This window comes from Zeus faber (assembly GCF_960531495.2).
Source record: "Zeus faber genome assembly, chromosome: 3".
In the NCBI taxonomy this organism is placed as follows: domain Eukaryota; kingdom Metazoa; phylum Chordata; class Actinopteri; order Zeiformes; family Zeidae; genus Zeus; species Zeus faber.
The window spans coordinates 37,030,600-37,274,855 of NC_137190.1; the positions used below are offsets into that span (position 1 = coordinate 37,030,600).

General features: G+C 44.1%; 2 protein-coding genes across 4 annotated transcripts; one reads left to right on the plus strand and one right to left on the minus strand.

Moving 5' to 3' along the window:
• Window positions 1-33,603: 33,603 nt before the first annotated feature.
• On the minus strand, window positions 33,604-76,240 carry LOC307227661 (apoptosis regulator BAX). 3 transcript variants are annotated; one of them, XM_079997051.1, is made up of 7 exons: window positions 75,905-76,240; window positions 66,287-66,335; window positions 65,701-65,862; window positions 64,843-64,975; window positions 64,491-64,595; window positions 63,172-63,287; window positions 40,981-41,114 (listed from the first exon to the last, which is right to left on the minus strand). In XM_079997051.1, the coding sequence occupies exons 1-6, from the start codon at window positions 75,990-75,992 to the stop codon at window positions 63,189-63,191; spliced, it is 636 nt and encodes a 211-aa protein (XP_079853177.1). In that variant the 5' UTR covers window positions 75,993-76,240; the 3' UTR covers window positions 40,981-41,114; window positions 63,172-63,188. The 3 variants fall into 3 exon arrangements, with proteins under 3 accessions (XP_079853178.1, XP_079853177.1, XP_079853176.1); XM_079997052.1 differs by lacking the exons at window positions 40,981-41,114; window positions 63,172-63,287 and adding an exon at window positions 33,604-33,798; XM_079997050.1 differs by lacking the exon at window positions 40,981-41,114 and having other exon boundaries at window positions 62,076-63,287.
• A 3,696-nt stretch (window positions 76,241-79,936) lies between these two features.
• On the plus strand, window positions 79,937-184,746 carry ano1a (anoctamin 1, calcium activated chloride channel a; the record flags this gene model as incomplete). The annotated part of the gene is made up of 25 exons (XM_079997361.1): window positions 79,937-79,997; window positions 104,590-104,753; window positions 119,694-120,041; window positions 124,869-124,967; window positions 125,395-125,546; window positions 128,729-128,783; window positions 129,337-129,388; window positions 129,987-130,042; window positions 131,400-131,441; window positions 132,926-132,990; window positions 134,531-134,665; window positions 136,643-136,803; window positions 137,822-137,904; window positions 152,407-152,478; window positions 154,905-154,979; window positions 158,610-158,811; window positions 160,837-160,948; window positions 161,900-161,957; window positions 167,146-167,246; window positions 169,112-169,248; window positions 178,929-179,081; window positions 179,507-179,559; window positions 181,279-181,463; window positions 181,639-181,744; window positions 181,963-184,746. 25 exons carry the CDS (start codon window positions 79,937-79,939, stop codon window positions 182,233-182,235), a joined length of 3,000 nt encoding a protein of 999 aa, XP_079853487.1. The 3' UTR covers window positions 182,236-184,746.
• Window positions 184,747-244,256: the final 59,510 nt, after the last annotated feature.

The window sequence follows — 244,256 nt, forward strand, 5'->3', positions numbered from 1 at the left end:
TGAACCCGCGCGGTGACAGAGGCGTGGATGCTTCGTGCGCTCTGGTGAGGTCCCGTTCCTCCCCAAAACCGAAGAGCGCTCTATAGTAAATCCCGCTCCGACTCCGACTAAAGAGCCTTTCGTGGGATTTCCACCGATCCCCAGTGTGTGCAGATATAAAAGAGGCTTGCGGTGACAATGGCTCCTGAACTCCGACCAATTGATACAAAGGAAAAGGGGGCTGGCGAAGGTATCAGCCCCGTGTGAAGTGAGAGACTGCCGGCGGTGGATAAAATTACACGGCGTTACACACTGCGGCTTTTACTGCGGAACACCGCATCACAAAGGGCCAACCATCCGAGCAGGCAGGTCCCTCCTCTGAACTCCCCTTTTGAAATATCACAGGGACCCAATTACGCGTCGCAAATTATACACCAAAGAGCGCAAAGACACACGTGCGCAAGTCCACAGTGTAACAGGTGAGGAGGATTTGGAGACGTCGGCCTACAAATAATAGTAAAAAAATAATAATAATAAAAAAAAATAATAATAAAAAAAAAAAAAATAATAATAATAATAATAATTACAACAAAAGTAGTGGATGTCTCGTAGTTTGATGTTCCTCAATAATCCGAAATGGTTTGACTATGGTGTATAGATGTGCTTCATTGAGGGTAAAAGACAACTTAAATGGCTGTATAGAATTCCTCTTTTTCTCGCGTACCCCAGTGATTGAATGACATCTGTAAGGCTCTAAATTCAACAAATAGGCCTTGAAATAGGCTGCCACCTAACCTTCCTTAATCGCTACCCCTTTCCTTGTGGGTTAAAAGCAAAAAATATAATAATAATAATAATAGGACGGCCCTCGACTGTTAATTTATCCGACAGACACACAGAAAACCCAAATCCACGGAGAGCCACTTTGCGTGGCGGGCTCCATGCGTAAATCTTCTCTCGTAAAATAAATTTTTCGCCCATCAGCAGGGTTGTGGATAGACTCCCTCTCACTCCCAGACTATTCCCATCCTAACATCCTAGGCTCCGGCTGAGCAGCAGCCGGTGGGCGGAAGAGCAGCGGGGCCAAACGACTACTGCGTAAATTACTTCCATCTTGGTCGCATTATGGTCAGCCTTCTTGGTAATTAGCGCCATCATCTACAAATCTCCCTGCGTGCCCTTTAGCGCTGCTCCGCAGCGCATGCTTTTCAAAGCCTCTGTTTTAGAATCCCCAAGAGAAGCTAATTTGTCTTCCCCTCCCATACATCACCCCAACAAGCTCACCCTGTCACATTATTTACCTCGAGGAAAAGGAGGTGTGTGTGTGTGTGTGTGTGTGGGGGGGGGGGGGGGGGGTGCGGTCTGTCTTAGAATTATAAATGCATGAACAATACCTCCAATACAATATTGTGCCGATGTAGGATGTGATAAAGTCGCGCGAGTGGCCTTTTGGTACATTGCAAGGAAGGAGCTCTTGGTGAGGTTGGATTGTGGGAGAGGGTGGAACCTCAGATGTGGTGTGCAGCGGCTCTCGCAAAACTATTTTAATTGCAGCTGCCTACACGCCGCCCACAGAGAGAGCATCCCCGGCTGTGTTGCACTCTGCACGGCGTGCAACACACCCGTGGGTCTCGCCCCAACGTCTATACACGTCTCTCTCTCTCTCGCTCTCTCTCTACATGGAGCCATAGTCTTTTAAAGGAAAGTTTTAAGCTCTTTAAGGAGGAGTGGTCCAGAAACTGTTTTATTTTTCGGGTTGGATTCTACAGGGCCAACGCAGAGAAATGGCGACTGCTTAATTTTCTAGTCGGGGAAGCGAAGATGGCCATCTACCTCACGAGGAGGAACAAACTGAGGGGAAAGGAGAGTGTTTTAGGAAGAGTGTTTGTAGCGTTGGTCAGGGCCAGAGTCTTGATTGATTTTAACTTTCACAGACTGATGAAGAGTCTGGACGTCTTCATCAAGCTGTGGTGTAACGACGCCGTCTGTTCCCTGGTGGAGGACGACCTGTGCTTCCAGTCTGTTTTTAACGTGTAGGACTCTGTTAGTGAACCAAGTGTGTTTGTTGTATTGTCCGTAACTGTGAACTAGAGAAATTGTTAAAATAAAGATGCTTTAAAAATCAAAAAAAAATCTCTCTCTCTCTCTCTCTCTCTCTCTCTCTCTCTCTCTCTCTATCTCTCTCTCCCAAATGTATTTTGAGGTCTTCATTTAGCAGCAGCAGCAGCCGCAGCAGCAGCAGCAACAACAAAAATAAGGCATTTGGAGCATCTTTCGCTAAAAATGTCTCACTGTTTCTTTGTTTCTCAAAAGGATTCACATATTTTAACCGAAACATATTTTAAGTCAACAATAAAAGCGTTTGTTTTTGATTCGAAGATCGATACATATATAAGCTGTTATTAAATGAAAATTATGCATTTGGGTCAAAAACTGAAAGTCTTTCATTTGCTATGATCCACTTGACTAATGAATACAAAGCCAAAGTATCTTATGTGTGTCAATATAAAACTACATTTAGCCCCCACCACCACCCACCCCCACCCTCCACCATTTGCATGAAGTAAGAAAGCAAGAATTTCAGGGCTCATATTTTTAATTGACCTCCTGAACCCCCCCCCCACATGAAAAAAAATCTCTTTCTGGCACAAAGGGGGTTTCATTCTGCTATATCACAAAGGTTATTAGCCAGGTCCCTTTTCTTTCCCCCCTCCAGGTTTTTTCTTTATCCACAGAGGGAAAAAGGAAGCAGTGGTAATCCAGAGCAAATCAAATGACCTTTGAACCCTTTTTGCTGTACTTTTTCTCATGGTCGTGGTTCCCTTTGGTGAGCCAGTGATCAGAGGGTCGCTGCCCCAGCCCACTGCCTTCTTTTCCCAGATGGGGGAATGCCTCTCGTCCCCTGACAAATCGCTGCTGAGCCTCTTTTGTCAGCCGCCGCTTTGATCTCACCTGCTTGTCAGGCGCTTGAGAAAGAGCCCTCGTACAGTTCCAGCACACAGCAAACAAATTGGAAATTATTTTATTCTACCTCCCTCCCTCTGACCCCCCGCCCCCTTCTCTTTCTCACTCCAAAATCCAGTGTGTTGGGGGGGTTAATCCTTTGACTTGCTTGGGCCAAGCTTACCTGTTCTTGACATTTTCAGGAAACTGAGATCCTTTAAATAAATTATATGTGCTAGGAACCCCCCACCCCAAAAAAAAGTCTTGTAGATCTTTCATGAAAAAATGCACTTGAATCTTTCCAAGGTGCAGGTTTTTCCTTTACTCGTTGGAAAAACCTTTGATGGGAAAGTGCATCTGAACTGAAGAAATTTTTCTAATCTTTATTTGAATCAAAAGTTACTTTCTGCAACTCACATTGGTGTGTCATTGGCATTTGTTATTCATGAGCTCGAAAAATGAAAAAAAAAAAAAATTATACGATTCCCAGCCACTTCTTTCATATACATCTGTTTCCCAACATGTGCTATTTTTACTTAAACAGGTAGCAGCATGCACATCTCGTGCATGGTGTGTTGTTTCCACACACTGGCATCAAAGAAAAAAGCAATCCCATTATAATTCGGTATGCAAAAACTAACAACACGGTCAGATGTCCTTTTTCAAACTGGTTCTCAGGCAGAATAGAGGATATGTGAGTGATGAGACAGGGACAGCTTCATGAGTTTGCCAGAGGGCAGAGAGGAGACCTCTCCAACCCTGAGAAAAGAAAGAGAACAATGCGACCAGTACGTTTCAGCGGAGGATGAATTAAAATCATCTTTGCTATATCTTTTTCCATCTCCTTGTCTTTCCCTCTCGGTCACTCTTATTTCGAATCATTTGCCCCCCCTTCCTTGTACCTTTCTTCCTCTCTGACTAAGAGATAGTTTCTCTCTTTTCTCCCCTTTCCTCTCTGTAACCAGATAGGCCTGTCCTATACTTCGACAGCCCTTTGATTGTTACCTTGCAGGTTTCAAATGCCTGTCGCTGGGGCCACAGAGCAGCCTGCGCCTTCCAACAGTCCGATGATTGTGGCGGGATGAAACCCTAGAGGTCATCAATGGCTGTCGCAGACAAACATGCACGCATGCGGGGTGGGCACATGTACACGAACACAAACGTAACCCACTGTTCGATATCCTTGAATAATCCCACAATGTTTATAATAATTCAAATAATTGAAGTCAGTGAAATACCTTCAATGCCATCTCTTTCAGAGTGCTTATTTTGATTCCACAGTTGTCTACATAAGGTTTGACAAATTGCTTATTTTTGCACCAAAAGGTGGATGAGATGTGTTTTATTTAAGATAAAATACCTAGACCCTGCTCTTGAATTACCTCACCTGTGGGCCAATATCTGAAGCTCCCACTGAATACCTATTTAAGTACAGTAAAATTCCTACCTTACAGTGGATAACTGAAGGTATCTAGCTTTCCTATTGATAATATGATTTATGATCTCTGTCAAGTTTTTTGCTATTGTATCTTAGGCTTGATGGGATGGGACATGGGATATGTTATGATGGAGGGACATAGGGACATTCACACAAAATACACACACAAATACAAGTCAGTGTTTCTTAAGTATACACCAAATTAAGTGGTGGATTCCCTGCTGAACACCATGGCCTTAAATGTCTCTCACTGTCCTTTTGTTTAATGCTCCACACAAAAAATAAAGGGTTCTAAACTGGTTCTGCGAAGCTCCACATCGTCACCGACTAAAGATATATACAGTAGATGTCTTCTGCGGCTACGGTGCATTGGGCTATGAGTGTTCTAGCAGTCATGAGGTGTCTCTGCAGCTGCGGGGCTTGTGGGTGGATGCAAGGCCTTTTCTGCTGCTTGGAGGCACTACGATAAAATTCTGACCTCAAACACCAGAAATAATTGGGACCAAACCCATGCACTCACCGGTGGACACATCACACACACACACAAACTGCCAGCATCTGCTTCGACACTACCCTGAACACCTTCCTGATTACATCGTTCTCCTTTCTTCTCCTTTATTGCTCTAACCCTAACCCTAACCCCCATGTACGTCAAACACAAGAACATTCACTATCACCAAAAGAGGCCACGTGCCATATTTGGTGTTCCAAATTTTGTTTACTTAATTTTGTTTTGTCAAAATCATGTTGTCGTTTCTATGTTTATGTTTTGAGATAACCCGTGCTCCGGGCAGGTTATCTCCCAATTAGGAGCCTTTCTGTGTGGAGTTTGCATGTTCTCCCCGTGCTCACATGGGGTTTCCTCCACCTAACGTCAGTAAGGACCCCCACCAAAAACATGCACACATCATCGTCTGACCAGCGATGGACACTCGTCACCAGGTCCCCGGGCGAATGCTGCCCACTGCTCCTGGCTGCCCCACCGTTGGAAGGACAAGCCAGGATGGGTTAAATGCAGAGGCCTGATTTCACCGGCCACCATCCAAAGCATGTGCATGTGTGTGTGTGTGTGCATGTGTTGTAGTGTGGTGTGTTGCGTGATAATTAAAGATTCTTCTTCTTCTTCTTTTTTCAAGTTAATGTTGTTGTTTGTTATTTTTGGCTAATCAAAACATGGTAAGATCGTTCTCCAAAGAGGGGGAGTGGTGGCGGTCATGTATAACAGAAATGCTGTGCTCTTGTCATCCCACAGGACATCCAAAGGATGGAGTTATTGTAACCCATTTTTGATGTTTAATAAAGATTGGCTGTTTTATGGTGGTGTTTTATGCCCAGCCTGAGTACAGCACAGGTAGAAAAAATTAGGAAATAAAAATAAAGATATATAGGTGTCAAAAGAATGCAAAGAAATTGTTCTTTAAAGAATATTGGACGGTTCATTGTGGAACCAAACAGAGTTCTGAAGAGGATTTTTTCAGTTCCAACTGGCACCTTTATTATTCTGTGTATATTTTCACTTTATCACTACTACATACTAATGAATAGTTAGTCGTTTTTGCTGTTATGATATTGATGCATTGATTGTCATGTATGGCACATGGCACAATTACTCTAGGATGGGCAATCAACCTTTTGTGTTCCTTCTGAGGGTTCCTTCCTTTTCCCTCTGGATTAAGGGGAGGTTTTTTCCTTGACCATCTGAGGGCTTAGGGTTAGTGGGGGAAGGCCTCAAACTGTCCTTTGAATGTCGGGCTGTAAAGCCCTTTGTGACTGAAACTGAAACAGGGCTTTACAAAAAAAACTGACTTCCCTTGACTTGAAGTAAGCTGGATGTGAGCTGAGTGGTCTCTCTGTGATGGACAGATAGCCAGATGACCCCACCCCACCCCTTCCTCAGTGGTTGACAGTGATGAAGCAGCTACTGTCATCACTCATTCAGAGCTCAATGTTGCCTCATTTCCCCATGATGCAAGTTTATTGAAGCTGGACCGTGGGTGCTCCACATGGGGTGTTACATTAACCTAAGTAAAGGTTGCTCCACAATCAACCAAAGACACATCGAGTTAGGAGGTTCTGTATCCTGAATAACTAGTCTGAGTTGTTGACAAAAGTTGACAGTTGTTCAGCTAAGACCCTCAGACTGCCCACATATTTCCTCTTTCACGAGAAAAAATATTCTGTTCAATGCAGTTGCACATCCACAGCAATTCCTTATAGATACAAAGAAACATGAACCAACTGTAACCACAATAACAGAACTATCATGTTAAAATAGACAAAGTCTAGTAGAAACCTCAAGAGATCAAAGGTTTTACTCATGGGCCATTATTCGCTATTTTTTTCTGAAGGAGGAAAATTGAAGTCTTTGAATTTCAGTCTGGTTCTACAAAACAGTGAAAAGCCAGGCATGGATTAACAGCTAAAGCCCCTCTTGTCGCTTTAGCGACAAGAGGGGCTTTAGTCTGAACAAGCAAGTGACTCGGACCGTTTACGAAGTCTGGTTCACATTGGAAGTAGCACCCAGATCATTTCCTCCACATTGACAAACCATTTGTGATGGGTTGGGGAGCTACATTAGCCATGTGTTGCTCTAGAAATTGAGCAGTTGTTGTGGTTAATAGATACATACCAACAGCAATTGTTCCCATAAATAAATGCATCCTAATTCAAAAAAAGTTTGCGTATTCCTCCTGGGGGTGTCTTGCAATTAATCGAATGGAAGAGCTCCTAAGATCCCTATCATCATTGTTTTTATACTTGTGGAAGCCCACGGAAGATGTATGGGAAATTTACAGGTTAGGTATATTGTTTCAACATGGCAACCGTGCACTGGGAATGACCAAGTCTGTCCTGTGCTAATAAGCCCCTATAAACATCTCACGGACCACTGTTGTTTAGATTTTACATCCATGCTGAAGCTCTGTTTTAAAAAAAAAATGGCAGTCACAAAGTTTTAGTTGGTCTTGGTTGGTCAGGATTATCCCGCCCCCAGCCCCTGAAGTTAGCGTTTCATGGTTCTAGACCAGCCAAGTGTTGGTGCTGCTCTGCAACCAGTTTTCCTGGCCGAGAGGCTGTTCTTTTTCTGTCGAAACGCACCGGGCACTGGCTCTGTACCGGCCCTCGAAATGCCTTGTCAGTCATTATTTGACCGAACACAAAGTGTATAACGATCCCAATATGTACCTAAAGTAGTGAGATACTTGACTTGACAAACATCAATCTAAGCTTTAGTCGTTTCTTGAATTATCTTTTACTGTTGCGCAGTAAAAATCATTACTCCATCACTGCGTGGTCAGCATCTTCAAAAATCAAAAAATCTTCGAAAATGGCCACAGGGTCACAGTTGTCATTTTTGTATGTATTTCCTACACAAGGACATTTTCAATTCCAGTCCATCAAAAAGTAGCTTCCAAATAATTTACATTGAGATGCCTTCCCTCCATAAAATATCAATCCATTTATTTCATAAGAACAGGGTAATAGGTTCAGCGAAAACAATTCAAAAGCTGTCTTTCTTCCACTGCGACTCAAACAGTTTTTTTCTCCCTCTGAGCCCCCCCCACTTCAATACTTTGTCAAGTGACATTATGTCAGGTGTGATTATGGACCAACAGCAACTTGGAACAGGTTCAAATGAATGAATGAATTAATAAATAAAGGAATTCATGAATTAATTAGCCAACTAATTCGGTCGGCGCGCTGCTGCCCTGTGGGCGGGGTGGCGGGGCTTGCGTGTCCCTCTGCGTTCCGGTGGGGGGGGGGGTGGTTGGGCTGGTTAGGAGTTCTGTCTGGTCCTGTGACCCGGGTGCCTGAGCCTGGCCAGGTGTGCTCGGCTCGGCGCGAGGCTCACCATGTGGCCTCCTTCAGTGGGGGATGGACTTGTCGTCGCACTGGGCTGGCAGGGCAGCCTGTCCTCCGACGCTCTCGGTGTGCGAGGCGCTCGTTGCTGGGGATATCGGCTGTGGGTGGGGTGGCCGTCTGCCGCCCTCTGTTCTGTGGTCCGCATGTCATGGCATGGTGGAGACGTTGGTGGGCTGCTCTGCGCCAGTGGCTGGTCGCTGTAGATTGGGTGCCTCCAGATACGGGGTGGGCAGGCTATGGCGTGGTCAGGCCCAAGGGGGCCCACGTGGCCGCTCCCCGGCCTGCTGTGCCCCTGCCTGCACTTGGGGTGGGTTGTATGTGTGCGCCCCAGGGGTGCGCGGTCTCCTTGTACTTCCTGGGACTGGTTTATGCTCCTTGGGGCCGGGCGTGGGGGTTGCTCCACGGGCTTCCGGCTTCACTGGGGGCCCGGGGGTCTTCTGTGGCTGCGGGGCCGGGTGCCTGGGACTTTCCTGCAGCTGTAGGGTGTCTATGCAGCTGCCGAGCTCAGGGGGAGGGCTTCAGGGCTCTTTCTGCTCTTTCTCTGACCTTATACACGCTGGCACAGATGTAGCCAAAATAGATGATTTGCAGAATTGCAAAAATCAATAAAACAATGAGAACCTGATCAATTGTGCAGTTTGCGTTAACTTTTTTTTTCCATACACAACTTTACAAGACTTTCTGACATCATTGTGAGCTGTTTGAATGAGATTTTGCTCAACATTGTTTTAAAAGCTTAAACTTTTGCCCCATTTTAATGCATTCAAGCACACAGAGAAGCTGCAGCACAGTGGTTTTTCAAAGTTTTTCAATAGTAAAGCACTCAGTGAGGTGCTATGAAAAATGGGAACCAACATTTTAATAGTGCTGTGGTAGAAAAATAACAAACGTATCCTTAACTTTAACACACACACACACACACACAGACACACGCACAACACATATGCACTCTTAAAGAAACGCTTGTTGGGACCTGTTTTACTGAAGCAGAATAGAATTATGCCATTGTGGTCCATAATCACACTTGACATGAGGTGTCTTGGCAAAGTAGTTTGGGGTGTGTGTGTGTGTGTGGGGGGGGGGGTCCATGTGGCACGACTTCTTTGCAGGGGGTGCAGTTTAAGTAGATGTTTTAATTCACATAAATTAATTAGTTAATTTAATTAGTAATTCAACTAATGATTACCCTGATCTTATCAAATAAATGGATAGATATTTTTTTTATCATGGTTTCCAAGTATTGTAGAGCTTAATATGGAAGTAATTCCACCCCATGGTTGGTTTTAATCGGATACATGTTACATTACATTTCATTTAGCAGACGCTTTTATCCAAAGCGACTTACAATTGTTCAAACACCGACGGACGCAGCCATCAGGAGCAATTAGGGGTTAAGTGTCTTGCTCAAGGACACTACAGCATGCTAGCAGGAGGAGCCTGGGATCCAACCAGCAACCTTTAGATTACTAGACCACCAGCTCTACCGCCTGCTCTAGCGCCTGAGCTACCATCCCCAACACCAAGGCATCCGCCAAATTCAAATTCAACTCATCTGTGGTATATATTCTATTCCACTGTATTAATTAAATAAAATTGGAAGGCAGGGGAAACTGGATTTAATTTTGTGTGTTTGTGTTTACATTGTGTTTTCAAACACATTAACATTTGTAACTACACTTATGTTAACTTCAATTCACTCTGCTTACTATCAACCAAATTTTGTACATTTTTCCAAGCTTACTTTTCTCTATTTTCGTAAATCTGTCATATTTTTTATAAATATTTCTTAAATACTTATTTTTATTTGAGTCATTTTAGTTTGCTCGTCACTTTCAATTGATTGCTACAATTTTTTGTAGTTTACCTTAGGTTTGTGTGTTTTTAAAGTGTGTTGTATGTATAAAGATGTCACTCCTGTATTACGGTAAGGAATACATTCTTATTTTAATGACCGACAATAATTGTTTCTCATGTTGTTTTCAGGTAACCTCGTGCTGAGATACAAAAGGAAGTCGCACACACACAATAACAAGGTCTAGCTGCTCTGTGCAGCATGGTGGGCTGTCTAATGGAAAGCAGACGAGTGTGTGTTTGTGTGTGTGTGTGTGTGTGTGTGTGTGTGTGTGTGTGTGTGTGTGTGTGCGTGTGTGTGTGTGTGTGTGTGTGTGTGTGTGTGTGTGTGGGGTGGAGGGGGGGGTTTAGGAAGTGTGACACTGTAATCCTTCTTATTCCTCAATAAACATGAAGGCACTTCCTGTCTGGTTTCTTTTGGTGCTGCTTTCGATACCCACCGAGTGTTTTGTTGATTACATATGAAAGGACAGCCAAAAGAAGTGGTTGTAGTGAATAGAGTAACAAAGAGAACAATTATCATAATAAGAAAATAATTTACACTACAATATTACACTGCAAAAACACAGCATCTATAAGTGATAGATCTAAATGAAAGGATAATCATTTGCACATCTATTATAATATAACAGATATATGTTCAAAAACAATCAATAGTGAGAAAGGAAATAGATCAGTTTGGAGGTGGATTTAAGGTTAAAATATTTAAATCCATAAGATAGTCTGTGTTTTGGCGCATGATTATGATTGTGACATTACATTGTTTTTCCACGTTTAGCCCCCTGTAGTCAATCTAAGACGGTCACTTTCTTTTCTCGTAAGTATTGCCTTCTTCCGATTTCCTCTTTTTTTGTGAATGTTCATCCATGTCGAGAGTTCACTGACCACAACTATGCTCGTACCCGATCTTTGCATTCTTTCTGGGAAAGGCGGACCCTGCCACCAATAATAGCATCAGCATAAAGAGGAGCTTGTTACATAACACGAACATACACAAACATACATACTGTTGGTGCCAGCTAAATATGATATAAAATATGTTCTTTTTGTAAAAATAATCAAACCACTTTAAACCACCTAGCTCCACCGTCAGTGAATTTGGTAATTATTTAGTAATTTGGTAAGATGATTTCCCCCTGGTAATCAGGTAATAAAAAAAAAAAACAAGAGACAACCAGACATGGTGACTCAAAACAATACTTGGAGCTGTGTGTGTGTGTGTGTGTGTGTGTATGTGTGTGGTGGGGGGGCAGGAAATCAAAAGGTTCTAAATACAGGGAATCAGGTCGAAGGCATAAACTCGCTATGACGCACGCGCTGCTGGTGTGTTTGTGTGTGTGCGCGTGTGTGTGTGTGTGTATAGGCCTACATAGAAGGCCAACTAAAGAATTTAGCAGATGGTTCGCCATGTTCCTCATGTGCTTCTTTTGGATGTGGTTCTTCAAAAGGTTATTATGAAGAGTATATTAAGAGTTAACTGGCCTTTAATCTCAGTATTTTGACAGTAATAATGTAAAAATGTAGGAAGAATGGCTTTCCTGTATACTAATATGTAATACATGAAATATTGTGTAGTAATTGCATTTTAATCACCAAGTAACAAACTAGGTTATCATAACATAATATTTATTACAATTAAGTCGCTTTGGACAAAAGCTAAATCGTCGAGAATAGAATCATTGTTACACATACTGAATGCAATGATTATACTTTCCTTGTTACTTTGTAAAACAAAGCCCTCCCTAGCCTTTCACACATAATGCCAAATTGTCACGGAACGCTATGAAAATTATTACAGCTTTCCTGTTATTACAGCGTTCCTAAGTTGGTAATGTGGTTCTGTAAATTCCTACAAGTACCTGAATATGATATGACTTAATGAATATGGATGCTGTTGGTAAATTACCTCCTGATTTAATATGGGTGATTACCTGATAATATCTGGGCGAGTACTGAAGACCTGTGCTAACCAGCTAGCCCCGGTGTTCACCACAATACCACAATATATATCTCCCTGGCTGAATCAGTGGTCCCGTCCTGTTTCAAGAGGTCCACCGTCGTTCCTGTGCCGAAGATCGCCTCTCCTTCCTGCCTGAATGACTACCGTCCGGTGGCCCTCACCTCGGTGGTCATGAAGTGTTTCGAGAGGCTGATTAAGGACTACATCAGGCCTCCCTTCCCCGCACCATGGACCCGTTGCAGTTCGCGTACCGGCAAAACAGATCCACGGATGACGCGGTCTCCCAGGTACTGCACACAACCCTCACGCACCTGGATGGCCAGAAGGGGGCCTATGTGAGAATGCTGTTCATCGATTATAGTTCAGCTTTCAACACCATAGTTCCCACCAGACTGGCTGTCAAGCTGATGGAGCTCGGATTGAATGGTCCGCTGTGCGCCTGGATCCTGGACTTCCTCACAGGCCGCCCCCAGGTGGTCAAGGTGGGGAATTACATTTTAAGCTCCCTCACCCTGAATACAGGATCCCCCCAGGGCTGCGTCCTCAGCCCCCTACTGTACTCCCTGTACACACATGACTGTGTGGCCAGGTACAGCTCCAACACCATCATCAAGTTTGCTGACGACACCGTGGTCGTGGGCCTGATCACCGACTGCGATGAGAAGGCCTACCGCGAGGAGGTGGCTGACCTGTCACTCTGGTGCCAGGACAACAGCCTCCACCTGAACGTCAGCAAAACCAAGGAGCTGATTGTGGACTTTAGGCGTGGATCACAATCGAGGACGCACGCGCGCTTGTGGATTAATGGGACTTCTGTCGATAGGGTGAGCAACTTCAGATATCTGGGAGTCCACATCACAGAGGACTTAACATGGACTGTACACACAGACACTCTGGTGAGAAAGGCGAGGCAGCGTCTCTACCACCTCAGGCAGCTGAGGAGATTCCGGGTCTCGTGAGGATCCTCAAGTCCTTCTACTCTGGAGCAGTGGAGAGCATCCTGACAGGCAACATCACTGCCTGGTTTGGGAACTGTACTGCCCAGGACAGGCGGGCCCTGCAGAGGGTGGTGCGTTCAGCTGAACGTATCACTGGAACTACCCTCCCCCCCTTGCAGGAGCTATACACCAGGAGGTGTAGTAGCAGAGCCCGCAGGATCATGAAGGATCCTCATCACCCCAACAACGGACTGTTTCAACTGCTGCGGGCAGGCAAGCGCCTCCGCAGTCACACAGCGATAACAGAGAGACTGAGACTGAGTTTTTTCCCGCAAGCCATTAGGACTGTCAATGCTGACCTCACCAGGGGTCCTAACCGAGTCATGCACTAGGCTCCACTACCTACTGTACTGTATGTAGCATACTGTACCGCATACTGTGTCACTGTTCAGGGTTGTTCGTGATGCCGTATTGCTGTGCCGTACTGTTGTATACTGTGCTGTATTATCCCAAACACTACCTCACTCTATTCACATTCACATGCCACTTTAATTCACATGCCACTTTAATTGCACATATCTGTACATACATAGGCATATTCCCTCTATCTATTCCATTTTATTTCATTTTATTTTTATTGTATTTTATTCTATATATTTTTTATCTTATTCTATAAGTATTCAACTTACTGTATTACGTTTTAGGAGTCAGTCGGTCTATTAGAAAGGAATTCTTTACTTTTATTTCTTTTTTTCCTAGGACATATTGTGTGCTATCACCGGGTGCGTTGCATTACATTTCACTGCATATATGTATGAAAGTATGTATATGTATGTGACAAATAAAAAATCTTGAATCTTGAATCTTGAATCTAATAACAGCACAATAGTAATTTCACACATTGTCCTTTTGTTAAAAATACATTATAGGTCTACCTGTAATCGAAAGGGTACCGTTAACGTCAACTCAATATTATACTTAGTTGTATTTAGGTTTTTGCATCATTTGATGATAGCCAAAAGCCTCCTTGGTGTGGGGGCAGTGGTTAATAGCTAATTTATATTGGGCAATATTGCTATTTAGCTGATACAACAACAACAACAACACAATGCAGCCTACTTTACACTGAATCCGGACAACTCACCAGGATTCTCATTCAAATGACTGAGAATCCCAGTGAGTCTTGGAGAGGGTTAGAACCCTAACCCTAACCCGGTGGTCTATGGGGAGTCCGAAACTGCACTATCCCCATTTAATCAAGGCTTTTTTTTCAACTCCTGCGGCATGATCTGACACTACGACAGGAAACCATTGTTGCCGAGTATGACAAGCCAGCGTTATTGGAACTGGGTTTAAAATGAAGTAATTATTGTCATTAATGTTGGGTTCACCATATTCATTTTCAATAAATTTCTTTTAATATTCATGACTTGTGTGTATTTTTCAATTTGAAAGTTGAAAGTTAAAAATGGTATGCAAACTACTCGCTGTTGTACTGGAGAAGACCGAGCTCCAGGTCTATCTGTTTTCGGATTCAGCTATTTGTCAAAAAGTGTGGCATTAACTGCGGAATCAATGTGTTGCGTGTCATAGAAATATACACTGATCAGTCACAACATTAAAAGCACAGACAGGTGAAGTGAATTACACTGCTCATCTCGTTCCAATGGCACCTGTCAAGGGGTGGGATGTATTAGGCGGCAAGTCAACAGTCAGTGCTTGAAAATGTGTTGGAAGCAGGAAAAATAGCCAACCGTAAGGATCTGAGTGACTTTGACAAGGGCCAAATTGTGATGGCTATGCGAGTGGGTCAGAGTATCTCCAAAATGGTAGGTCTCATGGGGTTTTCCTGGTATGCAGTGGTTAGTGCCTACCAAAAGTGGTCCAAGGAAGGACAACCAGTGAACCGGCGACATATGTTGCTCAAGGGCACCCAAGGCTCAATGATGCGCATGGGGAGTGAAGGCTAGTCTATCTGGTCCGATCCCACAGAAGAGCTACTGTAGCACAATTTGCTGAAAAAGTAAATGCTGGCTATGATAGAAAGGTGTCAGAACACACAGTGGGCCGCAGCTTGCCGCGTGTGGGGCTGCATAGCTGCAGACCAGTCAGAATGTATGATGTCAGTGCTGACAGCTGTCCACCACCGAAAGTGCCTACAATGGGCATGTGAGCGTCAGAACTGGACCATGGAGCAATGGAAGAAGGTGGCCTGGTCTGATGAATCACGTTTTCTTTTACATCATGTGAATGGCCGGGTGTGTGTGCGTTGTTTACCTTACCTGGGGAAGAGATGGCACCAGGATACACTACAGGAAGAAGGCAAGCCTGTGGAGGCAGTGTGATGCCCTTTCATAGCAACGGTATTCCCTGGTGGCAGTGACCTCTTTCAGCAGGATAATGCGCCCTGCCACACTGCAAAAATTGTTCAGGAATGGTTTTAGCAACATGACAATCAGTTCAAGGTGTTTACTTGGCCTCCAAATTCCCCAGATTTCAATCCAATCGAGCATCTGTGGGATGCTTGCTGATGGTTGCTGATCTGCTGATCTGCCAACAAGCTTGTGTTCCAGACACACCCCCTATTCAGGTAAGTCCTCTCTTATGTGGGCGTGCTCTTAGCCAGGTGCAACCCTAATCACATGAGCAGCTGTATTCTATCACCTATTTATGGTCCTGCCCTTGAAGCGTTAGCTTCAAGCGTTGGCCCATTTGTAGTCGCTGTCGTGTGAAGACGCTCTGTGTAAAGACGCACGTCTACCTCTGCACGTCAACCGAAGCAAGGACACCGAACAAGGCAAACCTGCCTTCTTTCTCTCACTCCATACAAAATGTGCTACTACCGCATCCCTACAACTTCAAGGTCACCCAGAAAGCCTCGTTATACCATACGCCGATGCAATCCGGGTAACCTCAGGTCCCTGCAGCAAACATCTTCTGCAAAGACCTCCTTCTCTGTTGGCTTGTGGAACTGTCGATCTGCAGTTAACAAGGCAGACTTCATTTCTGGTCATGCCAACTACCTCTCCTTGGAGCTCCTTGCTCTCACTGAGACATGGATTAAACCGGAAGATAGCGCAACCCCGGCTGCACTCTCCACTAACTACACATTCTCCCACACATCCAGACCATCTGGCCGTGGCGGTGGGACTGGCCTGCTAATTTCCAACACATTTTTTAATTTAATCCACTGCTGCCTTAAACAACTTTGCCTCCTTTGAATATCACGCCGTCTTGGTGACTGCTCCGGTGAAAGCCTATGTGGTCGTCATCTACCGTCCACCAGGACAACTAGGTGACTTCCTACATGAGCTTGACACCCTGCTGTCATCAAATCCTGAGCATGAGTGTCCCATGCTCGTCCTCGGAGACATGAACATCCACTTGGACAGTGTGAGCTCGGCTGACTTCCTGTCTTTGGTTCGCTCATTCGACCTAAGACAGGTCCCGACTCCACCGACTCACAAGGCTGGCAAAGAGCTTGATCTCATTCTTGCTCGGAGCTGCACCACGGACAACCTAAGGGTCACTCCTCTTCATCTCTCTGACCACTTCTTCATCCACTTCAATGTCCAGCTACCAAAACAACCCCCCACCTCCCCACCCATGGTTACTATCCGCCGCAATCTCCGCAACCTGTCTCCCACCCACTTCTCCTCTGTGCTCTCCTCTTCTCTTCCACCCCACGGCACTTTCTCCTCTCTGCAGGTAAATGATGCCACTGACTCTCTCTGCTCCACCTTGAGCTCATGTCTGGATAGCCTGTGTCCACTATCCACCAGACCTGCTCGATCTACCCAGTTGCACCCTTGGCTGACTGACACCCTCGGGACAACGCGCACTGATCTCAGAGCAGCCGAGAGGAAATGGCACAAATCCAAAACAATTGAGGATCTTGCAAGCTACCAGACACTGCTGTCCTCCTTCTCTTCCAGCATCACTGCTGCCAAGAAGGCCTTCTTCAACGATAGGATCAACGGTGCCACAGACACACGTAAGTTATTCGCCACCTTCAAGTCTCTGCTTTACCCTCCACCACCTCCCCCAGCTACTAACCTCACTGCTGACTGCCTTGCCTCCTTTTATACTAACAAAGTGGCAGCCATCAGCAGCCAATTCACTAATCAACTTACTCAAAACCTGTCTTCTCCAGCCCTAGGCGCGTCGTTCCCTGGTTTCACCCCCCTCGCTGAAAGTCAGGTATCTAAACTACTAACATGTAGCTGTCCTACTACCTGTCCGCTAGATCCGATCAAGCCATATCACCGACTATCACCCGGGCAATCACACATATGATTAATTCTTCCCTAACTTCCGGCACTTTCCCTTCCGCTTTCAAAGCGGCTCGGGTCGCACCACTGCTCAAAAAACCCTCACTCGATCCCAATCAAGTAGAAAACTATCGGCCGGTCTCTCTCCTCCCATTCCTTTCCAAAACCTTAGAGAGGGCGGTCTCTAGGCAGGTTACAGAGTACCTGTCAAGAAACAACCTTCTTGATACACTTCAATCTGGCTTCAAAAGTGGTCACTCCACCGAAACAGCCCTGTTGTCTGTGACAGAGGCCTTAAAAACTGCTAGAGCTGCTGCCAAATCCTCGGTTCTCATTCTGCTAGACTTATCAGCTGCTTTTGACACTGTCAATCACAGCATACTCCTGTCCATACTCTCAAGTATGGGCATCTCTGGCAGTGCACTTTCCTGGTTCGAATCTTACCTCACCGGGCGCTCGTTCAGTGTGACATGGCGAGGCCAGCTGTCTGTGCCTCACCACCTCACCACAGGGGTGCCCCAAGGCCCGGTGCTAGGACCCCTCCTCTTTGCCATATACACCACCTCACTGGGCCCGATCACTGCTATGCGGATGATACTCAACTCTATCTGTCCTTCCCGCCCGACGACCCCACTGTCTCGACGCGGATCTCGGATTGTCTCGCTGACATATCCACATGGATGAAGGATTATCATCTTCAAATAAATCTGGCAAAAACGGAACTGCTGGTCTTCCCGGCCAAACAAGGTATTTATCACAACATTGATATTAAAATCGACTGTCTATCTCTTGTTCCTACCAAGGCTACAAGGAATGTAGGGTGTCATTATTGATGACCAACTGACATTCTCGGACCATGTTGCCGCCGTCTCCCGGTCCTGCCGCTTCGCACTACTCAACATCCGAAAGGTCAGGCCGTACCTGACCCAATATGCCACTCAACTGCTGGTACAAACCTTGGTGATGTCCCGTCTCGACTACTGCAATGCCCTCTTAACAGGCTTGCCGGCCTGTGCGGTGAAGCCACTACAGATGATACAGAATGCGGCGGCGCGACTGGTGTTCAACCAGCCAAAGAGGGCACATGTCACTCTGCTGCTCATCGAGCTCCACTGGTTACCCTTAGCCGCCCGCATCAAGTTCAAGTCTCTTATGCTGGCCTACAGAGTGATTGCTGGGAATGCTCCCGCCTACTTAAATGCTCTTGTAAGAGCACATGTTGCCCCCTGGATGCTGCGCTCATCAAATGAGCGTCGCCTGGCTCTGCCGGCCATACAGCCACGGCAATCCAGGCTATTCTCATTTGTAGTTCCACGTTGGCGGAACGAGCTGCCAAAAATGACCAGAGCAGGCACCTCCCTCTCTGTCTTTAAGAAGCACTTGAAGACCCAGCTCTTCAGCGAGTACCTCCTGTATTTATTGTTACACTAATGTTGTTGTTACACTAATCTCTGTCGCAATGTAGCTTGAATGTTATTCTCCCTTGTAAGTCGCTTTGGATAAAAGCGTCTGCTAAATGACTAAATGTAAATGTAAATGTAAATGTGCTGGAACAACAAGGTTGGGCATTTTGTATTTTTTTGCTTTTTCCACGCCGGATTCTACTGCGCACAATCACAATTTATTTATTTGTATATGTGTATATGTATTTAGACAGGTGGTTTTAAGTTTATAAAGATTATTCATGGTCTCATTCATTCATTATTTTATTCATACGTTTGTTGGTTACTCCCAGTTGATGCCCATTCATGATACTTTTGCTCGAGAGTGATTTAGGTGAGGCTGGTTTTATTTCATGATTGTTAAAACTTGATGACTTGTGGTGATGAAGAACATTAGTCAATTTAAACTTAGGTTATGCTTTTCGGTCGCAAAAGCTTTCATACTCCGTGCGTTTTCTCCAACTGATATCCCAAACTCAAGCTCACGGACACGTCACGCATAAATAAGCCTTAATATAGTACGTATAGTATAGTTCACTCATAATCTTTTTGTTTCATCCCTGCTCTTTGGAAGTTTCTGTGTGTGTGTGTGTGTGTGTGTGTGTGTGTGTGTGCTTAAGAGGTCTTTTTCTTTACCGTCTGTGATGTGGTTTCTCATACACAACACTGTGTTTTCTAATGTGGGTGACATACCTTCCTCCTATGCTCATTCTGATCGCTCAATGCCTGTTTGTAAGGGGCCGGTCGGTGTGTATAACTGTGCGTTTGTGTGCCCGCCAGTGAGAATTCTCCCACATACGCTAACTTCCTGGTGCAAATCTGTTGAAATACCTGTGCCTGTATTTATCAAGTGTCTCAGAGAAGCAAAATGGTCATTACTGTCCAAAACTGTGCGAGGCCAGTTTGGTCCTACTTTTAGGCACAGGGGTCCTATCTCAAGTAAGATAGGAACCGAACCTGGAGTTAGGAGTTCCTGGCAGATGACATTCAGACAACAAAGGAGATTTTTTGGGACCGCTTGACAACAATTCTGACCTTTTCTTTTCACATCTTTTGGCTAGAGATGATGGCTCTTTGTGTTTGAACCATCCTAACTTGGAACAGTGGGCAGCCTGCTTCCAGACTGTAGTTCTGGTGCCTTGGTCAGGGGCATCAGGAGTGTCTAGCCCTAACATTCATGTCTGTAGGGTGGGAGGAAACCTACATGAACAAGGGCAAATGTGCAGACTCCACACAGAAAGGCCCCAGTCATGTTTGAACAATTTCTGGAATTGTCAATCAAACTTGGTTACTTGCTCTTACATGCCCATGAGAAATAATGCCAAAGCAAACACATTTATGTAAATCACTGGTTTTCCTGGAGTTGTTGGTGCCATAGATGGCACACAAATTAAGATAATTAACTTTCAATTAGGAGTAGTGCTTCTCTTTTTAGAGTGAATGATGTGACGGTTTTTACGAGAGTCCCTGTCGTACCCTTACCCATTTTTAAGGATGCATGTGTCCTCGTCTCTGATAGGGCAAGGCTCTTAATATGCATGCTATCTATGACACCAACCCCAGGGAAACCAACGATTTGCATAAGTGCATTTTGTTTTTATGCATTACCTTACATTAAGTGTTTGATAAATTAAAGGACCTGCATATTATGGTTGGCACTGTAAGACCATACATATGTGATGCACTCTGACGGACCTAAATCTTTGCCGTTGCCCCAAAATGTAATGTAACAAGAACTTTTGTTTAAACAGAATATCTTGGATGGTTTAATTGCTTTCTGTGCGAGAAAAAAACATTCCATCTCTATCCAATCAACATATTTTAATAGATTCAGGACATACATTCCTGGGGAGCAGAGACGTGTCAGGAACACTTGACAACAATCAAGTCATTAAGAGGTACCATTTGGATAGAGACGGAATCTTTTCTTTTCCGAGTTGCATATGCCCTATGAATTTCAAACCATACAACCATTGGACATGGAAACGTTATGGGTCGGCAAAGCACATAAAACCATTTATGGCAAATTTATGGAGTGGAATAAAGTATTCCCTTTATCGTATAACCACAAAGTCCAGGGACTTCGTTCAAGATCTACCCAGATCTAGGATTGCTTAATACAGTTGAAATACAGTTGTGATTTGGCTATATTGTTAGGGTTCTGTGTTGGTGTTCTGGAGAGAACAGTGACAGAATCATCCTCAGGGATACTAACAGAAAACAGTAGATACAATGACATTTTAGTTATGACACAATACTAAAAACACCTAGCAACAGAACAAAACAACTTGTCGATCTGACAAGTTATCAGACTGACTAATTTCGCCACAAGCTGCCAGTGGCTGCCAGTGATTGGCTGCCAGTGTTTAGATGGGCATAGTTAACTTATTGCTCTGCTCGCTGACAAACTAATAGTATATGGTATAAAATACTAATTTTGAAAAATACAGTTGCTTCAATTGAAGGTAAGATATCAATGTCATACCTATATTTCATAGTTTTTCAAAACTGCCTGGTTAGCTCACTGAAATTTTACACCCACTGCTGAGAAAGTGACTCGAAATAAGAATTAATCACAATTGTTTGAGCCAGTCAACTTGCATAAAAATATTAGCCATTGGGGGAAAAAGATGTAACCCCATAGACAATGCACACATTTGCTGGAATGTATGATGAAGGTTTGATGTGTCGGGTATTCAATACATCTCTGTTTGGTCGTTCGCTCATCCAAAAAAAAACCCCAAAAAAAAAAAAACCCTCACCAACCCTACCACGCCGGTCGGCCTTGGGTATGTCTGTGCGTTTTAGTGGGTGTGGCAGGTCGAAGCATATTGGCTTGTTTGATGTGCCAGCTTGTTGCATCTGCATTGCGGTGAAACCGATGGACAAACAGACAGACGGCCAGGGACAGACAGACAGAGAAGTAGGGCTGAGGACAGAAACAGGCCAAACAACAGGTGCAGCTTTTGAACGCTACATAGCCGCCCTCTCTTTACCTTTAGCCCTGTTGATTCTTGTTTTCATCAGGAAAAGAAAAGGCTTCTCCTCCTCCTCCTCCTCTCAGCAGTCTTTTATCTGTGAGAGGGATGGGCTCTCTCTCTCTCTCTCTCTCTCTCTCTCTCTCTCTCTCTCTCTCTCTCTCTCTCTCTCTCTCTCTCTCTCTCTCTCTCTCTCTCTCTCTCTCTCTCTCTCTCTCTCTCTCTCTCTCTCTCTCTCTCTCTCTCTCTCTCTCTCTCTCTCTCTCTCTCTCTCTCTCTCTCTCTCTCTCTCTCTCTCATCTGCCCTTGTTCTTATGCTGTCCACATTCTCTCTCTCTAGAGAAGTTCATGGTTAGTAAGTAAGTACATAAGTAAGCAACATTATAAAATAAAAATAATAACACATATAAACAATAACAATAAAAATAAACACAATAAAAATAGAAATAAAATAGAAATAGACAAGTTACACAAAGGCAAGATTAAACAAATGTGTCTTGAGCTGCTTTTTAAAAGTGTTCGCAGTGTCCACAGATCTTCAGAAAGTTTAGGATCCACAATCTCAAAAGCACGGTCTCCTCTACTTTTGAGACTTGATCGTGGAACAACCAACAAACCCTGATCAGAGGACCTTAGAGACCTGCTGGTGACATAGGGCCGCAATAGATATTTAATGTAGGCAGGTGCCTGATGATGCAGAGCTCTATTGGTGATGACAAGAACTTTAAACTGGGTTCTCAATTTGATGGGGAGCCAGTGAAGAGAAATGAGAATTGGTGTCACATGAGACCTTTGGGAGGACTTCGCCAAAAGGCTAGCAGCAGCACTTTGGACTACTTGTAAATGATCAGGGCATGTTTTGCTGAGGCAGGTGAAAAGGGAGTTGCAGTAGTCAAGATGGGATGATATAAAAGCATGAATTAACATTTCCAGCTCTGCTTGAGACACAATGGACCTAAGCTTTGCAATGTTTCTCAGTTGGAAAAAACTAGAGCGAATCAAAAACTTCACATGTTGGTTCAGAGTCAGAGCCTGGTCTATAGTGAACCTAGATTTCTTACGGAGGATTTAACTGATGAGGTAAGAGATCCAAGACCATCCCTAATCTTAGGGACAAGAGTAGGAGAGGCAGAGATAGGGATAGCTGTTTTGTCTACATTTAGCTGTAAGATATTATCTGCTATCCAGTATTTATAGTGTTTCGGCAGTTATATAACACTAGGATGATGCTGGAGTGGCTCGGAGCCAGATAGGGAGCGTGGGGGTTTCCCCCGCTAAGTGCACATGGAATAGTCGGAGCAGTCCCCACGGAGTAGTCCCCACTCTCAAAACATTTCATGGTCCCGCATGTAAGAAAAAAAAGTCAATAACTTCTGATTTTGGATTCTAAATTGGATATGAAATGATCGAATGATACACGAATATTCTGTTAATGGGGCGAAAGTTAAGGTGTCTAACCAGGTGTTATGTTTCCATTACTGCTTATCGGAGCTGGAGCCGTTAAATACCCATGATTACTGCAGAGTCATTTGTTCCTTTCCGACTAAAGACAAAAGCCAGGGGTTAGTGGGGTTTTTTGTGCAGTGGAAAATAGGTATTTAAGTATAAAACTTGAGCTTGTTGTGATTAACTCAGAGCTAGTATTCTAGCTGGAACAGCTGAATTAGATGGATTAGTACAGCCTTGCCATTTTTATCTTGCAACTCAATAGCTAGTTTCCATTATTATTTATTTTAAGTGAAATTTGAAAAATGGTCACCGAACAGCACACTGTCTCTGAGTTCTTATGTTGGTATTAACTTTTTTGGGTACGCTATTTAAATGTATGTAAAGAACCACTCTTTACAGAATAAAGAATCACTCTATGGATGGATTTAGTGGTTGAAATGTTATTGTCTTAAATTATGTTAACCAGAATTAGAGTTCTAGTTAGGGAAGTACTCTTGAGTTAGAGACTTGGAGGGAATTAAGAGATAAGAAAATGATCTTGGTTTTCTTAAAGATGCACACAGGGCCTTTGGTGGTTATGTATATATGGCTTAACAAATCTTTTTATATAGTGAAGCATTTGTATATGTGTTTGTGGTCCTTGAATGTCTAGTTACTCTGAAGTCTTGAAATCTACAACTAGATTCTGGATTCAGATTTTTGTCCTATTCAATTCCTCGTGCTCTAAATTTTGTCTTTCGTAATCGCAAAAAGGCATAATCTTTAATCATTGGTACTTCTGTTTTATTTGGAAGGGTGAACATAGGTTGTTGATAAAATTCTTACTTAGGTATTTGGGTTCAAACTTATATGCTACCTATATGCTTCAGACGGGAAGACAACATCTCATCACTTGTCACTAATAAAAAGAAGAAATTTAGTTTAGATTCAAATTTAGTCTAGAACATTGGAAAAATATTACCTGCAGTTACTTCACTCAACCAATCAGAGTCTGCGACACCCTCAGAGATCCAATCCTGTTGCTGGTCATTCATGCTTATACCCTGTTCAGACTACATGACTTTTGTCCTGATCTGACACTTTTTTCAGATCGGCAACAAAAATCCCTCAATGGAGCCACATTGCTGCTGTCAGCGCTGCTCATTAGGTCTGAACGGGTCAGTGACATGCCCTGAGCTGCCGCAGAAGACTTTCTGAGCCGTCTCCAATGTCCCATGTTTTAAAGCATGCTTGAAAAGAATGAATCCATGTAGTCCGCATCTCCCATCCACGTCCTTTTTTTTTGCCTCAAAATAAAGCACACACGCAACTACAACAGCCAACCTTCCTTCATTATGAAGCGCTATTATTATTTTGCCAAATTACATGCCAAAATACCCAGAAATATGTGCGAGGACAGTGGCTTTCTCTTGCCACTCACCAGGTGCAGGATCTTGTAGTGGTGAACACTCTCGTCTGGGATACATTGTGTAGTGTAAACACCGCCAAGTCCGCCTGACAAAGACATATAATAAATTGGATTGTGTAGTGTGAACCCCACGGCAAAATTCGAATTTTGAAAGTAGTCTGTAGTCTGTAGGCAACTTTCGTGAGGAACGCGGACACTCATTTTTTGGATTCACTTCTTGATGAGACTCTTGACAAGCAAGAGAGGACTGAGAGGACCTGAACAATGAACGAGAGTCAGAAGAGTCGATTGGTTCTGAGTTATGAATGGAATTCTCACAAGAATCATTTCATTCTGTCAAAATGATTTATTTTGGTGCAATGCAAACATTAAATCAGTCACATTCAATACGAATTGTGCTAAATGCCTTGGACTTTTTGCCTTGGACAAATTATTTTCAGTTTGTGAGTCGAAGAGTCTCGGAGTCAGTTGATTTGTTCGCTCCAAAGAATCAATTAATTCTGCCAAAATTATTAATTTAGGCTGAAGATTGCAAATTGCGGATCCCAGAAAATCTTTTAGCCTAATTCCCTCAAAAATATATATTTTGGCAAAGAAAGTGTGAATCACAAAAATAATCTACTTCTGTTAAAATGATTTGAGCAACCTGTACATTAGTCACCTTCAATATGAATTATGCTAAATGCCTTGGTCATTTTATTTTATTTTCAATTCAGTAATTGTTTTCAGTTTGGAGTGTCAAATATTCACTAGCTCGACCACTCTTTTTCCTGAGTAACTCCCACCAGAGTCATTTAAAAGATTTGTTTGCAGAGAAAAAATTGTTCACGAGTCTTCAATTTTCTTTCTGGCTTCCCTGTCTCAAGCCAATTCATACACCTCGTTCTTGCACTCCAACCTCCACCCCATCTCTTCCAGTCTCAGTTCCCCTCTCCACCAATATCAGGTGCCACGCAGTTCTTCAGAAAGAGCTCCAGTTCGCCATTACCACCAGTGTCAGCACTCCACAAGGGCCTAACTCCAAGAGCCCTATCCTCAGCTTCTAGTAGAGATCTATGTTCCATACAATTTGATGGAGTCCTTACACCAAACTTTGACTATTGTTCATTAAACGTTATTTCCAAGTCTCTCCTGATTGAAATACACTATTCCTGAGGCAACTCAGTTTACATGGTTGACTCTTTCACATTTTGATGAAAGAAATGTATGGGAATCTGTTAACTGAGTATGTGAAGCATTTGCTTGTATGATGTGTTTTAATACTGAAAAGAGCTGACTAAGCGCATGACCTTGTTCACATGTCTTCTTGCCTTTCACATCTCAACCAACGAAGAGGCATTCAAATGTGAAAGTGTTGACGATGTGAACAAAAAAACAAGCCATGCATTGGGTATTGATTATATACAAGAACAAAATGTAATCTTCATATCAACAGAAAATCACTCTATTCACCAAAATGTAGATTCGTGTCAACTTTTGACGACATCATTGGACTGGGCTGGGGCATAGATTAAATAAAAAAAGATTATATAAAGGCAAATTCAAGACGCTGGTTGTCATGTTGCAAGGCTGCCTTTCAGTTTTATTTCTCCAAAGAGGTGAGTCCATAAAGGTGCCATATTGCCATTTTTTGATAGGTGAGGTGTGAGTGCAAATATTGGAGCTCTGCAGTGCATACAGACAACCCTATCAACCATGGGCATGCACTTTAGTTCTCAATAGCTCACAGAAGTAAACGGTATGACAGTGTCCTTAATCCTCTGTCTAGGTTGAACACTGAATGGAAGATCCACTTGCGCATTATTTTCATTTATCCCGTGGGGGAAATTAGTTAAAGTAAAAGCACTGCATTTGACTCATCCTATACCTGGGAGCAGTGGACAGCCACAGTACGGCGCCCGGGGACCAACTCAAGCTCTTTGGTCAGGGGCACTGACAGGAGTATTAACCCCCTAACATACATATCTTTGATGGTGGGAAGAAACTGGAGCAGCCGGAGAAAAGCCACACAAACACGGGGAGAATATACAGACTCCGCACAGAAAGGATCTGGGATGGCTGGGATTTGAACCCTGGACTTTCTTGCTGTAAGGCAACAGTGCTAACCACTGAGCCACCATGTGTATTAAGTATCTTATACAATCAGATGGTTCAAAGGCATTACACCTGCAGCAAAGTTCAAAGCCTTAACACCTGCAATTAGATCCCCCCCACACACACAACCCTGTAAGAGAATAAGGGTGGGGTGGGGGGGCGGGGGTACACTGAATGCCAAACCACAAGCGGGTGTGGAGGGCTGTTCCAGGTGGATCTGTTTGCATTTGACAAGGAGTATATCTTCAAATGGCTCCTCCTGACAACATGCAGGTTAAAGGGGACCTATTATGCTTTTTCTTATTTCCTGTCATACAGTATATACACTGATCAGCCATAACATTAAAACCACAACTATAACCACTAATATGGTCTAGGTCCCCTCGTGCTGCCAAAACAGCTCTGACCCACCGAGGCATGGACTCCACAAGACCTCTGAATGTATCCTGTGGTATCTGGCACCAAGATGTTGGCAGCAGATCCTTTAAGTCCTGTAAGTTGCAAGGTGGGGGCCCCATGGATCAGGCTAGTTGTTCCACCACATCCCACAGATGCTCAATCGGATCAGACCCTCACCCCGGCCATCTACATTGTGTAGAAGAAAACGTTGTTGATCAGACCAGGCCAATTAACTTCACCTGTCTGTGGTTTTAATGTTTTGGCTGATCAGTGTGTAATGTTACAATCTCAGAGGTTCATATTAGACGTGGCCAAAGTGTGAAATAATGAGATAAACTTATGACAAAGTAATCGCTGTGAACAAATTGCTGAGGCTTCCAACCACTCTGAATGCCAAGTTTTAAGATTTTTCTTCTACTTTTGGCATAAGCCGAAGTCAGCTCATGCTGGATGTCTTTATATGGTCATCTGCTCCATCAAATCCGCTGTGCGTTTCTCCAAACAAAACAAATACGATTAGTGTGTTTTTATTGTAGATTGATTTATTTTATTTCTGACGTTTACATGATACAAAAGAAATCCCTGCATCCGAGAGTCCCGGTGCATCACGGTGCTGTGTCCGTGTCTCCCACAAGCCTGGAGCATGGCCACGAAAGTTGGAACTTACTTTTAAATTAGGCTTCTATACTGCACCCATTCGACATTGGCCTATCCAGTCTGCGCATTCATTATGACTGGACCATTAACAACAAACCAAAATTAAAAAAAAAATTACCACTGAATGTCCTCTAAATCACTGTTTCTCAACTATATTTACAATGAAATAAGCCCACGGCAGTCCACTATCCTTTTAGGCACTAAAATTGTCAATGTATAACTCTTATTATTATCGCCCACTAGTAGAGATGAAAAATTTGCAAATGATTTGTTCAGAGTGAACAAATCTTTTAAATGATTCAGGAGTCACTCAGAAACTGCACAAAGCACGAGGCAGGGGGATAAAGGGCAGATCGCAGATCTCGGACGTCTCATCGCTGGTGTGCTGATTGAATGGGCCTCTAGCGGCCAATGGGTCATGGTGCAGCTGCACCGGTTGCACCGTTGGTACTTGCGCCACTGACTATAGGACTCAAAGTAGTATGTATTTCAAATTGATTGATTTGCCACTCCTCATGCTGTGAATGCGAGCACATTTGGGCACCTTTTTATGTGTATTTATGTATGTGTGTGTGCGTGTGTGCACAAGATATAAGTATATGAGCAATCCTGCCCCCCCCCCATCTTGGGCTGTCTAGTCAGTGGATCTCCTATTTCCCCCCAATCTATCAGGAAATGGCATTGACAAATCACTCACACACGCACACGCACACTCTTGTCCTACAAGGCTCCTCACACGATGCTGGCATGGGAGACTGAGCACACCAAATTCCACCTCTCTCCCTTCCTCTATCTGTTTGTCTCTCACTCCACTCCACTGAGATAGAGGCTTCACTCAAAGAGAAACAAAGAAAGAACGAAAGGAAGAAAGAGGCAGATACATCACAGGAGTGGGAGATTCCTCACAAAGCTGTTCCCATCTTCATGCGCGGCTGCCATGCGAGAAACAGAGTACCCCCCCACAACACACACACACACACACACACACACACACACACACAAACACCCCAAAAGGAACTGAGATGCAACCATCTGTAACTAGATGCCAAGGCTTTTGTGCTCCACACACACACACACACACACACACACACACACACACACACACACACACACACACACACACACACACACACACACACACACACACACACACACACACACACACACACACACACTTTCTGTGTGGAGTTTGCATGTTCTCCCCGTGCTCACATGGGGTTTCCTCCACCTAACGTCAGTAAGGACCCCCACCAAAAACATGCACACATCATCGTCTGACCAGCGATGGACACTTGTTACCAGGTCCCTGGGCATGTCGATGAATGGAGGAAGGACAAGCCAGGATGCAGAGGCCTCATTTCACTGGCCACCATCCAAAGCATGTGCATGTGTTGTAGTGTGGTGTCTGTGTGATAATTAAAGATTCTTCTTCTATATGGACTTCTGTAAAGTATCTTACAGTCATCAGTGTGTTATTATTTTACAACATTAAATCATGAAAAATTGCCTCTGCTATTGGAATGCTTTAAGGAAGGTGGGCTATTTTTATTTTACACTTATATGTACCACACTTGCTAGTGTGGTACATATAAGTGCACACGCACACACACACACACACACACACACACACACACACACACACACACACACACACACACACACACACACACACACACACACACACACACACACACACACACACACACACACACTTTATTGATGAGATAGGAGAGATTTTCACTCACTTGCCATTTTTCTTGGATGTTTTATCACAGGACAGCGGAGTGACGTTTTTCTGTTCCCAGTCCTCCGACCCTCCATTTGTACCCCTGAAAGAATTTACCCGATAGAAGTTGGAGCATGCTTGGGAACTCGTGTAGAAGAATACGATTTTCAAAATGACACTATTAATCCCTCTGTGGAAATTAGTCCTCTGCCTCTAACCCATCCCATCATCCAAACAGAAAGGCCCCAGACTGATTCGAAACACAGAACCTTCTTCTCAACTTTGCTATCCACTGGCCCACCATACCACTATTTATTGATGTATTTATTTATGTATTGACGCTGGAAGAGGCAGAAGTCTTAAATCAGATGTGGGAAATTCTGCAGGTGTGCTCTTCTATGATTGAACCAGCAAGCTTGCCAAAGAACCCTGTATCACCCTCTTTAGCATATCCATTGGGCAGGGAGGGAGTCCATCAATTTCAACAGCACTATTAATTAATTTTACAATTAAAGTACTCCAAAAACATAAATCACAACAACCCAAAAATAAAGTACACACTTCAAATCAAAATATAAAGTCAATTATTAACACAATAACGCATACCTACTTTTAGAAACACATGGGAACTCTTGGTGTCCTGTACTCCCACTGGGCTTGGAGTGCGCAACCAGGTGGATCAGCCGCAGGAAGTGCAGACGGTATCCTGGGGTGCCTGATTGGGAGCCTGACTGTGCCTGGGTGCCACAAGGTGGGTGGGGTGATACCACTGTCTGGTAGGTCTCCTCGGGTCTGCAATTGGAGTCGGTCTGGCGAGAATTTCACAGATCCAGTGGGCAGGGTCACAGGTTGTTGCAGTGTACAGTTCGTGGAAGGAAGGCAACTTACTATTACATTTTGTATGGTCACACTCACATAAATTGTTAAGCAGTGAGAGCAGGGTTTGGTAAAACCTTTTACAAGCACCTTTCTGACAGACACAAAAGGCACACTTGCACGGGTTCTCTGCTTTTGCGTCACTCCTGGTGGAAGACAAACACACATATTAAGAAACTTCTCCCAGGTGAGTCGGACGAATCAGCGGCCATGGGTCTGATCGGGGCAACTCGAAACAGCTGCACCGCTGCGAGAAGAAGCCAGCACTGTGTTTGACCCCCCCAATCCTGAAGCGGGAGAGGAAGTTGGCTATCACCATCTGTGTCTCCGGCATATGGATCGCCTTGAATTGAAAGGGCTGGAGAGCCAGGTTCCAATGAGTGATCCGTGCATTGGTATCCTTCATGCGTTGTAGCCCCTGCAGCGGGACATGGTCTGAACAGAGGGTGAATGGGCGCCCCAGGAGGTTGTAACAGAGGGTGCCGACTGCGCACTTGATTGCCAGACACTCCTTTTCGACGGTGTTGTACCTCATCTCCCTCTGTTACGGCTGATGTAAGGCACTGGATGATCGACCCACCACTTGCTGGAAGAGAGGGAGACAAAAATTTATAAATAGCACTGGCTTCCCAAAGAGAGCTGATTTTACCTTCAAAATTGCCTGCTGGCACTTCTCCGTCCACTGGACCGGATGTGGATCACCTTTTCGAGTTAAATCAGACAGGGTTGGTCAGGTCTGAAAAGTTGGTAAACAAACAAACCTCCTGTAGTACCCTGCCAGCCCCAAAAACTGCTTTACCTCTTTTGTTGTCTTGGGCCTCGGACTGTACGAGACCGTGGCAGTTTTATCTATCTGGGGTTGGACCAGTCCTCCACCCTAGGTGTACCCCAGATAATTTACCTCCCTCCGTCCAAATTCACACTTCTTCTGATTGGCCTCGGAGACTCTAACACCGCCCCCACATGCTGCATGTGCTGCCCCCAACGGTCACTGTGGTTGATAACATTGCCCAGATAGGCAGCAGCGTACGCCACATGCAGATGTAGTACCTGGTCCATGAGACACTGAAAGGTGGCCGCACAACCAGAACAGAAGTGTGACAAATTGGAACAACCCGTACGGAGTGGTGAATGCAGAATTTTCCTTGGACTCTGGCGACAAGGGAATCTGCCAGTAGCCCTTGGTTAAATCTAGTTTTGTGAAAAATTGAGCTGTGCCTAACCGGTCAAGTAACAAGTCGACCCGGGCATCGGGTTATGTTGAATTTTGACACCTTATTCACCTTTCGATATTCCACACAGAACCGGACCGACACATCAGGCTTACCTACCAGCACAATGGGGCTACACCAGTCACTTGTAGACTCCCATATCACCTCCACGTCCATTATGGACTCTGCCTGCACGATTTTGTGCTTGGGCAGGAGATACAGCCGGGAGCATACTTTTAGCCCCAGGGTTGTCTCCATGTGGTGGTGTATGAGCGGCATGCAGCCTGGCAGAAGACATCAGAGAAGCGTTGCTGTAACGCGGCCACGTCCGCGCTCTGGCCCGGTGAGAGATGCTTACTGGACCAGGCCGGAGTGGGATCAGTCCCTTTTGAAACCTCCGGCCCAAACTCATCCGCCTCGTTCACGCCGGTGGCCAGCGACGTGGACACTCCCTCCCTCCAATCCTTTAGGAGGTTAAGGTGGTAAATCTGAGTCGCCCCACGGCTGTCTGACCACCCAACCTCATAATCGACGTCCCCAATGCAACAATTGACCATGATGGGTCCTTGCCACTTTGGTGATCCATATGATGGGTTGGACAATTTTCCCAAATTGTGCCTCGAGCTTCTGCCATCACCTCACCAGTTTGTAGCATCTGTAGCTATATTACAGATAGACCAAATCTAATCTCTCATCTAATCTCTGCGAAACCGACTGACTAACCAAACCTTTTGGGCTTCTTTTTATCTAAAAAGAACCATTGTGCCAGTACATGTTCTGCCCCTTTCAGCGCTACGAACCACTAATAATCCTGTTGCCAGGATTTCACTCTTTTTTGGGGGTAGCTAAATAACCAATTACATTCTTTGTGGGGGTGAGCCAATCGCAGCTCGGAGTCCTGTTCCAGGCGTTTAGTATTTTTTTGGAGAAGGTTACTTTCATGATTTTTAGAATTCTTTATGCCTTATATGGGTGTATGACCTTCTCTCTGTTTAAGGAGAATTTTGGTCTTCCTATTTTTGTAGAAGACTTAAGTTCCCTCTTTTGGTTTTATAGCATACATTTTCAAAAGGTTTTACACACACACAAACACACACACACACACACACACACACACACACACACACACACACACATATATATATTGAGTATTGGTGGTTTAGTGTAAAATGTTGTAGGTTCTTTTTATCTGGGGTTACTTATTAACCACAACATCCCCCCTTTGTGACTTCTAACGTCACATTCTAACAGAATAACGAACATAAAAAAAAATACTTCAAATGGTAACACTGGTTATGCTGGAAAACATATGACTTTAAATGATAACAGTATGAGTATAATGAGTAATATAATGAGTAATATGAGTATGCTGGATGTGTTGTATGCAAATAAGCAGAAAACATAGATGTACTGTACCTGTAAGCAAATGTTTAATAAAACAACTTTAGTGAGTGCACAAACACTACAAGGGTACACATGTTCTAATTATATGCAGTGAATTATGTGAGAAAATACGAATATGGAGTTTTCCATGCATGAAAATGAGAGCGGTCATTTTGTTATCAGAAACAAATTGTTTGTCCTCGATAATACTTGTGATGGATAAAAATATGCAAAATCATCTTTTCAGTGGTATAAGCAGAAAAATATTACCAAATATCAACCATAATACAACAACAACCTTAGTATAAACAGGTACATATATCTGCAGTAGCCTTTGCGCAGATTGTGATTGGTGATATTGAGTATCACCTTGATCAACTTGATCTTTGTATAATGCCAGCTGATCGAGGTGAGCCTTAGCTTTGAGGCAGGCCCTTAGCGACTGGAGCCACCGTTGTTTCCTGATGTGTATTTCATGTAGGCAGAAGATCTGCTGTGATGGTCCCAGAAATCTGGCAGAGTTCCAGTTTTTCCTCTGGAAGTCGCAGACTACCACCCAGTCACCTGGTCGTGTAGTGGTCCTTCAAGTGGGACAGGAAGGGTTGCTTTGACATGAGCACATAGACTTAAACACTTGGGTGAGAGACACACATTATGGCAACATTGTTTGGTCTAGGTCCACAACTGTGGAGGTACATGTAAGTGTACAAGTGGGGTAGAATAGAAGAACAATCTTTATTTGTCACACAGCACACCACACTACAACACATGCTTGCACACACACAAATGCACAAATGGTACTTACCACATGTCAAACAAGCAAAGCAATGAAAAACTAGTGGGAGAGATACAGCTTCCCTTGTGGATCACAGTACCAAGTGGCTCTGCCACTACAAACTTTTGTTTGGCACAGCAATAGTTCAGTGCGGAATGCCTGTGAGTAGAGGAAAAACAAGATTAGTGAGGAACCCTGTGTCCTCATCTGAGGAGGAAACAACCATTATTAGACAAGAGCAATATCAGGTATAGTGGCTTTGTTGGCTGCGTTGGCTCCAACATTTGATATTGAGACGGGGTCAAGTACATTAATGTAAATAACACGAATAGGAAGACCAGAATGGGAGGGTTATGCCTTCAAAACATTAAATGGATGTATATCTCATAACATCAAACATCACACATCACATCACATCACATCACATCAGCTACACCGCAACGTATCACATTGGCCCATACACATTGATGGAATCAAATTAAAACAAAAGACAGTTTACAATGGATAGAAACACAAACACAATTGGTTGTACAAAATAGACAAACACTGTTTTACACAAAAAACAGTTGACGGACAAACAGACAAAATGAAAACCCTCCTAATAGTTGCACTAATGAGTCTAAATCATCATAGTTTAACTTTTCAAGAGCTTCAGTTGCAAAATCTGGGCGGGGCAAAACCACAACTGCTATTGCTGCCAAGTAGTCATGTGAATGAATAAGAGGGAGGAAAAGTAGCTGCGTTAGGAGCAGTGCACCACTTCGAAGTGACTCCTCATCCACAGTTTTGCAATCCAGCAAACCCAACATGGAGCAGGTACAAAAATTTGTTTGAAAGCAACAAAAATGTTCTCTTGTCTATTGGCTGTGCGAACATTGCCTTATTCCACGAAAACAACAATAACCACAACAGCCCAGAAAGGCCATGCCAGGGTGCGACCCTGAGGAGAAAAAAAAAAAAAAATAAATGTCATGACTTAAATAATGAATGTTCTTTTGTGTCGGCTGGAGTTATAAGGAAAAATAAACTGTGTGACCATCCAGTTCTAAGTATTTTAGGAAGTCCTGTGTATCCATGACACAAGCAGATCAATAAACTATCAACATTCAAATTAATATGCTTCCATTAATAAACTCAAAATGAGCCAAAATAAATTTCCGTAATGTTGCAGAAAAGATTGCTGAAGGCTCCACACAACTTCAACAATAAGTAAAGCAATGAGAGAGGGTAAGAAAAATAATGTGATTCACACACTAAAACATTTTAGAATTTAGCATTCAATACTATAGTCCTAATTTATTTATATAATTTTTACTTATACCCTTAAAGGTACAATTAATAACTCCAAATAATAAGCCTGAGATCCCAGCAGTCATCAATCTAATAGAAGCCTGACTGGTGTTGATTAATAACATTCGATCAACTATTCATTATCTCATGGTCGATTTGTGTCACATAACTTCTAAATAAATCACATGAATTATGCATTAAGCTTTGAACTGCTAGTCTTACCTCTTGGCCAGGTAGTATTCAACTATAAGTCACATCATCCTGCAGTCTGATCAGAGAAAAATTGATTGGAAATTTGGCATTTCCAATCAAGTTAACCATAACTTAAAAAAAAAATATATATACAATATATATGACAATAACATAGCCAGTATTCAAATCGAGACCATGTAAAACCATAGAAGGGCTATTATAAACATAGTAAACACAATCAATATATCAATATGTGCCTCATCCAGTTTCTTAATAATACTTACTGCTTAATAATTCAATTTACTAACTATTCAAACCATTTCTTTAAATTTTGAAAATTATTTAATTTAAAGTTGCCAATACTCAAATTACATTGTAGTTTTATGTAGATGTAGAGAACATTTAATAATCTGTGTACTATCAGGACGGACAGATTGATAAGACAACGGCTGCGAACACACACACAAAAGCACCTCCGAAGCAAATATAATCACAAAGATATAATTTCCTGCAGGACTTGAGGTGATAAATCAATCCTGTTGTCAATCCTTCAGGTCTTCCAAATCAGATGCAGTCACATCTACACTGGTCAAGAGCCAAACTGCCACCCAGTGGATTCCTGTTCATATGCTTAAAACTGCTGAAATAAAACACTGAGTAGACGGGTTGGTTAATATTCATCAAAACACAATTACAACATTAATTGATTCACAAGATATTTTCAAATTTAAACTTTAAATTTTGGAATGCCCAAATTAAAAACCATTGAAACGGCCAACGTATTTCACATTTATTTGTGTTTCAATTTATAGTACACACTTTCCACCACCTCTCCAGTGTACAAAAAAACAAATGCCTCTTTGTTAACCTACTTGCTAAGTTTTAAACTGTATACCTTATTCAATGTCAAGGAGATTACTTCTAGAGTAAAAAATTACCAGACTTACTGAAAACGGTAACCACTAAGGATTTGAACACACAAACACCACTGTATATCATACCAGAACTGACAATTCACTCATGCAGTATTACTATTTAATTTATAGTGTTGAATCTATACTGTTTACTTAATTATCATATCCTTTAGTTAAGAATGACCAATTTACTAATGCTTCATGCCATTGTGCCAATCCGTTACTGCTGTAACACTGCAGACTACCCCTCTGTGGGATAGATAAAGAATTATCTTATGTCAACCAGCAGATCACTTTGATACAAGATACAAAAAACTCAAAAAGAGAAAATAAATAACTCAAACTTTATAAACCAAAACTAATGCATTTCTGCTGCTGTTAAATGCATCATATCTGCTCTCGTGACATCACAAAGATATATTTTGCAAGCAATTTTTTCTCAATTTATATTGATCAATTTATTTATATCAATATGGAATGCTCTGTGATAAAATCTATTAAAAAAGCACAAACTACAGTTCTGAAAACAAACACTCATCATACTCCTCACCATTACCAAAGTTGCATTAATGAACCAACAGATACTTTATCCAGCAACTTAAAACCTGCTACAACACACCACTATGATCAATATCACAATCATCTCTCTAAACACAATTCAACAGTTCAAACTGTTCAATATCTATTCATACTACCTCAGCACAGTCTACTGCACTTAAATTCAATTTGATTTTCATTTAATCTTCTAAACACCACTAGTTAACCATAATCACACAGAGCACCATTTGACTATTGGTTAAATCATTCAGTCGTGCAGCTTCTTCTGCTGAACCAATATCTTACTAAAATGATAATTACAACTCTCTTTGCTCCAAGTTCTATCCTAAACAAAGGATCCCAAATGCATCATGTGCTCACTTTTCCACTTTCATTGTCGTTCTCCTCAACTTCCATAATCCTTTGAGTCTATCGACCAACTTTACAGCTCTCTCTTGCCTTGCTATACTTCTCTCAACTATCTTGGTTGGGGCGGCGCCCAGAATCCCCTTTTTTTCCTCAGTAAAAGGTGCAGTGCTGCGGTCCACAGTGTGAACAGTGTTAACCTGAATAACACCAGGAATCCCTTCACTCCTGCGTTGGTTGTTTTAATTATCTCTGTGATTTTTTTCCTGATTCTCCACTCTCTCCAGGTGGTTCATGTATAATAGTCTAGCTAAATTACAAACATACAAATTATTTTACAGTTATAATAGCAATATTTACAAGCACTTATATATAATTTCTTGACCAAGTGTCGCCGCCCTAAAGGCTCTCTAGAGATGCGCGCGATTGTCTGTCCCTAAGACAATTTTAAACTACCTGCTCGTACCGTCCTCTCCTTCACTTGGGAAGTCACAACATATGGCTGCGATGACACAGGATGAAGAGTGGTATCCACAGTAATTATGCCGGCTTTAAGTTCCTTTTGAACTTTATAAATTCTTATTTAATCATGAACTTTATAAATTCATCTGACATTCGTTTAGATACACTTACTTAACACTAGAAAGACGTATATAATTACTTTGTGATGACCCCCCCGGACGAGCTGTATGTATGCCGAGATCCGGGCTCTGCTCAGTCTCAGAGTAATTATAGCATACACACTGTTGTCTCTTAATAGACCTGGGAATCTGGGAACCTGGGAACCTCTATACTACTCTATTTTCGATAACACACACAACAAACCATTTCCTCTCAGTGCTGTAACTACGACTAAATGTACTACGGACGTGCTATTTTTACACATTTTCCCTATGGTCCTTCTGCGCGTTCGGTGGCAGTTAGTGTTAGCCAAACCAATCCTCCATCATACACAAGACCACACACCACCTGATTATAGCAACATTGAACAGAGGAACACACCATGGTCCTTCATAAACACACATGCACATAGATTATTCACATAAGCCTCTGTTGAAGTTATTTTTCTGATTAAATTTATAATTACAGTAATTTTTAACTAGGTAATTTTTTTCAAGTTTATTGGAGAACAGACTTTTACAATACCAGCAACCTGGTGGAGTCCTACACTCAGACACACAAACCGAATTTGCAGAAAAAAGTTCTGCTTACCTTCATATTTTGTGGCCAGTAGTGTCTCTGAAGTACAGGCTGCTCCTTCCCAGGTCTTGGGTCACAAACTTAGTCATCCTTCTGTCCTGGCTGGCTGGCCAATTGTTGTGACCAAAGAGGTCCAGGCCCAGGCCAAAAAAAAGTCTGGGTCTCTGGATGACATTTCTATCTATTCTTGGCCTCAAAAAACTTGGAAGAAAAAGACTGGAACCGTACAAAGTCTGATGCGAAAAAATGTATTGTATATGAGAGAGTCAAATACAGCAATAAACTCTGAGTAGGCTCCGCGAAACCAACTGACTCACCGAACCTTTTGGGCTTCTTTATATCCGAAAAGTACCGTTCTCCCATTACATGTTCTGTCCCTTTCAGCGCCGCAAACCACTAATAATCCTGTTGCGAGGATTTCACACTTCACTTTGGGGTAGCTAAATATCATATTCTTTGTGGGGGTGAGCCAATCGCAGCGCTCAGTCCTGTTACCAGGCGTTTAGTATTCTTTTGGAGAAGGTTACTTCTGTGGTTCTTAGAATTCTTTATGCCTTATATGGGTGAATGACCTTGGGCCCGTTCTCTTTGTTTCAGCTGCATTTTGGTCCTCCTGTTTTTGTGGAAGTCCCTCTTTTGGTTTTATAGCAAACATTTTTTAAATATTTTTTTTTATCCATATATCTTGAGTGTTGGTGTTTAGTATAATATGTAATAGGTTATTTTCATGTGGGGTTACTAATTAACCACAACAACGACACACACCATGGTGAGTCAGCCTTCCGAATTGATAGAAGGTCCAGAGATATATATTTCTACAGATACCTATGTCCATATTTACCTGCATAAAGAAGTTCTAAGACAGTAAGAAACAGTGGGCAGAACATGCTGCCTCTGAGGTCAGATATGCTCCTCTTAAAAAACAACACTAAAATACTCTCAACAACAAAAAACAACTAAAGAAGAAGATGCAACAACATCTCTGATAAAAGTTAATGCAGATAAAGTGTTTTTAATTATACCTGTTGATTCCCCACACATATCGTTGTTAAGAAGCTCATTTCATCAGGGTGATGCACAGTTTAGAGGGTCCATGAACAAGCACTGTGTAGCTATCGGTTTGACAGCAGTACTTAAGAGCAAGACTAGCACATGGACCAGTGCCTTAAATTATGTTTTGGTAAAAGGAACTAGCCTTTATCAGGATATGAAAACATTAATGAATTGTAGTTAGTTATAACATTAACCTTAAAACCTACAGCATTGCAAATAGGACTTGAACATCATAACGTCACACTGTCACACACGTCACACCGACTAACCTGGAGCTCGTGTATTGCTAGCTGTACCTATATATTACATTTAAATTTGGCAATTTGGCAGACGCTTTTGTCCAAAGCGACTTACATGAGAGACAAGAAACAATCAAAGCATACACAACAATCAAACTTAAGTGCATGAGCACATGTTTCTAAATTCAACCAGGTACAAGTGCAAGATAACTGTAAGGAATTAGAATAAAATAGTGTCGTGAGTATTTTTTTGGGGGGTATGTAAGTGTAATATGATAAGTACTTATGCTGATGTCAAAATAACAACTTAAAACGAGTCAACATCATCGACTCATATGTTATAAGTGCATTATATCAATACAACAACTTAAAACAAGTCAACATCAACAAAAACAACAATAATCAACAAAGGTCATAGCTAGGATAGGATGAGGTATTCAAGTGTTCTTGAAAAAGTAGGGTCTTTCAGGTGTTTCATGAAGGTTATGATGTCTCTGCAGAGCCTGACGGGCTGGGGAGCTCATTCCACCATTGGGGCACCACAGATGAGAAGAGTCTGGATTGAGAACTCATTCTACGCAGTGGAGGCACCACCAGCTGTCACTAATTTGCAGAGCTCGGAGGGCGAGTTGGGACATAAGGCTTTATATGTGATGCAATGTGTGTGGGTACAGATCCAGTGACTGCCTTGTAGGCCAGCATCAAGGATTTTAACTTGATGTGGGCAGCTCCAGGAGTCAGTGGAGAGAGATAAAGAGAGGTGTGACACGTACACACTTTTGCTGGTTAAAAACCAGGAACGCTGCTGCATTTTGAATTATCTGCAGGGGTTTAACAGTGTGCGCTGGTCGACCAGCCAGTAGAGCATTGCAGTAGTCGAGTCATGAGATGACAAGTGCCTGGACAAGGATCTGTGCCGATTGCTCCGACAGGTACTCTCTGATCTACCTGATGTTGTACAGAGTAAATCTGCAGGACAGGGAGACAAAGTAAATCGACGTCAATCACTACCCCAAGAAATTTAGCAGACTCGGGTGGTATGCATGATGACGAGGCAAACTGAACATTCATGTGGTGTTGAATGGTTGTACTTGATGAGGAGCTCTGTCTTGGAGACATTTAGTTGGAGGTGGCATTCCTTAATCCAGACAGAGGTTTATGTAAGGCATGCCAAGATTCTCACAGAGACAGTGGTATCCCCTGGAGAAAAGGAGAGGTTGAGCTGGGTATCATCAGCGTAGCAGTGGTAGGAGAAACAACGCAACTGGATGGCCAATCCCAATGAAGGGGTTCAAGTTCAAGTTCAAGTTCAAGAGAGATTATTTGTCACATACATATACAGACGGTCATACATATATGCAGTGAAATGTCATGACACCCGGTGTACAATGAAAAGAGAAAAGGGCTAAGCACAGATCCCTGGGGGACGCTGGTCCTTACCTGATTTGGGTTGGACACCTCTACCTTCCACGACACTCTGTAGGACTCAAACCATCTGCGCACAGTCCCTGTAATACCAAGATCAGAAGGACTGGACAAGGGAGTATGATGGCTAACAGTGTCAAAGGCTGTGAATAAATCAAGCAGCCCTTGCTGCCCACAGAGTGTCCACAATCGTCAGCAGGGCAGTCTTGGTGGAGTGGAAGCATTTGAAGCCAGATTGGTGAGGATCCAACAGGTTATTCTGTGTGAGAAAACAATTACTTTGTTTAATTACAGCACGTTCCAGTGTTTTGGATAGAATTGGAAAAAGAGACAGGTCTGTAATTCTGCACTTGTGATGGGTCTAGTGATTGTTTCTTGAGCAGTGTAGTTACGCAAGCCAGCTCAAATGTGTCTGGGAATGTGACTGTCACCAGTGATGTGTTGATGATGTGTGTGAGGATATGAGGGTGGGAGAAATGGCCCATAGAAGTTCAGAGAGGATAGGGTCAACGGGACAGGTAGAAGGGTGACTGGAGAGAAGTGGATAGATATGGGATAGATATGTTAGCGTCAGATAGGGGTGAGAAACAGTGAAGAGAGTCAGGTGCTGGAGGGTTAGGTGTGAGAGAGGGGGTGGAGAGTATTGGCTACTGATAGCCTCCACCTCTTCAAAGAAGGTGGCATAGTCATCAGCGGTCAGGGTGGAGGGAGGTGGAGGGAGCAGCGGTTTGAGGAGAGTTTTTAAAGTGGAGAACTGTTTGTGTGAATCAGTAGTGCTGTTAATCTTGTCCTGATAGTAAGTGGTTTTAGCTTTAGTAATACTAGATGAGAAAGAGGATAAAGAATATTGGTAATGTGAAGGAATACTAAAAATAATGGCCCCAATCTACTGCTCTACATGTGCTTTTCCACTCACTGTGTTATTTTCTAATCTAATATAACCCAAAGAGATTTCACATCAGGTGCCATTTCCTTGAATTTCGCTTAATGCAGCTTTAACACCAATACTCAAATGAGATCAGATCAAAGCCATTCTTCAGGAACAAGGAACTGGAAATGACCGCGATTGCAAACCGTTGTTTGTAGTGAGTGTAGTTGACTGTCTGTTTGGTGAGTGTGTGTGCGTTGGTTGGCATGTTTCACTCGCCCATTGTGCATTCTCATGGGAAAACTAACACCTCTCCTCTTCTGCCCCCCGACTCCTTCCTTTCTTCTGCTTTGCTTCCCTCCTGCCGTAACAGTGGCTGGACAGGTTTGTTTGATCCCCCCTAACTTCCCCCTGCCCCATTCAGCCCTAGACATAGATAGGGACCAGTGTAGTGGGTCACTCTGACTCCCCCTCCCAAAAGAGAGGCGGGGGAGCAAAAGCCATGCACCCCCTTTCCCTCTGCTAATTTTTGCAACATCAAATGAAGAGGAACCGTCCCACACAAGAGCTTCAGCTTGATAGAACGGCCGGGGTGTGTGTGTGTGTGTGTGTGTGTGTGTGTGTGTGTGTGTGTGTGTGTGTGTGTGTGTGTGTGTGTGTGTGTGTGCACGTGTGTGTGTTGCCAACCCCCAGTCACCCCAGAGTTGAATTGAATGATATAGAAAATGCAAAATGAAAGCCCTCCCCTCAACCCCTTTCAGAGGTTGACATGACTAAAAAAAGTTTTTAGTGTTGGCCGAATCAAAACCTCAAGGTCAACAGGAATGAAATATCAGTAGAAATGTGGCCATTGTCGGGCCTGAGAATCTGTGTGTTGGTGGACTGGTGCTGGGCAGGGTGGTGGGGTTGGCAATCGCACAGGAAAGACCTCTTCTTTCCAGATTATTTCCATCATTGCGGCTACTCGCTATGTGATCGTGGGGCAGACAGTTGCTGAATGTGTGTCTCTCTGTCACGATTGCTGACAGACCGCCTGACAACCCCCCCCCCCCCCCCCTTCCCCAACTTATTGTCCCTCAGCAACGAGGAGAAATCAGTGGAGCAAGAGACCTGTAACAAAAGAACTGGAGCCAGTGTGCCTGTATGTGTGTTAGTGTTCGTTTATGGGTGTGAGAGAGAGAGAGAGAGAGAGAGAGAGAGAGTATGTGTGTGTGTGTGTCTGTGTGTATGTGTGTGTCTGTGTGTGTCTGTGTGTGTGTGTGTGTGTGTGTGTTTGTGTGTGTGTGTGTGCCGAGCCGTCACGGCCCAGTGATGTAAGCATGCCCAGTCTCCGACCAGCTCTGCTCCACAGAAAGAGAAGGACAGAGAGAGAAGCAGGTGGATGGAAAGAAAGACAGAAAGAAAGAAAGAAAGAAAGAAAACGGAAAAGCCGTCACTTAAGAGGGGGCTTTTTTTTAAGAAAAATCTGCATCACTTCAGAGCAAACAGCCCCCGAAAGTCACAGTCCATGTCCTCCTCTGAGAAGTCAAGTGGCCGACCACTCCAGTCTTTGCATCTAACGACCTGCTCCTAAAGCTGCCCAAACAATACCACCCCGAGTCCCACACATCCCTTTCTAAACTCCCACATTCCTGGATTTCAATTGTGTCATAGTTTACCCCCCCCCCAAAAAAAAGTCAGTTGGTCCATTTTTTGTTTTTGTGTGTGTATGTGTGTGTGTGTGTGTGTGTGTGTGTGTGGCGGGGGGGGGGTCAATGTGGCACGACTTTCTTTTTTGATTGTGTGTCTGTTGGATCAAGATGGTGCGGGAGGGGGTCGCAATCTGTTGCTGTTCCGGTGTGGCCTGGGTTAAGTCTCTAATCCAGAACCATGTCGACAGGTCAACACTTTGGCCTTTGAAAACTACAAGACGAGCAGATGCAAGGGGATCCACTGAGGACGCCGTGGGTGCCGGTCCATCAAGTGTGGCTTAGCACCGGGCAAGCATGGAGCCCCTGTCACTGGCAGGTAAGTAAGCTGTTGGCAAGGAAAAGAACAGGAAAAGGACACAGAGAGTGACTGTGGTTAACATGGGGCGTTGTTGTTGGGGAAACATTGTATTTTTTACTCTGTGCATCTTTGTATCCACTAGTTTGACATTTAACGTCCATCAACAGTTGACCCTTGGTCGCCCCACCCCAGAGCAGCCCTTTCCTACAGCCCAAGTTGAATTAAGCAGGGGAACTGTGAAAACTGTGCTCGTCTGTTGGCAATTGACTGCACACAAACATCACAGAGATCTAAGTTTGCATGCGAAGGCCAAAGTAGCGAGCAATTTCTGTTCAGTGTGTAATTGCCGATGAAATAACAAGACACGGCAAAACAATTTCAGTTTGTCACAAAAGCATGAGAAAATGAGCCACCCGACCAGCGAGCTGAGAGCTGTCTCTCTAGCTCCTGCGTGATCTTCAGTTCAACACGTTACATAACACAAATATCTGGGGGGCATTTTACTGTGCTTGACAGAGATAATTTGGTGGTAAGTATCTCGCGGAGGGGTACTTGCTTCGAAGAAGACCTTCCGTGCACAAAAAATCGGTCCTGTCACAGTGTTCCTCACTGGTCCAGGTAACAGGGGTTTGGCCTTTTTGTCAGCGTTTTGGCACAGATTAGTATTGGCCACTGAAATATATCAAATTGATTTTACTTGCATTGTAATTTATAGAATGTGGCTCTAAAACTGAAGCAGCACACAGAACAAAGTAGCATATCGTTCTTAAGTATTTTGTTCTTACGTCTTTTTAAGTACACAGCCCACTTCACTCTATACGCTATACACGTAGTGAACACTATTGTTCACCATATTCACTTTCAAAAAATCTGTTTTAATATTCATGACGTGTGTATTTTTCAATTTGAGCGCACTTTGTTGAAAATGGTAAGCAAACTACTCGCTGTTGTCCGGTTTTCGGATTCAGCTATTTGTCAAATAGTATGGCATTAACTGTGGAATCACTGTGTTGCAACAGGGGGTGTCATAGAAATATACACCGATCAGCCACAACATTAAAACCACTCACAGGTGAAGTGAATAACATTGATTATCTTGTCACAATGGCACAGAAGCAGGAAAAATGGGTATGCGTAAGAATCTGAGAGACTTTGCCAAGGGCCAAATTGTGATGGCTAGATTATTAGGTCAGAGCATCTCCAAAACGGCAGGTCTTGTGAGGCGTACCTGGTATGCAGTGGTTAGTACCTACCAAAAGTGATCCAAGGAAGGACAACTGATAAACGAGGATAAATGAGGAGCCAAGGCTAGCCTGTCTGGTCTGATCCCACAGAAGAGCTACTGTAGTGCAAATTATGATAGAGTGGTGTCAGAACACACAATGCATCAAAGCTTGCTGTGTCTGGGGCTGCATAGCCGCAGACCGGTCAGAGTCCCCAATGCTGACCTGTCCACCGCTGAAAGCATCTACAATGGGCAATGTGTGCTTGCTTGCTTGTGGTTCTCAACGCATCATTTTGATTGAAGGTTTGTTGTTTTCGAGAAAAGGACACTCTTGCCCAGCCTTGCCTGCTCAAGGCATGAGCAAGGGTCAAGTTGGGTCAAGTTAATTGGGCCCAGTGTGCACCTGTTGATCATCAGAGCAACCAATGAGCACGGGTTAAAATCACCCACATACACAGGGAGAGCCTTTGTCATGACTTTTCATCTGCTCCAAGCTTATAAAATCTTGCCCCTCTCCAATAACTTGGTGCGTTCTACCATCACTGCTTGTGTCTTTGTGTCAGCGAGCCCCTAGGAAAGCCACTCACGTGGCGTGTGGCAGGCAGAACTGCCACAATAAGTAAAACATATGACTTGGTCGTTATCAAGGATTGCCAGAATAGAGGATGTGTTTAAGAACAAGGAAGGAGTGCAAGGAACCGTCAGAAGGGCTAGCTAGCTTGGTGCTAGCTGGCAGTGCTTCATCACATCCACCACCAGGTTCTTCTGCATAGTACACATAAATGCTGAAATTCATTAATTGCAAACTGTTGCTTTCAGGTAACAGAGAATAAACCAATGGCAAGCTGCTACTGTAGGTTGACTTTTTTATTTTATTTTTTATTTACTTCCTTTCTCTATGTGAGCCTGTAACTTTTCTGAGTGACTGCAAGAAAACGCACAGACAAACATTTAGTTTTTTATGCATTTATACTGGAAAAAAAGGTTCATAGTTATAGGTAAGTAATTAATTCTTTCCTGCAATAAAGTTCACCTTACTTTGTAAAATGAACAAATGTAGATTGTGCAATGCCCCTGTGCGAATACCTCCCTATGACATTATAGACATTACTAACTCTATTACCTAGTCTATTATTATATTTCAATTATAAAAATCATAATGTTGCTTTAGCTATCAGTCTATGTATCTAGCCCTCTTTTATCTATTATAACACTGTTATAAAACTTTTAGCAATTTTCCAATATTTATATTCATTGTTCAATTGCATAATGTTACTTAAAGGTACTGTAAAACACCTGCAACATTTTTAATCAAATAGGTATGAAAATTTTCTTTCTCTGCTGTTGTCCTATAAATATAAATATATATATATATATATATATATATATATATTTATATATATATATATATATATATATATATATATTTTTTTTTTTTTTTTTAACTTTATGTAATAGTTCATGTAACAGATGGTAAATAAAAACACTTTATTTTGCCCATACCCTGAACCATATATCCTGTCCCAAAAACATCACTGTCAGCTTTTGAAAACTACTCGATTACTTTCCGTGCTAATATAACATGAAATAACAATTCCTGCTCAAATTGGCCTCATCAAACCGAACTAGTCATCGACATGGAGCAAGATGACACCGTGAGAGTTCTGTCCGTTCTGAGTTTATACTGTATGTTACACTATGGGAGAAGATGGTGCCGTCTTGCATGTGGAGACTGTCTTGGTAACTATTCCAAACCATTCCGAGATCTAAGGACCCACACTTCTGCTGCAAGCATCAGTATTGACATCTAATTTCCAGCATGCTATGGAATTGCACACATCAACATCAAATGTTGTTCCAAGAGACACTTGCAGAAAAACATTGCTTTTTTTTTTCGACCCAAAAACATCAAAAAGCCACTATGGCATGCCTGGGGAGGCTCTGGTGGATCGTCTGATAATCAGAGGCTTGCTCATTGGATCCGGCCCCCACCATGTCCTCTCCTCATCAGCTTCCATCATTTCCATTTCATCTGGAGCTGTGGGTAATGAGGGGTCGCAGTTTCTCAGTGTCTGGCACACACATACACACCCACCCATGTACACACAGACACACACACACACACAGACACACACACACACACACACACCTCCACCCTCTGTGCGCTCCAGAGACACCCCAAGTCCAGCACCCCCCCCCCCCACACACCTCCACCAGTCATACACATCTCACATCTAGATGCCATGTGGGTACAATAAAGTGAAGGAAAAATAGACGTTGCATCAGTGATCTAACCCTCACCAGCAGATTTACTGAGCGACCGCCCTTGGGCGTAGAGTAGACAGCCAGTGGAAGAAGGAAATGCACCCCTTTTCTTGGAACCTGAAGGAGAGACCTGTGAATCAAAGTCAACCGCCTCCCCCCAAATATACCCCTCTTGAATTCTTAACATCTTCAATGGAGCGATCATTTTCTGAAGTCAAGTTTGCTGTTGAGACTTCTTGTCTTGATGGTTAAAAAAGTGTGGAAAAAGATTGATTTACTTTTTTCCAATGACTTCTCACTCAGTCAGAGGTTTTCCCCACTCAAAGGGACCCCAACCACCGCAAGGTCAGATCCGATGCTACAACATCGATGGGTGACCAAACGCTGTTCCCTGTTCTGATGGACCCCCTTTTCTGGCTGAGGTAATGGACTGGCAGGGTGGTGAGGGGGATTAACCAGGCTCACAGGAAGAGGTGAGGATTAGCAGGCGGGCACGCAAGCAACACACTGACTTAAAGTTTTCCCCTTGAGACAACTTGGAGGCCAAAAGCTCCCCGCAGTGTCAATAATTTGTCTGGAATAATTGAGTGTGTGGACGTTCTTGTGTGTGTATTAGGGCGGTGTACGTATGTAGTCCGCGTGCAATGCACTGTGTGTGTGTGTGGGGGGGGGTGTCTCAGGGTCTCAGGCCTGGCCATCGGTATGAAGCCTCCGGTGAAGGGGTTTCTCTGAGAAAGTGGAGGACCCTCGCTGTCAGTCAGGAATCTCGAGAGACCCCTAATCGCATGGCAGCATCGCCGCGCTCTAAGCTGCAAAAAGTGTGTTTTTCATCTCCAACCTCTTTGCAGTGACATTTAGGAGCGATGCAGTGCTTGGTGTTTTTAGGACGCCTGAAACGCTCCATGCGATTGTTATGAATGCTGTGCGTTAACTTGGCGCGTATACAAATTTCATCCATTTTGCCCCATCTACATCATTTGCTTGCCTTAAATCCTTAATCCAATTGAATTGCCTATCATATCGACCACAAGCACAAATTTGGTATCTGTAGCAAAACCAACCCTTTCATTTTATTTGTTTGATGCTTCTCTTTAGAACATTTTTACAGCATGTTTGTATCATTTGTACTGACAAAAAACGTTCACTTTAAACATTGGGGAATTGACTGACAGCATTGAGCCTGCTGGTTGTTGGGAGAGCTGAGTCACAAATGACTACATTGCCATCTGGTGGCCTACAATAAAACAACTCTTTGTCGTTTCATGTAGGAAACATATCACATTTTTTTTATTGTTGTTTTTTATTGTTCAAAGTGTTTTTTCCCCCCCTTAAATGCAGTTTCATAGTCTTAAAACTGATGCATGATGAAAAAAGGGAACCAGGATGGCAGATTAGATTGTGAAAGAGTACCCTATAGTTACGTGAGGTGACATGATACCAACAAAAGATGAACGGAGCAATAAACATGACTCGGAGGGATTCCGCATAGGCTGCGTGCCAACACACCGCTGGCTTTTATCTATATGGTTGACTTGAATATCGAGGACAAATGTGACCAGACCGGTTGAGAACCGCTGGCCTACACCCTACAAAGCCAATGTACAACATGAGATTATATGTTTCAATCTTAAACCTTTTCTCCATTTGTTGTTTTTGTGACATAACATAACACCGCCATTCACCTAAACTGCAGGTGGGGCCCTATCTTGCGTTTACATAAAAAGGCATATATGACGCACACGCCTGGTATAGGCTTCACTTCTTTTGAAGTTAGTTGTTTGCCATGTGTATCCCGATAACAGCCCCCACGGCCTCCGTGACATAGCCGGGGGTTACTTTGGTTTGTCGGTAAGGGAGGAAATGTATTTCCCATTTCAAAAGGTAATTTTGTACAAGGATGGACATATATTTTGTGGCAAATGCAAGTTTTAGGATATTCAGGCTTGTCTTGATAGTTGATTAACTGTATAGAGCACATAATTCACTTGTGTTTTAATATCTATTCAAACATGTTCCATTTTTGAAAATAGTTGATCGCTCTTGTCTTTATTCTTAATTTTCTTCATAAAAAAAAAAAAAAATGTCCAATGCCTCATGTCAATGCAAGGTAAAATTCCACAAACTTTTTGGGGAAGTTTTCATTTTCTCTATATTCAAGTTTTCAGAACAGATCAATACCAATTTCATCACACACACACACACACACACACACACACACACACACACACACACACACACACACACACACACACACACACACACACACACACACACACACACACACACACACACACACACGTGTAATGGATGATAAAAAATAATGCCCTTGTGCCTGAAGTGGGAAAACGTTTCCTGGGTAGCTTAACAGATACGTATATTAAACTATGAATTGTCAACAAGATTCGTTCTTTGTTATTGAACATTCTGAAAATAGAAAGGCTAGTTGGCACCCATCTCATTGAATGACTCATAAGGAGATAAAAGCATCAGCAGCATGTTTATGAGATTTGTAGCTCCCCCCCTACTGTCCAATTTCTGGTGTGATTTAGGTTTGGCGCTGATTGACCTTTTTGTAAAGCATCGATGGCTGGATATACAGACCAAGTCCTGTGAAAATCTGAATTATGGTGTAAGAGTTGTCTGTCCTTTTTAAACATAAAAATTTGATGTCTCTATCATTTACCATCTTACAGGAAATCTCGCAAACATTTCTGAAGAATGACCAAAATAATGATAATAGCGAACCAGCACAACAACAATATTGTTTCAATGAGTCAGAACATACATACACAGACATACACGCAGAAACGTTTGCAACTTGTCCAGACTCACACACGCACAAAAAACAGCTGTCATTTACACAGCTGTGTTGCGTCCGAGTCAACACTAGCTGTAAGTATGAGTACTCAGCTGTGCCTTTGACCATGATTCTGCACGTGCTCAGCGAGGGGGAAAAACTTGACAGGAAACAACTGGCATAGGTATTCCAATATAAAATACATGTCCCGCCGCTGAAGGCCATATTATTGAGAAACTTACCACTGCTGCAGCTCCTCACTGTGCTTAAATGCATTCGAATAATAATTTGAATAATAAAGCTTCAAGAAACATGTTGAATTTACTTTTTGAATATGGGAAGCTCGAATTATAGTAAAGCAGTCAATCAGACAGATTTACAGGTTATACTGAAAAGAAGCATTGCAAACCATACATGTCATTCATCATAATTTTTAAATTAATTTCCTTTCCCCGGCCAACGTAACAGACTAGCAAGAGGAAGTTGTGAGAAGCACAGCAAGAGGCTGCTGGTAAGTTTCTCAATCGGAAAAAGTTTAGTGAAGTATTGCTATGGAGACCGACATATCATTTATTCCAATGCCTCTGTGATTGAGAAGTTTCTGGTCTGGTTGTTATACTCAGGGGGACCTACAAAGACAGATCAACATTTTGGGGTCTTCATAAACTGTAACTTTGAATTAGAGCCCTCAGACAATAATGCAACATACCTCTAAAGTGATATAGATCAGTGGTTCCAAAACTTTTTATAGTCCGGTACCCCTTCATTCATTCAACCTGCAGCTGCTGCAAGACGTTAGCAGCAGATCCTTTACATCCTGCAAGTTGCGAGGTGGGGCCCCCATGGATCAGTCTTTTTGTTCCAGCACATCCCACAGATGCTCCATCGGATCGGACCCTAACCCCACCCATCCACATGATGTAGAAGAAAACGGGTCTCATCACCCTCACAGCAAGGAGGTCCTGGGTTCGATTCCCGCCTGGGGCGCTGTTGGCCCCGTGCTCCGGCAGGTTATCTCCCAAATAGGAGCCTTTCTGTGTGGAGTTTGCATGTTCTCCCCGTGCTCACATGGGGTTTCCTCCACCTAGCATCAGTAAGGACCCCCACCAAAAACATGCACACATCATCGTCTGACCAGCGATGGACACTTGGTACTAGGTCCCCGGGCGCGTCGACGAAGGCTGCCCACTGTTCCTGCTCTGAATGTTTATTATTAGCGGCTATAGACCTAAATCTGCCCTGAATGCATTGGTAGTCAATATACCTCTGCACAATTGGGCATGCAGGGTCTATATAGGACGCGTGTCCCATCTAGTGTAGTTGTGGTGACTGCATGGACTACACACTTCACTTCCATATAGGGTTATTGGTACAATTAGACTATCAAACATTTTGGTCCAGATTCTGAGAGTCTATTTGGTGAAATTGTTTTCTAATTGCATAAAAGGCTCTATAGGCCTTCGCTTTTAGTGCATTCACTTCCAGAGGCACTGATTTTGAGCCCCAGGTAATCATAGGACAGGGTGTGTTCTAGTGTGGTGTTTCCGAGGGTGAATATGTGTCTGTTTTCCTGAGATCTGGGCTATTTCTGGAATATCATTATTTTGGATTTTTCAAGTTTACTGTCAGGGCCCAGTTCTGACAGTATTGCTCCAGCAGACCCAGGTGCTGCTGTAGAACCTGCTCTGTGGGTGACAGCAGCACCAGGTCTGCAGATTGTTCCAACAACACTGCTAGCTCATTAATGTAGACATTAGAGAGGGTTGGAGATAAGTTGCATCCCTGGCGAACCCCTTGCCCTTGAGTGAAGAAGTCTGTTAATTTTTTGCCAATTATTATTCTGAATATTGAAGGCCAGCATTCGGGCATTGATAATGCTGCAGAAAAATCTTCTCCAGATTACTGCTTACACAGATGCCTAGTTAGTTGTTAGGGTCCAGTTTATCTCCACTCTTGTGTATTGGGGAATAGGTCCCTGACTCCAGATCTCAGGAAAGCAGCCAGCTTGAAGGATCAGGTTGAACAGTTGAAGCAGGGCCTGCTGCAGCTCAGGACTGCTGTTCTTCAGCAGCTCCATCCCGATACTGTCGGGACCGAATGATTTTCCTGATTTTAGCTTTAATGTTGTCTTCTAATTCTTATATTGTAATTTGGTAATCAAATGGGTTCGGATTGTTCTTGATAGTTGTTTCGAGTATTCTTAATTTCTCTTGTATTTGTTTCTGATTGGAGGACAGACTGTTCAGTGATGTTTCTTCAAATCGCTTTTCAAAATGATTTTTCCAAATATGACCATTTTGTATTGCCAAATGTTTATTTTCTCTGTTGTTTAGGTTGTTCCATCTTTCCCAGAATTGGTTTTGGTCGATGGACTCTTCAATTTATTTTAATATTTGATTGTAATGTTTTCCTTTTTTTGCTTCAGGGTCTGTATTCTCTCAGGGTTTCAGCATAGTTCTTACGCAGGTCCGTGTTTTGTGGTTGATGGTGTTTTTGGTTAGATAGGTTTCTTAATTTTTTTCTGACATGTTTACACTCTTCATCAAACCACTCTTCCTTTTTGGGCTTCGGTTTGATAGTGGAATTATTTTTTAGTAATATCTGCTTCATTGGCTGATTTGTGAAAAATAATCAATTTGTGTTATGGCCTTATTTATTCCAGATTGCTTTGTTTGAAATTTGGCTGAGAGGAAGTTATTAATCATGTTAGTCATTTCAGGCGAAGTGATGATGCTTTTAAATGTGACGTCACTGTCAGGATCCCATCTGTATGATGGGTGTAGTTTGAAAACTTTGCAGGCCTCAGATTCTTTTTTTGTTTGTTGTCCAATGGTTTTCAGATGGACATTTATCAGACAGTGGTCTGTAAGTGGTGTCTGTGGTCTGACAGTGAACGCACTGATGGAGGAGGTGGACCATGTCAGTGATCGCATCGTCCCAAGAGCTGAACAGTACATGAACCTCCCTAGAGAGTCCCCTTTGATCCTACCATTAAGCATGTACAGGCCTAAGGAGCGACAGAGATGCACTAACTCTTTGCCTCTTTTGTTGACCACACGGTCAGGGTTGTTTCTCTGGGGGGGTGGTGCGGTTGAGGTACAGTGAAGGCTGTCTGAATATCTGACTGTTGCCAGTAGCATCCACCATATCAGGCAGCATCAGCATATCAGCATCCAGTTCTGGCATTCAGGTCTCCCATCAGCAGAATGCTATCCTGGGCCTGGTAGTGGTTGATCTCTAGGAGATTGTCAAAAAAGTTTTCATTAAAATAGGGAGATTCCTTACCCTAACCCTAGGGGGGGGTATGTATACATATATCATTATCACATTAGATGTTGATTTTATTTTATTTAAGCCAGAGTATGGTTGGTGCTTTTTTGATTTGTTTTAATTGGCTTGACAGATCCTCTTTGTACCATACAATAACCCCACCTGAATCTCTACCGTGTTTGGTGTTTTTCTGCTTGAGGGATGGTAACAAGATTTCTGCCTATCCTGGGGGCCAGTGGGTGTCTGTGTCCTGCCAACATCATGTTTCTAGTAATATGACAATGTCATGTCCTTCCATACATGCCATAAACTCTGGGTTTGTACTCTTTGTTCCAAAAACCGAAGAGCGTAACCCTTGAATGTTCCACGAGTTAATCAAGAGAGGTTTCATTTCCTTCATATATTTTTTACATAGATATATGTACAATGACAAATAAACAATTGAGTTGCAATTAGGATCGGGCAGTAAGTTATTCTTAAAAAAAAAAAAAATAATAATAATAGTAATAATACAAATAACAATAATTTATAAATAATTTATAAATAATTTGTATTATTCATCTTCTTTTTAATAATGGTGTGTGTGTTTTTTTATTTATTTGGTTATTATTATTATTATTAACCAATCATCTTGCAGATGAGGTGCAGTAGCTGTCTTACCCCTTCAATGTCCGGGTGCCCTGAAACTGCCTGTGCATAGGTGTGCTTCCTTTCAGGGGGCAGCAGGGCTTGGGCGGTGCTGTGGTCTTGTGTGGGGTGAGGTGCCAGGTGTTATATCTCGGGGCCTGGCACCAGAGCCTGACTGCTCTATATTGGCTGAAGGACTCCTATTCTGGGTTCTGTTTAATGGGTGTCTAGGAGGCAGGGATCCTCTGGCTGGGGGTCTAGAATGCTGGGGTCCTCTGGGTGTAGGTCTAGTAGGCTGGGATCTGGTAGGTTGTTGTCTGTTGGGTAGAGCTTTCCTCAGTCTTGCTTTGTGGGATGTGAAATGTTGAAGAAGAGCTGGAGTGTCTCCCCTGAAGGGTGTGGCTCTTCTCAGGTCCTCTGCCAACATCCAGACGTAGTTCTGGGCTAGGTGTACCTTGTCGTGTAGGTGCTCGGCCGTTAGTGTGGGGTGATGGGCGATGGTGACGTGGGTCAGGCTGCCACAGTCTGTGGTGATCTTGTTGTTGATCTTGTTGATGGTGTCACAGTGGATGTCTGTCCTTGGCAGTAGGGTGGAGATGATGTTGGCTCTGGGAAATTCTCTGTGGGCTTTCGTAGGCACCTCCGTCAGGGCCTCTGCCCTGCCCTCTGCCGCACTGACAGACAAAATGAGTAAAAAAATGTATTGCAATTACCAACAGCAGACATTGAGCACTGGGGTTCCCACCCCCCCCCGGGGTGGCCGGTTGCTGGCGGGTCGGTGTTGGGGCGTGGTTGGCCGGAGGGCGGTCGGGTGGGCCCCCTGGTGCGCCTGGTGGCTTGGGATGGGCTGCAACCTGGCGGGGCTGCGCAGAGCGCCGCCAGGTGCCTTCCGGGGCCACTGGGGGGACTGCTTGCCGTTGTGGGTGTGGGTTGGAGTGTGCGGGGAGGCTGTTGGCCTTTTGCTTCGGCGGCGCGGCTTCTCTGCGGCGGGTGGCCCGGGTGCTGGGGGTGGTGGAGGGCCTGTATACCTGGGGGCCTGCCGGCATCGCCGGGGAGGGGGGGGGGGGCGGTGTGACATTGAGGTGCCCGCGTGGGCACTCGCTGCTACATGTATGGGCACTTGGCACTCACGCCGGGCGGCTGCGGTGGGGCGGGCCTCCCCCTTGTGCAGGGCGTGGAGGTCCTGCCGGGGGTCGTGATCTGGGCCCGCGCCTTGCGCCCGTGGCCCATGTTCTGTGCCGGTGGTTGCGTCTTGTGCCTGCACCCGGGGATTGGTTGTATGTGTGCGCCCCTGGGGTGCGGGGTCTCCTCGTGCTCCCTGGGACTGGATCATGCTCCACGGCCCTCTGGGGTCCCGGGGGTCTTCTGTGACTGCAGGGCAGGGTACCCGGGGATTTCCTGTAGCCGAGGGGTGCCGCGGGGCTGTTGTAGTTCGGGGGGGGGGGCTTCGGGGACCTTTCCGCTGCTTGGAGGCGCCGCGACACAAAACCGACCCTCTACACCGTATCAATGGGGATAAGTGGTGGACATCATGGACGCACGCACGCACGCACGCACGCACGCACGCACGCACACACACACGCACACCCCCCCCCCCCCCCCTCTCTTGGTTGCATTCCTCTCCTTTCCTCCCTCATTTGCTGCCATAATTATGACAGGAAAAGGCCTCATGACCAGGGTTAGGTCATCCAGTGTTCATGTTTTTGTGTAAATGTTGATTTGTCTCACCGTGGTGATTCTCCCCCTCTTGGAGTAGTGATCAGTTGTTTATAGACTCAAAAATGATAAATAGTTCTCCAAAGAGGGGGGTTGGTGGTGGTTCTCCATAACCAAAAACTGTGCTCTTGTCATTCTACAGGTCATCCACAGGACAGAGTTATTGCAGCAGTTCTTGATGATTTAAGAATAAATAAAGAGTTGCATTGCAGGTTGAGAACTTGAACTCCACTTGCAGACTAACTCTGTGTTGTATGCCCAGCATGCTGACGGCACAAGTTAAAAAAAAAAAAAAAAAAACAATCGCAAGTTGACAGAGAACATAGATGACGTGATAGCACTGCAGTCTACCAGGCCATTACGAGTGAACCGCTGTACTCATAAAATATATCACAGGAGATAACCAGGAGATCGGGCTCTACATGGATTGGCTATGGCAGGCAGTGTTGTGCTGTGTTGTCTGCTCCAATTGGCCTGCTCGCCAATTGGACATTGAGCTGAGTGCAATTTGCCCTTGTTTTTTGTGACCGCAATTATCCATTGTGGTGTTGGGGTGGTTGGTTTAAGCAGCCACACCTGTCTTGGGTCTAAGTAATTGGGCCCAGGATCAGGGTGGCTGTGTGTGTACCTGTTGCTTGTTAGAGTAATAAACGAGAAACCGATAAAACCCACACAAGAGGGTGTGTGGGGATGAGTTGGAGTCTCCATTCACGCATTCACGCCACTGCCCTAACAAATTACCTTAAAATTAATTATTTTATCTTGTCTTAAATAAACATAAAACTTAAATATTGTCGCACAGTAGATATCTTTGTTTAAGGTGTTTAATTAAAATGTCCAATTGGGTGTGCTGTGCTAGCGCCCGAGGTGTGGGGGTGATAGGCTGTTTTATTTCTTGCAAAAAACCTGCAGGTGTAACGTATCTGACCTTGTTTGGATGTAATTTATAATAGCCATAAGAAGACTGCATTCATGTGAAGAAAGTCCTATTTCAGTTTTCAGTTAATTTATTTGTTTATTTATTTATTTATAGGTTTAGAGAATACATTATTATTGTGAAGGCACTTTTCTGTTGATTTACAATGTGCAATAAAATAATTATGATCCCAAAAATAGATGAATAATCATGATAAATAATCGTGATCACAATATTGACTAAAATAATCGTGATTATCATTTTAGCAATAATCATGCTGCCAGACTTCAGAATGATAACGGCCATTAGATGCGGCATAGGAAACGCACTCACAGCCGCAAACACCACCTGATCATAGAATTACACTGTAACCCTGCCTGAACTAATGAACTTCTGCAGTCACAAAACACAACAGAGAGCCAAAGCACACTCGTCCATTGAACTTTAATAAACAGCCGTCCACCCTGGACCATGCATATTGCTGCCTGCCACTTTATTTATAAATTCGAAATTGTAATCACTGTAAACTGTATTGTGTTTACTCGATTTAACAAAATGCATAAAAAGAAAAAACAACAAACATGAGAAGTCCGGGAAGGTGCACTAAATGCTGAACCTGTCAGTGTGGCCGCAGATAACAGCACAGAATTCAGATAGGGCATTTCGAGGGACAAAATAAAATAATGGCAGATTCATAGCTAACAGATAATGATTTAAGGGCTATGATCTCAGATGGATAGAATTGGGATTTAATGGTTGAGATGATAGAAACAGTAAACTGTATTGTGTTAACTGATTTGGGGGCAAAGAGTGAACAAATAGTGTATATAATGTAATTACATGTAATGTGAGGTTCTATGCCTGTAACATGGTCGGCCGTTTTATGATTTCAGAGAGGGAGAGGTCTAAAATGGAGCATTGTCTGAGTCATTTCCTATGCCCATAAATGGCCCTGAGAAAGTACATCTTGATAGGTGGAGAGGTATGAGTCACTGACGGCAGGTCCAAGAGAGGAGAAATGGATAGAACCATATAAAAGCAGTTGACCAGCTGCAGTGGGGCATTCGGCTACGAAGACCAAGCAATTACATCCAGGAAGTGAGGCATGCCAAAGTCGTCTTTGGAGAACTGGATCGAATCCCCCAGCTTTCAGCCTGCACACACCCGCAGGGCTGGAACCCCATTATCCAGCCTGCAGGGTAGGAACCCTATTGTTTTGGGTCGGATTTTTATTATTTTTCGCCTTGCCATTTTTCAGGCTAAAAGTGTCTGAAACACGACAACCGCTGGACCTATGGACACGGTTGAGGTCTCGTTAGAACCGGGATGTCACAGACATCTCATGGATAAAGTTCATCCATATTGATCAACCGTAAGAGCAGGAATTAGTGAAAAACCAATTAAATTTGACCGGATATGTAGCCAAATGTTCGTGTGTCGCCCACATGCCAAGGTTATAAAACTTGAGTGGAATGAGCAGGTTTTTTTGTATAAATATAATGAAGTCATAATTTGACAAATATATTGCCTTACTTTGAAACAGAAACAGAAACAGTCTTTATTCATCACGCAACACACCACACTATAACACATGCTTGCACACACACACACACACACACACATGCACATGCTTTGATGGTGGCCAGTGAAATGGATTCTCTGCTTTTAACCCATCCTGGGTTGTCCTTCCTCCGGGGGCACAGCCAGGAGCAGTGGGCAGCATACGTGGACGCGCCCGGGGACCAGGTGATAAATGTCCATTGCTGGTCAGACAATGATGGGTGAATGTTTTTGGTGGGGGTCCTTACTGACGTGAGGTGGAGGAAACCCCATGTGAGCACGGGGAGAACATGCAAACTCCACACAGAAAGGCTCCTATTTGGGAGATAACCTGCCGGAGCACGGGGCCAACAGCGCCCCAGGCGGGAATCGAACCCAGGACCTTCTTGCTGTGAGGCAGCAGTGCAATTTGTCATGTGTATGCAAACAGTATTTGACTTTTGTATGATTAAAATCAACATTGGCTCTGTGATAGTATTCCATGTGATTATTGTTAGCAGTGAGGCCCTTCGAAGAGTTCCCTCACAAATTAGGCAAATGTAGTTGAACCTTTTGCCTAAAATCAAGCAAATTCACCCAGAATGACCGATACCATCATTATATATTGTACTGTGGGAAGGTATTTGCCCCCTTTTTTGAAACAGTTTTTGTGTATTTGTCTCACTAAATGGAAAAGAGAAGGCGAGTAAACAAAAAAAAAAAAAAAAAAAACCTTTTTAAAGATTTTTAACAATGGAAAATGTTATCAAATACCCTGTATTGCCATTGTGAAAAGGCAATTGCCCCCTAACACTTGATAAGTAGCTGCACCACCCTAAGCTGCAAGATCTTCAGCCAAAGCTGTTGGGGTGGTGGAGCAAGATGAGTTTGTGTAGTATGACACTTTGTGACATCATCATCCACTTTGACACACACACACACACACACACACACACACACACACACACACAGTGGCAGGTTGTCTAGTAAGCTGTCTACTATGGTTGCCGGTTCGATCCCGAGCTCCTCTTTGTAGCGTGCTAATGTCTCCTTGAACAACCCCCCTAACTGCTCCCCGGGTGCCTCTATATGGCAGCCCACTGCTCCTTAATACGTCAGTTACTAGGATGGGTAAATGCAGCTTGATGTTCCTGTGACTACAGCTGCAAATATTATTAAGACATTTAAGGTCCATTGGATTGTAGCCAACCTCCCTGGCCACAAGAGGAAAATCGACCCCAGATTGAACAGAAGGATAGTGCAAATGGTAGAAAAAGAGCCAAGGACAACTTCCAAAGAAGAATAAGTTGAACTCCAAGGTCAAGGTAAATCAGTGTGTGATCACAAGACACTAGGCTCCATGGAAGAAGACCCAGGAGGACCCCACTTTTGAAAGAAAAACATAAAAAAGCCAGACTGGAATTTGATCAAATGCATATTGACAAGCCACAATGCTTCTGGGAGACAAGAGTCAAGACTGGAGCTTTTTGGCAGGTCACAGTGCTATGTTCACAGACGAAAGAAAAGAACACCATAGCTACTGTGAAACATGGAGGAGGCTTGGTTATGTTTTGGGGCTGCTTTGCTGCGTCTGGCACTGGGTGCCTTGAATCTGTGCTGGGCACAATGAAACCTCAAGACTATCAAGGTATTCTGAAGCGAAACATACTGCCCAGTGTCAGAAAGCTCCGTCTCAGTCGCAGGTAATGGGTCCTCCAATAGGATAATGACCCAAAACACACAGCTAAAAGCACCCAAGAATGGAAAAGAACAAAAGATTGGACTATTCTGAAGTGACCCTCTATGAGCCCTGATCTGAATACTATTGAACATCTATGGAAAGAGCTGAGACATGCAGTCTGCGGAAGGCACCCTTCAAACCTAAGACAGCTGGAGCAGTTTGCTCGGAAAAGTTGGCCAAACTACCTGTTGACAGGTGGCGAAGTCTCATTGAGAGCTACAGAAATCCCTTGATTGCAGTGATTGCCTCTCAAGGTTGTGCAACGAAATATTAGGTTAAGGGTCCCATTATTTTTGTCCATGCCATTTTCATTTTTTTTAATATGTAAAATATTCTGATAAATCAAAAATCAAGTCTGATTTCTATTAAATATGGAATAAACAATGATGGATGCCAATTACTTTTGTGAGTTTCAAGTTATTTCAGAGAAAATTGTCGTCCTTTTGTCGTCCAAGGGTACCAACAAATGTGTATATGCATCTGTATATAAGCTACATAGTGCTGTCTCAATCGCACTGTAGTGGTTGCAAACTGTGTGCGTGTATCGCCTTCCTGTTTGACGTCGACGTGGCATTTTGGTTGATATTTTATATCTTTTGCCTTTTTGTAAATAAACACATTCTGTTCACATCTACCGTGATGCTGTCCCTCCTTATTTAGCGGCATTCAAGCCAGTCGAAACACACAAACTGTAGGAGTTGAATACAGTCCACAACATATTCCTGTTTGTGTCCTCACACATGGAGTTTGCTTGCAGCTCCAGAGCAACAGATCTGAATCGTGTCCATTTTATTTTAGTCCCAAAGGTTCAAAAAGTTGATGAAATGTCTCAGAGGGACACACATTGTTTAGTCCGTTCGAATGGAACCATGTTGTTGCGAATTTCCACTTGTGACATCATGAACCAATGTTATACAAGTCCAGTTTATGTCTCTGGGTGATCATTCAGAGAGTTGGGTTGTGTAGACCGCACAGCAGAGGAGCTGATGCGGCGTTCAATGCGGACTGGGAAAATTGTAACTTGTTCTGCGTTTCACAAAACCCGGAAAACTGTAATATGTACCTAACACGACTAAACTGGACCCCGTGTATTGCCGCCTGCAGCAATATTTCTTATTAGTTTACTATTCTTGTTTTTATTTATATTTTACTATTCCTGTTCTTATTTTTAATTCTTATTCTAACCAGACTGTATGGTATTGATTGATTGCCCCGCTGTAATGCTTATACTAAATAAACATTATTCCTGCATTTAAAGTGAAAGCTTTATAGTAATTTATTATGGAAAGAACATCATCACTGGAGTATTGATAATCCTTGTTTACTGTAAAAAGTTAGGAAACTGCGCATTATAGGATCTAAACGGTAAGTCCAGCCTCCCATATTAAAAATAACTCCTTGTGGCATACTTGCCTCTAAATTAATTCCCAGCAACCACACCAACTTGCACTCGATCAGAGAACAGCTGTCGTTTACTGAAGTGGCTTCGAGTTTTATTCTATCGTAGTTCACTTATAGGGTATAGCCGGAGCTGAAACAAGGGAGGCTTTGGGATGTAAACAGCAGCTGGATGAATGTTCTCAAAAACTGGCCTGAGTTATTTTAGAATCCGGTATAGTTGCAATGCTTTGCAGGCTAAAAATCTAACCCATTAGAAGGAGGGCTAGTCCAGAGTGCTGTTAGGCGCTATTGTGCCGGGAGGCATTTCATATTAATAACAGTTGATAGTTTGCAAACGTGTTCCTTTGCAGGGAGAAGTTTTTTGTTGGGCGAATAGTACACTATAATGTTGCAATGTTAGGTACGTTGTGGTATAAACTGCCTCTGTTATTGGAGCCAAAGCCAAATTTGTCCTTTTTTATTGCACTAAACAAGTTGTCTCCTCTACTTCTGTATCTCTGAGCCTGAACAAGAAAATTCCCTCGACCCTCCGCAACGCGCAGAGAGAAAATGGCCACCCGAATTGGTGGGTGAAAAGAACGATTCTCTGATATCATACCTCTAGACCATATAGTCATATTTTGTTGGGGGTTTATGCACGGCATAAACTTCCGCCGCCGTCTTGCCCTCCCCGTGCATTGTGGGATACGCTTGCCAGCATACAGTAGCGTAATATTTTGTTGGTTGGTTGGTTGGTGTCATCTACTATGGTTTGGGACATACTTAAAATGCCCACATGCTCATAGAAAATAATATGCTAGTAGGCCATTTGAGACGCACCAATAGGAATAGTAAAACAGTAATTAGAAACAGAACAGTAAAGGCGGTTAATTTGTAGGTTTTTTTTATACACCTTTTCCTCATCAAAAATAATCAACTATAAAAACATCTGGCATCATTTAGGCATTCATACAGTACATGAATTGAAAGTGATTAGTAGACTTAAAAAAAAAATATATATATATATTCACAATAGTCGTCCAAATCGCAATCAATCAATCAATCTCTTACAAATAACTATCTTGAGCTAACAAGGCCGCGTCAGATAAAAAACATTTAATTCCTTCTGAAGAAAATATATAAAAGATCCGATTTAATACAAAACTTTATTTTGTTTTAGGGAAGAAAAAAAACAGGCAGGATAGGTCAGTCTAAGGCAGCGTTGGTCTCAACAGTGCATACTGTAATTCATCCAAATCAATTAGCAAGTAACGGAGCTAAGACTTATTTGTGTACCAAGTTTAATAAAAAATGGTTGTGTTTTTTATAGTGGTTTGAATCTATCCACCCAGGGGGAAAAAAAACCTAAATGAATGGAAGCTGAACTTGCATTTATTTTCACAGTGACCATTTTGCAAAGCTTTGCGAATGTTCGAGGATTTTTACGTATTACATTTTGTTGCATCGCAGTTGTTTGTTGATGTGCTCAAATTACGTTAAAATCTACTCATCTTAAAAAGATTGTTGTGAAATTGTTTTGTCTTAATACCCACTTGATACAGTTTTCTTTCTTGAGCCATTTAAGGCATCTGCAAAACAAAATAAATCCTCAATTTTGATTCTTGAAACGTCAACAGACAGGCTGCTTGCTTCATTCCCAAAGATGTCCCCCAGAAAGAAAAAAGAAAAAAGTAAACAAATAATGCGTTCCCTGTATTCCCAGTGTCTTATATGTCAAATTTGCAGTTCAACATTGAACAGGCTCTACAACTTCCTGAGAAAAGATTGTTACCGTTTTGTTTTATTTAAGCTGATTAAATGGCTCTTTGGTTCCCTGGGACCTGAGACACTCGAGGAGTCCAGAGGTTTTTAGTGAGTGGAAATGAGAAGCCGAGCTCTATCAAAGTTTAAAAGAAAGGTGTTCTTATCTCTGTATGAGGTGGATCCTCAGAAAAGTTCAGGAGAAGATGAGATAAAAAACACCTAGAGATCTGCAAGTGTCAGCGTGTCTTCCGGTAGTAAACGAAGGCTGTCACAAGCACCATCGACGCAAAGATGGCCACTGTTCTCCACCGAGAAATGCCACTTATCACCCCTTCCTGTGGTATGAGAGGTTAAAAAAAAGAAAAAGGTCTTTATTTAGAAAACAGACAGTCCAAGGCCCAGGTCACACCAGAAATTAGCTATGTGCAATTCCTTTGTGTCCGCAGGAACTGGATTCAAAGCTTAAATAAGTAAGCTAGCTAGCTGGTTAATCAAATAGTTAGCTTGCCAAACCATGACAAACGTCAACTCGGAAAGCATTTACTGAAATTTAGAATTATCATGATTACTAGCGCCGTCAAAGTTAACATGTTACACATTTTTTAATGTAGTTTATGCAGTTTCCTAGTTTGACCCAAACACGTGCACTCTCAATTTACTTTCACTTTCTATGTTTGAATGACGGAGAAGGCAGCTGCAACATGCTGCCAACTACTGTCGTGCTCCCGTTCAGTCTGTCTCTCCTGGAAAACCCCAGATTTCTACAGATACTCAGCATTGAGAGCAGCTGTTACATAGTTTTCAAAGTGGAATTGACTCACTCTTTGACTACAATTTTTTTTGACAAAATTCTAAGTATGAAAGGCTTCACGTTACAGATTTTATATATCGAACGCCTTGTGAATCCATCTGGGGTCCAGCAAAATTTTTATTATTTATTTCTGTTTTTTTATTTTATTGTTCTCCATGTTCTAATGCAGCATTTTATGTAAACATGCATGTTTGCCTTAGCAATTGGCTCAGTGCAAAGGAATAGGAGAACAATAGTGGCCTGTCTATGGTGATGCCAATGGCAATAAATAGATATTTGAATAAGTGTTTCCGTTCTCAATAATCAAATCATGCTATGGCTATCACTTGGTGCACTTCTTTTAAAAAAGAAAACTCTTTTGTCATTTCAAAGTCAGGTAAATTAAAAAAATTGCGATTCATCACAATTAATTACTTTAATCGCTACACAGCACTTTCGAGGTCGCAAAAGGCCAACACAACTTTGGTATAGATTACCGCCTCATATTTTTGTGCCAACATTCAAAGATTAATACATCTACTTTGCTCCTGGTAGCCAAATCACTGATCACATGGTTTCCATTGAACTCAATTGAATATTGCTGAAAAAAATGCCGGGTGTGACCAGGCCTTTATACACATCGCCTTCAAAATTCTTATTTTAAAGTGGGGCAGCAATCTAATATTTATGTATTAGAGGAATAAATTGAAAAATGCAGGATAAGGATAGATGGGGACTCTGAACTCACCCAGCCACCCTGCTGTAGGATCCACGAGTAAAGTTTCTCTCTGATGAACTGGAGAACCCAGCTGATGATGGTCCGAATATTCTCCAGATGGTCCGTGGTCAATGCCTAAGAAGAAAATCAAAAACATCCATCCATTTTCTTGCAGCTGAGTTTGTCCTTCGAAACCTTCACGTCAGTGCCCCCCCCCCCCCACCACCCCCAATCCATCCATCACTCTCTGCAGTTCAATGGCAATCCAGAATGTTCTCAAAACAGGATACAGAGATGGCACCGGTCAGATACAAGCAAAAATAATAATAAATAAATGTAGAAAATTGAACCCATGGAGGCAGATAACTATCATCCACTTCACCTTGTATATGAGTCGGTAGGCAAGATGGAAGAGGGCCACGACTCTGCCCCAGTTTATGCCGTCGGTGAAGATGCTTCTAGCCACCTTCATGAAAACATCCTGGGCACAGTTTGCCTGTACCTGACTAATCAAGCTGTTGACAAAAGAAAAGGATAAAGGATGAATCAAAAGTATTGATACAATTGCTATTTTGTATGCCATTTGGACAAAATAACCATATTCAGTCATTTCAAGATCATTTGCATCACTGTTTCCAAAATAGAAATTCTAATACAAAATGTATCACAGTGTTGTTTCTAATTTAAATCACAAAATGAGGACAGACTTTTGTCTGACACAATAAATTAAAGAAACAAGTAACAAACAAGTGCACTCTATTACACTTGACAATTTAATCAACCAGCTGTTCACCTTCTTTTGCATCTTCTCCATTTGTGTTGACGGTCATATCAGACACATTTTAAAAGGATAATTTTGTACGTTTTCAACCAAGGCCTTATTAAAATGCCGGTTCCGGTCATTCATGTAATATGAACCGCTTAAACGTTTGCCCCATTGGACTGCACAGTGAGAGACTGCAGCAGAGTGGAACGTTTCTCAATAGTACAGCAATCAGTGAGGTTGTGCTATGAAAGATTTAAATGATGGGGAAGCAACATTTAAAAGATGAAATGTTCTAAAGTTTGCTCAGAGTTAAGAATTGTTATGGAAGCGGCATTGGGGCCTCGCTAGTTAAAATAGCTACAAAATGGGATACTCATCACATCGAGTCAGCTGGATTCATCCAATTCAGTTTAAACCACAAAATAAATATGCGTGTTGACTGGGATATGGGGCTGGTGTGCAGCAAAAGCTTACTGCTGGAGTTCAGCATTCTCATTCATCTCATTGGCGATCTTCAGCAGCTGCTCCACCACCTCCTTGATATGTGGATCGTGCTGTTCATTGAGCCGCCCGCCCAAATCGACGGAGGAGACGTGTCTGCCTGGATCCTCTGCACTGATTCGTCCGATTACGTATCTGCGAGAAAAGAAGGCAGGGTTATTTTGTTTGCAAGTGAGTAGTTATAGAGAGGAGTGTGGTAAAGGGATTTACAAAAGAGCAGAACTTCCAATGAAACAAACTATGTGAAATGTTTGGTCGACCGAAACTTGAAAGAATACACGAGAACTAAATGATGACTAAATGGTTTGATTAAACTCTAACCAGAAGCAAACAAATATTCAGGAATTTTTGACGGAAATGTTTTCACAATTTATTTGGATAATGATTTCACTTTGGCCTTCATTGCTTAGTGACCAACCATCATGGCTGGTGGAAAAAGGGTTTTAAAAGGTGGTTTGGTGGCTGACCAGTAAGATGGGAGATCTAACAAATTAGTGAGGTTGGGTTTCTACTGTATGTGGGTGTCAGCAGCCGTGATGATAATTAGCCACTCACTTACCCTCTTAAAAGTACAGCTCCTTGTTCCATGATGGGGTCATCAACGACATCTAAAAAGGGAAATGTTCATTATTAGATCCAGAATCATTGAATCATTGTCAACTTTTACAGTTTTATGTTGTGTTGTTTGTTTAAGTTGCCATCTCCTGCAGCCGGCAAATGTTTCCCCCTCCATGTAAACAGATAGACTGATAGGAGATCGGGGTGCATGGAGAGCCAAGTTCACATTTCATGTTTATCCCTGAGCATTTTGTAAGCTTCTATCTGTTTTATCCTGTTATTGTAATGCACTCACCGAAAAAAAATAAATAAACAAATTAAACAAAATTATTTTATAATTATATATAAGAATCTGTACAAGTAACCTGGAGACGCAACAATCGCAGACCAATCGCGCCACGCGAGACCAACATCAAATCCTACATCTGCCAACATCAAATCCTCCATGCAATTAATAAAGAGAATTTTTTTTTTATATCCACAGTTTTCATTTAAGCCATTTAAGTGCGATATTCCAGAGAAAACGGCTTCTACTGGCTCCGTGATAGGGTTGTGAAGTTTGCAAATAATTAGAATCTTTTGGGTGAACAAACCGAACCACTTCCTGAAATGATCCGTTCCTTAATCAGTTCAGTTGAGCCCTCAGTCAGCTGCGAGCAAACGTGATTCGGAATCATGTTCACTCGCACTGAGTGAGTTTGTTCATCCCTGCGAACAAATCACTGATTCAGTGAATCACTGAACGGCCCCTTTTCACCCAAAAGACTTGACTTGTTCGTGAACGACACAACACTATCACAGAGCTGGTAAAGCCGTTTTCTCAGGGATATTGCACTTAAATGGCTTAAATAAAAAAACATGGATTCCTATAAAATAAAGTTTTTCTATTTATCAATTGCATGGACGAACCAGATCAAGTATTTGGACATGACAGTCTCGTGTGGCACGATTGGTCTTGCCTTGGCCTCCAGATTCCCCAATCTGATCGCGCATCTGCGGGATGTGCTGGAACAACAAGCCTGATCCATGGGGGCCCCATCTCACAACAATTAAAGGATCTGCTGCTAACGTCTTGGTGCTAAATACGACAGGACACCTTCAGAGGTCTCGTGGAATCCATGCCTCGACGGGTCAGAGCTGTTTTGGCATCACTACGGAGACCTACACAATTTAAGGCAGGTGGTTTTAATATTGTGGCTGATCAGTGTATATGGCTGGACCGATGTATGAAACACTAGAGGGCTTTTAATTTAAAACAAATTTTAACAAGAATAAATGTTCAGTCTCTCAGAAGAATATTTACAGCCTTTGATGAGCAGCTTTTGCCGGAGCCCTGAAAACGCCACCCGGGTGGCCCGTGGCAGGCGGCACTGTTACAAAGATGTTGTGTTATGTTATGTTGGTGTCGTCGATATATCTTCAAAATGTTCAGTCTCCTTGCTGGATGTTCTTAAACATTCGGAATAGGGATGTTCCTAACAACTTATTTCCGAGTCGACTAGTCTAAAAGCCCGAAACATTGTCTTATTATAAAAAATTGGTATATATTGTAAGAACCATTTATGACATTCTTCAATCACCAAATTGTTTTTTAAATGCCGCTGCCCAGGCATTCGCTCAAGCTCCACCTCCCCGACGGGACGCGTGGAGGAAGGCCAGTGGTCTGCCCGAGCTTCAGCATCTCGGACAGGGACAGGGACAGGGAAAGCGCAGCAAAATAAGCGAGTCCGCAGCCCCTGAAAGCAACGAGGTCGGGGCGCTGTAAAGCCGGCGGCTGTCCGGGCTACTTCACTGGGATTACGGCCAGGTCCCGAGAAGGGAGTTACTGAGTCCCCCAAGAAATACGCCTGACGAGGGGTGCCTTATGAGGGGATGCCGACACCTGGAAAACAATCATCCATACACCACATTTCAGTGCAAATTCTGTAGGTTGCCCCCCGAAAGCCGACGAGTCGAATCACAAGTCGAAAAGACTTTCCCCTCCTTCCCTTCCCCTCCAGTCAGTGTTCAATACAATAAGATAAAACAGGGATAAAATTACAAGGAGGAATTATAAATCAGGGAATAATTTTTTTATGTATTCACGTCAGGACACAAACACATAAAGATAGGAGATGTCTCTTTTGATAATAGCGAAAATGCTTCTTAGACGAATATGCAATGAATCTTATTGCAAGTCAGAGAACAGGTTATACAGCCTAAATAATAGGAAATCAGTGTCCTTAAATTTTCCAATACCGTTAACAGCCGAGGTTATGTCTGAGCGTATCGATACTACGGTCTTTAATAATTTAGCCCCGGGGCCCGTTTAATACTAGGGTCGTGCTCCATTCCTCCGTGTGGGGGTCACGGAGGAACGGAGCGCGAGCCTAGTGTGAGACACAGTGGAATATTCGCATTGAACAGCCGAATTCCATTCAACTGACAAAATTCTGAGTAGGGTACAGCCCTAAAATGATGTCAATATGAGGGATACAGTGGGCCCACAGTTTGGTATGTATTATGGTTTTGGGGCCACGGTAATCGGACAGTTTCGGTATCTTAAAATGTAAGACATTTTGTTAATAAAATAAAGACATTTAAAAAGGTGTAAAAAAAAGTTTCAAAAAATGTTTATAGTCTGCCATAAATAACAAGTTAAATATGTTTGTATGACTGTGGGGGGAGGGGGGAGACGGGGTTCAAGTTCATTGGTAAGTTCTAATTTGCATAAGTTCATCTGATTTGAGGGGAGGTGTCCAGGATAGTGGGTATTTGGCCCAGGTGTCTAGGGGGTAGGTTCCAGGCGTAGAGTCAGAGTATGGAAAAAGAGGACAAAGGGGAGTGAGATGAGCGCCAGGTGGGAGTGTCTGAAGAGGAGTCTGTAATAAAGAGGGACACGGCCATCGCAGGGGGTTATTTTCCGACTGGACACCTTGATTGAATGCACTCTTTAAAAAAAACACTATGTAGTTTTATCTTGTGTTTCTATTGAAAAGACTTGCGTAGTTGAAAAGAAAAAAAATAAAATACCTCTCGCACAAAAATAGAGAAATGTTGTACATTTACAGCACATAGAGCCTTTACCAGCGTTTCTGTTAACCGCTAATTGCCGATTTTGACTGAGAGGTCCAAGTCCAACATATTTAAATCTCTCCATACACACACACACACACACACACACACACACAGTGGGGCAAAAAAGTATTTTGTCAGCCACCAATTGTGCAAGTTCTCCCACTTACAAAGATGAGAGAGGCCTGTAATTTTCATCATAGGTGCACTTCGACTATGAGAGACAGAATGGGGGGAAAGAATCCAGGAAATCACATTGTAGGATTTTTAATGAATTAATTGGTAAATTCCTCTGTAAAATAAGTATTTGGTCACCTACAAACAAGCGAAATTTCTGGCTTTCACAGACCTGTAACTTTTTGTTTAAGAGGCTCCTCTGTCCTCCACTCGTTACCTGTATTAATGGCACCTGTTTGAACTCGTTATCAGTATAAAAGACACCTGTCCACAACCTCAAACAGTCACACTCCAAACTCCACTATGGCCAAGACCAAAGAGGTGTCAAAGGACACCAGAAACAAAATTGTAGACCTGCACCAGGCTGGGAAGACTGAATCTGCAATAGGTAAGCAGCTTGTGAAGAAATCAACTGTGGGAGCAACTCCTAGAAAATGGAAGACATAAAGACCACTGATAATCTCCCTCGATCTGGGGCTCCACGCAAGATCTCACCGCGTGGGGTCAAAATTATCACAAGAACGGTGAGCAAACATCCCAGAACCACACGGGGGGACCTAGTGAATGACCTGCAGAGAGCTGGGACCAAAGTAACAAAGGCTACCATCAGTAACACACTACGCCACCAGGGACTCAAATCCTGCAGTGCCAGACGTGTCCCCCTGCTTAAGCCAGTACATGTCCAGGCCCGTCTGAAGTTTGCTAGAGAGCATTTGGATGATCCAGAAGAGGATTGGGAGAATGTCATATGGTCAGATGAAACCAAAATAGAACTTTTTGGTAAAAACTCAACTTGTCGTGTTTGGAGGAGAAAGAAAGCTGAGTTGCATCCAAAGAACACCATACCTACTGTGAAGCATGGGGGTGGGAACATCATGCTTTGGGGCTGTTTTTCTGCAAAGGGACCAGGACGACTGATCCGTGTAGAGGAAAGAATGAATGGGGCCATGTATCATGAGATTGAGTGAAAACCTCCTTCCATCAGCAAGGGCATTGAAGATGAAACGTGGCTGGGTCTTTCAGCATGACAATGATCCCAAACACAACGCCCGGGCAACGAAGGAGTGGCTTCGTAAGAAGCATTTCAAGGTCCTGGAGTGGCCTAGCCAGTCTCCAGATCTCAACCCCATAGAAAATCTTTGGAGGGAGTTGAAAGTCCGTGTTGCCCAGCGGCAGCCCCAAAACATCACTGCTCTACAGGAGATCTGCATGGAGGAATGGGCCAAAATACCAGCAACAGTGTGTGAAAACCTTGTGAGGACTTACAGAAAACGTTTAAACTCTGTCATTGCAAACAAAGGGTATATGACAAAGTATTGAGATTAACTTTTGTTATTGACCAAATACATATTTTCCACCATAATTTGCAAATAAATTCTTTAAAAATCAGACTGTGATTTTCTGGATTTTTTTTTTCTCATTTGTCTCTCATAGTTGAGATATACCTATGATGAAAATAACAGGCCTCTCATCTTTTTAAGTGGGAGAACTTGCAGAATTGGTGGCTGACTAAATACTTGTTTGCCCCACTGTATGTATGTAATATATATATATATATATATATATATATATATATATATATATAGTTTATATTCATATTATACATGTAAAAAGTAAATGCTGAAAACATGTGAAAAGACTGAACGACGTAGTACTGAGTTGTGGAGTTAGACCGTTAAGCTGTTTCTCACCATTTTTCATCATCATGAGCTGATGATGTAGATGGGTCACACTCAGCATGGCACCTCCCCCTAACACTATATAAACACCAGGTCGGACCGTCGGAGCATCTGTAGTGAAATAAGCTGAGCTAACAGCTGTTGGTAATAATCACCTGGAGTAAAAGGCATCTTCAGGGAGACTGTGAACTCATGCCAAGCCTTTGCGCCAATCCCCCCCCCCCCCCGGGCGTTGTGCCCACAATGTCGCACAGCGAGGATTCTCCGTTGTGCCCCCCTCGGCCGGAGTGTAAATTGCCGCCTATATATAGGCGCGCGCACACACACACACACACACACACACACACACCTTCTTGAAGGGCGGCCCTCAGGTCATTGAGGTTCTGGGGTACAGAGTTGCAAGCCTCTCCACGGCGACTCAGCTGATCCCATAGGTTTTCTATGGGATTCAGGTCTGGAGAAAGTGCAGGCCACTCCATTTGAGGTACCCCAGTCTCCAGCAGCCATTCCCTAATGATGCGACCTCGATGAGCTGGAGCATTGTCGTCCATGAAGATGAACATAGGCCTGTGTTGTTCAAGCAGTGGCACAAGTATGGGCTTGTCACTGTACCATTCACAAAGCGTAGGACAGATCTGTATTGACTAGACACACCTGCCCACACTTTAACACCACCACCACAGGCTCGTCTGGTGACAACAGTGGCTGATGCGTAGCGCTCTCCTTGACATCTCCAACATCGCTGGCGGCCATCATTTCTGCTCATTGTGAATCGACTTTCATCAGAGAACAGCACTGAGGCCACTGGTCCCTCGTCCAGCGTAAATGCTCCCTGGTCCATGCAAGACGATGATGCCTGTGCCTGGTGGTGTGGTCAGGTACCCTTGCAGGTCGTCTAGCATGCAGACCACGCTGATGGAAACGGTTTTGAATGGTCTTACGTGACACTTGGGTGCCTCGCACCTCCCTTAAATGTGCCTGGAGTTGAGTGGCATTCATCATCCGGTTCCGTAGGGCACTGTTCACAATGAAGTGCTCATCAATGTGGGATGTGGCCAAAGGACGTCCACTTCTATGGCTTTCTGTGACTCTTCCAGTCTCTCTGTTGCAAGCTGCTGATGACACTCTGTGACACTCTAAGCAGTGGTCGATTCATGGATCAAACACCTGTTGTGAATTTTGCCGTTCAGCTCCTTGTTAGAGAACAGCAAGTTGTGCAAAAAGCACTGAAACATTGAACAGTTGGACATGTGCATTCAAAAGTTTAGAGAAGGTCAAATTAAGTTCACCTGTAAAGGTTATAGTGCATTTTAGGTTCATCCTGAAATTTCACCCGAAAGCCGAATATTCCTAAATTTTTGTGAGTAGTGTATATAAACAGCCCTGTTGGTCAAGTGGAGCGGTGTTTGGTTATGTTAGCATTAGCTGCATCTATCAGGCTGCAGAGCACCAACCTGGCCTGCGGAGTAGCGAGCACTGGAGAGCGGGGAGTCCCGCAGCCAGACAGCGGCACTTTGAGGCGAGCAACTAGAGACAAAGGACCGGGTTCAGCAGAACATTTAAACTTGAAAGTTACTCCAATGTAAACGTTTAAATGTAATTAGACTGGTAGCGCGATTGGGCATCTTCAGCAGACAAGCCCCCAGCATCTCAAAGAAATAGTACTGCCTTTTTCTTTTCCCCCTCCCACGATTTTGAAACCTGATATTATATACTTGGGCCATTTTTTTAATCATTCAAATTTGGCTGGGTGGTTAATAACATTTGTCTGTGGTGTAACACACTCAGAACACAATTTTATTTTCACTTTATAAAGGTACTTCAAATTTATATTTTATAGGCTGATTATTAATGTTTTGTATTCATCTGCAATGTAGCACAGTGTTAATAAGCTTGACAAGTTAAAAATACTTTATTAATCCCCAAAGGAAAATTCCAGTTTTGCAACAGCAATGACATACATGAAAAAACACACATAACTTAAAAAGAACACAAACAATGAGGTAGATTGTTTTTTGAATGAATTACCACCCACACCGACACACTATATAAAAATAAATAAAAATATAATTTAACTTAGTGCAAGGTACAGCTTAAAAGTGAAAATTAAATGTAAGGTATATGAAAAATGTGACCTGTACATTGCCATTCAGAGGACGGGTTTCCTCTCCTGGCACAGAGGGGAGTCATTGTAGGTGGCTATTGCGGTGGGCAGGAATGACCTCCTGTAACAGTGCTTATGGCAGCGGAGCTGAAGGAGCCTCTGGCTGAAGACACTCTGTTGTCAGACCAGTAGGCTGTGTCGGGGGTGTGCAGTGTTGTCCATTATGCCTGGCAGCTTGTGCAACACCCTCTCTCTCCACAACCAGCTCTAGGGGCTCCAGAGAAGTCCCCAGCACAGGGCCAGCCTTCTATATCAGTTTGTTCAGTTTCTTGGGAGTTGATGGCTCTAATGCTGCTGCCCCAACAGATAACTGCAAAGAAAATTGCACTTGCCACAACAAGACTGGTAGAAGTTATGCTTCATCTTGCTGCAAACATTGAAGGACCTGAGCTTCCTCAAGAAGTACAGTCTGCTATGACCCTTCCTGTAGACAGCCACAGTGTTGCATTTCCAGTCAAGTCTGTTGTCCAGGTGAACACTCAGGTACCTGTAACCCTCCATCACCTCCACCTCTTCTCCCAGGATAGAATTAGTGTTCTGCTTAGTGAAATCCACCAAAATCTCCTTTGTCTTGGTCGCATTTAAGGAGGTTGTTGTTCCCAGACCATGCCACAAAGCAGTCCATCAGTTCCCTGTACTCGGTCTCCTGTCCACCAGTGAAACACCCCACAGCTGCAGAATCATCCAAAATTTTCTGCAAATTACAGGACTCTGAGTTGTATTGGAAGTCTGAGGTATACAGGATGAAGAGGAAAAGTACAGCCCCCTGTGGTGCTCCTGTGTTGCTAATCACCTGCTCAGACACGCACGCATTCCCTCAGCCGCAAAAACTGTGGTCTGTCTGTCAGATAGTCAATAATCCAGGAGGTTGTGGAGGTGTCCGCCTGCATCTCTTGGAGGTTCTCTCACAGCAGTGCAGGCTGGATTGCGTTGAAAGCACTGGAAAAGTCAAAAAACATGATCCTCACAGTGCTGCCTTTGTTCAGGTAAGAGTGGGCTCGCTGAAGCAGGTAGATGATGGCGTCTTCGACTCTAACTTTGGGGCAGTAGGCAAAGTCATTGAGGGCAGATGGAGAAAACTTCTTAGGTACCGGAACAAGGCAGGATGTCTTCCACTGCACTGGAACCTTCCCCTGGTTCAGGCTGAGGTTAAAGAGGTGTTGTAGAATCCCACATAGCTGGTCAAGCAGGCTTTCAGGACCCTGGGGCTGATACCATCTGGACCTGCAGCCTTGTTCTGGTGCAGTCTCTCCAGCTACCTCTTCAGGAAACAGACGGGCAGGTGGGGGAGGTAGAGGGCTGCTCTTTGTTTGTTGACGGGGGGGGGGATGTATTGGGGGGCTGTATTGAAGTCTGTGGTGGGGAGTGGGGGTGGGGGGAGGCACAGTGTGTGTCTGTGATCTTGAACACTGGGGAGGTGTGGGAGGGAAGCAGCTGTGGGGGCTGGGAGGGTGCGGGGTCTGTCTGGTTGGGGGTAGAGGAGAAGGCAGCTAAAGACAATGTTGAAGAACATGTTCAACTCATTGGCTGTGTCCAGGCTTACCTCAGCCTGTTCCCATTCACCTTGAAGCCCATGATCTTTTCCCATTCCTGACCACACAGCCTGCACGCTGTTTTGCTGGAGCTTGCTCTACAGCTTTTGCCTGTATGGCTCCTTGCTCTCCTTCAGCCTCACTTTCAGCTTCCTCTGTACGCTCGTCAGTTATTCCCTCTCCCCGTCACTGAAGGCTGTCGTCTTCTTATTCAGCAGCTTCTTCAGGTCGCTGGTGATCCAGGGCTTGTTATTGCGGAAATATCGCACTGTCCTGGTGTGGATGGTGTTATCCACACAGAAGTTGATGTACTATTTTAAACAGTCAGTCATGGAGTTGATGTCATCTCCATGGGACTCACAGAGTACGTACGTCCCAGTCTGTGGCCTCAAAACACCCCTGAACAAAGTTAGTTATAACATTCTTTCTCAGCCCTGGAACTCAAACGATTTTCTGATGCCCCAAAAATATATTTTTAAATAATCAAATTAATATCATGAACATGCAATAATTAGTTGACAAATGACTTGAACTGACGACTAATAGTACTAATAATACGAGTGGCCAGGAAAATTTTAGGCAGGCAGTCCTAGTGACTAGAAACATTGCATAAAAGATAATAAATAAGTACTAGTACCTAATACATTTTGACTAGTAAAACTAAATCTGTTTCTAGTAACATTTAAAAAGTGACTAGTTCGACCTATGGATAAATGTTAAAACGACTTGCCATATCCGTCAGCGTGACGTCAGTAGGCATTCCAATACTTAAGTGACGTTGTCATTTTACGCCCCCCCCCCCCAACAAGAAAATACACATCCGTTCTGACTTAACAGCGAAAATGATGTATTTAATTTTACAAAAAAAAAATCCCTTTATTTGTTTTAAATGCAAACAAGGGCCTGGAACTTTTCAAACCGGTGACATTTCACATTTTTTACTGTACACGGCGTACATACTTTTCTTCCGTTTAGAGTCACACCCAGGAAATTGGAGTTTATCCAAGGCCTACCTTCTCCACCCACGGCGCCCTGGACTTCTTCTCCTTCCTCCCCCTCTCCTCCAGTCTTCTTTTCCCTACCCCGTCCCGCGTCCGCCATGGCACCGACTTCCTCCCCTAAAATTCCCGGACGAGTCGCGGTCGAAACTCCACCGCCACTTATTCACAGGAAATAACTTCCTCGACCAGAAAGTTTTAAGGAGTGAAACTTTAAACGCCGTCTAAACGTGTTCTTGAGGATTGTCGCGGACACCCAGTTGTTCGATCAGAACATAGAACGCCCTGAAAAAACCCCAACCAGAACGGAGGAAGTCCCTGCGCGGAGGAAAAAGCTAACTTCGGCGGCGGTGCACTTTGTTTGAGGGTGTGACATTCTTCTTCTGCGGCCGGCATCCTAATATACGTAGTATTACCGCCATCTACCGCCAGGAAGAACAAATGATTAAAAAAATAGTATATCATAATTATAAGTATATTATAATTATGATAGAGATATGTATATCTCCATCACATGTATCGCATACACATTTTTAACACTTTATTAATACTGTGACAAATGTACTTATTGTAAGTCGCTTTGGACAAAAACATCTCGTCAATTACATGTAATCCTCAGATGGATATTTAGGAGTGACAGCAGCTCGACAGAAGTTGACAGAACAGTGCATGACAGGAAGAAAAAAGAGATTAAAAAAATGTAATATATTTAAACAGGTGATGATGATAAAAAAATAAATAAATATGAGTAATAATAAATATAGCTACGGGCAGCAATAAGCGGGGTCCAGAGTAGTCGGCCCTTTGTTAAAGTTCAATTGCCGAGTGTGAACATAGATAATAGGCTAATTTGCGATCGTTCTGAAAAGGCACAATACCTGGACCTATTCATGACATTTCTCTTTTTGTTGTCCCCCCCCCACCTCTTAAATTAAGTTGTTGTTTTTTTAGAAATTAAAATGCGTGATTTGGCCACAAGATAGCTCTGTCGTCCACTTTAGTTCAGCTGTTTAGAGTAAACTACGTATATCTGATGGTTTTCTGTCCCATCAAGTCCACTTTCACTTTCAACTAGTCACACAAGTTTTTAGGTTTTACATTTGTCTTCAAACCAACCCACTTATAACAAGGGAAAAGCATTGTGATAACAGAGAATTTTACTGTCAGATACAGTTCTCTCTGTTTTCAATAAGAAAGGAAGCTCACACATTGGTCAAATCCATACTACTGACTTGTTTCCTCACATTTGGTAAGCCCTGTGATTTTCAGCCTGGTATCTCGAAATGTGTCCATTATAACAGGGGGAACACATCGTGGCAGCTGAGAATGTTACTGTCAGATACTGTTCCCCCTATTTTCAATAAGAAAGAAAGCTCACACGTGTCAAATTCATACAACTGTACTGACTTGTTTCCCCAAACCAGGTTAGTCCTGTGATATTCAGCCTGTTATTCCTAAATGTGTCCATTATAATAGGGGGAAAGCATTGTGTTCAATAAGAAAGGACGATCACACATGTCAAATTCATACTGCTGACTTGTTTCCCGACGATATGTAATTCTTGTGATTTTCAGCCTGATATCCCTAAATTTGTCCTTTATAACAGGGGGAATGCATCCTGACAGCTGAAAGTGTTACTGTCAGTTACTGTTCCCCTTGTTTTTGATAATAAAAAAGCTAAAATGTTACTGTCAAATACTGTTCCCCCTGTTGTCAATAAGAAGGAAAGCTAATTCTAAATAATTCCAAACATAAACCATTCAAAATCAAGAAAAAAAAGCCTCCCTCTCAGGCATGTCACCTTTTTTTTTTGGCCAAAGGAGGCCAGGCCTCCTTCACACCGACCCGCTCTGCCTCAGGTAGCTCTCAGATTGACCCCTCCGGGCAGATTTCTACAAAACCCTCACCTCCGCTGCGGGGCGCCTGGGTGTTCCAAAGCCTCCATCACCATTTACCACGGAGGTAGATTTGATGGCGGGGGGGGGCTAAAGCCCCTAAGGAGCAGGCAATTGAGTCTATGATTCCTGCCATGCCCTCTCTCGACCACTACTACTGGGGTCCATGATACCCCGAGCCTACAATAGAGCAAGCGACTCCAGACCCCCCCACACACATTGTTGTTCATGGGAGTTCTGGGTCCTTCTCGGATCTGCAGTTTTATAATAAGCGTACATTGCAAGCAACGGGCTCCCTCCCATATAGTTGGAGTGTCGAGCCCTTCTTTAATGAAAGGGATAAAGGTTTATCACCTCCTACCTCTCTGCCATGACAGACTTATTCTGAGCATGCGTGGCGTTAGGTTTATACAGTAGCTCTAGTGCTGCCCCACTGCAAAGCGGGACCTTCAGCCCCCTCCCACATGAGGAGGTAAGAAAACCGGAGGCTATTTGTGCACGGTGCCACACCCAAGCGGGACTCCAAGGGCTGTGTGAGGGCAGCGCCCCACCTGGAACATGTTTCCTCCAAGCCTACGGTGCATGAGCGCTTGAATCCCCTGACCACTGACAAGACCAGGGCCCGGGCATGTTCACACGCAGTACCTCTCCGCTGGGCGCATTCCGCACCCAGGCGGGACTCCCACGGTTGCACGAAGACAGCACACCTCGTGGAACATGCTGCCTCCGAGCCTACAGCACATGAACGCCTGAACCCCGGGCTACCAGCAAGACTGGGGCCCAGGTGTGTTCACACAAGGTACCCCGCCGCTGGGTGCATGCTGCGCCCAAGCGGGACCTTATGGCTGCACAAGGGCAGCGCGCCGCGTGGGACACGCTGCCCCAGAGCCTGCGGTGCCCAAGAAGCACCCAAACATCGGTGGTCCGAGGCTGGGGCCCGGGCGTGTTCACCAACCATGACTTTGGCCACATTGCACTCCACTGAGGCGCACATACCCCTGGCAGCCCGCGATCATCCCTTTTATGACGGTCCCCCCTTGGGCTGTGTCCCCACCTGTCAGCCTGGAGAATTGTTTGGTAAACACCCCCCAGCTTGCCGCTCATCCCCTGTGCAAGAGCTATGCCAGGTGGCGTCTCCTCTGTGTGTTGTGTCCACTCTCAGGTGTGTTCGGGTGGGCCACTTAGTGACTGCAGTGATTATCATGAAGCTGCTCGGGCCGCTGGTAGCAGCCCAGGAAGTAGTGCTGTTGGGCCTCCTGTACATGCGTAGTATCCACTGATGGTTTGAAGGGCTCTGGTTGAACCAGGTGGGCCATCGACCATGCTTGCTGGTTGTGCCCCAATCTCTCAACAGGGATGTAGCCTACTGGAGAAATCCCCAGACCCGCGAAGCATAGTGGCGCCTCCATCCGGATATAGTGCTCCAGCTTTACAATACAACAGGAAACAATTCGGGACAGTGTGGGTGTACTTGTTTGCCTCGAGAGAGAGCGATAGATATATATATATAGAGAGAGAGAGAGAGAGACTGCTCAGTGTCCTCTGTGGTCCTTCCAGATGACCCCCCTCTGGGGGTGGATGTGTTCACGACTGAGGGGTCTCCTAAATGCACTGCCACCATAGGGGCTGTTGCCCAGACTGATGGAACGAGTGCATTTGGAGAGGCTGTCAGTAAAACTGGTAGACCCCGATCATCCAACTATTAGTGGTGGCTGGCCTGTGGCGGATCCCCATGCACCGCGATGCGCTGTTGCAAGCTGGAGAATCAGTGACCTCATTACCTGTCCTGGAACGTCCTCTGTTGGCCTGGTGCCAGAATGGAGCAGGCTTGAACAGCGTGGACTGTCACAGGCTGTGATCTCCACCATCATGGGCTCTCGTGCTCAGTCCACTTCTTGGCTTTATGCCTCAAAGTGGAACGTGTTTGAGCTGTGGTGCGTCAACAGGCGGGTCGACCCCCTGTTCTGCAGCATTGTTCCCTCCCGTTACCTGTAGGGCCTTTTTTCTCCTCTTCACCAGAGTGTGCGGCAGGAACGGCTTCACTGTCTGTGTACCATGTACACGTGGACCGCACAGCTCCAACTGTTTGTGTGCTATGGAGTGGCCGCTTTCTGCACAGCGCCTATCTCATTGGCTATGTCAATGTATCGCGATGGCTAATGAGTCGACGGGTCGAGCTACACTGACCACTCTCAATGCCCACTCTACTCAAGGTGTGGCAGCTTCAACTGCCCTTTTTAGGGGTGTCGGGGTCCAGGACATTTGTACAGTGGCATCCTGGTCGTCGCTGCCCCCATTTGTCTGTTTCAACCTGCACAAAGTTTCTGCAGGCTCCCTTTCAAGATTCAAGATTCAAGATTTAAGAGGTTTATTTGTCACATACATAGACATACTTTCATACATATATGCAGTAAAATGTCTTTGCAACTCACCCGGAGATTATGCACAATAGTTACAAAACAGAACATAATAGCTAACCTAATTCCTACCCAGCTAACTAACGGAAACTAACTGGTTCCTGAAACGTAATGCAGATAGTGAATAGAATAATATAAATTAAACTAAATTAAAATAAAATAAGACTCAAAAAGGTAATACAGAGTGGGGGTACAAAATAGAAGTGAAGGGAATAGAGTTATGTATATAGGTTAAGCTATCTGTATATACAGACATGCAGTTAAGTGCATGTGAATAAAGTGTGTATGGAGATACAGTACAGTATACAACAGCACGACAGTGCAGTATGCAGTAACCCAGAACAGTGATACAGTAACTTGCAGTACAGTATGCTACATACAGTACAGTAAGGCAGTGGTGCCTTTGTGAGTGACTCAGTGCATTTTGTTGGGTTCCCTGGTGAGTTCAGCATTGACAGTCCTTATGGCTTGAGGGAAGAAACTCTATCTCATTCCCTCTGTTCTTGCTGTGTGACTGAGAAGGCGCATGCCTGACCACAGAAGCTGGAAAAGATCGTTGTTGGGGTGGTGAGGGTCCTTCATGACGTCCGTGGATCTGTTCAGCTGGTACGCAAACTGGTCCAAGGTGCGGGGGATGTAGGTGCAGATGTAATCCTTAATCAGCCTCTGAAAACGCTTCATGAGTGCTCATACCCAGCGGTGTAATTCCAATTAGCCGGTGAGCTAGCGGTGTTGTTGCCAGACTCAAACTGCGCAAAAAAGGAGTTCAGTTTGTTAGCTAGGAAGGTGTCCACAGTCGTGGCTGGGGAGGAGCTGCTGTTGTAGTTTGTTATAGTCCTCAGCTCCTGCCACAAGCATCTGGTGTCCCGTTTCTCCATCTGTCGCTCCACTCTGACCCTGTACGTCCGTTGAGCGTCCCTCCGCAGATTGGACAACGCTGCTTTGTAATTGTCCATATTTCCGGACACAAGACCGTCGTTGTAAGCGGCCGTGCGAGCATTCAGAGCATCGCAGATGGATGTATCGACCCACTGTTTCTGTTTCCGAAATATCTGAACTTTCCCCGTGGGAACGATGTTGTCCGCTAACGTAGCTATGAAGCTCGTAGCTACTTCCGTAAACTCCCAGACGTCACTGGAACTTGATTGGAACATGTCTCAGTCTACATCAGTAAGAGCGTGTAGTTTCTTGATGAATTTGATGTGTTGATGAAGAAGGAGTGACCGCTGACGCTGCTTGAGTAAAATAATAGATTTATTACAAAAGAACAGCATCAGACTGGACTTGCCTAGGATGCCCAGGAGAGAACCGAGCCGGATGGATTCTCTGTCGAATGACACTCAGACAGGTGCTTTTATGCTAAGCCAGATACAATGTTGACCATCTGATTACCCTACATAGGTCAACGTTCACGTTTTCACTTTCCTTATCACCAGGACCCCTGACAATGGGCTCTGTCTTTCTCTTGAGACACCTGCCACTGTCTGTTAATAATTATTATTTTATACAATGGGCACTGTCTTGGGACGCTACTCATTCCCAGACACCTCATATTTCCCCCCTTTGAGACTACACAAAGTCTCGACAGAGAGAAGAGTCATTGAACTTACGACGTTAATTGGCTTAATAGAAATCACCTACTAACAAACAGACTGGTTATAATATACCCAGCTGAACACGCTTAGTCGTAGCAATACAATAAATTTGTGGAGTGTGAGAGCGAAAAACCCATCTGGCAGCTTCCTTTCTTAGTTCTTTCAACAAGACAGGAAAATTCTCTCACGGTTCCTCTGCCCCAGGCAACCACCTATTGCACTCCAAATCAATTAACCAAAAAGAAGGGTTTAGAACTGTACAAAATGTTACATAGTAATGCATACATTCAGAACCTCAGAAATAAATCAAAAATTTTGTCCAAAGTCAGGCTGGTCGACCCATCGGACTCTCCAATGAACCTGTCCCTGCCTATTATCAATGTCCATAACACCTATGTATGTATTGAACTGTTGCTTTTTAACACCATCAATCTTCAATGCTATTTCATTCGACACTCCTGATCATGATGTCCTCATTCAGGGTCCGTCGTCCATTTTCATCCTCCATTTTTGAATGTCCATGTTTGAGTGTTCAAGTCCATTAGGCTGTTAGGATCTCTGGACACAGCCAACCTCATACTGGTCCTGAAAGAAAAATTCACCAGCCAGTATCTTGCACACACATCAAATACAGTATAATAATTTCACTTTTGCATTATATTTTAACATTATTCCAATATATGATTAACCATTTCAGATCTGTGTGTTGACAGATTTTAACAATGTAATTTTTCAGCACACCATTCATTTTTTCACCTTGGCTTTGCGGATGATAAACAGCTCCTAAACATTGTTTGATTCCCAATTTTTGCAGAATTAATTTTACTGTTCTATCCACAAACTCTTTCCCATTATCTGAGGATATGCGATCTGGAAGTCCCCACCTGCTTATGACCTCACGACACAAGAACTTGGCAACTGACTGAGCATCTTTACACTTGGTTGGACATGCCTCAGGCCACCGTGAAAATCTATCCACGACGACTAACATTTATCTTTTACCTCCTATTGGTCTTATCATGTCAACAAAATCCACAACCAACTCAGGCATAGGACCTGTCGGAGTTGGAATGTGACTGGGTGGACTCATCACACCCCTTCAAACATTGTTTTTAAGACAGATTGTACATCTGCCTATGACATAATCAATTTGCTCAAGCAAGTACGGTGCCCAAAAACCATACTCTTGCGTGATTTTTCTCCTTACCTTCCCCCTTGCAACATGGGCTAACCCATGTGCTTCCTGAATCATCAGACCTAGTAGGTTGGGGGGTGCTACCATCAGTCCTTCATTATTTCTCCACAGACCAGTAGAATCTTGTGTGGCCCCTCGGTCCAACCATAATTGTTAATCTATGGCTGACGCCGCTTCTTGCATCGAGATCACATCTCTGAGCGTGATTTTATCTACCAAGTCCAGTTCATGGGTGACCAGAATAACCTTGCCTGCTTTGTTTGCTCCTGTAACTGCTTTTGCAGCCTCATCAGCCGGTTTGTTACGTTGTGTGACCCATGACATGTCCATTTTGTGTGCTGCACACTTAGCTACAGCTATTTCCTTTGGTTTCATCATTGCATGCAACAATTTCATTATCTGGGCATGATGCTGTATCGGAGAACCCTTGGTTTTCTTAAATCCTTGATTTTTCCACACTGATCCAAATAAATGACACACATTATGTGCATATGCAGAATCTGTATATATTGTCACTCGCTTGCCTTCAACCAATAGACAAGCTTCAGTGAGGCCAACAAGCTCATCAAGCTGCGCAGAAGCAGGTTGTGGTATTACTTCTGCTTTCTCAACAACAAATTCAGTTCCCTGGGCTTTGACTACTGCGTAACCAGCACTCAGTGTGTCTCCTATTCGATAGCAGGACCCATCAGTCCAATACTCCACATCTGACACATGCAGTGGGAAAGCTTGCAAGTCTGATCTGAGCTTTGCATATCTCTCTACTTCCTGAACACAATCATGTGGCACTCCATCCTCTGGTGTTGGCTAATTCTCAGTAGGATTTACCGTGACTCACCTTACTAAGGTGACATCTTCTTGCTCTAAGAGCCTATGATAGTCCCTTAGCCTAGACATAGTCAATGTACATATACCAAAATTCAAAAGATTCCTGAGACTATGATGGGTAAGAATTGTCACTGGGTAACCAATAGTTACTGATGATGCTTTCTCATACATTAGATGAACTCTCACCATTGCTCTGTAGCACCGTGGTAGCCCCAATTCTACTCCTTAATAGGCAGTAGAATAATACCAAACAGGTTGAAGATTTGTCCCTGTACCTGTGGGCTGACAGAGAACTGCACATGCATATTTGCCTCCAGTGGACGGAGCCACATACAGCAAAAAGTTCTTAGAGGAGTCTGGCAGCGCTAGCGCTGGAGCTTCTTGTAATCTCTGTTTGATCATCTCAAATGCCATAAGATCTTCCTGTGTCCAGGTGAGGTTACCATGGAGTTGAGCATTTCCAGTCTCTTTTATCATACCACAAACATTCTGGAATTTGTTGCAGCATCTCCTCTCTCACACTGTCTGAGTCCAATTTAGCACTGAACATTGACTCATGTGTCATCTGTACCACTTGTGGTTGTGCTTGTCCTTGAGCTGCGATCATGATTTTTATGAACTTCTGTTCTTCACTCATCCAGATAGCAAGATTCTCCTTATTGGTGCAAAAATGGCTTCCTCAGCTTCTGCCATCATTTCTCCTATTTGCTTCTGCTCAAATCCTTCAGCCACCATTAAAGTCACATGTGGCACACTTTTCTCAATGTCGTACTCTTTCTCAAATTACTCATTTGTGTTTATCTTCATAGCTGCTCCTTGTGGTCCCACGATTATGCAGCACAAGGTCTGCACAAGCTGAACATGCTTGGGTTGACTACTCAACCATTCATCCGGATCCAATTGGCCAGCTTTCTTGAAATATTTCAACGTGCAGTGATGTGGATACTCAGGGGGCTTAGCATCAGGCATATTCGCCACAATGAACTTCTCCCACATCTTGGCTGGCTCTATTAGCTCTGGACTAAGATTTCCAATCCAATATACTGAAGAAGTCTCAGTCTCTGATGCCATAAAAAATTGGTGGTAGACATCAGGTGGCACATCCACCAGACAGCCATCCGGTGTACACGGTATTGTACAATTTAGTTTGAACATAGCATCTCTTCCCAAGAGTGCAATGGGCGTATGTTCTGACACCAAAATAGATTGTGTGATTATCTGATTTCTACAGCAGAGCTCAATTGGTTTTGTGGGAGGAATCACACCCTGTTTCACACCCTCGAACCCAATTGTCCGTACCAATTGGTCAGACATGGGGAGATGTATAGCATCTTCAGGCCGAACACAGGTGAAAGCTGCTCCGCAATCTGCCGTTACTTCCAATGGCTTATCATTTATTTTCACCTCTATTTTTGGATCTTGCTCCGACCCTGATACTACCAGCTGACACCTCCCTTTCGAGTCTTCCGGGCACCCCTAGAAACCAGGTTCCGGACCCCTGTTAGGGTTTGCCGGTCCCCTGGGTGGCTGTGGTTGTCCTCTGAAGCCTCCTCTGATGCCTCCTCTGAAGCCTCCTCTGAACCTGTAGCAGTCACGTGCAAAATGGCCTAGTTGTCCACAATTATAGCACGTTCCTTGAGACTGTTGTAAATTTCCTCCTCTACCTCCTTCTAAATTTCCTTGGCCTCTTCCTCTCCATGTTTGTGGTTGGTCAAAAACTGGCTGTGGAAAGGAAACAGAGGGGACCACAGATGGTAGAACCTGAACCTGTCCTTGCTGTGGTTGTGGTGGTAGAAGAAAGAAGAAGAAACAGTCTTTAATTGTCACACGACACTCCACAACACATGCTTGCACACACACACACGCACATGCTTGATGGTGGCCGGTGAAATGGATCCTCTGCTTTTGACCCATCCTGGCTTGTCCTTCCTCCGGGGGCACAGCCAGGAGCAGTGGGCAGCATACGTGGACGCGCCCGGGGACCAGGTGATAAGTGTCCATCGCTGGTCAGACGGTGATGGGTGCATGTTTTTGGTGGGGGTCCTTACTGACGTGAGGTGGAGGAAACCCCATGTGAGCACGGGGAGAACATGCAAACTCCACACAGAAAGGCTCCTGTTTTTGGAAGATAACCCGCCGGAGCACGGTGCCAACAGCGCCCCAGGCGGGAATCGAACCCAGGACCTTCTTGCTGTGAGGCAGCAGTGCAATGCACTGCGCCACCTCAATTGGTAATTGATTTGGTTGTGACTGGCTCTGCATAACCACAGCTTGTTTCTTTTCCTTCTTCTTGTCATCCACCAACTGTATTTGGTTGAGTTTTCTGATAGTCTCCCGGTCCTGTTCCTTCTGGTCGTGCTCCTTTTTCCAATATAGCTCGACTTGATGTGCTATGTGATCCGTTTAAAAACCTTTGGGCATGCCTCCAATACCAACCACTTCTGCCAATTTGCTCCTCAGTTGTAGAGCCAGCCCCTTCTGTATTTTAGCTCAGAGAATTGATTTCTCCATTTGATTCAGATCTGTATCATTTCCTGTGACATTTCTCCACACTTGATGAGTTCTTGACACATAAGCTCTTGGATTTTCCTGTGGGCCCAATGCCTCAAAAAAGATGTTGTCCGGGTGTACGTTTGTTGGAAATGCTTCCTTCAATGCTCTCCACATCCGACCTCTACTTGCAGCAAACAATTCTGGATCATACACAGCAGCTGCCATGTATCTGTTAAGGCCTGCCTCCTGCAGGATCACTTCCATAGCTGGGACTCCAATGAGGCTAGCCAAAAGTCTTTTAATATCTCCCATGGCAGGCTGTGTTCCCACCAAAACCTCTTCCAGCTTTGAGATCCACGGAGGTGCTCCATCTTGAAGAGTGGGTAACTTTTCGAGTATGTTAGACATGTCTGTATTCTGCCAAGGCTTGTATTCTAAATTTCGTCCTCAAATTATCACTGGACACATTTTGTCGGGTCTCTTTCCTTTTCTTGGATGTAGCCCATACCTCAATGTGTCTGGCTTTTGAGGCTTTTTCTTCTGTCGTTTCTTCGCCGTTATTTGTAGTTCTTGTAACTGTTTTTCCAATTCTTGTTAAACGTCTGGACAGGTGGAGACACTTAGGTCCTCAAGGCATTTGTCTATACTCCTCTCAATCTCTCTTAAAACCATGCGTCTGTCATCTCCTACCCCAGTGCTGGCTGCTAACGGTTGAAAACAGGAAGGACCTTCTTTCTCCGATTCTTCATCGCTTTCACCTTGTTCACTCTTATCCGTGTCGTCCGTTCCTGGAGCCATTTTCCTCACTGGTCGATCTCCTTTTTTCTCCACTTTAGTCAACATCTGTCTGACTGCTGGCTCGTATCCTCCAATAGCTTCGCCAGAGTCACTCCCAATCTCTATTCCTTTTTCCAGACTTCTGACTCTTTGTCTGCTTCTCAAACGGTTCCTTCTCTTGGTACTGTTGGAGCTCGGATACATCTTGATGGTTGTTTTAGCCTTGCCCATCTCTGTTATTTGCTCATCCTCATCTTTGAAGAGATAGTTGCCTTCCTGTGTAATCACTGGGAGCTGGTGATAAACATCAGTGAACTTCACCTCCTTTTCATAAGGCGGGGGCTTCTTTACAGATGCAGTATGTGAGAAGGGTGCGGTAATCTTCGCCATCAATTTTTCTGTTTCCTTTTCATTTTTCTTTATTTCTTGTCTACTTTTTTCTCTTTTTTCCTTTGCAGCTTCGAACCATGTCTGTCCCTCCTTTACGAATAGCTGCAGAATGCCAAGTTCTGTTTGCCTTTTCTCTGTGTCTCTTTCCTTTCTTGCCTTTCTTTTGATTTACTTTATATGTGGACACAAGCACCTGCATTGTTTTAATCACATCCAGGTTAAGAGTTCCTTCAACTGCCCACAGTTGTTCAATGTCAGGCTTGCTCCATTTCAGAATCAGAATCAGAATCAGAAATACTTTAATAATCCCAGGGGGAAATTACTTCCCTGATATTTTTGCAATATCTTTCATAAGGCGATTATTCTTGCGCACTACATCAATAGGAGTGATTACTTTTGAAATTTTAGTATCCATTTTTGACAACCTAATTACCCTCTTATTTTCTTTTATTGTAAATCAAATCAAATTATTTTAAAATGTATTTATAAAGCACCGTGTAATCACACTCAACAAAAAACAGCTAAATTTGCTAACTCCAAAGGAGACCAATCGCTTCCCACTTGTGAAAGCAATTTCACTTGTTCATCATCTGATGCATCGGATCACACTCATTTATGTTAAATTATCAAAATTATATCAATGTTCACTCTCAAAACAGCCTAGATAAACCATACTCAGATAATGAAACCAATATTCACAGCACTCAACAGTAATTAAATCAAATCAGCTTTTCCACATGTGATCAATCAAATCAATAATACTCCATTAATTAGGCAAATGCCTTAATTAGTCAGTTTGTTGCCAAGTCTCTCACTAAATAATTGCAAATGTAATGTATTAAAAAGAGCTACTACAAGCCTATATGTGAAAACAATCTAAACATGTACATTATAACCAAATGTATAGACATGTAGGTAAATGCAGGTGTCTATTGAGAGAGTTCGTGGATAAAACTGGATGGATGGTGGTTCAACTGGATTCAGGATTCCAAAATGCTGTCTTCCACAAGCCTCAGTGTCTGTGAAGATCTGCCAGATGTCTTGTGATCTGCCCTTTAGATGATCCAATTCAGACTCATTCCATCTTCTCTGTCTTTCTCCCAGCTTTCACTCCGCATAGTAAAAGACAGGAAGAAAGAAAAAAGAAAAAACCGACAGAAGAGTTCTGTCTTAGGCTCACTCTAAATTCTTATACACACTGTAATACAATTCAGTGTGACATACATTATCAACATTTTTATTTCGCGCACACTTGAAATAAAGTAATGGTTACTTCATGCAATGCATTTAAAGTTTAAAGAGTACATTAGTCAATCTGACATCACCTTTAATTAATTATTTTTATTCTATATATCTATTTATTTTTATTTTATTTTATTATTTTTATTCTATTCATCTATTTAACTTTATTTTATTATTTTTTCTTCTATCATACTCAGAGAAAAGAGTAGAGGGGAGGAGGCGTCTTCTCAGCCCCTCTTGTCAGGGGGAGTCGACTAAGCTCCACTCTATATGAAGCACCACCACTTGCTCCACCTCTTAAATTTAGCAAAGACTTCCAGTATGGACTGGTCGTCAGCGAGTGAACATCCTGTTTTTGCTGCCGTAGGAACAGCCCAGCCCAATGCAGTTACGCACAGAGTCATAAATCAAAGCTGTTTTCTTTCACTCAGCAGCCGAAACACAAAACCTCTTTTCTTGCATCCAAATCCAGCGTTTCCTTCTATTTCATCAAGACTGTCTGCTCTTTTAACCAGACAGGACTCACAGCAAGCACTGTCACACACACACCAAGCATAAATTGACAAAGAAAAAATCCACACACTAATCAAACAATCCACAAATCCTACTTCCAATTCAGAGCAGGAGATTTTCTTTTCTTTTCTGGATGTGTACATGCATGTGCAGGCAGACTGTGGCTTTAGACCTTCAGAAGGCACATTTTGCTATCAAATATATAAAGTCCTGTAAAGGTTCATATCCTTTATCAAATGTATAGATGTCCTTGGAAAAAACGCTCATATTTATTTATCAAACGTCCTTAAGGAAAGGCTCATAATCTTTATTATCAACTTAGGGGGATGGTAGCTCAGGAGGTAGAGCTGGTCGTCTAGTAATCTAAAGGCTGCTGGTTCGATCCCAGGCTCCTCCTGCTAGCATGCTGTAGTGTCCTTGAGCAAGACAATTAACCCCTAATTGCTCCTGATGGCTGCGTCCGTCGGTGTTTGAATAATTGTAAGTCACTTTGGATAAAAGCGTCTGCTAAATGTAATGTAATAACTTTACAAGGTCCATAAACAGGCTCATATTTATTTATCACTAAAGGGGCAAGAAATGTTTCTCTTTATGTATTATTCAACTGCTCACCACATATGTATACCTATTTAATAACACATATATTCTATATATCACTTACACATACACAAAACATTACACAAAGCTCTTCACACATCTGTAGCCGTGGCACTTACACACTCACACACACAAAAAGAAAAAAGAAAGAGAGAGAGATGTCTGATCAGGAGCATATCTGACCCTCCAAAAACTTCGACAGCGCTTAACTTGCTATTTTAACGTTGACTCATTTATACTTTTCTAATTCCTTCAAAATTTTCACTTTGGCCAAACTTTTAACAAATTATCTTTTAAATCAGGTTCTCTCGTCTCTCGTCATGCATGTTCACAAGTTCTCCTGGGCAGGTTCAGCCCTTTTTTCCCCACTTTTCTCAAACTCTATTTTCATCTCATTTCCTCTTTCAAGCCTTTAACTTTTAACTCTTTTTTACTTTACTTTCATCTTATTTCCTCTTTTAAGCTTATTTCCTCTTTTAAGCTTATTTCCTCTTTTAAGCTTTTAACTTTTAACTCTTTTTCACTTTACTTTCATCTGTTTCCTCTTTTAAGCTTTTAACCTCTCACTCTTTTTCTCTTTACTTTCATCTTTTTCATCTAATTTCATTTTATTTAATATTTAGCCAATTCCCCTGGCCAGGGTTATTTCCTCTTTGTTTTTTCTACACAGATTTGACTGTTACTATATTATCATACGGCCAACTTTCACTCAGCAGCTAATGTACACGTCTTACCGTTAAAGGATACGGGCCCCGTCTTAATTTAATCTTGCATGGTTATTTAACTGCGTTTGAGTTACTAATTCTGCCATTCTAATATTACTTTTTACCTTATTTCTTATTTCTCTCGTCACTATTCTCTATTTCTCTTTTTCTTCGTATATTTTTCTCTTATTCCCCTTATTTACGTCTTTTACAACTTAATAAACCCCAATTTAGACGGAAACTCACTTCACACATCAACACATCATCTCTCAACTCCACACAATCTGCTCTTGTTAGTGCAGACTATCTGCACAAAATGCAACCGCTTCAGACCACATAACAGCTCGTATTGTAAGTGAAGACTCACCCTTGAGGTATTAAAGTGGTAACTTCTGAAGCAGGGCGGCAGTGGTAGATGAGGCCCAACACATCCTGTTCATGACGCCACTTTGTAGTTTCTGGTTGATTTTGATGTGTTGATGAAGAAGGAGTCTCCGCTGACGCTGCCTTGATTAAAATAATCGTTTTATTACACAAATCAGCATCAAACCGGACTTGCCATCGATTGTCCAGGAGAGAACAAAGTATTCTCTCTCGAATGAAGTAAAAGACTCGTCCTTTATATTAGTACGGAGAACATGTAGCCCATCTGGTCACAATACATAGGTCACAATTCAGCACTTGTCCGACATAAATCTACACATTTCCTCTTCTGGCCAAGCTGGAGGCCTCAACACATTTCCCCTGCTGACCAAGCTGGAGGCCTCCCTCCACATTTCCTCTGCTGATCAAGCTGGAGGCCTCTACACATTTCCTCTCCCATAGGGCCTCTAAATAGACACGTTGTTATTGTTGTTCTCCGTTTGACATGGAAGCAATAAATTAAAAGTAACATATGTTAGTAATTATACCATACAATCACTATACAATGGCCTCTGATTCTTCAGAACCCAGGGCCCTCATTCAGACACCTCACGTCCCTTGTCACTACAGTTCCACGCACGATTCACGGCTTGTAAACAGGAATCAGAGCAATAGCCGCATGGTCCGATTTCCCGAAAGCAGGAACCGAAACAGTCTTAAATCCGTTCTTGGACAGTGTGTAACAGTGGTCCAAAGTTCTATCTCCCCTGGTAGCACACGTGATGTGGTGGTGGAAATTTAGCAGAACTTTTTTAAGGTTTGCCCTGATAAAGTCCCCAGCCACCACCACAGCCGCATCGGGATGTTTGTTCTGAAGTCCGCACAACGCATCATATAGGTCCGATAGTGCTGTGTCGGTGTCCGCTTGCGGTTGAATATTAACCGCTGTGATGATGACCATGCCGAATTCCTGGGGGAGGTAGAATGGACAGCATAAGATGGTCAGCTGTTCCAGGTTCAGTGAGCAGGAGCGGGAGAGAGTCTTGAACCAGTTGGTGCTCGGCGTTGCAGCCGAGCGGAATTACTGAATATTTTCTTCCACGGGCCACTCAGATTTCTGATGTGTTGCCTGTGTTTAGTGACTTACACAGTGTGCGGTGTTAGTTACTTACCATTGGCCCTCAGTGAGGCAAGATGGATTGCAAGGGTCGCGGTGTGCATAGATGACATTCACTACCTGCTTTGGCTGCTTCAGCCTGCACCCTGGACCACGCACTTGGTGTGTTCGGGTCCAGTGTGAGAGAGGGGTCTCCACCCCTAGTATACCAATAGGAGCATTGCCCCCAAGGGGTGGGGCTTCCTGACATAAAACAAGATTTACTGTAGCTTTGTAACTACAGTTCTATGAAGGAGGCATTGCCCCTTAGGGTTTACTACCCCACTGGACCCCCATCAGTCTTGCTTTTTGTTTTCAGAGGACGAAGGGTGTCAGCATGTAATTTATTTGTTGAGTTTTTTCCTTGAATTATTTGGTTAATTGGTGACCAGTTTTTGTGAACTACTTTTTATTGTATTTTTCATTAATTTGGCAAAGTAATGGAGACCACAGATTTAAAATATCAAACTAACAGATCTACCCGATAATTTGGGTTGGACATATTTTGACGTGATATGCATTGGCCCGTGTCTGTAATATAGATCAAAGTTGATCGTTTTTTTGCCAATATCTGCTCCGTATGTGGATCGATTTGGATGTAATTTTAACCACGAGATCCTCGTGACATACCGGTTTAAACAACACCTCCACCGTATTCATAGCTTCTGTCAAAATATGTCTTCCAGATAGTTTTAGCTGGGTTGGACACATTTCTGCCTGAAATGCAATGGCTCGTGTCTGTAATATTGGTCAAATTTGGTCAGTTTTTTGCTAATATCTGCTCTGTATGTGGATCGATATGAATGAAATCGAAATCACGAGATGTTTGTGAGAACACGGTTCAAACAAGACTTCAACCGTGTTCGTGTGTTATGCCGAAGTTGGTGTTCCTGATAGTAATAGACTTCAAAATTCTGAGAATTTCCCCCTGAACAGTAACAGTAGGGCTCCAGCCCTACAGGCTAGAATCCTAAAAGTCCAGACAAAAACAATAGGGTTAAAGCCTTGCGGGCTGGACACCTAAATATGGCTGCAGGCAGCAAATAGGCAGGGTCGAGGCCCTTCCAGGCCCTTCGTTAAAGTCCACTGGACGAGTGTGCTTTGGCTCTCTGTTCCAGTGTGTTTTGTGACTGCAGAAGTTCATTCCTTCCAGCCTGGTCACAGTGTAATTCTATGATCGGGCGGCGTTTGTGGATGTGGGTGGGTTTCCTATGCCGAAACTAACAGCAGTTATCATTCTCAAATAGGGCTGCATGATTATGGCTAAAATGAAAATCAATTCTATAAACTTATAAATAAATAAACTCAGGTAAGTGGTTTAACTGACTTGAATCGTAGAGGATATACTGTATAATGAAATCAATTGTGTGTAATGGGCTACACAATTTTCTTGTAATTGTAACAAATCTTTGAAGCATCTGGAAGGGAACCCTAAAACACAAAAATAATGAAAATATTTAAAAACACATACACAATAAATACATGTTCCTTGTATTATGAAATTGTTTATGCTTATTGTTACCAGTCAATACAGTTTAGAGACATTAATATCTCTAGGATGTCTATGAATTCTGACAGTGATGTTATTAGATTGGTATTTTGTAGAACTTAATTTGGTCCTTGTCAGTTATCCCCAAATGCCCAAATATTTATATAGTTTAATGCGCTGCGCTTTGTTTAATCCAATTATCTTCTTGTAATACTTTAACTTAATATATTTCAAACATGATAAAGTTTAATAGTCTTAAAATACTACCTGTCACTTTGTAACTTTGTATGGCTCAGAGTTTGTATCTTATATTCCTTAAAGTAATACCTAAAGAGAAGATTATCAATATTCAATAGTCAATTGAATCTCTGGTACAAGGTGGCGATGTTGGACTAAATTAAATCTGTCTCGTGCCCAGTAGGCTGGGCATCCCTAGCGTCAGAAAAGAGGAGAATGGCGTCGTCTTGTTTCAACAAACTGAATAGTTGCTGGGTGAGTAATGGCAAGGTGCTTTTGTTGGTGATCTGAGGCGATCACCAACCCCCTCTCCCCTCCGCCACTTCATTCCTGCCTCCACGTACCCTGCCTGTCCGGTTTTTCCTTTCGCTCTGCAAGAGCACAATGAATGGACAGATACTGTGTTTACCCCCCACCAGCCTTTGGCCTGGAGCAGTCATGTTCTCTCTCTCTCTCTCTCTCTCCCTCTCTTACACACACAAACAAATAACTAGCCTAGCAACAATTGCTTAACATTTGCTTCAGGCTTTCAATAAACAGGCTTACTCTACCAGTCAAAGACAAACACTTAAGTCACTGCAGCATGGTCCAGCCGCTTTCAAGCCATCGCCTCAGGGACACAGACGATGCTATTTTTTAAAGACAAGCAATTCTGTGCCAAATGGTCTCTTCCATGTCAAGCGACAGACACTTTCCTGATGCATCGGTCTGCAAGGCAACGACTTTGAGAAATTTTCCCGCACACTCTTTTCGGTGGCTGTGCTCCCAACCAAAAACCTGTTTTAATTTTAGCCTTGTCATGACAGGAAGTGTGTCCGTGTGGACGTGTCCTTTGAATACGCACATATATGCATGCACGTTGCATCTGTGTACATGATATTAAGTGTCTTCGGGTTGAAGTGGTAAGGGGGGAGGGGGTAAAACAACAGGAAGAGGAGTCATCATCCCCAGACCGATGGCCTGGTGGAGCACTTTAATGAAACTCTGAAAAACATGACTCGGAAGTTTGTTCCGGATAACAGCCCTAATTGGGACAACTGGTTGGAGCCCCTGTTGTTTGCGGTGTGAGAGGTTCCGAGGCCTCCACGGGATTTTAAGAAAGAGAAGACCTAATTAAAGAAAACTGGGAGGAAGGGCCTAGCACCAGTTAGAACAAGGTTCAGTATGTTATGGACCTGAGAGCAAAGTTACACAGGCTGAGGCAGCTGTCACAGGAGAATTTGCTCCTGACTCCTTTGCTCAGGAACGTCAGAGCCACTTATATGACAGTTGGGCTTGGCTCAGACAATTTGCACCAGCTCTAAATTGCTCACAACGTGGCAAGGCCCTATTGTGGTCACACGGTTGCAGAGGTCGATTATGAGATCGAACGGTCTGACAGGCAGGGGGGTGACACAGAACGGTCACTCCTCAGGTGCCTTTCTGCTCTGTATCTGGAATAAAAACTCACACCATGTCGGCACCCCAGTGCCAGAAAGAATTCGTCTCCCTCTCTAAACCCAAACCGGTGGATGGAGACTCCCACAGCCTTATGTTTACATTTTAGTATTTTTAAATGAAAATCAAATAACCACTCGTTTTTTGTTTTTTAATACCTGTTTCTGGAAAATCGGATGACAAAACATACACGGACCATTATGGTACATATTTGTGGCAGATCTGCTGCAGTACAAATCAGACAAAAATCTACAAACAAATAGGAGGTGAGTCACAAATGGTAAATGGACTGCATCTTATGAAACGCTTTTCCAGTCTTGCGACCACTCAAAGCGCTTTACAATACATACCCCACATTCACCCATTGACACATACATCGATGGCAGCGACAACCATGCAAGGTGCACACCAGCTCATCGAGAGCACTTAAGGGTTCAGTGTCTTGCTCAAGGACACTTCAACATGCTGCCAGGAGGAACAGGGGATCAAAACCAGGAGCCCTCTGATTACTGGATGACCTGCTCTACCTCCTGCGCCATTGCGCCCCAAATGTCACGTGCCCCACAAACTGACAGGAAGCAATCCACAAATGTGCAAAACCTCTTTCACATGTACAAATAGACCCACAAATGCATACATATGACTTAACATGTGCGGCAGTTTCACCTACCACACGGCACCCAAGTTGCGTTTTCAGGGACCTCCGGCACAAAGACACAGATGATGGGGTTGTAGACATGAGTTTATTGTAGAGAGTGGGCTAGTTGGAATTAGCCCAGGAGCAGATAGAGATGTGTCCTGACAAGGGTTCTTCTCCTGAGTGAGTGTGGGGATGGGGGTTTTAGCTGTTGCTTGTTAGACGAACCAATGAGCAACAGGTAGGCAGCCACTCTGATCCTGGGTCCCCAATTAGGTCTAGATCCAGGTCAGATGTGGCTGCTCAAACCACACCCTCCCCACACCAACACCAAACTGAGGCCAGAGAGAATACCTGACCGAAGCCTACCAGCCTTTACCCGTGCTGGAGAGTCCCTGTTCAGGTGCCAGTGTGGCAGTTGCACCTACCACGCGGCACCCAAGTGGCTTTTTCAGGGACCTCTGGCACAGAGACACAGACGATAAGGTTGTAGACACCAGTTTATTGTAGAGTGTGGGCTAGTTGCAATTAGCCCAGGAGCAGGTAGAGATGTGTCATGACAAGGGCTCCTCTCCTCAGTGAGTGTGGGGATGGGGGTTTTACCTGTTGCTTGTTAGACCAACTAATGAGCAATTGGTATGCAGCCATATAATAACAATAATAAATTGCCTTTGCTGAGAATTTGAATGTGAATCAATAGGACATTGTAACTGTACAAGGGGTTCGGACTGCTACTATTCTAATTTAGTGTTAACCTGCATGACTACATGATGCACCCACTGCCACAGGGTGCAGGTATAGGGTTACAGTGTTAGCGTTCGCCATGTTAGTGTTAGCTTTTTAGGAATGCAGACAGCAGACAAAATTAGAACCCCAAATTAATAATATCACACACATTTCACCAGAACATCACTTTAAACTCTGATTTAATAGAAACATTGACAGTTTACTTTTTTAGCATGGTTACACAGTGCCCCCCACGCACAACTATTACAGAATTTTTTATTTTTAATGCAAATGCACATGATACCGGCCTGTATTATATTGCTCATAATTAGTTTTCCCAGTCGTGTCGTGGTTTGAGGTTACAAGATCAGCATTCACTGTTTTAGGAGATAGATGACAATTGGGGCTGACAGGAAATTAGAACAGCCTCTATTTAGCTTGTAGGATTGCTTTCCCTTTCGATCATGTTGTGCTGAGATTCACCTGGCTACATCTTGGGAATGTGGCAAATATAGATACTGTAGATAGATAGATAGATACAGACACATATACATGTTGAAGTGGATATATTACACAATTATAGAATCAAAGAAAAAATATTGAATCTGAAATAATATAACCTGCAATAACCTTTCTCATTGATTAGTGTCCCAGCACATAAAAATCCCATTCCAAGCCCTGTGATTCATCATAGGGTGAGACTGACCTGCCCTGTTATATTTGTGTGGCAGTTCTTGCCACCACACAAGTGCCATTTTCAGGGCCCTCCGACACAGAGACACAGACGACGGGGGGTTGTTAACAACATTTAATTGTAGCAAGAAGGCTTGGTGGAATTAGCCAGGAGCAGATTGAACATGTCATGACATGGGCTCCTCTCCTGAGTGTGTGTGTGGATAGGGTTTTTAAACCTGCCGCTCGGTAGCCCATCCAACCAGTATCAGGTGTGGCTGCTCAAGCCATCCCAGCCACCACATACCCCCAACACCAAACAGAGGCCAGGAAGAATTCCTCGCCGAAGCCTACTCCTCCTCACTCCCGAGAACCAAATGAAAAGAAATGCTTAAAACAGACTCTGACCCAGGGTTACTATACCTTAAAATACAGACTGAACACACCCGGTGATAACACATTCTGTGCACCTTATGCCATCAGCGTAGGCTGTGACTGCTTGAACATTTTTTGAAATCTCCAAGGAGACCACCGCATTTCTGACCTACACACTCAAGGGTTTCCACAAAGCTCCACCTACAGTGTTACAAAAGACTGTAAATTTGAAGCACACTACTCCTATTTCAGCAGCACCCGTACTGGTTGAAGATCAACATGACGATTTCTCTGGAAGACATGGGTGTGGTGCGTAAACCAACACCCACACCTGAGTTGGCGGGGAGGGAGGAGTGCTGGTAAACAAACATAATGATAAGAGATGAGCGCATGCAAATTGTGGGATCATTCAGGCCAGGGCGGATCGCTTTCTATTCACCTTTTCCCCCCAACAACAGTGACAGGCATTTGAACATATTTTGGCAACAGCTGCCCTCAGATTTTGATCTGCAGTGGCACCTGAAAAGAAAAGCATCCAAACAAATTCTAACACTGGCTCGCAATGTAGTTTGAAACACACCTTTCTGAGACTGCTGGTTAAAACTCCACACATAACGGCATATCATGATACATTTACCAGTTCCTATAGTGTGTGGAGAGCAATGATTTGGCCAAAACACCACACCACACGCTCTATTAATCAGTCTCGAAACATGACTTTAGATTAAACAAACTTGGCGGAAGACAGCAGGAAGAAGCTTTCCCAGTTTTTGCACTATTTTGTTTTGACAAAAAAATGGAAAAAAATAAAAGTTGGTCCTCCATTTCTGAGGCCCATCTTACTTTATGCTTCGCAACGTTTGCATTTGCCACCATAGATGCGGTTCTGTTTAGAACTCCTTCCGTTTCAGTCAGCTTAGTTCCCAATCCCTTTGCAGTATTAAGGCGATTTGGGGGAGGGATTTAAAAAAGGTAGATTTATAATGTAAATTTACAAGGTGGGGCTTTGTTGTTCTTGGATACAGTTTGAAAAGTACAGATATAAATTAGTGCTCCTATGTCCTCCCAAATGTCATGGTACTTTCCCAGCATCAAACTCTATCCGGATTCCTTGAATTTTACCAGATAAAAGGCTTTCTCTTTCTTTCTTTCTTTCTTTCTTTCTTTCTTTCTTTCTTTCTTTCTTTCTTTCTTTTTTAACACCTGTTGTAAAGATTCACTTGAATTCACTTTTTAATCTTACGTGTATATGGTAAGTGTACTTACACTTAAGGATCTGAGACTGAATGTTTAAGTTACAGTGTGTAAAATAAATGTGGCAATTTCAGCCACACTGAAATAACAGAACTGTTCATCTGTCCAACATTCACTACCAAGTTCCAAACTGCCTCTGGAAACAATGTCGGCAAAAGAACTATTCATTGTGAGCTCCATGAACTGGGTTTCTGTGGCCGAGCAGCTCTACAGAAGCCTAAGATCACAATACCAAGCGTCGTCTAGAGTTATGTAAATCACATCGCCACTGGAGTGATGAATCATGCTACACCATCTGTCAGTCTGATGGACCAATCTGGGATTGGCGGAGACCAGGAGAATGCTACCTGCCTGAATGCATAGTGCTAACTGTAAAGTTTGGTGGTAGAGGACTAACAGTCTGCGTTTGTTTTTCATGGTTTGGGCTTGGCCCCTTAATTGCAGTGAAGGGACATTGTAATTGTACAGCATACAATGACATTCTAGAGACTTATGCACTTCCAACATTGTGTTAACAGTTTGGTGAAGTGTCTTTTCTGTTTCAGCAAGACAATGCCCTTGTTCATAAAGCGAGGTCCAAAAAATAATGGTTTTAGTGACTCTAGTGGTGTGGAAGAACCTGACTGGTCTGCACAGATCCCAGTCCTGAACCTCATTGAACACGTTTGGAATGAATCGTAACCCCGACTGCGAGCCAGGCCCCATCGTCCAACAATGTGGTGCCTGACCTTACTAATGCTCTTCTTTCTGAATGGGACCAAGTCCCTGCAGCCATATTCCAAAATCTAGTGGAAAGTCTTCCCAGAAGAGCTGAGGTTGTTATAGCAGCGGGGGGGCACCAACAACATATAAATGTCCCATGGTTTTGAGATTAAATGTTCAACAAGCACATATGGGTGTAGTATTTGGGTGTCCACATACTTTTGGCTTACTTGAGCGTTAATTAAATACACTACGTATTTAATTAACACCCCAGTCGCCCAACGTGTCCTTCCCTCTTTCACTTTCAACGAACAATTCTCAGTGACTGGGACTGTTTATTTTGAATACCTGAATCAATGCACCATGTACAACTATTGGTATTTGGAACAGGTTAATCCACTCTTTGTTCTGCAGAAAATTACATCACATTCACAGAGTAACTAACCTAATTCAGTCCTGGTATCTATTGCAATGTCAGTTTGGAATTGTCGTGCCCCTCCCAGTCAGATACTAAATACATACATTATATATTTTAAATGACTAAATAGTGCAAGTGGTAATACAATTGCTTGACCCTTGCCAAATGAATGCTGTCTAAATAGGGCTTCCACACAGTCACAGAGCATTTGTCATAGTTTTTTTTTGGTTTATTTTTTCAATCTTTTAACTTTTAGTATTGATATTCATGAATTTTCCCCTGGTGACAAATTGTTCTATCCTAAATCATCTTATCAATGGAAGTCTGTGTATTACATCTAAACAGGATAACATATGGCACTTTGATACATAACTGTTCAGTTGGTTTAATCAAGTACCATACCAAACTGATATCAGTTTGCCACCAATCGCCACATATATAAGGTTAGGTTTCAAAATAGGGGGATGGGTAGTACTCTCTATTCTGAGACGCTGGGGGCGTGTCTGCTGAGGGTGCTGAAACCACGGCCAATCACGTTAATCGTGTTATGTTTACATTAGAGAAGTGCTGCTGTCTGGCTGCGGGACTCTCCAGTGCCCCCTGCTTGGTCTTCTGCAGGCCAGGTCGGGGCTCCGCGGCCTGCTAGCAGGCAGCCAATGCTAACGTAAACAAACCCTGTGCTATCAAACCAACGTGGCATGAGTTCACAGTTCCCCTGAAGATGCCTTTAACTCCACGTGTTTATTCCCAAAACAGCGTTTTATCCCAAACTCTGCTTTTAGCTTAGCTTATTTCACCACTGATGCGCCGACGGTCCGTGTCGCAACCCCATGTGCAGTATAGCGTAAAGTAAAAAAAAATAAAAGAAAGCGCACATCCCACGATCGCATAGGATTTCTATGATACTGTGGTACACGGAATCCTATGGGACTTAAAATCTGTAAGAGTTCTGGTGAAAATGACTGAAGCACTGAATCCGATCGATATCTGACTGTGGCCCCCTTTCTGACGGCCGTCGTAGTACATGTGTCTAACATCACAAAATCACAAAATATAAGGGGATGGTAGCTCACGAGGTAGAGCTGGTTATCTAGTAATCTAATGGTTGCTGGTTCGAACCCAGGCTCTTCCTGCTAGCGTGCTGTAGTGTCCTTGAGCAAGACACTTAACCCCTCATTGCTCCTGATGGCTGCGTCCGTCGGTGTTTGAATAATTGTAAGTCGCTTTGGATAAAACCGTCTGCTAAATGTAATGTAAGCTACAAATATGTCAGAGAAAATTAAAAGAGCTCGTTCTCGTCCAGCACAACAGCAAGTAGTTTCCTGAGCTGGACCATTTTCAATGAATGAGATTCCAAATATTCTGTTGAGACGACACTCTGTCTTTATATTTCCTTTTTGATATGAGACTCAAGCCAGTATTTTTCTGCCATGTACAGCTCATTTTCACTCATCTTCATCTCCTAAGACTTGAAACTAGTCTATTCTGTTGGAAACACCCACTTCTTTATTCAACCTCCACCTCTGAAATGTATAATAACCCTATGTAATTGAAGAATATTCAGAACATTGCTTGAACTACTGCCTGGTCTCAGCTCTGTTCTCCAGATGGCTGTCTGCTTCCAGATCCACACCTAATAGAAAAAGATCATAACAACTTCCTCTATAGAGTGTTTGCAAAGTTTGCACAAAAAGGTACAAACAATTCATTAATATAAAAAGAGATGTATTGATAGTGAATATGCAGGTGACACCCAATATTAATTTTAATGTGCCGTTATATTAACTACATATTTTAGTGACTTACACTTAAACCCAGTGCCAAATTTGCCGAAATTTGTTGCAAGAGTTGAACATTTTCAATGTCAGATGTGGAAATCTCGCGCCACAGAGGGTTTTGGAAGATTTCTATAGAATCTCGTTGTAGAAACTTCTCCTCTCTTCTCTGTAGAGACTTCAGAGCGAAGATTTAGGGTTAGATTCAGTTTTGCTTCCGTGACTTATAGTATAATACGCCAAACAAGGATGACCGTATGGATTACCACTTTAAATCTATTGCACTCTATAGGACCTGGCTTCAGAGCTAACAGCGTCTTTGGAAACGGCAATGGTGCAAGTCCACACACGCACAAACTGGAATGTTTGTCCCAACATGTGGCATATACGCTTCCTTCGAGGCAACAGAACACCCACCTAGTTGTGTATTGGCCGTAGCCAGCGATCTCCAGAACTGATTAATAAACCGCGCCTGGCTCGCCTACCTGGAGGTGACGCCGGTATTGTCTTATTTCCTTAGCGAGAAGGGAGTCGCAAACTGTCCGAGGTACTGGCAGACAGGTAAGTCGGGAGGGTAGGAGGAAGCAGGGAAGAAGTCTCCAGAATGAATTTACAACTTTTGGATGCAAGGTGTATTGGAGTCGGGTTAGTTTAGAATCTGGTTAGTAAGAGGCTGTACAAGTTTCCGATTGATGCGTTTCTAATTTAAGAAGAACATCGGCGACTCGAGTCAATATCGAGTAAGGTATTTTGCATTGTGTTGGCTAATGGCCAAGGGTCCCAATATGAACTGGAAAAAAATGTAGTTAGTGTGCGCTGTTAATGTTTGTTTAACACGTGTTTTATCCGTGAGATAACAATATTTGCTATAGGTGATATATTCTTTTGGTTGTAAAGGTTGTACTGTCACGCTGGAGTAGAATAGCGCCCTGTCTAAATTCTCACAGTAGGACTTACCAGTCCCCACATTCAAATAATAATTTTCCATTAAGGGTTTTATATGAAGTTATTATTTTGTTTTCCATGAATTTAGCCTACACGCTACCTCCAACTCCGGGAACCACACAAATGCAACTGGGGCAGGCGTAGACCTGTGGTCAAATGGTGGTTTCCGGATCCAAAATTGGGTCGCGCGTCCATTTCGAGTGGACCGGCAGGCGTGTACGTCCACAAATTACGGCTCCGCTGTGCTTTACCTGTTTTCCTGATATATTGAGACGGATGCATTTTATTGTACTCTAGATATAGGCTAAGTGTGTGTGTGTGTGTGTGTGTTACTTATTATTTTTCTTATAGGTGTATTAAATATGTTTTCTTTACAAACACAGCCACATGTTACAGCCTGTCCTGCTTTGCCTCCTATGTAACGAGCGAACTGTGGCGCGTGGGCAGCGCCTAGTTTGGGGTTTTCCTGGCGCGCGGGCTCCGCTTTTCATGCGCACATTCTAGCGCGGCGACGCTCGAGCGCTCGAACGCCACCACTAGTACGGCAAGATGCGTGTTGCCGCTGCCGTCTCTGCAAATTGTTTTATTTTATTTATTTTTTTAAATTGGCATTATTTTATAACATCATTTTATTCCACGGGTGGGGGGGGGGGGGCGCCGCCGCGCGCCCCGCCCCGCGCCCAACCGGTTTCCATGCGACGGCAATGCCAGGTTTGAGCCTCCCTGGGCGCCGAGGTAACGAAATGGACGCAGATGAATAGTTTTTGGGCCGAGATCTCTCGAAAGAAATACCCCGTCCCCTCAGATGTCATAGAGATCAAGACGCGAATCATCGTATTTTCTTTGGTACCACGTTCCAATGGAGAGGGTGGAGGATGGAGACCACTTAATTGCGAGCACAAACAACCATGGCAGCACACAGCTCGGTAAGGAGCCTTGAACATCACGAATATTTGATATTGAAAGCTAGGCGAAAGATGGGAAAACGTGTCAGTAATTCACAGTGGACTTTAATAATGCGTATACACCTGCATTGTGAGTATTGATTATGAGTATTAATCCCCCCCTGGCTAGCTGAATCTCAGATGGCTGTGTATTTTCAGTTGTAAGCAGGAACCTAAGGGCTTTGACTCAATGCCATTTACCATTTAATTGTAATTCTCTGTGGTCCATCACAACTCTTTATTATTTTATATTATTAAGCCACTTCTTTGTATCTTCAAGAGCACCCCAGGTTAACATCCTCTGCTCCGCTCCTTTTATTTTTTTATTTTTTTATTTTTTTTAGATTAAGGTTAAAGTTCAGTTTAAAAGTCACTTTAACGATCCTGGGAAGTAAATTTGTAGCTCACAAGAAGAGACTCTTTGAGTTCTGCGCTATATATCGTCATTCACATGTTATATTTAAGATACACTGGAACGTAACCCGGTGTTCCAGAGGACACCGTTGCAGCAGAGAAATGTTTTAGAACTAAATAATTCTTCAAGGAATGCTGGCATTGAGCGTTCTTGAATCTTGAAGATCCCATGTATGAGAGGAGACCGAATCTGAAAGTGTTAGTCTGTTGATTTGTATTCACAGGCGTTGAAGAGGCTTGTTGTTTCCGCTGTATTTAAGCGCTGCAGAATTTCCTGTTTTCAAAAAAGTAGATAAGAGCGTTTGCTCTATAAAAGATAGTGTTCCTTGTGCAAGCGAACCAGGGCTGGTGGAATTTTTTATTTTTTTTTTAGACGGGGAAAATCTCTCATGCAAAGAGAATTTGAGCAGGTTCACAAAGTTTAAACACAAAAGTATAAACACCCCCTGCTTCCTCAGTTGTATAGTCTTGGAACAAGGATATTTTCATTTCCTCCCCTCTATCACACAGGTTCCCCTCAGCTGAGCAGGACTTCGGCAGATTGCGTTCTTTCAATTGGCCAGCTCCGGGAGCTGGACAAGCCTGACAGTATGAGGAAGAATGACAACTACCTGCCCGTCCCTGGTGAGGAGAAGAACCAGGGTACAGAGCGCAACAACCAGTACGAAACTATTGTAAGTCTTCCTCGTCTTTATCTTTTGTGAATCATCGATTGCATGACTTTCTGTATTTTGAACACTTTCACAGAAAGGAAGTGCTCACCGAATATATCCGACTGGCAATAGCTTTTCTGATAAAACACAACACAATCCTAAAATTACATCGCTCTATATACAGAGGCTGCAAATGCGGCACCGCATTATCAAATTGAAACACACGTATACTGCTAGACCTATTTGGTAATATTCATGATAAATATTACCATGCACATAAAATAATTGTGCCACTGGAAATATCAAAAAATGTTATGGAAAATTTGAGTTAAAAGATGAATAAAATGGATAAACTGCAGAAATGTAGAATACAATGCATTTGAATACTATTTATACATTTTTGTAAAAAAAATGTTACATTTTTAAAAACAAAATTACTCGCATCAATATGCAACTATAACTCTCATGAATCGCTTAATGCTGGGGATGGGTGCGTCAGATTACACAAATTCAGCCCGATTTTGATCCGATTTTGTCGTGGCCGACAAATTCCCAGTGTCGGGGCTGAATATGAATGTCAGGAACGACGAACGGCCATCTTTACCCTGTGTAGTGTGACATAATCGAGACTCTAGCATATCAGAATTTTGTGTATTTCCTGCCCAGCCTGACAACTCCTGCGATGGGTTTCCTGATGTTGACCAATAGGATGACAGAGTGCTCCCTATGGCACATACCTGTATGTAAACATGGTGAAGAGAAGAGGGATGCTGCTGTCAGGTGGAACAATGACATTGAGGAAAGGTTTGTCGGAACATGGCGGGGAGCATGGGGTACTCCCGCCGCTCTGGCCGCGTCTTGGGATGTGGGCTCTGTCCCAGCTCCGTCAGCGAAGGGAACAGAGTCCGTCCAGGAGGCGACACAGATTGTCCAATCTATCGCATCTAAACTGGAACGAGTCCACAGTCGCTTTTTCTTTCTTTTGTTTTTATTTTCGTAACGCAAGCCAGCATCACACATAGCACTTCTCTAGCCATGTTTGTTGACAGTTTCTTGCTACATTCGCCACTGCTGCTCCTACCATGACCTTCACGGTGGATATCGATTTTGGCCTTGCATTGGAAGTAGAAGCAGCAATTGATGCAAGACTAATGTAGCGTCGATAACAAAGGATGTTGAGCATACAAACAGAGCGATAGAGTATTGCTTGCTCGTAAAATACCCAAATCTTTCGATCTCCAAGTTGACAATTTCAAATCAGATTTCTATTTCTATTTTTTATCGCCCCGGATTATCACGCTGTATTGTCTTCGATTGTATTTTCAGCCCTCTATCTTCATTTGAAACATAGTCGGTTTGACACAACAGACAAAGCTAAAATTACTTGTGCGTTTCAGCTTTTATTACCTGTAAAATTTGTGGCTGGCTTTGCGCCAAGACTAACAGATTTAGTCTTTTTTGACGTTTTTGTTTTGAAATGGTTCCATACTGCTGATACGTTTTGTGTTCAAACTAGCAATCCTTCACATTACTGTATAAGGGTCATGGCTTCTGCTCACTGGTGGAGGAGAGTGACAAAATACTGCGGCACATATTTGGAAAAAATATTTTAACACTTTCCTATGGATGAACACATGGATTGTCCCGAAAGAAAAATATACCTAATATAGTCCTGCCCGACCTGTGTGACCAAGGTGGGAAATGTTATCAATAATATGTATTATTGCCATGGTAATTATTGACACAACCTGGCCATTATCATGGCCAGGTTGTGTCAAACCGGATCTCGGAGAGGCTCAAAGGAGTCTTGTCTGTTGTACCACAGATGGGCATGAGCGCGTGCATGTATGTGTGGGTGGATGGTCCTGTGTTCAGTACATAGGGTTTCATGAGCCCAAACTTAAGGCGAATCTCATTTCCTGGTTGTTGGTGAGAATAGCGTTCCTATTGGTGGACGGTGTACGCTTAACTACATCCTCATGAGCCCTCTTCAGGAAAAAAATAAATAAAAGTTGTGAACTTTAAGGTGTGTGTGTGTGTGTGTGTGTGTGTGTGTGTGTGTGTGTGTGTGTGTGTGTGTGTTGTGGAAGAAATTCTTCTGCAATAATCGGTGAGGGTAATCTGCCCGCTACAATAAAACAAAACTGAGAATATTCAAGATTATTTATTCTGCAGAATAAAGAGAAATATTCAGGACTGCTCCAAAGCAGCGCTCGGATCAATCTAATCTTACTTATGATCAAGAGGCTTTATACAACAACAGAGGGTGTGGCTTGGGTCAGAGGTCGCTTACAAGTCTGCGCCCCCCAACTGTTTCCTTGGGTGCTGCCCTCAGACAGTGAAATTCACAGGTACTTGCAAACTTGACCTGGCAGACGCGGATTGCACGACAATGCACGTCTAGGCTCCTCTGTTGAGTTTCTTCATCTCCATAGAAGGTAAACAGGGCCAAATGTGATCCGATTCTTTCATGTTGGAATTGACATTGTAGGGAGCAAAAAAGTTTATCTTTACATAAACTCTGGGGGGTTCCTGGTTAAACAGAGACAAATGTTTTAAAACCCCCCTCAAGGAGGTAGAGGCCTTTGTCCTCATTCAAAATAGCTGATCGTATGCATTTTTCTCTCACATTTCCTCCTCTTGTTCCTACTGGAACAACACGATAAGGAAAAATGCAATAATGCTAAAAATTCCATATAATGTAAGTTGGATACAATAAAATCATACTTCAGAGATATCGTTCAATTCTATCTTATTGGAATCTACTAGAAAAATCTACATCTAATACTAAATTTAACTGTATGAACTCATAACCACATTCCAGATATAATTCAAGGATCTCTCCACCTCAAATTGGCCAAACCTCTCTTCTCACATTTGGCTGGAGAAAAGTAAAAGACCAGGGTTATACTATACTATGACAACGCACAGGACAAAAATCCCTGGTCATACAGAGGAAAAATCCTGTGTGGCCATTTTACAATTCTAACTAGAAAACACACACTACATTTTTTTTATCATGAATCACATAATGAAATAAACAAAACAGACATAGAGATTCCACTCATACATGATGTTATGCAGATTAATCAATGGTTATCACTTAATAATGACAACAGCAAAATGCATTGTGCACGTAATGACTAACACATGCTATAAGTCAGGGGTGTCGAACTGGTTTTCACCAGGGGCCACATCATCGTAATGGCTGCCCTCAAAGGGCCAGATGTAACTTATAAATGTAACTAAGTGTAAGCTAATGTAAAATAAATGTAACTACTCCTTAATGTTAAATGACTTTGAATTTATTACTTGAGAGGGGGCATAACTACTGTAAAACCAACAATTGTGAGCTGCTACCATGTGTATGTAGCATTTTACAAAAAAAAAATAAAAATGGCTGCACACAGCCTTGCATGTGGTGCACTAAATACATTGCTACACATAAAAATAAGTCAAAACTTACAGCTCAAGACTTACAAGTTGCAACTGAAATAAGTCTGACAAGCAACTTTTCCTGTTGATGCACATGTGTCATCACACTTGTCATCTCAAGCAAAGAAAAAATAAATCAATTGCAGGAAAATTAGATTGGTGAGTCTTGTCATCATATGTCCCAACAAGAAAGAAAGTCTCAGTTCACAACCAGTTATTGGTCACGTTTTTAGGTTCCCCAGCTTATATATTGGCTGTGTAAATTCTCGTTGATGAGTAGATGCCTGTCCCTGAACACACCAAGTGGATCCCCTCTCCACCATCCATTGGTCATGTTCTGAAAATAACAAACAGAAAACAAAATGCAAGCACAATCATTAAATTGCACACAGTTTAACTATTCTTCTTCTTGGTTACATTAAATTTTATTATATTTTAATTAGGTTTTTAAAAATGCTTACCTATGTCTTCTGACCAGATGTCTGACACCGTTTTCCCATTACCAGTGTGTCAATGTCTGGTTTTAGGTCCTGTGCTCAGGCAATCCGTAGAACAGCATGGAGGTTGTCATCAGTGATGCGAGATCTGTGCTTGTTTTTGTTTACATTCATTATTGAAAACAACTGTTCGCAAAGGTAGGTGCTCCCAAACATGGAAAGAACACGGGCAGCATGAAGTCGAAGCTGTGGCATCAAAGCAGGGGGCAGCAGACGGTAAAAGTCCTGGATTGCAGCATCCTGGAACTTTGCTTTCAGGCCACTGTCGCTTTGCAGATCAATTAACTCCATCTGAAGGTGCCGGGGTGCAGTGCCGATGTCAGTGGTGAAAGGACTGGCAAAGAGGGCAAAGCCAGTGTGCTGTGCTCTGAAGTCAGAGAAGCGCCGATCAAACTCATTCCTTATCAGGCTCAGTTTGGTAGCCAACTCAGCACATGAAAAAGTACGGGGAAATGAGGCTGAGATGCTCTGACAAACAGGAAAGTTACCAAGATCGTCGTGTTTTACTTGGCACATCCATAGGTCCAGTTTACGCTGGAAAGCCGTGATCGTGTCGGACATCTGTGTGATGACTTGTTTGCGTCCCTGCAGCTTCTGATTCAGTTCGGCGAGATGCTGGGTTATGTCAAACAACATAGCAAAGTCACACAGCCACTGATCATCTGACAGTTCAGGCAAGGGTTTTCCTTTACGCTGCATGAAAACAGCAATGTCTTCCCTGAGCTCAAAAAATCTTTTGAGGACTTTGCTCCTACTCAGCCACCGAACTTCTGTATGGTACGGCACATCTCCGTACTCCGAGTCCATCTCCTGCAAAAACAGCTGAAACTGACGATGATTCAGGCCACGAGCGCGAATGAAGTTCACTGTTTTCATGACTGTGGTCACTATGCCATCCATCCCTAGCACCTTCCCACACAAAGCTTCTTGATGGATAATGCAATGATACGTTATCAGAGGCGTGTGACAGTTAATTTCTTTCATTTTCCCCTTCATTATTCCAACTAAGCCCCTGTTTCCTCCACACATTGCGGGTGCACCGTCTGTAGTTAATCCCACCAAGTTTTCCCAGGGCAATCCATTTTTACTCACGGACTTCTCCACCGCATCAAAATTGTCCTGTCCCGTTGTGGTCCCATGCAAAGCAGCCACATCCAACAGCTTCTCAGTGACAGTGAGGTCCGACTTCACGCCTCTGATAAAAATTGATAACTGCGCTGTATCCGTGATATCTGTGCTTTCATCAACAGCTAATGAAAAAGCTATGTAGCTGCGTGTCTCTTCGGCCAGCTGTGTTGAAAGATTTCCCGCTATTTCCTTAACTCGGTCCGCGATGATGTTTCTTGATAAACTGACATTTTTAAAAGCCTGTACCTGGTCGGGACACACTTGCTCACACACTTTCACCATGCACCGCTTCAAAAACTCTCCCTCTGAAAAAGGCTTTGAACAGTGGGCGATGTCTTCAGCCACAATAAAGCTAGCTTTCACTGCCGCATTATTTTTGGCTGTGGCTTTCGTGAACACATCAACACACATTTCGTGTCAAAATGCCGGCGTCGATTATACTCTTTGACAACCGACACTGCCTCGTAACACAAAAGACATACAGGCCTTTCTCCTTGAAGCACAAACATGTATTCGCCTTACCACCTTTCTTGAAATAGCCTTCCATCTGCATCAACTTTTCTCTTCTTGGACATTTTGGGAGGATGTATTTGTATTTCTCAATTCCACCTGTTCGCATTGATGTGGAGACACTGCAGCCTAGTGGCGGATGCCGTCAATCGCGGGAAACATAATACTGGTAGGCATGCATTGTGGGGAAATGTAGTTTTTTTTACAAGCCAACAGCCAGCAACTTGTGCGACACTTTTTCCTGCTGAAATCGGTCATGTGACTCTGTGTGTGCGTGTGTGTGCGTGCCGCGATGAGAGCACGTACTGCTCACATCAAAGGCTCGCGGCCGGCCGGTTTTCCCAAAGCAGCGGCGCTAATGCAAGCGCGTAGCGTGGATGAAAATCTCGGGTGGGCAAGACCCCGCGAGTTGCTGTGATACTGAAACGACCGCGAGGGGTCGGGGAAATTTAGCTATCTGATGTTGTTGATTCGAGCCAGACAGACAGACAGACTGGATGGCCCATCGCCCCCCGCTTTGCATTACAATAGGCTGGGCAATGAGAACAAAGCTGGGCCGTTGCCGACCCGTGGCCAAACCACGCTGCGCGCCTGCAGTGCACCGCCACAGCGCTGCTGCGCCATGGATTGTGAAAACCGGCCGTTGTCTTTCCGCGTCGTGTGTGTGTGTAAGTGCGCTTGTGAAAACCTTACCGAGGCAGAGTCAGAGAAGGGAACGCAAGCAGCGCGAATAAGAGAAGGAAAACCATTTTGTCTGTTGTGGGATTGGTTTGTCGAACAAGTTTTTTTTTTTTTGCTTGTTGGTCAAGGTAAGGCAGGCGGGCCACATAAAATGACATGGCGGGCCACATTTGGCCCGCGAGCCTTGACTTTGACACCTATGCTATAAGTAATGATAAACATGATTAGACAAACATCTCCATATTTCAGCATCTCAGCGTCTCAACCTGTTTGTTATTAAAAGGTGGTTTCCACTCATCTAGTGGTATGAAGACAGACTGTCCTGTCACCATATTAGTAATCATCTTACGAAAGATAGGTACTATACACGCTAGACAGCAACATAGCATTAAACACATTATCACTACAGGTATCAATATCTTTATGAGCGTAGAAATTTATGGCCCCAGTGCATTTCCCAGCCAAGCAAATGGTCGCAAGTGTTAGCTTGATCTTTCATTAAATCATCACGTAACTCTTTCATAGCTTGTATGGCTAAAAACAAATTTCCTGATTTTACATCATTGGCAGGAATGTATGTACAGCACGACTTACCTATCACATCACCTGCAAATATAAGCTTTTGGATTTTCATTGAATGTTGACTCATTACTGAGCAGGTAGCAAGTTAACCCTTTCATGCTAAATTCACGGCATGTCCCTGTTATTAGTGGCGGCTCAATCAAATGTTTATCTAATTGTGTGTGTCTGTGTCTGTGTGTGCATCTGCTCAATCAAAATAGTAGTTGATATATTTACATGAATAGTTAAATTAGGGAACATTGTTGATCCAAACCTTCCGCTCAACTAAACCAGCTTTTCATCACCAGATGAAAAAAATAAAAAGGTTGGGGGTACGAAGGGATATGTCTATTGTATTAAAGCTCCACATTAAAGGATACATTCATTTTCAATCGAGGCCTTATTAAAACGTAGGTTCCCATAATTTATATGTATTATTAATTATTTACAGCACAAACTTGCTGTTGATATATTTACCATTTGCTATGATGAATCACATTTTTGGGGGCAAAACTCTACACGTGCATCAGAAGTAGTGAAAATGTATATATTCTATAGTCTTGTGCTAGGGTGTGGCAAAATTCCTTACTGCAAGGTATGTTTCAAATATCATGATATTTGGTTGGCACATGTAACATCCCAAGACTCCCAAAAAAGTATCTTGGTGCCATGACCTAAACACAACAGGAAGTCATATATATTTTTACATTTTTGTGTATTTTATGCCATTTTCAGGGCTTGTTAAACCCCTTGTTAAAGTTTTAACAAACTCCTCTGAGGCGGTGAGTTGGTGTTGAATTTCCATGTCTCGCCACAAATCAACAAGTGGTTTGTAACTCGACTGTACATGGTCAAATCTAGCCCAAACTTTACATGTTTGATAAGAGTCCCAGCCTGAAGACATCTACGTGCCAATATTGAGTTTTGGTCAAGGTGCTGCCTACTGGTAATAGAACATAACATGTTTATACATTGATGTACTCCCCCTTACAACATCTTACTTCTTCGCATAGTGTCTGATGGGCGCAAAAGTGCACAGCTGCATCAAACGGTATTCTGCCAGCCCCCCAACCTGCACAAAGCGAGGGCCTGCTCATAGCTGCTTGCAGCTCTTGTTATCATTATTAATTATTTTCTCCTGTATTTTGTCCAATTACTCATCCATACATTGGTAACTTTTTGTCCATTTCGGCACATCTATAGTCCAGGCCACGTGTAACCTGGCACTGATTGGTCCATAGGGGGTCCTATAGCATTCATTCTGAGTCAAAGGCTCATTGTTGCCACCACGTTAGTCCTAGCAAAGTGATACTTGATACACATATGCAGCTGGAAATTCAGAACAATTTGCAATTGGGACCTAAGGTCTGATAGGTCTGCCTATAATTTCCTTTCTGCCATTTTTATTTTTTATTTTTTTTTAAAACCTTCATATGATCTTTTTCTCAAGAACTCCACTTGCGCACGGTGGCGCAGTGCATTGCACTGCTGCCTCACAGCAAGAAGGTCCTGGGTTCGATTCCCGCCTGGGGCGCTGTTGGCCCCGTGCTCCGGCAGGTTATCTCCCAAATAGGAGCCTTTCTGTGTGGAGTTTGCATGTTCTCCCCGTGCTCACATGGGGTTTCCTCCACCTCACGTCAGTAAGGACCCCCACCAAAAACATGCACCCATCATGGTCTAACCAGCAATGGACACTTATCACCTGGTCCCCGGGCGCGTCCACGTATGCTGCCCACTGCTCCTGGCTGTGCCCCCAGAGGAAGGACAACCCAGGATGGGTCAAAAGCAGAGAATCCATTTCACCGGCCACCATCAAAAGCATGTGCGTGTGTGTGTGTGTGCAAGCATGTGTTTTAGTGTGGTGTGTTGTGTGATGATGGAGAAAGATTCTGTTTCTTCTTCTTCTTCTGAACTGTAAGTCTGAGGGGCACAAATTTGCAGGGCAGGTCCATGGTATACCCATAAACATAGTTTGCAAAAAAAGCTAATGGTCAGAAATTGGCGAAATTATCAGGCAATCAATTAAAAAAAAAAATGACAAAAACATTAATTCTGCTGTAAAATCATGACACAGTAATAAATCCACTTGAAATGCATCAGGGGAGCCTGGAACATGATGGGAAGCATGTCTGCCAAGTGCCATGGAGATATCTTCAAATTTGAAGTTCCTGCCATTTTGAAATTTTTTGAAAAACCTTTGCCGTGGTGGTAACTTCATATTTAGAAGAAAATAGATAATAAAATGTTTCTGGTGGGCAAAATGCATGTCTGTGAGTGTGGTGGAGAACCTGTATGGTGAAAAGCAGAACCAGAAAGCAATGCATTGGCATTGGCATCAACAGCACTAAATGGCAGACAAAATGGCAGACATCCAGAACAGGCATGTCCGCAGTTGACAGAAAATCATATGACATCATCAAAGGAAGTTGTAGTATTTGGTTGTTTGCGAACAATTATTTATTTTTGATGGAATCTTATCAGTGAACAAATTTAAAGATACGTTCGTTTGTCTCCGCCTTCTGGAAAAAACTAATGCTAGAAGTCATTCGTGAACGAATTGGTGAGTTATTTTAGTTCCTTCAATTAGTTTATTGTTTCCCTCTTTAGTTATTTTTGTCGGTGAGCTGCGAACCGTATTGTGCACACATTATACATGCGTGAACCCACCGACACTTGGCAACATTGACATTTAAGTCAAAGTAAAATCTTTATCAAGTTAAATTGTTCCTCAAAGGTCCAGTTTTCCTGGTCCAACACACAGGTCTTCATACTCTGTTGGCTTCCATCAATCAAGAGGAGTATCACCTACATTGATAAACATAAGAGCATTGTGCACACAATTATTTTGAAAGACAAAGTGATTTGTCCAACAATACACATATGGTGTGCACATTTTGTTTTATATTATATTTTATATTGTAGTAATTGTATGAATCTTTTTTCTTGTTTAGACAAGTTTTAGTTTGACAGTGTACAGGGGCTGAAATTACAGGGGGGAATAGGGGGACCCCCCCCCCAGGGAGAGTTGTCAATTTATCATTGTAAACATAACTCTATAATTTCAAATAATTGCGGTTGTGTGTTCCGATCGCATAGTCAACTGTCATTGTTGCGGTTACAGGGAGCTGCAGGCGGCTCAGTTCCTGTTGGAGAGATCAGTCCTCTCTTCCTCGCTGCTTTCACACATGCACTGCAACCGTGAAGTTATCTAGACAGTACCCTGAGGAGCTGTATGTGAGAACGCAAATGTCCGAATCAGTTGGACCGGACATTAAACAGACGGCCGGCCAGGGCCGCTGGAATAGGGGGGACACCGGGATTTTTTGTCTCCCCACTTTCAGGTATTATGGTAATATAACATTGGCGACAATGGTGTCGTTAGGGATGGGTGTCCAGGGCTGTAACCCTGAACGTTTTATGAATAGCCCCAGATCTAAATGGCAAGAGCACAGCTTTTTGTTTTACAAAACCGCCACCAATCCCCCGTTTTGAGAACGATCTGAGCATGTTTTGGTCTATAAACAAAAAATCATCCAAGAGGGTGAGAATCACCACAGGTGAGACAAATAAACATGAAAACATCAAAACAAACATCAACATGGAAGAATGTAAACATAGAAACATCAGACGACATGTATCAACAAAACAGAATTAAGTCCAGGAAAATTGGAATAGCATTCGGCATGTGGGCTCTTCCTGTGATAGCTATGGCAGTAAATGTAACGAAAGGGATGTAAACAGGAGGGTGTTCACGGGTTTGTTCAAAGGTGTGTGTGTGTGTGTGTGTGTGTGTGTGTGTGGGTGTGGGTGTGTGTGTATGTCCCAATTAGTTGTGGTGTATGAAGTCAGAATTATATTGTGGTGCCCCCAAGTAGCGGAGAAGGCCTGGCAGCCACCCCTGAGTCCCGCAGCACTATAGACAAGCCCAGAGCACCATGCCCTGCAATAACAGAAGACCCCCCCAGCCCCCAGAAGAGCCGGGAGCCTGCGGCACAACACCCACATACGGCCCTAAGGAGGATAAACCAGTCCCAGAGAGCGCGAGGAGACCCTGCACCCCCAAAGCGCACATGTACAACCCCTAAGTGCTGGCATAAGACGCACCCGCAAGCGCAGAACCCGGTCGGTGGACCCCAGGCATGGACAACAGGCCCAGGCACAGTTCTGGGCCGGCTAGCCAGTGGGGCCCTCATGCCGACCAACAGCCCGTGCAAAGGCGAGGCCCACCATACCGCAACTGGCAAGATGCCCCATCTGGCCACAAGCCCGGGCACCCATCCAGAATCAGAATCAGAATAGTCTTTATTAACTAAGTTTACACGAACAAGGAATTTGTCTTGGTGTTTGGTGCATACATGAAACATAGCTTTTTGTTGTTTTTTGTTTTTGTTTTTTTTAATATAGCTGTACAGTTGTGCAGGAATGTGCAAATGTTAAGTATAAAGTGTAACAGTATGTGCAATGTTCACGGATAAAGTCCAGAGAATGAGGAATGTGCATTAATGTAATGCAAAGACATACTCATTCAGTTTAAGGCATAGTGGGGGAGATGGTTGGCCTTGTTGATGAGGCCAGTTGCAGAGGGGAAGAAACTATTTTTGTGGCGAGAGGTTTTGGCCTTGTTTGACCGCAGTCTCCTGCCAGAGGGAAGTGTTTCAAACAGTTTGTGTCAGGGGTGGAAGGGGTCAGCCACAATCTTACCTGCATGCCTCAGGGTCCTTGAGGCGTACCGGTCCTGGATAGATGTTAGATTGCAGCCAATCACCTTCTCAGCCGAGCGAATGACACGCTGCAGTCTGCCCTTGTCCTTGGTGGTTGCAGCAGTGTACCAGATGGTGATGGAGGAGGTGAGAACAGACTCAATGATGGAAGTGTAGAAGTGCACCATCATCGTCCCTGGCAGGTTGAACTTCCTCAGCTGCTGAAGGAAGTCTTCTGCTGGGCTTTCTTGATGATGGAGCTGATGTTCAGCTCCCACTTGAGGTCCTGGGAGATGATGGTTCCCAGGAAGTGGCAGGACTCCACAGAGTTGACTGGGGAGTCTCACAGGGTGATGGTGGGTGAGTAGGGCAGCGTTCTTCCTGAAGTCCACAACCATCTCCACTGTCTTCACAGCGTTGAGCTCCAGGTTGTTCTGGCTGCATCACGTCACCAGATGGTCAAGCTCCCACCTGTAGGCGGACTCAGAGCTGAAATCCACAAACAGGATCCTGGCATAGGTTCCTGAGGAGTCCAGGTGCTGGAGGATGAAGTGGAGGGCCAAGTTAACTGCATTGTCTACAGACCTGTTGGCTCTGTAGGCGAACTGCAGGGGGTCCTGGTCAAATCCATCACAGACCCTCTGTCTGTGATGGATTTGAGGTGGGAAAGCACAAGGCGTTCAAAAGACTTTATCACCAGAGAGGTCAGGGCGAAGGGTCTGTAGTCATTGAGTCCTGTGGTTCTTGGCTTCTTTGGGACTGGGATGATGGTGGTGGATTTAAAGCAGGCTGGTACATGACTCCAGTCTCCAGTGAGGTGTTGAAAATGTCTGTGAACACTGGAGACAGCTGATCCACACAGTGCTTCAGGGTGGATGGAGAGACAGAGTCTGGTCCGGCTGCTTTGTGGGGGTTCTGCCTCTTGAAGAGCCTGTTGACGTCCCTCTCCAGGATCTAAAGAGTCATCACTGTGGTGGGGGAGGAGGGGGGCTCTGGGGTGAGTAGTTGTGACTAGGTCCTATCTCCTACTGTGGTGGGGAGGGTGGAGCTGGAAGGCTGGGGCTGGTGGAAGCTGTCACGGGGGGTGGTGTCAGGACTGTCACTTGCCTTTCAAAGCGACAGTAGAAGTTGTTCAAGTCGTTGGCCAGGCGTGAGTTGTTCAAGGAGTGAGGTGTTTTTGGTTTGAGGTTAGTGATTTGTCTGCACCCTTTCCAGACAGAGGCAGTCATTGGCGGAAAACTGGTGTTGGAGTCTCTTTGAGTACAGTTGTTTAGCAACTCGCACCTCTTTGCTAAACCTGTACTTAGCCACTTTAAGCATATCTCTGTCCCCACTCCTAAACACCTTTTCTTCTCTAGTTTAGCTGTGAACCAGGGCTTGTCGTTGTTATAACTCACCCTGGTACGTGATGGTACACAGCTCTCCTCACAGAAGCTGATTTATGATGTCACTCATCCAGACTGTTAGTAGCAGTCCTGAAAACGTCCCAGTTGGTGCAGTCCAAGCACACCTGAAGATCCTCCACAGCTTTCCTGGTCCACTTCTTAGATGTCCTCACCACAGGTTTACACAGCTTTAATTTCTGCCTGTATGCAGGAATCAGGTGGACCGTGACGTGGTGAGAGTGTCCCAGTGCAGCTCGGGGGACGGCATGATAGGCACTGCTTACTGTGGTGTAACAGTGGTCCAAAGTATTCTCCTTTCTGGTGGGGCAATTAATAAACTGTCTATATTGGGGGAGTTCATGGCTGAGGTGGTATGTAAACGCCGATCAGTATGAATGAAACAAACTCGCGGGGAGAATAGAAATGTTTGCAGTTAATAAAGAAAGATTCCAGATCAGGAGCACAGTGCTGATCACTGTCACGTCATTACACCAGCTACTATTGGTGTAATGATACAAACCTCCACCTTTTGTTTTACCGCTGGAGAGCTCTGTGTCCCGATCCGCTCTGAAGAGTTGGAAGCCTGCCAGCTTCAGCGCAGAGTCCGGTATCGTTCCACTCAGCCACGTCTCAGTGAAGCACAAAACAGAAGATAAAGAAAAGTCTCTGTTCTTCCCCAACAGTAGTTGAAGTTCGTCCAGTTTGTTTCCCAGGGAGCGCACGTTAGAAATAAATATTCCAGGTAACGGTGTACGATGTCCGCCCTGGTGGAGGCGCCCAAGTGCACCGGCGCGTCTCTCTCTCCTCAGGCGTTTCACTGCTTGCACAAGGGTGAGCGCACCTTTGACCAGAATTTTCAGTAATTCCACAGATGTGGAGATAAATCCACAGGGGTTGTAGCCCTGATGTTCATGAGCTCTTCTCTGGTGTACAAGCTCCCGGAATTGTCACAAAAAACAAATTTAACAAACAAAATGAGACGTAACACGCACCGAAACACCAAGGCGACCCTACGAGACGCCATCTTGGTGGTCATCTAGGTCATCCACGTAGCCGAGTGCACTTGGAGCAGGACACGTCGATGTCAGCCCCCCGCTCCCCCCCTCGATGCCCACAGACAGACAGATACTGTATCTGGGCCCACCACAACCCCTCACACACGGAGCAAGGCCGACAGCTGCCTCCTGACACTAAACCAGTTTTGCTACCTGGTTTTTTTTCATGAGGAAATGCACATATCAATGGTGAGGTCTGTTCTCAGCTGCACCGAACTCATAGATAAGCATCTATCTGCTAATGATTTGGCTTTGCTCTCTTGTGTTCCTCATTGTTTCCTTCCACTGACAAATTCTGAACTCAGAAACCGTTTCGCCCCCAGGCGGGGAGTGTCCTACCCCCGACATTCTGATCACGCCTCAGACTAACGTCTCTTTCCATCCGCCTTGTCATTGCCCTTGAGAAAGCATAAGTTCAAGTGATTATTTGTCACATACAGTCATACATGTCTCAGTCAACTTTGTCTACATACACTATATGCAGTGAAATGTCTGAGTTTATTCATGTTATTCGTGTATGCATGCAGGATAGCAGCTATGACAACGCATTGACAGGTTATTTACATCTGCATACTTCTGTACTGTTCTTTCACACTGCTTCTACTAATGATACCAATAGTGAGCACCTGTCTCAGGGTACTTTTTGGGACAGTGTTTAGCTCGCTGCATGGTCACCTATGTCTGGACGTGGTGAGGGCAGAAGAGAATCACTAAATCCATTGTTTTGTTTATTTTGATTTGCTGCGAAGAGTGCAAAGGACATTTGTCACTTTTCTTTTAGGCCTGAAGAAAAACAAATCATAACCAACCATCATCACCATCACCCCAACCCTCTGCAACTGCTTATCACTACCACCCTCTACTCATACACAAAATACCACCAAACTCCCTCCAGAAAGACTGCCATTTGAAATTCAAAATTCTTTATTGTCATCACAGAATGACAATAAAAATCACAAATGCCCATATTGTCCCTCTCTTTGTCTCACACTATCTCTTTCTCTCCCAGCGGCTGAACTCTCTCAACTCGGATGACAGCCCTCCCCATGGCTTGCTGCCGGGGCCCTACTTCTCAGATGGCTGCCGCCGGGTGGACTACGTGCTCACTTACCACATCCAGAAGCCAGGCAGTGTACGGAGACAGTCTTCACACTTTTCTGACAACGCCATCATCCGCCGCCTGCGGCGCAGTATGAGCATGAGGGGCAGCAGGGCACCATTGCAGTCGCGCGAGGATCCCGAGGTGGTGGCCCAGGAGCAGCAGCCTAATTACCACGAGGATGACAAGCGCTTCCGGCGAGCGGAGTTCGAGGAGAAGCTGCTGGAGATGGGCTTGGAGCTGGAGAAGGAGGAAGGAGTGAGGGTTTTGGCATTTTGACGCATTCTTTGTGGCGCTTTTGTGTCGGTATACTCCGAAAAGACAGGAGGCAGTAGAAAGGAAATACTCTGTGAAGCAGGGAGCAGTAAATTATGAATTCTAAACAACAAACATTGATAGTAATGATAATATGCATATTAGTATTGTTTGTTATTAATAAGAACTTCTACTCTGTGAGGTAAGTACTGGAGGTAAGTTAAGGTAAGGTTCATTTCCACAAACAATTAGTTATATTATATAATTATAGAACCCAGAATCGCGATTGTGGCGCGGCCGCCTGCGTGAGCACCTCGTGTCGATTACGCACATTTTAGTATTTTTGTATTTTTACAGCTTATGGAGCTTATTGTGCGTAATCACCGGGTGTCACAACATTTCACTGCATATATGTATGACCGTATGTATATGTATGTGACAAATAATCTCTTGAACTTTAACTTGCTGCATGCAGGAAGAGCTTAGAGCTTGTTAAAGCCGAGGAGGAATTGTTAGGTTTATGGTGGTCAAACCATTCCATGCAGAGATAGGAGAGGGTGTTTGAACCAATGTCCTGCTCAGTATTTTATTACAGAGGACTAACTGACCAACTAACAAATGATGAGAAGATACCGAAACTCAGAAAAGGGCCCTTACTGGATACAAGCTCTTAAACATCACATAATAACTAATGAAATCAACAAATAAATGTTTTGATGTGGACCAGTGAATTTATATTGATTTATATAGCATTTATATGGAGAACATGCGAGTTAGTTAGTTTGGTCAGTTCAAATACTGTAGTAGTCATGCGATAAAAGGCCGAATTGCCCTCGATAAAAGTGTCAGCTAAACAGCTTAAAATGTAAATGTGATCTATGAGCCTTTGGGTACTGGCCTTTTTCTGCCTTTATTTTTGGACACCCTTTAGATATTTGGCAAGGTTCTCTATTTGTTTTGAAGAGAGTGTGAGCGTGTGGACAGCGCCCCAACGTCCGATGACAAGTGAGTCTGAGGCCATACAGGTAGGGACTTGCATAATAACTGTTGTTTTGAACAGCTTGAACCTGCAGAAACATTTGCGCTCGAGAGGATGCAGTGATTTTTAGAACCAAACGAGGGGACGGAGATTCTTTGAACCAGACAAAGTAGTGTGCATTTTCATCTCCCGCTGAAAACTTTGCCTTGCATATGTTAACAGAAAAAAAACAACCAGTGTTTGGATATTGAAAGGAATGGGTTTTCGGCCGGGCTTTTAATGACTGTAGAGGTGCGTACTGGCGCAGGGCCAGGGAATGAGGAAGAGGAGGCAGGTGAAGGCGAAACAGTGCGTGTTTTTTCCTTAGTCTTTTAAAAGCAAACTGTGGCTCGTGGGCCAAAAGGAAAAACTATAAAGGTCAATATATAAATAGTCCATGCGGATCACCGCTTTCTGATCGCTTTCCGACAGCTTGCCGGATCTGTTGGTCTGTCGCGGTGGGGCGGGCGACACTCGCTTAAGGGTGAGGCCCGCCCCACCGCGACAGACCAACAGATCCGGCGTGAGCAACTCGTCCCCCTCAATTGTCGCTGTGGCCAGTGCTGCCGGCACGCCTTCTCTCCATTGTTTTGGGTTTAGGTGGTAAATTTGGGCAGACCCTCCCCGGTCTGTGAGTTTAACCGCCCCCACTTGTCGTGTGAACAGGAAGAGCCCTCGCAACCTTGCCAGTAATTTCGAGCTGGACGTAGGGAGTAGTACTAACAGCTTGTCATCCGTTGAAAATTGTCTTAACTACGCCTTGCCGTCGTATAGACGGCGCTGACCTTCCTGGGCCTGGAGCAAGTTCTCCTGTGATTCCTGCCCTAACGCTTGTAGCTTTGCTCTCAGGTCCAGGACTTATTGGACCTTGTTTTTACTGGTGCTGGGACCTTCCTGCCAGTTTTACCTAATCAGGTCGAGCACCCCACAAGGTCTCCTGCCGAACAGTAGCCCAAACCCCGTGGAGGACTGGGGAACCTCCCGCACCGTGAACAATAGGGGGTTAAGCCATGTGTCCCAATTTCGGCTGTCATTGTGGACAACTTCCGGATCATGTTTTTCAACGTTTTGTTGAAGCGCCCAGGCCATCCATCCGCGGGTGGTAAACACTAGTCCAACTTGAGCGGACTCCCAGTAACCCATACAGTTCGCGCAGTGTGTGTGACATAAACAAAGTCCCCTGGTCGGTCAGGATTTCCTCCGGAATTCCGACCCTGGAGATGACCTGAAACAGTGACTGCGCCACATTTTTGGCTGTATACTGTGCAACGGCACTGCTTCTGGGTATCAGGTTGCATAGTCCACTAGGACTAACAAGAATCGATAGCCCTGAGAACTCTAATGGCTCGATAAGATCCATAGCAATTCTCTCGAATGGAGTCTCGACTAAGGGTAGGGGCCTCAATGGCGCTCTGGGAATAGCTGGTGGATTCACCAGCTGACACTTGGGACAGCCAGCACAGCACCGCTGCACGTCTGCCCGGCCAGTAGAAACAGGCCATTATCTGCTCGAGTGTTTTCTCGTATCCTAGGTGACCGGCCATCGGGTTATAATGAGCCACCTGGGAGACCAAATCCCGACGGCCTTTTAGGTACTAACAAGTGGGTAACCTCTTCTTCTGACTGAGCATCAAATACTGTAGTAGTCATGCGATGAAAGGCCTAATTGCTCACGGTTCACTCTATATAATCTATCCCTAATCACCGCAAAAATACAGGTGAGTGAGCGCAGCATCTGGACGCACTAACACACCATCGATTTCATCTACCTGCATAAAGGCCCTGCAAAGCGTATGGTCTGGACTGGGGGTTCTGGGTGAGTTTGGTGACCTCCGCCGGTGCGACCTCCGCATCGCTGTGCCGACAGACTGTGAGAGCACCCCCGTTTCTTTCATTAAGACATCGAAACCCGGCCAATTTGTACCCAAAATCAGGGGGTGCCACCGGCGGTTAGTAACCGCAGAGTTTACCATATGCTTTTTCCCCTTATAGCAAATTTAGAGTCGCTCTATTGGATATGTGTGAATATCCCCATGCACACAACAAATATCCAACCAAGATGCCTCTACCAAAGCCCCGGGTCGAACCAGGTGTTGCTGAATCATCCTCTGCGAGCACCCCGAGTCCAGCAAAGCCTGGTGTCTACCCCCTTGTATCCTTACTGGCACACGGTAGGCCCCTTCTCGACCGGGGAAGAGATCCGGCGGACCAGCAACCGGAATGGGAGTGTTAACCCATGCGAGAACACATGCGACGATCCGACCCCATGTGAATGGGACCAGGTTAAATACAAAAGGAGTGACGAGGAAGGTGAAGACAGGTGGTGAGATTACTAACTGGGGACAGGTGTGCAGTGACAGGGATGTGACACAGACAGACAGACAGACAGACAGAGGGAGCTAGAGGAAGACAGAGACAGATAGACCTAGAGCAGACAGAGGGAGCCACAGAGGGACAGAGGGAGCCAGAGACAGACAGGGAATCAAGGCAGGACAGGATCCTAACAGGGAGGCTGGTGATGGCTGCAGGTCCACGGTGACGAGTCCCGCGCAAAGTACAGACGCGGGCCCCTTGACGGTCCCTGACAGTCCCTCGGTGGACCACTCTCTGGTGCAGTGTGGTAGGTGCTGGTGTGGGCGTAGGCCTCCACTTGGTCCTCTGCGAGGGCTATGGCGGCTCGGAGGGAGGCTGGTCAGTGGCATCTTACCCAGCTAGTGGCGCGGGCCGGGAGATTGTCCACAAACTGTTCGGTGGCCATGATGATCTGGTGCGGGGAGAGCTCCTCCAGTCAGAGCCACCCCTGGGCCGCGTCCAGGAGCTGTTGGGTGTGCAGGAATGGCTGGCCAACGGTGTCGTAGGGAAACGACCGGAGGCACAGGCAGTGCACTCAGGTGTCCTCCCGACCCGTTCCATAATCATCCGGATGACAGCATAGCTCTTCCACTGCTCCGGCGGTAGGGCATGCGCCACCAGCTGGGCTTCTCCCAAGAGGAGGGGAACGAGCCGCAACGCCTGCTCGTGGTCCGTCCAGCCGGCCACCTCGGCCATTTGATCGAAGTTAGCGAGGAACGCCTCGGGATTATCCTCCCCCATCATCTTCTGTAGCGGGGGGAATGGGGGGGCCCAGTGGTCATCCCTCGCCGGGTCTGGTGCGATCACTGAGGAGGACCTGCATGGCCTGCTGGCCTTCCCGTAGTGCGCCCTGGTCCCACTCATGGACCAGGGCTTGTTGCATCTGTTCCAGGGGAGAGGGCGTCTGGGATTCTGCCTCGCGCTGCTCCATGTTTGTTCAGATGCCACTGGCTCTGCACCAGGTGCATACTGGCGCAGAGCCCGGGAATGAGGAAAAGGAGGCAGGCAGAGGCGAAACAGCGCCGGTTGGTGTGTTTATTGCATGGTCTTATAAAATCAAATGGTGGCTCGTGGGCCAAAAGGAAAAATTCAGGGGCTCACAGGCCAATACTGTATATAAATAGTCCATGCGGATCACCGCTTTCTGATCTCCCGCTGTCTGTCCGGCAGCTTGCCTGTTGGGCTGTAATCGCCACGTGCAATCGGTCTCGCAGGCACGCCAATCCTCACTGTGGGGACAACCAAACAATATTATTCCTTCCTGTTTTGGGATCGGAAGAATAAGCAGAGTCCCTCCGTTGATTCCCCCGATCCACAGCAGCTGAGCAGCCCTGGGATGGGAGCCTGCACCACCTGTCTGCAGCGGCGGCTTGACCATGCCACAGTGACGCATACACCTTATTAATTTTTTGTGTTGTGCTGTTCCAACAGCTTCAAATCTTATTTGTCTCCATTTACAGACAAAAATTCCCGGAATAGGTTTCTTGAAGATCCACGCTCCCTGGAAGGTGTTGTGTCGAGAGGCCGAATTCATGAAGCTCAAGGTGCCGACCAAGAAGGTAATCATCTTTCTTTATTACACACAAAACTTCCTCTGCATGTTTCTGTCTGTCTAGAATCAGTGATGAAGATATTCCATGATAGCGCAAATTGTCAGATAATAAAAATGTAATGGTGGCTGGTGGACATTACTTTAGGTTGTTATAACTATGGCTCACATGGCGGGAGTAAGGAGAAACTTTTGGCTACTTTGGTGATGGGAATTTCAGGGGAGGTCCTAGAAGTTATTAGCGAGTTTGAGCCCATAGAGAAAAATGTGGCAACATCGGCAAAGGAACCCTCTCAGTGTCTTTCTTGTTGGTTTATTTACCAAGGGTGGATGGACTGCATCTAACTGCATCCAGCTTGTATTTTATCCTGTGGTGTAACTAACAAATTCAACTGTACGCCACCCCTCTTACTGCTGAATCTACTTTGGCCCTGCAGGTGTACGATGTGAAACTGGGCAGCAACATTGTGGAGAAGATCAGGCTTTTCATTCACAAAGTCACGGCTCCGCTCCACCCAAATGTTGAGGCCAACCGTCCACAGGGCATCAAGCCATTGTCTCACCCTTTCTCCCGAGAGAAGCAGCACCTGTGAGTTCAATCTGATGTGTCGGTGAATGGCTTGTTGTTTGGGGCAATGCTTTTTCGAAATGAGTACATGACAAGTGTATTGTGGACCATGGATCAGTTTTGGAACCAATTTTGCTTTTTATGAGCCACTGCCTTCATTGGTTGGTTGTTTTTATTTGCATAAGTTCATCTGATTGGAGGGGAGGTGTCCAGGATAGAGGATAATTCAAATATACATTTTTGTTAATATTTATTTATTTATTTATTTATATAATATTTAAAAAAACACACATATAAAATAATAGTAAAATAATTTATTGTAATAAAACCTCAAAGTCAGACCAGTGTGCCTTTGCACACACTCTCTTACATAGATGGGAAACATTTGCCGGTTGCAGGAGACAGCAACTTAAACAAACAACACAACATAACACTTGACAAAAAAATGAACGGCTCATCACCCAGCGAGACTTGGTTCCCTTCATTCATACAAAAGAAACGTTCAAAAGAACCGGATCATTAGTGAAAGACGTGGTGACGAGAAGTTTGTTATAAAGAGGGACAAGGCCCTATTTACCAACTGGCCACCTTGATTGATGGCACTCTTTACAAAAACATTTCCATGTAGTTTTATCTCCTGTTTCTATGGAAAAGGCTGCGTAGCTGCGTGCAGTTGAGAAAAAAAAATAAAAAATAGGCCTTGTGCAAAAAAAAAAAAAAGAAATGCTGCACTGCTCCGTGCAGCCAACGTGGTCAGTGGAGCTGCAACAGTGGATTTAATTACCTGTACATGGCGCCAACTCGTCCGGTGGCCTTCTACCGTGATACCGTGGGTCACGTGTGTGTATTGAACCCTAGGGGGCGTAGTGAACAGTTCGATAACATACCATGTACCATTGCACCCCGACTATACATCAGGTTATACTGTATGGGAGTACTTGGAAACTTCCAAGAAAATACCATGCCGTTATCCTATACTGTAGTTTTCTTAAATAAGGATACATACTGTATGTGCTAATTCCTTTAACATGTTTTATCATCATACATATCATCATATACACTGGGGGACACAAGGGGGGTAGTGCTTCATTTCTAACCTGGTGGTAACCTCTAGAATCCCGTTCATTTTACAATTGGCATTTGTCTTCTGGTTAACCTGATTTGTGAATCCCAATGTTGGTTCTCAAGAACAAAAGTCAGGAGATTTTATGGAGAAAATTTTGAATATACATTTTTTGCTGATGGGCATGTAAAATCTTTTAGAAGCAAGAACAAGGCGCACTCAAAATGCCAGTCTTCGTCCAAATCCACCGCTTTGCTGCATCACTGGGGAACCACAATGTTGTTTCTCTTTGGCTCAAAGATTTATATCATAAACTATTGAGCCTTCAAAAACTCTAGCCTTGAAATTAACAAAAGCAAAAAAACACTGCATTTAAAAAGATGAAATAATTGTCAGTCATTTACATTTTATCCAATGAGGCTGATTTGTTTTTCCATGAAGATCTCGCTCATAGTATATTGCACATTTTCTTTGTTTCATCATTCATGCTGATGATGATGGTTGGATGTCGATGATGTAATGATTTAAAGGAGTGACACAATAGAGGAGTGGTTTCCCATTTGTTGAGGACCAGAGAGAAATGCACCCTGGGTGGCATAATCTGCCATTAAAAGAAGCATATAAATAGTGTCTGGGATTGAAGAGAGATGGGGTAAAAGAAGCAGACTATGCAAATACCTCCAAATATGAGCGATAAATGGGGAAAAAAATCACCAAAATATTTTCTTGTAGCATAAGCATATAAGACGGGGGATGCACTTTTAAAGACGGTCTATTTGCAGTCTACTGTGATGTACTGAGCAGGGAGTGGGCAGTGGACTTCCAAGGCCATCAGGCTATATTTAGACCTCTGACTCAGACAGCACGCTAGCAGGGGATTGTGAAGGAGATGTCCAGTTATGGTTTTCCCCCATTAAAACACCATTTGACATGAACCAGTCACATAGACAACACATTTAATAGGATTTCAATTGTGCCTCACCTTTTTGAGATTTTCAGCGATGTCCAACCATTTATCCTTCTAAAAACAAACAAACAATGTTCTTTCACAAAGGAGGCGTTAATTAAAAGTGTCTTCAGTTAATTGATGATCCTTTGCTCAAACTAGAGACAACTGAAGAGGACAAGTTTGAGCAACCAGCGAGTGCTTTCGCAAAGGTCATTGCCCATTTGAAAAATATATATAATCCTTACTGTACTTAGAGCTTTGTTTTGTTTTAGTTATTTTGAAACTGAGTTCATTGCGCTTTCCACGGGGCTAATGCCTAGTTTACACCAAAGGACTTTCACCTCTACCAGTTCTTCAGAGAATCATAAGGAAAAGCTCTTGTCTTCAGGGTCGTTAAGGTCACTGCTTCTGCACCGGTCCACTCATTTGATTTGAGATGACTCGGAATCTCTTGCGATCAGTCCCATACTTTATCCGAAGAATCTTTAGTTGTCACACGACACCACAACACATGCAGACACCCACACACACATGCTTTGATGGTGGCCGGTAAAATGTGGCCTCTGCATTTCACCCATACTGGCTTGTCCTTCCTCCGGGGGGGCAGCCAGAAGCAGCAGGCAGCATTCAATGACGCGCCTGGGGACCTGGTTCAAAATGTCCATCGCTGGCCAGACAATGATGTGTGCATGTTTTTGGTGGGGGTCCTTATTGATGATCTTGTAGTGTGGGTCAAGCCTAGTCTTGGCTCTTACTGTATGCAAGAATCCCAAGAGGTGTTATCACTGTTCTTTGCTAGATCCTAAGTGTGTGCATTACTGGGATTGAAACAAATGTGTGATGCTATATTTTGAAAGTCTATAGGTAGGTAAGGTATAATTGTTATTACTTTGCCCCATTGGACGGCGTTGAAGCTCTTCGGGTAGTTAATCTGTAATCCTGACTTGGTCAGTTGCGCTATGATCCACGGAAGTAAAGTCTAGTTTATCAAGTTTTTAAATTAGTAGTATAATCCCATTTCCTTTAACCACTTTAAATTAACACCTTGTGTACAATAAAATGTCCCGTGCCTCATTTGTTAGGGCACAGCAGGTGTAGTTGTAGATACTTTTATATACTTTAGCCAAACATACACTGCCTGGGCAGACCTCCAAACCTCAACCCAGTTCACTTTTGCTCCTTCACTGGCAGGTTCGATTTGTCGGACAGGGACAAATTCTTTGACAGCAGGACCAGGAGCTCCATAGTAAGTACAATTCAGTTTTTCTTTTTTCAGTCAGGACCCAGCCATATCCGTGTCTTGTCTTGATGAGCAATTGACGAAGGCACCACTTAATTAACAAACATAATGCCGAAACATTGGAGTTCCGGCACTTGCAAAAGGGGGATCCAAGATGAGCAGGCAAAGCTTCACCTCTCTGGAGAACAGAACCCTATTCGGGTCAAACTATTTGGGTTCCGTCACACCGCAGGTCTGCCCCTTCGAAAGAACACCCAGTCTTCTCTGCTGCAGTGCACACTACAGTGCTGACTCCCCTCTTGGGGGTGGGGGAGGCAGTCTGCCTCTAAACCCCCTCCGCATCTCATCTGAAAAGGCAATTTCAGGCAACAAGAGTGTGTGTGTGTGTGTGTGTGTGTGTGTGTGTGTGTGTGTGTGTGTGTGTGTGTGTGTGTGTGTGTGTGTGTGTGTGTGTGTGTGTGTGTGTGTGTGTGTGTGTGTCATGTAGAAGTGGATAGCCCCCACCCCCTCCCCACCTTCAAGCTGCACAATAAATAATTAAATCTCCATGTGTTGTCAGGTCTACGAGGTGCTGAAACGAACACGGTGCACCAGGGCAAAATACACGACAGGTAGGGCCGTCATTCTTTATTGCTTACAGGGACGCAGCGCAAAGGGATACATCGAAATATAAAAGTAATAGTTTCAGCCGAGTAGTATGGCACAATCATTCATTTGTCAAAAGAGAGAAGTGTTTCTTCTTCAAAGCATGAAGTCCCTAATTTTTACCTACTTCAATGCCCTCCCATGAGGTTTGGATAAATAACGTTCTACTGTATATTGTTTTGGAACACTGTGACCTTGCATGGATTGAAAAAACCCTGCTGTGATTTTTAAATGGTTAAATGGACATAGCCCGGGGTTACAGCGAATTGGTCCCGGTGGAAGATTTTGAATGGTGACCTTGCACCTCACCCTTGCTGCTTTCTTTAAATATATATCAATAAATGCCGATGTACTAAAATCTTGAATCTAAAATCTTGGGGGGGGGGGGGGGGTTGATACAAATGCCTTTTACACGAAAACACCCCATAGTCTTGTCTTGTCTCTCTGTCTGGATTGGAATCAAATCAAACCAGGCCACCAGAGCTGATTTGATGACCCTTTTGTACGTCTGTTTTGTGTTTCGATATTGCTGGAAAGTGTTTTATTTATATTTTTTCTTTCCAGGAATCACCAGTCTGCTGGGGAGTGGCATTTATACCTCTGCCTACCCGCTGCATGATGTGAGTGCCATGGCTCTATCCCCTTAGGTTCTTCTGGTCTCCGGGGCACCTGGTGGGGGTTAATGCAGTTGACAAGTAGTTTATGTCAGAGTTTATGCAACAAATGAATCAATCAATTACAATTCCACACCTTAAAATTTGAAAGGTTCACTATTTCAACCCAGGCCTTAGTAAAAATGATGATTCGAAACACTTTGCCATTGAGAAACGCTCTGATGCACTTTTGTCAGTGTGCTGGAATGCAGTCCAACACCGCAAACGTTTAAATCTTAAAATGTTGAATCAGGAGTGGTAGTGCTATGAACAGTTATAAATGAAGTCAACCAAAGGCCTGCGTTGGCAACTGGCGAGAACCTACCTTTTTATAGTGTAACCTGAAAATGGAAGTTGCGGCGGTCCAAAGACAGAGGATGGGATCTCATTTATCTAACAGTTCTATGTACTGCTTCTCAGATTCAGGGTCACGTTGACAATACATGATTTGTCTGATATGATAGTCCAACCACCGTATGTAATCATAAATTTGCATTTATGTATCCCAATATATTTGCCAGGCTGCTAGCGACTTTTGCAAGCAATACAAACAGCAGAGTTTGAGATGGAAGTAAAGAGGCCCTTCAGTAAGGACACACAATGAGAGGGGAAAAAAAACAAAACAATAAATAGCAAAAAACAAAAGTTTTCATTTGCAGAACAGCGTTGTGTGATTTAAGGGCTTGTGAATTGGTATCGAACATTATCATATTTAATTGTTTAGAACTTTTGGTTTTGCGAAGTAAAAAGGCCTCCCCGGAGGTCCAACTTAAGTGACTGAAATTAGTAAATAATGAAATTTTTACTAATCTTGAAATTTGTAACTTTGGCAGTTCCACCTGCTACACGGTACCCGAGTGGCTTTTTCAGGGACCTTCAACACAGAGACACAGGCAGAGATGTTGCAAACGCAGCAGTCTATTGTAGTGAGTGGCAAGATGTAACAAGCCAGGAGAAGATGGACACGTGATGACAGATGGTGTGTGTGTGTGTGTGTGTGTGTGTGTGTGTGTGTGTGTGTGTGTGTGTGTGTGTGTGTGTGTGTGTGTGTGTGTGTGTGTGTGTGTGTGTGTGTGTGTGTGTGTGTGTGTGATTTACCTGTTGCTCGTTCATTGCTCTGACGTGCAACAGACGTACAGCCACCTCTGACCCTGGGCCCAATTACCTATACCCAAGACAGGTGTGGCTTCTCAAACCACACCATCCCCGCACCACAGTGACATAATGCATTCACTATTTGTATATTTGTTCAAAGATGAACTGAGCGTAATGGAACTGAAAGTGGAACGGGAGGTGATGCAATGTTTGCATCTGTCTGATACAGGGAGACATTGAGGGAGCGGACGCAGGCCCAAACGACAGGAAGGTAAGTAGCAGAAAGCATTTTGGACATATTACCCTAAAAAAAACTATGTAGCTTAGAGCTCAACTTGTATAGGACTAGCTATGCAATGAGTAACATTGGACAATTAGCAAGAAATAGCGACCAGTTAAGGAAGCCATTGAAACTGCACCAACTTTGCCAAACTTGACTGCTCCTCCTCCTTGCAGGCTTTTTGGCCTTAATAGCAGAAGGGTCTGCAACACAAACACGCTGATTGGCTGAATAGGCCAACTTGATTTCTTCTAAGTTTTCTGTGTATTGTGGTTTATTAAATGTGACACTGCATCCCCAGTGGACATGTAACATTATACACAATCTGTAGAAGTATAAAAGCAAACAGCCATGTGAATGTCTCAGAACGACAGGTCTAGGGGTGAGGGGCATTTCTTCCAAAACAGAGCGTGCAGTGCAGACTGTCGGCTTTGAGAACTTCAAATCTCAGCAGCCATTAAGGTAGCAGTGTACTGACTGGTTGATCAACAGCATTTGCAAACCGCACCTCTATAGCATGGTCAATATCTGCAAGTAAAATTCTTCTGATATTTTCCATTCAAGATCACAGATAAATAATTGAAATGCCACTAAATCTTTCATATCACAAAGTGTTGTGAAAAAATATATCAATCATTGTTTCAAAAGTGAAACAAAGAATTCTGATCTGTAATTACAGTATGCCTTATTCCCAAGCGAAACTCTCCCATCCATTCGCAAACAGAACGCCTGCGCACCATTGGTTTGGCTGCACAGAGATTTGGAAAGGATAATAAGAATTCATGTTGAGTCACAAATCCAGACATCCTCCTAACGCTTCCCACCCCCACCGCAGTCATTTTGACACTATAATTATACCGTAGGCAGTATGTTGTTAGCATCACCAAGGCAACAGGGTTGCCCCCACCCGCCCCCCTGCAGCTCTCAAATATCATTAAAGCTTGGCCTGTTCCTCTTTGAAATCCTCAGCTCTGACAAATATATCCCAACCCTAAGCTCCATTCACGCAGGTTGTGTGTGTGTGTGTGCGCGTGTTCAACAGAGTTTTGATAAAAGGAAATCATGAAAATCATCACATTCTAGAGAGGGGGCAGAGAGAGGGAGGCAGTTTTGATGAATAGGTTTCAGGAAGGAGAGGAGGAGAATCCTAGTCAGGAGAATCGTGTGTGTGTGTGCGTGTGTGTGTGTGTGTGTGTGTGTGTGTGTGTGTGTGTGTGTGTGTGTGTGTGTGTGTGTGTGTGTGTGTGTGTGTGTGTGTGTGTGTGTGTGTGTGTGTGTGTGTGTGTGTGTGTGTTCAGTCCACCTCTGAGCGCCATGGTGTACCCCAGTGAGCTGGCTGTTTGTTTGAACGAGTGCTCCAGCAATATTGCTTGGCCAATTCACACACACAAATAAGTCATGGACAGTGTAAGGGCCTTGTTCCTGCTGTTCATATTTTTGTCATGTACCTTTCTCTTTCCTGTCTTAATCCATAGCTGCTGTACGAGGAGTGGGCAAGCTACAGCGTCTTCTACAAATACCAACCTATCGGGCTTATCAGGTTAGATAGGGGGTGGGCTTCACCTCCCACATCCACACCTTTCAAAATGGCTAAACAAAGTCCAACAATTTAAATAAAATACATTGAACACAAGGCTCCCAAAATCAATTTTTAACAATAACCCAATAATGAACTTGTGAAATGGAACATTTTTAATTTCTTATGAATTTGCTGCTGCCTTTGAAATAATTCAAATATAATTAAACAATTAAATTATTAAAGGAGATCCAACGCACAGCATAATAGAATAGAGTATTTAACTGTATATATTCCTTCCCTCGATGTAAGTCCATTTGCTGCCACTCACTTTTACAAGAAGTGTTTGTTTTATTTTTCTCCCCCGCTCTCGGTTGAGTTATATTGCTTTTGCAAACGGTCTCAAAAAGATTCTCCTGACTAAAATATGCAGCAGGTTTAACACCAAGCAAGTGTATTGAATAAAGTATAGTACAGTTCAATGTAGGCTGTGGAAGTATTCAACATAGTTTAAAAGAAATACTCTTTTGAGGCTTGTGCTGCAGAAGTAACGGAGGTCAGAGCAGAAAAAGAAAACAATGAACGTATGATGAAGTAATGAAGTATATGGTAGAAGTATGTGGCAATACATTGACAGCCGTTTTTCCTCAAATATAAACTGGTACTCAAATAAAAACCAAGCCTTTAACAAATGCCGGGGGCGTGGTCGATACAAATAAAAGCCTGCCTCAAATACAGACTTTTCGGCCGTGGTGCGCCAACATGGATTGCGATTTATTGTTCAGTCTCTGGCACGTAGGCCACAATTTTACATACATCTCTGAGGATCTATTATTAATGTTGCGAATAGTCCTCTCGGGCACAGGAGGATTGGCGTTCCACTCCTGGGCTGCTCACGAGCCGTGCGCCCTTCTCCCTCTGTAAGACAGACAAAACATTAAGAAAACTCCCTGCATTGATTTGGCCCAATCAGTGCCTTGTGGGCACTGATTGGGCCAGTTCGAGGCAGCTTGGTGGCCGCGGGGAACGGGAACCGTACTGTCGTCTGCAGCCGGTGCTTGACCACGCCCCTTTGTCCGCCACACTACCTAACCAATATTTTAAACCCAACTAAGGGACATTCTGCCTTGTATCAGGACAGTGGATTGCGTAACGGAGAGAGAGCGATCTGTCCACTCTGCATCCCAAAATCTCTTAAGAAATCAAGTGTGTTTTTATTTTAGATTTTAGATTTATATTTAGACATGTGCCACCCAGACTGAAGTTTGATTTTAAATGTTTTAGATATAAAAGCCTGCTTCTATTATTAGCCTGCTTCCAATAAAGGCCTAGTACCCTCTGCAGTTAAGGTAAATAAAGGCCCCGGTCAGAATTTGAGAAAATACGGTATATATCAAAGTAAAGAACATATACTCAACTCAACACAGTGAGACATTTTGTCCACAAAACCTCCATGACAAAGGTAAGTTTAATGGAATGGTATCAAATTCCCCTTTAGTGAATTGCTACCTTGCTGTCAATGTTGTTGGATGAATAAACAGAGTCTTGTTCATTCTTCGCTCAGAAAGTACTTTGGGGAGAAGGTGGGCTTGTATTTCGCCTGGTTAGGCGTCTACACCCAAATGCTGATACCGGCCGCCATTGTTGGAGTCATCGTGTTCCTCTACGGCTGCGCCACCGTTGATGATGACATCCCAAGGTATGCACAAGCATGTCATGATTGATATCCTTACGACAACCTCTTAGCCATTGACTTTAAATCATCAGTCGCACTCAACATCTATGTAGGAGTCTCTACCCACAGTTAAGTTTCAGGGAGGGAGATGGAGTCTTTCTGGCCGTGGTGTGCCAGAGTTTTATTGAGTTTTATTGTCCATTTCAGTTTCTGGCACGCAGGCCACAATTATCTATCAATCTATCTATCTATCTATCTATCTATCTATCTATCTATCTATCTATCTATCTATCTATCTATCTATCTATCTATCTATCTATCTATCTATCTATCTATCTATCTATCTATCTTTATTTATATATATATATATATATATATATATATATATATATATATATATATATATATATATATATATATATACACATACACACACACACACACACACACACACACACACAGTATATATCTGAGGGTCTGTTATAAAATTATGGATAATAGTCCTCTTGGGCGCAGGAGGAATGGCGTTCCGCTCCTGGGCTGCTCATGAGCCAGTGCGCCGATATCCTCTGTAAGACAAACAAGACATTAATGAAAACTCCCTGCCTCGAGTCGGATCAATAAGCGCTGTACGCCCGCCCCTTTGTCCGCCACAATCTACTTTGTATATCGTAAACCTTCATGCCGGGTCAGTCTGTTGCCCCAACACATCATTACATCACATCAGACTCTACAGTTCAGTCACTTGGAAGAGTAAAACTAAAAGATCAGGCTAAAGGCTTGACACATCAGTAAATCTCTTCACAATTTCAATGGGATTCAATGGGCAATGGGACACACCAACCAATCTGTAAACGGTGATGATTTTAGAAAATGCTCATGCTGCATTCATATTTTAACGGTGAAACAATTTCTACTGTGCATTATTGCAGAAAAATACAGCAAACTGTGTAAACCATATTTTATAGTGATTGGAAGAGTAGTCCGACAAGACACAAGCCACAGTGTAGCTCCCCAGAATGGCTATCTCATTGTCCCATGTGTTCTGTGAATATGTGTCTGTGGATAATTATCTTTTCAAGTGCATAGCTGCGTCGCAAAATGCCATACTAGCGTACTGTTTCAGAAACTAAATTTAGCTAATGTCTGAAACCATAATAAGTATCAAATAGAATGCGAAAAGTACCAGGATGACATACTCATACTGAAATATCGTAATATGCAAACACTGCACACTGCACTGACAAGTACAATGCATTGGGGCTCATTCATCAACAGTGCAGATTTATGCTTAAATCGTTCATACGCAACATTTTCACAGAAATTCAGGATTCAACAATCTCTTCGTACTTGAATTTGTTCTGACTTTAGAAGATAGTACCAATTATTTATCTTCTTTGCACATCTTGATTTGTCTGTGTGTGTTTTTATATATGTTTAAGTCTAGGGTCCTTAAATCAACTTTGTTGTAGCTGCAGTTGGTGGCTATAAAGCCAAAGTCATTAATTTCCAAGCAGGTTGAACAATGGATTATTTCGCTTTATGGATGTATTTATTTATGTATTTCACGTGGCATGAATCTGATGTCCAGTCCGGAACAAATAAAATCTGGTTGTCATAACCCACAACCTGCTATATGCCAATGTAGTGTCCAAGAAGCCCTCCCTTTTTACTCTCATACTAAAGCACATTGGGCGATAGCACAACATAGAACAATGTAATTTGTAGTTTGTATTTTCCCATTTTGGACCTGGGCCTGTTTCTCCTAAAAAAATACAAACATCCAGTTTATCTCTACACGACACCATGATGGTAGTAGTTGAGAATTTAACTTTTGGCAGAAAGAAGGTTGTTAATCCCTAGTGGAGGATTAACAACTCTGGGGAAAAAAACACTAGGATCCATTTTCTATTGACCGTCTGCCGCTACTGGAACTATTGATTTGTTTAGACTTTTTGACTGACTTATTTTTGTACTTATCGTTCCCTCCCTCCGTGCCAGTATGGAAATCTGTGATCCCAGGAACAACATCACCATGTGCCCGCTGTGCGACAGGGCCTGCAGCTACTGGAAGCTCTCCACGGCCTGCGGCACCGCGAGGGCCAGTCACCTCTTCGACAACCCTGCCACAGTGTTCTTCTCCATCTTCATGGCGCTGTGGGGTAAGTGTTTGTCACCGGAGTCGATCCATGCTCACGAGGTGCGTGTTTTCGCACACTGGAGAAAGACTTGGAGAAGCAAGGCGGTGCTATGTTTGGGCACTTCTTTGGAAATGTTTCAGAAATGGTTTTAATCATTTAGCAGGGTCTCATTTACACTCGATAAAAGTACAGTATTCCTATATTATTGTTTAAATGAATTTTTGTTTGTGTTGCATAACATTATGATGTGGTCTAATCTTGATGGAACACTTTAAGTAAAAATCTATTAGTAAATGAAGTCATGTAAATCTATAAAATGAATATTTATTTCAAGAATATGAGATACTACTTTGTTATGGTAATGTAAAAAAGCACAGTGTTGCGCACTTACTTATACATATTTTTATTAATTATTTCACATTCTCTGTGAATATGTATCAATTCATCGCACGGATTATGGTTGTTTCATGAGAATGACAAGGGTCATTCTCATGAATGCTTGTTGTTGGCAACCGGCGCTACCTTGTGGTCTGCACATTTATAGTTAGCTAGCGAGGCTAATCACTGCTTCATTAAGTCAGCTAGATACTGGTGCTGATGCTTGTACTGAGATAATTCTGTTTTTACTCTTCTGCGTTTTAATCGTCAGCATTGCTTGTTTGAGTGTAATGAATGTAACATTGAAAGGGTGACTGCAACAAATATAGATGTTTTTTTTTATCCAAAATGAGCGTGAATAGTACTAACTATACACGCCCAAATATGGCTTTTGAAAATGATAAACCCTCAAGGTTTTTCCTCTGTACACACACAAACTGCCTACACTGTATGTTTACCTCTGATGTCCTGCCAACGGTCAGTGCCATCTGCTACTGCAGTAGGGGGCAAACCAACTCGGAAATCCTGTCAACTTGATTTATACCTGCTCATGATGTATGTTTGTATTTTATGTTATGTTTCGATTAAAAGTAGCGGTGTAATGCTTTTTCGATCTATCTTCCGGTCTATGGAGAGAGTTTTTTTTTTTTCTTCCCTGAAGCGGTCATCTTTATGGAGCACTGGAAAAGAAGGCAGATGCGTCTCAACTACGTCTGGGACCTGACAGGCTTTGAGGAGGAGGAGGTGAGCTTACACACTCACCAAATTGGTTTAGACTCCCTTGTTTTTGGGATGTGAGTACATGTTCTGAGTATTCAATGTTGTGTACTGATACCAATCTGTGAAATTTTTGCCTACCATAAGCCACCCAAGTGGCGTTTTCAGGGACCTCCGGCACAGAGACATAGATGACAGTGTTGTAGACACACCAGTTTATTGTAGAGAGTGGGCTAGATGGAATTAGCCCAGGACCAGATGGAGATCTGTCATGACAATGGCTCCTCTCCTGAGTGTGTGTGGGGATGGGGGTATTACCTGTTGGTCGTTAGACCAACCAGCAAGCAACTGTTATGTAGCCACTCTGATCCTGGACGCCCAATTATCTACACCCAGGTCAGGTGTGGCTGCTCAAACCACACCATGCCCACACCATACCATCATTTCCAATACTTGTGATATATCTGATTTTAGTTAATTAATTAAGTGCCAACCAAGCCAGTCCTGACATGCCAACTGTAGGAGTCGAAAACAGTCAAAAACATATTCTGTGTTTGTGTCCTCATACATGGCGTTCGCTTGCAGCTCCAGAGGCGAATTGTGTCAGTTATACTCAAACCCAAAAGTTAAAAAAGTTGATGAAATGTCTCTGAGGGACATGCAGTGTAATCCGTTTGTTGTGTTGTTGGGAACTTCCACAAGGAGTGATTTCCTTCCACAGAGACACTGTGAGACAGGACTCTGTGGACTAGAGGTAGTATACTAACATGTTCTACTACTACTTAAGGATAAGTAATAACATGCAACATGCAAGTGCTTGTAGTGGGGCTTGTAGTAGTAATTCTTCGTGTCACCAGGGCTCTCAAAACTTGCGTCATTACGTCAGCTCATGCTGCGTTCAATAGAAAATTGTAACTTGTTTTAGTAGTAATGCTGTAATGACGAGCAACAGAACCAACTGATGCTACGTTCCATGGAAACTCGAAAATTTGTGATTGGTGTAGATACTGGACCTTTTGTACCTTGTGGACCCTCTATTCTACGTTTTATTATTAGGGGGTCAAGCACCGAAGGTGCAGACACCCTATTGTTATTCTATGTTTTATTAGTGGGTCAAGCACCAAAGGAGCAGACACCCTATTGTTTTTTTACATTTTATTATTATTATTAGGCCACTTTTTCTTTGCAATGTTTCCACTAGTCTCTTTTTTTACACAATTCATAGACATTGGTGTCAATCGTTTAAAATTGCGGACCAATCGGACAATGCATCTAGCGCAACAGGTCAAAGTTGCACTTTTGCACATGGCCAATCTCGCCATGCGCCATCATCCCACTTGGCCGCAGATTTGCCACCTTTTCGAATTTTCTGATAAACAACCTTTCTAAATCTCCTCCTTGTGTCTAACTTGACAAACAAGTTATTTGCAACAAAGGTATAAACAAAGGTATTTGCAACATCGCTGCATAAACAGGAAGTAGGCGTATCTTCAGAACACTTGGTCCAATTTTTACAAAACTCGGTTCCACAGTCCAGGTTACTCTATTGAATCTATGGCTACATGATACATCCAGTTGGCCCAAAGGGGGCACTATACCAGAAAATTAATGAAAATGGTCACTACTCCTCGACCGTATGCACAATTTTAACTCAACCAATGTAAGGACACTGGCTAGAAAGGTTTTTTCAACTTATTTGTCTGCTCCTGGCCATTTTAGAAATGCGCGAGATATCAGGTTTTGCTGTGGTGGGTCACATTTGTCCAATTCTTTTCTTTGCACCTATATTGTTCAAAGTTACCAAAAGAGTTACGAAGGTCCAAACAAAATGGCCTTGACAGACAGAAACATTTCTGAGAAAACGGTACATACATAAATTACGCGTAGCTTGTAAACGCTAGATCCTATGTTAACCAAACATGCTTTTCTTAGATTCGGGGCACTATTTTACATTAGGTACATTTACTTTGGCTCATGCAGATCAAGCTGTTCTACAGCCAGAGGTCATAGAGCGAGCATGTATTGCTCCATGAAATCACACTTTTTACATTGTCATATCTCACATCCTTTTTGTCCTGCGATCATGAATTTAGTGTGAGATTATCTATCTTCTCATGACCTTCAACTGTGCCAAAATAATGTCATTGGTCCAATTTCATCAAATCTGCTCTTTTCGATTCTTCAAACCTTTTATTGTTTAACGTAATCAGAAGAGTTCCCTAATTCCAAACAATATGGCTGCCACATAGACAGAAAGTAGGGGTAGCTTGTAAACGCTAGCTCCGATGTGAACCAAACATACTTTTTTTGCACTATTTCACATTAGATAAATTCAGTTTTGTTCATGTAGGTCAAGCCATTTGACTGCCAGGGGTTATACAATGTGTTCCCTTGAAGCATGGGCAGAGCCAAGTCAGGTCTAGTGAGCAGATGGTGGTTGAGGGGTGTTTCTTGAAACTTGGTAGAACAGAATACACTACTTGTATTTTTCCTGGCTTTTGTTAATGATTGGTTTATGATGTTTTGTTTGATGATAATGGATGTGGAATGTACCAAGCTTGATTGTTGTGAAGTTCTACCTCAGGGACCTTCTCTGCATCACCACACGAAATGATGTCATCCATAAAGTTTACATAATCTTTGAAGCACCTTTTGATCTTTCTTTAGTCTCCTTTCAAGACTATTCAGGCAGTGTTTTGCAAATGTCTTGTTGTGAGGTAGTTTTGGTCTTTCCTCTTTGAAGGGAAATGGCATTTCCTAGTGACCATTGCCTTTTTGTGTGATGTTTTCTCTTAACTTTGACAAGAACTTGAGATCTTCTTGAGACCCAGGATCATCTTCTCCAGCTCTTTCTGAGAAGTCTGGTCCGAGGAATCTTATGATGTCTGAGGGAGTAATTTCCTTTACTTCAGTACAGCTAACATAGTGGACTTCAGTTTTGGGATTGACAAAAGGCTCCACACCTGGTGTCACTTGGCTCACTATTATGCGATGGCTGATTCCAATGGCGTCGCCGTAGTCTACCCAGGGATTCTTGTGGCCAACAATACTCCATCCAAGGTCAGTGTACACTGCGCATAAGGCTGATTTTCTTTGCCAGATACAAATTCCCTTGGAAGTAGGGCTTGTGTGTACCCAATGAGCAGACCTACTTCACAGTCCTGCAGAGGTGCTACTTCATCTTGGAGGTAGATAGGAAAAAGCTTTTGCAGTTTCATCGGTTGGTATGTGAGTTCTGTTGGTTAGAACAAACTCACGCCTATAGACTGGTAAGGAAATCTTCTCACTGGAGCCTCAGACTTGTAGGTCATTTACTCTTTGTGAGCTTACTACTGTGGTTCTTGAGTCATAGTAGAGAGCTTTAACTTGACTTGTTCTTTGTTTGCTTCCAAAGCTTCAGCTACTTTGCTTCGAACAAAAGTTGTGTTGCTCTGAGAATCCAACAGAGCGTATACAAGGACTTCTTGTGCTGGTTGAGTTGTGGATGAAAGCCAGACAGGAATTATTGCAGCTGTTTGCATGTTAGCTTCTTCACGTATTACTCTATTTGAAGTAGCGGCTGTGGTTGTTTCTTTGTGTTGTGTTGATTGATGTCTTTCTTTGTTCTTTTCTTGATTTGAACTTGGCTTTCCTGACTTAGATTTTGCTTGACTTGTGGTGGTTTTTGTTCTTCTTTGGCTCGCTCCTCATGCAGACAGGTAGGATGCCGCTTGTGGCACTCCTACTGTTGCAGCCCTTTGAGAAGTAACCAGACTTGAGACAACCAAAGCATAGCTTTTCGGCTTAAACAAATTTAATTCTGTCTGAGACTGCTTGCTCCATGAACTTCCTGCATTTTAGCAACGTATGCCTGGTCTTCTTACAGAAAATGCATGTCCTGACATTCTCTACATTGGTACTTGGGTTTTCAGTCTCACCTTGTTTCAGTGACTGCAGTGATGTTACAGGGTTGTAGGCAATTTTTGCTTCTTTCGTCAGAAATTTGACAAATTGACTGAAGGAGGGGAATTGGTCACTCACATCTTCTACCTCGATAATCTTCTGGTTCCATCTCGCCGTTAGCCAATCTGGTAACTTTGAAAGAATTTTCCTGTTTTCATTAGTCATTCAAGATGTCCAATGCCTTGATGGACCATGGCAGCCTCGCAACTAGGGAGAAAATTGCCAAACTCTCTGAGCTCAAAGCTGTCCTTAGATCCAATCTTGGGCCACACTTGTAGCTTGTCTTTGTACGATTTTGCGATTATAAATGGGTTTCAATATCTCTCTCCCAAAATCTCCCATGCAGCAACATTGGCATATTCAGTTCCGAGTAGGGAATAGCCATCAAGTGCATTTTTAGCTTGTCCACTTACATATCTACATAAGTAGTATATCTTCTCCTTGACTTGAATGTTCTTTTGGGCGATCAGTATTTCAAAAGAAAGTTTCCAGTCATTGTATTTCAATGGATCCCCACTGAATACTGGAGGTTCAGGAACTGGAATTCTGTTGGCACTTAAAGCACCTGCCAGCACCTTAATGAGCTCTGCTATACTTTAATTTGTGGAGGTGGTCACAGCTTGTGGAAGGCAAGGCATATACAGTCCACTGCCGAAAGCGCCTACAATGGGCTCGTGAGTGTCAGAACTGGACCATGGAGCAATGGTAGACGGTGGCCTGGTCTGATGAATCCTGTTTTCCTCTACATCATGTGGATGGCTGGGGTTATGGTCCAATCGACCATCTGTGGGATGTGCTGAAACAACAAGCCAGATCCATTGGTGCCCCACCTCAATACTTACAGGACTTAAAGGATCTGCTGCTAATGTCTTTGTGCCGGGTGATGGGTCACAGTTGTTTAGGCGGCACGTGGGGGAGCTACACAACAGTAGTTGTTATTAGTGGTGGTTTAATATTGTGGCTGATCATTGCATACAGTTTAGGTAGAGTCTTAGATATCTTGTCGGAAAGCAATAGCCGGCGTAAACTAAAATCCTAGTTTGGAGGACCGTCCTTCGGTGGGACTCCGGGGCATCGCCTCGATCTACCTTCCTGATAGTGGGGTAAGACGGATGTTGTGCAAAGCGTTTAAAATAAATCTTCTAATTATAAATTAAAATGTAATAAAATGTCATAAATAATAATAATAATATAATAATAATAAACTTTGTGTTTTAAATGGGACCTATTATGCTTTTTCTTATTATCTGTCATATTTATAATGTTACAATGTTGGATGTTCATCTTAGACATAGCCAAATGTAAAATAATGGTGTAAACTAATGACAAAGTAATCACTGTGAACCAAATGCTCAGGCTTCCGACCGCTCTGAATTCTCGTTTTCCAAAGTTTTTTTTCTACTTTCTGACATCAGCTCATGCCAGATTTCGTTATATGGTCATCTACTCCCTCGGATCTGCTGTACGTTTCTCCAAATAAAACCAATAAAAAAAATAGCTGCATGCAGCAATATGCGGGGTCAAGGGTAATCTGCCCTTCGTTAAAGTTCAATGGACAATGTGCTTTGGCTCTCTTCTATGATCGGTCGGTCTTTGTGGCTGTGGGTGGGTTTCCTACGCCACAGCTAACGGTCGTTAGAATTCTGAAGTAGGGCATGATTATGACTAAAATGAAAATCACGATCATTTTAGTCAATATTGTGAGCACGATAATTTATCACAATTACTAATCCATTTTGGGGAACAGAATTCTTGAATAGCACTTTGTAAATCATCAGAAAACTGCCTTCACAATAATAATGTTTTTTCAAACCTATAAATAAATAAACTAAGGTAAGTGGTTTAACTGATTTCAATTGTAGAGGATATATAATGAAGTACACATTTTTGTTGTAATGTAACAAATCTTTGAGGCATCTGGAAGGGAACCCAAAAACACATACATAATAACTATGTTCCTTGTATTATGTAATTGCTTATGGTTATTGTTACCAGTAATTATAATTCAGGAAGTTTGTATACATTGATTTCTCTGGCGTGTCTTTAAATTCTGACTGTTATTGGGAGTTTATTTTGTAGAACTTACCCTGGTGCATGTCAGTTGTCCTCAGAGGCGTATTTATTTATGATGTTTAATACACTGCGCTTTGTTTAATCCAATTATATTCTAGTAATACTTTGACATTCATTTCTTAACCAACTAATTAACTTAAACTTTCAATTTTTTTAAATATAATACAATTTAAGAGTAAATACGTAACAGCTGTCACTTTGTAACTTGAATGGTTAACAGTTCTTATCTTATATTGTTTTGGTCAAATTCCAATCACGACTATATCTGTGTGTCACTAGACTGTAGTGCTATCCTGTGATCTGTGTACTCTGTCAACTTGCTCATGCACATTGTGCGTGGCACCATCTTGGTGAGGTTGTGGTTGTTGATCACAAACTTCTTCCACAATACCGAACCAATCTGGATGAAACTCAAACTAAGCCATGTTGGAACTGCTACACAAATACACATCTTGTTCAGATTGTCTGTGGGTTCGTCGGACCCATGACATCCATGAAGTTCTGATGTCAGTCCCATCTGCATGTGCCGCCATCTTAGTGAGGACCCAGTTGTTGACCAATCACTAGATTGCAATGCTATCATGTTGTGGGGATCTACGCCTTTAAGGATGCATTCCCACTATGTCACCAGGATAAGCTCCTACTGTATGCGGAAGTAAGGGGGATGTTCAAAAGGCTGTATGGCATATGGTATGTATGTAAGCTGTCAGCGGCACCCCAATGCCCAGAAGAGGCTGGTCTGTCTGCGAGTGTCAGCGATCGTCTGTCAATCCCTGGCAGCACGTTTGAGTCCATTTGAGTAGACTGTCATCCCTTTGTTCAGTCAGGATCCTACGGATCTTTACTCACCACACCCTCTACCCGATTTTACCCTCATACCATATATATATATATAAACAGTATATATAATACACCAGGGTTTCATGGAAGTTGGCTGTGTTGTGTGTTTCTTGCTTGTCCATGTATGTTTATATTGGGTGTATTGCTATTTAAGGGGCTTATATCTATATCAGGTCCTTTGTAGGGTTTTGCTGGTGGTAACCTTTAATTGTATTTTGTCAGACCAAGACTCTGACTAGCACCCCGACTCTAACCCCAGCGACTGCTACAACGTGACCTGTGCGAGCCGTCATTTGCGCATGCGTGCACATTGCGGCGATGATTAAAAAAGCAGTTTTTTACAAACTTATTCCACAATAATGGACCGATCTGGATCAAACTTGGACAGCGGCGTGTTGGGACTTCCCTGAATATAGAATTCTCATCTTTCCTGTGAGTGTGGCCGAAGCATATCCATAGACTAATGACGTTGTTTTTTTTATTAACAATAGCAAAAGGGCCTGGTGCGGGCCTCGCCATTACATGGGGCGTGGGTGGGCATGGGAGTCCAACCGGCTTGCCTGTGAGGTGGTTCGCGCCTGCCGCCCGCGGCCCAGGTTCTGTGCCCGCTGCTGCGTCTTGTGCCTGCACCTGGGGTTTGGTTGTATGTGTGCGCCCCAGGGGTGCGGGGTCTCCTCGTGCTCCCTGGGACTGGGTAATGCTCCTCGGGGCTTGGTGTGGGAGTTGCTCCACGGCCCTCTGGCTTCTCTGGGGGCCCGGGGCTTTCCTGCAGCCGTAGGGCTGCGGAGTCAGGGGGGCTTCAGGGCCCCTACTGCTGCTTGGAGGCACCACGACATAACACCGACCTTCAACACCAGTACCAACGGGGATAAGTCATGTACACTCACCGGTGGACATCACACACATATTGTATACAGGTGGTCCCATCAAACACACACATACACACACACACGCACGCACGCACGCACGCACGCACACCACCACACCTGCTTCGAGTGCACCCCAGCACCCTCCTGGTTGCATTCCTCTCCTTTCCTCCCTCATTTACTGCCATAACTATGACGAAGAGGCCACGTGACCAGTTGTAGTTCCAGTTTTCCTGGACCTAATTAACTGTTTTTCAATACACGTTGTCATCCAATATTTATATTTTTGTGTCAATGTTGTCTGGTTCTATGTTTATTTGTCTCACCCGTGGTGATTCTCCCCCCATTGGAGTAGTGATCAGTTGTTTTCTAGACCCAAACTTGATGAATAGTTCTCCAAAGAGGGGGGTTGGTGGTGGTTCTCTATAACCAACTGTGCTCTTGTCATTCTACAGGTCATCCACAGGACAGAGTTATTACAGCTGTTCTTGATAATTTAAGAATTAATAGAGAGTTGCATTGCAGGTTGAAAACTTGAAGTCCATTTGCAGAAGAACTCTGTCCTGGATGCAATGGCATTCAAATGCTCTTTGTTGTATGCCCAGCATTCTGACAGCACAGGTTAAAAACAATAAAATAAAAAAATAAAAATTGTTGCACTACAAAGTTTTTGAACTTTTAAAAATTATTTTATTTAACCTTTGTTTAGACAAGTCATCTCGTTGAGACACAGGGTCTCTTTCTCCAGAGAGACCTGGTCAAGACAACAACAGCAATACGACACAATGTTACGTACAGACAGGGAAATCAATACAGAGACAAAATAGAACACAAATCATAAAAGTAATTGAGAGTGAGTGCAAAAGTGGCAAAGTGCTAATCAGATATTAAATACTATGTACAAGAGCAAACCACCGCAGATGCTCTCTCCATATTTCTTAAAAGTAGTTTAAAATCCCGGAGGGGAATCATGCTGGACAGCTACATGTCCTGCTGTAGTGTGTTCCAGGTGTAGGGGGCAGAGTTGGAGAAGGCCTTTTACCCAAATTCTGTATGGACTAAAAGTCGAGAGAGTGATGAAGCCCTGGGAGCGTGGGCTACAGCAGCACTGTTTACGGGACATGTAAATAGGTGGGCATCAGTCCAAGAATGGATTTATAAATTACGTCATACCAATACAAAGCTCTGCACATGGATAATGATGACCAGTTGACTAAAGAATACAGTGTCCAATGGTATGAGTTTACAATGGGTTATGAAACTCAGCAATCCTTGAGCTTTTTTTAAAAGAGCTTTATTTAAAACATAAAACAAACCAAAAAAAAAACAGCCTTATTTTACATATTCTTATATATTTCACTAATATATTACTTATTATTTTACATTTATGTTTCATGTATGCATCGAACACCAAGACAAATTCCTTGTTCGTGTAAACTTACTTGGCAATAAAGACTATTCTGATTACGATAGACAGCGTCCAACAGATGAAGAGAGTGAGCTCAGACGTTCATGTACAAAACATCCCCATAGTCCAGGAGACTCAAGAAAGTGGCAGCAACAAGCCTTTTCCTAGCATAAAAGGAAAAGCACAATTTGTTTCTAAATGTAGTGTGTAAAGTGTTGGTGGCCACAATAGGGATACCTCATGATGCAGGGAAGAATAGCTGGGACCATCTTTTTGTTAGAAAAGAACATGGTCTTGGTTTTGTCTGCATTTAACACCAGTCTGAGGTGGATCGGGCGCGACTGAATAGTCTCAAATGCAGACTACAGATGCAGGGCAACAGTGCTTGCACAACAATATACAATACGGTCATTGGCATAATGATGTACAGTTGCATTAATATTTTGGCCCATATTATTTACATAAATCGCGAAAAAGTAGGGTCCTAAATCTGAACCTTGTGACACACCTTTGGTGACGTTAAGAAAGCTGGAGGAAAGACCACTGAACTGCACACATTGCTTACAGTTGAAGAGGTAATTTAAGAACCAACCAAGAGTTTTTGCTGAAAGGCCTGTATCAGATAGTCTCTGGCATAAGATTCCATGATCAACAGTATCAAATGCCTTGCACAAATCAATTAAAGGGCAGTGCAATAGTTTTTGGCATCCAAGGCATCCCCACTATAATCTATCACTTTCATGGCAGCAGTTGCTGTACTGTGTTGCTTCCTGAAACCAGACTGGTGAGGAGATAAAAACATTGTTCAAGCGCGTGTATTCCTTGATCTGGTCAGTCACCAGCCTTTCAAGGACTTTAGCTAAAATATAGAGCTTGGAAAAGGTTCTGTAGTTATTCAACACCATGGAATCACCAGCTTTCAATAAGGGAGTTTTCTAAACATTGGGAATTACATTATTTTGAATAGAGAGATTAAAAACATGTGACGCGTCAGCGGTTCAGCTATAATATCTGTCACCAGGTGTGAGAAGTAAGGGCGGAGATTGTCAGGGCCTGCCAATTTTCTAGGGACTAGGTTAAGGCCTTACAAACTTTCCTATCAGAAATGGAGGTGAAGGAGAAAGTTTGGCTATTGGAGGCATAACTGGCAGGGGGGAGGAAGTGGGTGATTTGCCATCAGATAATGTGCCAAATGAAGAGCTGGAGGCGATAAAATATTTGTCGAAAAAAATCAAGCATCTCAGATTTAAAGTATTTGGCACAGGGAGGAAGTATTAGCAATATTAGGGGGCATAAGAATTGGCAGAAAGAGATTTTCTGGTTTGTCCAAATCTCCTTGGGTCGTTTCGACTGTCTGTTGCCTTTGATAAATAATAATCACCTTTGGCTTTTTTAATAGAAGCAGTGCAGCGAATATGTAGTCCGTAGCTCCGAAGTGAACCAGGGGCCCGGAACGGCCCTTCACCTTGAATCGATAAGAGATGATTTGTCTATACATCTGGCGTTAAGAAGTGTGGGGCTTTCAATGAGTAGCAATTTATGTAAAAGACAAATATTGAGCTTTAAATTAACTTTCACTTTCTTAATTTCCTGCATTTCTGCATAAATGTGACCTAAAAAAATTGATCAGATCTTCACTTCAGCAGTAAAAACATATGAAGAGAAACCAATTCTACAAATACAGTAAAAGCATTCTTTTCCATTAATTTGAGAAAAATCTCTCATAACTGTCAGAAAAAGTGTGTGAACCGTTGCTTTCAGTATTTGTGTGACCAGCTTGAGCAGCGGTGACTTTCCAGTAACTGTTGATCAGTCCCGCACATCATCTTGGATTGTGTTTTGGCCCGTTCTTCCTTACAGACTCGCTTCAACAATTATTATCGGATTAATGTCTGGACTTTGACTTTGCCATTCCAAAATGCAAAATGTGTTCTGCTTCAACCATTTTTGCCAGACTAACTTGTGTGTTTAGGTTAATTGTCTTGCTGAATTACTCACCTTCTGATGTTCCTTAGGTTGCTTTCTCACCTATTAGTCCGTTGGTGTAGTCCGAATCAGAGTGGAATTGATATTTTTGGTTAGTTTCACACTGAAATTATGAGATATGGGGCAGTCGCTTTAAGAGATTGCCTTGTAAGAAATTTGGAAGCTGTGTTTACGCATGGGTTTAGGTTATTTTCTTAGAGTAGGGGTGGACAGGAGTATGCGTAGGACAAGTTCGCTTATGAGCTGACACACTTGTTACATGTGATTATTTTTTTCTACAAGTTAGAACGTGTGTCTACTAGCTGTCCTGAAATACAGTAAATGCAAGTCCAAATGTTGCCTCTGTGGTAGGAAATCACAAATTGTTGTAGGGATGCAACTTTAAAGGAATTTCCTTAATCGATAGTTTTTAACCTTAACAAACAATCGTTGATTAATTGATAACATGGCGCATGGGGACGCAACGCACCTTGATTTTGTCACAGGACGTGAGGGGCTTTTCTCCTCATTTCATTTATTTTCAAAATGGAGAGGTTGGAGGCAAGACTCACTGAGCTGGTTCGCTCATACAGGAATATTTACGACCCCTCCTTGTGTGAGTTAATATAATACTTTTGCCATCCTCCGCAACACAATGAGCCGGATGTTACTTAGCAGATCAAGTCTGGTGCAGATATGTTTAAAGAGACGCTAATAAAAGTATTAAACATTAATAAAATTCTTACATTTCAACTGATACAAAATAATGTAGTTTTATATATTTTATTGGAGACGTCACCATAGCAACTATCACTTGTTTAGTTTTGCCTTCTACCTCTCCCTCGCTTCGGGTCTTTTTCCTCCCCCCATGCCATTCAGAAAGTGCCGTTATCGCGTTCCTGTCTAACGTGTTGCATTTGATTGCAGCATTAGTTGTTGAGGAACAATAAACATATTGTTTCCTCCTCAGCATGAATGTGCGCAGCCATGTTTGTTGTTTTTCGTTGTTAAGCAAGCCTCCAGCTACTTCTACTACTACTTCTTACTCCACTGGGCATTTTTTTGTCGACTGCCCCCTCTCATTCCGGCGAGTACTACTAGTTCCTGGCTGGGTATTTTTATTCTCATAACGCCCTGCACCCCACAAAGACTCCCTTGATACAATTACAACAAGACCGCAGATTGTTCAGTTGTTATCGATAAGACAAAATCTTAATCGATTAAATTCTTATTAGCAATTAATCAACACTCAATTAATTGCTAACATCCTTAGTTGGATGGTACTTCTGCAAGCCAATGGTGGTACCTTCCTGGCAGTTTTCCCAGATTAGCAGAAATCGCAATCTGTCACGTCCTTGGACCTGTCGTTTTGGTCCGTACCTGAGTGCGATTACTGTGTTTACACCTGTCAAAACGAACCGCACCAATGAGGTGAATGCACCAGGGTTCCATTCAAATGGACACTGCAGATGTGAAAGCCACCATAGTTCACCGGCGGATACCCTGACATTCTTCTGTAGAATTTGCTGATATTCAACATAACTAGCTCTGTCAAAGCAGCCCCAAACCATGATACTGCCACCACCTTGTTTCACGAATGGGATCTGCTTCTTATGTTCTTGCCAAACATTTTAGCCAAAGAGCTCTGTTTTGAACTCCACAGAACATTCTTGCAATAGCCATTTGGCTCACCCAAAAGGTCTTCTGCAATCTTCAGGCAGCAATGATCTTCTTGGAGTGGAATGGCTTTGTAATTTGTGATTGTGGTGTCGGGATGGTGTGGTTTAAGCAGCAACATCTGAGCTGGATCTAGGTAATGGGGGACCCAGGATCAGAGTGGCTGCATACCAATTGCTTAATGGTTGGTCTAGTGAGCAACAGGTAAAACACTCATCTCCACACACACTCAAGGAGCCCTGTCATGACCTGTGTCCATCTGCTCTGGAGCCTGTTCTGTCAGGGCCCCTCTCCACAATAAACTTGTGTGTTTTCTACAACCCCAGGACCTTCTTGCTATGAGGCAGCAGTGCAATGCACTGCGCCACCATGCCACCAAGTAATCGCACGCATCAAATGTATCGGCTCTCACAGGGATCTCCGTCACCGTCATCCTCCTCCAGCCATATGCAAACAGGGCTCCTACATTACTCACAATGCGACATCTGTGAGTAATGTAGGAGCCCTGTGAAAAACTGAACAATGAAGTTGGCCTTCTTGGGAACCAAACATCAGACTGTCATATATATATGTAGATATTTAATTTGCTAATCCTAACTCGACTATGAAGAATCACATCCCTGATCCAGATTTTTTTTGTCTGATTCCTTGTATGTTTTTATTTTTTTATTTTTATTTTTTCCCTTTTTTGTGTGTCTCGTGCTCGGCAGGAAGAACACAAGGTTTGGACCTGGATTCCTCTACTTTCCATCTTTGAGTCTTTCAAATCCTTCTACAGCTGCCAAACCTATCCCCCAGCCCTTTTTTTTAAAATCTCATCCTAAACAGTCGGCCTCGGGTCTCCTTTCCTGTCACTTCCTCCTGTCACGTTGTACTTCCTATTCTCTCAACATCCAGAATCGTGTCCAGTTTTCCGAAAGTCAACATGACGTCTCTCGTCAATGTTTCCTCTGAATCGAACGCCACGGTCTTCTATTGGTTGTTTTGTTAAGTGTCCTGGGCGGCGCCCTGACTCACAGTCAGCCCTGTTTTTGTGTCTTTCTCTGTTTCTCTCCTCCAAGCATCCCCTCTTCCCCACTCCAGCCTACCAACTCCTGCCTCCCTCTCTCTGTCTCATTCTCTCTCTGTCTGTCTCTTTCTCTGGCGGTGGCACACATTGGCCTTGTCTTTGAAGCTGCTGGTCTGTGTCCATAATCTACTATTTTGTCTGTTCGGTCTTTGTAGGTCTAATCTTCACTAACGACTATGTTACGGATGTGCTTCTTCTTTTTTCCTTACACAGCCACATACTTAGGATTCATGTAAAACCAAAGGAGAGGTTCGCCATCATTTACTGTATGACCATGGCACAATCTCGCATTGCTATTGAGAAACTGAAATGCTCTGCTGCAGCTTCTCATCGTGCTTAATGCTTTCCAATGGGGAAAATGTGTTTAAGCCTCAGACCTCCTGTTGAATGCATGTCCGACCTACTGGGGGATGTCACCTCATTCAAGAATACCACACTTACTTTTCTCTGTGTTTATGGTCCCTGGCCTGTGATTAACATGTACACTCTCACGGAAACCTTTTGTTTTCCGACATGATAGCCTTGTCCTGTTTATATTCCTGTTTGGCTCAGTAATAATTCTACCGCCTTGTGCTTGTATTCTAATAAGTAATATACCGTAAGTACAAACATAATAAGTTACATGTCACCAAATTACATGGTTGGGGCGAAGTCTGGACCAGCTTGTGTGACATTTCTCTCCCTTTCAGGATCACTACACGGCCGAATATGAGTTGCGTGTGATGCAGAAGACGCTGAGACAGGACCATGCCACCCCCAAGGTGAGCTGAGGCTAAATCCTGGCTACGATCTAGTAGACATCTATGTCTAGACATGCATAGACGTGTTTTATAAAAAGACTTACTTCACGTTACTTGTAACAGTGAAGTAATTGTAATTGTTTTATTTGTTACACAATGGTAGAAAATGTATATTTGATTTTCATTTTTTGAACAAAAGCAATTCAGCCTTTTCTCCACACTGGATGCTTGGCTCCATACTCCTTCAGGAGTTCAATGTAAGGAACGTGAAAAAAGTATAAAACACACGCCACATTTCAGCCAAAGCTAACATGATGCTACAACAGTCTGACTCTTGATTCATTATTTTTTTAATTGCTAAATTCACTATTTTCTGGTACTGTTTCCTTTGCCATTTTAAAGCGATGGAAACTGTTGTTAACAGTGTTTTGGCTGAACTGCCCAAACCATATCAGCTTGGAAGAAATCGCTGCTTTGTTCTTTGAAAATATTTGTGCAGCAAATTTAGCTGTTTGCTGGCGTGAAACCAAATGTGTTTTTTTTTTTTTTTTTATAATGCATTTGCAAAGTCAGACTGCTGTAGCATCATGTTAGCTTTTCCTGAAATGTTGAATGCAGTTTTGCTCTAAACACAGATTGTGGATTTGTCCCCCCCTACTTGCATTGAACTCCTCATCGGAGTATGGAGTCACGCCTCCGGTATGGAGAAAAAGCTTGATTGCTGTAAGATTGAAACCTACCTACCTACATATTTAATCAGGGTTGAATATAGTAAACAGGGATATATGGAAATCAAAGCTACTAACACGGGAACCAACATTTTGATAAGGCCAGGGTTAAAAAATTTGCAAACCTAGTCTTTAACTGATATCTTGTGCTCACTTGGTACTTGAAGGAAACCTGGATGAGTGACGTAAATTGCTTTGTGCCTATTTGATGGCAACATGGTCAGTTATTTGTGGAACGCCATCCAATTTTACAGTTCCTGGAAATTATCATATTTAGTTAATCTGACCTCGAAAAACACATTTTTCACAAATGTGTACATTCTGTGCAACGCCGGTCAGATTAATGTTGCTTCTGCTTATTGACTCAACAAATTTCTTTAATGATTCAATTTTGAGTGTTTGTGATATGGTGACAGTGCTGAGTACTGCAGAGAGCTACAGAAGGGGTCTGCAGACAAACCCCGCCTTTCCTGTTGCTGCACAGCAGGGACCAGTGCATTTTTTTTTTTGTGGTGGTTAACTCATTACAGCTTGAAGGCTGGATATGGAAGGCAGGTTACATGGAAAACAGACATTTCTAAGATCGAGATACCATTATAAAACTTTTTTTTTATTAAATAATATGATCCTTGAAGAAATCAGCGTAAATGATTTTACAAGACCTCTACAGGTTCCTCCAGAGCACAATGGCTGTCATACAACCCCTTCGACTTCCCCTCCCCGATAAATAACGGCCTTTTTGAGTCTGACGAACTTTGAACCGGCAGAAATGATGTTCGCCAAAGATGGTCCACGATTTCAGTTAAATGGATGTTAGCTAATGTCTAAGTAGAACATTTAAGTGTGCGGTCCTGCTCTTTCCAAAGCCAAGAGTAAGAAAGTGTATCCCCCCTCCCTTGTTATGGGCTTCCTGCAAAGATGCACACACTGTGTGTGTGTGTGTGTGTGTGTGTGTGTGTGTGTGTGTGTGTGTGTGTGTGTGTGTGTGTGTGTGTGTGTGTGTGTGTGTGTGTGTGTGTGTGTGTGTGTGTGTGTGTGTGTGTTGGGGTAAATGAGTGTCTCCTGGTAGTCATTGCACAAAAATTCAGATACTCCCAGCTGGAGACACCATTGGTCTATTTAATGTCAGTCCGGTATTTTGTGCATTTTTTTGCCATCGTTTGAATTCTGACGCTACTTGTTGTAAAACATTGGCTTTTGATTCATAGATAGATGGATAGATAGATAGATAGATAGATAGATAGATAGATAGACATAAAGATAATTTATTTATTCCTGGATTGAAATTCAGTGTCATAGCACCTCACATCAAAATAGGTAATGACAATTATAAGGCAAAAGAAAAGATAAAAGGCAATACATACTAAACCTCAATAAAAAAAATAGACTAAACACTTAATTAGAAATAACTATATTAGGCTTTTAAAGAGTCCTTTTTTTTTTTAGTAAGGTAAGATGATGTACCCAAGCTGTCACCCACTCACCGTGATTTAAAAAAAGAAAACCATTTCTTCACAGGGGCTCTGCCTTTTTGTGAGTGACTGCAGCTTTTTGACGAAAAGTCTATTGTGAGTGAGTCAAATATCTGTCGAGAAAATGTAGATAGAAGTTAGTACGGTTGGTAAGAGTCAGCTTTGTTTATCACGTGTTATGCATAGTCTTGGTGGCCTTTTAGTACTTCACTTACATGCAGTATGTGCATTTTCATGTTTGCTCCAGGGTGAAAAGATAAAGCTCACCTGTACAGACAGAATGCCGGCCTATCTGACTGTGGTGGTTATGATGGCTTTCATGGTAAGTCCCCAACTTCCATCTCCACCTCTTTGTACTTTGTTTTTGTTAATATAAATTAATAGGGTTGAAAAGGTAGGTAAAGTAATACATTGAAAATTATCTGATCTAAATATCTATCTATCTTATCTTATCTAAATATGCTCCGTTAAAATGTTAGTTCAAACATAACATTAACTGTGATGTCAGGAGGCTCTGCTTGAAGTACTGCCATTTTTTCATCCACTCGCTTCAGCCAATCACGATGGAGCATTATAGCCAATTTTAACCCGGAAGTGTTCCCTTCGTTTTCTTTTCCAATTCATCTGTGACTGAATGTGTTCATCACTCATCGAAGATGACTCCAATCTCAAGATCTCCATCGCCGAGTCAAGCAGGAACTTACACGCTTCCTCAACATCTTGAGGACATGACAAAGACTGTTTTACAAGCCTGCTGACAGTGCCTCGGGCTGGCAGGCTCATGTGACTCCCACGGCAGGTGTTTTATCAGCCTGGTATTGGAGCACACTCTCGCTGGGCTCACGGATCTGCCGCCGAGCCTGCCTGCCGCACGTGGCTGGACCAGACGGCTGTTGAGACGAGGAGACTGCCTCTATTACTTTCGACCGACAGGGATGATAAAGATTCCCTCAGTGTGGATGAAGGGGACACCTTCTCATGGCCTCCCTCGCCACCCAGGTATGTCAATTTTTTTTCCAGCATCGATCTGACCAATGGAGGCTGGGCCTCTGTCGCTTCGGCCCGCACCGCCTACGGGGAGCTGTCGGTCCAACTTCCACAACCTTCTCACCTCCTCTGCGGGGCGCATGGGTATTCCCATGCCTCCATCACCATTGCTGACGGAGGTGGATTTGATGGGGGGGCATATGCTATGCCCTCTCTTGATCGCTACTAGCTGGTCAGAGAAAGCAGCGCTGAATGGCTGTTTACAAAGAAGAGCATGGCTCTCTGTCCTGCCCCACGGCTTTTGCCGTGGGGCAGGACAGAGAGCCAGCCAGGACAGAGAGCAGCCTTACAGCTGTAGCTGCTGTCTCGGGGCCAGGGTGCCCCAGCAGCCCCAGACCCCCCCACACACACTGGGAGTCCACGCTTTTATAATAAGCGTACATTGAAGCAAGTGGTTTCAGTCTCCCACCCATATAGAAGGATGGGTTTGGAGTGCCCCGGTTGAACACGGTGCACAACTGACTACACTTGCTGGTTCTGCCACGATCTCTCAACAGGGATATAGCCTACTGGAGAGATCCCTAGACCCTCACACTGGATGTGTGTCTGGGTCGAGTCTCTGCCGCGGGTAGGCTTTGGGCGGCATGTGGCCCCTTTCCACATGCTACATCAACCTCCTGAAACTGGAGACTGTGTTACTGGTCCTGAACACTTTGTACCCCTGATTACGGGGCCAGGATGTCCAGATCAGGTCAGACTACCGAGCCACAGTGGCTTACATCAACCGTCAGGGGGGTGTGAAATCACCAGTGTCAGTCAACAGTGTCCAGTGTGATTCTCCGTCCACCAGAAAGACATTCCCCTCTTGGGGGTAGATGCGTTCGCACACCACCCATGACCAAGGTGTCTCCTTTACGCATTCCTACCATCGGGGCTGCTGCCCAGACTAATGGAACGAGTGCGTTTGGAGGGGCTGTCAGTGATACTGGTAGCCCCGATCATCCCAGGGCACGCTGGTTCAGGGAGCTCCAACCATTGGTGGGGTGGGCCCGTGGCAGATCTCCATGCGCTGCAACGCATTGTCGCAGGCTGGGGGCTCGGGGACCTTGTTAATGGTCTTGGGACGTCCTCTGCTTGTCTGGCTCCTGAACAGCGCAGTCTTGAACAGCGTGGAATATCAAAGGCTGTGATCTCCACCATCATGGACTCTTGCGCTCAATCCACTTCTCGGTGCATTTGTACGGTGGCGTCCTGGTTTGTTGGAGTCCCCATTGTCCGTTTATTCTGTGCATGCTTTCTGCAGGGTTCCTTTCCCAGTCAGTCACAGTCCTCTCCCCGGACACAATAACCCTAACCCAAAGTTATTTTATCAGTGTGATCATTTTCAACCTGCTCTACACTCTCTGCCTCTGGAGAATGAATTTTCTCCACCCGTTCAATGACTCCCTCTCTGCTTGTTCCCTCCGGCTCTGCGCTGCAGTGCAGCCGACGGACAAGCAAAGCACTTGTATAACATTTAAGACTATACAGACCTGTCTCTGTAGACCAGACGCGTTTCAGTTTCTCGTCTTTGCAGCCGAGCGCCATGGTTCGGATCAGACTCCCTTGTTTCTGAAGGGTTTTTTTTCTTCCCGAAAACAAATAATTTTTAAAATATTTGTATGATATAAATATTCATGAAAACCCGCTATTTGCCGGAAATTATACTACAAGAGTAGGAAAATTTACGACTTTTACGGAACATCGCTCCCATTCCCACATGGCGCCAATAGGGAATATTGCTGGTAGATTTACAGCTTTCAGTGCAAGTGGGAAAGGGGCTTTAGTTGCTTCCATTTTTCTTTTTTTTTTTCCTGTGCTGTCAATATCCAGGCCATACAACACTGAGTATTTGATGCTATTTCATCTAGGACAGAGTTAGTCTGCAAGTGGAGTTAAACTTCTCAACCTGCAATGCAACTCTTTATTCATTCTTAAATCATCAAGAACTACTTGCAACAACTCTGTCCTGTGGACGACCTGTAGGATGACAAGAGCACAGATTTTTGTTGCACAGAACTACCACCAATCCCCCTCTTTGGAGAATGATCTTGCTATATTTTTGTCTATAAACAATTAATCGTCATTACTACTCCAAGAGTAGTAATGTAGTAATGTAGTAGTTGCTTCCCATAGGCCCTTCAGTGGGGCGCAATCGATTGCCAGAGTCGCAGCGTGTTCGGGTCAAGTGGGGAGTAGTATCCCCCAGTATACCAATAGGAGCATAGCTCCTAAGGGGCGAATCAGCGCCTACATGGCGCTGATTGGTCCGACTTGGATCCGGGAGCTTTCTTAATGTTTGTCTGTCTTGCAGGGGGATCGGCACACAGGCTCGTCAGCCGACCAGGAGACAGATCGGAACGTCACCCCTCCTTCTTTCAAACTGATTATTCTTTATCGTTTGTCCTGTTGGTCAGCGAGCCTTTTTGTTCCCTTTTTATATAAAAAAAAAAAAAACTCTTGCCATGTCGGAAACCCATGACAAGATACCCCTACCAGTAGGCAGAGACTCCCACAGAAGTGTAGCCCCTTAAGGTTTTATACCCGAAGGACCCCCATCAGTCATGCTATATTGGTTTCAGAGGACAAAGGGACCACTTCTGAGGTTTATATTGACTATGCTGCTCCATCCTGATTGGCCAAAGTGAGTGGATTAATACATTTAAGTACTTGCGCATATGCGGTTGGAGATATACCAATAGGAGACCCTTAGAGGCATAGCCTCGGCCTCCTTCATGGAACTGTAGTTACAATGCTCCAGTAACTTTTGTTTTGTTAGTGATTTTGCATACTATTCGATGCGTAATATGGTTTCTGACATTAAGCACCAATTAGACATACTAACTACTACTAATGTGATGCTGGTATGCCTTTTCGGACGCAGCTCGCAATTCACTTAATGTCACCCACGTTTTCTGGCTTTTAGATCAGCGTGACATTTGCCATTGTCTTTGGGGTCATCTTGTACCGGATCAGCATCAAGACCATGCTACATATCAGCTCCTACCCAGCCGCCAGGTCCAACATCCGCGCCACCGTCAAAACCACGGCCGCCATAATCAATCTTATTGTCATCATCATTCTGGATGAAATCTACGCCATCATTGCCCGTTGGCTCACCACGCTAGGTGGAGTATAACTTTTTTTTTAAATTAATGTGGATGATGATTTGGATCAAAGACATTCAAAGTGCAATGTAGGCTCAAGGCGATTGAATGTACTAGAAACAATGGTTAGAGATATTATGGGTTGACTCTTTCATAGATTTGAGTGTCTTTACATACGTATCAAGTGAAAGGTGTTGGAATCACTGCCGTTTTATACATGTACTGTGAAGGAAATTCTTCCGCAATGATCGGTGAGATTAATCTGCCCGCTAAGGGAAGACAAAACTGAGAATATCCAAGATTATTTATTCTGCAGAATAAAGAGAAAGATTCAGTACTGCTACAAAGCAGTGCTCGGATCAATCTACTATCACAGAGAAACACAGGAGGCTTTATACAGGAGAACAGGGTGTGGTTTGGGTCAGAGGTCTCCAACAGGTCTGCGCCCACCCCCTCAACTGTCTTCCTGGGTGCACCCCCTTCCTTGACAAGTGAAATAACAGGTACTTGCAAACTTGACTAGGCAGAATGGGGGTTGCATTACAATGCACTTCTAGGTGTCCCCCATCTCTGTAGAAGGTAAACAGGCCACGTGTGATCTGATTCTTTCATACTAGAATTGACATTGTAGGAGCAAAACATTTCTCTTTACATGAACTCTGGGGGGTTCCTGGGGGGACAGACACAAATGTTTTCAAACCCCCTTTTGGAGGTAGAGGCCTTTGTCCTCATTCAAAATAGTTGATCGTAATCGTTTTTCCCTCACAGTACTTAATGGAATTGTTCAGAATTTTTGACCTTTGGTGTCTGCCAGTGTTTTCCCTCAAAATGAGAACTGAAGAAGTGTCAGTAACAGTCAAACAGACAGCCTTAGAAGGAAACCAATCTGAGAAAACCCTAAAATCAACTGTTTGGTGCCGTAGAGTGTTGAAAATGGACATAGCATCTGAGTCATCTCTCACTTCTGAAGAGACAAATTGAAGCCTCAAATTTGGGCTTACACTTCCCGCCACCCTGGCACAAAGCTGAGGCAGGTATTTCTGGCTTTCAGATGAATGAAACCACCATACAGTCAGAGGAAGAAACACACAAGACCTGTCAATAAAGGCAACCACGGCCTCAAATATATCCCTCTTGAAGTCTCATGCTTTTTATGGAACAATCATTTTTAAATCACAACGAGACGCCCATGGATTGCCTGTATTTCTAGCGAGAAGTAATTTCGGAAGTAAGGTCTGTTTGACTCTAGCCCATACCAAAAACATTTGCAAAAATGAAAACGATAATCCACATAACACTATTCTATTTTGGAAAATTTGCATCTCTGTCTATCTTAATCAGATTCAGGTGAGAAGGTCAATATAAAATTCATCCCTGTGTGTCCTGATATCCATAGGCTGCAGGCTGTGGCATCCCAGAGAGGTACTGCAGAGGGTCCCCCAATTTTTTACCCCAAAACTGTAAAACTGTATTTTTTTAAATATAATATTCACACTAGATTAGCTGCATTTTTAATATGTCAATCAGTTGAAAGTGCTGTCCTGTGTATTAATTCCTATAGTTCAGACTCATGGGCCACCAGAAACACGTAGATTGGAGCAGGGAGGGGCGGGTATCAAAGGCTCTGTAGTACCTCAAAGATCTCTTAGAAGTGCAGGATTTATTATTTAGAAGTAGTATTTATCTAGAACAAAAAAAGTTTAGTTTAATTAAAGTACGAAATGAAGAAATCAAATACGCTGAAGTTAACAGCGATTCGCAGCTTCTGATGTTAGGTGTGTTCAAAAACCTCAGATTTTTCAGTAACGTACTGTCTCTGACAGAATTTCTGTTTTTGATATCAATAATGTGTTGCTGTTTTGGATTAAAGTGTACATTTACAACCAGTAGTATCAGAATTGCAAGTAGTTTGGAAAAAAACGAAAAAAATGCTCAAACAGCTTGCCATGTTGAGTTTCCCTTTAACTAGTACGTCAGTCTTCTCAACAACTAAAAAAGGGGCAAAATTACTTTTTTGATTTGCCTTTTTGTGTTGATCTTTTGCAGAAGTGCCAAAAACAGACAAGAGCTTTGAAGAGCGACTGATATTCAAGACTTTCATCTTGAAGTTTGTTAATGCCTTCACTCCCATTGTGTATTTGGCCTTCTTCAGGGGCAGGTAACGGATACCAACTTGCCTTTTCATTGACTGTTCAATGAATAGTTAAACAACGATTGAATGGTATTGATTTATTATTATTGTTATGTTTTGCTTTCAACCAGTCACTCATCACTATTTTGTGTTTATATATTTTTTATTTTGTGAGTATATAGTGCTTCACTTATTTTAGCAACAAATGTACATTATACTATGTTTCATTTCACTGAAGCTTTAAGCTGAAGTGTAACATGGATGCATTAATTATGCCAGAGTTACAGACCCAGTTCTAGACTGCTATGATAGGAAGGGCATTCAGATAGTTGCTGTGGGCAACTTTATATTCACATCACAGTGTGCCCTACTACTCTGTTTTCCGTTACCGTCTGTTTTCCCCATTTAAATTTTAAATGACTATTTGTACATATACTGTATACTTACAAACTGTAGAGCCTATAGGCTACATAAATTAACAAATGATAAACCTATTATATACTGTATATGTTTTGTATATACATTTTATATGACTTAGTTATTAACTGCCTACATTTGAAGTCTATGAACATAGTCCTGGCTGAGTGGTCTGGATATTGAATGCTACACTGGACCTCCAGACAATTTTCAGCAAGAAATTAAACTCCAAGTGCGTTACACACGACAGTGGTATCGATAGGAACCAAAAAACAGTGCATAATTGTGTTTAATAAACACATTGAAATAGCATTAATGGTTGAAATAAACTGTCCCTGCCCTTGCTAGCTAATTAACCTAACCAACCAATCAGAAATCATAACAATCTGAAATCGTTCATGACCATGGGCAATTTTTAGATAAAAACATGCCTGCTCGATTTAGCAAAACAGGTTGGGATGGATGGATGGATGGATGGATAGATGGATGGGATGACCTGAAATTTTGGTTGATGGCCCAAATGACAAAATACTGTTGAACACTAGTCTGTAAAATCGACAGGCTTGTTGGGCGTCCAGGAAGCTATCTGTACGTTGTTGGATCCTATAGGATGGAGGAGGTAAGCCATTTTGATGCAATCGAAATTATTAAGTCTGAGTCTGTCTATCTGTCTGTCTGTCTATCTATCTGTCTGTTAGTCTGTCTGTCTGTCTGTTTGTATATTAGCATCACCATCTACATATAAGCATATCTATACAGTGGTGTGGAAAAGTGTTTGCCCCCTTCCTTATAAAAAAAAACCAGAACATACATGTCATCTATCACCACTCTGCTTTCAATCAGAGAGTACACATACTGCTCTTGCTGTTTACTTGAAAAACATTCTTATTTTGTTTAAAGAAATCTTGTGAATTGACATTTTTTTTTTGCCAAGTCAGATAGTTGAAAACATATACAGTATATGTTTTCAACTATCTTACTTGGCAAAAAAATTGCCAAGTACGTTCTGGGTCACCTCTAACAGTTCCTTCCAGATCACAGTGTCTGGGGTTCCACCCTTCATATCCAACAAGCTTCTGGAGCTGAAGCTCTCTGGGAAAATTGCGATTTAATTCAGTTTAGAACCGTGAGCCTAAGATGCAAAGACAACAGACTGAAGCACGTTCTGTGACTCTGCAGTCATGTGTCTGTGTCCACTTCAATGACACTGAAACATTCATTATTAATACTTTTGCATTAGAAAGCAAGCAAGTCACTGCCCTGAGAAGGGCCACAAAGGCTAGTAAAGGAAAACAGGTTAAAACATCCAAGTCACTGACGGGATTCTGATCATGCTCGAGAGAGAGAGTGAAGGGGCACTGGTGAGGTCTTGCATCCTCTTCTTAAAAGATATGGATGCCCCAAAGACTGTAGCATGGAGGAAACAAATGACCTGCCATAAACTTCCTGCAGGCAGGGAGAATACCAACATAGGAGAAATAAGGGCAGAGGATTGTGACTCTTGAGTGTGCAACAGATTATGCAGATTATATAAATATTTTCATAAAAGACCAGAGAGATGTACAGAATGTAGTCAAAAGTCTAGAACTATATTGTCAGGCTTTACATACACAGTATACTGGGCAAATTGCAAAGCCTTAAAGGCACGACAATGGGAGGAGGCAGTGCCAAGTGTACCTGAAGGTCTCCTGTGGGGCACGAAGGGTTTGAAAGTTTGGGGGTTTTTCTTGGGCACACAGAATTTTCAAGAGCAGAATTGGAGTGGTGTAGTGTTGAAAGTGTGCTTCGTTGTCTCACTGGAAAAGGTTGCTTTCTCAGTTATCTTATAGGGGATGAGTTCTGATCGCAATAACTTTATTGCCTTGACTTAAAGGCTTGCCGTCCTCCCTCCACCCAGGGGCCTTATAGAGGAAATGAATTAGATTCTTGTGGGCTTTTTTTTGTCTAGACAGCATTGGATTTGTGCTGCTGCTCTATACCTGCCATCAGAAGAGCGGAAAGGGCCCCGAAGCCCCCCGAACTTCGCAGCCCCGTAGACACCCTACGGTTGCAGGAAAGTCCCGAGTACCCTGCGGTACTGCTTGCGGCCACAGAAGACCCCTGGACCCCCAGAGAAGCCAGAGGGCCGTGAGCAACCCCCACGCCCAGCCCTGCGGAGCATTACCCAGTCCCAGGGAACACGAGGAGACTCCACACCCCTGGGGCGCACACTACAACCAACCCCGGGGTGCAGGCACAAGACGCAGCTGCAGGCACAGAACCCGGCTGTGGGCGCAAGGCATGGACCACAGGACTGGATCCCGGCCCCACGGGACAGACCGACACCCCGCCTGAGCCGCCTGCCCCAAGGGCGAGCCGGCAGGACTCCCATGCCCACTCACGCCTCGCGCAAGGGGGAGGCCCGCCACACCGCAGCTGACACTGCAGCCGCCCACCCGGCTTGAGTGCCAAGTGCCCATACACGTGTGCCCAGCACGGGGCACCTCGATGTTACCCCCTCGCCGATGCCAGCAGGCCGCCAGATATACAGGCCCTCCACAACCCCCAGCACCCGGGGTGCCCACCGCAGAGAAGCCGCGCAGCAGAATCAAAAGGCCAACAGCCGCCCCCCACACCTGAACCCACACCCACAATGGCAAGCAGTCCCCCCAGGTGCCCTGGAAGGCACACCAGGCGGTGCTCTCCGCAGCCCCGCCAGGTTGCAGCACATTCTAAGCCACCAGGCTCAGGCCGTCAGGACTCCAGCCCAGCCGGCAGGTGGGGCCCGCCCCCCAGCCAACCACGCCCCCACACCAACCCGCCAGTGACCGGCCACCCCCGAAAACCCCAGTGCTCAATGTGTGCTGTTGGTAATTGCAGTTGAAATTGCCGGGTTGGGGTTCAGGTCCTTCAGGCAAGACAAACCCGAATCACTCTCACCCCTCCTGCCCCGCAGACCCTGGTCCGGTGGAGTGTTGTTCAGAGTAGGATTGGGAGCAACCACGCGGACCCCCTTTCCCCGGAGCCAATCGCCCCAGCGCGCCCACCTCCTGTACCTGGTGGTAGCCAACCTACAGCGATGCGCCTGCGCCATGCCAGGCAGCTCCGCGTCCCCATCAGGCCCCTGGTCAGCCCCCAGCTGCCGAGCATGCGGACCACAGAACAGAGGGCGGCAGACGGCACTCCCACTCACAGCCCGACCCCCCGGCAACGAGCGCCCCGCGCACCGAGGGCGCCAGAGGACAGGTACCCCGGCAGCCTGGTGTGAAGACAGGAGACCGCCCCCCACTAAAGGAGGCCACATGGTGAGCCCCACGCCTAGCACAGCCAGCCAGGTTCAGGACCCTGGTTGACGGGACCAGACTAAACGCCTAACCACCCCTGGCACAACGGGCCACACCCCCCCCCCCCACGGGACGCAGAAGGACACACAAGACCAGCCACCCCGTGGACCGCTGGGCGGCGCAATACACAATACAACAATAAACTAGTGTTTACAACCCCCTTGTCGTCTGTGTCTCTGTGCTGGAGGGCCCTGAAAATGCCATGTGGGTGGCATGCGGTGGCGAAGCCACAATATTGTAGTAACGAATCACAATACTTGCAGAATCGCAATATGTATAGAATCGGCCCTGAAGTATCGCAATACATATTGAATTGGCAGGTCTCTGGCAATTTACACCCCTACCAGTTGATACTATATGTGGATGTTTAAAGAGCCGTTCTTCCACAATGGCTTCATTAACTCGAAGACCCCGTTCTTGACCAGTTTCAGACCATCTCTTCATGATGCAGGAATGCGTGAAATTGGGACACCTGTAAAAGTTCTCAAGGACTTCAGTTGTGCTGCCGGTAATGACCAGCTTAAGGTCCTCCAGACTACTGTTCAGAATAGTGGAGGCCTGTCCATCCCTGTCAGGGCCCCTGAGAGTGTGTACTGAAAACGGTACTCTATCAGACCAATGGAATGATGATGGAGGGTACGCTTACCCATCCCTGACTGTAACCCCTGCTGTTAGGGAATGGCATGATGGGGAGAGTCAGCTACTCTCGTGTAGCCTCACAGCTCAGCAAGTTTGGGGAGATGGAGCAAAAGCTGCATTTGTTATCTGTGTTAAAGAGTCCTGTACTTGCGCTCTCTGGCATAAAAGTGTAAAAAGAGTCAAGTGTGCAAGCTGCAGCTGATCTCCAGTGGAAGATCGTCTACGGAGCAATAACCACAAACAGACATATTACACACCTTGAAACATTGGCACACTTGTTAAGTGATTGTCTTAGGTTGTTTGGTCTGTTTGATTTGCAAAAGATATTGTTCCTGAGTTTTGGGGGAGTATTTTCCTTTTGAGTTTATTTTTGGTCCACTCTATTGAGCCAGGAACACCTTTACAGTGTTCAACTTCATATCTGGGGCAGCCAAGCTAGTCATCTGGTTGACCAGGAAAAAAACTGATTCAGAGTGTTGGGTCTATGGATCCTGGGAGATCCTGAGAGGACTACTAGCAGCTTGTCTAAAGCATGTTTTATGATTCTGCGTTGGTACATGTAAACGTCTCCGCTGAGCTACGCAGCAAAGGGGGTTATTGGAAGTGTAAGTGCAGGGCTGTGACGATATCCGCATTACCGCAATACCTGAAAGTTTCAGGATGATTGGAACTTTAAACACAATAATCATTGCTAGGTTATCATCATCGAGTGGCTTACATCCTATGTTTTAGGACTTCTGGAGAAAGTTTTCAGTTGTTCCGCTGAGTCCGATCCTGCTTATCACTTCAGCTTTGTGCGCCGTGCGTGAGGGGGAGGGACACTCCATTAAACATATGGGTGTTTTCTTTTGTCTGCATCCGATTATTATTAATTATTTTTTGGGCTGTACCTGACTCAGAATTTTGTCAGTCTAATTGGATTATGCTGTTAAATGCCAATATGAACGGGGTACGGCCAGGGGTGAAAATTACAGGGGGGGTCTGAACCCCCCTTCCTGGGAAAAACAGAGAATTGCCCCCCTCAATTTATCATTGTAAACATAACTATATACTTTTAAATAATCACTGCTCTGCGCCCCGATCGCTCCCTCTCTGATGGGACCAACTGTGCCCAAGGCGCACTAGCTATGGGTCGCCCGTGAATGGTGCGCCGATCGGTGTGTTTTAGTTTACTTGGTTTCCATATGGAATGAAACAAACACCGTGCGTGATGGGGACACCTTCTCCATCACTCTTTTACACCCCCCCGTCGGTAAATCGCAATATCGCGGTTATACGTTGCTTTTCACAACAGTACACGCACAAGCCAATCAAACAAGCTGATTGGTTGAATTGTCCAACTTCCCATAGTCCAACTACTTGTCGGGTGGCAGGTTCGAAATGGAAAAGAAAATTAAGCAGATAGAAGCGTGACTTGAGGATGCGGTCCGAAAGCTGTTTTTTATTTTCATATCCACATTTTTGGGGTCACAAGTTTTCAAATAATGGAAAAAACTAAAATAAACAAGTTTCTCTTCTATGTTTTCTGTATATTGTGGTTCACTGAATGTGACACTGCAAGTATAAAAGAAAACAGCCAAGCGAACACCTGTGCATGTTCACTAACTTTACCATGATCATGGTAATAACATGGTTAGTTTCGTTTTATGTCTAAAGCTGCTGAAGCAGCTCTTTTGCTTTTTATGTCATTTGTTTGTTACTTTGATTTATTGTAATTTATTATTTTGTTTGTTTAAGAGGAAAAATGGTCTTTTTTTTTTTTCTTTTGTGTTGCTGTGTAATTTTGTTGAATAAAGGAGCTTGTAAATTCTCTCTCTCTCTCGCTCCCTCTCTCTCTGCCCACAGTGTGCTCATGCAGGCTGTCTCATGGAGTTGTGCATCCAACTGTGCATCACCATGTTGGGGAAGCAGCTCATCCAGAACAATCTCTTCGAGATCGGAATCCCGTATGTGCAAAGCTCACACACTAAACTTTTGCAAAAATGTATTTTCATCCTACACAAACCAGCAATCCAAGAGAGACTGCACTAGTCAAGCATTTCTAGGTTTTACCACACTGCCATGGTGAATGCAGTGTTTTCCCACCACTATTTCTTTAGGGCTGGTGACCAGCCAAAAAAACTTTAAACAGGTGTGGAAAGTCACTGCCATGTGCAGTTAAACCGTGAAGTAAATTGGAATTCAGGACCGTTCCGTTCCAGTTATATTAACATTAATATTAGTCAATCAATATTAATAGGAAATTATTTGTTTGTTTATTTGGGGGGATGGGGGTGGGGGGTTATTGCAGTTCTGAAGTGCATCCTTGAGAGATTTGTCTGCACTGACACTCATACTGATAGACTATTGTCGTTGTGAATGGCCATTCATTTTGCTTGCCGTGTTTATAGTTTTTAACTCATTTGTTGCTGTTCCTGGCCCTCAGGCCTCCATACCAAGTTGACATATTTAGAATAAATCGCACACTAACAGTACTAAATTACAGTGCTGGTAGTAATTTACAGTATTGGTATTTTTTAAATCTCCAAATCCGTCCACATCATCTTGCTGCTTGATCCATAAAATAAATCACAGCAGTCAGTGCGGATATTTAATTGCATGTTACAGATGTTATGGATGTCGCGACCAATGCAGGGTTCTCACTGCATATATGAGAACATATGTAAACCATCCAAATACAGTAATGTGCTTGCCTGAAAATGCCTGAAAATGAGTTTGTGTTCCCATTAAATTGACGCTTTCAATGCATTTTTATTTATACATTTTTTTCTCCAGTCTACTCCAATGTTCAGTCTCAGAGTGTTTCTAGCTAAAAACACTAAAAAAGCGCAAAATGCCTTAATTCACTGAAACCTTGAGCAAAGAACGTGATCGGCTCAACCATCAGCCTCATCTTATGTTGTCACAGCATGGTATTTTGGCAAATGTTGTAATAATCCATCCAAGAAGTAATTTCTGGAAGCGCCACGTCCCTCCATCTTTGATTACACTCTCTCCCACGTGCAGCAACGTAAAGCACCGTGTCATAATATATTGACGTAAAGCAGTTCTGCCACTGATTTGCGACATAGCAATGATAATAATAATAATAATAATAATAATAATAATAATAATAGTAAATGGGATTTATTTAGCGCCCTTCACAAACCCAAGGACACTTTACAATGGAAAAAAAACAAAGAACAAGACAGGGTAAATAAATCATAATAAATAAAGAAAAAAGGAAAAAATTATAATAGCGATAGCGATATAAATAAAATATATATGATAGTCATTTCTCTATTGTCTTACAATATATATTGTAAGACAATAACGTTCGAGCAGTAATGTTAGCCAAAACATTTATATCCAATTATTTATTTATTACAAAAAACATAATGGCAATTCAGCATTCGAATAGTGTTATTTTTTTAATTGAATTTCAAATATTTCAAATTTACAACAAAATACCGGAGATCAAAATCCATTTTATTATATTAAGCTTATATTAAACTTGATAACAAAGCTAGACTAGTGCAAGCACCGAACTGCCATTTTTATGCTTGGCAAATATATATATAATTGATATAAATAATATATCAATTCATTATTCTTAGGTAGAATTGTTCAGAGTGAAAGGTATGTATTTTAATCAGTAATGTAGTGGTGTAATAGTGAAAGTTACTAAGTACAGTGACAAAGTATTTTTACTTTATTACTGGTACACCTATATAATAATCCAGTATCATGTGGATGTCTTCCTTTCTTTGTGTAGCTACTCCAAAAGCAGCAAGACCGCCAGCGTTTTCATGGTTATCATATCTGTCTGCAGGAAACTGAAGAAGTTGCTCCGGAAGAGGAAGATGGACTCTCAGCAAGAGGAGGAGCTGAACAAGACGCTACAGCGGCATGAGAAAGACCACTTCCTTGGCCCCTTTGTGGGCCTCAGCCCAGAGTACATGGAAATGAGTGAGTCCCACCAGCAAGAATTTTCACCAAATGTCCGGAACTAGCTTATAACTGAATCGGACCTAGTTTGATTTCTGCAGATATGGGATACATTTTACAACCAATTATATGAGTCCAAGTGCATAAGAAGGAGTGTGAGAGTGTGGGAGTGTGTGTGTGTGTCTGTGTGTGTGTGTGTGTGTGTGCGTGTGTGTGTGTGCGTATGTCAAGTCATAAATACAGAAAACAGCAAGTTATTGTAAGTTGGACTAATACGTTTGAATAAGCTTTAATGCAGGCGTTCTCAAACTTTTTTCAACCAAGGAACCCTTATATGGGAGAAAATAAACAGAGGACCTCTCTCACGTATCTCCCAAAAAATAATTTCATATTAGGCCTATTTCTCAACAATACTATGTTTGGAAAAACATTCAAGATAATTGTATTAGAAATATTTGTATTGCACCATTTCAAAACATTGAATATAAAAACATTGTAATAAATTCAATTAACATAAATTAAATTAACAAGTAACATTGTAACCACACAAAACATCAACCCAAATAAATGGAAATTTACTAGAGAGACAGGCATGTACACAGTGGTGCACATGGTGGGATTTGTTTGGCTAAAAGGAGATAATTATATATGTATATATTGCATAAAAAATGTATATCAAAAAAAATAATTTAAGATGTACTCCTTCAAATTAAACAAAATACAGTTTTACGTTTTGTTTTTTTAACTTTTCTCAGACCCCCTGGCTAAATGCCACGGACCCCACTTTGGGAATCACTGCAATAAAGTATAGCTATATGTGGCATGGGGATGGTGGGGTTTGAGCAGCCACACTTGACCTGTATCTAGATAATTGGGGACCCAGAATCAGAGTGGCTACATACTTGTTGCTCGTTGGTTGGTCTAACGAGCAACAGGTAAAACCCCCATCCCCACACATAGTCAAGAGAGATGCCCTTGTCATGACACATCTCTATCTGCTCCTTGGGTAATTCCAACTGGCCCTCTCTCTACAATAAACTGGTGTGTCTACAACCCCGTCGTCTGTGTCTCTGTGCCGGAGGTCCCTGAAACTGCCACTTGGGGTGGCATGTGGTAGGCGAAACTGCCACACTGGCACCTGAACAGGGACTCGCCAGCACGGGGAAGGGACACAGAAGAGCCGTCCGAAGACGCCCTGGAGCCACCAGCGGGTCAAAGGGCGGCCCCAGAACCAACCCTCTCCTGACTGGCAGCAGCAGCACCCTGGGGGTCCGGTGGAGGACCGGGAGGGAAGCAGCTGCAGCAGCAACTACCGAGGGGCTAACGCCTGCAGCTAGCTCCTCTGCCCGGCAGCCACCACCGGGACCATCCAGCAGTTCAGCTGCCAGGCCACCCCTCTAAGCAGCCCCCCACAAAAGTCAAGTCCGGCCACGCCTTCACTAGCCAGCACAGCAGCCCGAGGCACCATGCTCCGGAAAGGAGGAGGGGGCAGTCTGTCGTCACCCTGAGGGAAGGAAGCCAGTAGACTGTGCTGCTCAAAGAACCAGGTCCCCTGGATGGGGACCAGTTAATTTTAATTTTTTTCTTACATTTGTTGGTTTAAGGTATGGGAACCCTGTTTCAGAGTCTGGTTTTCTTTTTTGTTCTCTGCTTGGTGGGGGCTGGAGTAGGCTTTAGCCAGGCATCCTCCCTGGCCTCAATTTGGTGTCGGGGGTATATGGTGTGGGGATGGTGTTGTTAGAGCAGCTACACCTGACCTGGATCTAGATAATTGGGGACACAGCATCAAAGTGGCTGCATATCTGTTGCTCGTTGGTTGGTCTAACGAGCAACAGGTCAAATTCCCATCCCCACACACACACTAAAGAGAGGAGCCCTTCTCCTGACACCTCTATCTGCTCCTGGGCTAATTTCAACTAGCACTCTCTTTACAATAAACTGGTGTGTCTACAACTCCGTCGTCTGTGTCTCTGTGTCGGAGGTCCCTGAAAGCTCCACTTGGGTGGCGTGTGGTAGGCGAAACGCATTATAAGTAATGTCTCTCGTGCATTGTGATGCATTAGAAAGAGTCTCTGTATCTTCGAAAACCATTTCTCCTCGCTCCTCCCTGCTATTATTAGATATGAGCTGTGTCTACTTTTTCACCAGATTCTCTGTAGGTTAGAACAATGTGTGAACAATAGTTAATCCCATGTTGAGCTTAGATAATTGTTATATGAACATGCAATGTTGGTGTATATTTTTTCTGACATGATTATGGCCCTGTTCACATACGTATATATATATATATATATATATATATATATATATATATACTGTATATATTACATGTAATTCTTTTACTGTTAATACATTAACACATTTTTTCGGACTTCCCTGGAATTATATATACATTTATATCCATAATTCTCTATCCCTAACTTTTTCAAATCATCATATTAGTTACAAAATCATAATTTCTCGTATTAAACCATTTGATAAACAATGGTACACTGTTACCGTCTGGTAATTATGTCATATTGTTACTTTAGATCATAGAATATCATAAAATAATTAGAGTGAAAGTAAAACCTCAATTATTATTGTAAGTGCTCAAATCATACATCTGCTGTTAAAGTCTATTCAATTAAGACATCTTTCTTAATTATTAGTGCATTTCAACACATCTTTTCTCAGTTTTGTTCCTCCACCTCACCGAGCTTTGGCAGGTCCAATAGCGTGTCCTGTATCTCTCATCTAGGAGATCCAAGGGTTTATACTTCTCTCCACGCTCCGCTTAGCTATCTCTTCCCGCAGTTTCTCACATAGCTCTGCGAGGGCCTCGATACTTAGAGCTGCAGCCTGAGTAACCTGGAGCAGGGAGTCTGCTGGAGAAATGTCCTCCAATCCTTCCAACCACCTAGATGTGGTTCCATTTTCCGGTACCGTGTCAGTTTCTAGTGTTAACTCAGCTTGTGACTGATCTCGTCCCTTCCCGCGGATCCCAGCAGGTGCATTTTCCTTCTTCTTTTCTTTCTCTTTCTCTCTTTGTTCTTCTCTTGTCCAAGCCCTAATTTTAGCCCTTGTGTTAGCTGTAGGCCTCTTTCCACTGTTGATCTTAGTTCCTGGCATACCCGTTCTTGTGCTGGCTTTTGGTTCTGGTGTGTGGCCTCCCGTAGGAGTCACCTCCTCTTTACAGTGGTATTGCCTTGGGTCACTCCAAAGGTGATTCCTCTACTCTTTAGACTCCAACCCTTGCCGGTGGTATCATTTATCATTTATAGGACTTTATCAACTATGAAACAAAACAATATATTTCATATTAGGCAGAAATGGGAAGAGGAACTTGAGAAGGACATTAGTGAGGACGTCTATATTGACGTTTTCACTGTGTGACAACTTGTTTGTCGGTTTCTGGGTCAAGACATGGACCAGGAGGCAAGTAGAACAAAATCAGACTTTGCTGGCTGTTTATTTAGACAGATATATAAACATTAGTCTTCTTAGACAAATGTCCAGGTTACAAATGTTCTGCTCTGGAATGGGAACCCTGTCAGGAGAGCGAAAGAGGTGAAACCACAGCAGCTTTTCAATACTCTGCTAATTACCTCCATCTTCTACAGCTTCCTCCCCTGCCGGTTGCCAGTGCTGGCTCTCCCCACCTGCAATTTAGAGGGTGAATCTTCACTGGCCTCACGAGTTGATTCAAATACAATTCATCTGGCCACGATTCTCGATGCTTCATATTCCAAATTTTCTGTATTGCTGCATATGGGCACATTTTCATCAATAAATACAAGCAGTCAGATAAATTGGAACTCTCTATTTATTTCAAAGCTGCTTTTAAATCACGGACTACATCACATAGTTCTTGTGGTACTTGTTCATAAAATAATATCAAAATGTAAACATAAATGTCTTTTCTTTTGGGAGCAAAGGGGCATGTAGGCCTATCGTCCTCCATGGGAAGAATTTCTTCTTCTAGATTTCCTCCTCCCCCAGGCGCTTTATCTGCTTCTGTTCTCTCATACTGTGTTTAAACAAAAGAAAGTATAGCATTAAACCAGCAGTTAGCACTTTCTCAGTCAATGCAGCAGCTCACATCTATTAAGATAAGTGTTTTCTCCAGTCTTGTAAAACTTTTACTCATTGTAGCTATTTAATATTGTAATTTTTGTATAATTTAAGGTTTGTTTTAATTTTCTAAGTTTTACATGAAACATGGTGAAATAACCTCCAAGGATGCAGCCTCTGTAGTCACACCTCTGTAGATCTCAAATCTCTCCTCCTCTGTGAGGGAGGACAGTCCCTTAAAACGGGGATCCAGGACCGAGGCTGTATGAAGGATGTTCTTTTCTGTCTCACTGTTGTTCCCTCTTAAGGAGATCTGCTTTGATGTCATGCTTGAGCACTTGGATCATTGGTGAGTCTCCAACTGTGTCTGTCATGTTCTGGAGGGGTTCTGCATTTAATGGAGCAATGACATTAATGTAGTGGGATCCTTCATTGGTTTTAATGCCTTCACAGCATCCTCTGCATTTGACAAATCTGTTTTGTTGAAAGTGTTTAGAGGCCGGACTCTCCTCTTCTCACTCAGGAGATAGCAAGGTGGCACAAATTGCATGTTGTTGTTCTAAAAACCTCTCCACCATTTCATATGCGCTGTTTCAACTGTTGCAACGTCAGTTTTCAGGTAGTGCTGCGGTAGAAGAATATTATCCGTCGGATTCTGCCCAGAAGCCTGCAGACCGTGGGTAGTTTAAGTGCCTGTTGTGATGCAAGACTCAACGTATAAGTGAAGCATTTATATGAGAGAATTTTCCGACTTGTGCTGCAACCACCATGTTAGATGCGTTGCCTGTCACCAGCACTACATCTTTATCTGTTCGCTGCCATTCTTCCACGACAATAAACAGTAGCGCCGCCAGATGAGAACCTGTGTGACTGTGATTAATTGCTCTCGTTTGCAGCACATGCAATAAAAGCTGCCAGTTCTTACTAATATAATGTGCTGTTATTGTAACATACGAGTCAGTCACGTCAGAAGTCCAGGAATCACATGTAATGGCTACTCGACTAGCTTTACTCATTGACTCCATTACCTGGGCTTTGGTTTCACTGTAGAGTGCAGGTATAGTCGTTTCTGTAAAGTGACTTTGTGATGTGAGCTTATACCGTGGCTCCAGGGTCTTCAGCAGGTGGCAAAACCTGGAGTTCTCTGCAATCTAATAAGGCTGAAGATCCTTAGCTATGAAAGGTGCCACACATTGGGTGATTCTCTTCCCTCTCTGTGTTGGATGGCAAAGTTCTCAGCGCCTCTACGCAGATGTCACCAAAACCACTCCCCACACTGATACTCACAAAGTAACAAATGCAAAATCCTCAGAGTTCTAGTGGAAGGTGGTTTGTCGCTTTTTAAAACTCCTCTTATTGTGAACAGAATGAACCCAAATCAAACCAGTGCTTGCTGGAGAGAATTTGGAGAGCCAGTCATGGACACATTCTGGAGGTGCCCATGTTAGATATATTTTGAAGAGAGGAGCTATGGCCTAATTGATAGGATCTTTAATGTAACAATACCTAGTAAACCCATAATTGCCATTCTGGGGACTAGGCCAGAAGAAGTCAAAGGTAGGAATAAAATGTATTTGTTACAGATTCTCTTTGTGGTTGTGAAAAAAGCTAGAACATTGAGATTGTTCAAGAAGGAACCTCCAACTCGCTTGAAAGAAACATCTCCAGGATGCACTGGGACGCATCTTCAGTGATGTATCCTGAGGTCATTGGGTGTTTCGGGTCTCGCAACATCAGACACCCTCCCCCAGGTGACCCGGCCGGGGTTGATCATGCCCTGGCTTGCGTCCCAGTAGCAACCCACGGATCTGCCCTTTTGAGCCACAGCCACCTCGTGGCTTTCTCTGCGGCTTCGCTTGCGGATTTAATGGCCCTCTTCTTGGCCGCCCCTGTCACGCCCAAACGGCCTAGGACTTTGCAGAGAGAGCGTCCTGCAAAGCCTCTGCAGCCAACTTCTATTGGCTCGTAGAATGTCCTCCAGCCCCTGCCCCTGCACTCCTCCACCAGTTCCTGATATTTGGCACGTTTCCTTTCGTTGGCTTCCTCAATGCGCTCTTCCCAGGGCACTGTAAGTTCCAACATGATCAGGTGTTTTGAAGCCTCAGAGGTGATGATCATGCCTGGCCGGAGAGATGTTGATGCAATGTGCTGGGGGAACCTCAGCTGTTTTCCCAGGTCAACATGCAACTGCCAATCAGGGGCTGTGTGGAGGAGTCCTGTTGTTGTCTGTGGACATGCCCGGGGTCTCTCTCCAGCTTTGATGAATGGGGCTGCCTTCTTCGGAGCATGATGGTGTTTGCTGGTGCTGGTGGCCGAGGCTATGCTCTCAGCAACTGCTTTCAGAACCTGGTCATGGCGCCAACGGTAGCGACCATCAGCCAGGGACTTTGGGCAGCTGCTGAGCAGATGTTCCAAGGAGTCTCTTTCGGAGCACAGGGGACAGGAAGGTGTCTCGCTCTTCCCCCACACATGGAGGTTCGTTGGGCTCGGAAGGGCATCATAGACTGCCTGCACAAGGAACCGGACGCGGTGGAAGTCTGCATGATTTTTGACCAAGTGACTTTGCACTGCAACGCGTTCTCCCATCTTTTCCATGCCCCCTGCTGCCGGAGTCCCACTGCCCTACTCACTCGCTCCTCCTCCACACCTGCTCTAACCTCTTCCTGGAGTAGATGGTGTCTCTCCTTTCCCCGGGCCTGACTCACTTGGGTCTTTGGGAAGTAGCCCAGGCCTGCTCTCCCTGTCTCCAAGACCCCTACCAGTGCTTTTTGCCTTAGGCGTGACTCTGCCACCTCCACTGCCTTCTCAGCCTTCCACTTCCTTCCTGTCCTCACTTCAATCCAACCCCCTCCCCTTCAATCCCATTCTCTTGTACGTGCCACCTTGAATTCTTCAGTGAGCCCACTGAAGGGTAGCTGGAGGGTGTTACTTGTCCCGTACAGGGCAGTGCTGTTGAGGCTGCGGGGAAGGCCCAGCCACTTCCGAAGAAAGCCACTGCTCTTCCTTTCGAGGGATTCCACAGTTGTTACAGGGACTGCGTAGACGAGGAGAGGCCACAAGACTGGGCAGAATGGAGTGCTGGTAGATCCAGGCTTTAAATCTACCAGGCAGGCTGGACTTGTCCACCTTGGTGAGCCACGCTCCTAGTTGTACACCAAACTCCTGGATGGCAGCAGAGTCTTTCAGGCTTGAGTCAAAGAGCTTCCCCAAGCTCTTGACTGGTTGCTCCGTGATGGATGGGATTGCAGTTCCAGAGATCGAAAACCGGAACTTGTCCATCACCTTCCCCCTCTTCAGTACCATGGACCTCGACTTGGAGGGCTTGAAACTTATCCTAGCCCATGTGATGAGTCTCTCCAATCCCTGCAAGATCCACCTGCTCCCTGGGACCGATGTTGTTGTGATGGTAAGGTCGTCCATGTAGGCTCTTATAGGGGGCTGGCGAACACCTGATCTGGATAGGGGCCCTCTGCATTCCACCTCTGCAGCCTTGACCACCATGTTCATCGCCAACGCGAAAAGGGTAACGGAGATGGTACAACCTGTTATTATTCCTTTCCCTAGGCGATGCCAGTCTGATGTTACTGACCCAGAAGTGAACCTGAGCCTGAAGTTGGCATAATAATCCAGGATCAGGTGCTTGATCTTGCTGGGAACATGGTGGAGGTGTAGCGCAAGCTCAACCAGTTTGTGTGGGATGGACCTGTAGGCGTTAGTCAGGTCCAACCACAACACAGCAAGTTCACCTCTGTTCTCATGGGCCTCTCTGATGAGCTGTGTGACTACACCAGTGTGCTCTAGGCAGCCGGGAGCTCCAGGAATCACACCCTTCTCTACCGAAGTGTCGATGTAGTTGTTCTTGAGGAGAAACTCGGTCAGTCTTCGGGAGACGATGCTGAAGAACACCTTCCCTTCCACACTCAGTAGTGAAATTGTCCGAAACTGGTTGATGTTTTTCGAGTCCTCCTCCATGGGAATCCAAACTGCCTCTGCGCATCTCCACTGGTCGGCCACTCTCTGCCTTCGCCAGATCACCTTCAGGGTCTTCCACAGGTGCCGGAGAAGCTCTGGGCAGCGCTTGTAGACAAGGTAGGGTACACCACTGGGGCCTGGGGAAGATGCTGAGTGGGCTGCCTTGATGACCTCTTCAACCTCCTTCAGACTAGGCTCCGTCAACTTGAACTCTGCTGTTGGTGGGGCAGGGCTGATGAGAGCTTTGTTGGGTCCTAGATCTTGTTCCCTCAGTGTTGTTCCCTCTTCTCTTGAGCACTCAAGCCGGCCACTGCGTTTATCCCGAAGCAGCTGTTTAGCAAAACGGAAGGGATTGGCAATGAAGGCCGCTCGCTTCCTGGCTTTCTCTCTTCCCCGCCTCCTGTGCCACTCTGCTCTCTGGAGGGTTATCAGCTTCTTCCACAGGATGTTATGCAGTTCTGCCAATGGTTGCTTCTCCTCCTCAGTAGCTCCCTTGAACTGTTTCTTGAGGGTTCGAAGCTCCTGGCGCAGTTGGTGTATCTTAGTGGCCCTGCGGTTCATGGTGTAGGAGGTGGTCTTGGTGTTGCCCTTCTCAGTCCAACCAAATCTTTCTGAGCCATAGCTGACGATGATGGTGGTCATCGCTTGGAGTCTGCTGTCAACGTCTCCTTTGGCTGTGGCTCGAATGATGTTGGACACGTCCTCGTCAAACTGCAGCCACTCGCTCCGTCTGCTTGCTGGGGGCCATTTAATCCGCTGCTGTGGAACTACTCTGCTGGGGTTGGGAGACTCTGGTACGTGGAGGGACTGGGATCTGTGGGTTGCCTCCTGTCCGGGCTCCTCCTGCGTCTCACCAGGTCTAGGACCTGTGCGTTGTACCTCGCTCTCCCGCTCCAAACATTTCATTCAACTCATGAAGAATTGGTTGAATATATGATCCATGGGAACACGCACATGTTAAGATTACAAGATACACAATTTAATGAAAGGTGGACAGTTTGGAGAGAGAGAATAGAATAAAGTTGGCACTGAACATCTGATAAAATCTATTTATTTTTGTTTTCACCTGCCAATACTGCCAATACTATCTGAATTGCAACCATGCATATAGCAGAAGTCACAAGTAATATGGACTTGTATCATATATTGTAACCAAGTTGCAAGGTCTGTGTGTTTCCTTGTTATGCATGTGGAGGAGGGTGTTCTATTACAGGAGAAAATGGAAATGTTTATGGTGCATGGAAAAAATGATAAATTTCAATAGAAATATATGTTTAAAAAATAAAATAATGGAGAATAAAAGTCAGCCAATGACCACGCAAATTAAACTTTTTAGGAGGAGTATTGTTATACATCAATGGCTGACTCGCTCATTAGACTTAAGTAGTTAAAAGGCTGTGGTCACTTAGTGGCAAAGAGGCCGGATGAAGTATGAAGAAATTGTTTTATTTCACAGTAATGGACCTACCAGCTTGGATAACCATACTTCATTTTTTTGCCGAGTACCGTGGTACTTGTTAACTTTTGATGCTAAATTATTTTTACAAAAATTTAAAGCAATAGCTGTGAAATGGATGTATTGGGGACGCAAATGGCAAATTATTCAAATTTGCCATTTGAAGCAAAATAAAAAAGTTTAGTCAATCACACACTTCTCCTTCTCCATCACTCTGTAGTTATCCAGTTTGGGATGGTGACTCTGTTTGTAGCCTCCTTCCCCTTGGCCCCTCTCTTCGCCCTGCTCAACAACATCATTGAGATCCGCCTAGATGCCAAGAAATTTGTCATGGAGCTGCGAAGGCCCATTGCTGTCCGAGCCAAAGACATTGGTAGGTGATTCTTCACTTGGACCACAGGCAAGAAACAATGACCTCGTTGTTCAATTCTCAGCCAGTTACCACAAAGATAGGGCCCCAGAAGGCCGGGACGTTGGTTTTCTGATCAACGCCACGGATGCAATCTCACATGCACATACTGTATGCTCCTAAAAAATACACTTCAGTGCATAATTTTATTTTTTATTTTTTCATAATTTATTCAATCTGTTGATGTGTCATGTTTCGTAAAGATTTGTTGCTGGAAGGTTTTTTTGTGGGAGTTTACTACATGTACAATGCTATCCTATTCAGTACTTAGCTCCCTCTGTTCAAATTGTTTTGCATTAGCAGAAACCTTGACCTGCTGACGCCATCTGTTGGTGGCCTCTCATAATGCGGCCTCTCTGTGCGATCACTTTTGTTCTTTACCCCTGCAGGTATCTGGTACAACTTGTTGAGGGGCCTCAGCAAGGTAGCGGTCATTGTCAACGTAAGTCACGCCTCCTATTTACACACTCTGTTTGGTCTGAAAGAATGCACTTGAAAACAAATGGAAAATGAGTGTTCAACCCAATGCAAACCCTGTCTGATAACCAACATGTAATCTTGGTTTGTAGTTGTGAATCGAGAATAAAACTATAATTTGCCCGGAATTATTGTAATCAAATCTTTTTTTGGGAACAGGGTTCAAGGCACCGTATATAGTTGTATTTATGAGTGATCTCCTTCTCGTATAACTCAAGACTGAAAAAGCCAAAATCTTATGTAAATCTATTAAAGTACAAATATTTAGGAAAAACAAAACATCAGTCAAAATTTCATAGAGCAACAGAGGAAAAATTTGCTTTTTGAGCTTGAAAAATGTCACTGGAAAGAAATCCACCACAATGAGCTATTTCTTCCCAAACCTCAATGTAGTTAGGATAGTTAAAGACATATTTTCACGATGATAAAAACGTTTATCTTGTCTATTTTCGATTTTCTGACAGTGGAAATTTCTTTAAAGAAAGAATGTCGCCAGAATGCCACACTATCCATAGGTACTGTAAGAGAAGGATGCATGTGATGCTGCCACCTGTTGACACCTGGGAAGGCAGCATGAACTATCTTTACCTGCCTAACTCATTCTCTGAAGGCATTCCGTTGGTCTGTGGGAGTAGTTTGGTTTTAGTTGGCCTGGTTTATTCCATTTAATTCTTCTTTTTTCACATAACTAGGCTACTGTAAAACATCTGACAGCTCTCAACTAGCATTTTCACTGTGGTTATTATCTTCTTCAACAGAGCATACTGTATTTAATAATCACACACATTGAACTTTAAACCTCCCCTGAAGTAATCTTCAGGGAAAGCCTATACTGACTACAGTATTGGCTTTTATTGCTAACACAGTAACTTCATGTTGTAGTCATAGATATTTGTTGCATATACATTGACATTTTCAATATTCAATGTCACATCTCTCTGAAGGCAGGAAACACTGTAATATTATTATTTTTACGCAGTCTTTGCTCTCTCCAGGGTTACCATTTTTAAAACCAAGGCCAGTTCTATGCAGGGCAAAGGTTTAAGCCTCACAAAAACATGTTTAATATCCTTTTTGAAAACGGGATGCTCACAATATTGTCGGACAGTCTTTACGTTTTACACTGGGAAGAAACGTCACAAACCGTGCATTTGATTTTCAGGTGTTTCAGGGTTTTGTAGACTATTCTTAATGTAAGACACTGGAAACAGGAAATAGTACCGCTTCCTACTGGCAACCTGCTGTAGCCGACGTTACAATTTGGATGTGCTGTGGCAATTGCAAAGATCAATTTTCAACAACAGTTGATATTACTGTGATTCAGAAAAAACACTAAGACACGTGTGACTAAAATGTGAATTTTCAGTTTTCAAAAAGGATAAGGATGGGAGGAAAAATGATGTTTTTTTAAGGCTTTAACATTTGCACCATTGGACTGCATTCAACAAGCATAGTGAGAAGATGCAGCAAAGCTGTAAATGTCTCTTTACTAAAGCATTTAGCAAGGATGTGCTGTGAAAGTTTATAAATGATGGGAACCAACATTTGAATGAGGCCTGGTTTGGAAAATAGGGAACCTATCCTTTTAAAGTCTGTTGGCACTCTGGAAAGGATTACAAATGTTGTCCAGTCACTCTGGAGTGGATAGTGACAATTGTTTCTGCCACGCTCCTCTTCTTCGCAGGCCTTCGTCATTTCCTTCACATCGGACTTCATTCCACGGCTGGTCTACCAATACATGTACAGCCCTGATGGCTCCATGCACGGCTTTGTCAACCACACTCTCTCCTACTTCAATGTCAGTGACTTCCAGGCGGGGACGGCCCCTCTTCAGCCGATGCACCTGGGCTACAAAGTGGAAATGTGCAGGTGAGACGGACAATTTATTCTGCCGATTACCGTTGACGTCGAACTAGACTGAATTTGACTTGCAGGTAGGGGATGTGAAAGCTAAGAAAGGGAACACAAATAAAATAAAAGGACAAACTCTCTCTCTCTTTCTCTCTCTCTCTCTCGCTCTCTCTCGCTCTCTCTCGCTCTCTAGGTATAAGGACTACAGAGAACCACCTTGGTCCAGCACTCAATATGAATTCACAAAGGAGTTCTGGGCTATTCTGGCAGCACGTCTCACCTTTGTGATTGTCTTTCAGGTTGGAGAATAAACCGTTTGTCCCAGTGAGCGCTAGATGTCTTTTAGAAGGCTTGCTCCATGTAATTACGATTAAAATTGAGTCTGGCTAAAGCCTGCTGCTCATTTAAGAGTAGAGCACTTTCAGCCTGTGAAATGTCATTGATTCAGTCCAGATGTGTTTTTTCTAGGTCTTTCTCGAGCTCTTCTCTCTTCTTCCTTGTGTGTTGCTCTTTACAGAACGTGGTCATGCTAATGAGCGACTTTGTGGACTGGCTGATCCCCGACATCCCCAAAGACATCAGTCTTCAGATCCACAAGGAGAAGATTCTCATGGTGGAGCTTTTCATGAAGGAGGAGCAAGGCAAAAGGCTGGCACAGCGCGACAACAGAAACCAAGACAAGTGCATCTCCTCCCCGTCGCCCAGTCACAGTCCTCTGCAGCCACGCTCGCGGCCTGCATCGCACGCTAATGCCGGTGGCGGCATGGCACCATGGGAAAATAGGTGCTAGTATGACAACAACACGATACACTAGTTGGCAGCTCCGCACAGATAATGCTAGCCAACACAGCTAGCAGCCCATTGTACTGGTAGAACAACTGCTCAAATACTTATCTGGTAAAGGTAAGCATGGCTAAGAGCCAGCATCAAAGCCGTCCCATTAGTCAAACTATTTTTCTGGGGGTTAGGAAGGTTGTCACTGGATTTCAATAAGCATCATGTCAGCGCAAAGATTCTTTGCTTGTCACTCATCCATATGATGCGAGTTCCAGCTTAGGAGAAGGAGTACATTGATTTAGCGAGTGTCTGGGGCTCGGAGGATAATCGTTCAGCCACTGCTGTCGGTGGCCATTTTGTCTGCAACTCTGAGAAAGTCAGGTTTTTGCTTAGGACTGCTGTCATATATTCAATGCCGAACCGGAGGAATCCAGTTTGGAAGATCGCTTGCTTTCTGTTAAGTAGTCTCAATGCCAATAGATAATCAGTGCAAGCAGGAAATGCAATTGAACCCTTTCCGTACTTACTCCGCTTATACCTACCCTATATATATGTGTATATACAGTATATGTATACATGCCAACACACCTTCTTTGAACTGTATAGATTCTGACTTTTCGTGTCTCCTCTCAAGTCTCTGTGATTCCAACATTGGACTTATACATTATTAGTTAGATCCATTTGAGCCAGGTTTACAACCTTTTCCAGACAAATTCGACATGCCATTTTCTTTTTGGAAATGGTCTGTCTTTTATAAATTTTAAAATATCCAGCATTATCTCAGGTTTCATATTCTGCTTTTTGCGTAGGCATGTGTTTGTTTTATTTTTTTATCAGAGTTAGAGTTCTATCTGGTTTTCAACGAATGGTCAGTGGTTGGTGGTTGTGTTTTCAGGTTCCTGAAACCTTCTTCTTTCGGGCACCGAGTCCGTTCTTCTGAATCTTGTCCATGCAACACCTTGTTTTGCTCCTCCTCATGGCCTCCACCAGTGCATACAGCGTACAACAACCTTAAATATCCTCCATCAGAATTTCAACATTTTGTGTGATGCCATTTTCCATTTAAATTCAATACTTTTTGAAATGCCCCAAGCATGCTTCTGCTCCAGTGGTTATTAGGTGACTCGGTTAGTCTCAAACTGACCTGAGTCGAGTTTAGCAGGAGTGATGCAATTCATCGGCTGAATGATTTTCACATTGCGGGGCAGATCAAATACAGAGTGGATATTGTGTATGTCTGTATGTACAGTATGTATACCTTTTGAGATATGAATATGCAATGCCGCCAAGCTACAAATAGCTAGTTTTCTGGCAAATATCTGCCTTTTTCTCACATTACCACAGACTTGCAGAGGACATAGGGGGGCTTGTTAGGCTTTGCCTGTGCGCGGTTCCTCACACATCCTTGATGTTGATCCATTCTGCTTACCCCAGACAGAAAGTCTCATTTAAGGCTATGTTTGTGGGGAATTGACATGGAGCCAACTGTGCATGTTGAACTAAACTTGCTGAATCTGTCAGACTGCCATATCATCCAGGAAGTGCAATTCCCGGCTAAAAAGGATAATTATTTTGTTCAATATTTTAACAGTTGGGGGCAAGGTTGTTTTGTGTGTTACTTAATTGATTCCCATATGGGAAAACAAATCTTAGAATCCTATATGTCGTACATAGAATATTTATATATGGACATACAATGGCACTGTACGTTTTTGTACAAAATGATGGCCTCTTGCATACAGACCTCATAGTGATATTATACTGATACCAACCTTCAACAATTTATATTTTTACCAAGCTATTGTATACAGAAAGCCTGGTATTTGTGTGGAAGACATCTGAAAGGGGCCGTGATCCTGAACAAATAAACCAAGCAATTTGGTTGTTATGTTGTGGCTTTTGCATTTGTGTTTTGTCTATTTGTATGTTTTTCTTAAGTTGCAGTGCATTGAGCTCTCAGGGCCATCATACCTTTTGGATTGGAATGTGGTTAGATTTAATGAAAGGTAAGCAATGTTGCAGCAGCTCTTTCTACCCTGATACTTATTACAGCCGTAAATACCACCTGACCCTGCCCCTTAAAACTAGTAGAATGTACTATTACCATTTTTTTCATTGCTATATACAATACTGCACAGCCTTGAATTGTATTCCATTCATTTATGTGCTTAAACGTTTCTGTAATTAATCGTGAGTTTTTGGAGGGAAGAAATTTACACTATTTTAATGGCCGCCAAAACGTGTTGTCGTCTAGAGTGAATGACAAAATATTTGACTTGAGACTTGGGATTTTACCTGGGGGGACAAACGGCTCTTTTTGACTGAATTAATCTTTTTTGGGGGGGGACTTGTGCTCTAACGTTTGTGAATTTGTGTTTAGTGAGTGATTACGTACTGCAGTTAATCTCCCACCGCTGTTTGCTAACCTGAAGTCAAAAATAAATTGAAGCCATTCCCACAGTGTCCAGTGTTGAGATATTTTCTCTCTTTCCATTTTATATTATATAATATAATATTATCACTATTTGATGCCGTCGTGTAATTTCAATAAAGATGAGTTACAAAAACACCACTTTTATTGAGTATTTCTTCATGTATTAAATAGGTCAAAACATTGTTGGAATGAATGCTGAATTGCATATAATGAACGAATGTGGAGTCTCCGTGGACTATGATGTTTGCGGATGACATTGTGATCTGTAGCGAGAGTAGGGAGCAGGTTGAGGAGAGCCTTGGGAAGTGGAGGCATGCATTAGAGAGAAGAAAGTGACATGAAAGTCCGCAGGAGTAAGACAGAATACATGTGCCTGAATGGGAGGGAGAGCGGCGAAAAGTTGAGAATGCAAGGATGGAGGTGGAGAAGGCAGATGAGTTCAAGTACTTGGGGTCGACCATCCAAAGCAGCGGAGAGTGCGAGGGACAGGTGAAGAAGAGAGTACAGGCAGGGTGGAGTGGGTGGAGAAGAGTGTCTGGAGTGATCTGTGACAGAAGGGTTCCAGCAAGAGTGAAGGGGAAGGTCTACAGGACGGTAGTGAGACCAGCTATGTTGTACGGTTTAGAGGCGGTGGCACTGACAAAAAGGCAGGTGGCTGAACTGGAGGTGGCAGAGTTGAGGATGTTGAGATTTTCATTGGGAGTGACAAGGATGGACAGGATTAAGAATGAGTACATTAGAGGGACAGCTCAGGTTGGACAGTTTGGTGGAAAAATGAGAGAGGCCAGATTCAGATCGTTTGGACACGTGTGTGGGAGAGATGAGTTACATTGGGAGAAGGATTCTGAGGATGGAGCTGCCAGGCAAGAGGAAAAGAGGAAGGCTAAAGAGAAGGCTTATGGATGTGGTGAGGGAGGCCATGCAGGCGGTTGGTGTAAGGGAGGAAGATGCGCAGAATAGAAGGTATTGGAGGCAGATGATCCGCTGTGGCAGCCTAAAAAAGAAGAAGAAACGAATGTGGATAATCTCCAAACTCTATAAAATGGCTTAATTACAATTGCTCGATTATATAATGCAAGACCTTCAGACCTGGATGAATGCTACTATGAAAGTGCGTATAACTTGTTGGAAAAAGCTCATTAGGAATTCCAACCTAATGAACGTATTTGTAAAAGGACGTCTTCGACCCATGTTTTTTTTTTTTACCCACAATCCTTTTATTATCCACTTCCTGATGAAGGTTTACTCATGGATAGACTTCTATTGAATAGGTACTGTATGTGCATTTTATGTTTATTTATTCAGCATTGTTGCCTTCAAATAATTGTAAAGCTTTGGATGCAACGCTTTGCCATAACAATGGGAATGTTTTTCCAATCAATCTGAATTATTTGTTTGGAAGAACAACATATCTAAAAGTCTGTGAGTAGATTAGATGGATGGATGGTTTGATTGATGGTAGAGGTGGCGGGCTTTTGCTGTTGTGAGGACCAAAATGCACTTACCTGCATGTACCTGGCAGAAACAAACCAATTCTGGTTCATTTTCTTCTGATTATTATCCTTTGCCACCACTAGGTGGTGGCATACACCTTTTAGCTTCCACCAACACCTCCGATCTCCCCTCCCCTTCCACATCTGCATGTATAACACAAATTCATAATATCTACACATTCTTATCATAAATTGACAGGTAGAAAGATAAAAATGAATGGATGGGTAGATGAATAGATGGAATTTTTGAACCAAAGAACTACATAAGAATGAGCTATGTTTGTGTTAGCTGTGTGTGTGTGTGTGTGTGTGTGTGTGTGTGTGTGTGTGTGTGTGTGTGTATATATATATATACATACACAAACACACACATATATATATATGTGTTGGGACTTGTAATTTATAATCTATAATTATAACTAATAATTGCGCAATAAAGATGTTAGAAGAAGAAAAAACATATATTATTATCCTCACATTTTCTGATGAACCTACATTCTCCTCTGAAGACGAATAAAGCACTAATATGACCCAATCACATCGGGGGGTGGGGGGGTTGACGACTGATGTGCAGCAGGTTGACGTAAACATGAGAAGGGTCAGTAATCCAGCTTCTCGAATTTCATGTTAATCACCGTTAAAGGAACTGTTCTGAGGGTTCCCACACACGTAGGACAATGAGTATCAGTCTTGGTCACTGGAATGTTGCTACCTGCAATCCATCCGTAAAAAAAAAAAATAATCTCTTATTCTTAATATACTCTTAATATATTATTGCCATTAGGCTATTTATATTAAGGCTGTTTAGCTTAAAACTTAGGCTATGTATATATATTTTACTGGAACTCGCCTTAAATACTTTTTTAACTCAGTTGCATTGTTTCTATCTCCTCAAACAAGTATTCCTGAAATAGTTATTTATTTATTCAGATAGATAGATAGATAGATTGTGTTATGAGTCCTCCCTGATCTCCATGTATTTATATTTATTTTCATGTTTCATTTTCATCTGGTAATTTCTTCATGCCATGTCACTAATCTCCATGTTTTTTTTCAGATCCAGCCACTCCCGTTTGCTTTGCTATCACTTATTTTCCTTCACCTGGTTTCCCCTGCCTGAAGCTCATTCCTTCATTAGTCCCTCAATTTAAATACCAGTCCATTTCCCTTTGTTCTCTGTCAGATTGTCTCTTGCATAACGCTTTCCCGCACGCTGACCCCTTTCCTGTACCTTCCATCAGAACCTCTGCCTGATTCCCTGGACTCTGATTCTCTGCCTGTTCTCGACTGGATAAGTTTGCCTTCACTGACTGCTCTCCTGATTTTGACCCATGCCTGTTTTTTGTTATACACCTTGTGGACTTTGACTTCTTACCCGATTGTTTTTTGTGGGTTCACATCCATTCTGAGTCATTGAGCGTATCAGTACAATCTGGTCAGAAATGAATCCAGCCGAATTAGACACCCTCAGGCAAGAACATTTCGGCAAAGGCTTGTGTTGTTCACCAACATGGGCAACAACTCACCGACATTGTAGGGGCTCTCCGGGAATCCACTGCAAACCGTGACAAAGGTTCTCTGTGACCGGATCCAGCAGATGAGTCTGGTCAGTCAAACAACGGCTGCTGCATCGTCTACCAGCGCTCCTTCTCATGCCATTTACAGTGTGGAACCTCACCTCTCAACTCCTTGTGCCAGTCCTTCCTCATGCGCTGCACTTTTGAACTTCAACCGCTCACGTATCCCACCGAGAGGTCACGAGTGGCTTTCATGGTCACCCAGCTCATGGGACAGGCTCAGGACTGGGGTACTGCCGAGTGGTAGAAACAGTCGGACCTCTGCTCTTCAGTGACAGCTTTCTCTGATGGTCTCCCGAGGGTTTTCGACCACGTTACACCTGGCCATGAGGCTGCTTGTGGACTTTTTAATTTGGAACGGCGAGTTATTGACTATTCCATTGAGTTTCGGACCCTGAAATTGAAATTGGAATTCCTCATCTCTGGCTGACGCCTTTTACCACGGCCTGTCTTATGTCATCAAGGAAATGCTGGCGGCTCGGGACCCAACGGCAGATCTGAACGCTCATTGCCATGGCCATCCGCATTGATAGATGTCTCCTGGAGGGGAGATATGAGTGCTGACTAGTTATTGCCAAGGTCTTCGGATCCTACCTCGAGCACCCCTAGCAACTCTGCCCAGCCCATGCTGCGCAGGACCAGGCTGTCATCAGCGGACAGTGCGGGTAGAGGGCGAACTGCTCTCTGTTCTATGGCCAGGGGGGCCTTCATGTGTCCAATTGTATGGTAAAGGGAGGAGCTTATCAGTCAACCAGAGGGTGCTGTTGAGCTGTGCAATCCACTTCGAAAGACCCCTCTCGTCCCCTGCTCCTTGCTCAGCTGGCAGAGCAACAGGGCATTCCCTGGGAGCCTCTGTTAAAACCCATGGACGGCAGAGCTCTCGATGGCCACCTTCTCTACTACGCCACTCATCATACTGTTCCTGTACATCTTGACATATCAGCTAACCATCATGAAACTCTTACATTCCACCTGATTGATTCTCCTCAACTACCGGTGATCTTGGGTTTGGGCTAGTATGGCGAGACACGTGACGATGACACCATATCTCTGTACTTGCCCTCTTCCTTTTTTCACCAGGAATGAGACGAAGTAGTCGACACCAACTGTTGTGAATGGAGGATCGTCAGGCAGCACCCATCATTTTGTTAGATCCGCCATGAGTTGCTTGCCATCAGTTCCATTTAGTATTTTACAGGTGACGAACTTGGACAACAACTCTCTGATAGCTCCATTCGCTCCAGGGATCCAGAATCTTTGTGATTCCTTCCAAGGTGAGCTGTAACGTCATGTATGTGTCTCAGCACAAGTTTCGTGATGTGCGAAACTTTTGGCAAGACGGCTTGCTGCTTGGAATCATCTGGCATCGCCGTTCGGCTCAACCTTCCTCCAACGCTCATGACTCCATCTTTAAGTACTGGATTCATATTTTAGAGGGAGCTACTTTTCTTCACCCTTTGATGTTCCTTGAGCATTTCCAAGTGCTCTTTGGATATTTGCTCTTGACAGTACTTCACAATTTCTGTTTCTGCTTCTGTCAAACCTTCAAAATTAACCATCTTCCTTTGAAAGCTTTCTTGACCTGATACATTCTCTTTTCTCCACTTAATGTGTTTGGTTCCTTTATCTTTGCTTTCAGTTACTTAAGCAAATCTTTCATTTTTCAGAAACCAGGCAACGGCATGTTTTAGCTTTGTCCAGGATGACTAATGGATCATCGATTGGCCCACTGTATCTTTAGGCTCTTGCACCTGAATAACATGCGCTTGGGCTACTCTTTTGATCTCTGTGTTGTCGATGTCAAGCATTCCAGGATCTGGATTCTTAGGCCACTGGTCTGATGCACAGAGCGAAAAACTTAATCCTGATGGCCAGCTTTAATTTATCAAGAATGCTTTGACAGTCTGCCTTCTCGAGACATGATCAGCGGGATTCAGAGTGGTCTTGACGTATCTCCACTGTGAAGTGTGAGAGTGCTCCAGGATGGCGGAGATTCTTCTACAAAGGACTGGAATCTTGTGCTTTAACTGTTCAAGTACATGAGCACATCCAATACAAGCTCTGTTTTCAGAAGCTTGTCCGTCTTGAAAACAACTCTTGCCACGGTCAGTTCCATTCTTGCTATGGTTGGAGACTTCAAGAGCGCAACTCTTGCCTTTGATTGAATTTCACCAGTTGCAGTGCGCAGCAGTAGATAGCTGGTTGTTCCGTAGGCGTCTTCACTCGCATCACCTACAATAAATGTAATATCAATTACATTTTATAGATTTTAAATAATCCACACAAGTTTCAAGTGCAATGGATAAACAATTAACTTACTTCATTACTGTAAATATGAACTATAAATACCTCCACCTGTAAATAATGTAAATATTATTTAAAATTCCTTGTAAATCAAATCAACCATGTAAATTACTGTTGTTTTACATATAAACTTAAAGTATTGCATGCTAATGTAATAGAAAAATAGATATTACCTCTAAATATCTTTCTTCAACCCTAAACAAAGCAGGATGCCTTTTCTCTAAACTAATTACAATGTGATCTCAGACATGCATTGATCATCGCCCAGGAAGCAAGGGGGGGTTGACATCCACACACTAATTATTTAAATTCCCTTAGATGAAGAGCCCCCTCTGCTATGTTGCCACTCATACTCCGTCTCAATATACTGTACATGTCTGGACCCCCCTGAGTGTCCCTTCTGTTTAAAAGTGATTCCTCATGAAATGTATGTCAGAACTTACGATAAAGCGCTGTTAGAAGTGTGCCTAAGTTTCTTGTGTAATTCTATAGAATAACTCCATTAATAGAACCCAGTTTTCATTCCAGCCAGCTTAATCTCATCAAATCTGCACTGACAACACTAATCAGTCAAAACATCCATGAACTGCATTTAGGATCCTACAGATGATCTTTCACATTGCATTTCAGACTGCATTAACTTCTGTGTGGAGAATACCGTACCTACTAAGAGGGTGTTTTCCCAACAACAAGCCTTGGACTACAAGTGACCTAAAGGCCCACCTCAACGACAAGAAGAGAGCCCTCATGTCTGCTGACAGAATAACTCAAGCGGGTGCAGAGGAAACTCAAGTGGAGTCTGAAGGAGACTAGGGACACCTACAGGCGGGAGATGGAGGACAGCCTGCAGGAAAATACAAGAGAAGTGTGGAGCAGCGTGAGGAGGATCATCGGCTGAAGTGAACTAATGACCCACAAGTGGCTGGAGATCTGGATAGGGCAAATTAGTTGAACCAGTTCTTTTTTACGTAGGTGTTAATGTTTGGGAAATACATTGTGCGCAAATAAAGACATATTTACTTTTAATGAAGCACCTTATTTTGGACCAGTCACTGTGCACTTTGGTCACTGAAGGTTGCTTTTGTGCCAGTTAGTCCCTGCCCTGGAGTAGGAGTTAAAAAAACTCCTTCAGAAAATGTAATTCTCAGAACTAGGATCGTTCCTAGTTCCTGCATTGCGACCACAAAAAGGGAGGGTTCCTCCAAAAGTTCTTAGAATTATGAAAAAGTTATTGTGGTGTGAAAATGCCTATTGTCTTGGGCCCCCAAGCCGTCATTTTAGATTACTGATATCTCTTGGTAGTCCAGCACACTCTTATTCTGTGTAACAGACCAATTTATTTTATGTTCATTCTGTGTAATTGCCTAATTTATTTTATTTCTTGTTTTGGAAGGGGTTTTTTCATGAATACCATGGAAAGACTGGCGCTAGCACACATGAGGCCCCTGGTGAAGACATTCTTGGATCCCCTTTAGTTTGCCTACCAGGCAGACATTGGTGTGGATGATGCTGTCATCTCCCTGCTACACAGGGCTCACTCCCATTTAGATAAATCTGGCAGAACTGTGAGGGTCATGTTCTTGGATTTTTCCAGTGCATTTAACATGATACAGCCTTTAAAACTTGTGGATAAGCTACTGAGGATGCAGGTGGACTCCCCCATAGTTTCCTGGATTATGAACTACCTGACCAACAGGCCACAGTTTGTACGGCTGCAGGGATGTGTGTCAGACTGGGTGGTGAGCAGCACTGACACCCCCCAGGAGACAGTTCTGGCTCCCTTCCTCTTCTCCCTCTATACCTCGAACTTCAGGCACAACATAGATACTTTCCACCTGCAGAGGTAAGCGTATGATTCTGCTATTGTGGGAAGTACAGAGGACTGGTGGACAGCTTTGTTGAGTGGTGTGAGCAGAACAACCGGCTACTCAACAATAGTAAGAGAAGGGAGATGTTGGTGGACTTTAGGAGGACTGTCTCCCTGTGCCCCTGTCTCCTGTTTCCAACCAGGGAGATGACGTTGAGGTGGTGCAGACTTACAAGTACCCGGGGGTGCTCTTGGACAATTAATTGGACCGGCTTTATTTCCTGAGGAAGCTCAGGTTCTTTGGTGTGTGCAGGACTTTGCTGAACATGTTTTACATGTCTTACATTTGAACATGTCTCTGGTGGCCAGCTCAGTGCTGTACTCAGTGGTTAGCTTATTTGGAAAGCTGATTCTGTCCTCTGTATCACCCTGGACACTGTAGAGGAGGTGGCCAACAGGAGGATAAGGACCAAACTCCTGGCCACCATAAAAAATCCCTCCCATCCTCTACATGACACTGGCAGAGCAGATAAGCTCCTTTAGCAACAGATGATTAGAACTACGTTGCACTAAGGAGCACTTTGGGCCATCTTTTCTGCCTGCCACAATAAGATTGTACAACTCCTCCTCCGGCTGGCTTGATCAGGGTGATCAGAGTCAGGCTGAAGGATCTTAAACCATACTGGACTGTTCTTCTTCTTTTATGTTGTTGTATGTTGTATATGTCTATTTTTATTTTATTCTATTGATACTTTATTTTGTTGTTATTGTGTGTGATGTGAGCACCTGTAACGCCTTAATTTCCCCTTGGGGATCAATAAAGTACCGTACCGAAAGTATCAATCTATCTATCTATCTATTAGGGATGCAACAGTACACGGTATGCACACATGAACCGTGGTATTACAGTATCATGGTAGAAGTCCACTGGACGCGTAGTGTACAGGATTCGCGGTGTGCAGTAAGTGCTGCTTCCTATTAAATCCACTGTTGTAGCTCCACTGGTGGAGATGTGACATAAGTTCATATCCTGTGAAAGAAACAGTACTTTTACTTCAGTGTCACTTGTTGAGTTCTCTTCCAACCTAGTATGACCACAGACACCACCATTGTCTGTCCGTCTGTCGGTGGCAAAAGATTGCCGGAGGTCCAGGGAAGCTAAATCATGCTAAACCTGTTTTGAAGCCTTTTTCTGGGGTGCATAGGACCCTGGGTCCAGTATATACACTCCCAACCTAAGCAAACAGGTTTAGCTTGACATGAAGGAACACGAGTATCCTGGCCACTCTGATACTCACAGGTCAGGTCAGTTAAAGGGGCCTGGGAGGGAGGTCAGCAGTAACTCCGGAGGTAGAGTGCCCACCGCCTGGCAACTGGAGGGTGGGTGGTTAGATCCTTCGCCCTCCCTGGCTAATTTTTCGAGGTGTATTTGAGCAAGATGCCTAACCCCTAAAGGCCCTAATATACTTGCTTCTAACTATGCAAAAGTATATGCAAGATGGCTCCCTCTCGTATCCTGAATTACTCTGGAGCGTTGGTTGTGCACATCCTCAGAAATTAATGCTACATGCCAAATAGATGCAATTCACAAGATGCAAACACATGGCCAGTGGGGGCAGTATATCAGGATGTGGCAGGCAGGTCCACAGCAGACTCTGAATGAATGACATTTACATTTACAGCGATGAATTTACTGGCCAGGAAGGTAGATGCTGGAGAAATGGAGCGGGGGACAGTGCAGATGTCATGTTTGGTCCAGCAGTCGTTCTCGAGATCTCAGTCGAGGACTCAGGAGCAGGCAGGGAATTGGGGCCCAGGATTAGGCAGGGAATCGGGAATCAGGAGCAGGCAGGGAATCGGGGCCCAGGAGGGGCCTAGGAGCATGCAGGGAATTGGGGCCCAGGAGCAGGCAGGAAGTTAGGACCAGGAATCAGGCTTTTAGACAGGACCGAGAGTTCAAGAAACACCCGCAGCAACACATGCAATGATCGGACACCGACAGAGTGAATGGGGACCAGGTTAAATACAAATGGAGTAGGCGAGAAGGTGAAGACAGGTGGTGAGATTACTGACTGGGGACAGGTGTGCAGTGACAGGGATGTGACGTGACACCAGACACAAACAGAGGGATCCGGAGAGGGACAGAGGGACCGAGAGACCAGCAGATGGAGCCAGAGAGGGACAGAGGGACCTAGAGACAGACAGAGGGAGCCAGAGAGGGACAGAAAACACCAAGGCATGGCAGGATCCTGACAGGACAATGTTGCACACATCGCTTAAAAGCGCTAGAAAAGCATTATATAGCGTAAATGCAGTTCCATTTGCCATTTACTGGTGTGTTGGAGGCCTGAATTAGGAATCTATATGTTCATTGATATGTGTCCTAGGCATAGCTTGGTGGAGTAATTCCAAATGGCCAGGCTGTAAGACCCCTCTGTGAACTCGATATAATAATTGGGCTGAATGGCCGCAGCCAGTTGAACATGTTGGCGGGGAGAAATGTGGCGAAAGGGGGGGAAATTGGAGCAGTCCTGCAGCTGTCGCGAGGGTCGGACCTCGGATGTCTGTGATTAACTAACCATGAAATCTTCTCTGCTCAATCCCGTGCTCAGACTCACAACCACACCACACACACACACACACACACACACACACACACACACACACACACACACACACACTTTCCCATTATCTGAGGATATGCAATCTGGAAGTCCCCACCTGCTTATGACCTCAGGACACAAAAACTTGGCAATTGACTGAGCATCTTTACACTTGGTTGGACATGCCTCAGGCCACCGTGAAAATCTATCAATGATGACTAACATGTATCTTTTACCTCCTACTGGTCATATCATGTCAACAAAATCCACAACCAACTCACGCATGGGACCTGTCGGAGTTGGAATGTGACCGGGTGCACCCTTCACACCCCTCCGAACATTGTTTTTAAGACAGATTGTACATCTGCCTATAAAATGACCAATTTGCTCAAGCAAGTACGGTGCCCAAAAACCATACTCTTTCGTGATTTTTCTCCTTACTTCCCTCCTTGCAACATGGGCTAACCCATGTGCTTCCTGAATCATCAGACCTAGTAGGTCCATGGTTGCTACCATCAGTCCTTCATGATTTCTCCACAGACCAGTAGAATCTTGAGTGGCCCCTCTGTCCAGCCATAATTGTTTATCTATGGCTGACGCAGCTTCTTGCATCGAGACAATATCTCTGAGCGTGATTTTATCTTCCAAGTCCACTTCATGGGTGACCAGAAGAACCTTGCCTGCTTTGTTTGCTCCTGTAACTGCTTTTGCAGCCTCATCAGCCGCTTTGTTACCTTGTGTAACCCTTGGCGTGTCTATTTTTGTGTGCTACACACTTAACTACAGCTATTTCCTTTTGCTTCATCATTGCATGGAACATTTTTATTATCTGAGCATGATGCTGTATCGGAGAACCGTCGGTTTTCTTAAATCCTCGATTTTTACACACTGATCCAAATAAATGACACACATTATGTGCGTATGCAGAATCTGTATATATTGTCACTCGCTTGCCTTTGGCCAATACACAAGCTTCAGTCAGGCCCACAAGCTCAGCCAGCTGTGCAGAAGCAGGTTGTGGTATTACTTCTGCTTTCTCAACAACAAATGATGTTCCCTGGGCTTTGACTACTGCATAACCAGCACTCAATGTACCTCCTTTTTGATAGCATGGCCCATCAGTCCAATACTCCACATCTGACACATGCAGTGGGAAAGCTTGCAAGTCTGATCTGAGCTTTGCATATCTCTCTACTTCCTGAACACAATCATGTGGCTCCCCATCCTCTGGTGTTGGCAAATTCTCAGCTGGATTTACCATGACGCACCTTACTAAGGTGCATCTTCCTGCTCTAAGAGCCTATGGTAGTCTCCTAGCCTAGACATAGTCAATGTACATTTACCAAAATTCAAAAGATTTCTGAGACTATGATGGGTAAGAATTGTCACTGGGTAACCCATAGTTACTGATGATGCTTTATCATACATTAGATAAACTCCCACCATTGCTCTGTAACACAGTGGTAGCTCCAATTCTCCTTCTGAATAAGCAGTATAATAATACAAAACAGGTTGAGGACTTGTCCATGTACCTGTGGGCTGACATAGACTTGCACATGCATATTTACCCCCAGTGGACGTAGCCACATACAGCAAAAAGTTCTTAGAATAGTCTGGCAATGCTAGCGCTGGAGTTTCTTGTAACCTGTGTTTGATCGTCTCAAATGCCATATGACCTTCCTGTATCCAGGTAAGGTTACAATGGAGTTGAGCATTCCCAGTCTCTTTTATCATGGCTCTCAAAGGCCCTGTTAGGCAGGTATTATCTTCTACCCAGGCTGAAGAATATCCCGCAATGCCAAGAAATGTCATCATCTCTCTGACTGTTCTCGGCTTTGGTGCCGTTCTAATGGCTTCCAATGACTCTGACTGTCCATGGGTTATTGTTTGACCCAATTAGAAACTGCAGTATTTTTCTTGACAATACGGCAGCTTCTTCTGAGAGGCCTTGTGTCCTTTGTCTGCCAATAGCTGCAACAGTTTGATTGAGTCCTCATATCACGTTTCCTTATCTGGTGAACAGATGTCGATGTCATCCACATACTGAATGACAGTACTTTTCAAGATCTGATAAATCCCAGCCAAGTCATCCTGCAACACTTTATTTAAAATGTGAGGGCTGTGTTTGAATCCTTGAGGGATCCTCTTGTACTTGAAGGTTTGGCCCTTGTATGTGAATCCAAACTGTCACGACCAGGTCTAGGAGAGACCCAAACACATGACACAGGGAGACGGGAGGCAGACAAAGGACTTTTATCAGCCCTTACGGTGGAGCTGGGCGGGGGGACCCGGTCAGGTAGGGATGGGGCAGGGCTGGGCAGGGATGATGATGACCGGGAGGAGGGGTCCAGGATCCGGGTGGAGAGACAGGGAACCGAGAAGGTCCGGGATGGAGAAGGATGGACAGCCTTGGTCGACCAGTGGAGACAAGCAGGTAAACCGGGCTGGCTGGAGATGGACGGACAGACTGGGTTGACGAGAGGAGACAAGCAGGTAAGGGGAAACAAAACAAATAGACATGAACTAGGGACTTGAAACAAGCACTACGAGCTAGGAACTTGGAACTAGGAATGGAGCCAGTAGCTGTAAAACTCGGGTATGCTAGTTGACGGTAGGGCAAAGAATGACTGGGAAGCTGGAGACTAAATACTGTGTGGAGTGATGCAGGTAATTGATCCCAGGTGTGTGCAATTGGTTCAAGGAGGGAGCTGCAGATGGGGCAAGAGCAGCCTCTAGTGGCGCTGGGAGGCGGTGGTCCTAACACCAAACAACCCTTGACTTTCTTCGCTCAGTGGAACACTGAAAAATGCTCCACACAAATCCAACACTGTGAAGTTGTAACCTCTGGGGGAATTTGGGCTAACAAGGTATGTGGATGTGGTACATCTGCTGGAAAGTCCGCCACCACTTAATTTACCGCTGTTAAATCATGTACCAAGCGAATGGACTCATCTGGTTTCTTTAAAGGCAATATAGGCGTATTACTCTGAGGATCCGAACATATTTCCACTTCACCTGCTTTTAACAGTCCTTCAATTTGTGGTATAATCCCTTTGATTGCCACCTCCTTTAGTGGGTACTGGTTCTTCCAAGGAGGTTTGGTTCCTGGTCGCAGTTCAACTCTCACCAGTTGGGCTGACTTCACAAGTCAGTACTATGGCGTGACCACAAACATTCTGGAATTTGTTGCAGCATCTCCTCCCTCATACTGTCCGAGTCCAATTTAGCGCTGAACATTGACCCATGTGTCATCTGTACCACTTGTGGTTGTCCTTGTCCTTGAGCTGATCTCATGATTCTCATGAACTTCTGTTCTTCACTCATCCAGATAGCAAGAGTCTCCTTTATTGGTGCAAAAATGGCTTCCTCAGCTTCTGCCATCATTTCTCCTATATGCTTCTGCTCAAATCCTTCAGCCACCATTAAAGTCACATGTGGCACACTTTTCTCAATGTCATACTCTTTCTCAAGATAGTCATCAGTGTTTATCTTCATAGCTGCTCCTTTTCTTCCTCATTCCACGACCAAGAATCCGGAATTGATTTACTTAAATTTGACATGAAAAGAAAAATCACCAAATTCTTTTATTAGCTGTACCAAGACCGGAATTCATCTTCTTCTCTCAGCTGCTTCCGTTAGGGGGCGCCACAGCGGATCACCTGCCGACAATACCTTCTGTTCTGCGCATCTATAAACCTTCTCTTGGGCCTACATCTTATCCACCAACTGTATTTGGTTGAGTTTTCTGAGAGTCTCCTGGTCCTGTTGCTTCTGGTCATGCTCCTTTTTCCGATATAGCTCCAGTTGATGCGCTATGTGATCCGTATAAACACCTTTGGTCATGCTTCCAAGACCAACCACTTCTGCCAATTTGCTCCTCACTTGTATAGGTAGCTACTTCTGTATTTTGGATCGGACAATTGATTGCTCCATTTGATTCAAATCTGGATAATTTCCTGTGACATTTCTCCATACTTGATAAGCCCTTGACACATAAGCTCTTGGATTTTCCTGTGGGCCCAATAACTCCATAAAGATGTTGTCCGGGTGTACGTTTGTTAGAAATGCATCTCTCAATGCTCTCCACATCCGACCTCTACTTGCAGCAAACAATTCTGGATCATACACCGCCGTTGCCACATATCTGTTAAGGCCTGCTGCCTGCAGGATCTCCACCATAGCTGGGACTCCTATGAGGCTAGCCAAAAGTCTCTTAATATCTCCCACGGCAGGCTGTGTTCCTACCAAAACCTCTTCCAGCTCCACGGATGTGCTCCATCTTGAAGAGTGGGTAACTTTTCAAGTATGTTAGACATGTCTGTATTCTGCCAAGGCTTGTATTCTAGATTTTGTCCTCGTCTTTATCACTGGACACAATTTGTCGGGTCTCTTTCCTTTTCTTGGACGTAGTCCAAAGCTCAAAGTGTCTTTTGAGGCTTTTTCTTCTGTTGTTTCTTCTCCGTTATTTGCAGTTCTTGTAACTGTTTTTCCAAGTCTTGTTGAACGTCTGGACAGGTGGAGACACTTAGGTCCTCAAGGCATTTGTCTATACTCCTCTCAATCTCTCTTAAAACCATGCGTCTCTCATCTCCTACCCCTGTACTGGCTACTAACGGGAGAAAACAGGAAGGACCTTCTTTCTCAGATTCTTCATCACTTTCACCCTATTCACTCTCATCCGTGTCGTCCGTTCCTGGAACCATTTTCCTCACTGGTCGATCTCCTCTTTTCTCCGCTTTAGCCAACATCCGTCTGACTGCTGGGTCTTATCCTCCAATAGCTTTGTCTGAATCACTCACAATCTCTTCTCCTTTTTCCAGACGTCTGACTCGTCTGCTTCCCAAACTGTTCCTTCTCTTTGTGCTGTTGGAGCTCGGGTACATCTTTATGGTTGTTTTAGCCTTGCCCATCTCTATTATTTATCATCCTCATCTTTGAAGAGTTGCCCTCCTGTGTATTCACTGGGAGCTGGGGATAAACATCGGTGAACTTCACCTCCTTCTCATAAAGCGGGGGCTTCTTTACAGATGCAGTATTTTCTTTACTTCTTGTATACTCCGTTCCCTTTTTTGTTTTGCAGCTTCGAACAATTTCTGTCCCTCCCTTTCGAACAGCTGCAGAATGCCAAGTTCTGTTTGTCTTTTCTCCATGCATCTCTTTCCTTTCTTACCTTCCTTTTGATTTACTTTATATGTGGACACAAGCACCTGCATTGTTTTATCACATCCGGGTTAAGAGTTCCTTCAACTGGCCACGGTTGTTCAATGTCAGGCCAACGCTTGCTCCATTTTCCTGATATTTTTACAATATCTTTAATAAGGGGATTATTCTTTCGCACTACATCAACAGGAGTGATTACTTCTGTAATTTTAGTATCCATTCTTGACATCATAATGACCCTCTTATTTTCTTTTATTGTAAATCGAATTGAATTATTTAAAATGTATTTATAAAGCACCCTTTAATCACACTCAACCAAAAACCACTGAATTTTCCAACCCCAAAGGAGACCAATAGCTTCCCACATATGAAAGCAAATTCACTTGTTCATCATCTGTTGCATCTGATCACACACATTTATCTTAAATTATCAAAATTCTCAATGTATTGGCCAAAAATCTCAAAACAGCCTCAATCAAGGTAAACCATACTCAGATAATGAAACCAATATAAACAGCACTCAACAGTATTAAAATCAAATCAGCTTTTCCACAAGAGATCAATCAAATCAATAATACTCCATTAATTAGGCAAATGCCTTAATTAGTCAGTCCGTTGCCAAGTCTCCCACTGAATAATTGCAAATGTAATATATGAAAAAGAACTACTGTAAGCCTATATGTGAAAACAAGCTAAACATCTATCAGTTATGTCAGTTATAACTAAATGTATACACATATAGGTAAATGCAGGTGTCTATTGAAAGAGTTTGTGGATAAAACCGCACTGGCCTTTTTCAAACTGGATTCAGGATTCCAAAGCGTTGTCATCCGTAAGCTTCAGTGTCTGGTAAAAACTGCCAGATGTCTTGTCATCAGCCCCTTGGATGATCCAATTCAGACACATTACATCTTTTCTGTCTTTCCCCCAGCTTTCACTCAGCAGTAAATGTACAGGAAGATGTTATCACCTGCTGGGCATTGCTGCCTGTCACAACTCCTCCGGTGCCCATGGGTCAGCTGCAGGGTCATCAGGCAGAAACCACCATTCACTAACGTTTCGCTCCTTTAATTCTGGAACGTCTCCTAGTGGCGGAGAAGTGACAGGGACGTCTCCCTGTCAGCCCCTGCAGCTGATAGTTATTCTCCCCTCCGGCTGTTGTCTGGGGTTAGGTGTTCTGCTGTCTGTCTGTTCTTCCAGCCAGCCTCCCGACACTCAGCAGCCAGCTCTGAGTACTTGGCCTTCTTACGTTCGAAGGCGGCCTCAATCCCCTCCTCCAGTGGTACTGTGAGCTCGATGAGGTGCACAGAGCTTGCCTTGGTTGACCACACAACTATGTCTGGTCGGAGATATGTGGTGGTGATCTCTGTGGGGAACCAGAGCTGCCTGTCGAGGTCAACTCTCATCTTCCACTCCTGGTCGGGGGAGAAGGGCCTTGATGTTTCTGTTGGCCTGGTGTTTCTCCTTACCTCTCCTTCTGAGACAAAGCTGGTGTGGTCCTCTGTTGCCTGATCGTCGACACACCTCCAGCACTTCGGCTAGCTTTCTCAGGACCTGGTCGTGGCGCCATCTGTAGCGCCCCTGTGAAAGCGCAATCTTGCAGCCTGATAAGATATACTGGAGGCTTGCGTTGGGGGCATTGCAGAGTGAGCAGCATTGCATAGGTTGAGCAAATGAGGAAACTGAGTCTTGCCTGTGGAATCTTCCCCAGGTCTGACCAACTGATGTTCTGGTTAACAACTCCCTCCCAGGTTGTCCAGCTTCCTTGTCGACCCTGCGACACAGCCTTGATCTTGTAGCGATCTTCCTCCATCCTCATCACCTCTGCCACCACCATCTCCTCCCTCTCCTTACGGTTGACCTTGGACCAGAAGAGTGGCGCCTCTCCCCATCCTAGCCCTGCTCTTCCTGTCTGGACTCTGTCCACTATCTCCCGGTGTTGCAGCCAACTGACAGCTTGGTCAACCTCGGTTTGGGCATTCCACTTACGGCCGGTTGGAACCTTGGTGTTTGTTTACCTTACCGACTGGCCTGTGGACTCCCTTAGCTCGAGAACCAATCTGGTCTTCTCCTGCATGTAGCCCAAACTTATGGACTGCAGTGGCAGCTGCAGTGTGTTCTTCCCAAAGAGATCGGTTTCAGATAGGCACCGTGGCAGCTTTCGGATGAATGAATTGGCTTTTCCATCCATCTTACTTGCGGTCGATGAAGGGATCTCACTCATTTTCAGGGGCCACATTACCCTCCTGTAGAGTGTGAACTGGTAGCACCAGACCTTATACTTCCCAGGAAGTTGGCTTTGGTCGATCCTTGTCAGGCCGTCAGAGAGCTGTTTCATGACAGTTTTCCCCATCTGTTTATCAGACAGCTATGCATGCTACCTTTAATTACTGGGGATCATTTTAGAACTCATCATTGCAACCTCTGTTAGGAGATTGGGTGGTCCTCCCTGGCCGCTAGGGGAGGGCAGCATTTACTCCTGTTTGTTGACAAAGCCTTACAGGTGGCCATCAAGCTACCTAACTACCTGACATCCCTCATCAAATGGCATTCGACTAATCTTCGGACTAGATCCCGGCATTGGTTGGTTCTCACAGTCCCTCAGGTAAAAACCGAGCTAGGAAGAATTGCTTCACACAATGTCTGATGGCTGCAATAGCCAGCGCCCCACCGACACTTGCACATATACAGTGGGGCAAAAAAGTATTTAGTCAGCCACCAATTGTGCAAGTTCTCCCACTTACAAAGATGAGAGAGGCCTGTAATTTTCATCATAGGTGCACTTCGGCTATGAGAGACAGAATGAGGGGAAAGAATCCAGGAAATCACATTGTAGGATTTTTAATGAATTAATTGGTAAAATCCTCAGTAAAATAAGTATTTGGTCACCTACAAACAAGCAAGATTTCTGGCTTTCACAGACCTGTAACTTTTTCTTTAAGAGGCTCCTCTGTCCTCCACTTGTTACCTGTATTAATGGCACCTCTTTGAACTCGTTATCAGTATAAAAGACACCTGTCCACAACCTCAAACTGTCACACTCCAAACTCCACTATGGCCAAGACCAAAGAGCTGTCAAAGGACACCAGAAACAAAATTGTACACCTGCACCAGGCTGGGAAGACTGAATCTGCAATAGGTAAGCAGCTTGTTGTGAAGAAATCAACTGTGGGAGCAATTATTAGAAAATGGAAGACATGCAAGACCACTGATAATCTCCCTCGATCTGGGCCTCCACGCAAGATCTCAACCCGTGGGGTCAAAATGATCACAAAAACGGTGAGCAAACATCCCAGAACCACACGGGGGGACCTAGTGAATGACCTGCAGAGAGCTGGGACCAAAGTAACAAAGGCTACCATCAGTAACACACTAAGCCGCCAGGGACTCAAATCCTGCAGTGCCAAACGTGTCCCCCTGCTTAAGCCAGTACATGTCCAGGCCCGTCTGAAGTTTGCTAGAGAGAATTTGGATGATCCAGAAGAGGATTGGGAGAAAGTCATATGGTCAGATGAAACCAAAATAGAACTTTTTGGTAAAAACTCAACTTGTCGTGTTTGGAGGAGAAAGAAAGCTGAGTTGCATCCAAAGAACACCATACCTGCTGTGAAGCATGGGGGTGGAAACGTCATGCTTTGGGGCTGTTTTTCTGCAAAGGGACCAGGACGACTGATCTGTGTAAAGGAAAGAATGAATGGGGCCATGTATCGTGAGATTTTGAGTGAAAACCTCCTTCCATCAGCAAGGGCATTGAAGATGAAACGTGGCTGGGTCTTTCAGCATGACAATGATCCCAAACACACCGCCCGGGCAACGAAGGAGTGGCTTCGTAAGAAGCATTTCAAGGTCCTGGAGTGGCCTAGCCAGTCTCCAGATCTCAACCCCATAGAAAATCTTTGGAGGGAGTTGAAAGCGCGTGTTGCCCAGCGACAGCCCCAAAACATCACTGCTCTAGAGGAGATCTGCATGGAGGAATGGGCCAAAATACCAGCAACAGTGTGTGAAAACCTTGTGAAGACTTACAGAAAACGTTTGACCTCTGTTATTGCAAACAAAGGGCATATAACAAAGTATTGAGATGAACTTTTGTTATTGACCAATAACTTATTTTCCACCATAGTTTGCAACTAAATTCTTAAAAAATCAGACAATGTGATTTTCTGTATTTTTTTTTCTCATTTTGTCTCTCATAGTTGAGGTATACCTATGATGAAAATAACAGGCCTCTCTCATCTTTTTAAGTGGGAGAACTTGCACAATTGGTGGCTGACTAAATACTTTTTTGCCCCACTGTATATATATATATATATATATATATATATGATTTACATACCTACTATATCTCTGTCCACTATGTCTTTGTCATGATTCTTAGCAATCTTTATCATGGTTTCATACTTATTATTTTTGTTATTATTATATTATTATTATTATTATTAATTTTTTTCCAGTCCGGGGACAACAAAAAAGGTTGATTGATTGATTGATTGATTGATCATCTGGAAGTATTTCACACAAAAAGCACACTATTACTTGATAGGTTACTGGACTGGATTCCCAAATTCTGCTGCTCTACTCCTGTGAGAGAGATTTAGGAAACATTTTGGGACAGCCTCATTCAGAGCACCTCAAGACAACACTTCATAAGAGTTTGTCTGTGCATATGTGTGTGTGTGTGTGTGTGTGTGTGTGTGTGTGTGTGTGTGTGTGTGTGTACTTTTGGCGGCAATACAAACAAAGGTTCTGAATAGGGTCCTGCTGTCTTTATCCTTCCGAAAGGAGGAGTGAGGCAGAGAAGGAACAGAAAAGAGAGAGAGAAGACCCCCTCTTTTGAGGCATTCCAGTGTTGCTCGTGTAATTTGTCTGTGGGCTTTGTGCTCGAGGCCCTCTGACATGTTGCGTAAGCGCCAAGGCCGCTGCTCTGGCATGCGGGTGACTGAATTACCGTGGCAGATGGTACGGCTGCTCTCCTGGGTATGTGTTTGTGTCTCGCTGTGCATGTGCAATGGTGTGTGTGTGGCAGGGGTGGATTTCAGGGGTTGGGGGCCATGCCAATGTTCCGGGTCAGGTGCCCCCCGTCCCCCCTCCCAGCAACTAGTGCTCAATAACACAAAGGATCCAGGAAGTGGGGGAGGAATATCCCCCCGAGCGGTGTGCCGAGGCGCGAGCCGCGAGCACTGCCATCAATCACCCCTGTGGGTCCTTTTAAGAGCCCCTCAGACCGTGACTGACTGGACTGAGCAACGACCCCACTGTTCATTGCCTCAGTTGAACAACTGACTGCACGAACCATGGTCTCACTGCCTGTAAAGCCCAACCAGTTAGATCTCTCGCAGTGTTGCTGCAGCATTTTATTAACGCTAATTATCCATGGAAGTAACTTTGTCTAACTACCCACATTAGGCCATGTCACCCTATGAATTGGCAATGTACCATGATACCGATACTAACGCTAATGCTTTGCAAGCTACCCAGCTTTCCAACTTAAATAGTACAAAAATACATGAGCAAACATTATCGCACTATTTACTTCCTGACTCAAAAGTTGATGCAAAGCGGTTTGCTGGTAGAATACTGCACTCTGATTGGCTGATTAAAATATATTTGGCTGGGTCAATACTGCCCTCTGAATACTGCGCTCTTATTGACTGGGTCAATACGATCTGATTACTGCCCTCCAATTGGTGGTAGAGTGGAGTATACCTGTTGAGCACGTAGGGTGTAGAGCCTCAAAAGTGAAAGTGAAAAGTTAGTTATTTAAAATCTCTAGAATTATCTAACAATTAAACATTAAAATGGTCACATACTGTCAAGGCAGGCTAGGTAGTGCTGTGATAATAAGAACATTAAGTTTACATGGCACAATAATTTTAGATTTGCACATCTTTTTCAATTTCAAATGTCTAATCAGATACACATGTTTGTTAAAATTGACAATCGTTAAATGTTTGAAATAATGAAATGCAATCAATCAAACTCGCTTGCAGGCAGAAACCGTCAGCGATGTACAATGAGCAACGACGTATTCCAAGATTTAATTGTGACTATTAAAAAAAATGAGTTAATTCAATTGGAACCTACGATATCCGAGGGAGAGAGATCCTGATCCGAGTCATGTCAAATATCTTCTGGATCTGAACCAACCTGATAAAAAAACAAAAATTTAGCCTGTCATTTTCAGATGAAAAGGAAAAGGCTCGGAAGAATTAAAAGATCTACATATAGCAAGAGAGGCATGCTCCGTACCTCGCCGCACTCAATGACTTTTTTCCCCTTATTATCTGAATCTTCCAACACCTTGTTTTGTTTTTTTAAGTGCTTTATGAATATACATGATCTTGACCTTCACTCCTCTCCTCTCATGAACAGTGCTCGCTCCTTGGGTATTACACATAATAGCACACAGGCACCGAGGCAATAGAACGTGACCCGACCCAAACCCAATTGGTCATAAGAAGAAGTGTAGCAAACCGTTACGGGGTACAGGTCGGGCCTTCGGTAGTCAGTTGTGGGGCAGACCTGCGAAAAACTCTAACGCATAGCATTCTGGTGTTTTGCACTGTTGTGTTTACTATCCGTGAGCCGACACCAGACATTTTGTTAGTCTTTGTCTTTTTGACTCATAGTCTTGTGGGTAAAGTGTATTTATTTAAGTTAAGTTAGTATTTATATAAGTCTATAGCTTACAACTGTATGAATTGTGGATGGTAGGGCAATAATGCTGCATAACTTCTGCCGATGACATGTTGGATTATGTCGTAGCCTATAGCCTAGGTTGCTATCCTCCTCTCTTGTGATGCATTGCAGAATAGTTAATAATCAGTCATTTCAGTTTGGCATGATGTGGACTCCGCTATTGCCAGTCATTAAGTTTGCCACTGCCTACCTAGACCTATAAAAGTGTATTTTTATTGATGGTCAAAAACAATGTCCTGCGTAAGTGTAGAATGGAGCTTCCCATAACCTTTAGAAATCCCAAATAAAACTTGTAATTAAGCCACATTGAGGTATGCAATGTGACTCTCCCTTGGCTTACTTGAACTAGAAATATACAACCATAATATACATAATTTAATGTGCAACTATTCATGCACAATTTCAACCTCAAAACAGTGGTGGCTCAAACGGATCTTAGCTTACAAAGCAATTTCCCTGTGTGACCTATCTTTTCATCATCTTTCTCTGTCATTATATAATCACATAAATAGTTAAAGCTTTCTCCCTATATATAGGGTATTTGTGTTAAGGTCATAACTGCACAGTTGAAAGCTGTATTTGAGGTGTCAGTTGTATTTGAAGTTAAAGGATAGGTGCGGTGTAGGGATGGTGTGGTTTGAGCAGCCACACCTGTCCTGGATCTAGGTAATTGGTTACAGGTTACAACAGGTTAAAACCCCCATCTTCACACTCACTCATGATAGGAGCCCTGTCATGACATGTTCGATCTGCTCCTGGCTAATTCCAACTAGCCTCCTCTCTACAATAAACTGATGTCTACAACCCATTGTCATCTGTGTCTCTGTGCTGGAGGGCCTTGAAAACGCCACTGCAGTGGCGTGTGGTAGGCAGAACTGCCAAAGTCGTATTGCCTGCCCCTATTGATGAACAGAACTATTGCTTAATCAAGCTCTCTTTACTCAGACTTCATTCTGAATTTTTCACTGTTCAAACTCTTGAGCCCATAGTTACATCATGAGATAACACCTTCAAATCTCTGTACCCCATCAAAGTAAAGTGCAGAGTTGGCATGCAGCCAATGCAGAGAAGAGGTCTTTTGCTTACTGAAAAGTATTTCCTGAAATATGTATTAATTGAGATTAATATTTAATTTAAATGCGTACCAGGTCTTAAAAACTTACGGGAATTCCGTCTTTGGAAAGGGAATAGTACAGAAATAGTTATTACATAGTTATACAATGTGGTTCGTACTAGAGTGAGACAGATTGAGAGATATAGGGAGGGGATCATATTTGTACATGAAAAATATTTTTAATTGCCTAATGTGAATCTAGAATTTCACAGTCCTTTGCTGCTATGTCTCCACACAACATAAGTTTTGCATAACATTTCCATGGTGACACCAGCTTGGCTCCGACTGCAGGTTACTGTTATACTGTCTCCAATCACAGAACCAGTAAGAACACGTGACAGCTGGCTATAGTGCTATGGCTATAGGGAGGTGAAGGAGTACTACAAGGGTCTGACACACACACACACACACACACACACACACATTTTTTACTTTGGGATTTATTTTGTAGTCTGACTACGCCAGGCTGACTACGACCCCAGCAGACTCTTGGACACAGGCTCTGTCAACCTTGTAGGGTAGTAGCTTGAACAAGTTAGATCTAACCCTAACCCTAACCCTAACCCAATCAGGCGAGCTCCCCTTGTATGTCGAGTGCCATGTGTGTGTACGCCCAATGGGCGAGTCCCTCAATGTCATTTTGGTTCGGAGCGCAGCGGACCCTGTCCCACATATTGGCCAAAACGACGAAATAAAGCATCGTCAGTTTAGCACATCGCCAGCTGAATTGCCCTCTGTTCATTAGTCCACCACCCTGCATGTGCTAACAGTTCGAACTGGGCTTGGAAGACTTCCCAGTTAGCTCTATATTTGGGGGTCAAAATTGTTGGCGGGACACTGGTGCTGCCCGCATTGGCGTGTGTCCAGGAAGCGCTGAATCCGCCATCGTTGTAGTCATTTCTCTTACTCTCGCCGACTGTTCCCGTAGTCCCCCAGCTGTGGCTCTGGGTAGCCACACGGTGGTTATCACTCACTGGAGTTGTATTGTTCCTTCCAGGCCATTGTTTGGGCCATAACATAGAACTGTACACTGTACAGTGTACACTGTAGAACTGCCTCCAACACTTCTCTCCATGTGTACCCTCTCCACACACACCCAGCCCCCAGAATGCGTGCCACCCTCCTCTCTTGCGAGATTTGGAACCGCCCGCCGTACATCACATTCTAACAACCATAACCATCTCCAACGCATGCAGGGTCATTACAGTATATACTCTATGTGTATGTGTATTTATATATATATCTGGCTAAAATAGGATTCTGGCTTGCGAACATTTTCTTCGTCACCAATTGGGTGAGCTGAAAAATCAAGACCTTTCCAAATCCAGTTGGAAGAACAGCTAAAACCTTTCCTACTTTGCCAACAGTGCCACTTTTGTTTGTGTTATATTGCTGTTATAACATCTATTTCTGCTAAAACTGATGCTGTGGCTGCATCACACAATTGTCTTTGGGAGCTGCCATTGTTGTTTCTCTGAAATACGGCGCCAGTGTTGCCAACTCTTTTCCAATGAAAGTAGCTAGCACAAGCTCCAAATGTCGCTAAATGACGCCAGATGTCATCAAACGTTCCTTAACATATTGATGACGCCATTGCGCATTAATTTGCATGAATTGTAGTTGTTGTGTCAAGAGAGATAACCTTAAGCCATATAAAAGGTAGATAGAGAAATCTTTAGCTAAATAATCACAAATTTAATCACAAAGTATCACAGATTTTTTTTCAACTTTTTTACTGCAAAAATACAATGTCCCTGTAGTGATACCGGGACATAGTATATTTGCAGTAAAAAAGTAAAAAAAAATATCTCCAAATGGAGGGAGAAGATTGAACAAACTTTTAAAATATTTACATGATTGAACAAACTATTTTCATATGTACAAGCAAGAGGAACACACTAATCCAGAGACCAGGACAGAAAGAGTGAGAGAGAAGCTCAAACCAACTATTTAGAATCAGAGAAAACATTATATCTATCTATACTGTATGTATTATAGAGTCAACTATTTATTATCTAAAACTATCTTTCTATTTATGCAAAACTATGTATGAATCAATATCTATTTCCAATTATTTAAAGAAATGGTCATCACTGATTGGTAGTTGGGCACACTGTCTGGCAGGCATGCACAGCTAAGCTTATGCATTATGCATCCCAGGACACACACCACACCTACTGACTACCGGTTGTCAGTTGGTACTGAATTTATTGGTAGCAGCTTTTGAGAAATAAAATGGCTAACAGGATCTGAAAAGTCGCTAAATCTAGCAACAAAGTCGCCAATTTGGCAACACTGTGCGCTCTGTGTATCAACTAATCTACCTCCTGGAACAACAGCAGCCTCCAATGGGCCCGTCACTGTCGTGTTCAAAATGTCCAAATCCGGAATGATGCGATGAAACTGGAACTTTGAGCTACGGAGAGTTTATTGGACGGTTTGAGAAGATAACAAAAAATAAAAAACTTTATACGTCGACGTAGTGAGTCCTAAGCTGCGTGTCTCATCTAGCAGACATTTCACCTCGGAGTCCGCCGAATTGTTGTTTCCTCGTTATTTTGTACAAGCGACACACCGCCCTTTGCGGCGCGGGCCCTCCATTGTTATTTCCCCTCCCCCGAGTATCTAGTTTCAGACTCCCTGCTGTGTGTGCGCCAGATTGACCGTTTCAGTGCCGGTTTCTAACTGGTTGCGTAGTTACACCCAGTGTCTTCATACATGTTTTAATTTTGGCTCTGACTGATCAATGAAACTGTATTTCATAATTACCCACTATATGAATGATAGTAATGTACAGAAATAAATCAATGTAATGTATACTGTAGTATACACATATAGTTTTGCTATTGAGGATTATCTCAATCTGTAATTTTATAGTTATAGTAGTATAGTTATACGTAGTATGTTATAGTTATAATATATGTATATCACACGGTTCGACGTGCTGAGAGTAACCACTAAGGATAAACCCCAGACCTTGTGATTATGTGCGCAAGGTCTAGCTCTTGTGAGGCTTTCTTAAACCCCCATATTTAAAAAAAAAAAATCATAATTAACTTAAGTTAATCTTACCTTATTTTAAGGGAAAGGTTCCAATTTTACATTTATAGTAGGGCTGGGCCGGTTATTTCATAATCGGCTGATTGGCGGTTATCAACGGTCACCGACACACACACAAAAATAAATTCATAATCTCCAGTTCATAAAATAATCGTGCTTTCCTATAAATATATATAAATAGTTTCATGTATGCTTAAACACCACACAATCCCTCAAAAACAAAGCCGACAATATATTCTTCCTGCAACAATCGCGCGAGTCTCTGAAGTGCACTGTCTGACAACACAACAGCGTCGGCCTCTAGTGTGCTGTATAACATACAGTTGAGGAGAATCCCACAGATCTTTTAGATAAAATTATCTAAAATGATGAAATTATTTAAAATTATTCAGTTTAATCAATGCTGTGGCCTCGGGTGAAGACAGTGCTGACTTGCTGACAGCGGAATTCAGAACGAGTTGCTCCACACTGTGACGGGACTTTAGAAGTTTTTTGGATTGTTTCTCCATGTGGGAACTTCTCCGTAAAGGAGGCGAATGTATGAAGCTGCTGCAGGGCTGCAGCAGAACCCTGTGCATAAGGTCACCTCCTCCCCTAGTTCTAAATTAGCTGTTAATTTGAATGGGATAAATGGGATTATAGAGGGATGTCTGGAACCTTGACAAAGTCAACTGAAAATCAAACAGGCCAGACATTTTCATTTATTATTTGTTAATTTGCTTGTTTGTTTATTTAACAGGGACAAGCAAAAAAAAATAAAAATCAAAACAAAAAAAAAACAAGGACAAACAGAATTCCAGAATTGCGCAATTTGGCCTCATCCCTTCAGGCAATGCTGATCTATTGGTTTTTGTTCTATTTATTTAACACTGACTTACATGTTATATTGTTTCACATTTAATGTCTGAGAATGTATAGAAAGGCTATTTAATTTTACTTGACTTAATTCAACCATTGCTAGTTGGAAAGAGGCCAGATGAAAATTAATTCTTGCAATTTGGTTTAAAAGTAAATTTGCAAAATTCAGTTTTCTAGCACTTTTTTTGTTGCTGTGCCATTGCATTATTACCAGTCAGATTGTGTGATGCTGCAGATGACTACTTTCGCAGTTTCAAGAAAATTGCCTGTTAGAGGAGTGCAACAACCAAAAGAAAAACAAAACATACGCTTTTAGAGTATACCTATATTTTGCTCATTATTCAACCACCGTGTTCTGTGAGGTTATTTTACAGAATCTATTGACCATTTTCGCAAGTCCTGGGGCCGCACATCCAGTAGGGAGAAGAAGCTAGCTTGCTGTCACAATGCACCTTACCTACAGTAAGTACTACATGAGTGGTGCGCATAAAACAGGGATGAACTTGAAAAAATCAGATCCTTTCTTTTTAAGAGTATGATGTTTGATGAGAGGTTTTGAGGTCTAAAATATTATTTCAGAGTATTTCTAGCACAATTTTTTGGTTGTTTAAGGAAATCTAAACAAGAACATTTGGCTTAATTCAAGAATATAATTTTTTTTCTTGTCTTTTTTTTATTTCTTGTAGTGTGAAAAGAACTTGTGAAGTTAACCAACCGAGGCCTTTTCATCTCCCATGAGAGGGAGAGCGTTGTGCTGTCACATGTGATGTTATCCAGTGGATTTATGTGTTGCTCTACAAGTTAAACAATCTGCATGCTTCTGAATTCTTTCATCTTTTCACATTGTCCCCCCTTTTAGAGCGCTTTCTATTAGCTTTACCAGATGTAGCATCTAGACCAGAGCGGCATTCTCAGCCGCAGATTGTTCCAAATACTCACAAAATTGACTTACTTTTCAAGGATTCAACTGCAAGGGTTAAGCCTGTGCTACACCTAGGCATAAGAACGTGGTCACAAAGATTCAAGATTCAATATGTTTATTTGTCACATACATATACATACGACCATACATAATGTACATGTAGTGAAATTACATTGCAACAGACCCGGGGATTATGTAAAATAAGTACTAACTGGCACAATAGCTAACTAATTAACTAACTAACTAAACAAACTAAACAAATTGATTCCTAAAACGTGATTCATTTCCTAAATACTAATAAATACTTTACTAAAATAAGAGTAAATAAGGTCATATACAAGTGGAAATACCAAAAATTAATAGAAGGAATAGACAATTGTGTTTATACAGATATGTACAGTAAAGTGGCATGTGAATAAAGTGAGGTAGTGTGTGTTGAGACAAGCAGCACAGTGTACAACATTATGGCACAGCAATACAGTAACACCTAACAGAACAGCAATACAGTACAGTACAGTTATACAGTATGCAATACAGTATGCAACATACAGTACAGTAAGGCAGTGGGGCCTATGTGTGTGTCTCAGTGAGGACCCCTGGTGAGTTCAGCATTGACAGTCCTCATGGCTTGAAGGAAGAAACTGTCTAAGTCTCTCTGTCCTCACTGTGTGACTGCGGAGGCACTTGCCTGACCACAGCAGCTGAAACAATCCGTTGTTGGGGTGGTGAGCATCCTTCATGATCCTGCGGCCTGTGCTATTACACCTCCTGGTGTTGTCACACCCACAGCCTCCTAAGCCTCTAGCCTCCTAAACCCCGTCTGCCAGCAGTCTCCGTGTGTCATGCGTTTCAGTCCAGCTAGCCCTGGTCGTAACAGGTGTATACGTCCTACAGGGAGTGAAGGTTAGTTTCAGTGGTACGTTTGGCTGAACGCATCACCCTCTGCAGGGGTGCTTGTCCTGGGCAGTACAGTTTTTGAACCAGGCAGTGATGTTGCCTGTCAGGATGCTCTCCACTTGTTCAGAATAGAAGGACTTGAGTATCCTCACCGAGACACTGAATTTCTTTGGGGAAGTCTACAACTGCGTTGAATCATGTTTCAGTACGTTTTTTTAATTTTATTTTTTATCTGTGCTTGCTTGGCATACAACACAGAGTATTTGTATGCCATTGCATCTAGGACAGAGTTAGGCTACTCCAAGAGGGGGGAATCACAAGTGAGACAAACAAACATAGAATCAAACAGATGTACATGGAAAAATGTTAACATAGAAACATCAGACATTTATCGACAAAACAGAGTTCATTAAGTCCATGAAAATTGGAATAGCAAATTCACAGATAAGACTTTAATTAAAAAATTATCAGTCTGAGCGAGGTCTGCAGGGGGGCAGGGGGGTGGTAGCTCAGGAGGTGGTGGTCTAGTAATCTAAAGGTTGCTGGTTCGATCCCAAGCTCCTCCTGCTAGCATGCTGTAGTGTCCTTGAGCAAGACACCTAACCCCTAATTGCTCCTGATGGCTGCATCCATCGGTGTTTGAATAATTGTAAGTCGCTTTGGATAAAAGCGTCTGCTAAATGCAGTGTAATGTAATATAATATATGTTTTTCAAAGTAGTGACTCCTCCTTGTCTCCATATTGTTTTTCCCTCGTATTTTGAACTCCTATTTTTCTGAGCTTATGACCCACCAGATGGAGACTAAAAAGAAAGCTCCAGGCCACTCAAAGTGACCCCCACACCCCTCCAGATTCTAAGAGGCCTCTCCGTCGAGACATGCTTTCAATCTTATTTATATTGTCTGAATACGTTGTTCATATTATGTCTAAAAAAGTTATATCTTATTCTGTCTAAATACGTTATATCTTGTTTTCATGCAAATATGTGACACCCTGCGGATTTTAGGTACATTTGGTAGCTTTCAATTTTTTTTCACATCATTTCAAAGTGAAGAATCTAAGCTTCAAAACAAGGGGTCACTTGTGCGAATCAAGCAAATATGTTTAAAGCTATGGCTTGTTAATGACGAGGTTTCCCCAACACTTGGATCCATTCAGCCAGCTCCCAGAATGCAAATGAATTGGAGAACCAACAAAGCCACATGGTTTACTTGCCACGTCGCCCCTTGACCCTCTGCTGAATGGGGAAATCTCTGCATTGTTCTTGTGTTTATAGGGAATGTTGAACAGCGTTATCGACACACATCTTTGTTTTTAAAAAAGCTTTTATGTAACAGTAAGAAAATACATGTTTTATAAGAATGGAATTAATTATGAGTTAAAAAGTGTGGACAACACAACAAAATGTACAGTGTCAATAATATTAGTCTCCGAATTTCAACATCTCTTGTCATTTAATATATAAATATGCGTATGCTGAATAGCCAAAATCGCCTCTGAATGTTAACAGTTGACTAACCCATATTTTCTTCTGTAGCCTTTTGTCAACCCCTTTCATGTAACTCTCTCCACAATGAATAGCCAAAGTTTACTTAGACCATGTACTAACCTGTTGAGCGAAGTCAAAACTGTAATGCATCTTGATGTAGTTGCTTGCAGGTTTAACACGACCACACAAAGATATGTTGAGGCACTCACAGGTGTTCTTGGAGTCCTTGATCGTGGAGTTGTAGACCTCCCTTGTCTCCTCTGATGGTTCTATAAAGTATTCCGTTCCATCGTCACATTCAGGTTAAAATCTGCTGTTTGAAATTCTCTGGGGTAACGGCGATATCTGTCAGGGTTCGCCCGGGTCCTACCAGCATCAGCCACTAGATGCCGCCAGTACTGCCTTTTCAAGGTTGCTCTGCTTCACCTATTTCTGTTCCTGATTACCCTGCCTCATTAGATGATATGTTTCACCTGTGTCTCGTTTGGTCGTCCCTATTTAGACCCTGTCGTTTGTGTCCTCGGGCGCTCAGTCTTGAGTTTGTCTAACCTCATGACAACGCTCTTGTCCCAAGCTCCCGAGACTTCTTATTTGTTTTTGCCCAGTTTTGTACTTGTTTTGAGTAAAACCTCTATTTTTGCCACCTCGCCTCTGCCTTGTTCTCTGCACCTGGGTTCACTCAGCACACCTCCTAACAGCAAGACTGAGCCACAACATGGACCCAGCAGAGAGCCAGCCTCCAGAGGTGGAAAGCCTGCGGGTGGCCTTGACGCACCAGGGGGCTGCGATTGGCCGACACGAGCGGGTTCTCCAACAGGTCCTGGAAAACCTGCAGTCGCTCGCCCAGGCCGTCCAACAGAGCCAGGCACCGGCTCCACCTATGGGCCCTGCGCCAGCGCTGCCTCCCATGGACCCGCGTCCTCCAGAGCACCGCGAACCACGACTGCCGGCGCCAGAGAGGTACGACGGTAACCCAGGGGGCTGTCGTGGCTTTCTGACACAATGCTCCCTGGCTTTCGAGCTCCAGCCGTCACAGTTCCCCACCCAGCGCTCACAGGTGGCATACGTGGTCACGCTACTCACCGGCAAAGCACTCTCCTGGGCCACAGCCATCTGGAATCGGCAAACCCCGGCCTGCTCCAGCTACCAGGCTTTTGCCGGGGAGATGCGCCGAGTGTTCGACCACTCAGTCAGTGGGAGGGAGGCGTCGACACGGCTACTCCGGCTCCGCCAGGGGGGACAGAGCGTGGCGGACTACGCCATCGCATTCCGCACCCTCGCCGTGGGGTCTGGATGGAACAGCGAGGCACTCATCGCGGCCTTCCAGGGGGGCCTCAATGAGGGGGTCAAGGACGAGCTGGCATCCCGGGAGGCGCAGGAGGACCTGGACACGCTCATCGATGCAGCGATTCGGCTGGACAACCGCCTCCGGGAGAGACAAAGGGAACGCGATTTCCCCGCTTCACCAACACCAGCGCGCAGAGCGGCTCTGGGGACGAGGCCTCCCGAGCATCTCCTGGCTATCCCGAGCTCGCCTCCAGCATCAAGGGAGGAGCCGATGCAAGTAGGCAGCACACGGCTCTCTCGGTCCGAACGTGACCGGCGGATGAGAGAGCGCTGCTGCCTGTACTGTGGGATCCCGGGGCATTTCCGTTCTTCCTGCCCTGAGCTCTCGGGAAAAGCCAACTCTCGTCCAGGGTAGGGAGAACTGCGACGAGGCCAACCTTCTCTCCCGAGCTCGAGGCGACCAGGGTCCTGCTGGCTGCCTCCCTCGCCTGGGGAGATCAACATCACTCCCTCCAAGCTATGGTGGATTCCGGCGCTGCAGGAAGCTTCCTGGATGTAGGGCTAGCAAAAGCCCTAAAGCTCCCTCTGGCACCTCTAGAGCATCCTCTCACGGTGACAGCCCTGGATGGAAGACCACTGGGGTCCGGTAGCCTGTGCCATCGGACCGCCCCCCTTTGTCACTGGAGGGAAAACATTCAGAGGTAATCCAGCTCCACCTCATCCACTCCCCTGAGTTTCCACTGGTCCTGGGCTACCCATGGCTAGCCCGTCACAACCCACATCTGGACTGGGCCTCCGGGTGTCTCACCGAATGGGGCCCTGCCTGCCACACACCTGTCTTCGTTCTAGTCCGTCTTCTCACCCTCTCGAGTCTCCAGTCCGTGTCCAAGCTCGGGCCCCTTCCCAAGCCCCTGCCCACTCCGGAGTTCCTGTCCGTGTCCTGGCTCCAGTCCGTATTCAAGGTCCCATCCATCCCGAGTTTTCACGAGTGCCCCACGAGTATGCCGATCTGAGGGAGGTCTTCAGCAAGAGACGGGCCACCACGCTTCCTCCCCATCGGTCCTATGACTGCGCCATCGACCTTCTGCCTGGCACCTGCCCTCCTCGAGGACGTCTCTTCTCTCTCTCTGCCCCTGAGACTACAGCCATGGAGGAGTACATCCGGGGGGCGCTCACCTCAGGTTTCATCCGCCCTTCTACCTCCCCGGCGGGCGCAGGGTTTTTCTTCGTGGGTAAGAAGGATGGCGGCCTGCGTCCCTGCATTGATTACCGTGGTCTGAACAAGATCACGGTCAAGAATCGCTACCCCCTTCCTCTCATGTCCACATCTTTCGAGCAACTGCAAGGCGCCACCATCTTCACCAAACTCGATCTTCGAAACGCATACAATCTCGTCCGCGTCCGCGAGGGGGATGAGTGGAAGACCGCCTTCAACACACCTACCGGCCATTATGAATACCTGGTCATGCCTTTTGGATTGGCCAATGCTCCCGCTGTCTTCCAGGCCTTTGTAAACGACGTCCTCCGTGAGTTTCTCAATCGCTCCGTGTTCGTCTACATCGATGACATCCTCATCTTCTCCAGGACCCTTCCCGAACACATACAGCATGTGAGACAGGTCCTTCACCGCCTGCTCGCCAATGGCCTCTATGTGAAGCTGGAGAGGAGTGAGTTCCACGCCACCACCGTTCAGTTCCTGGGGTTCGTCATCACCGAGGGTCACGTCCAGATGGATCCTGCCAAGACCGAGGCCGTCCGGGACTGGCCACCACCCACCTCGGTCAAACAGGTGCAGCGCTTCCTCGGGTTTGCCAATTTTTACAGGCGATTCATTCGGGGTTTTAGCACGGTGGCAGCTCCCCTCACCGCCCTCACTAGGACATCCACAGCCCGCTTCGCCTGGACTGCGGAGGCTGAGGGGGCGTTCAGGGCTCTCAAGATGCGGTTCACCGCTGCCCCTGTCCTGGCCACACCAGAGCCTACCCTACCCTTCGTGGTGGAGGTGGATGCTTCCGATGTGGGAGTGGGGGCCGTTTTGTCCCAAAGGACTCACGACAGGAAGCTCCATCCATGTGCTTTCTTCTCCCGTCGCCTCACCCCAGCGGAACGGAACTATGACATAGGGAACCGGGAGCTACTGGCAGTCAAACTGGCGTTGGAGGAGTGGCGGCACTGGCTGGAGGGGGCCCAACACCCATTTGTCGTCTGGACCGACCACAAGAACCTGACATACATTCAGGAGGCCAAACGCCTCAACTCCCGTCAAGCCCGATGGGCCTTGTTCTTCAATCGGTTCAACTTCATCCTGTCGTATCGTCCCGGGTCCAAGAACCTCAAGCCCGATGCTCTCTCCAGACAGTTTGACCCTCCTGAGCTGGTTGAACTCCCCGAGCCCATTCTCCAGAGCTCCTGCATCTTGGCTCCGGTCCGCTGGGGAATCGAGACGCAGGTCTGGCAGGCCCAAAGGAGGGAGGCGGATCCCGGCAACGGGCCCCCGGGTCACCTGTTTGTCCCGAAGGCTGTCCGATCACAAGTCCTGCAATGGGGGCATTCATCCCGCCTCACTGGCCACCCGGGGATCTCCAGGACCCTCGAGTTCCTCCGCAGGTGTTTCTGGGGGCCTACCATGGAGCAGGACGTCCGGTCCTTCGTCGCTGCCTGCACCATCTGCACCCAGAACAAGAACCCCCGGTCACGTCCCATGGGGCTGCTGCATCCCCTTCCCATCCCCAGTCGGCCCTGGTCACACCTCTCAGTGGACTTCATCACCGGCCTTCCACCGTCTCGGGGCCACACTGTCATCTTTGTCGTTGTAGACCGGTTCTCCAAGGCTTGCCGTTTTATTCCTCTGCCCAAGCTCCCCTCAGCTCTGGAGACTGCTGAGCTCATGGTGCAGCACGTTTTCAGGGTGTTCGGCCTGCCCCTGGACGTGGTGTCAGACCGCGGTCCGCAGTTTGCATCCCGGTTCTGGAAAGCATTCCACCAGCTCCTCGGCGCCTCCGTCAGCCTGTCCTCCGGTTTCCACCCGCAATCCAATGGCCAGACTGAGCGGGTCAACCAGGACCTGGAGACAACACTGAGGTGCCTCGTGTCCTCCAACCCTGCCTCCTGGAGCGACCATCTAGTGTGGGCGGAATACGCTCACAACACTCTGCGCTGCTCTTCCACTGGCATGTCCCCGTTTGAGTGCCAGTTTGGGTACGTACCTCCTCTGTTTAAGGAGCAGGAGGCGGAGGTGGGAGTGCCGTCAGCCCAGCGGTTCGTCCAGCGGTGCCGACGGACCTGGCAGAGGGCCCGTCAGGCCCTGCTGAGGACATCCCGGCAGCAGCAGATCCAGGCCAACCGACGGCGCAGACCAGCGCCTATGCTCCGTCTGGGCCAGAGGGTCTGGCTGTCCACCAAGGACCTTCCATTACGGGTGGAATCACGCAAGCTCGCGCCACGGTATGTTGGGCCCTTCAAGATCGTGCGGCGGGTCAATCCTGCCGCATACCGTCTTCTGCTCCCCAGGTCCATGAGGATAAACCCCACCTTCCACGTGTCGCGGCTCCGACCGGTGGTCACCAGCACCTTGGCGCCCACCACGAGGCCTCCTCCGGCGCCTCGCATCATCGACGGTCAGCCCGCCTACACGGTCCGCCGGCTCCTGGACTCCCGCCGGGTCCGCAGGGCCCTGCAATACCTGGTGGGAGGGTTACGGGCCGGAGGAGCGCTCCTGGGTTCCGGCCCGGGATATCCTGGACCCCTCTCTGATCCAGGATTTCCGCCGTCGCCACCCGACACTCCCTGGAGGAACGTCGGGAGCCGTTCCTAGACGGGGGGGTCCTGTCAGGGTTCGCCCGGGTCCTACCAGCATCAGCCACTAGATGCCGCCAGTACTGCCTTTTCAAGGTTGCTCTGCTTCACCTATTTCTGTTCCTGATTACCCTGCCTCATTAGATGATATGTTTCACCTGTGTCTCGTTTGGTCGTCCCTATTTAGACCCTGTCGTTTGTGTCCTCGGGCGCTCAGTCTTGAGTTTGTCTAACCTCATGACAACGCTCTTGTCCCAAGCTCCCGAGACTTCTTATTTGTTTTTGCCCAGTTTTGTACTTGTTTTGAGTAAAACCTCTATTTTTGCCACCTCGCCTCTGCCTTGTTCTCTGCACCTGGGTTCACTCAGCACACCTCCTAACAATATCTGATTCAGCATCGCTGTCGTTCTTGGTGTCACTGTCCAAGAACTGACTATCATCACGGAAAATGAAGTCCAGTACAAGCTGCTTGCAGTGATTTGGATCTGTCGCACTGGTCAGGTTAAGGTCCACAATATGATTTAGAGCTTCTGCCACCCGCTTCTCATAATCCATAACAACACGGAGATGAAAGTTTCATAGACAAGTGAAACCGAGGGCTCCTCGTCCTGCACTTTATTTGTTTAAGGAAGTGACGTCAGCTTTTCTTCTTCATTGGTATACGCCACCTACACAGTATTGTATCCAGATGTGTGTAAAACTAATAAGATTTAAAGGTTGAGCTCTATCAAAATGGTTTTACATTGTGACTTCACATCACATGGAATATAGATGGTTTATTTTCACCTGGACTGTCGCTTTAAAGGAAACAATCGAATGGTGTTCGCGATGTTCAGCATCTCGGTAAGTGAACTTTGTTTCCCCATGTCTAATGGGAATATTTAACTTGACGGTTTAATATTTATCGACTATTTATTAATCCAACTCGGTTTTGAAAATATGTTGAGAGATAAAAAAAAATCACAAAGGAACACAAATCTGGAAAAATCTAATTTTACTTCTAGAAAGCAATTTTCAACTTATTTGGCAACTCCTGGAGATTTTAGAAATGTGTGACAATACTGGTTTCGCTGAGGTGCGTCACATATCAAGATTCTAGATTCAAGAGGATTCAAGAGGTTTATTTGTCACATACATATACATACGTTCATACATATATGCAGTGAAATGTCTTTGCAACGCATCTGGAGATTATGCACAATAGTTTCTCAACCGGACATAATAGCTAAACTAATTTCTACCGAGCTAACTAACTGAAACTAACTGATTCCTAAAACGTAATGCAGTGAGGCAGTGGGGCCTATGTGAGTGTCTCAGTGCTTTTTGTTTGGACCCCTGGTGAGCATTGACAGTCCTTCCGGCTTGCGGGAAGAAACTCCGTCTCAGCCTCTTTGTCCTTGCGGTGTGGCTGCGGAGGTGCTTGCCAGACCACAGCAGCTGGAACAGTCCGTTTTTGGAGTGATGAGGATCCTTCATGGTCCTGCGGGCTCTGCTACTACACCTCCTGGTGTATAAGTCCCGCAGGGAGTGCAGGGTAGTTCTGGTGGTACGTTGGGCTGAACACACCACCCTCTGCAGGGCCCATCAGTCCTGAGCAGTACAGTCCCAAACAAGACAGTGATGTTGTCTGTCAGGATTCTCTCCACCGCCCCAGAGTAGAAGGACTCAAGGATCATCACCAAGACACTGAATTTCTTTAGCTGCCTGAGGTGGTAAAGACGCTGCCTCGCCTTTCTCACCAGAGTGTCTGTGTGTGTAGTCCATGTTAAGTCCTCCATGATGTGGACTCCCAGGTACTTGAAGCTGCTCACCCTGTCGACAGAAGCCCCATTAATCACCAGCGGCGCGTGCGTCCTTGGTTGTAATCCCCTCCTAAAGTCCACAATCAGCTCCTTAGTTTTGATGACGTTCAGGAAGAAGGCTGTTGTCCTGGCACCAGAGTGACAGGTCAGCCACCTCCTTGCGATCGTCCTCATTGTCGTCGTTGATCAGGCCCACCACGACGGTGTTGTCAGCAAACTTGATGATGGCGTTGGACCTGGACCTGGCCACACAGTCATGTGTATATAGGGAGTACAATAGGGGGCTGAGGACACAGCCCTGGGGGATCCAGTGTTCAGGGTGAGGGAGCTGGACATGTGCCTCCCCACCCTAACCACCTGGGGCCAGGCTAAGAGGAAGTCCAGGATCCAGGCACACAGCGGAGTGCTCAGTTCTAGCTCCCGCAGCTTGACAGCCAGTCTGGTGGGGACTATGGTATGGAAAGCTGAACTATAGCTGATGAACAGCAATCTCACATTGGCCCCCTTCCGGTCATCCAGGTGTATGAGCATGGTGTGCTGTACCTTGGAGACCGTGTCGTCCGTGGATCTGTTCGGCTTGTTCGCAAACTGCAGTGCATCCAAGGTGCGGGGAAGGGAGGCATAGCTGTAATCCTTAATCAGCCTCCCAAAACACTTCATGACCACCGAGGTGAGGGCCACCAGACGGTAGTCATTCAGGCAGGCTGGAGAGGCGATCTTCGGGACAGGAATGACAGCGGACCTCTTGAAGCAGGACGGGACCACCGACTTGGCCAGAGAGGTGTTAAATATCTTAGTGAACACTGGGACTAGCTGGACAACACAGAGTACTCACCCAGATATGCCACCTGGGCCTGCTGCTTTCCTGGTGTTCACACGCATCAGAGCCCTCCTGACATCATGCTTGGACACTGAGAGTGCGCACTCATCCCCAACAGTTTAATTCCAATTAGCTGGCGAGCTAGCGGTGTTGTTGCCAGACTCAAACCGCACAAAAAAGGAGTTCAGTTCTTTGGCTAGTGAGGCGTACACACTCGTGGCTGGGGAAGAGCTGCTGTTGTAGTTTGTAATAGTCTGCAGCCCCTGCCACAAGCGTCTGGTGTCCCGTTGCTCCATCTGTCATTCCACTCTGTTGCTGTACGTCCATTTAGCGTCCTTCACCGCCCTCCGCAAATTGTACGACGCCGCTTTGTAATTGTCCATATTTCCGGATACAAGACCTTCGTTGTAAGTGGCCGTGCGAGCATTCAGAGTGCCACGGATAGATTTATCGACCCGCGGTTTCTGGTTAGGAAATATCCGACCTTTCACCGTGGGAATGATGCTATCCGCTAACGTGGCTATGAATCTTGTAGCTACGTCCGTAAACTCGCTGACATCACTGAAACTTGTTTGGAACATGTCCCAGTTCACGTCAGTAAGAACATCCTGAAGCGCGGTCTCTGATTGGTCCGACCACCGCTTTTCGTCCCTCATCACTACCGTTCTATACGCGACGCACGACTTGTAAACAGGGATCAAAGCAATGGACGTGTGGTGCGATTTCCCGAAAGCAGAGAGCGAGACGGTAATGTCCCGTTCTTGTACGGTGTGTAACAGTGGTCAAAAGTTCTATCTCCTCTGGTGGCACACGTTATGTGTTGAGGGAAATTAGGCAGAACTTTTTTAAGGTTTGCCCTGTTGAAGTCTCCAGCCACCACCCCAGCCGCATCGGGATGTTTGTTCTGAAGTCTGCACAACACATCATATTCTGTAGGTCCGATAGTGCTGTGTCGGTGTCCGCTTGCGGTGGAATATGAATGGCTGTGATGATGACCGTGCTGAATTACTGGGGGAGCTAGAATGGACCGCACAACATGGTCAACCGTTCCAGGTTCGGCGAGCAGGAGCAGGAGAGAGTCTTGGTGTTGTTGGGGTTACAACAGAGGCTGTTTTTCAGGCAGATGCCTCCACCCTTGGATTTCCCCACTCCTCCGACCTGTCGACGCAGAACACGGAGAAGGACTCGGCTGGACGAGTCACCAGCGGGTTCTGCCATGTCTCTGTCAGGCAGAGGACACAACAGTTTCTCGTATCCTGTTGGAATGTAATCCTTGCTCCAAGGTCATCCATCTTGTTCTCCAGGTGCTGGACATTAGCAAGAATGATGCTTGGCAGAGGTGGACGGTAAGGTTGCGTCCTCATCCTGACCCGGGATGGATCCCCATTCTGGATCCAGGGACAAAAAGTCTCAAAGTTGATCTTTCGGGGAAATTTTTATATCCCTGAGTGTATCACGGCTGTAGAAGATCACTGCCAATGAGTTTTTGGCGGGCATAGGGATATAAAACGGATAAAAATACTAAAATGTACATAATCACCAAGAAGCACCTGTGCTGTGCACAGTATATATTGCATGATGTTGATTTAATACCACAAACCCCTGCATTCCTTTTCTATAGGTGATTGATGGAAGAGGCCTCCTGCCTACCTTTCACATCTGCTTCTAATTGTGGCATACCCAACGCAAAAATATGTTTACCCATCCCTTGATTCCCCTCAAAATAAACTGAAAATTATTAAACCATAATCTCGGTGGTCTAAACAGAAAAATATTATCAAATATAAACCTTCATATAGTGGGTGATAAGCAAAAAGTGAAATACAGACAATAAACTGAAATTCACAGCACGTCTTCTATTCGTGGGTGTCTTCTTTGTTCTCTAGCTTTGCAGCTTTGTACACAGCTCTTCCACCACCCTTACCACCCCTAAAAACACCAGGCAACTGTAGTGCTGGACTGGGGCGGTGGGATGTCCTCTAAATGGCTGCTTCTCAGCCGCTGATATGCAGAACCATCTGTGCATGTGCTCTGCGGCTTGCTTCAGCATTGGCTCCTAACGGCCCCACACAATCAGGATTATGGTATGGGCAGTCGAGGGGTCCTTCATGTCCGTTGCTGGGGTGACCAGCAGCTGTGACATAGTCTCCTGGTTTACCAACCACAGGAACATCCGCCTCACGGTGATTGATGACAACCTGCCCGTCTGACTACAGCCTGGGTGGATGTCTGATCAATCAATACCCTTGTCATAAACGTTCTCAGCACAGAATAGCAATTGGTGTCGTTCTTACCACTGTATGGGGTCCCTCCTTCCTTGGTTTGTTCCACCCTCTCCGGAAGACTCTCAGATAGATGCTGTCTCCAGGTTCCACCCCCCTTGGTGGCTCCTCTTTTGGCTCTGGAACTCTGTTCTTTTCCTGTTGGTATATCACGTTTTGTATTGCAGTTAGTTGTCTGATATATTCTCTTAATACCATTTGCAATTGTTCTAACGGTGGACCTTCATGTAGCCAACGTAACACAAGCACAGGCATGGGTCCACCCGTAAGCATTTCATGCGGGGTAAGTTGCGTTTCTCGGTTAGCTTGCATGTGGTAGCTCATTTGAGTTAGCAAGGGTGCATCCACCCAGTTTAATTTCGTACTTGCACACATTTTATTTATTTTCATCTTAAGCGTGCCATTCACTCTCTCAACCGTTCCCTGTGATTGTGGGTGATACACACATCCAAGCCTTTGCTTTATTCTGAGATGCTGCATCAGTTGTTTCACTACCTTCTGTATAAATGATGATTCGTTATCTGAGCTGATCGCTGTTGGAATACCAAATCAAGGGATTACTTCTCTAGTGAGGAACTTTATCACTGTCCCTGCTCCTAAATCTGCACGGCTTCCTCCCATCTGCTGAATCTGTCCACTATCACCAGCATATACCTTTTACCATCTACCTTTTAAATCATATCCACATAATCCAACTGTAGGTGTCTAAAGGGTCGTTCTGGTGTTGAAATATGTCATAATGGTGTAGTGATGCCTTTTTGCATGTTATTTTGGGCACATACTTTGTATTCAGCCAGACGCACGTCTACCATTGATTGAAGATATGGAGACCACTTCACCGCTGGTGCAATGGTCAAAACCATGCTCTTTGGTAATGGTAATTCTTAGTAATGCCGTAAGTGCCACAAGCTGTCCGTCTTGGGCCCTGCACAGACGGTCCTTAGCCTGCTTGGCCCCTCTTTTCGTACACAAACTGTGTTCATACACACCCACCTTCTCCTGCATTCTTACAATATCATCTAAGCTTGGTGCCGCCTGGGGTATAATGAGTGGCGCTTGAATTGCTGTTGCACATTTTAAAGCTAGTTTTCGCTTCTTTGTCTGCCATATTGTTGCTAACGATTATATAGGCATTGCCTTTCTTATGCACCTGACACTTAACAATTGTCACCTGCTTCAGTATATTGGATTGGAAATCTTAGTCCAGAGCTATTACAGCCAGCCAAGTGGGAGAAGTTCATTGTGGCAAATATGCCTGATGCTAAGCCCCCTGAGTATCCACAACATTGCACGATTAAATATTTTAAGAAAGTTGGCCAATTGGATCCGGAGGAATGGTTGAGTAGTCAACCCAAGCATGTTCAGCTGAACTTGTGCTGCATAATTATGGATCCACAAGGAGCAGCTATGAAGATAAACTTTGTCAGCCCACAGGTACAGGGACAAGTCCTCAACCTGTTTTGTATTACTCTACTGCCTATTCAGAAGTAGAATTGGGGCTACCACGGGGCTAAAGAGCAATGGTGGGAGTTTATCTAATGTATGATAAAGCCTCATCAGTAACTATGGGTTACCCAGTGACAATTCTTACCCATCACAGTCTCAGAAATCTTTTGAATTTTGGTAAATGTACATTGACTATGTATAGGCTAAGAGACTATCATAAGCTCTTAGAGCAGGAAGATGTCACCTTAGTAAGGTGTGTCACGGTAAATCCAGCTGAGAATTTGACAACTCCAGAGGATGGGGAGCCACATGATTGTGTTCAGGAAGTAAAGAGATATGCAAAGCTCAGATCAGACTTGCAAGCTTTCCCACTGCATGTGTCAGATGTGGAGTATTGGACTGATGGGTCATGCTATCAAATAGGAGATACATTGAGTGCTGGTTATGCAGTAGTCAAAGCCCAGGGAACTGAATTTGTTGTCGAGAAAGCAGAAGTAATACCGCAAAGCTTGTGGGCCTGAAGCTTGTCTATTGGCCGAAGGCAAGCGAGTGACAATATATACAGATTCTGCATACGCACACGCACATACGTGTGTCATTTATTTCAATCAGTGTGTAAAAATCGAGGATTTAAGAAAACCGATGGTTCTCCGATACAGCATCATGCTCAGATAATGAAATTGTTGCATGCAATGATGAAACCAAAGGGAATAGCTGTAGCTAAGTGTGCAGCACACAAAATGGACACGTCAAGGGTTAAACAAAGGTAACAAAGCAGCTGATGAGGCTGCAAAAGCAGTTACAGGAGCAAACAAAGCAGGCAAGGTTCTTCTGGTCACCCATGAAGTGAACTTGAAAGATAAAATCATGCTCAGAGATGTGATCTCAATGCAAGAATTGGCGTCAGCCATAGATAAACAATTATGTTTGGAGCGGGGGGCCACTCCAGATTCTACTGGCCTGTGGAGATATCATTAAGGACTGATGTTAGCACCCCCCGACCTACTAGGTCTGATGATTCAGGAAGCACATGGGTGAGCCCCTGTTGCAATGGGGGAGATAAGGAGAAAAATCACAAAAGAGTATGGTCTTTGGGCACCGTACTTGCTTGAGCAAATTGATTATGTCATAGGCAGATGTACAATCTGTCTTAAAAACAATGTTCGGAGGGGTTAGGGGGCCTAACCAAATCAGTGCATCTCTCAAAGTGACCACCATTTTTAAAACGGCAAAAGAAAGAATTTAAGTCATTAGCAAGCATAAATTCATTACCTGACACGATAGTTTTGTTGGACGAGGACAAACCGGTCATCTTTTTCATGTTATCTCAGAGTCTTTTAGGGTTTTTCTCTCAGAAAGACTCCTCCAATTTGTGTCTATGTGCTACCTTGGTGCTGACTGTTTGCAATTTAAAGCATCCTTGTTTTTAAACGCCCTTTTCTTTGAAATGATTATATTCTTGATGTCTATGGACATAAACTTTTTATTGTTTGGATAAATCTTAATTCTCTTAGAGGGGATGACAGATTGAACACAGAAATTAATGTAGTCATTAGTAACCATGGATGTTTCATCTAAGGAGCATGGGTTGTGGAACAGTGACCAGTCGGTCAAATCAAAGCAAGCTTTAAGCTTCTCTTTGGCTTCAAAGGACCAGTCCCTTATTTCCCTCAGCACCGGTTTACTGCTTTTAAATTTCGATTTATATGTTCACATTAAATACACCACATTGTGGTCAGAATTGGCGATAGATGGTCTAATTATAGATGCAAAGGCATTGTTAACATTCACATAGCATTTATCAAGTATTTTATTTTTTCTTGTCCCATTTTTGACTACTTGGCAAAAGCCAGGCAGTACACTGTCCAGTCTGCAGTGATTGAGGTCCCCCAGCACAATTGCAGGAGTGTCTGGATGTTTCTGTTGCATTTTGTGGACAGAGTCCGCGATGGTAGCAGCAGCAAGCGCAGCCTTGCCACTTGGTGGCACATACACCGCGCACAACAGTACTGATCTGAATTCTCGCGGAAGATAGAAAGGTCTTAAAGTCAGACAGAGCAGCTCAACGTTGGAATCGCAGACAGTCTCTTTAACGGTGAACTGACGGCACCAGAGGTCATTGATATAAATACAGATTCCTCTGCCCTTACATTTTCCCTAGTTCTCATCTCTGTCCAGCGGGGTCAGGGTGAATCCGTTTATCTCGAACAGAGAGTCTGGCATGTTAGATTAAAGCCAACTCTCAGTAAAAGACAGAATCGATGCTTCACGGAATTCGGCACAGTACCTTGTGTAGGTTTGGACATCGTCGATCCTATCGTTCAAGAAACGAAGATTGGAGAGAATGATGGAGTGTAACGGCGGTCTGGTAGATCTACGTCGCAGCCTGTTACGAACTCTACCTCTCCTTCCTCGTTTCCGCCTAGTAGGCCTTCGTAGCTCAGGGGGAATACAATCCAAGATCTTCGGGAGCAGAGGCGATGGTTTATGGCGCAAGGCAATCAGAACATCCCGACTGTAGTGCAAGCTGTGTCGAGGTATGATCCCAGTTACTATTCGCTCCTTCATGTCCATGATTCGGCCGTGTTCTACAATGCCCTCCTTGGCTGTGGCAACAAGCCACAGAGACAGTATAATCCACAGGTGGCTCGTCTTCCCACTCACACCCATCCACAAACGTCAATCGACATAATTTGACGGACACGGTTGACTCGGACCCGATTAACACATATTACACACAAAGTTAAAAAATTTGACGGGCTCAAAGCCAGGACGCGGTTCGCAGCCATGCAGCGCACCGGAAGTTCAAGGACCTTTGAATGCTGGACATGTTCAAGATTCAAGATTCAAGATTCAAGATTTTTTATTTGTCACATACATATACATACTTCCATACATATATGCAGTGAAATGTAATGCAACGCACCCGGTGATAGCACACAATATGTCCTAGGAAAAAATAAAAAATAAAATAAAATAAAAAGTAGAAAATTCCTTTCTAATAGACCGACTAACTGACTCCTAAAACGTAATACAGTAAGTGGAATACTTATAGAATAAGATAAAAATATAAAGAATAAAATACAATAAAAATAAATTGAAATAAAATGGAATAGATAGAAGGAATATGCCTATGTATATACAGATATGTGCATTTAAAGTGGCATGTGAATTAAAGTGGCATGTGAATGTGAATAGAGTGAGGGATAATACAGCACAGTATACAACAGTACGGCGCAGCAATACGGCATCACGAACAACCCTGAACAGTGATACAGTATGCGGTACAGTATGCTACATACAGTACAGTAGGTAGTGGAGCCTAGTGTATGGCTCAGTTAGGACCCCTGGTGAGGTCAGCGTTGACAGTTCTGATGGCGTGCGGGAAAAAACTCTCGTCTCAGGCTCTCTGTTCTCGCTGCGTGACTGCGGAGGCGCTTGCCTGACCGCAGCAGCTGAAACAGTCCGTTGTTGGGGTGATGAGGATCCTTCATGATCCTACGGGCTCTGCTACTGCTACTACTAATGTTATGGCCTTACTCAATTGTAGTCACATGTATGCTATTTATGTTCTCTTTCACGCCGACAAAATAAAATATAATAAAGGGTCACTATGCAGAATATGAGGCAGCGAGTGGGTGGGGAGACATGGACTGGTGATGGAGGTAAATTGTAAGTCATAAATAGTAAAGTGCAATGAAAATGATGACACGTGTTGCATGTAAAAATTGTCTCTCCTTGGTTGCAACATTCACTACAGCGTTCCAAACTACTTCTGGAAGCAATGTCAGCACAATAAATGTTCGTTGTGAGTGTAAGAGGCGTAACAAGCTTAACATCGCCATTCGCAATGCCAAGTGTTGGCTGGTGGTGCAAGGCTCACTGCTACTAAAACAAATCTCTGCAGCCATATTCCGAAATCTAGTGTATAGCCTTCCCAGAAGAGTGGAGGCTGTTATTGCGGCAAAAGTGGGACCAACTCCATATTAATGCCCATGGTTTTGAAATTAAATTTTCGACAAGCACATATGGGTGTGGATGGCCATACTTTTGGCCATGTAGTAAACATTACATGCAATCCATATACAGTTATATATATCTCCTCCTCTCCCCGATTACCTCCCATGCTTTCATTGGCTGCTGCATGAATGTCAAGATTCAAGATTTTTATTTGTCACATACATATACATACTTCCATACATATATGCAGTGAAATGTAATGCAACGCACCCGGTGATAGCACACAATAAGTCCTAGAATGTTTGAGAATATTTAAAATTGAAATGTTTTTTGCGGCTCACATCATATAACTGACTTGTTCAGACTCAACAACGAGCATCGGTGATGGGAGCTTGCAGTGATGATGCTCAGATGAGGGCTTTTAATCGCTGATTTAAGAAAAAAGATAGATAGAAGATAGATTTAAGGTAGCTATGATGTAGCTAAGCCCCCTTTTGTTGAAAATGATAGGGAAACTGCTTTAAGATTACGTAAGACGTGAGATCAAATTGTAATAATCCCAAGGGAAATGTACTCAAGAAAATACCAAGATGGATAAAAAAAAAACATGAATAATAAAAAAATAAAAGATTGTGATAATAAAGTAATAAAAATAATGAAGCTAGAACTATTAATGTTCTAATGACAGTAATATTATGCATAACTTAGCTGTAGAGAAGTGAATAGCACTTAATGAGGGCAAACTCAACAATCAGTAATTAAGAACCAAACATGTACATTGAAAAACATAAACATTGAAACGTTGGACGACAACATGTATCAACAAAACATACTTAAATCGGCACGTGACCTCTTCCTGTCTTAGTTATGGCAGTAAATGTGCGAAAGGATAGGGATGTAACCAGGAGGGTGTTGGGAACTGAACTGTGTGTGCAAAGTGGTGCTGGTGGTGTGTGTGTGCCTGTGATGAGACCGTCGTGTGTGTGCGTGCGTGTGCGTGCGTGCGTGTGTGTGTGTGTGTGTGTGTGTGTGTGTGTGTGTCTGTGTGTGTGTCTGTGTGTGTGCGTGTGTGCGTGTGAAGAGTCCAACGGTGAGCGTACAGGACTTGTCCCAATTGGTTCTCGTGTAAGGTTGGTATTATAACGTAGCGCCTCCAAGCAGCGGAAAAGGCCCAGAAACCAACCCTGAGTGCCAAGCACCCTACCCTGCAGCCACAGAATACCCCCTAGATCCCAGAGAAGCCGGAAGCCCACGGAGCAACTCCCACGCCCGGCCCTGAGGAGCATAACCTAGTCTCGGAGCATGCAAGCAGACCCTGTAGCCCTGAGGTGCACACAGACAACCCACCCCCACGTGCAGGCACAGGACGCAACCACAGGCCCGGAGCCAGGTCCCACGCCAACAGACCGACATCCCGCCTGAACCGCCTGTCTATATGGACCCCCACGCCCACATGAGCCGCGCGCAAGGGCGAGCCCTGCCCCACCACAAGCTGCCGGATGCCCCATCCAGCCGCAAACCCCAAGCGCCCATCCACGTAGCCGAGTGTGCTCAGCGCAGTGCACATGGATGTCAAACCCCCCGCCTACGCCCGTAGCCACCAGATAAGTGGGCCCTCCACCACCTCCGGCACCCGTGAGGTCGCAGCATGCCAGAAACCACCCGGAACCAGGTGCAAGCTGCCAGGACTCGAACCCAGCCGGCAGGGGAACCACCAGGTTGCACCCCCCGCCAATCACACCACCACACCCCCCCACCAGCGCTCTGCCACCCTGGAAAACCCCAGTGCTTAATGTGTGGTGGTTGCAATTGCAGGGTGTGGGGGTGCAAGTCCTTCAGGCAGGTCAAACCTGAATCATTTGCACCCCCTCTTCCCTGCAGACCCTGGTCTGGTGGATCGTTGTTTGGAATAAGAGTTATGTGCGACTGTATGTGTTCTAAGCTAATATGAGTGGTATTAAAATTTCAGGATGGACAAGAAGCACGTTGGAGCAGGAGCGTGTCAGGCAAGATTGCAGCCGCCCACCTCATCCCCACCCACATAGCTTGCACACCACCCGTCCCGCAAACCGTAGGCCTCTTGTGTGGTGTATGTACTTAGTATGAGTTTTGGCACTAGGAGAGATAGGCGAAGCACAATCTGATCAATGCAGGGGTGCAGCAGGCCGGGCAGCAGCCACACCCCGGCCCTGACCATGTCCCAGCATGCCCCAGCCCCCTGTATCCGGAGGCACCCAACCCACAGTGACCAGCCACAGAGAGCAGCCCACCATTTGCCTCCGCCATGCTGGGCCGCTCTTGTGGTAGATAAACTTTACTCTAACACTTTAACAAAATAAGAGAGAGATAGAGGAAGCTGAAGTTTGAAAGATAAAGACTTTTGTTATCACTTGTGAAAAAGTAACATTAAAGCCTGAGTTGGTTTGCAAAGAACTCAGGAGCCTCTCCCCAGGCTGGCTTATATGCTCTATTCTACACATCTATCATCCATACATCATTATATCATACCATACATCCACTCCTTATATGGAAATCTGTCCACTGTACCCTTGTACTACTTCTGGCCTTGAGCTTATGTTACCACATATGGAAATCTGTCCACTGTACCCTTACTGTCCTTCTGGCCTTGAGCTTGTGTTACCACATATGGAAATCTGTTAACTCTACACATTTCATAGAGCTACTGTACTCATTCACCCCTAAACATCTCTAATGATGGCATACTGTATCAGCACTGGGGGAGAGTGATATCTTCTTTACTCAATATTTCCCCACACTTATGTGATTCATCTAGTAAGATAATACTTATATATTACCATTGAATGTTATAGTAAATTTATCCCATACTCTGTGCCCTCTTCAGGCCCATGACCAGCCCCCAGCCATGACGCATGCGAACCACAGAATAGAGTGTGGCATACAGCCCCACCACCCACAGCCCAGCTACCACCAAGAGCACCAGAGAACAGGTACCCAGGCAGCGATGACAGGAGTCCGCCCCTACCGAAGGAGACCACCTGTACCGAGCACACCCGGCCAGGCTCCTAAATGCATTATTAAGGCCAGCCAGAAAAAGGTCCGTCACCAGGAACATGCACTTTAACTGTAACTTTTTATGTGTTTTTGCATGTCTGCTGATGAGCAAAGGGTCTGGGGCGTGGTCTTCATGGCCGCTGCCAAACCTGCCCATTAGGCTGAGGGTTTGCAGGACAGGTGGGGGGAGAACTATGTTGGTGGGGATGTGTCGGGTGGCTGAGATCTTGCCCGTCACACTACTGCCCTGGCATGCTTCACGTCTGTCTTGCAATAATAATTAAATAATAATTAGTACCACTCATATAAGCTGAAATGTCTCAAATGTACATATATTAACCTACACGATGAGACCTTTCCAAAAATGTGTTTGGTTTTGTGTTTGGTTTGTTTTCCGACAAAGTAAAAAATAAGATCTGATTTTATTCCATTTAAATTGTGAATGGTCTTGGAACCTTACTTTACTTTACCCATCTCCCCATGGTGGCATACTTTTGTCAGGTTAGTTTTTAGTTTTAGTGTACTTATCTGGATGTTTTTGTGTTTATTTGATTACATAGATTTATTGTTACATTCCAACCTTTTAATCATATAAACATTTGAAGATAATAACACAGAAAGTGTTAGACTGTTACACAGAAATAAACATAATAAAATAAATCACTCCTGTAATAAACACACAACAAACATCGCCGGTATAAATTCACAGAGATTTAATACACCGCGTCACAACTTGTGTGGGATAAAATACAAGCAAATGGCAAAATAGCAAATTATTATTATTAAGTGGGAGTCGTCATCAGAGGTGTCAGCGTCAGAGGGTTGGTATGGAGGAACCCAGTGGGGGATGGGGGAAAGGTCGGGGATGGAAGACTAAGAGGGGAAGGGGGGGCGGGGTCGGGGTCCGAGGAGTGTTTAAAGGGTGTATGTTTGAACGAAGGTGTTGACAGAGCGATCTATGGAGCGAACAACAAGAGTGCGGACACACGTGATGAGACAACAACCACAGAATGCGAGGAAAGAAATGGAGCCTATGAGACAACATAGCACAGTGATAATAAGCATGCGCCAACAACTCAAAATTCCGCAGAGGAAACCCCAGAGACCTTCCTCGATAACAGAATTTTCTGCAAGCTCGATGCTGAGGGCTCCAGTCGGGAGAGGGCCTTCGTGATGGAGCCATCAGGGGCAGTGTTATTGGGAATGAATGTGCAGCAAGCATCGCCAAACATGTGACAGACACCTCACCTCTCAACGAGAAGCATGTCGAGGGCCAGGCGGTTCTGGAGAGTTATCTCTGATGTAGCACGGAACTGGAACGAAATGCCTTTAACAGCATCCCGGATGTATTTAACAAAGCGCTTTTGTTTGTAATAAATGTAGTTGATCCAATCGACATTCTTATTAATAGTGCACCACCAGCAGAGGGAGGACTTAAAGCCAGCAGAAATCTGATTACATGCTTTGAACTCACTGGGGACCCTGCGAGGGAACCCAATGACGTCGTCATTGTAGTCGTCGAAGCCGCCGGGTACATCGCGTTTGACACGGGAAAGAAAGTGCAGGTGGGGATAAGGGTGGGTGTAGGAATACGTTTAAAGGGCACAACCAGCATTACCATTGCCCAGCGGCCTGTCCAGCTGCAGGCCCAGATTAGTCAGGGGTAGGGAGAGCCTGATTAGTGAGGACCGTGGCTGAGAACAGAAGAGGGATAGGCAGGAGTTGTTATGTAGCGCAACCATATGCTCAGCGTTGCTGTCGGTGTGGGAAATAGTCCACACACAAGAGCATTTTCCTGTGAATTCACCAATTCATCAATTCATGTCGCAACCGTTCCCACCGTGGACTTTCGAAGCAATTGGGATAAATAACCTCAGGATCAACTGTAAACTGGCAGCGGGGGAGCGGTAACGAGGGGAGCTTGAACAGAAGAGGCCAGAAGAGAAACAACTGGGTACAGTTGTGGAAAGAGCAGTTCTTTAACTCCTGCTGGCCGGACTGTTAGGCCGAGGTCCGATTGGAATTTTCCAGTATAAGACACCAAAAAGGGTAGAGAGCACATGCCGCTATGGGTGTGACAGGAGTCAAATGTCTAAGGCAGTGGGAAAAGGAGGATTTTTGGCGGCCTTTAGCCCAAATTACACAACTGTCTGGAGTGAGGGAACGGGCAGTATAACCCACAAATTACCGTCATAGCGTGTTATGTCCACGTCGGATGTGATAGAGCGTCTGGCACGGCGGGGTGGAAGAGAGAAGGGGGAAGGGGAGGGGAGAGAGAAATGCTGGATGAGGTAGGGGTGGGCTCGGTTGTAAGTGGGGAATGATCATAAACAATAATTATGGGAATGACAACGAATATTGCAATTGTGAGTAAAACACATATGGTGGCTCTGAGGCCGCAGAAGCCTGGATGGCAGAAGGGGTGCCATGGGCGGGGGTGAGGTCGACATGGTTCCATCGAAGTTGCAGGGTGAGCAGCATTCGATGTACACTCACGTAAAGTACGTAAAGGGGAGTAGAAACTTTATTGCAGTGGGAGGCGTGAACCAAAGAGGCGTGGCCTTCGACCTTGAGGGAGGTGTTGGTGACAAGCAGGACTTGAAACGATCCCAGTAAGTGGGGATTGTGCCAAGTTGATCGTCGTAGGTTCTTTACAAGGACCCAGTCCCCAGGTTGGAACTGATGGAGGGGTTTGTGCTCAGGCAGATGTTGAGCGGCTTTCACCTGGGAGGACAGAGTTGACATGGCAAGTGACAGAGCTTTGCAGTAATCCACACTTAGCTGCATGCCTATGTGAGGAGGACGTCTGTAGAACAGTTCATAATGGGAGATTTTGTACCGGTCATGAGAGCAAGTGCGCATGCATGCTTTTGATGGTACCATTTTTCGCCTTCTATCGCGCCACCACTAGCTGGGTGATATGTACAGTGGTGTCGCATGTTAATGTCCAGAGCTTTGGACATTGGCCCTTTGGACAATGGCCCTGCCTTCGTCGCCCTTGGCGACAAATGCCATGCCATTATCACTAGACATTTACCCTGGCATGCCCCAGCGGGTATGATTTCACGGAGGAGAATTTTCTCAACGGTAATGGTGGACTGGTTTTTAGTCTGAAAAATGTCAACCCATTTGGAGTACATACAGGCAATACTTTTTCCCTTTGCAGGGCGTGAGTTGTATGAAATTGAGCATCAGGGTTTGAAACGGTTGTAATTGAGTGTGTTGAGCCAGCACAGGCTGTTGGGAAGTGCCCCATTGGGTGTGAAGTGCACAGATCATGCCGTTCGACAACCACAACTGGACGACTGTTAGGAGTCCCGGAGCATACGAAATGTCATGTATTGCTCCCACTATTGCATCGCACCTGGCGTGATCAAGGCCGTGCACTGTTTTGATGAATGGAAGGTATACGGCAGTAGGCAGACAGGGGAGACCACCAGGCCAGTACCAGATTATGTTGGAGAACGTGGAACCCTTAGTTTTCCATTTCTGTTGTTTGGATCTCGGTAATGGTAGCCATTTCAGTGGGATCGTTCTCAGTGTCCGGGTCCGTCGCCACAAACAAATGCACTTGACCGATAACTGCGGCCTCTTTTGCACATATATCAGCCAGAGCATTTCCCTGTGTGAAAGGGTGGGTGTTTTTGATGTTTACTGCACATTTCATGACAGAAATTCCCCTGGGGAGCTGAATAGCAGCTAAGAGTTCTTTCACAAGTGTGTGGTGAGCGCTTCTTGATGACGTCAGAAATCACCTCTGTTCCCACAAGGCGCCAAAGTAATGCACCACACCAAAAGCATAGCGGCTGTCCGAGTAGACGGTCACTGTTTGTCCTTCAGCCAGCTTGCATGCCTCGGTCAGCGCAATGAGTTTGGTGGCCTGGGCGGACAGATGATTAGGGAGTTTTCCTACTTTAAGCAGTCGTGTGGTGCTTCGTTTTGTGTAGCATCAGTGGGGGCAAGTAATGTGGCTGGGTTGAGTGGAGAACAGCGTTGGATTTTTATGTTTGGCATGTCAAGCAGACGCACATGGTAATGCAAAAATCTTTGTGGTGTCATTTGTGCAGGTTTACCAGTTTGTAGGATCAGTTCCACAGCATAGGGCACCATCAGCCTGTGCTGCGAGTAGCCCACATACAGGCAGCTGTTACTGCCTTTTTTTCCGCTGCGGCCAATGCACGTTAGCACGCCAGGAGTCCAGCTGCTACTGGGTCTAATTTGGAAGAAAAATGTGCCACTGCATATTTCCTCCATGGGGTTGGCACAGCATCGATAACATATAGCCACACTTTTGATTCACAAACTGAGTAAACACGAGTCTGTAGTCAGGGAAACTGAGTGTGGGTGCGATAGTAACGGAATGTTTCAGATCAGTGAAGGCCCCTCGAGCCTCGGGAGTCCATGCCACGCGTCAGTCGGACCCAGTCCGGAGACATGGACAAGCGCAGCCAAGGGAGCCTCACGTGATGCATTATCAGGAATCCATTGGCGGCAGTCAGAAGTAGTGCCGATTAAAGACATGAGTTAGCATTTTGTGTGAGAGATCAATAGCTTGGATAGCGGAAACTCGGATTGAGGACACTTCCCCTGCGCAGAGAGCACGTGACCAAATAAGTGACCTGTCCCTGTACCAGCTGAAGCTTGTCACGGCTGACTTTATGTCTGTTGTCAGCAAGGAAGTGCAGGAGAGCGATCGTGTCTGTATGACATTGTTGTGTGGATGTGCTGGCAACGAAGAGATCATCCACGTACTGCAAAATCGAGCCAGTCGCCAGCAAGAGGTCCAAATTTAGCGAGGTTGTGTGCTAAGGCGACATGGTCTGTAAAGTCTGTAAAGCCATGAGGTAACCTAGTTCATGTCCAGGTGGAGCCCGCAAAAGTAAAGGCGAACCAAAACTGACTGTCGGGGCCACAGGGACAGGGAAAAAGGCATCTTTCAGGTAGATAACAGTGAAACAGGCCACTTCCAGGGGGAGTTGTGTGAGAATTGTGTGTGGGTTAGTGACAATGGGAGCACGTGGTATGACAGCAGCGTTTACAGGCCGTAAATCTTGGACAAATCGCCAATTTGTGTGAGTCTGGCCGTCTTTAATGGAGGCCTTTTTCACTGGGAAAAATACAGTATTTACAGGCAGATTGGTAATTGGGACAACAATACCTCCTTCCACAAGAGCATTGAGGACGGGGGTTGTGCCGTCCACGGCGTCCTGTGGGAGGGGTGTTGAGATTGTCGAAGGAAATTAGATCCCTGCTGCTGAACCACATAGGGAGTGGCTTCTTTTCTTATGCCAATGTCAGCAGGACCGGTGGCCCAGAGACATTGAGGAATACTGCCTAATTTATCTTCTGTACGTAAGCCGATAAACGGAAAGCTGTCATCCACATTCAGTCATATCATGAGTCGCTCGATGGGTGTGATGGGTGTGGGAAAAGGCTCCCAGTCGAAGGTGTCTAGGGCGCGACAGAGCCAGGGACCCAAGTCATTCCAGGCAGACGAAGAGGGTTTCGCAAGTGACACATGTTGGGGGTGAATTAAAGCCAGTTTAAGTTGCTGTGGGGTACAGTGAGTGACAGAGCATGCTGCATGTTCATAGTCATAATAGAGGCCGCACAGAGCAAGAGTTTTGGGGGTCGAGGGTGCATGGATCCATAGGTACAGATAGTCGGGGTCGATGTCAATTTGGACGGAGGCGCTGCAGTGTTGATCGGCGGGTTTCATAAACGAGGTGTCAGCTGACATAACCTTCATGCGGGCAGTTTTTACAAAATTGGCTGTAACAATGGAATCAGTAATGTGGCATTCGAAAATGGTTTTGGTGGTGAGAGTATACACGGGATCATAACGCGTTAGAGTGACTTCAAGGCGCCCGTCAGATGATATTACACTTATGCCAAATGCACACATTAGATCACGGCCTAAGAGATTAACTGACATGTTTTGACCAGTTGAATTTTTGTTTGGTTTGTCGGTGCGGGGTGGAACAATTTAAAGGTTCTGTGTAATGTTCGCTTATTCGCTTATTGGTACAGTCAACGTGTCGGTACTGAGTGGAGGAGTGGACGGTGAACCGCACACATACGACCAAACAGCTGGTGCCAGAGTCTACGAGAAATTCCAGATCATGACCGTCAATTTTAAATGTGGTGGCTGGGAGGCGACTACCGGTTTGTGTGTAATATGACTGAACAACTAACACATTTTCATCATTATTCACATTTGTGTGTGTGTGTGTGTGTGTGCGTGTGTGTGTGTATGTGTATATGTGTACATGTCACCTGATCAGGGTGTGCAGAACCATCGTTCCCTGGGGTCTCTTCCTCCCGGAGTCAACTCTGATAGTGTCTAGATTCCCCTCTCTGCCTCCAACCCCCATGAGGTCGTCTCTCCTGTGGCATGGAACCGCCGCGTGCCCAGTGTCCTTGCTGGCCGCAGCGATAACAGGTGTTGCGGCCCATGTTGGGACCTCCTCGGCCTCTGCGATTAGGACAGCTTCCACGGAATCCCCCGCCTCATTGGGTCTGGCCTGAGCGAGCAGCGAGCATGGTCATCTGGGTCTTGGACTCACGTCGTTTCCTTTGATTTTGTCCGCAGCTTTTGTCCCTTTGGTGTGTCTCATAGGCATGTTCAGCATTGAGGATGGTGTCGGCGAAGGTTGTCGTCTTCCAGGTGACAAACGAGCGTTTCAACATGTCACCAAGTGGGGACACGAGTCCGTTAATGAATGCGGACCATAGATGAGTCTCATATGGTGTCAAGGGAGCTGCCTCCATTTTTTCAGGTTTCACCACTCCACTGTGATTATGGAAAACACCTTCCAGGTGTCCGGCGTAGACTTCTGGCATGTCTCGTCTGGGTTCTGGCCACATTTGTCTATATTGGATAGGTCGAGGACATCGGGGAAGGCTAGTCAAAAGCCTGTGATGACCTGATCGACGAGTTGACGCCACTGCGTGTTGTCTGCATGGTCAACGTTAATGTGTCTAAGACGTAATTTCAGTCTGTCCTCAGGAATAAGGGTGGATACAAGTTGAAATTGTACACCGCATGTCTTGACAAGAACTCTGTGCATCTCACGTCCGAGCAGACGGTAACTCTGACACATGTCCATGAATTGTCTTTGCTAGAGCCGGAAATTCACAGCTCGAGATGGGAAATAAGACGCGGCGAGGTGGACGTCAGCATCCGTCCATGGCCGATACAGAGTAGGTCCATTTGAACCAGATACATAAAACATGGGATTCAGTTTTTCAATCGGGTCTTTTTTTGGTCTCAAGATCATCGTGGAGGTTCTTTTCTTGCTGTCTTTAGGCGGGTTAGGTGGAGGTGGAGGTAGCTGTATCTGCGGGGTGGCGGCTCCTTGCGTGGCATCGTCGTCTCTGTCGAGGTCGACCACTGCTGGTATGTCTTTGTTGATGATGTTTGGTTCATCTTTAAGGACCAAGTTGGGTGGATTATTTGGAGGTTGATGCCGTACGGTAGGATGGGAGTCCAGGTCCAGATCCAGGCGAGTTCCGGCCGGTAACATAGGATACAAAGAATTACATTGATATGCATCATATGGTCGTGGTGTTGATGGTTTCTACATTCCTTGTCCCTTCTCCTGGCACAGACTCTTTCCCTGATCTTTGTGTATCTGTCCCTTTTCCTCTCCCTGTCTTCTCTCATTTTTATTTTATTATTTATTTTATATTTATTTATCTATTTTATTTATTATTCTATTATTAGCTTCCTCTACCCATTCTCCAAATGCCCACCAATCAGCTTTGTACTTTCTCTTTTTCTTTTCTTTGTCCTGTAGTCTGACTTTCAACTGTTGCAGTTGATTTAGACTAAAACTACCACCCATGGGGAATCCCAGACTCTCCCATTCTACCAAACTTATCACTGTTCTTTCATTCATCGATTTCACAATTCCTTTAGCTTCTAAAGCTTCTTTTTACAACGCCTGTCTTACCCCGTTATCAGGAACAAAGATCGAGGCAGTTACAGAAATTAAGGGTTGTTTTAATCTGCAGTTTGCCAGTCGGTGGTTTTAAATAGAGGCAGACATTGGTTTAGCTTGTACAAAGGTCGTAACAGAAATGTGGCTGGGAGCAGCGCTCTGAGACAAACAGTTTATTTGAGGACAGCAGGAAACTTATATAGTCAGTTGATGTCACAGTTTTGTGCCTTCTCAAGATAAGGCAAAACTGTGAAGCTCAGATAATAATAGGGTGTTTTCCCACTCTGCAGCTTACACGCGGCGAGAAGAAAGAAATGACAGCCACCGGCAGGGGCCCAAGGCTGACCGCAAGCACCTGCAAAGGCTTGTGAGAGTTAGCACTGTAGGCTGAAATAAAGATGTGACTGGGGCTATATGAGGTTGTGTTCTTCATTACACCGCATTCCAAATTATTATGCAAATTATATTTTTCTCAGATTTTCTTAAACAGTCTATGCAAATGACAGTCAGTATAATTAACATTATTAACGGATAACAGTATTTATTTCAAAAATAAAAAACTCAAAATGCACTTTTCCAAATTATTATTCACAACAGAGTTTAAAAACATTTTATATGGCGTAAAGAACTGAAATGGTCATTTGTTGAATGTGAAGCATTAGGAGGTCCTTTTTACTGTAATCAACAGCTATTTCAATCAAAATCATCTTAACAGGCCAAGTTACATGTTAACATAGCACCCTTTCTTTGATATCACTTTCACAATTCTTGCATCCATTGAACTTGTGAGTTTTTGGAGAGTTTCTGCTTAAATTTGCAGGATGTCAGAATAGCGTCCCAGAGCTACTGTTTTGACGCAAACAGCCTCCCACCCTCATAGATCTTTTGCTTGAGGATGCTCCAAAGGGGCTAAATAGGGTTGAGGTCAGGGGAGGATGGGGGCTACACCATGAGTTTCTCTCCTTTTATGCCCATGGCAACCAATGTCACAGAGGTATTTTTTGCAGCATGACATGGTACATTGTCATGCAGGAAGATGATTTTGCTACTAAAGGCACGGTTCTTCTTTTTGTACCATGGAAGAAAGTGGTCAGTCAGAAACTCTATATACTTTGCTGAGGTCATTTTCACACCTTCAGGGACCCTAAAAGGGCCTACCAGATCTCTCCCCATGATTCCGGCCCAAAATATGACTCGGCCACCTCCTTGCTGACGTCGCAGCCTTGTTGGGACATGGTGGCCATCCACCAACCATCCACTACTCCATCCATCTGGACCATCCAGGGTTGCACGGCACTCATCAGTAAACAAGATTGTTTGAAAATTAGTCTTCATGTTTTTCTGGGCCCACTGCAACCTTTTCTGCTTGTGAGAATTGGTTAGGAGTGGCCAAATAGTAGGTTTTTGCACAACTACAAGCCTCTGGAGGATCCTACACCTTGAGGTTCGTGGGACTCCAGAGGCACCAGCAGCTTCAAATACTGTTTGCTGCTTTGTAATGGTATTTTAGCAGCTGCTCTCTTAACCCGATGATTTGTCGGCGACATTGATCGCTTCTGGTGTAAGAGAGAAGCCACAGCTCTTTGGCAATTGTGAGCATACAGTAAGTCTGAGGGTATACAAAACTACACCCCCTTTATTCAAACATTGCAGTCCGCCAGAGATGCGCCCTTATTTAACAGGGAGAGTTATGATATCCAGGTCAGTTCAGTTAGGGGCTGCTGTGTGTTACAGGACGTCTGAGCTTATGATTATGTTTAAATGTGGTTGCTATGCTGTTCAATTTTACATGACATTACATTACCAGTTGCCTTGCCATTTCCTTTCTTGTATTCTGCGCTGCCGTGTCTGTGAAAGAGTACTCAACACGTTTTTATATGAAGCCTGTTTTTACCGGTGACTAATTTTAGAGAATATTAGTATTGGGAGCATTTTAGACCAATAAAATGTATTTAGATGTCATATTTAAATTAGTTAAAGGATATTACTGTGAAGGATGTTATTAAAATGTTGGTTCCCCTCATTTATATTGAGACACTTAATACACAAGGAACACTATTATGACAAACATTACATCATGTCATTTAGACGCTTTTGTCCAAAATGACTTACAGTAAGTACAAATATGGATACAGCTGCAGGCAGCAATACACTGGGTCCAGGTTAGACGTTATACAACATAAAGTTTTCCAAGTTCCCATAAAACACACCATCACTCTGTATCAACACCATTTACCAATTTTTGAGTTCCCATGGAACGTAGCATCAGTTCGTACTGTCATTTTTCTTTACATCAGATAATAAAATAAGTTACAATTTCGGCCCCGGCTGTCTCAGTCCTCGGCTTTACCCAGAGCCCAAATCTGCACTTATATAACAATTTGGATGATGTGACAAAGTGCCCCCCCCACACACATGTTCCGCCAACCCTTCATTCACAAACTCCTCAAAGTATATATTACGAAACATGAACTATAATTTATTCAACCAATGTCTAAAAGTAGACCAATTGAATGCATCCTAAAACATGGTTATTTTTGTAAAACCGAGCGGATTCATAAAGGGTGGAAAAATGACAAGACATGTCAAACAAGTGTTTTATTGAAAAGTTGGCCAAAACATCCCAATATTTATAAAGCTTGGCCTACATGTAATATCTCTGTAGTACAAAAACATGGTCATCTTCAGAAACAAAACTGAAACAAAATTGCAAGATAACAATTTTTATAAAGATCGCCCGACATTAATTTGTTCAATACACGGCGTTCAGTACAAAATAAAAGATCCAGGAGTTTAGTTTGCTCACTTTGCATGCTTGAGAATGGCAGCTTGGCATACGATTCAGAGGGTTTCAAAACCCCATGGCACAATGAAAGTGATGAAAGATCCCACCTTGGCCGGCGCATGTCGGGGCTTGGGGGCACTATGGCCTTATACTTAATTTATAGGCATATTTATATTTGCCTGCTAAGTTTACATACACGTGTTGTGCACGTACGTGAATGAGCCGTGCACTGCTAGGTCTGTCCCTCTCCAGCGCAGGGGGTGAGGACCGGGACCGCACAGAGTGACTTCTGGACTGTCAGGGGTTAAATGCCTGCAGGTCACACGATGGAGGGGTGGCTGCAACCAGACACAATCAGGGTGTATTCGGCCACTTCCATTTGATTTGTCAGTTTTTCACAAATTTCTGCTCCAAATGTAGATTGATATGGCTCAAACTTGAACCACGAGATGTCTGAGATGTTCAAT

What these genes read in the sequence shown, in the direction of transcription:
- LOC307227661 (XM_079997052.1), bottom strand. Translation starts at nt 75,992, where the DNA reads ATGGCGGACGCGGGACGGGGTAGGGAAAAGAAGACTGGAGGAGAGGGG. An exon ending in CCTACCGACTCATATACAAG is followed by an intron (nt 64,596 to 64,842) that starts GTGAAGTGGATG and finishes TTTTCTTCTTAG; the next exon opens with GCATTGACCACGGACCATCT. An exon ending in TCCTACAGCAGGGTGGCTGG is followed by an intron (nt 33,799 to 64,490) that starts GTGAGTTCAGAG and finishes CTCTACTCACAG; the next exon opens with GCATTCCGCACTGAACTATT.